This window comes from Aulonocara sp. 'chitande type north' Nkhata Bay, linkage group LG12 (genome assembly GCF_057382095.1).
Source record: "Aulonocara sp. 'chitande type north' Nkhata Bay isolate Kocher_YH1m ecotype deep benthic linkage group LG12, A_spYH_male_GT1.1, whole genome shotgun sequence".
In the NCBI taxonomy this organism is placed as follows: domain Eukaryota; kingdom Metazoa; phylum Chordata; class Actinopteri; order Cichliformes; family Cichlidae; genus Aulonocara; species Aulonocara sp. 'chitande type north' Nkhata Bay.
The window spans coordinates 20,461,675-20,722,804 of NC_141355.1; the positions used below are offsets into that span (position 1 = coordinate 20,461,675).

A 261,130-nucleotide genomic window follows, 5' to 3' on the forward strand; every position below is an offset into this window, starting at 1 on the left:
CATTTTAAATCATTGAGTTGGTTAGGAGGAAACTAATCTTAACAACATCTGTTCATTTTGGAGTCAATTACAACAGCCTATAATACCTATAATATATTATGGTGTGTTTGCACCCAAAGTGATCATGTACAAGTAAAGGTAATAGTTTTTGCAATTAACTTTAATGGGAAATCCAATATTTTACAGGAACAGCCTATGATTAAAGAAATAACAATTATAAACACTGTAGTAAATGCAATGCTTTTATGAGCCGCATAACGTTTTTATTTTGAAAAAGCTGACCGGAAAGAAACTGCTATTCTTGGTAGGTACGTAATGCTCTTGACGTAATGCGTAATGCTGCCACTGACTGCATCTTCCTCCCAAACCAAAGACTGCCAAAGAAGCTGATTTTACTCGGCTTACAATAAGTCTCTAGTCCTGTATTTGTTCATTTTTAAGTGATGTAGAATGGCGTCTGGCTTTGGGAAGATAGTCGTTGGTACCTATGTGGAGATAAAACGCAGCGATGGTAAGTTTCACCCTGTCTATTTATTTTTCCCGTCGCGATGTGTAAGTTGTTTGGGGATCTTTGTTGCTGCGCTGCTGTTGAATATAGCAACCGTTGTTTCTGGCTGCAGAGCGTAACGCTAGCTGCAGATTCATATTAGTTGTCAGGGCGGAGAGTTTCAGCACGGCCTAAGCCTTTGAATGGGCGCCTTACCTTTGTTAGCATGCCCATTCAGAAGATATTTCCCGATACCTCTAGATTCTTATCATTAGATAACAGCAAATGTCTTTGATTGGAATTTATCAAACATACAAACATATTAACTCTAGCGCCACCTAGTCTCTTAAATTATTTATTATAACAGGGAATTCAAAATTATAATTAGCCAAGCTAGCGGGATTGCTAACCCGGTTAGCTTAGCTAACTAACGTAGACGGCAAGATTAGCGTTAGCTTATGGCTAGCCAAAGGCTGTGTGCTGTTTCCCGGCTTCACACAGCAGTGGCTCTGCAGTAAAATCGGTTTCGTTAACATGCACTTTGGTTTTTGGTTATATTTTATCCCCGCTTTCTTTCATTGTTAGCTTATTAAATGCTCTGTCAATAAACCGAACCGCTAGTTGTTATGGAAACCCTTTTGAGGTCTAAAATCCTGTATTAATATTGTCTTTTATCACGGTCATTTGCCATAAAAATACATTTGTAATAAGAGCATATACGTAAGCCATTTTTTATAACTCTTTCCTTTATTTCCTCTATTACTCTTGGTATTGCATGGGTCATAAAAGATGATAGTGTTTTATTTAATAGAGGCAATGCCAAGGATATATAATTGTAGATAGTGTAACCTTAAATATGAGGCACCTACTGATGCCCTCGGTTTTCTGTAGTGGTACTACAAATGTAGCCATAATAGCTTACAAAAAAGGGGGGTTAAACTGCATTCACATGAGCTGAAGTTGTTTCTGAAGGCTAGCAGATGAGTAGACCGAGAAAAGGGAGAGGCTGGTTGTTGTATGACTCTCCTTTCTGTGAATGCCAGCTTTATTCTTGCTGCTCTGTGTAGTTGTTCGGCATTGCTTCAGGGCTATAGAGCCAAAGATGACACAGAAGTTTGTGTCATTCCTGCTGGTCCTTTTGGGACTTTGCTACACCCAGTGAAATTGTTTTGCAACAAACCCTCAAACAGCACCAATCTTGTACACAAAGCACACGGGAATAAGCTTGAAAGCTAGTGCCAGAGGTGTGCTGCAGCCACTGGTGCTGGTTAGTATCATTGGTAATGTCCCTAAATCCATAATCTCTGTCCTAAGATCAAGAGTGAGATGTGAACTAGATGCACAGCAGGGCTGCAGAAAGAACCAGTTCTGTCTGTCTGGTGTTGTATCCAGAGCAGGGATTGCCCTCTCTCTCTCTCTCTGGGGACTGGTTCAGATTCAAGCCAGATTCATGCTATTAGCCACCACCCCATCTGTTGCAGCCGGCTCCCTCTGTTCTGCCAGGACTCACTCGCTCCCTCTGTGTTTTTTCCATTTCATATTTATTCCTGTTGAGAGCTAGGTCTTATAGAAAATAATTAGGAGCAGTTTAATTAGACTACCTCCAGTCATCAGAGGATGATGTGTGCACCTTTAAAGGTATTATACTCTTAATTGTTCCTGGATATCAATATTGAGTATTAATTTTTGGGCTTTCCTCTTTTCTTTTTATCTTTTTTGTTTGTTTGTTTGTTTGTTTTTAAGTAAAATATTATGGTTTGGCATTTTATATATTTTAAAGTCTTTCAGAGCAGAGTGGAGTACCGGAGAGGCAAGGGTCTGTGTGGTGTTTGTACACTACATCATTTTTTTCTGAATGTGTGCCATGTTGATATGGTTTCATTAATAGGTGTCTCTGGTTCTGTGGGTGAAAACGATGCTTTGAGGGTTTTGTTTATTCCACAGGCTTAGCAGAACTAGAGCACCCCATTTTAAGCCCCTTCTGCTCCTGGGAGGTGTCAGTGTACCCATTCAGCAAGGTTTTAGTAAAAAAGTGGGGCACTTGATGGGGGATTCAGTAAAACAAGCCCGGTTGTGACTTGGTATTTCAGCTCTTTTAAGTCTAAGGATACAGTGTATGTCTGTGTGGAAGATGTAGGCAGCCGTTAGAGTTTATTAAAGTCTGGGGGGGAAATAAATATTCCCGTCTTTGGCAAGGTCAGAGAGTACAGCTGCACAATAGCTCATGTGGATCTTGTAGATGTACAGTGTCTGGACGTATGCTGTGTCCTTGAAACCTGTCCGTTTGGGTCTGTAGCTTTGCAGAAAGAACGGTAGGATAGTTTCCAGTTAAGGAAATTTGTCACTTCTCGATTATTAAAAGGCATGTCTGCCTTGCCATTTGAAAGTAAATGTAATAACAAAAATAATAATTTTACTTTTAATTAAATCAATAAATCGTTTTTTAATACCTATGCTGTTAGTACTTTAAAACATGCGTTTCTGGGTACAACAGGTTACACAAGCTCCTGATGTTCAGTGTTGTGTTTAGTGCCATTTACTGCTATTGAGGTTCAGTTTACATAGTTCCTGCCACTGCTAACAGCAAATGTCTACAAGCAGCACCATTGCTTAGCCTCTTCATGGGAAATGTCTTGTACTGTTGCATTATGGGTTCATCATGACTGCCTCTCTTGGCATTTGCACTCACTATAAGGCTCAGTTAAACAGTCTCGTCTGATAGCAGAAAAGACGAATTGCTGGCATTTTACAGTGAAGATCCAACTGTTGGCTCATTGACACAACAAACATCTTGCAAAGTTAGCAGACTTGGGAGGAAAGTGATCACTTCATCAGTTTCAGCAGGATCATATGACAGTTACACTGCCTTAGTGTTATTCTTGTGTTTGTGGGTTGTTATGAATGAGCCTAAAACAAGCCTTGTCCTTATTATATCTGAACCTAATGACCTGTGTAAAATTGACATTTAGAGTGAGACGAACTTTATCCACTCAACCCCTAGTACCTGTTGAGCATTGTGTCATTTAGCTGTCACTTTAATGTAACAGATCTACCCCTTTTATAATAGTATAGTTCAAGGACTTCGGTTTGATATTTATTGGGCATTTTTTATAACAGTATGTATAATAGTAGGGAGGTCTGGCCATTAATAGGTGTATTGTACTGTATTTTAAGAGAACTTCTAACTGGAGATGTGGTGTTCATGGGTGATTAAAATAACAATTTGGCTGATGATTGATTTGGAGGGGGAGGGGGTTGTTGCTATTTATTTCCTCCTTTGTGTCTGGGAAATAAATACATCTCCATCTCTGTAATAAAAAACAGAATAGTGTGTTTATGTATCATTTAATCCATTCATTTTCTTAACCACTTATCCACTGAGGTCAGCGTTAGGGGTGGATCTATCCCAGCTGTCGCAGTGTGAGAGGCAAACTAGACCCTAAACGGGTTGTATCGCAGGGCCAGCACAAAGAGACAGACCAGCAAACACTCACAGTTGGACTTGGACTCACTGCAGTCGCTCTCAGAGATTGTTAGAGACTCATAAATAATTGCTGTGTAATTTATAAATGCAGACAGACAGTCTGAATGAGTCTTTGTCAATGAGCACAACTCAAGGGGACTCAGCTTAACTGGCTGCCAGTTGATTGTATTCTGGTGATATTCCTGTAGATCAGGAAGGTTACTGAGACCAACTTTAATAATTATATGTGAATTTCTTCCTATGTAGACAGCATTTTTTGATGATTCATCACAGCTAATTACTTTATTATCAGAAACTGATTGGATGTAATTGCTTGCTTGATCCCATTCAGTCACAGGCTGATAGCATGCTGACTCGGTCTTTTTGGCACCATTTATGTCCAGGCTTCACTGACAGTGTTGGTGTGCTTGACAATCTCAAAATAATAACTAAAGTGTACTTAATTGTGTTAACTTTTAACTTCATGGCCGCCTTCTTTATTTAACTTTGAGTTGAAAAACGGCCATAAATCAGAATATATGTTACTGCAGTACTCAGCATGCTGAAAAATGTTAAAAATTGTCATTGTATCGTATCATTAATTAAGTAATGTGATAACATCGTGCGGTGTCTGTTGGTTACCACCTAAGTAGTACATGTATCGGGCTGCAGATTTTCTTGTGTAAAATTATATTTTTGTTGTTGCTATTATTATGTTTTAGATAATTATTGGTTATTTATAACCCCTTACATTCCATATTGTTTCATTTTTAAATTTCAGATTTACATATTATAAAATAATAGGACATTTGTCTCGTTTTATCAAAGTAGTTTGGGCGAAGTTGTTCTCTTCTCTGCTGCTGTTACTTATGCACCAAGTAGTTTATTGAGTCTGATCGCGATGAAGCCACAGGAAGTCTGTGGTCGGTGGCTTGCTGCTTGACATTGGCAAAAGCAGGCAGCCGTTTTTTTCCAGGGTGGTTAGCAGGATGGAGCAGTGATTTGGAGAGCCATGCTTAGCACAGTTGCTTCCATAAATCCTCTGAGTGCTGCTACTCTTGGAGGTGTGACATTTAATGTCACATGTCTCTTCCCCCCAGTCACTGTATAATTTAGCTAGATTTTTTTTCAGAGTCTATCTTTCCAAAGACCAGTTTTTGTGGATGAATGTAGTTTGTGGTGGACCAATACCTGTGATAGGTCACCCATCTGGTTATGAGTAGCACTAATGGAAACAGAACTTTTTATAGCTTCTGACACCCAAGAGTGTTTTTACATATCGTTCTTTTTAGAAGACGCAAATTCAACAATCTTAAAGTGGACCAACAAAAGAGAAATTAGTTCTTTTTGTGTTTATAGTGTGATTGCATTTTAAACAAAGACCTGATTTTTCTGGTACCCTTCAACTCTGACTCTAGGTCATCTTCCTGTTCACTCTTTAGAGCCCTCAGACCTCGACTCCTCGACTGTTTTTGGAGCTTTTTCTAACTAATTAAGTAACTAATTAATTAGTACAAGTATAGTGTTAGTACTTTTACTTGGGTAAAGGATGTGAATACTTCCTTCATTACAGTGCAAGTTGATGTGTATGAGGAGAAAACGGGCAGAAATATCTTGTTACCATTCAGGGCTCGTGCCTAGGGTCCAAAGCGACCTAGTCGTAACAGCCACACAGGATCTTAGAGTAGATCTGTCTACTCCAGTCAACCCTACAGACAGTTTGTTCCTCAGACTCGGTGCCAACCTCCATCAAAGCTATAGACATCGAAAATGTGACGTAATTTCCGGAGTAAAACCGCAAAGGATTGTAGGTACAAGTGGCTAGCGCGCACGGGCTATTACAAGACAACAGTTACAGAGATAAACGGAGACACAAAGAATGGCAAGAAGCTGTATTATTAACTGCCATAGCCGGTCGCATGACAGCCACTGGAAGCCGATGGGTAAAGCGATCAGTCACATGGTCTGTCGATCTCTATTGGGACATTTTTATTACAGTGATCCCTCGTTTTTCGCGGGAGTTACGTTCTAAAAATAACCCGCGGTAAGTGAAATCCGCGAAGTAGCCAACTTTATTTTTTACAATTATTATAGATGTTTTAAGGCTGTAAAACCCCTCACTACACACTTTATACACTTTTCTCAGACAGGCATGAACATTTTCACACTTTTCTCTCTTGTTTAAACACTCTCAAAGTTCAAACCTTCGTAGAAAAATAAGTGCGGTATTATACAATGAAACCAAAGGCACCCGCCGGTGACAAGTCCCACTGCTAGTGATCGAAGATATATGTAAATTTGATAAGCCGAACGCATTCTTTACTGTACAGGAGACACTGCATGAGATTGATTGACAAATTGAAATTGCACAAAAAAAAATCTGCGAAACAGCGAGGCCACAAATAGTGAACTGCGATATCGGGCTGGGCCATATTATACCGTTCACGGTAATACCAGTACAATGTTAGGCAACGATAAGAAAATATTGCGATAGAATATGGGTAATACGCGCATGCACAGTGCCTTTGTTTTCATACGCACATGGCCGAAGAAGCATGGCAGCAGCGGAAAATGAAAAGGGGGAAAGCGGATCATTGAATGAAACGGATGGAACAGAATCGGTTTATAAAAATGGTGCAACTTCAGTGATGCAGAACTGGTTTGGTGTTCATCCATCAGATACCCACCAAAGCACTTTTTTTTTTTTTTTTTTTTTGTAGAACATGCAAGCGGACCGTCGTTATTACCGTATATGTCGGACTAAGGTGCTTGTAAATCTGGGAGTAATCTGGGTCCAAAACTCCATCCGTTTCAGGTCCCAAAGTCAAACGAACACTGTGGCACACTGAGAGTTAAGAACTGTCTAAATTCTTTCATCTTTAATAAAACAATCACGATTGCTGCTTAACAGGTGTAACAATTAAGTTTAACATCCAGGCATCCATGAAAACAGACTTTATTACATTTACAGGAGTTAGAAGTTAGCAGGAAGTTAGCGGAAGGTAGCTCGCTAGTTTCGCTAGTTACCTAACCATGGTATACCATGTTCTGACTGAGAGATTTCTGAAAAAATTAAAACTTACAGCTCTGCTATCACTTCCAACATAAATGAAGACAGAAAACGAAATAGCAGTGACGTTTGTAGGGTTACTGAAGTTGGACTAGCTGGTATATAATGATGTGCTATGTGATCGCTAGCAACACAGCTAAGTTAGCATAACATAAACAGTGAAGCTGGAGGATGAACGCAGTGGCGTGTCCAACGGGGTGGCCTGGGGGGGCACAGGCCACCCCCCCAACCAGACTGGCCACCCCAGGTGCCACCCCGAAGCTAAAACAATAAAATTTAATGAAATATCAAATGTACGATTATGGTTTCACAGTGAAGCTCAGATATTTGAGGGTAAGTGAATGCAGCACCGGCTTCTGCACTATGAGAATCATGTTAGCAAAGGTAGGAGAGCCAAGCACGAAAGACGCCACTGCGGAAAACATTTTTTCGGCGAAAGATTAACAAGTTAACATAGCTGGACTAGCCATCAGACGTTTGTATGGTGGGCTGATGACTTATTTATTTATTTATTTTTGTAACGGCATGAACAATGAGAGGTGGTGGATTGGCCAGATGTTGGCCGATGTGTAAAAATAACTCAGTTGTTTGGTGGTGGCTATGGCGGAGCTTCCACAGAGGCAACAGGTGGATGAGGGAAGGTGAGGCAGGAGGAGAGACCCGAGGTGGCCGTCGGTCCAAGTGTCAGGTGAACTGAATTTCAGGTAAGAAGTTATGACCTGCAGTCTATCTGGGTCAGATATAAACCAAGTTTAGGTGTAGTTTATTTTCGTTGTGCTGACTTTTTACAATCAGTTACAATACCTCATACTGCGTGAGCTAGCATGACGCGTTTCTATACAGCTGTTCGGTTGCTATGATGTTACTGATAGTGAACTTTATTTTATTCATAAGGTTAGTTAGTAGAGTTGCCAACAGCTCCTTAAAAAATGGAATGGTCCCTCATTCAGAGAAAATATTACGCGTTTCGTATTGAGCTGAGAAGAGACACAGTTTGTCCCGTACTTTAGCTAGAATGGAAAAAGACACAAAGCTGGAGTTATTCTGTATTTACAGCTGCCTCTTCTCTTATCTCCCCCCCCCTCTTCTATTGCTACTTCAATCATGAAACTGATCAATGATCAGCTGATCGTCTCTCTTGTTTGTTTATCGCCCACTTTGCGTCAGAAAGAGGAAACCAGCGGATGTTGCGCTAAACAACAGCAGCACGTTTAAGCTTGATCAGCTGTTGTTAGAATTTATTTAATATTAATTTCTAGTATCAGCTGATGTTTGCTGGAGCCACAGCTGTAAACCTGCTGGTCATGATATCGGTTTGGATATGTGGTGAGAGGGAAACGTGAAGATGAAACCAGTCGATGTCCTTACTGAATCATCAGAGCTGAACAGGTGATGGAGAAACAGGTTTACCTTTTAGGTGACATGAATGAGTTGAAGGGAAGTTATGAACTGTTTCTGAGAGACAAATAACACCAGGATCCTTTTTTAGGTAGCTGACAGCTGGTAACTGTGCAGGGGCGGGTCTAGCAAAGTGTTGCCAGGGGGCCAGGTAGGGCATTAACAGGGAGAGGGGGGCACAAAGTTTTTATCTGACGTAAAATGTATAGAAATCATACATATACCAACAAGACTGTACATCACTGTCACAACAGCATTTGTTTTCATTCAAAGGCTTTATGGCTTTAATACCTGGTGGGCCGGTCTGTAGTGAAAATGCCCAATTTTTTGTCCTAGTCCAGCCCTGCAGGTTAATACTGGCAGTGTCACCATGCCAGCTGACTGTATTTCATCATCAGTCAGTGTTGTTCTTTATACATCAATATTACCAAAGTTTACCATAAGGCAGCATATATAGTATTTACTTGCTTTCAGGTGTTATTCAAATGTTAGTCTTTTCATTTGTTTCCCCACTTTTTTTCTGTTTCAAAATCAAACACCAGTTTGTGAGAAGATTATCTTCTTTTTTTTTAACAGGCATTGGTTTTGCATTGGCTAATTTGCCAATTGTATGTTAAAAATGTTCGTATTTTAATATTCAAAAATGTTTTTGCCCAAAACATATGTGCTCTACATGTCAGTAAAAATACTATGCAAATATTGATGTCCTTGACTGCTGAATAAACACTGACTGATTGTATCTCTTGTACTTTATCAACGCAGTATCTAAAAACTTTGCACCGTAGTGGTTAAAATCTCATTCTAATAAGAGTTAAAAGCGCATTCGGTTATTAGGTTTACAGGGTTATTGAATTATGGTTAACGGTTGGTAGAATTGTTTTTAACATTATCTGCCAATTACATCTGCCACCCTTCTCCAAATCTGTGCCCCTACCTGGCCCCCCCAACAAAAACTTTCTAGACACGCCACTGGATGAATGCTAATACTTTTCCACTCGATAAAAGTTAACATGAGGGTTCCTGATGGTTAGAGACAAATGCAATCGCATGGCAGGATGCAGTAAACGGACCAAACTTCAGTCAGGCGAACAACTGAGATAATCCATCCACAATACGAAGTTAGTCATTAATATACTGCAACAACATGGGAATAGTGCAGCTGTGATAGAATACAGCATTAATGAATCAATGGTACAGAAGTGGAGGAAACAAGAAGAATGAGTTGAATAAAGTTTGATTTATCTGACTGCTTTGTTTCGCATAATGTGCCCTATAATCCCGTGCACCTTATGGTCCGAAAAATATCTATTTGACTTTTTTATTTGGCACACTGCAGTTTAATGTTGCAAAGCACCTCTTTTTAACTTTAGTGGATATTTTACATGGTTATGCTCAGGATATGTCAGCCCATTTCTACTGGAAATGCCCTTTGGTTAAACTTTCAGCAAGGAATTTGCATTTGCACTGTTAAATTTTTATATAGCTTTAATGAAAATAAAAAACAGCTGCTTGTTTAAGTGAAAATAAATGGATGTTTTTGTTTTTGCGCTAGTAAAGTTGTAGAGTTGTATTTTGTATTTTGTCTCACATCAATTATATCGTTAGTTATATCGTTATCTCAAATTTTCAAATATATATCGTGATAAATATTTTTGGCCATATCGCCCTGCTCTACTGCGATATAGTGGGGGATGACTGTATACTGTTGGTAAACATCTGATCAGCAGTAGAATAAAAAAAAAAAAAGCATGTCAACTGTCCCATGTCTTGTGGCTTCCTTCGCCGCTCTGTCTGCCATTTCATTCCCCAATTTTAAGGAAATAACGCTATCACAAGTGCGCGATATATACCTAACAAATAGAACATATGCATTCTGTTGAATAAATGGCTGCCCTGCGAGAAAATCATTTTCCCTGCTTTTTGCAAATGTGAAACATTTGTATGGTAAATTGGTCAAATGTTCAGCACATGAGAACACTGAAAGCATCTTTGCTGGCCTGCTCTCTTTGTGTCTCTAAATAATGGATACTGGAGCTTAGATAGTGAAGGGATTTTGCAGCATGCAGTTGGATCTGCACAGGCAGAAATGGGAGGGCTGAGCAGCTTTTTTTCTTTTTTGTCCTTTTTCTTTTTTTTTTCTCCAGCTGTTAGTATTGCAGTGTTGAAGACAGAGGGGCGGAGAGAAGCACAGAGGCTAACAGCAGCTGCTCTCATCTCCGTTATCCGAGTCTCGCTAACGTTTCATTATCAAACCTCCTGGTCTGAACTTACCAAGATTAGCCTCAGCCTGCTGCCTTCCTCTCACAAGAAACCCAATTTGTTCAGTCACTTACAGAACAATGGAAATGAAATAAAAGCCTCTGTTGGTGAGCATAGGCGGGTTTTGTGTTGGTAACATTTCACTGAAACGCCTGCATTATCTGGAACTAGATTCTTTGTTTGTGAGGATAAAGGTGAATATAAGCTTATATAATTAGTAATGAAATGGTTTAATTGAAGCTAGGTTAAATGTATATGGCATAATAATAAAAAAGTTGGAGCACAACACTTCAGAAACAGAACTGAAAATGTAAAATGTATAGAATACATCAGTGGGTCGTCACACAACAATTATAATATAGCAGGGGTCGGCAACCCTAAGCACGCGTGCTACAGTTGGCACGCGAAGGGTTAACTGATGGCACGACCATAGCTGGACTGGTCATCGGGCATTTGCTCGGTGGGCGGATGATTTTTTTATTTATTTATTTTTTGTAAGGGTATAAAAAATGACAGGTGGTGGATTGGCCAGATGCTGGCCGGTGTGTAAAAATAACTCGTTTGGTGGTGGCTATGGCGGAGCTTCCACAGATTCAGTAACATTATCAAGTGGTGGAGGCTGGTAGGTGGATGAGGGAGAGGGGAGGCAGGAGGAGCAGAGACCCGAGGCGGCCGCTGGTCCGAGTGTCAGGTGAACTGAACTTCAGGTAAGAAGTTATGACCTACCTGTCTATCTGGGTCAAATATAAACCAAGTTTGGTGTAGTTTATTTTCATTGTGCTGACTTTTTACAGTCAGTTACAATAACTCGTACTGCGTACTAGCTAGCATGACGGAGTTTTCATCAGCATTGTTGTAGCGAACTTTATTTTATTCATAAGGTTAGTTATTAGAGTTGCCAACCATCCCGTAAAAAGACGGAGTCGTCCCGCATTCAGAGAAAATATTATGCGTTTTGTATTGAGCTGAAAAGGAACAGTTTGTCCCGGACTTCAGCTAGAATGGAAAAAGACACAAAGGAGTTATTCTGTCGTTATGCTGCACAGCTGCCTCTTCTCTCCTCTCTCTCCTGTTGTTACTTCAATCATGAAACTGATCAATGATCAGCTGATCAGCTGTACTCTATTGTTTGTCGCCCACTTTGCGCCAGAAAAAGGAAACCGCCGGACATCGCGCTAAACAACAGCAGCACGTTTAAGCTTGATAGGCTGTTGTTAGAATTTATTTAATATTAATTTCTAGTATCAGCTGATGTTTGCTGGAGCCACAGCTGTAAAGCTGCTGGTCATGATATCGGTTTGGTTATCTGGTGAGAGGGAAACATGAGGATGAAACCAGGAGATGTCCTTACTGAATCATCAGAGCTGAACAGGTGATGGAGAAACAGGCTTACCTTTAGGTGACATGAATGAGTTGACGGGAAGTTATGAACTGTTTCTGAGAGACAAATAACACCAGGATCCTTTTCTATGTAGCTGACAGCTGGTAACTGTGCAGGGGCGGGTCTAGCAAAGTTTTGCCAGGGGGCCAGGTAGGGCATTAACAGGGAAAGGGGGGCACAAAGAAATACTTTCTTATTCTCATTTAAAATGTCTGGCTGTTATTAAATAATTATCTGAAGCTTACAGCCAAAGTTTTTATCTGATGTAAAATGAATAGAAATCATACATATACCAACAAGACAGTACATCACTGTCACAATAGCGTTTGTTTTCATTCAAAGGCTTTATGGCTTTAATACCTGGTGGGCCGGTCTCTAGTCAAAATGCCCGGGCTGATTTTTTTGTCCCAGTCCAGCCCTTGGCACGACACGCAGTGAATTAATCTGAGAAGGTGCATTAAAAATAAATGGCCAGGCCAGCGGTGCACATCGCAAATTAGCTCGGATAGACACATTCGTTGTGCTCGAGACAGAATTCACAATGTGTTTTTAGGACTTTCAGGTGTATGGACCAATGTTTTCTTTTCTGATCAAACCAGAAATCTTTAATGAGCAGCTGAATTTGTCTCACATTATCTGGCTGAGTTAATGCCAGTTAATGCAACATCGAAGCAGCTGGAATCCATAGCTGTGCGTGTTCATGGAGCTTGCATTTTCACCTGCTGGACATCACTACCTGACAAGTTTAACTGTCTTCAGAACATTGCAGAGGCCTTATTGACAGTATTTGGCTCTACATATCTGTGTGAGCAGATTTTCTCTCATATGAAGAGTGTCCTCAGGTAGCCGTCTGAATGCTGGACACTTGGAGACCTGTGTCTCTGAGTGGGAGACCAGAGATCACATTAACATGTGTATCCCTGTATTAACAAACATGCCATATTGGCCCAGTTTATTTTACTTATTGTTGTGAGGAGACCATAAATAGCATTTGTATTTTCTGTTGTACAGTTCATTTGCTGTTATGGATAAAAATGTCTTTTTTTGTTTCAAAATAGCTGATAACTATTCGCTGATAGCTGCCAACATCTGCGAACAAATATAATTCTATAAAGTGGTTCTATATAGTGTGTAACTGTTAATATAGAGCGTTATTAAATTTATTGCTAATGCAATCATAAAATTTTAGATGGCACTCGTCATCAGAAAGATTGCCTACCCTGTTATGTTTTTAAATAATATACTATATATTCTTTAAAGTCAGTGTATATCCAAATAAAAACAGTTTTATTTTAACAAGACTGCATGCAGATCTGATCATGGTAGCAGGTGATAATTAGACCTTTTTATATTTCATAAATCATGGGGTTTGAATGGCAAATGCAACAACGTTATGTTGTTGTTGTACTTACTAAACAATAAAATGCTTTTAATTTTCCATAGCACTACAGTGATTTTTGTCCCAATATTTTCTACCTTCAGCTATTTATGTTTTTCTGCTAATCTGATGTTTGAGTTCATCTTATCTCTGGTGCTTTTACAGGACGTATACATCAGGCGATGGTGACCTCACTTAACGAGGACAATGAGAGCGTCACAGTGGAGTGGATAGAAAATGGAGACACAAAGGGAAAAGAGGTAAACCACTATTTACCACCGTTTTTTTAACCTCTTAAAGCTTCCTTAACAGCACAAAGTGCTTTTTATTTTCCAAAGCAATGAATAATAGATCCAAAAGCATTCAGGAGCTGCTGTGATTATGCAACTAAGCTGCATGTTCAACCACACATCACCCCTTGCACACCCTGCAGCTCTGATCACATGTAGACAGTGTGAAAATTTAACAGTACATCTGGCGGCAGGCTTGCTGCATCACATTTTCATAATTATTTTTCATGGACATAATAAAAAGCACAAAGATAAGCAGAATTATTTATATAAAAATGTCTGTTTCTGCATTTGGTTCAGCCCTGTCTTTGGAGCACATACGCACAGTCCAAATAAGACAATAAAAAATACTAGAAAAAGCATTTCCTACCAAAAATGCAATGTGAATGCTGCAATTTGAAAATGTTGCCTGAAATGTTTAAAAATATTTGAAATATTCAAAGCTGAATTTGCTAAATCAGCTTAATTGCAAAAGATTAGCAAAATATCGGCCAGCAACAGTACCAAAAACTGAAAATATGCGAAATAAAGCGAAAAAGGTACCAAAACTGAGCTTCAAAAATGCTAAACTTGGAGCTGAAGCTCATCAAAATGAAAAATGATCTCAAATGAGAAATGTTTATCCATAAATGTTTAGCCATGTGACGATTTTGACATAACTTCCTGTGTCGCTAGACACAATCTTTGTGGTGCGTCGGCCGGTCGTGCACCTCTTGATTATTGTAAGGAGTCATCCCAGTTGTGTTTAAGACACAAGTCTATGATCATGCCGGTTATTAGCTGAATTTTAATCATAATCCTGCACAGAAGCTCAGAGACATACAAACACACAGAGGGAGATGTTACAACTGTTTGAAAACTTTAGTTTGTGGAAAGAACTTTAAACAAAGCAACCACTGCAGAGGATGGCAGCTTCAGGCTGTTTACTTTTTCCCTCCAACAAAACAGAAAGAGAAATGAGAAATTGCTGAATGACACTGGATGAAAGAGGACAGGGATGGCTATGTTTTGATGTATATCTTATACATGTAAGGCAAACGATTTGGGCATGAAAAAAAGAGAAGTTTTTTCACATTATTCTTCTAGCACCGTTTAAAGAGCAGGGGATGTCATCACACAGTGGTGGCAAAATGCCATAAAAAATTGAATTCTTCATAAAAGCACACTTCTCCAGAAAAAGCTGAACATTTTGATACCAGAATGGTTTCTGTAGCACAAAGTATGCAGAAGTAGTTAAGTGCAGGAGGATCTCAATAATGTGAATGCTTATACAGCGTGCACATTGCCTAGATTTTTAAAGTATAAAAACGAATGAGAAAGTTGGAGCAAGTTGTCCATTAATTGCAGCATTGATTCTCAGCCCATCAAAATGACAAAGTGTCCATGGAGCAAGTCTGTCTCTGAGCTTTTTCACCCATGGAGCGTTGGTGAAATTTACAGTACAGAACTTTAAAAATTACATTCAGCAGCAGTTTTAGAAAGTGGTCAACACCCTTTGGCTTTACTGCAATAAATCTGATGAATAATTTTGACTACTCAGCACACAAGAGACATCCAAGTTTAAATATAAGCACTTGGGGGTAGTTTGAAGACTCTTGTCCACCTTAATTATGTACAAAACTGGTCGCATTTAAGCCCTTTTTAGGCTTTTGTGATGCACTGTATTTTCAAACTGACTGAACACCCTGTCATAGACAGAATCACTTGACTTTATGCTGCTCTGTTTCTGGACAGATTGACTTGGAGAGTATATTTGCACTTAATCCAGATGTGGCTCCAGATGAAGAAATTGCCCCTAGTCCAGAGACCCCACCCCCTCCTACACCCACATGTGTGAAGGTCAACAAAATTGCAAAGGTGAGTGGTGCTGTGTGACCTTATGAGCACCTAAAGGTGTAGCGTGTGATTTACATTGCTCAGAATTGCAGCTCTTTGTTTTGTCACCCTCATCCCTCATTCACGGGCTAGCACCCAGGCTTCCTCGGGTGACCTGTGCGGCTCAGTATGATGGATCTTTTTATAGAACCTCGATCCTTCTCAGGAACCAGCTAACTGGTCCTGTTAATTACACCATGTGTCATAAATATAGACTAACAGGTGAGAGTCTTCAGTGGTTTTTTTCTTTCTAAATTCAGTAAATATTTAGGGCTCAAGGTTCCCACCATCCTTTTGTCTCACCACCAGCCCACCCAGACTCAAGATTGTTTTTGTGTGTTTTGCGGCGTGAGCTGTATCATCACGGTTTTTCCTTTGTCAGAGATCTAACTAGAATTTTAGTAAAGTCCAATTTTAAATTGTTACTTACCCAGTACTGAATATTAGACATTTTTGTCTGATATTCACATTTGTCAAATGATCAGAAATTACAGGAAAATTTCTGCCAGTGAGGGAACAGGGTACTGTTGCACCTGTGCCGCTCTGTGTCTCCATCTGTGCCACACAGTATGGCTTGCAGCATGTGGATACATTAACCACCCGCCTCCAAAAAAGCATGTGTATTTCTGTATTTTTGTATGCAGAGTACTCACGATAAGAAAAGTCTAGAACTTTGTGACAACAAAAGTAGGAATCACACTAACTAACTCAGTAGTCATTTCTCTTTATTTGGTTTCCCCTCACAGAACCGACGGACGATAGCACCTCCTAAGAATGATACTCCATCCAGAGATAATAGAGGTTTGAGGAACTGCAACATTATCCTCACATATTTATGGTGGTTTAATTGTTATTGAAATTTTTGCTTTCTATGGATTGCTATTTTTTGTTTGTCAGTCTTTGTTTTGTTTATTTCCATCATGAGTTTGCCCACTTTAGTTTAGCAATTATTTTACTAGAATGCAAAAAATCTGTGGGGTTTTTTGTTTTTGTTTTTTGTCCATCAACTCTTCCTGTGCAATCAGGAAGAACTAACTTCCTGATTGCAAGCAGCAAACACTGGTCAAACAGTACTGTAGTATGGACAGGCAGTAGTTGTTTAAATGTAAAATTGATAGTTTAATAGAATATGTTCTCCAATGCAAACATAGTGACTCCAGTGTAGTCGTTTACACTTTTGGCAAACAAGAAAAAGCTACCAGGAGGAGACACAAATCCCTTTGGTGGAGCATCAGTACGGACACCCGGTGTTTAAAAAAAAAAAAAAAAAAAAAAGATTAATAAATAAATACTGACTAATCCATTTATATATAGAACTACCCACTACTTTCAGCTACTTCCTTATTTATAAGAAAGCATTTTTCTGAAATACAAACATAACACTCACAGCCTTATAGTTTCAGTACACGTGAACCATCCACGTTTGTTGTGCTAACAAATTTGACCAAAGTAAACATATTCTGGGTATTTATTCATTATTATTATTATTATCTTTTTTTTTCTTTCCTCCTCCTTCCTCCTTTTTTAATATTCATTCATTTAATTATTTTGGTGTAAGGGTTTTTTTTTTGGGGGGGGGGGGGTTTGCTGTTAGTGTTGCTTGGTAGTGGCATTTGGATCAGAGATATTTGTATTTTAATCTTTGTGGTGTTGTGTCTTAAGCAATTCCAACCCGGGCCAGACCTCCACAGCCTCAGCAGCCAGAGCCTGCTCCACCTCCTCCATCGCAGCAGCCTGCACAGCCCACTCAGGCCCAGACACAGCAGCAGCTACAGAACGGTAACAATCATGACATTTGTCAAGAAAATGATCATTTCAAGAAACCAGTTTTAAGCAGTTGGCCAAAAGCTTCTAGCCTAATCCCTTTATGTAAATGTGAAGTATAATCCATATAAGATTTTTCTTTTTTTTTAATCCAAATATACTGTCAGCGTTAGTAAAAATGCATCGATCGCACAAAAGCATACCATCAAAATCTTTTAATGTCGTGTCTTTGTTGACCACATGTTCATCACAGAGTCCTCACATCAGCCGCTATCCAGAAAGGAGTTTGGACAGCTTTGTATGTATCACCTGCATGTTACCCCTGCCCTCAGTGCTTCACAGTGATTCTGATAGTTTCCAATAGAGTCCGATAGACCGCTAGTCAAACAAGAAGATCGCTCAGCCAAATGTCTGCCACGTACTGCTCAGAGCTGTTGTGTGGACAAGAAGCAGCACACTCACAATCCATCCAGCAGACAGGCTTTCTGGGTATTAGGAGGGGAAAAAAATTGTGGTGTCGTTTGGCTGTGCTGCTTTTTTTTTTTTTGTGTGTGTCTGGTTTCTGCTGAGTCACACACGGGCACACACGTGGAAGAGCCTGCGGTAATGTGTGTTACGTCTCTGGGCTCAGACAGCAATGATAGCCTTTTATTCAAAGTGCTCGCTGTCATTTGGAAGGCTGAGAGGATGATGTGAACGCCTTGTCCCCCCTCCTCACCCCCTCAGCTCCCCTCCACACAGACTGAATAGCCCATAAGCAGTAACGGTGCTGAGTTCGTCTTATATTTCTTGTCCCGGTGCTGACCCAGTTCATCTTCTCCTCACAGATTAGAGCAGATTATTAATCCCTCTGCTCCGATAGTCTGGGTTTTCAGGGACTGGAGCCAGCAGGAGGCCAGGACTGTGTCACAAGGCTTGGGCTGGGCTTTGCAGCGGGAAGCTGGGGCTGCAGCGGCGAGCATTGAGCCGGGGCTAATCGAATAACATAGTTTTGATGAACTCTGCATTGAATTAAAAGTGGCTTTTACTCACATGTTTGCTAACTTGTGTTCCTTTATAATGGTGACTAATAGTTTGATTGACCTGAAACAAAACTAATCTGGGGGTGTGGTGCTCGGGAGCTTTGGAATAACCTTCTTAAGACGATCATTCTTGATTTGAAACAGCCTCTTACTGTAATCAGACTGGATTAAAACAGTAATGCAAGGCACATATCCTGCATTGTAAGTGTTTTTTGGTTTTGTCTTTGTTTTTTTTAATTTTCCTTTCAGAGGTCACATGTCCTGTTGTGTTTGAGGACACAAATAAAAATAAAAAGGTGTTGAAACACAGTGCTGCAAAGGCCTTTTGTTGGTTATGTAGAGCAAGCAGCTAATGTTATGCGGGAGACACTGTGTGCCAGCCGCTGCATCCGGGTGTGTAGTAGCTGTATCACTGCTCTGCTTTGTTGGAGCCAGCCCAAGGTTTCTCTGCTGTTTAAATAAAGGCCAACAGAAAGGAAAGCTGATAGAAGACGCTGGGAAAGTAGTAGAAGTGACATATTGTAAGCGAGATGAAAGGGGAAGAGAAAGCTGTTGATACATGATGTGAAAGCTGGGAGAATTACTGTTTTTCTTATCTAAATGGCAGCACGAAGGAAGTCAAACTGCGTGAAGGAGGTGGAAAAACTTCAAGAGAAAAGAGAAAGACGCCGGCTTCAGCAGCAGGAGCTCAGGGAGAAAAGAGCTCAGGTACACTGATGTTGTTCTTCTTTTTTTTCTTTTTGCCATAGAGTTGTTTACATTGAAGTGAGTATCTATTTGACATGAGAGTAATTGTCATGTTGTCTGTCTGTCCTTCAGGAGGTGGACACCACCATCCCCAACTATGAGATCATGTACATGATCCGAGATTTCCGAGCCAGTCTAGACTACCGGCCCCTGACCACAGCAGACCTGGTGAAAATTCTTCTTCGCTCCTGATCGGTAAGAATTGACCTTCATCCAAAGTTTAATAAATGTCCTTCTCATTGCACTGCCCAGATTGAAGAGCACAGAATATGCGTTTGTGTGAGGAAACGCCCACTCAACAAAAAAGGTGAGGTCTTTGATGAGTTTCGCCTCATGTTGCGTGCTAAGTACTTTTTTATATTGTTGTATTTGAAAGTGTCGCCTCTGCTGTGTTTCAGAGTTGTCCGTGAAAGATTTGGATGTGATCACCATTCCCAGTAAGGATGTGGTGATGGTTCATGAACCTAAACAAAAAGTGGACCTGACCCGCTACCTGGAGAACCAGACCTTCCGCTTTGACTACGCCTTTGACGACAGCACCACAAACGAGATGGTTTACAGGTTTGTGACCCGAAGCGACATCTGAGCTGTTAGATTTATTCAATTTCAAGTCAGATTCATATTATGTGACGCAGCACATGATAAGCCAACCAAAGACACAGACGGAGAATCTCTGCCGAGCAATGGCGCACAATCAAGAACAACCAGACTTTCCAGTATTTGCAGTGTTTGTCTTAGCTTAGTTTTGAGAGATGTTTGCAGACAGCTATGTCTGGGAAAAAAAATTGTTGAACGGTTTCTGATGCACAAACTACAAATGAACAAGTCAGTGTTTTGCCACAAATTATCGGCTAGGGGAAGGAAACCCTGGATCAGCGCAGCCACACTCATTGAGGGGTGCGACCTGGCCACTCGGCCAGCGGAATTTGACCGAAATGTGTTGATTGTGATCGTTTTATGGTTTTTTTAATCATTTACAAACATTCTACAAATGACTGTTTATCTATTTGCATTGTTACTAAACCAAACTAATTCAAATAACAGCCATAGTTTGACATTTTCAAGTTGCAAATTCATAGATAATAAAAAACTGAAATCTGTTTTTTTTGCATGTTAATATAATTCCTTTAGTCAGAAGAAAGGTGACTAACAAACAAAATTAGATGAATGAATTGTTAATATTTTATGTATAAATTTGGGGATGGAGTAGCGCATGACTGTGTTTTGTCTTCTCCTGCAGGTTCACAGCCAGACCTCTTGTGGAAACCATTTTTGAGAGAGGCATGGCCACCTGCTTCGCCTACGGACAGACAGGCAGTGGAAAAACACACGTGAGTTACAATTAATGTGCCTTTAAGAAAACAGAAGGCTTTTATCCTTGTAGTTGGAGTGCATCTTATATAATTTGTGTATAAAAGACATTTTAACTTGTATATATTTATTTTTTCATTGTGTCACAGACTATGGGTGGCGATTTCTCTGGGAAAAACCAAGACTGCTCTAAAGGAATTTATGCATTAGCTGGTAAGCACATTAGATGTAGCTCTTTGTTGACTGAAGGATAAGTTGGATCTGTTTTGGAATTCGATCTCTCGTGTGTTTCTATGCAGCTCGGGATGTATTTCTCATGTTGAAGAAACCCAGCTACAAAAAGTTAGATCTACAAGTGTACGCAACTTTCTTTGAAATCTACAGTGGGAAGGCAAGTGATGTGTGATCATTTTTTTCCTTCTTATTTTTTTCTGAAGGAGAGATTTTATTTAATGCTGACAGAACTGTGTTTGTAGGTGTTTGACCTGCTGAATCGTAAAGCTAAGCTGAGGGTATTGGAGGACGGGAAACAGCAAGTGCAGGTGGTGGGGCTGCAGGAGAAGGAGGTCAAGTGCACAGAGGATGTCCTGAAACTCATTGAAGTGGGAAACAGCTGCAGGTATGACAGCAGGAACTTTCTCAGGAATTCCAAGACTTTGTGTTCTTGTATTTGATCAGTGATCAGATCAAAACTCTGAAATTCGTTTATTGTCATGCAGACGTCGTCTAGCACAATATTCATGTTCTTTGGGGATGTTATTCCTTCTCCTGAAGTTATTAATTTTTTGCCCTCGCTGCTGCTGCTTCATCATCATCTTGATCACCCCCCAAAAGAACATCAGGGCAGACGTCCGCCAACGCTCACTCATCTCGCAGCCACGCCGTTTTCCAGATCATTCTCCGGAGGAAGGGGAAGATGCATGGAAAGTTCTCCCTCATCGACCTTGCGGGCAATGAGAGGGGGGCGGATACATCGAGCGCTGACCGGCAGACTCGTCTGGAGGGAGCAGAGATCAACAAAAGCTTGTTAGCCCTGAAGGTCTGTGTGCAGTGAAGGGATAGTGGAGTAGCTCCTTCCCAAGTGTTGGCTACCACATAGTTTTTTTGTTGTTGATTTCTAAAATAACAAAGAAATGTCATGTATACTTTTTCCATTTGTAATTTTTTTTTTTTTTTTTTTTTAAATTTACCAAGTATGTCTCTCTTGTTGTTTCAGGAGTGTATCAGAGCTCTGGGTCGTAACAAGCCCCATACACCATTCAGAGCCAGTAAGCTCACCCAGGTCCTCAGAGACTCCTTTATTGGGGAAAACTCACGCACATGCATGGTCAGTCCTCTGTCTTTGGCCATGTTATCAAATCTCTTCCACAGGTTAATAAATATGAAATAAATCTGAATGACATATTCTGTTTTTTGCTCCAGATTGCAACCATTTCTCCTGGGATGACATCCTGTGAGAACACACTCAACACACTACGCTACGCTAACAGGTGGGGTTGAGATAACCCACTCCAGTGATTTAGACAGTATCTTCTTGCTACAGGAACTTCTTGGATTATTCACCTTTATGAAATTTTAGCTCTTTTGGATTCCTCTGTAATGTCCAGTGGCTTTTATAGAATCTGAAATTAGCTGTACTACTCCAAATTTCTCTGCTTACTCTTGTTCGTTCTGACTCTTGTATCCTCTTCCCCTTTTTTTCCTACTTTCTTTCCTTCTTGTTTCCCGCCCTCTGCTGCTCTGTGTGCTGGTATGATGACTGTTTAGAGTGAAGGAGTTTGGGATTAGTCCGTCAGATATCCCCTTCTCCCAGAGCGGTCAGGGAAGCCGCCCTGAGCACTCGCCCACCAATACCTTTGAGTATGATGACTTTGCTGCTACCTCTCCCAGCAGGTCAAGCACTCCCCAAAGCACAGCACCACACGCACAAATACACACAGTGCATGCTGTCCCTTTGTGTATCTAATGCATTATAGAACACACCCATGAGCTCATTTATCAGCTCCTCACTGCGCTACACTTCCTGTCTTCCCCTTTCTGTTTTTCATCTGCATGTTTTGATGTGATTCATCTTTTCATCCCTGCTCTGACTTTGATCTGAACTGTAGACAAAAGTTTTTTTTTTTTTAAATTGTGTTGCTAAATCCTGAAGAACAATATGTCTGTCTGTCTGTCTGTCTGTGTGTGTGGGTGGGTGGGTGTGTCTTTTATTTGCTCTGTTGTTTCATCGCTGTTCATGCCCCGGATGTCAGGGATAACTGCGATAGCTGGGTGTGATAAGTCAGAATGCTGGTGCAAAACTCGACTTTTAGCTGTTTGGCAAATGCATCCACGGTGAGCTTTTGTTTGAGCCAAACACTCAGCGGGTAATCCCTTATCCCGGCCGTAGTCCTAATTAATTGGCGCTGGCACCTGCAGGTTGGGTACAGTGCTGTAATCCCTCATCAGCTCTGCGAGAGCCTAGTTAAACATGAGCTCTGAACACCCAGACTCCAGTTACCATGAAAACTGATATCTGGAAATTGAGCATTGTCATCTGTGCCTGTGCATGACATCACTGCTGTCATGAAGCTGCCATGCTGCACAAACCATGAACCGCAAACCAAACATCAGCCTTGTTAAGAACAGGTCTGACCTGTGGTCGCTGCGATCTGATGTGTTTCTTTATTTCTTCTTTTGGTCTGCAGGGTAAAGGAACTAACGGTGGACCCCAACCAAGTGATGGAAGGGGGACGCCCCAATATCCATGCTGTCAACCAGCTGGATCTCTTGGATGAAGAGTGGCTGAGCATCTCACCACAAAGAGACGACCTTAAACTTCTCTGTGAGCAGAATGTAAGTGCTCACAGTTGATTCTTTGAAGCACAAATCAGACTGTTTACATCTGGAACTTATATCTGAAAATAGGGCTGCTGTGGAACAGGAGGTAAAACAAGGCTGTATATTACTCAGTAGTTCAGTCCCTGACTCCTACAAGGGGCAATGAGTGCAAGATACTGGTATATGAGCACTAAATAAGTACCGGCCTATTTACCATATCGCAGCTGCCACGTATTTCACTACCCCTACACTACCCCAAGTGTTTTTGGATTAACATTGAAACTTTTATTTATCAGTGATGAAGGTGAGGTCCACTGATAACCAGATTTCAGAAATGATCTCTGTGCTGTAGCTTTTTGTTAAGTACGTTTAATTTAACAATTTTAAGAAAATTAGATTTTTGACTAAAATGCGTCATACAAAAGAGTGAGATAATATATTAATAACACAAATAGAAGAACTCAGTCTGGTTTAAAACCCAAATTATAAACGTGGGTTTTTACTCAGGTTTAAAGAATATTTGTTTGTTGGAGACATCGTGACGTATAAAGGGAAAGAAGCCACAGTTTAGAAGTAGCTATTTAAAAATGCCTGATCTCCTTTGTTTAAATCTGGATCTTCTGCTGGATCTGTAAACACAGGAGGAAGAAGTGTCTCCTCAGCTCTTCACCTTCCATGAGGCCGTGTCACAGTTGGTGGAGATGGAGGAGCAGGTCCTAGAGGACCACAGAGCTGTTTTCCAGGTTAGAAAACACTCCAGCTCTCCTCGTTTCTTTCTTTTTCTCATACATACTTATATGAATCCAGATAAATTGCAGCTCCTGACAGTGAATTTATAACTTCTCTTTGTTCTCCTCTGAGCAGGAGTCTATCCGGTGGCTGGAAGATGAAAAGGTGCTGCTGGAGATGACGGAGGAGGTGGATTATGACGTGGAGTCTTACGCCACGCAGCTGGAGCAGATCCTAGATCAAAAGATAGAAATCCTCACTGAGCTCCGAGGTATGCCCGAAACATCACTTAACAATAGAATAAAGCCATCCTGCTACATTTTTTAAATGTGTGAAATGCTTTTGCTCTCCTCAACAGATAAAGTGAAGTCATTCCGCTCTGCACTGCAGGAGGAGGAGCAAGCCAGTAAGCAGATCAATCCTAAGAGGCCACGTGCTCTTTAGAGTCTGAAGAGGTTTAAGTGGCATGTTGAGAAACATAACCACTAGATGTTTGGCACAAGTCGAGCTGACGCTAGCAGCTGTGAAAACACAAATTAAAAGACTGTCTAATGTACCAACAGGCTCAATGAATATCGTTTGTTTTGATCCCTCTAGTAACAGAAACTGGCTCTCCACTCACTCTTTGGTCTTGTTAGAAAACTGGAAGGAAACTAGTTTTTATTTCCTTCCACTTTAGATGATTTTTTTTAAATGGAGAATGTTTAGTTTCCTTTCCTTGTACTTAAATTATTTTTCTTTTATACCCGTTTGTACTTCCTTTGAACTAAAACTTTTCGACCGGTTTTCAGAGGAGATCTCAGTTGAACATGCTTCGAAGTTTACTACACAAAACCAGTATTTGATTTCTGGTTTGCTCTGGCTGACATTTCTGCATGTTCACTCTGTGATAGCTTATGTTCACCACTGTTTCATGGTCCGGGGGTCCCCCCGGTCGGCATCGTAAAGTCATACTTCATTGTAAGTAATCTCTTCTCCCTTTCCCTTCCTTCTCAAAGTTTTTACCAGTTTGGAGGAAGCGTTAAACCACATTGTGTTTCTTTCCTTCTGTCATCCCTGACAGATTTTTACTTGTAGTTTGCTACAGTCTGTGCCATGTGGCAACTGACTCAAAAAACTCTTAATGTAAAACATGTTTTCCACCCATTTAACACTTTGTTAAAAAAAAATGGAACTAGAAAAACTATTAATAAATGTATAGTGAAGATCACTGACCTATCATTGGTTATGTTGCTCAGTGTTTGCACCAGATGTAATGCTGGAAGAATTAATAAAAAGTCATGTTTCATTTCAATGACTTCTGTGACCCAAATTATCTTTATTTGCCACAAACATAAAGTCAAGCTTGAGTAGAAATTGAGCGTCTAAAGGTGGGCTCCGCTTCACCACCTCGAATTTGACTGCGCTACTTTAAGTTTTCCCATCAGTGCGAGTTTAACACAACCGTATCTCTGCGCTGTCTGGATTCACTTATCCTATCGCTAACGATCAAGATAAGCAGTCACACAAAGCTGGTTATAAACTGGCTAAGTTAACCCAAGGTTTCCCCTGGGGTGGTGTTAGCGGTATCTGACTAATCTAAAAGTTTCATGGCTCATTTTTCTTCCACATAAAATGACCCCTATGAGTGTCACCTGCTCCAATCAAGAGATTTTATCAGATGATAAAATGATTGTCAAAAATCTATAAAGAACAAGAACCCGTGAATCTGTGATTTAGCGCACAGACCAGTAAAATAAACATTTAACTCAAATTATTTTATCACCGAGTTCGATCTCAGTTCTGCTGTAAAAGATAATTATAAAAATAGAATTCAAACATAGGCTTAGTCTGCAGCAGTATAGGCATCCTCCTGTTTTAAGATCAGGTACTGATGCTTAGAAAACAAAAGTAATCGCAAAAATGTAGGTAAAAGAGAGGCGAAAATAAAGTAATAATGGTACGTCTAAGAATCTGTATTCACTGCTGAGCGTTGTATTCTGGAGATCTGATTGGTCAGCAGGATCTCTTATGAGGAAAGTAGAATACGTCACCATAGTGATTTACCCTGGTAAGTGAACCACCTTCGCGGTATAGAATATTCAGGGTTAACCCTGAAATTACCTGCTCAAGACGAAATCCTCCTTTGTAGTAGACGCCTCAGAGCGTGATGTCAATACTTAAAATGTTTTATTCTATATTAAAAAGGAAAATATTAACTTACAACAGTAACAGCCTGCAGTGTATTATTGTACTCAAATGGCAAACTTATTTTATTTTGAAAGTCATCTCAGCATCAGTAGCCAATGTTTCCACCTTAACATGACCAAGACATTAATTGCTATTCACTGCCCTCCAGCGGCGAGAGTGAGTAACTACAATTTCCACACGTGTTCTTTCTGTATCCATGTTTCTTTGGTGTTTCCAATAGACGTGTATTATTGTTAGAAAACAAATGGTCACCATTTTCTTTCATAACATTTATTGCGTTTTTATACCCCTCAGTCTGTTCTTTAGTAACTCATTAATTGATTATCCTTGTTCTGAGCTTATCCAGACTATGTTTTAATATTTCTAGTTTCTTTACATGTAGTTATATTCATGGCAGTCATACCATTAAAAGATTTCTTTTCTGGTACAAACGTTCAAAAACAGAAAAAAAGTCAGGATAAAAGCATAAAGCAAGACTTCTAATGAAAGCAATCAAATTGTTTATGTAGTGCGACGGGGAATATTGATTCTTGTTAAAGGGCACCTGTTACGCAGGAGTAACTCTGCATTATTGAGAGTTACATAAAAAACAATGTAAGATGTCTACACTTTTCATGAATAGGAAAATCTGTTGTTTAGAAAACATCTGGTTTTCTAAACTTTTTGGACAAAGAACAAACTCAGACCAGTAAGAGGCTTTAAAGTATCTGTGCTCAAAGTTTTTACAGGTCATATTTTCACAAATGTAAAATAGCACTCAATATGAGCACTTTAAATGCATCTGATATTATTTGTATATTTCATTCAACCATTTCAATATCTTAAATTTCAGTTCCGTCAAACATGGCTCCAGGGGCTGAACCAGACAGGCGTTTGTTCTTCCCTGATCTGACCACAAAATTCTCCCTTGCGTGACAATTTTGAAAGATGTGAAGATCTTCTCATCAGAGTTAGGAGAAGTGGATTCCTGCAGAGTTGAACGCATGCAGCAGTCTGAGGATGATGAAGAAAAGACAATTGAACACATTAGAACAGTGAAGCCTTTAACGACCACATGCAGCCTGCCGTTTATAATGTACAATAGACTCCTGTCATATTCGTGTACATATGTTACATGCCAAGTTCTAATCTGAATTTTTTGAGTTTTCCATTAGTTGGTAAAACCTGGTACCAATTACTTAGAAGAAAAAAACCAGAAAAAACAACAACAAAACTCTTCATTGGGGTTCAAAGCAAGTAGAGTCGAGCTGAAATTGGGACATAAATAGACCGCATGCCACTGATTGGTCAGGGAGTGACTCATTCTGGCTCTTATCTTTACCCCAAGTCTGAAAAAAAAGCCCCTGATTGAGCAGGTAATGCCATCGCTTTGATGTGCTCGACTGTTGCGTTTGTGTCACATACAAATTACATCACAGGACTCTTGAGCCAACCATACTAGAGGTGCTCAATTGTAATGCAAGCGAATAGAGTCGAGTAGGTAATAGTGGAAAAGAGGCATTTTTTACTATGTAATTACAAAGGAAGTGTAGGGAAAGCACACTAAAAGCTACAGGCTGTGGCGTTTCAAGGTGGAGAATGTCAGCTTACACCATGAAGTCATCAATGTCCATCGACCTGGCTCTCTTCTCACTGAAATCTGCTTCCTGAAGGACACTCTCGATTTTTTTGCTAATGCTGAAGTCAGCTGGGACTTCCTGTGAAGATGCACAAAAAGATTCCTGATTAAAAGCAGAGAAACAGGGAGCGGGCGAGATCTTTAAAGAGGGCTGAGGAGTCGTTTATTTAAAAACTTGACTCACCGTATTGTGAAGAGAACAGTGAATTCTGTAGTTCTTCTCCAGCATCTGCTCCACTGCAGCGGACCTACAGAACACAAGATCACATGACCATCTGCTCTTGACCACACCCACTTTTGACTGAACAGTTTGAGAGCTACTCACTTAAAAGCTGCGTTGAGGGTTTTGTTTTTCCTTACAAAGGCTATTCTGACAAGGCCGTCCCACTCCTAGAATAAAAACAACATACACCTTCAGTCTAACTTATATTTTTAATGAATACTCCTCCACAGTAGGATTCGTTAACAATCAAAGCTCACCTGGAAGTTCACTGGAGGAGGAGGATTTTTGGGTTCTATCCTGACGACGCTCGACTCCACTTTCGGAGGGGGGCGGAAATTATTCTTCCCTACCTGATAACATTGAAAATACACATTAACACTGAGACATATGGTCTAGAGCAGCGGTCCCCAACCCCCGGGCCTCGGACCGGTACCGGTCCGTGAGTCGCTTGGTACCGAGCCGCAAGAGTTGAGGTTCAGGTGTGAAATGTATAGTTTTCAGGGTTTTTAATCTGTTTTCAGCGTTATTTTGTTATCGTTTTTATTGTTTACTCTGTTTTCCTGGGTCTTTTCACGTGTGTTATGAATATTTTTTCTTTTTTTCGGTACCGGTACTAGTTTTATTTTGTTGTATTTATCCGCGACACCTTAAAGGCCGGTCCATGAAAATATTGTCGGGCATAAACCGGTCCGTGGCGCAAAAAAGGTTGGGGACCGTTGGTCTAGAGAGTTGCTGTTAGCATTAGACAACCATCAGAGAGCGGATGCTGACCTTCATGAGATGGTCTACACGAGCCAGAAGCTGTGTGTTGATGGAAAGTCTGCAGTACAGTTTGTCTCCAGGCTTGGCAACCAGGCGCATGGCGAACTCTCGCTGGAACATCAAGACTGCACACCTGGAGGAAAATAAATAAATAACAGGCACTTAACACAGCAGGGATACGAGAAAAGACGATCAAACTTCCTCTATGGACCTCCAGCTGTGTCTCACCTGAAGAAAGGCCGGTGCAGCAGGAGCTTGAAGACAAAAGGTGATGAAATCTGCACAAAGAGAAACTGTGTTTGGTCCAAGTGCAATGCAAGACACTGAAAGACTTGTGTGGATTTGGCAGAAACACGTCCGTACCTGGTAAGGTAAGTTAGCCACACAGACGTCAAAGAAAGGCAGATCTGTTTTTAGCACATCTCCAATTAATATCTGAAGCTTGGCTTGTAAGGGTCTGATGGAGAAAACAATAATTTTATTAGATCACTTTATATTCAAATACGACTTTTAAGCACAGTATATGTAAGAGCAGCACTGCTTTGTTCACTCACGTGCACTGTACTCTCTTCTGAAGTTCAGCCACCAATCTGCAGTCCAACTCGCAGGCGACTACCTGCAAAAACGGCGAGTCACTTTTAAAAATCTGCAGTCACCGCAGCACCGAACAAACACTAAAGTGAACCGAAATACCAGACAAACTCCGGGAGTGCGGTCTGTGTAGTCTTATGGCAGTTTTATACTTTCCAAGTGTGTGGAGGGTCTTTTTGGGGGTGTAAATTTTATCATTACAGGGTAAAAGGAGCACTCTGTGTCCTCTCCAATTAACTGTGACAACGTGGACCTGTCTGTAAAGACACCATGCTGAGATCTACCAACTACGCACGTGTGCTCCAAGCATTCTCCAAGAAACAATATAACAGAAACATGCATTCATACGTGCTTTCTGCAACTGTCTGCAAGCAATTAAAATACTGGCCCTGGGCTTTTTGATTTAGATTTATTTATTTTAATTTTTTCTTATTTATTTTTATTTTTACACATCAGATGCATTTGTACCTCCTCCTGGAATCGAACCAAATATATGTTGATTGTAGAGTTAATCCACATGAGTTACTAAATATCGTCTCCACCGTCTGTCACAGCTCCACTGGTGATTTTGAAAAATAAAGTGTGACTTTCTGGGATACTTAAAACTTTGACTGCACCACTGAAAATACATTTTGATGTATATGCTCCTTTTCATGCAAATTATCCACAATATGCAATTCATTTTTGGTGTTTGCTAAATTTTATAAAATCTCAAATCTCAAAAATGAATTAAACTTTTGGTGGTTTGAAAGGATTTTGTGCAACTTTTTGTCCCATTTGCAATTTAGTTGGGGCTTAATAAGTTACAGAACATCTCATAACAAATAATAATGAGAATGTAAAACAAACTAATTGGATTTTCAGTGTCAATATTAAATATGTTTACACAATTCTCTATTAAATATAGGTTTAAAAATATCTGTATTTACTGACATTGTGTATCACAACATGTTTGAAAAAAGGCTTGCATAAAGGTGTAGTGTGAGTTCTTGGAGCGAGACCCCCGACAGTTTGAGGCTCTTACTTTTTTGGCTTTTTCCAGCAGCTTAACCGTCATGTTACCAGTACCAGGTCCCACCTCGAGCACCACGTCTGTCGGCCTCAAAGCAGCCTGAAAAAGAGACGCGTCACAGTTCAGTTAGATCAGCAGCCTCTGCATGATTGTCCACTTCTTTTTTTTAAAACACATATTTTACATTTTGTGAATATTTGTTAAAATTTTTGTCTGTAGCAGCATCAGCAAGTACTTCCCACCTTTTCAATAATCCCATTGACAACCAGAGGATTCTTCAGGATGTGCTGGCCGATGCCAGTGTTGAACATGATCCCTGCAACAGAGAGCAAACTGAGCACTGCATGCTGGTCATGTGTGACGACTATGGTCATTTATATATGAACAATTATATCTGTTTATATGTCCTAAGCTCACATTTTAAGCCAAGGATAAGTCCATCCATGCCAGCTCATCTAGTCCCATGAAAAACATCTATGAAGCTCTTGCAAAATCTAAACGTTATACTATACTTTTTTGCTTGTTCCCTTGCTAAGATGAATATGAGCCATTTTTCACAGTTTCTACTAAATTGGATTTTAATGCACTACAGTCCTCCTTCTGTATATACACAGCAAGAAACCCCCAAGGCTCATTTTGCAGATAAACAGCTCCTGAAAATTTTATAATCATCATTACTCAAACACTGCATCTTTTGCAGATGGGTGAACATTGCACTGCTTTTTGTTCAGTGGGGTTAACATTCACCTGGCAGTGAGACAGTATTAAGGAATCACACAATCCCGTCCAGAAACCGCTGAGAAACATGACCACGGCTACAGGTTAAAAAATATAATAATTTCCTGCGCTCATAATTGGCACCAAGATGCCATTTTTCTTTGCATCCATCCTCCTTTTTAAAAATCTTCTGCACTTCTCTCAGCCTTCAGGTAGGAATGAGTTTACAGTTCAGCCTGCCTGTTCATCAACTAAGTTTCCAGATGGTCATACTTCTAATTTCATTTAAATTCATGCATACAGACTCAGATCCGAGGCAGAAGTAACTGCTTATCATTTCAGTGTTAAACTGCTTTTGTGGACTTTCAATGTTGCTCCCGTTTCTCCATGCCCATCTATTCCTGTGGAATAAAATGCATACTGTAAAGTTGCAGCACCAATTCCCCCACCTTCCACGGTCAGTCACGACTACTTATTACAAATATCAAACGCATCTCGCAGAGTGACCAGAGTGACATTTTGATTAGTTTGATGTTTTTCCCAACAGACAATACCAAACAACAGAAAGCTTCATAAAGTCTGGCTCTCTTCCAATAGCTGCCAAGAATCAAGGAAGACCACCTTTCCAAGAACTCGTGGTGGACTGAGGTTTGTTTCAGCCTGCAATGAATTAGTCAGGATCAGTGGTCTGGTTTGCATGAACAGTAATGAATTACTGGCTCAGCCTCATGATTTGACTTCAGTATAGCTTAAATATTTTTGTGGCTGGGCCCTTAAAACGTATCAGGGAATCTGACACCACCAAGCCCCAAACAAGAGTCTGGCTGAGTTTGTTGCTCTGTTATCAGTAAACATTTTTCATTGACAGTTGAGGTTCAGGGTGCTTGCAAATGAAATAACCACCACCATGAAAAAAAAGAGAAAAAACTTCAAAACGAGCATTTTAACATAATGACAAAAGACATTTATTTACATATCAGGAATGACTTTCAACATTTCTTCATACATAAGCCTCTTTGGTGAATATTTACATTCATAATATTGCAAAACAGTAGTAATAAATCTACATGTTAGAACTGTTACAGTCAGTTATGTTTCTCTGATCTTGATTAAGCATAAACAATTTGTGTTTACGTCATTTGTTCACCTCCTAAACAATGCATACAGAAAATAACAGCGGAAGCAGCTGGACTAAATATCGCAGTTAGCACAAATTAACAATTTGCAGGAAAAGAAACTTTCAAAAGAAACCTTTTAATTGAAGTAGCTGGTGGGCTGGAGTCACTAAAACGTTTCCACGTCAACACAAGTGACGACAGTTACAGCAGTGCTTCATGTTAAATGCTGTGACTGCTAAAACAGCGATACACCAGCTCAATATGCAAACACTGCACAGACACGATGACTGACCCCGTCTCTAAAGTCTGGCATGCTAACATGCTAATGCTAACGCACCCCGTTCAGAAACGTACCTTGGTTTTTGACCTCTTGGTGCTGTCTGCTTTTCTTCACCGCTTTGACCTTCGGCATTTTACTTTATTTTGTCCTACTTAAAGAGCTACAAAAATCCAAATTGTAAGTAATTATCCAGAGTAAGGCTGGCTGGACTTTGTAAACACGTGTAGTCCTTCCTCTATGCTGCTCCTTCTCTTCTTCAGTGACACGCTGAGCTGCAGGTTTCATCTGTTGGCTCGCTTCCTCCGCGCCCTCTGGTGGCGATCTGGCGGCATTGCTTTTACTTTTTCAAGATTAAACTAAAACTGTTTTTGAAACAGTTTGACACACACACACACACACACACACACACACACACACACACACACACACACACACACACACACACACACTTTACTCAGAGATGGGAAACTCCTCGAGTGTCATGGCGATGTCTCGAAGTTTGGGATCATCAAGCCAGTTGACTTTACAGGCCAAGAGAATGCCCTGAAGAGGAAAACAAACATTAACATACAACCAACAAAACTGCGAGTGAGTATCATACATTCAGTCATAAACTGTACCGACTGTTTTTTCTAAAGTTTACCCTGAGGACATTTTGGGTCATGATGGCCATCTTTTTATATTTTTCCAGGTTTGCTTGGCCTTTCTCCAACGCAGCTTTGTACTTTTCCATGTCTGGATACTCTTTCTTTGAAGACTCCTCCATGTGTTTGATCTTCTCATGCGTGAGCCGTTTCATCTCTGCAAGCAGAAAGTACTACTTTAATCTGGAGTCGAAACAATAAATAACTAAGAACTTTAACTGTGAAAGACATCCGATTTCTTTCTCGTAAAGCATACCAAGTCTGTTCTTCTGTATTTCTGTAACCTCATCTTGAAGTTTTTTGGACTCCTGTTGGAAAAATAAATAGTAGATTAGGGTATAAAACCCTCAACTTTAAGTAGCACTTTAACCTGTAGCATTTATGTTGAAGAATAAAGGTCGTCATGCCAAGTATTGACTTGGACAGATCCTGTGTTTGCCTTATATACACTGCACTTCCATGAACGTTTTCATGTTTCAATAAAGATCAGAACACATTATCCATTTTCCAAGCAAAATATCAAATGAGGGTTGACTCAAGACCTTTGCACAATACTATAAGTGATTACAATACCCTAACAAAACAAATTGTCTAATATAGGAAATCCCATAAAATTTTAAACACACAAAGCACTTCAAAGAAGAACACAGACTTAAGCTGCTCACCTGTTGAAGGTGTTTTATGTGTGAACAAAGACCCATGCAGCGGTCACTTATGGCTTTCAGAGCACTGAGGGAAAAAAAACAAAACAAATGTTTTGATAAAAATAATTAAATATTTCAGCTGTTTCTGTATGTTGTCAGTTGACTTACTCTGCTTCAGAGTCACTCCAGTTCAGCTTTTCTCCAATAGCGTGCCACATCTGCATTCTGAAAGACAGAGACAATCAATGATCTGTCACGAAAAACATGAGAACATCTGAACTCCAAAAACAAATAATACAAGCAGCAGTTTACCTGTGCAGGGTCAGTGTGCTGTTAAAATGAAGCGTCTTCACCCTTTCAAGCTCACCGATATATTCTGGCCTGAAACGAACAAGTGTCAACATCTTTTTTTCCCTTTTCTATTTAACATTTGGCTTTAAAACATCAAATACTCACAAGTCTCTCTCTGCTTCAGATGTGCTGCATGACCTTTTATTTTTTTCTATCAGGGGAAACTTAAAATTAATTTCCATTTTTGCTCTTAAAAAATAAAAACAAATTTATTCAAGAAAATTGTTTTATACCTGCGTTGAGCTGTACTGCCATCTCAAAGCACTGGTTGGACATCTGTTGCTTTATTCTGTAAAGAAAGTAAAGACCAGAGGTGACGTGTGCGGCACAGCTGGATCAAAAACTGACCTTCAACACCAATGTTGGGGTGAGAGATACAAACCTCAGCATGTCTACAGGTGACGTGTCTTTCTGTCCGGTGGCACCTTCAGCAGCAGGAACATCATTTGGCTCCATAGTCCCCACCATGTGATTGAGTTTCCCCTGGCTGTCAGATGACTCCATCACCAAAAAAAAGAAAAAAAAAAAGAAAGAAAAAAAAGAAAAAAAAACGAGTGAAGATTCCTGGAGAGACAAATCAGACCGCAGAAATGTGGGTTTAATCCAACATAAGAAACTATAGCTCATTAAAACTCAGACTGACTAATATGCACTAATATACAGAAAATAATGGCATTTAACTTGAAGTCTGCCAGTCATCAAGTTTTTTTTTTTTGGTTTTTTGTTTCAGTGGCCGAAACAAGTATACTCATCTCAACATACAAAACACATCATACAGCCTTACACTCATTCATAATTCATACATGCAGCTGGTGCAAAAAAAAAAAAAAAAAAAAAAAAGGCCACAAATCATGAGCAAGACAGAGTTAAACTTAAGTTTTCAGCAGCCAAGCTGAGGAAGGCTGTTTCAAAATACAAACTTATCAACTCAAACATGTGAAAAAATTATTTGAAATTTCAATTAGTAAGTCAAAATGTTGAGATTGTGATAAGAAATTCTGGCTTAGTGTCTTATTAATAGTCCCACTTGGCAGAAACAAGCTTGTATAAAAATATCATATTTTAAGTGGGGATCGGCAAATACCCCACAATAAAATATTATCACAATTTGATATGCATTAAGATTTTATGATATACTAAGTTTCAATAACTTTTAAAATAACCAATTATGTTCTCAAAGTTAAACTTTGTCTGTTTTATCCAATAAGCACACCAACACTGTCAATAAACCTGGCATAGCTGTATTGCCATAAGACAGACAGGCCAACTGTATGCAACTGAATTTTAATTACAGTTGTTGTTAATTACATCCAATCTGTTCCTGATAATACAACAGTTAACAGTGATAAGCTGTCTGAAAATACCAAATGTGAATTTGTGTCCTCGTAGACGTCAACAGAAATTCACTTTTAACTGTTAAATTTGTGCTCAGCAGCCTTTCTGCTCTATAGGAATATGACCAGAATACAACCAGCTGGAAGCCATTTGAGTCGAGTCTCCTTATTAACAAAGACTTGTTCAAACTGATGGCGACATGTTGGCAATCTGTCTGCATTTATAAATTAGACAGCAAGTATTTGATAACAAGTATATTTCTGACTGGCAAACTGTGACTGAATACAGAAGACTGCCTCCTATTAAACGACCAATGCAATCACCTTGTGATCAAGTGGTTGTGAGTGGTGGCCAGCGGGCAGACAGACAGACCGATGGTTTTTCAGTTGACCAGAAAACTGCACAACGTTATGTAGAAAAAGAAAATCCAGGCAGATTCTGCAGGTTGCACCAATGAATTGTCTGGTTTCCTTGCTGTACGCCTCCACCGTAACCACTGAGCTCAGTGGTTTGCAAACAGTAAGCAGTTTTGTTGTGCAAGTGTCAATCTTCAGATAATGCACGGAAACGCAGCCAAGATACGAGCAAAGATGCTTCTGTGACTGAGACTCCTGCCACCTGTTCATTGCGACACAGTGAAACCACTTCTCAAATCACTAACCTGCCGCTCCAGTCATCTTATATAAAATCATCATCACTGGTAGTTCAATCGCTTCACGGTGCTATGCTTAGCACCTGTGTAAAAGCACCCGCAGTAATTTGTCACCCATCAGTTTTACAGTCACACAAAGTAAAGCGTAGGCTTCTGATGTCGTAGAAGCTGAAACTGTACTTCAGTGCAGCTCTGCTTCTGCGCTGTACACACACATACAGCAGCCTTAATCAGAGTTGATGCTCGTCTTTATACGGTTACAGCGGCCCTTTTCAGCAGCTGTCAGCGTAGCGCTAAAACTAATATCGGTTTATTTAAAATAATTTTTTTTACCTCTCTTAACGGAATTGATGATGCTTCAAGTCCAAATGACATCAAATAAGCACTGTCTGCTGAACCTCTGTTAGCTTCGGCGTTACACTTGCTAGTTAACGTCAGTCGCTCAGTGTAACGGCGAGTTACAACTCTTCACAAGCTTTCATCTGTGTGAAATGCGGTTGTTAATTAGCAAGAAAATGCGCAATAGGTAATCAGTTTTGTCACCGCGTTAAATTGTTATTGTTTTTCTTTGTCAGGGATTAGCAAACCAGCCTACAAGTTCAGTACCGCCACCTGTCGGACAGGAGGGTAAAACTGAAGACAAGCAGGAGAACACTCATGCACCTTCAGCAAGGAGTTGGTTTCACTCTCTTTAATGCTCATTTTAACGTTTTAAAAGAAACAAAGCCCACCCTTGCCCACAACATATTAACCGACTTCTGGATAATTGGCCTATAGCTGAACTACTAGTTCATAATGTTAACCAACCATTAAATGAGTTCAGTGATTCTTCTCTATTTATGTCTTCCACTTTACTCGTATAAGGACCTGATATATAAGCATTTCACTGTGCATTACACTCATATAACTGTGTGTGTGACAACATCCCAATGTGTTTAATCTTTCTTTTTAAAGAATTAAGTTTGGCTATTACATTTTTACACATAATAGCCCAGTCATTAAAAAATTAAGAACTAAAAAAAGATGTATATGTATGAAAAGGTCATGTCTTCAGAAAACTAATACGTTTTGAACAGCGAGTCTCAGGAGGAGAAAAAACTCTCAGCTCAATACATTTAAGCATACAGAGATGGTCAAGCTGACTTGCTGAAGTTCAAACTTAAAATCAGAATGAAGAAGAAAGCTGATTGACATTACTTTAAACATGGCACGATTGTTGGTGTTAGATGGGCTGGTCTGAGTAGTTTAGATACTGGAGATCTACTAGGATTTCCCCACAGAACCATCTCTAGTGTTTATAGAGAATGATCTGAAAAAGAAACTGTCCAGTCAATGGCAGTGTTCTGGGGTAAAACACAGTGTTAATGTCAGAGGAAGGGTAGAATGACCAAGTAATAATCACTCGTTACAACCAAGGTATGCAGAAGAGCATCTCTGAATGCACTACATGAAACAGATTTACTACAGCAGCAGAAGGCCACAATGGGGGCCACTCCTGTCAACTAAAAACAGGAAACTAAGGCTACAGTTTGCACAAGCACATGACAACAGAAGATTGGCAAAAAAAAAAATTACTGGTCTAATGAATGTTGACTTCTATTCTAAATTTCAGATGGTAAGGTCAGGATTTGGTGTAAATTACATTAAAGCATCCATACTGGCTTGTTTCAATGGTTCAGGCTGCTGTCTGTGGTGTAATGGCCTGTTAGAGATTCTTTGTACACTTTGGGTCTCTTAGCTGAAAATCAATTAAATACCACAGCGTTCCTGAGTATTGTTCCTAACCAAGTCAATCCTTTTATAACTACACTGAATCCAACTTATGACTGCTATTAAGAACAGTATCATTACACAATGTCACAAATCTCACATTATCTCAAACTGGCTTCTTGGCTAAGATAGTGAGTCCGCTTTCCTCAGGCGCCAGATCTCAATCTAATACACCAAATCTGGGATGAACTGGACTTGGAGATACTCATTATGAATGTGCAACGGCTGCAAATCTGCAGCAACTGTGTGATGCTATCGTGCCAACATAGACCATGAATAAGGAAGGCAGTTCTGGGGGTCGAACCTAGTGCTAGCAACGTTTACCTAACGAAGTGCCCGGTGAGTGTACCGTTACAGAAAAATAAAGTGAATCCTCAAACTAAGAACAAGCACCCGAGTCACTACACAGGAGAGTAAACACATGCATTATTTTCATATAACGTCATTTAACGTGTTTTCAGCTGGTTATAACTTAGCGTTAAAACTACTTCGGTTTACATATAAGTCTTACCTCGATTGAGTTAGGTTAACGCTCTTATGTCAAGATTAAAAAAAGAAGACAAAGAAGCAGAGGTTAGTCCCTGGCGTCGTCGTTACACTCGCCCGTTAAAGTTAACAATTTTTTGCTTATCAAAATGTCACCAGCTGTAACACATCAAACTGTTTACGCCGCGCGACTTAATTTTATAACGACGCCGTCCCGCCAAGAAACACGTAACGGAACGTCACCATACGTCACACGTCTGCCTGTGACCAGAACCAACGCTCAACTGAACTTTCAACTTTCAAAGGCTCTGCCTGTCACACATCAAGGGATGCGGCGCCCCCTGCTGGTCGAGAGGGAAAACACATATGTGGACAAATACAACAGGTTTGTTTTCTTTATTATACCGTTTACCATAGTTACTATAGCTACTATAGTTAACCCGCATGTATATGAAATGAAATACTTGCTTTTTAAAAATATTAGTGGCTGAAGAGTGGTATGAAACCAATGTACATTTTTTTATATACAAAAACAAAAGTATTCTTCATTCAAGACAAACACATTTTATTGAAATACGCCTTTTATTCCTTTACTTGCAAAGTTTTGTCTCATCATTCTCTCTCTACTATTTTTTAAGTATTTGCTCTTGAGAGTAAAAGTGTTAGACACGGTGCCATAAATCATACAATGAACCACGAGTTTAGTTGTGACCCAAGGTGTTTCCCCTGCACGCTGAACTGACGATCTCGCCTCGACTTCCTAAGGTCCATCAAACAAAACAAACCAGGATGAGGTTCAGTTGTGATGCAAGATTATGATTTGTGTAAACAGCAGTGTAATTTACACCTCTACACCTGACACAGTTAAAACTGAAACACTATTTCACATGCATTTTTTTTCTATATGTAAACTATGCCTGACATTTATTCTTCTGACTGGATTAATTTATTGAAGCCATTCTTACTTCTTCGATTGATTAGGTAAACGCTTTAGGTTGAATCAGGTAGGGTTTTCCAAACAGTCGCAAATTGCAATAGCCTCCCAAAGCAGGACACCACAAAAACTTCGCAATTTGATCTAACATCAAGCAGGATTAAACACATGCAGGGGCCCAAATAAGCATTTCCATAACAAACCTTAAATCTTTTTATGCCGATTACGTCGACTGATTATGGATGATGTACTCATCCAGTAGGCCAATTTGATGCCATCTCAAAGTGAAAAGCGACAGGTTCCACCGAGATTTGAACTCGGATCGCTGGATTCAAAGTCCAGAGTGCTAACCATTACACCATGGAACCCTTTGTTCGCGTAGCTGGTATGCACACGCAGGACTTGCGCAAAATCCCCTTTGGCGCACGCTACTCAAAAGCCAAAATAAGGTTTTATTTTTCAATTAATTTCATTGAATTGATTGAGTAAATCCCATTTAACTGAGTCCCCTAAATCAACGGGCTCTGTGTTTCATTGTGTGTGTACCAGTGCGTGATTTCAGGTATTTGGAAATAAACTGGGCTGTTAATATGGAGGTTTTGTTAGGCGGTAGTCCAGTGAAATCCAAAAGAAGATTAAAAAAAAAAAAAAGGAACACGCGGTTCTTCAGAAATGTTCAGCCGTCTATCCGAAATCACCCCAACTTGCTCCTGATAGTCGTAGGAGATGTTCAGCATTTTGCAGTATTTTTAAATGAACGTCTTTAAAACTACAGGATCCCAGAGGTCCCAGGGATCTGTTTAATAATGCAAACATAGTGCTCTATAGGTTGTTGTGGTGGGAGGCAGTCTTCGTTGGAACCCATTAAGGATTTTTTTTTTCTTTGCATCATTAGGAGAAACAGACCCTGCTGAGGGACTCACTTTTATCTATCTCAAGGCTGTGACCATTAATGGGGAATGCTATTTTCCATCCCTGTCTTCTGTAACAGGCCAGCCAACGTGTAAACAACAGGAGCTGTGTAACTCAATACCAGTTCCCTCCTCTGAACTTAACTATGTAAGATGAGACACATTCTTTTCTTCAGTTTTTTTCAACTACTTTATTACTTCAAGGTTAGTGGTTTTGGACTACATCATCATTATGATGGCAACTAAATCCTCCCACAGTCCAAAGACAAGCGGGTTAAACTAATAAGTGGCTACTCTGACTTGGCTGTAGGTGTGAATGGCTGTCTGTATGAGTCATCCCACTGATCCCCTGTGACCTGAAAATAAAGTTGGTTCACTCGGCTTCCTGCCCTTCCTCTAAAAAGAAAGAGGGAATGAACTGTTTTATATTAGATGATTTCAGGGGCCTTCTAGAAATGGGGTCATTCAGTTACTTCAGAAAATGAGCTGTCAATTTAATTGGTGAAATATTTTAAAAAGTTATTATTCTGTGCATCTAAATATTATTTAATTCATTTCGGAAAAAAGCTGCATTGTTTTTATTTTCTAAGCTACCACAGTTACGTGCCCTACTCAAGCGGAATCTCTAATGTTGCGTTCACGTGCTTTTTGGGATACAGCAATGCAGACTCAGTGTCCTCAAAGCTGGCTTGCATTAGTATAGCAGTCAGTAGTAACATGGTAAGTAACTGCTGCTAAAGCAGCTTTCCATGGGATTACAAACGTTAATGCAAACCGCTCTTTCTATTTACATAAAGTCTCCAATGTTTCATAAATAGACCGCAGTGTAGCTTTCAGCACTCAGTTTTGCCTATTTCCCCGTGTCTCCGAGTTTATCAATATAGTTCCGATATATCTCAGTGCACCTGAAGGCATCATATTTTGCGTCTGTGGTCCTGCTGGGCGAACACTGAAGACAACATGGTAATGTGAGTTTGAAGACGATGCTACCCTTTCACACAGACCGGAGAGAGCCCCGTGTAACGCTCATGTGTGCTCTCGGCGTGGCGTATCTGAACGATGTCTGCTTTGGTGTCGTGCTTCATGATTAGAAAGGGGCTCTGGAGCCGAGAGAATAACAGAACCCAGCTGACAGGCGGATCGACCGTTGGACTGGTAAACACTCGGGCGCCTGTTATGTGTCAGAGCCGAGTCTTTAACGGCCGGGAAAGCTAATGGCAGAGGTAACGGCTGCTCGATGATGCGATAGACGTCCAAGTTGAAAGCAGGTGGGCCAGAGATGGGACATGAAACCGCACTGCTTCAAATTCATCCACTCGAGCGAAGGAGGATAGCCCCCCAGGCGAAATCTCCTCGGAGAGCAAACGGTTTGGTAAACGACGCTACAGCGCTGTGAGGCTCTCCGTTTCACGCCCCACTCCCAGACAGTGCCACCGCAGCATATTCCCGTTTCATCACTTGGCAGAGATGTCCTTTACAATGGAGGATAATTTGGAGTCGGGGTGGGTAGCCGTTCGCCCGAATGCGTTTGAGGAGAAGGAGAAGCATAAATTTGTTTTCATCGTCGCTTGGAATGAGGTGGAGGGCAAATTTGCCATTACGTGTCATAACAGGACGGTGCAGAGGAGAAGCTTTGGTAGGGACCCTCCTGTGGAGGTGACTGGTCTGGAGGGGGACAAAACAAAATGGCTCGAAAGTCCCGTCAGGGATATAGCGTCTAGTAAAGGAGCCAGTGAGGCTAAAGCATGCAGCCCTAAAACCAAGTCCCTGTCAAAACATAGTCCTGTCAAAATTCAGACTGCGACTAAACCCGTTGCTTCGCGGGTTAGCCCCGACACCGACGCGTTACAATCACTCAGAGAGGACCAGCTGTCTCTATCACTGGACTGCCTGGACCTGGAGGAGCTGGACAGTCTGAGCAGGGAGGACTGCAGCTGGGCCGGACTCTTCTCCTTTCAGGACCTTCGGGCAATCCACCAGCAGCTGTGCTCGATAAACTCCGTCCTGGAGCCATGCCTGCCGGTGTTTCCAGAGGAGCCGGCCGGGATGTGGACGGTGTTGTTCGGCCCGGCGGAAGTATCCGAAACAGAAATGGACGAGCTGTGCTTCAATTTACAGGTGTACTTGGGTCACGCGCTCGACACCTGCGGTTGGAAGATACTTTCCCAGGTTCTCTTCACGGAAAATGACGACCCGGATGAGTACTACGAAAGCCTGAGCGAACTGAGGCAGTCCGGGTACGAAGAGGCGCTCAGCCGAGCAAATAAACATCTGCAGGAGGTGAGTTTTGAGATCCTCCCACAGCTTGTCTGTGACACAAGTGTGTCCGCACATCTGGAAAATTAAGATGCGCTGCACTTACCAGACCCGATTCATTGCACAGGGCATTTATTTTATTCATGTACAAAATTTAACAACACAAAAACACACAAACTCAGAAAAAAAAACCCCAACCTAATATTACATGAGATTCACCTACAGTAAGACTTCAAAAAAAAGTCCAGTATGCAAGCTGGAGCTCTTTCTTCTACCAGGATGCTGAAGGCACAAAAACTCCCAAAGTGGATGTAGAACTGCTAGAATAATAGTCACTGTACAGGACACTAACTCCGGGTTTGCTTTGAATAATCATGAATACAGCAAGAAAACTTATGAGACAAACACTTCAGAGAGGCTAATTTGGTCATTTCCATTTTGCTATAATAAATCTGTTCTATGTAGGTTAGACAGTTATAGCAGGCACACTTAAAACACACAAAAAAGAGTTAAACAGAAATGGCTGAACTATTGAAACCAGATTTATTTGCTTGATTAGTTAAGATTGGAAGTTTTTATTTTATTTATTTTTGCATATCTATCATTCTATGCATATATTATACTGCATTAGTGTGTTTTGTTTGTCATTAAAGCTAAGAATTAGAAGTTCCAGGGGTACTGATGCATCCTCCAGTATAGCCTTAAGGTTTAATTTTTCTTTAAATGATAATTTAAAAAAAAACACTACGATGCGTAATAACTAAAAATAATAAACCCAGAATTAATGAAAACAAAAAGGCATTTCATTTCCACTACTGTCACAGGACAGACGGCACAGGACGAGAGGAGACAAATAGAATCACGTTCCCTTTGAGTAGGAAGCTAGTTTCTGAGGTTAGAAAGAAAGAACAAAGTTCAGTTAAATTCAGTTTTATTTATAGAGTTCTAACTCACAACAACAATGTTGTAAGTTAGAACTCTATAAATAAAGGCGCTTTATATTGTCACAACAATCAGGCGACCCCCTATTAGCAAGCACTTGGCGACAGTGGGAAGGAAAAACTCCATCTCACTCACCTAAAACTCTAAGGGGACTGAAGTGTGAAAAAAACAGATCACATGAAGTTACGGGAGGTAAAAAAAAAAAAAAAAAAAGACAGTGTAACCTCTACAATACAAGAGACACCCAGTCAATGACAGGTAGAGTGCTTCAGTTTTTTCCTTTTCTCCAGAGATAAGGTGGAGTACCCAATAATGCTGTCTCACCAGAGAGCAAAGGGTTTTTTTTTTTATAAAAATTCACTGCAGTGTGCTGTACTAAACTCACAGCGAGTCAGCAGTCTGCTTATACAGCTGAGCGAATCCAGTCCACACACAAACCTGGGATCAAAACTGGTTTCTTTTGATTGTGAGGTGAATTTGTAAGCCATAAAGTTAACATTATAAATATAATTCATGCTAGAGGAGCACATAACCTCATTATATGTTTATGACCTTTAACTCATTTTGAAATTATGAGTCTGACTGATTTGTGGCCTTGAAAATGAATTTGACATTTATTTAATACATGCTAATTAAAGATGTTTTGAAGTAAAAGGAGTAATATTTGTTTTAATAACATCACTCATTTCAAATTGCAATGATTTAATGTTTGACCGGGACTCTGACTAATAGTGCAGACACCCTCCAGACACCATGCTCTGGGCCTGCTCCTCTGGCACACTTAAGCAGCAGCTAATGATTGGTTAAAAGCTCATAATAGCAATAGGTATTGATGCTCATCGGCTCTCGCATTGTGCTCCTAATCAGCAGTGGTAGATTAATGCATCCTTGACTTGTGGAGCCAGACAGTGAGAGAAGGCCCCTGAGGGAACAGGTGAGAGAGGCCTTTAATGGAAGTGTTTTCAACAGTGTTACTTCTTCATAACGTTACAGTGGAAGTGGTAGATAAACCTTGGTGTGTTACCCGGATTTCTTTGAACTACATGGACTATTTAAAAGCTAATTTTAGTGAGACCATTTCTTACAATACACTTATATTCGTTTTGCAAATGCAATGAAAAAGGATAGAAGGCTCCTCTTAAAGATGCTGTGTTTATGATCGCAGTCACAGCGTGATGCATTTCATGTCTTTTTTAACTTAGAGTTGAAACGACATGCATTTATACTGATGTGCTTATGTGACTATTCTGGCCGAGGCATTTCCTCTCTGCTTTGCTTTTGGCAGCGAAGAGAGACTGAATAGCGCACACGAGTGAGAGAAGCCATGTCGTTTCACACAGACGGTCCCACAACCACTCCCGCTGTCAGAATAAAAAAGGCAGAAAATCAGACAGAGGAAGTGTTGCCTTACTGCCCTTTTCCTGATCTGAAAACATTAAACAGCCGAGCCATCCCTCTGATTGCTTCAGTAAGTGTTTATCAGTTTGGGATTTCCATTTGCTCGACGGAGGATTCATCCCCGAGGAGCTGCTGATCTTATTCAACTGTTTATCACAGGCTGAGCTCCCTGGACTGCAGTGACAGCGCTCTATAGCTCATTCAAAAACAGAAGTTGTTTATTTTGTCAGACATCTCACACGTACACACATGCACGCACACACACACTGGCCTATCGATCCTCTCACTCCATTTGAGGAATGAGTTAATGCTTATTTTGGTGTTGCTGGTAGCCTACAGGATTATTCAGTCTGGCAAAAATGTGCATGTATCGATCTTATTCCCAGCAGCTGCAATGACTCTGCTCACTTAGCCATAGTCTATGCAGCAAGAGACTACGCTCAGATATACTCCTGTTATTTACAGTTACACAAAGCATCCTTGTAGTCTAGTCATAGTTTTAATAATCTTCTCGCTTTTTACTCCCTTCTATTCTGTTTGGATTCAAATCCCATTCATATCATGTATTTTAAAGCTTTAGATTTTATTTTGCAGATTGAAAAAATATATATTTTATTCTAGGCATTTTTATTGCAAATAAAGCTATCCAACAGTGTATAAGTATTCAATATCACATCTCACTGCAAGATTGAAGTGATACAGTCGTTAATGAAATAAATAATTAGGATATCATTTATGTGACTCTGCTTAATCTTTACGTTTTGAGTATGTTTGCTAAGATATATTGTACTATGGTCCAAAATCAGATTTAAGGCTTTTTAACTAAATTAAAAGGGCTAAATACTTTATAATTTATTCAATATAAAACAATTTCCAGGCTGGTCTGGAAATATTCTGGTCTCCTGTGACGCCCCCTCCACCTTGCTCTTGTGCAATCCCACCTTATTTTAAAAATCATGGAAACACCCCTTACTTGCAGTATGTTTGTAAGCTGCTCGATGTGCGCTGTTTTCCTGTGTTTTAAAAGTTGTTGATGTTAAGAAAAATAACTTCTTGCACGTATAAAATGCAGCTGCTGGAGAAGCACAAGACCATGGACAGTATGGTGGAGTTACTGGAGCTATATGAGGAAGAAGACCACGCCTACGGAGGTCTGCTGGAGGCCTCCACACAGCTGTACCAGTATCTTCTGCAACCCTTCAGAGACATGAGGGAACTAGCCATGCTTCGCAGGCAGCAGATCAAGGTAACAATTTCCCCTTGTTTGGAATCAGAGAGGCATTCTTGATATTTCGTGGGAATTTGTTTGAACTTAGGTTTGGATCTAAATCCTTTAGTGACCCAGTAATTTTGCAAGACCTCTCGGCATTTTACCAAGCCCTTTCAGTCAATCCAAGTAGCTTACATAGTTTGCATGCAAACAAACATTTTACACATAGGGGGTAAAAGAACACTGGTGACATATAACCAGGAGGAAATAAAAATAAAATGAGACACAAATTGTTGTTGTAGATCATGGGAGTTGTGTGGGTTTTTCTGACCTCTTCTTTAGCTGCTATGTTTAAATTACATATTATTTCTGCATTTAGTCAGTGACGTGGACGGATCATAAAACACAACGGACCTGACAGGAAATTCTCATGTCTCCTAAAATAGAGCCTGCTCCATTTGTCTGCAACACTGTGTATGTGTGTGTTTGACGAAGATGTATTATGGTATTACGGTACAAATTATCTTGTATTTTCTGATAAGCTCCAACACAGTGGGAGGGGGATGAGACGGATCTAATTGCAAAGGGAAGATGAATGCTGGTGAATGGATAAATGGTGGAAAAGCTTTGTTCAATCATTGCAGTGCTGATGGCACATATATATTTAGCTCCATGACTCACACGCAGCACATCAATAATAATAAGACCTCAGTGTCTTTTGGATGGATATTAACTTTGCCACTTGATATCCATCTACTAAGAAAAAACAGCTTTCCCATCCTTGGATCAAAACCTTCCTCTAAGTTTTCCACAGTACCTGAAAAACATATGGTGGTGTGTGAGTGAAATGCTGTCAGAGTGAATGGATCTCCAATTTCCCGTATTCTCACAGAGACATGAATAAATCATGTTGTGTGGGGTCCTATAGGTGTACTGCAGGTACACCTATAGGACCTAATGAAGAAACAGAACCAGTAGGAAGTATTTTTTACGTCTACAGCACGTACAATATGCTGTCCACACTGTTCAGCTGGGATTTGTCACCCTGGCAACCAGGAATCTGAACCATGAAAGAAGTAACAATCGCTGTATTTTATCTCAAACAATTACCTTTTTCTAACCCTGAGTATTTTTTGTTGTATAAACCTAATTGAGTCCAGCTTAATAACAAAGAATAATCGATATTAAATATTGTGTATATTGAATTAATAGTTTTTAGTATTAATAATAGTACAAATGAAATAGAAAAAAATCTTATGTGTATGAGTCAAACTGTTGTCTCTGCTGTGAGCATAATCACTCCACCACATTCAGTGAATTCAGGTATTTTAGTGAAACTAATTCTTAGGAATAAGGGTGGAAATTTATGTCCAGAAGCACAAATCAATAGAGGTTGTTACTATTCAGAAAGGACCAGTCTGAATGGAAGGATGGATTGTTGAGTAAAGCTTTCCACTTCACGTGTGGCTGCTGTCAATCACAGTCCTTCAACTAAAGACAGAGAAGGTTAGCAACTTTAATCCTCTATGTTGATAGTCGGTCGGATGTATGGGTATGGTATAGATGCATACATATACTACTCTGATAAGTAGAGCAGAACCTCCCTTTTTGTCTCTCTGGATTTTTTCTGTAGTGCATTTAGTCTGCTCAACAGTATGTCAGCAGAATCGAGGCTTTGCCAGAAAACAAGAGGGGAGAAAGAGGTTACAAAATATGCAGGTCCCACCGAGATTTGAACTCGGATCGCTGGATTCAGAGTCCAGAGTGCTAACCATTACACCATGGAACCTCCTACCAGAGTGGGGGAGGTAGGAGTGGGTTACACTCAAACATCCGGGTGTATTTATAGCCTACAGCATCTGCAGCTACTACACAGCAAGACTTTCAGTGACTAAGTTCTTTTATCTTCACAAAATGGTTAGACAAGAGTAAGTGCTCTTTCTTCTTCTAATGTTCATGCATGTTAGGTTAACTGATGATTCAGAACTGGCAGGACTGATGTCTGTCTACTCTGTGATGGAGTAGCATTTAATATCAAAACACTTGATCAAAGGTTATTTTTTGTGAAGTGAAAAACACTGGAAAGACGAATCTTAATTAAGAACTTTTTATACATATTTTTTGTACCCGAGTTAACATATAGATTGAGAGCATTTGAGATCCTCTTGTGAAATATTTATTTATATACTGTAACCTTAGCTATATAGTAGCACAAATCAATATGGAAGAATATTTTTATTAAAAAACCTTCAGGAAATTGCAGTAGCAAATGATACTGGTGCACTGCTGAATAGAGATGGAAGGTTAATAAGGGTCAGCCAGTTGATGTTTAGCTCTGTAATCTTGTTTGTCTTATGATTTCTGTGGTATTCACTTCACTTCATTTCATTTCTGTTATCCTGTATTTTATGTATATAAGATTTAGATGGTTTGTTTATGGTTGGTTTACACAGCTTGTGTATGTTTGTGTATGTATGTGTATGCATGTGTAGCTGTATATATCCATACGCTTGTGTGTGTGTGTGTGTGTGGGGGGGGGGGGGGGGGGGTGAATTGTGTTGCTTACATTGTTGAGATATACATTGTTGTGCTTCACAGTCACCATCTGCCGGAACCAAATTCCTTGTGTGTGTCTCTGCATATACATGGCTAATAAACGCGATTCTGATTCTGATTTTGTGTAAAAACAAAACAAAAAAAGGACTCGCCTGCTTTCCACATTAGTGATGGATTGTTTATTCTTTTTTGGTGTCTAACTCTCTAAACCATGATGCTGCAGTTTGATAATTAAATGACAAATGGTGTGATGCTGAACTGATCCAAGCTTTAATTCGTTTCTGAAATTTGCACTAGTGCATCTCAAAAAATGTGAATGTTGTAAAATAGTTCAGACTTCCTGTAATTTAATTCTAGAAGATTAACTTTCAGTGAAATATTTCAAGCCATTTTTTTTGATTGGAAATCAAAAAACCAAAATTGATTTAATCTGAAAAGAGGACATTGGACCAGTGAGCAGAGGTCCAGTTATTGTTTTCTTACACCTACGTGAGATGTATCTGATGTTGTCTTGGGTTCAGGAGTACAGAGGTTGTGCGAACATCTAGCCTTCAGAACTGAGGCTTAAAGTTGATCATAATTTGGACTGCATTATTGTGGCTGCGTATGCTGAACTAGAGTTTTTTAGAGTGTGTGAATAGTAATTTAATAAAAATCTATATGAAGTATTCTAACAATTTTAGATAGTGGATTTCTGACTTCATCAAAATGGAAACATAAAACCCCTGAAATATCAACTTTACATGTAATGAATACAGAATATATGAAAGTTTAGCCTTTTCAGTTAAGCTATTAAAAACAACTTTATATTGTATTTATTATATTGATAAATACAATATTACAGTAATTCATACTGTATTTGTTGATATTAATATTTACATGCTCAACTGACATTATTCTATCTTCCATAAACATAACCAATAAAACAACGGAAACAATTAAGATTTAAGTTTTTTTTTAATTTGTTTTTCATCATCGCACATGCTTTTGTAATCTCAGTGATCGTGTGAGGCTGACACTACTTTTTGTTATAGATGTCTACTTGCATACATGCTTACTTGACTGTGCACACAGTAATTAAAAATAACTAAACTAAAAGAGAAGATGGAATTTCATGACAGTTGCCAGTACTTCTGTGTGTGGGAGTGAGGCTGCCCCTCCAGGCCTGCTTTTTGTGGTGAAAGCACTTAAATGGAGTGTGTGTTTAAACTTTAAAACCGTTCCACACAGATTTTATGTGTGGGGAGATTATCTGTACTGTTATGTATACCACAGTGACTCCAAAGTTTAGGAGAACCATTTGTGTAACTTGCTCTTACCACTAAGTGGCAGTAGCTTAGTAATGTGTGATATTTGGAGTTTAGACCACCACCACTCTGGATCTCAAATGGAAAAGAAGCAGTGCTATCTTAAAGGTGTATGTTTTTATGAATGGGCAGCTAACTTGTCATTGAGATTTGGCTCCACTGTGTACACAGCAGCTGCTTCCTAATCTTTTTCTATTATTCTTATTCAATGATTATTCATTTTTTATTATCAGCACACTATATACTGTATCCAAAGGGTTATTTTGAGAAGTGTTAATAAGATTTATTAAAAAACGAAACAAACTTACTTTTCTTTAGATTTTATTCATCACAGAGAAATATTAAATGTCGCTTTTTAATCTTGCTGAAAAAAATGTGTGCATATCCTCTCGTTAGATTTCCATGGAGAATGACTACTTGGGCCCGAGGCGCATTGAAGGTCTAAAAAAGGAAGACTCTGACTGGCAGAAGAAGGCTCAGGAGGCCGTCCTCAACATCCAAGAGTTTACTGTAAAATACTTTGAAATCACTGCCAGAGCCCAGAAAGGTACGGTCTGCCATCACTGACACGTCAAGTCGATAAAGCAGCAGAAGGATGACTTTGAATAATCAAACAGAGAACACGCACACACATAGTAGAGACATTGGCATGTTATTGACCTGTGTGTGGTTTTGATCCCAGGGCTAATGCGATGTGGTATTAATGAGACACTGCAGACAGCTGTGCTTTAACAGAAACAGGAGAAAACAAGGACGACCTATTGATCAACCAGCTCTGCCAGCAGCTTCTGTCAGTGCAGGGTCACTCCACAATGTGTCCCTCTTTTCTCATGTTTTCCTTCACAGCTGACTCATTCTTTTATTATCTCAAATTCATCAGATGAAAAATCAAGTAAGTTAATTGCTTGAAGAGACGACTGTAAAGAAAGTAGATGCAATATCCAAATGTGGCCAATAGATGTCTCCCTCTGTGTTATTGTAAGGAGCCTTCCTTTTATGTTAGACTTTAGTCATCACATAGAGGGAAAAGAAATTGCGGTGACGTGCCCACACACTGTACCAGAGGATGAGACTGAATGAGTCACTCTCACGTTTCACTCATCCACCTGTGCAATGTGTTTTGTTGTCCATAGGTGTATACGAGCGTATGAAGTTGGATCAGCGTAAGTTTGGTAAGTCTTCGTGGACGGCGGCGGTGGAGCGCATGGAGAGGCTGCGCTACTCAGTTGCAAAGGAAACCCTCCAGCTCCAGAGAGCCAGGGAGATCTGTCTAGAGCAGAGGAAACACACACTTCGAGAAGAGGTGTGGTAACACGCTCACGACCAAATGAAACTGCCAGGCACGCTTACTAAGCATGCTTTGTTTTGTGACCGTTTTCTATTTTTTACATTCATTCCTTCCAGATGCAGAGTCTGTGTAGCAGTGAGGACGCGATGGCCCTCTTAGACCACATGGAGACCAAGTACTATGAGCTCCAGCTTCAGCTCTATGACATCCAGGCTGAGATACTACAGTGTGAAGAGCTGCTCCTCACTGCTCAGTTAGATAGCATCCGTAGACAGATGACAGGTTCTACTGCAGCTACTTTTTGTTTGCAAGATCTTAATTATCCTGTTTTAAAGAGAGTCCTGAAGTAGAATTTCTGCTATATTAACTGCTGTAAGACTTTCTGAATTCTGGTTGTACATTAATGGTTTATATTTATGTGTATGTGTGCTTTCAGAGCGTCAGGATGAAGTGGTGTACTATGACACCTTTGAAAGTGCGGATGATATAACAGAGGACAATACTGCAGAGAGAGAAGAGCTGCGCAGACTTCAGGTCAGCGCTCGACAGCTGGAGGCAAGGAGGGGGCGCATCACTGCCAAACGCTCCTATCTAAGGAACAAGAGGGTGTGTGTGCTTTACTAGCTTTTATTTTCATTCCTGAAGTGTAGCCTGGATCATGAAGCCTATTCAAAATGAAGAAGTGACTGCTAATACTGTGGTTGCAATCCTGTTCAGCTCTTCTGTGCTAGATATTTGGATTTTCTCTACAACAAGTTATAAAGACACATGTCTCCAAGCAAATATGTGTATACATATATATAATTATGGTATGTTCATGACTGTGAGTTTTTATTGATTGTTTAAATTGGTTATGGTGTGTGTATCGATAGGAAATCTGTGTCTCCAACCACACTCAGAAACAGCAGAGACGCCAAATCCTCCAAAAGGACCCCACATCCCAGGTAGAAGTTGTTTTAGGTTTTTTTTAATGATGGGACTTTTTGCTGCTAAAGCATCTCCATCATCTCTCTCCTCTTCTAAACTCATGAATTACCAGCTGAAAAATGAAGAAGAGGAAGATGAGAAAAGGAAGAGGAGCAGAGTAAGCCAGGAGAGGCAGAGAACACTGGACAGATTACGCACTTTCAAACAGGTATGTGCCCTCCTGTTCACTGGAGGTGTCTCAGTATATGTAATTATCTTTTGCTCACCTACACCTTTGTGTCTTTTTCTAGCGGTACCCAGGTCAGGTGATTCTGAAGTCCACTCGGCTACGCACGGCTCACAGCACAAGAAGAGAGCGAAGAAGCGTGGAAATGAGTAGCTTGAGTGAGAGGGAGGAGTGCGCGGACTCTGTTTGTGTGCAGAAGCAGGGCCAGCCGTTGTGTCTAAGTACCAGCGTGCAGACGGACCCCAGCCCCAGCTCCACGCTCACCACTCAGCCCACGACGGCGTATACGGCGTCGCTTCCGCCGCTGCCTGTGCCCAGTCCTGCAGACTCCTCCTGCTCTCCTTGCTCCTTGTCCTCATTGCTAGCATCCCCTATCTCCTCTCCTCCTCCACCACCCCCTCCACCCCCGCCACCAACAAGGGAGGAGCTGTCGCCCTCTGGGAGCCCGGGGCGGCGGGGGCAGAAGGCTGGGGGGAAGAGTGTATCAGAAGAGCTCGCTCTCTCCCCGCTTGGCCCGTTTATCCCTCGCTTCTTTGACAGCAGCCAACTGGTGAGCGCCCGCAAAAAGCTGAGGAAGACCCCAGAGTTTGACATCCACAACAGAAAAGGTACCAGGACTGTTAATAAGCAAAATAATTTGAGTATTCACATTAGCTAATTACAGCAGCCAATCATAGTCTGTGTTTTTCTCCCCTGCTCACATGCAGTAAGCTCCCCCATGGACGAGGTGCTCGCCTCCCTGAAGAGAGGCAGCTTCCATCTGAGGAAGGTCGACCAGCGTTCCCTGCTTCCTGCCAAGGGTGACGATGACCCAAACAGCATCCTGGCCCAAATTCGTAAGGGGGTCAAACTTCGTCGCGTTCCCTGCAGAGAGAGAAAGGACCAGGGAGAGTTCCCGCCTTCCACCGACCCCCTGACTAGGAGCATCCACGAGGCGCTGCGCCGCATCAAGGAGGCCTCACCAGAGTCCGACTCGGACGACGATGGTTTGGCCGCCCACGACTGGGAAAGCTAGGGTTCAGGGCTGCACCCGTAACACAGATGACTTCAGCCTCTGGCACTGCACACACTGTACTGTACTGTAAACACACACACACACACAAACAGTCAATCACGCATTCAAGCACACACATCTCAGCCACACATGTACCCAGTGACTACGCCAGAGAGTCACAACAATTATCACCAACTCACCAAACGCTCCAAAGGTCTAAGGTCAATCTGTTTTCAGTTTCTTTTTCACACTACATCCTCACGATGGTTAGCGATTATGTTTTTACTGCTACTGTATGTCACTGTGGTTTTGTTCCCATCATCAGACTGTACTGATTCCATGTTTACTTTTTTATTTATATCAAATGTACTGTCTCGCTGACATACTGCACTGACACTTATTTGTGAAACTGTATATGGAAAGTGCTGATGAGCTGTGTGACCTCTTCACTCACCCTACAGCATAAAAGATGTGCGTTGCTGGTAATTTGAAGTTTTTGGGAGACTGAGCGATGAATAGTTTACACGTTCAAACTGGGATCACTGGATTTAGTGTCCAGATTGTAAATCATTACAGCATCTGATATTTTTCATCAAGCTGCCCCCTCACTATGCTGCCTATCTGGTTTTGGCCCATTCCCATCACGTGGGCATGGGCGTGTCTGACAATAAAAGGACCAGTGCTCATCTTTAAATCCTTGCCTCTGTGGCACCAGATTTGCGCCCCTCCCCCTTTCTCTTGTCCTCTTCTGGCCCTCACCACCCCCGACTCTCACAGCCTCTCTGAGTGAGCAAATATGTATCGACCCATCTGTTCGACCGCAGCATATGGCTGGGCGGGTGGAAGAAATAGAGGGTGCAGTAAGGTTTATCATTATTTGTCACATCTAACAGCATCTCTAATCTGAAGCTGGACACCTACGGTTAGAGAGGATTGGACGAGGGGTCACTGAAGTTTGTTTGGTGAGGTGGAGGTCAAGGTTAGTGTCAGTGGTGCTCGTGGGTAGATTCAGTTGGTGATTCCCAAACTTCATATAAGGGATAGTCACGGTGGAGGAGTGAAACTGGTCATGCTTGTTTGAGTGATGGATGGTACGTAGGAGGCTAGATTCTCTCTGCGCTGTGGGGAGTCAATGTGGGCCGTGGAGCAGTCGGTTGTGATTGATGCAGTTTCTCCTGCCATCTTCTCCACTTTCTCTCCTCCCCTTTATTGCATTTTTCCAAATTTCTTTCCCTGCACTCGGTGGGCAGGAGAACACAGTAGGAGGCCTGTTACTCACAGTGCTGGAAGTGAAGATATGCACACATGGACTCACACTCTAAATTCACAGCCAACATGTGCAAAATCGTTTCAGTGACAGAAAATGGTGTGAGCACTTTGATGATACATAGTACAAATTCTAAATCACTTTATCTGTACAGGAACAATTATTATGCTTTAACCACTGGGGGAAAATATATATTTAGAAGCTAAGTAAGTTTAAAAGCACTGAATAAACTCAGTCCTGAATTTTTGGACAGACAGTACAAGAATCTGCATAAACATAGCACAAAGACATGGATTTACAAGTGTGGCTCTGAGCTTGGAAGAGCTTCAGCATGCACTGTCTTAAACAGCTTTAATGCAATAAATAAATGAATAATAATTATAAAAAGTAGTGTGCTTTTTCTCTTAAGCTTGTGTTGGGAGCCATTCACAGATTAATCACAAGGCAGAAAGAACAGGCACGGGTGTATATGTCATAGCTTGAAAGTAGCTCGGTGCTTAAGATGGTTTCTTTTTTTTCCTGGCAGAGCCAGTCTGAGGCACAACAGTCTTCCATGGTACCCTCATCATGTAGCATGAAACAGACACTGACCCGACTTTAGTCTAAGACTAACTCAGACCTTACACGACTTCACTATAACTGACCAGGACAAAGTTTCTCCAATGTTAGTGCTAAAAGTTATGTTGCTCTTCTTATCTGTGGTCAGCAGTGTGTTTAAAACCTTTGGGAAAGCGGGCTCACACCTGTGAACCGGCTGTTTCTTACCTGACTGACCTGACTGTCATGTGCACTTACCTTTATCTATAAATAACCTCGACACAGCTGTATTTTTGCACTTCATTTCTTAGTTTGTGTCCTGTTTTTATTTCCAACGTGTTTCCAGCCAAATCTTTTTTTTCTGATGCATTTGCTTCCTATAAAGACCTGTAATCGACAGGCTGATTATATGATCCTTTGTCTGAATACCTGTCAGTCACTTGAGAAGTGCAATATCAAAATAATGAAATATGAGAAAAGGAATGAAGCCTCTTCATTGGTGACAATGAGTTTAGATTGCTTGCCTAAAACAGTGGACTTACTAAACAAACTGTTCCAAGAATACCTGTTTGCCTTTTCCTAGCATTCTCATTTATTCTGATGTTTTGTTTTGTTTTTTAATTTACAATTTTGCCCTTGCATTTGAATAAAACCTTGTGAAGCAAATTCTGAGATTGTCTAATGAATATTTTCGATTTTAAAAAAAACAGAGCCCAAACACTTTGCACACACTGAACGCCGCGGTCACTGTATTTGAATAAAAAACATAGCATTTCTTAGTTCACAGAGGTGTGTTTCTTTGACTTTGAATTCAACAGAGGGTGTAGTTTGGCTGAAGCACCAACAAGTATGTCTCCTGATCGTTTGTCACCGGCATGTGATAAATCCCTTCAGCTGCGAACTCACAAGTCTCACCAGTCTATGAACATCGTTGGCCTGAGGTACCTCTTTAATATCATGAGTTCAAAATTACTTTAAATAGTCAAAAATATTGCCAGTCTTCTCATACCTCTAAATACAATAATAATACCTACATTTAAATACCATAAGTTACAAAACAGGAGAATGAAAAGCTTCTTATCCACTACTGTACAAAGGCATTCATTAACAATAGCATTAATATTAAGGTATTCCATCTCTGTCACTCAACCATCAACGTTAAACCAGAAAAAAAAGTAACATTTCCCTTTACATGAGACTTATTCCAGTGTATTAACCTGCAGAAAGCTGCTGTGGTATTACTTAATACAAATCTAATACATAGAGGGAGTTATAACAGTGAAATAAAGTGCAAACAAGGTGCACTTTAGAAATGGAGTCAATTTTAAGGAAGCGAGTTTAAGGTACAGCTTTAGATTTTACCTGCATAAATGCTGCTGTATACAGTAAGTCTATATTTGGGTACAGAATGTGTAAAACTGTGTTTTTTAACAGATTTAAAATGCACAGAAGAGTTTTTGTTGTTGCTGTTTTCAACCTACAGGCTGAACACTCATAGGTTAATACACAACAAAAAGCCACCCCAAGGCGTTACTGCATTTTGAGTCTTCCAGCCATTCATTTAAACGCAGTCATGAGTAGAAAGTTGTCTTGTACATTTCTATAATTATATCATCAGTGTTATATTCTGTGTAAAAAAAGAATAGAAACTGAGTGCAGTTCTGTATTCACCAGTGAGGAGTGAAAACCTGCGGCCAGTTTCACCGAGGGTGGAGATTTTACGAACACCAAGATGACACTCTAGAAGCCCTTCACGATGCACTACTTCGACCAGACAGGGCTGCCACACAGTTTTACGGTCAAAAGTAGTACACTTTCTGTTGGACAGGGGGAGACCAGCTTAGTTGCATTTGACCTATATCTGCATGAGTCCACTGAGTAAAGTACCTGATAGAGTCGGATAGAAGGTGTCGAAAAGAGCCTGTCTGGTATTGCTCAGTGTGAGAGTGTGTGTGTGTGTGTTAAGTGTCGGCGGCCTCATTGTCCACAATGTTTCGCTCCACACACGCACACACACACACGCACACACACACACACACACACACACATATTATATACAAACACTTCTCCACTCATATGTGCTTGAAGGCACACATTATGTCAGGCCTTGTTCAGAAAAACACACCACACTGAGTTTGGCAGGAAGACAGGTCTGTGATGGTGGAAGCAGTCCGGATGCAGAAATCTTTCATGTTGAATATAACGTGGGCACACACACCCGAAACTTTCTGTGTGGCATGAACAACGCCTCTGGAAGATTTAGTAGTCGTCTATCGTATAGGAATTTAAACTGGCTGCGGACATACAGAAGTAAACCGAACTATATTTTTCCCAGGTTGGGATTTTGGGTGTGGGGAGGGGGTAGCTGTGATGTTACTCCAGACAAATAGGTAACACTGACTGATTTGTTGTATTGAGAGTCATCCTTTAATTCTCTTCTGGCAGCCCGAGCTCAAACATGGGGCTTCTCCGTTCAGTTCTCGTCTGTACAGTAAGTCACTTTGGATCAAAGCATCTGCTAGTTAGAGGACAATATTTTCGGGGGGATTTGGCAGCTTTGGCGCAGTTCTCTGAGTCTTAACAGCAATTATTTCCACATGACTTTCAACGCTCCCCTCCGGGGGAGCGGGGTGGGGGTGGGGGTGCAGTTTAGAGTGGAAGCGGGGGGAGGGGGGGTGACGGTGTGGTGTGATGCTGCAAGCTGTGGTGCAGCTCTCCCAGTCAAACAGTAGATGGCACTGAGGCACAGTTCTCAAGTTAACTCTTTGCGAAAGGGTGTGTGTGTGTGTGTGTGTGTGTGTGTGTGTGTGTGTGTGTGTGTGTGTGTGTGTGTGTGTGTGAGGGGGTAGGTTGGGGGGGGCAGGAACTACCAGTTCAGCCGATGTTATGCCTACACCAGCCCATCAGAAGGCAAGCTGAGGTAGACCCTGCATCGTCGCGAGCCACAGGAGCGCCTGCGGTTGGTAGGAACTGGATGCCTGCAAGGTAAAAAAAAAACAGGGGAACAGCTGCCCTTTTTGACTGAAATATGAATGTGGGCAGTGTCTCATTTTAATCTGTGTGGGTTGTGAAGGGGAAAAGGGGGCATAGTGGGTAGGTGTCAGAGTAAGTTGTCATATGGCTCTGTCTGTGAAGTTTAGGTAACTTTGTCTTCTAGCTGGCCTCCTCTATGAGCCGAGCCAAGGTGTCTCTGAGCTCCGTCAGCTCAAAGATCTTGCCGTCCAGCAGCTCCAGCAGCGTCCGCAGGCTCTTCCTAAAGTTCTCCTGCTCCTCCTGGTTCTCTTCCAGCCTCTGCTCGGCACCCGCCAGCTGCTCCTCGAGCACGCGGCTGCGCAGCTCCGTCTCCTGCGCACAGTGAGATGATGTTGGCATGTTAGTTCATTAAGGTGGGGCGATTTTTTGGAGGATAGAAGATAGAGACCGTCCCACTCTTTTGACTCACCTCGAGTTTCTGGGTGAGTGTGTCTTTCTGCTCCATCAGGTCATTCATGTTTTCCAGTTCTTCTTTCAACTTTTCCATTTCCTGGGGGTGTAAGAAAAAAAATTAAAGTGCTGTGTAAATTAAATTTAACGTGCATGAGCCTTTTCATTTTAGGGAAAAATCACACAGACACACACCTCTTCTTTATCCCTTAGTGCAGTCTCTAGTTCTTCTATGGTTTGGTTGAGCTCAGTCTTCTGGGATTTAATCACTGGGGTTTGGTTGCTCTGGCATTCAAGTTCAGTCACCTGCAAGAATAAATTGTGGACATCATTATTCAGATCCAGAGAGGAACCGGTGTAACAGAAACAGGCTCTCTGTCTCATTCCCAGACGACCTCTTCCCTTTACTCTCCCGCATGCTTACACTCAACTCTCTTTTATTCTTTTTCCCTCTCATCCCAACTTCAGAGCACCCCCACCAAATGATCACCCCTTTTTAAATTGAAATGATTTAATCACACATGAAAACAAACAAGCATCCCTGTGGCCCCCCCATTCCTCTCTCACCCGCTTGTGTAGTCTCTCTGCCTCTTCCTGGTAGGCGGCCAGTTGCTGTTTCCACTGTTTGACGTTGGCAGTGGACTCCAGCAGAGCTGCCGTTAGCTTGGCATTGTTCCCCTTTAGTGCCTCCAGCTCAGCTTCCCAGTGTTTTGTCATGGCCGGGCTGCAGAACACAGGGAAACGCATGCTGTCAGTTCACCAACAGTGACATTAGACGATAAGTGCTCGTGTTTCCATGATAATGCATGGTGAAAATCCATCAATCCATCGAACAATAATGCAGATTATTATTAAAAAATACTTCATAGTTATCATTTTCTATTTTGTTAGATCATTTCATTGTACATCTAATAAGGTTTGCATCTCTCATTGTAATCCGTACTTTTATTGGGCTTCACTGAGCTGAGCACGATTACTTCAGTTTACCAAGAAGGTTACGTTTTTTTATTTGTCTGTTTGTGTGTAGACAAGATTACACAAAAACATCCAGGCCAATTTTCCTGAAAGTTGGAGGAGAGCGACAAATATTCACATTTTAAGGACCCTTTCGGGGCAAAGAGCAGGCCCACAGATTTTAGCCTGAAGATTTGGTTTAAAGTCCGACTAAGGGTTAAGATTAAGATTAGGATTAGGAATGTAGTAGCTCTGGTTAGGGTTAGAATAAATCCCCAGAAATGTAACTCAGTGCTCTGAATTGATAGAAACATGATTGGGTGTAAAGGAATGCATGTGCATGGTAATTTTCCCAAATAATTTGAGTTATTCTATAAAACTGCTATTAACTGTAATCTTACCAGCTAATCTGGTAAATTTGTTACTGTTAACACAACAGAGGGATATAATTTAACTAATGAAAATGGTCAGTATGATTTGTTTTGTGTTCACGTGACCATGAAACTGTATGTCACAGTATAAAATATAAATAATACCTTTTAGAAAGAATATTCCTAAATACATGAACATGAGATAACAGGGAACAACGACTGCAGTGGGCACTCAGGCTGGAGGTCAGCACTTCACGGGCAGTAGTTGTGAAAGCAGCTGTCTGACAGATGAGCTATAATCTGAGATTATATCCTTTAGACTGGCTGGAGCCTAATCTGGTCCAGCTACTCACAGAGTAGATGACGAAGTGATGTGACTGATTTTAATGCACCTACAAAAAAATTATTTTTGTCCTTTTCATTCATAGGTTCAGAGTTGTATAGTATATATCTTATTATATATTACATATATATAATAAATGGGGAATAATATACTGTTTAAATATGTACAAACAGTATATTATACAAGCAAACAAAATAGAAAATAGGTGCAGAGTTTGTACAATTCTAAAAAGCCTGAAAGTCAATATTTGTTATGAAACACATTAATTCTTTAACATAGCCTGAACTCTCTCAGGCAAACTGTTGGGACATTTCATTAAGTAGTCTTCAGGAATATTTCTGCAGATTTTGGGAAAGATATTCAAAGCTCTTCTTTGCATGCTGGCTGTCTTTTGTTTAATTCTCTGTTCTCAGATGATCCCACACTGCTTCAGTAATGTTGAGGTCTGGGCACTGGGGAGGCCAATCTGATAGTGTTCCACTGTTTGTTTGGGTTTTTTGCTGTCAGCTAAGTTTTTAATGCATTTGCAGTGTTTTTCCACATTAAAAAGGGTATCGTATTATGTAAAAGATTCAAATCCTTTGTCATTCCAATGAATTTCATCAAGTTCTCCAACATCACTGGCTGAAACGCAGCCTAATGGCAGAGCTTCCACCATGTTTTACAGATGATTGTAGACACTCACTGTTGTACATCTCCTGACTTCCTCCATGCATACTGAAGATAATTTGAATCAAAATTTTTAAAATTTAGATTCATCACTGCACAAGATCTGTTGCCACTGATTTTCAGTCCAGTTCTTGTGTAACTTGTCATACACTCAAAAAAAGGAAATTGGGTGGTTACATTTACAAGTTCACTTGTCATTTGAACAAAATTTTGTCAAGTTTTTATGGTGAACGCAATCAAATCATGTTGGATCTGCAACTTAATTTGTTCTTGTTCAGATGACATGATACAATCTAGGAAGTGTGGTTAGTTGCCTGCACTCACGAAATTCACAAGATCACATGAGATTTCAAACCACAGGAAAATCACTGGGGTTGTAAGAGGCAGACAACCATGACAACATAAATGCTGTTGCTATTTATTGTGGTTTAACCTGTCAAGGACAAAAACATAAAGAAAATTCTGCATCAAGCCTAATTTTCATACTTTTGTTATGTCTGGATTGACAGCTCAAGGGCATGGTGTTAGCGCTGTTGCTTCAGAGCACGAAGGTCCTGCGTTCAAATCCACAATCTGATCAAGTTTGCAATGGGTTCTCTGGTACTCTGGTTTCTTCTACAGTTAAAAGTCATGCAGTTATTAGGATTAGGGTAACTGATGATTCTAAATTACCCAAAGGTGTTAATGTGACTGCAAATGGTTGTTTGTCTCTATGTGATAGACTGGTGACCTGTCCAGGATGTACCCTATCACTTCAGGGTTATGCCCTCTGCAGCCCAGATAAAGATACGAGGATGGATAGATTGGAAGTTGTTGTTGTAAATCCGGTGAATTTTTTGTTGAACATTATCTAATATGAACACAACATGTACTCAGTCTTTCCTGATCTTCCACTGAGACCATTTCTGATGAGGCTTCAGTAAACAGTCAGGCCTGTGTCAGATTTTTCCTGGACTTTTTTTTCTTTTCATATTTCTTTCGAACATGACTTTCAGACACAGATCATGTTCTGTAGATACTTTTTGTTTAGGCCTGTTACTTCTTTTGTTCTCCATTTGTCCTGGTTTCCCAAAGGTGCTTCTCAACATCCCAAGTTATTCTAAGGTTTTGGTTAAACAGCCTTGCGTTTAACCAAACTGTGTGATTTTTGGCATCTGTCATAGATTTTGCTACATATATGGAAACATATTATGTGTTTTTGTGACTGGGTGCTAGTAACAAAGTCCCTAAAGATACAATTTGAAATTGCTTCTGTTATGCATTGACACAACAATTCATTCTTTGGATAAGGTGGCTTTCTTTGCTCAAAAACCCTCAGGTATAAGAACTGGACTGGAAATGTCCAAAGAAAACAGCTTTGAAACACTTTCAGAAAGCCTGGTGAGCAAACTGCTCAGGACCGCTTAAAAAACACACACAAGAAAATCTGGCTCCTAGTGTATTAGTAAGTACAACTTTAGGGAGGGAAATGTTTCTTATGTGCTCTCCTGTTAGATCTGTACACTGCATACAGTATCTCTAGATTTATGTAACATCTATTCCCTGTCTCTCACATAATGTCTGACTTTGGCGCCATTAGATCTAAACTCTGTCGAGCACCTGCATCAAGTCAAGTATCCATGAAAAAGGAACTCCTACTCCCACACATACTTCACTGTAATTTTTCACACTGGTGCAAACACAAAAGGAAGCTTAGCTCGCTCAAGGGGTGATGAGGGTCTGTATGATCCATAACAATGTTTTCAGTTCTGTTTTGTTCCACCCCCTCATTGACACACACACACACAAACTGTATAGCCCAACCGTATATGCTCACACACTGCCGCAGCACTCCACTTTTCCGTAACACCCACTCTGCGAAGAGTAAAAGCGAGAAAGCCCAGAAAGAATTCACTCAGGACTCCCACGGCGCCTTCACTTCTTACACAACAGCCACCCCCTCCGTGAGCGCAAGTGTGTCTGCATGTGTGACGCATAGGAGGGAGACGACACCTCATCCTACACATGCACATATTACCAGACACACAACCCCAACCCCCCAACTACACACACACACACACACATGCTCATACACAGATGGAGCAGAGCTGTCACCAAGGCATGCCTCCCCGCCAATGTATAAACCCCACGCTGCACCAGCTCGGAGAGCCAGAGTGCAGGCAAGACGTCAAGATGTGAAGACGGAGACAGACGGAGACAGCGAGGGAGAGCGACAAAGGGAGAACTGGAGAGTGCAAGATGTTTTGACACTGGTGTTCGTCGTCATTAAACGAGTCTGGCTCAGAGGTTTCAGGGGGGCACCTGAGCACTGTTCTGGCTGAGGATGGCAGGGCAGAGAGGAAAGTGTGTGTGAGACACAATGAGGGTAAGTTTAATACTGCTGTGCCACTGAACTACTATCATTTACATGTCAGAAATGTTAATAGAAATAGATGTTTTTCAGTTGGTGTCTCTTGATTTCTGGTGCTTTTAAATTATAAAAATGAATGTGATGTTAAAAAAATATCATTCCCTGTTTGTATCAGTTTGAAGTTGTAAATACGATGGAATTAACTCTTTTTTTTTCTTTGTGATGATATGTATCATTAAGGCAGCCATTAAAGGAGCAGATTTAATCCAATCTCAGATTCACATTTTTATTTAACCAATTAAATTTTTTTATTAAATGTTATTTTTCCAGCAAAATTCTGAATGTTTTTTGTGTTTTGAAGATAATCTGTATACACTGCCAATACATCATGAGCATCAACACTCTGTTTTTTGCTTTGCTGCTTCACAATGTCGAGCGTCATCTCAATAAAGATACCGAACACAAAGCGTAAACTTATTTCTGCAGCTCTTATGTTTCTGGCGCGTCCTGACCGCTGCTGGTTGCCAGGTAGGTTCTTTCTCCTCGCACAGCCCTTCAAGAAGCGGGGAGGCTGAGCAGTTGCCATGGCAGCACAAGTGGAATGGAGACACTGGCACGGTCTCCTTTCATGCAAGCCTACCGCAAACCCACTGACAAACGCCTACATCCTCCGACATTAGAGCACCATTCACACACAGCACCAGCAGTCCCAACGAAAAAGGTCTTACAATATTCAGAAAACCATTCAAAGCGAGTCCGGTGCAGACCTGCCAAGCCACGCTCACGTCCAGATATAAAAACTCTCTCGTGGACCTGCTTTCTTTCATCCCTCCTCCCTCTGCCCTCTGCTCCCACACATGCCTGCCTACACAGCCCCGCTAAGCAACAGTGCGGTACTTACACATATACACTATGATCATCAACATCGTCATCAACAGATATACAGCCAAGAGTCAAGCCATCACAGAGGTCTCCACTCTTTTTGTACACTGACGCCTGAGTCTCCACAAATAGCATAGAAGTAAGCACATAAAATACACTAAAAAACACTGTATTCCTTTTTTGTCCCTTCTCCTTTTTGCTATCAACCAGCTGTCAAAAAACACTTTTTCACATCGGTTCGGGGAACAGTCCGATGATATAAGACTGGCAAAGTGTGAATCATCGAGAGACAGAAAAATGAAGGGTTACGTGGTAAAATATTTGGATGGCTCTTGCTTCTACCCTCACTGCATATGCCTCTGAGAACACGTGAGACAGAGGTTCGCTTGTTACGTCCACAACTTGCCATCGCGAATGCAGAGAGTCGACCCCATCTCCCACGCATGCAGCATTAATAGACACATGAGCAGCAAGGCTGCAGCAGGCAGTGGGTGTCCTCTCTACATCCCGCTCTCACTTCACAGATCCGTGAAGCCTCACAGACATCATCGTGTGGTGGCAGGATTTTGTGAACATACACTTCTCAGACTTTCCCTCATTAATAAGTTCTTAATAAGTATTCTAAGTCTATTCAAGATCTCAAAATGTATGTTTAAAATATTAAAAAAGCTTCTCCAGTCATATGCCAGTATTTAAACAAATGAAAAAACAAAAGAATGATAATACATTAAGCAATTGATATTGATTGATATCTTTAATTAATAAGAATCGCAGCCAGAGAAATAACCAAAGTGGCACAAGTTACAGAGGTTTTACAAATAAAAAGACCCGTGTGTACAGTGGACTACAAGTGACATTGGATAACATTTCCTCTCCTCAGAAAAAAAGAAAACCACTCAGTTGAACAACTCAAACTGATTTCCCATTCCTGTCTGTTCAGTTTATTTATTGTGCTGAGAGTGTGTGTGCAGTTGGTGCTGTGCTGTTTAGGTATGAGTGACTCATGTACAGACTTTATACAAGCACCTCTCCCTCTCTGTCGTTCTCGCTATTCCCAGTTTCTGACACATACTCTCTGTCTCTGTCTGTCTGTCTTGCACTCTCTCTGCCTCCCACTACCCACAGTGTGTTATATAAGTCTTACATAAATGCTTCATCGACAACTTTCTGGCGATGAGCCTCGCACAACCGCACCTTTTCAGAAAGCCATTGTACACAACAAAAATATTTACACAACTCTTTAACCTCTGAATCTTACACAGTCTGGTGCATATGAACCAGGATTAACAATCACAAGCAACATGAGTTATCCATTTCAGAGGAATGTACACAACAGTACTGGTGCATGCATAGAGGTGACACCAACACCTACTCAGTCAAGAGATTTGAATTTGACATGATGTTATTGCATCGCAGTAGCATACACAAAATTAGAAATGTGCTTTTCTCACCGAGCATGCTCAGACTGAACAAAAATGAATAAGTGAAATTATTTCTCAGACCTGAGAAACACTCAAAGTTACATCGTTTGCTGGTCCAGTGTGTAAATATCACTGATCATAATTCAAGAAGAACTCTTGCGCCCATATCACCGCATTCGTTCTTACTGGAGTTTTGGCGTGCTGGTTTAACCTTACTTTTTAAAAGTTGCTAAACAGGCAGTGCATCAGGTTTTTGGAAAGAGCACCCTCCCTGTTGCTGATCTGCAATCGGGCTCTTAATTTTTGAAAGCTTTGATCCTGAACATTTTTTTTCCTGTTCGTTTGTTTGTTTTGCGTAGTTATGGTGTCGCAGTAGTCAGGACTTGAACTGACATCCCTATCAGAAAGAGCAGACCCGACAAGTCTTAAACTGCTCCCTAGAGAGGAAAAACATGAGAGAGTAGCGGTGAATAGAAGGCGTTCACGACCATGCTGACATGCAACATATGAACACGCATAAAGAAGGGAGGTGCAGGCTACATGTCTGTGCCTCAGACAAACAGCAGACAAACCACCAATCATATTAATTTTGTTGTTTTAGCATTGTTTGTGTTAGATATGACTGTGACAGCAGTTGCATGCTCACGTCGTTACGACTGCGTTAATGTCACACATCATAATGTGGGATGTACCTGTGTGCAAAGGCCAGAGCGTTCTGCGCCGGCTCGGGACGGGCGTCTGAGTTGGGAGTCGTGTCACAGATTTCATCTGTGCCGTTGATGTTTTCCATGGGCGGAGTCACCGGGGTCAAAGGTGATGAGAGCTCGCCTGCCGGAGACTCCTGCATGTGGACACGGTGATTCAGCTGTTACTGTCAGTTAAACATAATAATCAAGCAGAACATGCAAACAGTGGTTGGATTTTCAAGACAAATAGCATTAGGTGTTTAAGAAAACTGGGTAATAGATAGTTATCATGAGCTTGTAACCCATCAAGTATTTTTCCCAATAAAATGACTCATTTATTCCTCTAATTTTAAGCACCGTAAGATAAGACGTCTTGGTTTTTTTCATACTAACAAGCTATAACCGAAAATAATAATTTTAAAAATTTTTAATAACTTGATTACATTTCTTTCGATAATTATTTAAACAGTTAATTGTTTCAGCTCCTTTCCACACATTCAAATAAACTATAGCTAATGCACAGTACTGTGCAAAGGTCTTAAGCCACCCCTCATTCATTTATGAGTTTGTAAAATTCTAACAAGCTTGAAAGTCAAAGTTAAAAGAAAATTTATCCCACACTGCTTCAGTAATTTTGATGTCTGCGGGCTGGGGAGACTCATAGTTTTATATTTTCATGCTGAAAAATGAAGCTGTTAACAATCAGATGTTTTCCAGATGGTACTGCATGGTGGATCGGTACCTGCTGGTCTGTTTTTGTGTTCAAAGTGCCATAATTTTTAACAAAATCTCAAACTCAATTGGATGAAATGCAGTCCCAAGACATGACAGAGCCTCCTCCATGTTTTACAGATGGCTGCAGACGCTCACTGTTGTACATCAGTGTAAAGTGGTTTAGCAATCAAAAAAGCATTCCTCTGGAATTGGTCAGTGAAAAAGTGTCCAAAGAAAGACTGAACTTCAAAGAAATCAGACTTTAGCACAGTACCCAATATAAAGCTTATATTACTAAAATCATATAAAAAGATAATAATGTCTGTGATATTATAAAATGACGACAAGATTTAAAAACAAAGCAATGATATTTTGAAAACAGGAGGCGCTCTCTCGCTGTCAAAGCTCTCACTACTGTGTCGCAAAAAATTTTGACATTCCTACAGGACATTAAATTAGCAGTCTATAGCACTGGGAAATTAGAGAATTACAGATTAATTCTTATCTTTATATCCCATACAACCCCAGGATTATACAAGAGACAAATGATTTGGCTGCTGCACTTACATAAAACAAAGCTATTAAGACTCAGGGCTTGGGCACAATACAGTAACACAATGACGCTGCCTGTACGCCTCTAATGGGCAAGAAGGAAGTGAGAGATAAGAGGAAGATTACGCCTGGTTTTACATTTTGTGCTCCGCATTCATTAGTATATGATTTAATATCTGTTCAAGATGCATTTCCACTGAGATTCGGCCTATTGGGACCAGCATATAGCAGTTAGCTCTATTCTCAGCTTGTTTCAGTAGAATAATTTGTGTCTCATGATTCGTTTTTATTTTACCTCATTTAGACGAGGTAAAGGAGAGGATCTAGAAGTTAGAATAAAAAGCCAGCAGGCATGTGGGTAAAACACCACCTTTCAGCAGGGACCCTGGTGTAGAGCTTCGCAGCCTCTAGCTGCAAGTGGTGCTGAGAGCTGCAAGTGCAGCCTTCAACCCCAGGTGAGGGAGCAGCTATTCTCCTGGCTTCATTAAAAGACTTCCTCACATGGTACTGTAGCGTTTTAACCTATGTGGGCTGCGGCACATATAGTAGGCTGCAGTACAGCGGGAGGCTGCTCCCCTAGCCTCCATAAGGAAAAAACATGAAGCCGGTTAACAGATTTTGGCACAGTTACAAATACTCTAAAACACTCTATTATTACTATTATTAGTATCATTTCCTCCACAAACTAAAGGCTAGCATACAGGCTAATTTTTCGCCACAATGAGCACAGTTTTTTTGTAATCTATGGCACGGATACATGTAGAAAAAATATGTACCACACTGGTAGCTTATGCCCACACACTATATATAAAATATGGATGTTACTGGTGGGCCAGAAAAGTGAAGCCAATACATTGACCTGCGACCATTCTAATGGCCAGCAGAGGGCGACTCTTTTGGCTGCAAAATTAATTCTATTTGTTCTGAAGCTTTGGCGGAAATAAACCTGCTTCTATATCCAGATAAATATTTTTCTGATGAGTTCATGGGATCGGTTGCTGTTATATTGACTTCTTAAATATAGCATTAGCTTAATTTTCTAATTAAGATAGCATTTAGAGAAAAAATAGACAATAAGAGTCTTCTTATTCCCACAGTGAGTGGTTTGCCCTGTCTCCATATGCCTTCCTTTGTCTCTTCTTTTTCCTCCATCTAGTCATGGTAGATGGATACCCCTCCATGAGTCTGGTTCCACTCGAGGTTTCTTCCTGTTAAAGGTGATTTTTTTCCTTCCCACTGTTGCCTAGCACTTGCTCACAGAGAATCGTCTGATTGTTAGTGTTTTCTCCATAATACTGTAGGGTCTTTACCCTGCGGTATAAAGAACCTTGAAGCAACTGTTGTTGTGATTTGTCGCTATACAGGGAGTGCAGAATTATTAGGCAAATGAGTATTTTGTCCACATCATCCTCTTCATGCATGTTGTCTTACTCCAAGCTGTATAGGCTGGAAAGCCTACTACCAATTAAGCATATTAGGTGATGTGCATCTCTGTAATGAGAAGGGGTGTGGTCTAATGACATCAACACCCTATATCAGGTGTGCATAATTATTAGGCAACGTCCTTTCCTTTGGCAAAATGGGTCAAAAGAAGGACTTGACAGGCTCAGAAAAGTCAAAAATAGTGAGATATCTTGCAGAGGGATGCAGCAGTCTCAAAATTGCAAAGCTTCTGAAGCGTGATCATCGAACAATCAAGCGTTTCATTCAAAATAGTCAACAGGGTCGCAAGAAGCGTGTGGAAAAACCAAGGCGCAAAATAACTGCCCATGAACTGAGAAAAGTCAAGCGTGCAGCTGCCAAGATGCCACTTGCCACCAGTTTGGTCATATTTCAGAGCTGCAACATCACTGGAGTGCCCAAAAGCACAAGGTGTGCAATACCCAGAGACATGGCCAAGGTAAGAAAGGCTGAAAGACGACCACCACTGAACAAGACACACAAGCTGAAACGTCAAGACTGGGCCAAGAAATATCTCAAGACTGGTTTTTCTAAGGTTTTATGGACTGATGAAATGAGAGTGAGTCTTGATGGGCCAGATGGATGGGCCCGTGGCTGGATTGGTAAAGGGCAGAGAGCTCCAGTCCGACTCAGACGCCAGCAAGGTGGAGGTGGAGTACTGGTTTGGGCTGGTATCATCAAAGATGAGCTTGTGGGGCCTTTTCGGGTTGAGGATGGAGTCAAGTTCAACTCCCAGTCCTACTGCCAGTTTCTGGAAGACACCTTCTTCAAGCAGTGGTACAGGAAGAAGTCTGCATCCTTCAAGAAAAACATGATTTTCATGCAGGACAATGCTCCATCACATGCGTCCAAGTACTCCACAGCGTGGCTGGCAAGAAAGGGTATAAAAGAAGAAAAACTAATGACATGGCCACCTTGTTCACCTGATCTGAACCCCATTGAGAACCTGTGGTCCATCATCAAATGTGAGATTTACAAGGAGGGAAAACAGTACACCTCTCTGAACAGTGTCTGGGAGGCTGTGGTTGCTGCTGCACGCAATGTTGATGGTGAACAGATCAAAACACTGACAGAATCCATGGATGGCAGGCTTTTGAGTGTCCTTGCAAAGAAAGGTGGCTATATTGGTCGCTGATTTGTTTTTGTTTTGTTTTTGAATGTCAGAAATGTATATTTGTGAATGTGGAGATGTTATATTGGTTTCACTGGTAAAAAGAAATAATTGAAATGGGTATATATTTGTTTTTTGTTAAGTTGCCTAATAATTATGCACAGTAATAGTCACCTGCACACACAGATATCCCCCTAAAATAGCTAAAACTAAAAACAAACTAAAAACTACTTCCAAAAACATTCAGCTTTGATATTAATGAGTTTTTTGGGTTCATTGAGAACATGGTTGTTGTTCAATAATAAAATTATTCCTCCAAAATACAACTTGCCTAATAATTCTGCACTCCCTGTATAAATAAACTTCAACTTAAAGTTAATCGGGGGCATGGATACTTTAGCTGTGAAGTGCCCTTTTGTTTCTCATTCAAATCCACCCTCACCCGTGACATGTGTGACAACAAATTAAAATGGCCAGAACCATAATGCTTCAAAACTGGAGTCCATAAACCAATAGGAAATGAAATTTTAGCTACATCTGTCTAGGAACCACCTAACAACAGACTACCATGGGCATTTATATGTAAGTTTTGGGGGAGAGGTGTTGCTTGTTTGTTTTTATTTATTTATTCATTTATTTATTTTAGTTTTTTTACAGATAAAAATTGGTAAAATAAAATATAATTTAAGGTAAAATTATTGTTTTTCCTGCTTATAACTGTTTATTACTCAACATGACTGTGACAGTAGTCATGAGTAGTCGTGTAAGAGTACTGTGGTGGTGGTGTTGTGATTAAGTTAGGGCATACTGAACATACCTGAGAAGGAGATGTGGCCATGTCCATCTTTTCTTGACTCTTCTCCTTAGCGAGTCTTGCTGCTTCTTTATATTCTGCAAACTTCTCTGCAAACTGGACACAGAGGACAAGTGCGTGAGTGATTGTGTGCTGTACTTCCTACAATAATGTGGCTTAATCTGTGCAGTATGTATGCATCTGTATGTGCACAATATATCGACTTAAATGGACTGTGAGAGAAAGAAAGAGCTCAGTATGTATTAGTCCTGTGACGTATAGAGAGAAGCTGTTTCCATTAAAAAACTGCAGTTGCATTTGGAGAAGAATTACCCATAATTTCTCTGCAGAAATATGACCCAGCGGGGTCTCCAATGACAATCTTTCCATTGGACATGCACGCACATACTTAGAGCTAACCAAACTGTGCCATTTTCCTCTTAGACTTTTCCTGTAATGAGAAGTTGTCAGCGGCTGAAGTTGATCTCTTGGGTTATTTTGGTCGAGAGCAAAGATACATTCAGCCAGGCTGAAGCGGTAAGGCGAGCTCAGCTGAGGGGCTTTGAGCAAATATAAACACTCTGGCACATACACACTAGCCCACCTCCCCAATGTCCCTTTAGGGTGTGGTTCATCACTGATGCGACTCCCACACTAATTTAGTATATACAGTACTGCAGAGGGCTGAGTGGTGAGGAAATCAAATTGACTCAGCTGAAGTCGGTCTTGTGTCCGCCATTAGTGGAGTTGCAATAAGTAACTCAATATCATTTTACTTCAGTGCAATATAATAGTCCTGGTTCTGTGCTTTAAATGCATAAGTTTAGTTAAAGTGCTTCAGGAGTTTTGGCACTGTGGTCATCTGAGAAGTGAATTAGATTATTTCTAATTTGAAACAAAGAAAATACTTCCACTTGGCTGGCAGGTATTTCTCAGAGAGTTCCTGTTCACAGTCTAACTGCCTGCAAGTCGGTTAAAGCACTGATGTTGAGCATTTGCAAGTAACTTGAGAAAAGTATGTTGTTGATCATCATCATTATTATTATTGTTACTTTTTCATCCTCTGTATTAAGGTTAGGTGTACCCTTCCTCTCGCCCTATAACAGACTGGACAGGGTCCAGTCACCCTGCAGCCCAGAATTAGGTAAGTGGAAACAAATGGCTGGATGGATGAACTGAACTGACTGTCCAGGTTATTGTAAGCTTTATTTATGTACAATGTCTTATTAAGATTATAAATTATACTTGCATAAACTCACGATAAGATTCAGTGGTACCAAGCAGTTGTCTTACTGTAATACAGCAACCGGCTACCTTACAGACACATAATTGGATAATTTGGTACCTGGCCACTGAGCAGAGTCCAGTTAGTGACAAACTGCTGTGCACAGCACCTTTAGTCCTTGCCGAAGTGCTCCATTTCCAAAGTAAACGTCAAATTAAGAGCATACGAGGCTGAGAAATCCAGAGTTTTGGCCCCTTTCTTAAGCCATGAGCCAAAAAAAGAGCCAAAAAGAGAACAGGTTATGTAGTTCTTCTCATGATAAATACACTGAAGCCAGTCGGTGTAAACCAGCATGTGAAATGCAAAGTGCACAACCACTGGATCCTATCTTTTCTGCTAACGGGAGTTTTATAATGACGAAGCATGAGCGAGAAATTTGTTTGAGGGATTTTGAGATGGAGGAAAAGAACACTTGACCTTCAGCAACCTTCAGGTCACATGACCACACCGCGTTATTGTGCGGTATAAAACAAGGAATGCTTATAAGTATTGTTAACAGCCTCGTTATCCTTGCCTTCCTGGCACAGACGACGTGTCTGTACTGCTGAGTTTGGTAGTAAAGTAACGTGTGTGTGTGTGTGTGTGTGTGTGTGTGTGTGTGTGTGTGTGTGTGTGTGTGTGTGTATATGTGTGTGTGTAGTGTTTGGGTGGATAGGGGTGGTACCTTGGATAGATGATGCTCAGTGGAGAATCCCAGTCCATAGACAGTGTTAGCTCGGCTGTCCGCCCACTGCCCAAATTTCTGTGAGGTCTTTGTGAACGTCATGTTGGGGCTGATGGTGCTGTTGATTATTGCCTGAAAATAAAAAGAGCAGACCCACTTAATATGCATCAAATTAACTGTGTGTATCGCGACAGGAGGTGTCAAATAGAGCGCTAGAAAGATTTAAAGTGAGAACGCTGGTGAAACTCTCCATTGTATGTATGTGGCACACACATTAGCTAAAAGCCTAGTTTCTTTATTTTTCTTATTTACATCTTGATCCAGAGTGACTCTGTTCGATTATATCCTGATACGTGCTCAGATGAACAGAATCAACTTTTTGGATCTTTGATTGTAAGTAACTAACTATTTCAGGTCTTTGTGAAGGTATCTTTGCTTTTCAAAATAAAATATCAAAGTGTTTCTTCAACTAATTCAATTTTTGACTATTTCACTTCTCAGTTTCTCTCATTTTATAGAACAAATAACTATTTGATTCTAAAAATACAACCTTTCGCCTAATCTAAAGAAATACTGTGGTACTGTGTGCCTTATAGATCCCCTCTAGACCTAAATCTTTTTTTTTTAAAACAATAAAAAATATGAATGTGCAGTTCAGAACATGATGGTGACATGTCTTTGTTGTTGTTTTTTATTACTAGTACAGATAGCAGCTTCCATTTACAGACAATCCCACAAACACTGAACGTGGCTTTTAACAAATACACTGATATTAATAACACTATTAATGACACTACAGTATCCAGGCATTTTAAATAGATTATTAAGATTCTTTAAGTGTTACTGTTTTCATCAGGAGTGACCAGGATTAGAAATGAGAAGATCAGAGGGAAAGCTCAGATTTAAAAGTTTGGAGACAATGTTAGAGAGGCAAAGTTGAGATGGTTTTTAACATGTGCATGAGGGATAGTGGATATATTGGATAAAGGGAGGACATTTAATGGATATAGTGAAAAAGGACACGCAGAGGGATGTGGAACAGAGGAGGATGCTAAGGATGGGGTGAAATGGAGGTAGATGATCTGCTGCGGCGACCTTTAAAGGATCCAGCCGAATGAAGACGATTGAGAAAAAAAATTTAAAATGATTGGTTTATAGAGATTCACATCTTCAATGGAAAACAAAGAGACTCAATGCAACAGAGGGATTGTCAAAGTCAGAAAATACTGAGAGACGGACTAGAGAAAAGAAAAAAAACCCCACCAAAAATCTTTAGCCTTTTCCTCCATTTTCCATGAACCAGAATTGAAGTGTACCTCTTTTACATAATTCAGCTGGCTTTGTTAAAAAACACTAATGTAGGACAAATTAATGGCTGATCAATTAGCAGTGTTGTGTAATGCTTGGCATTCTAGTTGGCATCAATGCACGATGCTTTATTAGTGAAGGGGAGAAGTCACTGAGTGTGTGTTACATAACAGTTGAACTTAGCTATCTATTTTGTGCTGGATGATATGAGACGATTGCTAAATTGACCGTGTTGAAGACCTGGCTTCTTTTCTGTATGTGTCTCCTTGTTTCTATTTCTTTTTCTCCTCACACTGTCATCTGTTTTTCTAATTTAGCTTCACCCCTCCTTTCTCCGTAACAGGCAGGGGGCGTGCATGTGTGCAGTGCCTATAAAGAGCTCCAATCTGCCCCTAGTCATGCAAAGCTAGGGCCAATCACATCAAGTGCCCCTCCTGGATATCTAACAAAAAGAATATTCTAAGATATAAGTATAGAAGTGCAGAAAGACACTAAAGAGCAGTTGCATGAGTGAAACATGAGCTGCCGGTCTCGGGACGTCCTACAAACCCTGAGCTCTCTTAAGAGGTGTTTGCACATTAGTTTCCAAATATAATAAATTATAAACACCATTAAAACTCAGTGAATTGCAGTGAAGCCTGTTTGATGAGTGATGAGGTAATTACACTGAAACATCTGGAACATCATAATAAAACCACACCAGTTGGCAAAAATGAAAAGCAGCCGGTGTTTCATATGCAAGATTTGGGGTAAGACGTGAATCAGCAACCCGGATGAGCCGCTCACCTTGGTGCCGTCCAGGCTGATGATGCGGTAGACGTTGCGCGTGCTGTCGTAGAAGTAGGAAACCGTGACGGCATGCTTGCTGGTGGGCAGCCAGTTCTTCTTAGTGTTGGGATCGATCTGGAAGACGTGAGCCCGCGTGCTGTAGATGGGCTGCTCCCTGAAGGGAACGAAGAAGAAGTGGTGAACCTCTTTGTGCCGCAACACCAACGTCTCACCAAACCCGCCGCCGGCAACGAAACCCCTGTTGCCCACAGGGGAGTCAGATCGCCTGGGTAAATGAACAACCAGCTCGCCATCCTCCATAGTTACACCACAGACACAGAGGCTGTCACCGAGTTACTACATACTCAGTGACTTGTATACGAATGAGAAGCTGGCTCAACTGAATTCAATCATACATGTTAAACCTAAACTTCCTCTCATATTGGATGTCTACCCAGAACACACTCTGTCCTTCTTTCTTTGCAAGACAGCACCCCGTCTCTGTGCTCTGATAAGGGAATGCCTGCAGCACCAAGCGAGGGTCACACAGGAGGGAAGGAGAGGGTTTCAGGCTAAATATAGACAGTAGGCCACAGTTAACTAGCATAGACACACCCCACTGAGCTGCAGTTTCCACACACACAAACATACAAAAGCAACGACACAAACATGATGGGATTTTAAATCTGCATCCTTGTGTGTGTGCATGGAAGGGGTCTGCGTTTGTGTAGATCATCTCCACATGTCCAGCCCCCTATTACGGTTTTATCTGAGATGTCTTAATTCCTATTTGACCTCTGTGTGACGTTCAAGCCAGGGCTTAGATTAGCCCCTATTAGGGCTGAAAATTATATAACAGTCATTTAAAAAAATATATTTTTAGAGAACCCATCACCCCTGTGCAACCTTCACCCTTCATTCACTTACCCCCTCCTCTCCCCTTTTGCTCCTACAGTGCCCTCGTATATTGCACCATTGTTGGGGCTTCTTGGGTAATATCTACAGTCAGTACACACACAAACTCAAAGTGCAGGGTGCTGAGGGAGATATTCTGGGCTGGCAGTGCTGGCAGAGAACGAGATAGAGAAGTGCTTACACTGCACTGTGGGGGTGATGGGGGACATCAAAGGCTTGCTGTATAAATGAATATTAAAATTCAACAGCAGCACCCCTCCTGTGTGTGATTAGCCAAGACTGGGAAAGACAGAAAAACACGAAGACAGGGGAAAGGAAGAGAAAAGGCAGAAAGGAGAATGATGGGGGGGGGGGGGGGGGGGGGAATGTGGAGTATAGGAAGTCAGGGAGTGAATCTGGGATGATTAATACCGCTCCACAAAGCTGCTTGTGGAGTGCTGTGCACGAATTATCATAATCATCGACAGCAGTGTAAGTGGCGGTACTGTGAGTCATTTCAACTCTCTCCCAGCACACATCACACAACCACGGCCTGTCGGTATGATCCGTGCAATAGCCGCTTTGGCAACTCGCGTCGTTTTTCATTGCATAATTTGATGAAGCTGTGGCAAATTTTCCTCTCCTTGTCGTTTGATTGTGTGCGTGTGCGTGCCGAACACAGACTCGTTCTTGGGCTTTCATTTTTACATAAATGCCTTTGCCAAAGAGTTTTGTTCCAAAATGACACCCACTAGTTGTCAAGAAAGAAAGAAAAAACAGAACTCACTCCTACAATTGAACTTTTAAAAGAAAGCAAAATAAATGAGGGAATTTGATTGCAAAATGTGCATAAGAATCATTTCTCGAGTCTTCTGCCTTCCTTTAAAAGATGGCCCAGTCCATAATGGCTTCAGATTCATCATGCATTCCCCCATTGCAGTCCTTTTTGTTGTCTACAGTGATCTGCCCTGAGCCAATAGCCTGGCATAGTTAGCAGTTATGGGATGGCATGAAGGTCAGTTCAGTACGTGCTGATCCTCTTGCACTCCAGCAATGAACTCTGTTTTATCAACAGGGGACACGCACTGAAAGTGCCTACAAAAGCTGCAAGGAAAGGTATGAGACCCTACCTACTTCCCATCACCGATGAACTAAGTAAATATATGCTATGGGGGGGGGGGGGGGGGGGGCACTTCAGTGGGATGTGAGTGAGTGGGAAGGAAGAAAGTGTGGAGGAGGAAGAAAAACACAGAGGAAGAAGAAGAAGAGGAGGAGGAGAAGGAGGGGGCATTTAGCATGCAGAGTACACTGCGTGACACAAGGGCAGGTGATGGAACATGAATGTTAAGACAGAGAGAAAGACGGGGCCGGCAGAATGACTGAGGGAGGAAGAGTGATAAAGTGAGAGAAGAAGGGAGGGATGAGGAAAATGTGGAGGAGGTGATAAATGTAGGAGAAGCTCGAGAACTGATAAATCCACTCATCTTCCAGTAGGAGAAGACAAGAAGAGTGGGAAGCTTTAACTGCAACACAGTGTGGCAGAAACGAGCATGCGAACCGACTGTGAGCTGCTCAAATCTGAGCAGCTCGGGAACACAACACAAGCACGCCAAAGTGTCAAGCGGCTTCACGAGTAGGTTGTGTGCCCGAGACACTCTGCTGACTTCATTGTATGTATTATCTCTCCATAACGATGGAGAGATAATACTTGTTCAGTTTTTAATACGGTATGAAATGAGACTTTAAAAGGGAGCTGGTGTTGTCATTCCCAGCTCCATAATCATCATAATCTTCTGGTACTATGCTAGAGGAGCTTTGCATGAGTCACAGCTCAAAATAATGCTCATTTATCTTGTGCAGGGCCTTCGGGTTACTCTCTATCTGAAACATGAAATGATCATATTGTGGCTGCCCCTTCTCTTTAACAGAGGGAGCCAAAAGCAGCAAAAAAACTTCTGAATCTGCATTTTGAGCAGACTAAAGTCTGACGTCTTAGTTCACATGGATTATTTGCACATGTGCTGACTTCATTATTTGAGATTTTGGCCATATTTAATATGACCATCCATTATAACAGTAAAGAAGAAAAACCACAGTAAATCCCTTTAAATTACTGCCTCTCACATTTGACACATGAGTTTTTGAGACCTCTACATCATGGGTGTGATTTTTTTTTCTCTACAAAATGTAGCTGAAATTATAGAAAACAAAAATCAAATATGGAAACTGATATTTCTTTTTTTGTTTGTTTGTTTGAATTTGTCAGAAGGTTCAAAAATTAGAATTTTCTGGCAATAATTTCATGGTTCAGGCTTTACGGGGTTAATGCTGAGCAGTTTTCTAAGCATTTGATAAGGAACACGTTTCAGATTTGGCGTTTATAGAAGTCCTATCTACAAATTAATTGACGGGGGCAGGTCACCTACCCCAAGGGTGTTGTGAATTAAAGGGTGAATCCTATTCATACTACTATTTTGATAGTTCTGATTTTATTTTCACAAGTTTTGAGCTGTGTCTGCCTTCACTCCAGCACAATAGGAGTGAATAAAAATAGATCTGAAAAACATCTCCTAACAGAAGAAGCGTCTTTGTGAGGCTCAGTAATGCTCACTCCATTCTTGTGTGCAGATTTCACTGTAACTACTTCTAAATAGTAGAAAAATCTTTTCATGGCAATGAGTGCTACATTTGTGGATTGGGAATTTAAACACTGAATTGTACAAAATGTGACAAACTGGGGGGAAAAATAGGGGGTGAACCACTGCACCCTTTAAGATATGCCAAGCTATGGTGCACACCATGCGTATGAATGTACCAAATGTTCTGTGGTACATACACACATCTGGATTTCCGGGAGTGGAAAAAGGTGTTGCCTACACCGCCTCTTGTGCTTCAGGGGTTTGATGCACAGATGTGGGCACGGTTTCCAGTCTCAGCTCACACATTTAATAGCACAAAAGGCTGTGCTTTAGTTTCTACTCCAGTGTGTCCCCTTCAACTGTGCAGCTGCCCCTAGCTAGGCAAAAAGCTGAAACAGAAGCATAATAATGAGACAACCCCATCTCAAGAGATCTCACTTTCCCTTGCCACCTACACCCCATAGAAGATGTCCTGATTTCCAGCGTTTTCCATTATTTGAACAGAAAAGAGCTTGAGATGGAGTAGATCTTACTTAAGGTGGAGAGAGGTTAATAATGGGACAAGTCACTGTTGCGCCGTCTACTGGGAATAGTTGGGTTACCTAAAGTGTGTGTGTGTTTGCGCTTGTAAACACACATACTCTCTCTCTGTCTCTCTCACACACACAAACATGTGCAAACGAGCAAAGGCAAAGACAGAGAGAGAAACAAGTCTGTCTGTGCATCGATTGTATTTGCAAAAGGAAGTGAGTGAATACCAGAGAAGGTGTTGATAGACATCTCTAATGTTATCCTCTGTGCCATCACCATCGGCGCTGGGGGAAAGCTTGGAATAAAACCACTCGAGGCCGGAAGTTAAATATAACTTTATCTGTCTGTGTACTACACCCTATCTGAACCTATTCAGACTCTGCAAGCGGCGCGGTGCTTTTAATCCGAGTTTACAATTAGTCCAACTGCAGATCAATTGAGTCATTGAGTCAGTTGCATAACAGTAACTTAGTCACCAGTATGGCAGAGCCCGGTGGAGAGCTGAAGCTGAGTGGGACATGGCTGAATGATGTGCAGCCCACACTGTGGGAGGGCAGAGTGGGCGACTGTGAGGCCTCCAGAGTATTGTAAATAGTTAATGCAGGAGTTTTGGCTGATGCCTTAGAATCGCACTGTGGCCTGTGCCACATTGTTTACCCCCTGCTGTGCAATTAATCACAATGAACTGCGGGAGACAGCTGTTAATGAACGGCAGGCTTGGTGGGGGAAATGGACCGCTGAGCTCGGGGTTAGGGGACATGCAAATGAGCGGCGCTGTGTGCACACCAGGCGACTGTTTCACTGATGGAAGCCTGTTGTTGAGGATGTGCATGGCAGCGGTCACTGTGCTGCCATATAGAGACAGAAAGCCACCTTTTGTCATTACAGAGCCCAGTGCAGCATAGCTATATATGACAGCCCCCAGCCTCTGACTGTTCAAACCCTTCTCTGGAGCAGGAACAGCATGTACAATTCATCACACTGTCTGTGACTGGGAGTATACAAGAACAAATGCTGCCCTTTAACATTATTTCTTTGAGAATTTCATAACTACCTATAATGAAGTAGGGGGGTAAACATAGGGACCTGGATAAAGCAGCTCATTTTCATACTGCGGTGTGTCTTTGTTATTCTTTAATTCTTTAAAGAATTAAAGAATAACAAAGAACTTAAACTTTGCTTTATTTTGGTAAACACAGCCAAAGCCCCTATAAGACCCATCGGTATAATCCCACTTTGGGAATGACTGCAGATTAACAGAGTATTTTGATCCTAAAAGTTTGAAGTTAGACTTAACTTCTGAATGAGGTTTGTGTTTAAGCATTATGTTTGTGTTTATTCTTCCTTTTTAAACACAGAAAACGGCAGGCCTGCTTCATGGAGGAAATGAATAAGTTGTCTCGTTACATGAATGCCTTGTTTAGTGTGCAGCACATCAAGGCCGTGAACAGAGCACCTCGTAATCACACGTCATACAGCCTTTTGAACATGCATCCACCACACGCTCTATTAAACGCCACGCAAGGCGTGTGATATAGAATTTGGGTACATTTTTACGCATAGTCTCCGGTCGTTATTTTTTTCCTGCTGTGTTTTCACGGCAGGCAAGTTCATACCCCGAGAGGCATCTGCAGCTGATGTAAAAACAGAAAACAAGGGAAGAAAACTACTCAGTCTGTGGGATAATAACCACACTTACCCCATTGTTGTGGCTGACATGAAACCTGACCGCTGAGCCTCTTTTCCCCCCTTTTATTTGGCTGTCAAAACCTCCCGAAATCTCTAGGATTGGCCGCTGCGTATGAAGGTCTTTTCACTACACGACAGCCTCCACAGTATCACCGTCGGTGCGTCTGCAGGAATTTGATGACAACTGCTCCATTCCCCCTTCCGCTGTCACCGCGTGAATTCACACATACATGTTGTTCTGCACATGGCACAGAAACCAGACCTCGTCCTCCTTCGGCGTTAAGCGCTTGGTGATGAAGCAGCAGTAGCAGCAGAAGCACTGTGGGAGATCCAGCAGCGCAGGGTCCAGTGGAGATCCGACAGGCGCCCTGCTGTTGTCGTGTAAATTACTGATCCTTACTGGAAAGGGTGGAGAAGCCCTGCTGCCTAAACTGGGAAAGACAACCCTCATTTAGCCAGTAGATAACGCGCAGCATCACACTGTCCACCCGCGTCTCTCTCCCCCCACCTCTCTCTCTCTGATATTACCACAGCCTCACGGGCTACACCCCCACTCTCCCGCCCAGACTATTCCACAGCATTTCCACTCACTCTTTATTAGTTGTGTATGTCCTAATCAAATCAAATCAAATCACGCGCTTCTTCAACACAAAATCAAAAGCATGTCTCTCTCTCTGATTCACCAAACTGACAAATTATCAGTCCTTATCAATATTTGTAATATTGGTTCCCATGAATTAAAACGTGCTGCTGTAGCTTTATTCGAGCTTTACTATTGATCCAAGCCCCCCACACCTCCCTCCCTGCCATAACCGCTCCACATCTGGCTGATGCTGATGCATCCGCTTCCCTCCTACTCAGTTCATGTCAGTATTGAACTGCCGACGTCACGACACCATCCTCCGCAGTGACGTCACTCGGAGCTCTAGAGACCGATGCCGTTTGATGCTTTATGAGAAGTTTACTGGGAAGTAACCTCCTCACTAGGGCTGTAAAGGAAACATTATTCCGCTAGTGTAATAGGTAAATTCCTACTTTAATATTCTGTTTGTTTTTTTCTCTCTGTGAATAGCAGCCCCAGGTGATGCAGAGAACAGGTCATTTATTTCTGAAAATAGGAAAAATAAAAATAACCCTTAGAAAAATAAATAACCCATTATTTTGTTTGTTGGCCCTGCTCGTTGCAGCTCAAAATATGATATGATATGATATGATATGATATGATATGATATGATATGATATGATATGATATGATATGATATGATATGATACACCCATACAACTTTCATTTGGGCTTATTGTTTGTAATTCCTGCATATTTGTTTTTTTTTTTTTAATGATATTCTTCTCCAGTTTAAGGGTCATGATTAGTCTACAGGTGCTGTTTTGTGAGTTGTTGTTGTTGTTTTTTTTAATGTATCTGTTGAGTAACCAAACCCTAGAACAGCATCTAATTCTGGGGATACAAATAATATGAAGCCATAAAGTGTAAGCACATCTTGAAGAAATAGAAAAATAGAAAACAGCAAATAATTTATTTAAAAGCAGTTGGTTAATGAAAGCAGCCTATCTTTTATTATGGTGTAGATTTATTAGCCTACCTTCTCACAGTAAGGTCATGTCTAATCACTGAAAAATGGACAGTGTGGAAGGAGAAAATACATTTTTTCATATCAGCTAACAATGATTTAAATTTGTGAATTTTTAACAGCTTAATAGTAGAGAGTGTGGAGAGTGAAGTGAGGATATCTTTTGGGACCAAATCCTAAAGCTTCTCAACAGACAATAGATAATAGATAATATGAAAGGAGCCATTGTGATTTTACTAGGCTTTATCTGATCCCCTGCCCACATTCAAATTAACCTCATTTGAATACACAGCATTGTGCAAAAGTCTTAAGCCACCCCTCATTTCTTTATACTTTCCTCACTTTACCTTTTTATTGAGCCACTTAACACTGACTTATGATGAAACAGGCACCTAATTTAAGGGATGAGCCTACGTGGTCTCTACTCATAACAGAGAACTTAGCAAAGAAGCAATTTCAAATTGTATGTTTAGCAGCCTGTCGCAAAAACTGAAAAAAAACAATCCCATTTCTTTAATTTAATCTGTGAAAAATGCACAGACTTTGACAGACATGAGAAAGTATTTTTGCATTAAGATGATTCCCAAGGAAAGACTTGGCATATCTCAAAACTGTGTGCAGTGTGGCCTTAAAAATGTTGTTAAAATGGGACAAGGTGAGCGCAAAAGAAGAACTGGTAGGCGAAAAAAAAAAAAAACGATCTACAGCAGATGAACAGTATCTGAATATAGATACTAAAATCAGGACAAATCCAGCAAAGACCCAGCACAGGTGTGGGGCTGCATTTCAGGCAGTGGTCTTCTGGATCTTATTGACGATAGAATTATAAACACAGAAAAGCATTGGCCAACTGTGCAATACCATCTGAAAAGCATCTGATATGCATCAGCTTCATTTTTCAGAATTGCACTGATTCCAAACACACTGCCAGTGCAGTAAGAGCATAGTTGAACAGAAAAACACATTGTGGAGCACTACGAGTCATGGATTGGCCTCCCTAGAGCCGGGATCTCACCATATATCATAGATCATACATAACAGTGTGGGATCATCTCGACAGAAAACAGAACAAAAGGCAGGCAACATGCAAAGACGAGCTGGGTGGGTGTTTCCTTTAAAGAACTCGCGGATACGGTCCCTTTAACTCCCTTTTCATGACGTCATGGCATCAATGCGGAAGTATGTACGCAGGAAATTAGCATCTTCAGTTTTGTTTACATGTGACATGCAATTTGGTAGGTGTGTTCGTGTTTTTTGGCTTCAGGTTTTGGGTGAATATTGTTAGAATTTACTGACACATTTCTCCAGGTGCCCCCTTCATTACAAGCATCACAGAAACGCCTTTAATTTTTACTGTTGTCTTCAACGATGTTTAAATTAGCTAGCTAGGCGCTGCTAGTCACCAGCTAGCGAATGTTAGCTTGCTACACTGCGCGTTAAAGTTTCGATTTCCCGAGTAACTTTTCATTACTGTTAATATTATTATTGGATAACAGATGACGCCAGTTTCTCAGTTGACGGTTTCTCTTCCGGTACTCATGATATGGGCTTCAATATCTTTTTTCTTCTTCTTTCGTACCATCAGCGAAGTTGATGCTGGAGCTCTTTAAAGAACCACAGCATGTTCCCCCGCAGAACTACCCCACCGAGGGGACGATCAGCCTACAGTAACGGTCTGCATCCACCGCCACCGGCGCCCCAGAGCTACGATTACAACCACCAAAGTCTGCCAGGTGTCAACAGGTGAGTCCCGTGAATGGAAAAAGTCGAGTATCAGTGTCGGGGGTGTACTGGACAGCAGTTGTTTCAAGGTGAACTGCAGTAAACTTTGTTAGCTGTGGTTGAGATTTCCTGTTGTGTCGGTGCGTTTTGTTTAGAGCTGCAAGGGCTGGTTGATTAATGTTGATATTATTGATAAGTGATCGATTTTATTTGGCACCTTTTTTATCGTTGAATAAGCGCTGTAGTCATTTAAGAATAAAAAAAGTGAAAGAAGATAGTAGTTTCCTATATATGAGACTGGTATGATTTTTCTTTTTACTTGATAGAAAACTGATTATGTAAATATGGATTCTGGTGCTCAGACATTACACATCATTTTTTAATTGGCCAACTGGTCTGCTGGAAATTACAACAGGCAGTGTTTGTCAATTTTATTATAGTGAACTTCATTTAAAAGTCTTGATGTGGGGAAACTGAAATGTTGTTGTGTACTGATAACACTAAATTAAAATGTAAAAAGTATTCACAACAGGAATTTTTCATCAAATTTGGCCAAGCAACAAGAGAGGATGCATATATTCAGTGTACACTCACCAGCCACTTTATTGGGTACACCTGTTTGAGGCTTGTTAAAGTAAATAAATATCTAATCAGTCAATCATATGGCAGCAGCTCAGTGCATTTAAAATATTTAGACATCCTTGAGATGACCTGCTGAAGTTCAAAGTGAATGTCAGAATAAGGAAGAAAGGCTATTTAAGTGGCTTTGAACAAGGCCTGGCATGTTGGTGCCAGACAGGCTGGTCTGAGTATTTCACAACCTCCTGATCTGCTGGGATTTTCCCACACAACCGTCTCTAGGATTTACAGAGAACGGCCCGAAAAGGAGAAAATGGCCAGTGAGCGGTAATTCTCTGGGTAAAATTTCCTGTGTTTATGTCATATGACAGAGGAGAATGGCCAGACTACTTTGAGCTGATAAGAAGCCAACAGCAACTCAAATAACAAGGTTTGTAGAAGAGAATCTCTGAATGTACAACACATCACACCGAACAGCAGCTGGGCTGCAACAGCAGAAGACAACACTGGGTGCAACTTCATTCAGTTTAAAACAAGGAACTGTAGCTGCAATTTCCATGGGTTCACCAAAATTGGACAACAGAAGACTGCTGTGACGTTCAAATGGGAGCGGGGAGGGTCAGAATTTGGTATAAATGGCATGAAAGCATGGACCCATCCTGCCTTGTATCAATGGTTCATGCTAAGGCTGGTGTAATAGTGTGGGGATATTTTCTTGGCATATTTTGAGCCTCTTAGTATGAACTGAGCATCATTTAAACACCACAGCCTACCTGAGTATTGGTGCTGAGTGCTTCATCCCTTTACCACAGTGTACATGTGTGGTAGCTACTTCCAGCAGGATAACACACCATGCCACTAAACTTAAATCATTTTAAACAGTTTCTTGAACATGGTAGTGAGTTCTCTGTTCTCAAATAGTCTCCACAGTTTTCAGATCTTAATCCAATAGAGCACCTTTGGGATGTGGTGGAACAGGAGATTCACTTTTCGGATGTGCAGCTGACAAATCTGCAGCAACGGTGTGATCCTGTCGTGTCAATATGAACCACAATCTCTGAAGAATATTTTCAGTACCTTGTTGAATCTATGACATTGAAGAATTTTTGGAATCCTGAAGGCAAAAAAAGGAAAAGGGGTCCATCCCAATGCTAGCAAGGTTAACTTATGGTGAGTTTGTATGTCAAGTGTTGCTAAGTATAGAATCTCTTGAGATTGAGATGTCAGCATACCTTCATTCCTCTGAACTTCTAAAGTCTTGCTCCTGACAAGCACCAACCATATTATAAATATATCCATCCACTTTTCTAACCGCTTATCCACTTCAGGGCAGTGGTGGGGCTGGAGTCTTTTCCACTTGTCATTGGGTAACACAGAGAAGCAGACAACCATTCACACTTGCATGTCTGTCTTTGGACTGTGGATAAAAGTTGGAGTATTCAGAGAGAACATGGAAACTCCACACAGAGCAGCTCCATAGGTTTGAACCCACAACCCTCTGTCTCGCAGTCATTTTAAATACAAAATCCAATAATAAATATTGCATTCTAACTTTTATCACATTTGTTAAGGGCAAAGGCCAGGCGTCTCGCTCTGTATGGATTCATGCTTCGTGGCACCCGAGTGAAAGAAAACAAAACAAAGAAACTGAAAAGTTATCTTTTTTCATCATTTATTAGTGGTTGCTTGTTTTAGATGTTTGTGTTCTGTGCAGTAAAATGTGCATATGTGTTTTTGTAAGCTTTCCTAGACGTGAGAGATTGCCTTCTTATGAATGGAACCCCTCACCATCCACCTCTACTGTTCAGCCTCGTCACATGCCAGCTATGATCAATGGGCGCAAGTATGTATTACTATTTATCGATCCAAGAATAAACCACATTTGTCCAAGTACATTGCCTTTTACATGTCTTATCACCTTTCTTTGTCTTCGTGCGTCTTCCAGGAGGCAGAATGATCAGTTCAGCGCTCATCACGTGAAGCGCCAACGTGTTGACACCTCCAGACACCACTTAAGCAGCCCACCTTTAGTTCATAGCCGGCCTCCACATCATCGTACCAACCGAGCGGTGGCACAGCCCTCAAGATTATCCCTCACTGGTTTTGATCACTCTTATCCCGGTCCTAACTTAGACATCCGCCCTCAGGTACCCGCTGTGGTGAAAAGCTCCAGCAGTCTGCATGCCAGCACTACGGAAAAGGTAAATTCAGAAGGACTTAGTCTTTATCTAATAAACGTGAAGTCTGAGCATGTTTACGTGTAGATCTGTTTGGTTTAGTCAGCGTCACATGTTTATGTGCCCTCAGCTGAGTTGTCAGATGGTGGAGCTGTTTGAGGCGTGCCAGCAGCAGCCTTCAGATTTGGAGCGGAAGGAGGTGTGCCGCGCTCGTCTGCAACAAGACATACAGCAAATCTTTCCATGTATGTATGACCTGTACATCCACATTCTGCTCTGTCTTGCTGCTTTGATTTTTATTCACCATGTGCCTTTCTCACAGCTGCGCGGCTTTACTTGACTGGATCATCTATGAACGAATTGGGCTCCCGGTGCAGCGATGCTGATATATGCCTGGTTATCAAGGGAAATGTAACTACCTTTGTTTCTGTACCGTAAATGTCATGGAAATGTGCAATCATAGATACTGACTTCCTGACTTCCTCTTTAACACTTGCAGTGTTCCTTCTTTTTGTTCCAGAAAAAGACTGATGCTCTTCGTGTTCTTGGTCGTCTCCTAAAGTTGTTCAAAACCCTCTGTAAGTAATCAAATACCAAATCATCTATAAAAACAGAATTCATTGTTAACTTTTAAACGGCCGTACACATGTCTGTTTTTTGCATTTATCTAGTAAGTTTTCTTAACCAAAAATACAATTATTGGTGTCCTTTGTGAGCTCTGATATGAAGATTTTCCCTTAGAATTATGCTTTTGTCACTAGGGGGAGCTGTTCACTTAGTGGAAAATGGGTTTCTGTTTATAGAAAATGAAACAAATGACAATGGATCTCATGATGTTTGCTTTGATTTTCAGCATATGTAGAGAGGAATCAGCTGATCAGAGCCAAAGTGCCAATCCTCAGGTTCAGGGAGAAAGGCAGGTGAGAGCAAAGCAGTTACTGGAACAGTCATCATCAAATCAGAAAGCAGATTTATGATGTTTATGATTCTCTCCGGTCTTCACTCCGTAGTGATCTGGAGTTTGATCTGAATGTCAACAACACAGTGGGCATCAGGAATACATTCCTTCTGAGGAGTTACGCCTATGGTGGGTGAGACGGTCAATAAGACCAATTTTGTTCATGGCAGCAGCTTTTCAAACTTCAGCTCTGCCTGTGATCATTTGTTTTTAATCCAGCTATAAGCAACGCATAGGTTACTTGTTCTGACATGCTGTGTTTGTTTGGTCTCTCTTACAGCTGATCTCAGGGTAAGACCCATGATCCTCGTCGTCAAGAAATGGGCACGGTACAATAATATCAATGATGCCAGCAAAGGAACATTAAGCAGCTACACGCTGGCGCTGATGGTCCTGCACTACCTCCAGAGTCAGTACAGTCACACGTGCAGAAAAGATTCCTCCCACTTGTTCTTTTGGCTTAGACTGACTTGATTTGTATATGATGCGTTTTCTGTAGCTCTTAGTGAACCTGTCCTCCCATCTCTACAGAGGGACTACCCAGTAAGTATCTTCTTTGCATTTTCAGTCATTGAAATCTCTTTTTGACAATGTTGTTTTCATTTAAAGCCATTTATAAACAATATTCTTTTTCTTTTGTAACCTACCACTTATTAAGATAATTAGCTACTTGACAAACTGTTTAAAGAATCTCTAATGGCTCAGTCACACTAGAGAAAAATAAGACAAAAACTGTGATCAAACTGGCTGCAGTCACTTTAAGACAGGCAGGTGAAGGTTTGCAAATAAGCGCCATCTAATTTATAAATGCAGACAGACATGCCGACACGTTGCTGGTGGTCTGAGTCAGCTTGTGCCAGCAAGTGCAACTCGTCCGTGATGAGTTTCTTTGCATTAGTGGATTCAACTCAACTGGTTGCATTCTTGTTATGTTCCTATATAAAAGCAAGGTTTCTGAGCGTGTGTCATAAAGTCTCCTTCACTGCTTTCCTTATTATGTTTTTTTGTCCCGTGTCTTGATTTTAACAGGAGTCATTTAATCCTTTAATGAACCTGGACATGGTTCCAGAGGGACCCAAACACATCCCTCCCTACATCTCGAGAAACCAGTCCTCTCTGGGGGAGCTGCTTTTAGGATTTCTCAAGTACTATGCCACAGATTTCAGGTATCTTCCAATGAGTATCATGTTGAGTGGCTCTTTACCGTGTTGGTTTTCTTACTCCCTTTCTTCATCTCCAACTCTCCTCGCCAACTCCTCCTCCCTCTCAGTCCTCCGTTTCTCCTCACTGTCTTCTGTCCCGCTTCCTCCTCCCTGGTTTCATGTTTCTTGCTGAGGGGCAGGAGCAGGTGAGACCTTTGGCCTTACACAGCACTACCATGACATACCACGATCCCTGAGTATTGGTGCTGAGTGCTTCATCCCTTTACCACAGTGTACACGTGTGGTAGCTACTTCCAGCAGGATAACACACCATGCCACTAAACTTAAATCATTTTAAACAGTTTCTTGAACATGGTAGTGAGTTCTCTGTTCTCAAATAGTCTCCACAGTTTTCAGATCTTAATCCAATAGAGCACCTTTGGGATGTGGTGGAACAGGAGATTCACTTTTCGGATGTGCAGCTGACAAATCTGCAGCAACTGTGTGATCCTGTCATGTCAATATGAACCACAATCTCTGAAGAATATTTTCAGTACCTTGTTGAATCTATGACATTGAAGAATTTTTCTGTATTTTATTGTGCCTATCTGGTGTTCCCTGCTACATGGTTATGTGACCCTCTTGTAATTCTGATAAAAATAAGGGCTAGGTTTGTTTTTTCTTTGTTTTCATGACTTAAACTAAAGCTATCTCATTCTTGGGAGAAACTTAATCTGTCTGCACTCTGTTTGGAATAAAGTAGTATGCAAAGGCACTGCTGTAGTCCTTGAGGCGCTTGAAGATTGCGTTAACCTTCAGTCTAACGAGCACTGAGTGTAATCCCTTTCCTGTTGCTGTCTTTGTCTTGTAGTTGGGATAAACAGGTGATTTCTGTTCGAGAAGCCAGAGCGTTCCCTAAGAACAATTCTAAAGAGTGGAATAACAAATTCATATGTGTGGAAGGTATGCAGTTTATTGGAAGTAACAGGCCACAGCCACCACCATTTAACATCAGCATCGCTGTGAGAAATGTCCACAGTAATCCAACAGTGACTCCTTTTGTTTCAGAGCCTTTTGAAAGAAATAACGTCGCCAGGGCCGTCCACGAGAAGCTCAAGTTCGATGCCATTAAAGCGAAGTTTGCTGAGGTACGTTGAAGTTTTGATAACCGTGTTCGCTCTTCATTCTCCAAGCCACTACGGGCCAGATATGAGTTATTCATAATCGGCTTCTGTCTCCTCAGTCGTGTCGGTTACTACACGAGAGGAAGGAGCTGAACTCGATCCTCCCTTTCAGAGCCATCATCATTAAGGAGTCATCCAGGGGATGAGAGATTCCTCTAATTAGATGAGCTAACTGGTGTCCTCTACCTCAAGACCGTCTCCTGAAACAGTGCAACAACATGTTGATGCTCTGAGAGAGAAACCCTGCTGCCCTGGCACCTTCATGGCCGCTTCCGTATCTGTTTTCTCTGTGGCTGTAATATTCAAAATGGACCACCGACTTCAAATGCATTGCTGTCAAATTTGTGTAACGGAAGATAATACAGTATTTGAGGGAAAATTTTATTTTATAGAGATGCTAGAGGCCTCTGAAATTAAAATCCTGTTACCTAAACTGATGACAGAAAAATGCTGAACCTGTTATAAGAGATGGATATTGCTGCTATATGGCCCGTTTTCCCTGCAGGGAATATGTTTATCAATGAACTGGGAGATGACTCTTACATAAAGTTAACTTCAATGGAAGCAGCAGCATTTTATTTTGAAGGGCGAGTCCCAGCCACTGATCTCGGTTAAATTTCCACATTATTAGAGCCATACTGCACAGCGTTGTATTTAAAAACGATTCATCTCTGCCACGTATTTACATGCACAGTCTGTCATGGTTCTGTCTGGACCAACTTGTAACATCAAAGTTTATTTTTTATTTTTATAGGTCAACAGTGAGAATGTGGTGGATTTAAACACGTCAGACACTTTCTGCTTAAAACCGCATTAATTGCCCTCTAGTTTCCCATGCTCACCGCCTAAAGCTTAAGTCAGTGTTGTAATTTGAAGTGCCCTTATTATACTCATTTAAAGGCTCCTAAATGTCATTTGGTTCTGCTAAAATTCTTTACACGCTTCAAAGTGCAAAAGAAATCTCCCACTGCTTTGCTGCCTCTGTCTGAAACACACCTTTTGTTGTCTGGAGCGCATAAAAATTCTCGTATTCACTCTTGCAGTCGTCTGCAGAATATTTGGTGTTCGATTTCTCGTAGCTGAAACATTTTATAGCTGGCTACCAGAAGCTGTACGTACTGCAAGCAGCTGCCTGCGCCTGGACTTAATCAGGTCCCCACTGTTTGTCAGAGGGCATATCAGACTAGCTTAGGTGGGGAGGTTGCCAGTTTGTTACCTAGTGATGTAGATAAGTAACTGTAGAAAAGCGTGGATTGCAAATGAGGTGTTTCAGGCAGTTAAACAGCTGCTTTTTGGCTGTTATAACTTTGTAAGCCTTTTATATGCACACAAACCTTTCAACAGACTTAAGGAAACCCCCAAAGCACGATAAGGGTACTTTTAAGTCACTCGAGGGCTGCAAAGAGGCCAGACTCTAGATTTTCCCCTGGTCCATATGTCCTGCATCAAGAACTCATTGTCTGGTGTAAAGGCTGTGCAGTGTCATTTTAGAAATGTACTTGATGAATTTGGGCAAAACACCTGTTATCCACTCATGTTTGGATTACTTATACATAGGTTATTTAAAGAATTTACACTTTGTGTAAATTTGTCTTTTCTTTCCTGTTTTTGTACATTTTGTGAATTCCTGACTTTTAAATGTTTATTTAAAAAAAAAATTAAATCTCTAAAGATGTATGATTGTTTTCAATGTATATTTTGGAGCTTCATGTGAAGTCCACTAAAATCTTGGCTATGCAAATAGCGCCAAAATCAGATTAAATTGTACACAGGCTTCGTTTTGGGGGGTGTTGTTCGTAATCACATGTCAGACCATTTGAAAATGTAACCAGCAAATTAAGGTTTATGGACTTTTTTTTTCTATAAATACCTTGCAAGTGTTTTGGAGCCACCTTTTATTTCTTTATGTTTTCTTTCCGAGGGTTCAGACGTTCTTGAGCAATAGTTTTCCAGGTTTTCTGGAGGTCTTTCAAGGTTTTTTTTTTTTTCTTTTGGACATTTACTGCTTATTCATCCATTTTCCCTTCGGTTCTTTTTTTAATGTTGTTTATTGACTTAACACTGATATGTGAGTCATTAAAAATCACACCTACCTTAGGGGATGAACCAGTGTTGTGTCTACTTAAAACAGACAATTTAGAAAAGACTGAATCAATACTGGCACATTTCAGAATGGTGTTCATTGTGGCCTTTTGATGAAAATGGACAGGATCAAAGTAGAATGTATCTACAACAGACTAACAGTACTTCAATGCCATGTGAGAAATGCATCTGGCCCTTCAGTTTATACATCTACTGATCGCTAAAGCCTTAGCAGAAATGCTCTGGTGAATGTCAAGAAACCATAAGCAAGGGAAACAGGGACAAAAGGCTGAGCTATGCCAAGTGAACATGAACATGAATTTGACTGCAAATCAGTGGCAACAGGTCAGAAATTAGAAATTTTGCATTCAAGTTCCAAATTGTTATCAATATGCACAGAGGAGTTCAGGAGAGAGGTACAACATTGAGGGTCTACAGCGTTTGTAAAACACAGTGGAGGGTCATTTCAGTCGGTGTTGGGGGATCTTTTGAACACAGACAAGCAGCCATGCAATACCATCTGGAAACCATCTGATTGGCAACAGCTTAATTTTTCAGCATGAAAATGATCACAAACACAACAAATGAATTAAAGCACACTTGGACAGAAAATCTCTGCATTTATTTCCCATTAAGGCTTAAAAGACTTTTGCTCAGCTGTATTAAGAGAATTTCCCAAGCACAGTGATGCAACCATTCAAAGACACATCATTAACCAGTTATACAATATTTTATTTATTCTGCATCAATCCACATGCGCTGTGCTTAACTTGGAACAATCATATCCATGGATGTGACAAGTCGGTGATCTTTGGTTTCCTCAAGGTAATGCAGTTTATTCAACCTCACCCTTCACGAGCTTATGTGTATAATCTTTTCTAAAGCTCTTTAGAGAAATTATGATCTTTTTTATTATATTATTTGCAGCCTCCTCTGGCAGCAGTGTGCCGCTTGCTTTTTGTTCTATGGTTTGACGCTCTATTACAACTTGTTTTATGACTCCTGTATAGTTCTGGTCAGCGGTTAGATAGCTTACAAGATATGTGGGTGTGTGTTGCCACCAGCAGCGGGGTGGCAGGCGTAGTGTTTCAGCACATGGCCTATATTTAACTGGGGGAAGGGGATTTTGAACTTAAAGTCATATCGTCATATCAGCTGCCACTGGCACACACAAAGGTGCAATGAAACACTGCTTTTTAAAAAATTTTGAAACTCTAAATTCTTAATGTTCGCTGTTTGTGTGTTTGACTCAGTCTCTACTGATATGCACCCCCACCAATTGCTTTGCCCTTGTCTTACTTGACTCCCCACTTTTCATTCCCGGCTCTGTCTATTTCTGTCCTTCGCTGAGTCAGATGGACATCTCCCAACTTAGAATGACACAAACAGGCGGACCGACTACCAATTCAGAGTGACTCAAAACATCAGGAGGACTCTAAAAAACAATACTTGGAGTTGAAAAGAGAAGATTTGGGGGAAATTACCAAGATGGACGAATGTGAGAGTCTGTATTCGGAGATGACGGAGCTGCAGGAGTTTCAGTGTGAAGCTTCAGATGTCATGAGCCAGGATGATGAAGATGAATTGGAAGAGCTACAAAACAGGTGATTTACAAAAAAAGAAAAAGAAAAAAAGAATCTGAATAACCTCATTTTTATTCATATTATCTCTGTTTTAGAGTGATTTTTTTAAAAATGTTAGCTCTTTGTCTCTGAGCTTCTTAGCATCAAATAATTTGTTATAAACAAGGAAAGGAGAAGATGTAGCTCATCTCCATCTGGAAAACATAAACTCAATTTAGTTTCCATTAATCTCCATTAATCTAACTTAATGCCTTAAATAATCACGTAAAGAAGTGTCGGTGTGGCAGCTATATCAATGTTCGATGTTGTTCACCACAACATGTTTTACATCTCATTTTTATACTAGTTTCCTCTACTTATTCTTCCCATTTCATAAATAGTAGAAGAAACTGATATGTTGGATGCATCCCAGAAGGCCAGGCTTCGCTTTTCTAATATTACATGAATGACGCCTTGGGACGTCACCTTTCAGGGGGCTCTGGTGTATTCATAGCCGGAGGGATGGCTCAGAGCGCATCAGATCATTATTTTTTCAGATCATCACTCTCACTGGCAGCTCCGCACCAAACACCTGGTCTAATGCTGGAGATCTGCAAATCTCAAGTGATCATCTTGAGAAAAGATTAACTGGTGTTACTGTGCTTTCATCTTAGATTAACTCAGCTGCCTCGGTGGTCCAAAATGTTGCTCGAATATGTTTTGATTTGATTAATTGCTTTGTCCTCAGGTTATATTTCCATGAGCTGTGCCAAAAAAGATCTCCTCTTGCAGTCATGCCTTTCCTTCCTCCCTCCTCATTCCTCTCACTCTGTCAATTCCTCTCTCCTTCAGTCTCCGAGAAGTTGTCCAGGACCCATCGGTGAAGCCCAAGCTCCAATGCCTAATGGTGGATCCGTCGTTCTCGATGGTAACAGTTCAGAGCGAGGACAGTGGTATTGTTTGGGAGACGGCCTCTAGCCGCTGCTCTACTCCGTGGGCCTCTGAGACGAGCTCCACCTCTGAAGCTTACAGTATGGAGGGCTCTGGAGCTGCAGGAAAGATCACCATCGTCTTTGATGAGGAGAAAGTAGTCCGCAGGAGGACGAGGTCTGGAGGAAGAAGCAGTAGGCTCGGGGACAGGCTGAGCCGACCTGGTAGCTCAAGATCGGCTTCAGCTCTAGGCGTGGAGAGACCGGAGATGGCAGAGGTTTCACTTCCCAATGTCAAGCAGGAAAACAGCAAAACAGAGACGGACTTGGAGGAAATCAAAAGCAAAGATCAGCAGCTTTTTAGTTTGATTTCAGAGGGCTATGAGATTCTTAACATTAGAGTCCCCTCTAAACTACCCACTGTGGACGAGGAGGAGAGTACAGAGCTGCAGGACAATTTGTCTTATCTGGATCAGACTCCAAAGATCAAGTCTCATAATCACATTGAGTGGACGTTGCAACATAATCAAGTCCTGCCAGAGGGGGAGGAAATACTGGAACACCAGGAGGTACTTTTCTGTTTCATTTGAAAGATTGTTATAATGAACTTTGTGATCTTTATTATGCTTCATTTGTCAGTTTAAGTGTTACAGTGCACTTTTTGGATTGAGATGCTGATTTTAATTTCTCCACAGCAAGATTCTTCTCAGCCATCAGCAGACACAGAGCGTGGACACACACCCACTCAGAGAGAAAGCACCGGTGACATTGACTATTTCGAGAAGTTTACCCTTTTGGATGTGGTGGCTTCTGGAGAACAAGCAGAGCTGCAGGAGGAGTTTAAACAGCCTGCAGCAAAACTCCAAGCTGAGGAACAAAAGCCTGCTGGAGAAACAGCCACAGGCGCCCCCTCTGCATCTGAGGACTCTTTCGTATTTGTTTCGGACGTAGATATAGTTGGGGAACACCTTGATGAGGTCTTCTATGGAGAAGGACTTCCTGCTGATGCACTACATCAGAGAGAAGAAGACAAGACTGAAAGCCAAGGAGGGATGAGAAGCAGACGAGAAAGCCAGAGGTCAACGAAAGGGAGCGGATCAGTGTTGTTTGAGAGTGAAGAGACCACTCTCACGCCCATCTTTATCTCTCCTGGACCTCCTAAGATCATTGACCCGATCCTGCTGGAGGAGCCCACTGCCATGTCCTTCATGTACTCTGACCTTTACGAGGATGCTGTGGGTGAGAGGAGGAAGAGTGATGAGGAATACTCTGAGGCAGAGAGCGTGGCATCTGAGAAGTCTTACAGGAGACGTTTGTCAGATTCAGAGGAGGCACATGGGTACCTGGAGAAGTTCATTTTAAAAGACGAATCTCCTACGCTGGATGTTCAACCGGAGCCGGTGGCCAGTGAGAGCGAAGGAAGGATGATGTGGCCGCAGAGTACGTTTGAAATGACGGGATGTTTAATACGAGTGCCAGAAGAAGAAAAGAAAGAAAAGGTAAAGAAGGAGGAACCAGAGGTTCAGGAAGTGCAACTCTCTGAGGCTACTCAGGAGGAGACTATAGGAGTGACCTCGGAAGATTCAGGTCAAGAGTCTAAACCACCAGAGAAAAAAATGGAAGATCAACAAATGAAGCTTGAAGATAAGACAGACAAGACCGAGTCTTCTGAGCGCAGCTCAGAAAAGCCACTTCCTGAAACTCACCAGGCGGACTGTAAAGTAGACCATACACAACAGAGTGAGGGTCATCAGAGAGAAGAAGAAAAAAAGTGTGAGCAAAGCTGCACTGAACCTGAGCATGCCTGTGAGGAGGTGTTAGAAAAGACTGATGAGAAGACACCTGTAGTGCGTGCAGATATAGAAGCACCTGTAAGCAGTGAGGTGCCTCCTGCAGTCAATATATCTGAAGTACAAGCAGAAGCCTGGAAGACGAGTTTGCCTGAGGAGGTTGTTTCTGACACCAAAATAGAGTCTGCTGATGAAGAACTAGTAACCAAAGCAGAGGACTTAGCTGAAGTGAAGGAACCTGAGACTGTAACACAGGAAACGTTCACTCTGACTGAACCCTCGGCTCAAACACCAGCGTCACAGCACAGAGAAGCCGAAGACGTTGGACCTGTTGAGGTTATCACAGACTGTGATGCTGCAGTGCACACTGTTGTGGAGGTAACGGAAAAAGCAGTGAATGAAAAAGAGATTCAAACCCAAGTTTGTGTCGATCTTCAGGAAGTGAGAAGTATTCCTGAAGGACACGAACCTCTGACAGGGGAAACTACTGCTGAGGACAAGTTGGATAAAGAAGGGTTAGAGGTCACAGCCACGTCCATTGAAGTAACCAAGCCTGTTTCAGAACCAGTCATGACAGATGCAGATGAGAAACTTCATGCAACCCTTAAAACTCAGCAGACACAACAAGACATGGCTGATGGTGGATCAGACAAAACAAACTCTAAAGTACCCGCAGAGACCAGTAGGACTTTGGTTCAAGACATAGTGACCGTAGGTGATGAGCTAATCCTCCTCGTCCCCAAAGGAGAAGCTGTAGAGATGGATGTAGAGATCAGCCAGTGGTCAGAGAAAGATACGGTTCCTCTCCCTGAGTCTAACAGCACAGCTGAACTTCAGGCACTAGTAGAAGAAACAATGATGGAGCCTGAAGTCAAAGTAGAACCAGAAACCTCTGCAGAAGAAAAAGAACAAACCAGGAATGATTTCGATATGGACTATTCGCCACCTGCACCTGTAGAGGAAGCTGACTCCAAGGAGGCGAAGATTCAGAGACCCATAGAAGAAGACAAAATCATCTTTACTCCCCAACAGGATTCATATGAAGTGCACAGAGAGGAAATACATCCTGAACAAACAGTCGTAGAACAGATGGCAGAGATTCACGAGATGGAAGAAACGAGCGTTATTAAAGCAGATCTAGTTCCACATGTTGATCTGCACAAAGAGGATGTTGAGCAACAAATGGAGCAAGATTGGGGATTAGCAGAGTGCCCAGATGTGCCTGATGTTGAGATGGAATATGAAGTGATTTCTAAACAGGATGCAAAGGAGATGCCAGAACCTGAAACACAGAGAGATGTGGCTGGGCTATTACCACAGCCTACTCTGAAGAAAGAAGAGGATGAAGAGATGGTGGTAGAGAAGGTAGATTATTTCCCAGAAGAAGAAGAAGAAATGATTGAGGCTGACTATGAAATAATCGACGCAGAGGAGGAAATGCAGGCCCAGTTAGCTGCTGAGTTACAGGGGATGGACTGGTTCTGTCTCACCTGTGGATTTCTGATGTCAGAGAAAGACTGCATGTCTGGAGAGCATCACAGCCACGATGTGACTGCTGTGGATACGGCTTACGAAGAAATAAAGGTAATCTAATATTGAAGCACAGCTACACACGCAGGGCAGCACAGTGGAGCAGCGGTTAGCACTATCTGTGTGGAGTTTGCATGTTCCCCCATGTCTGGTTCTCTCTGGTTCATGCAGTTCTCGGGGTTAGGTTTATTGATGTTTCTAATTTACCTCTTGGTGTGAATTTGAACGGCCATCTGTCCAGATTGTGCTCTGCCTTTCGCCCTATGGCAGCTGGGAAAGGACCTACATCCTACAACTAATGCTGAAGTAATTGCTCTCTATGGTACCTCACCTGATTTTGTCTAAAACAGCCTGTAAGGGGTTACCTAGCCTACAGTGGTTATTTCCTAAAGCCTAAAAACAAAGCCAAGAGCAGTAGTCAGGATATAGTTTCCTTTCTGAACTATGATATAGAGTGCAATACAAAAAGTAGCACAGCATCATGAACTGAACAAAGCAGAACACCAGTTTTTATACCGTAAAATCAAATCAACATTTTTTATTTTCTCTGGTTCCAGAAGGTCAAAGTGGCTCCCGACTGTTTCATCATTCAAACATGTAGCTGCTGACACAGCACAAAAACCACACTCATGACTGACGAGTACTGCGATCAAATAGCAGCTCATTATCCTACATCTCACCAGTGTTATGAACTCTTGTTATGAACATCACACATTTTACGGGCATTAGTTTATAATAAACTGGTCCTAGATTAGTCAACATTTCCATTCAATGCCAACAGGCCGCCACTTCTCAGGCTGCAGCCAAGCACATTGAATTGTAGTGATGCAATGCTCTGCTTTGATCGGTGCAAAGGTCCAGTGTGACATCATCACGTAGAAAATGATATGCAATCCGTACACACACACACACACACACACACACACACACACACACACACACACACACACACACACACACACACACACACACACACACACACACACACACAGGCGCGCTTTCCTCTCTCGCTGTACCTCTGGGTGAGCTTAGGGTCAGCCATCACGTGTGGAGATGAAACCTTCTAACAATCAGCTATTTTAGTCTTTTTCCTCAAATTAAAATGCAAACAAACACAGATCTGCATTTTTAGGCTGAAGGTTCAAGACACATTTTATTGCAACAATCAGAGAAAACGCCTAAACACACACGCCTCACTAAGGGATAAGTTATTTTGGCTTTTCCATGTGGTCTGTCAGGAAACACCTGACAACAGGAGAGGGGTATGTCAGACTTCTGGCACTTAAATGAAGAGAAAGTTGGAACAATTTTAAGAAAGATTGAATGTCATTTCCAGCTGATATTTGAACCAGGTCTTGATGATGTGCGATCCACCATATTTATGTGAAGTATTGACAGCTCTAGAGAGTAAACAACATAAAGATCAAAAGAGCAAAGCTCTAATCTAAGTCTGACTTCAGCACCAAGAAGTGCAGTATATTCAAGTACTCCACAGAGGAGGAAAATTGATCCTGGCATGCTCACCAAGGAAACTTAGCAAACCTGTGTCCGGTCCAGTTCTCCAAGCTAGAAATTGCATTGCACTGCTTCACTTCTACATGCACAGGGGGCTGTTTGTCAAACACGTGTTAAAGTGCTCTGTAATGTTATAAATCTGCTCTTAGATGAGAAATTCATGGCATTCAGAAAAATAAAGACTGGCTTATTTTAAGCATCAAACATTTGCCAGCTGACCCTCAGACTAATTTAGAACTAAGATGTCAGGGCCCATAATTTGTGGTTGAATATTATGGAGCCGGCAGTGTGAAGGGAAATACCTTTTCAAGACCACAGTTACTGCTTTGAAAATTTACTGTGGTCATGATTGTTAATAACTCAAAGAAGTGGCTGTTGTTTGGAAAAAAAATCTTATTTGAATACATTCAGACATATGACTAAAGTCTGGCTGTTGGTAAAGCTAAAGGCTATCTCTGTGTGACTGGCCCAGGGTTGTGTATGCAGGTATGTTCACACGTTCTCCTTCAAACACCTGTTAAGACTCTTAGCAGAGAGCAGAGAGCGGTCAGTGACCACATCTTGACCCAGTTAAATGTGAGCTGCTTGTGCTGAAGCGGTGACAGGGGATCGCCGCTGCTCTTCTTCCTGGAATAGCGTCTCTGATGGCTCTCCTTAAAGCTGCAGCAGACTCGTATTTTAACTTCAGGATGAACCCGTTTTATCTCTCTGAATAGTAACAACTTGCGGGAGGGATTTGTTTAATCTTTAAACAAGATAAAGAACTCGACAGAGCAACTGAGAAGTTGTTATCATGAGTAAAAAAGAAAGCATGTTGTTTTCAGTTGGTTAATAATGTTGTGAAAGATGAAACACCTTCTGTGAAACCCTGGCAGAGATACCAGCCCACAAAGAGATCTGTATTCTTGTTTATCTGCTAGATTTTCTTTAAAACTTTATAATCTTTTGAGGTTACAAACTCTGAGAGAGCTTTGGCTCAGCTTTGGCATCATATGCAAAATATTTCACTTCGCACCTTTGCATTATTGTCAGAGTGCTTACAACTGATATTTCAATAAGAAGAGATCACTTGGAAGAACTGAACATCATTTATTGAGACAGAAAAACTTTTTAGCAATTAGACTTTGACGATGGTGGTACAAAATCCCAGCACTGACAGGATTTAGGACAGGAGCCCCCCGAAGTCTAGATGCTGGTGGTGCTGAAGATGATGACTACATCCAAGCCGTCTTGGATGGAGCTTTAACTGAGGTGTCTGTGAGGTGGAGATGGGGAGGAGAGTCTGAAAGGGAGAATGACGAGAACACAGATTTAAACCACACAAAGTGGATGCTGATTGGCTCAAAGAAGGTGGGCAAGAAGATGACTGGACTAGAGTAATGATGTAAGTATTGAGACTGACAGGATGGGGAAGCAGTAGTGATGTAAAGACCAGAAAAGCAGCTGAGCACCCAGGAAAGCAGGGAGATGAGTGATTGCAGATCTTCGTTACTGAACTTGCGCACAAGCTTCATTTAACCTGTAAGTGTTTGTAAAACAGGAGTCGCTGAGTGGTTGGATCTCAGAGCTTCAGGAGAGATCGGAGAACATCGAGGACTTGGTGTCAGAGCTGGAGCTTGCCTACAACTCTGTGGAGGTAAAGCATGCTTTAGTTGCTCTAAGCAGCACTGTTAGCTCATGGTAGAGTTTAATCAAAAGCCTCTCTTTGCTGTTCGTCTGGCTCAGGATCAATTCATAGAGAGCGAGGCGGCCATGAAGGCTCAGAACAAGGAGATGATGGATGTGGTGATGGAGCAGTACAATAACATGTCTGTCAGCATGGAGGAGGAAAAGAAGACCAAGCTGGAGCAGCTCTATGATCAGATTGTCTCCTTCCAGGAGAGCATTGACTCGGCCAAGGCCATTCTGGAGACCGCAAGCAGAGAGGCTGAGACTGAGGCCAGCGTGAGTCCTGAAGCTCCTCGGGTTTATTGCTCATGAGGGTTTGTGTCAAATTTCTAATAAAATCTTCTTCAATCTGCTCCCCCACTAGTCGCCTGAGGACATTCATGCAAGGTAATTTGCTTTCAATTAAAGATTTGGGAATGAGTGTGGTTTCCCAGGACTTTAGTGGCAACCAGTTTGGCATGCTGCTTGACCTCCAGAACCTCAACCTGTGGAGCATGCCGGTATGCTGGATATTAAAATGCATGAGTGAATTTTTGTTTTATTATTACATATCTAAGAAGCCGTGACAAAAAGTCAAAAAGCGCTAATTTATTTAACCAAAAACATGAATTTAACACCAACAAGTTTTGCCAAGAGGTGTGAAGGTCAGTATCATCAGAAGACAGATTTTATAATTATACTGATTGCCACAAAATAAAGATCCATGTGGTGTGTGCATGGGTGAGGGTTTCTAACTGATCTACCATAGCATAGAAATATATAACATATAGGCTGCGTTTCCCAGGCATGGATTAAATGCAGTCTTTATAATGGAGATCGTCACTGAATTTTTCTTTAAGGTTAGGTTCAGGCTTAATCTATGTCTGGGAAACTGGATGATAAAGTTGGACAAGTGAGCAGATTGCTCACACTTTAATGCTGATTCACGTTGTGGTTTATGGTCAGGCTTACAGCAGCTCTGGACTCAGCCTCGACAATGGAGCTGGGTCCCAAGGGACTGCTGGTCTTTGAGGACTATGCCAAGGCCAACACTTCAAGCTCCAACCTCGCACAGCGAAAAGGAATCTCAGGTGGGTCTGCTGTGAGCTTACCCTGTGTTTGCAGATCTCATGCTATCACACGTACGTATATGTGGCATAAAGCTTCCTGCTGTGTGTCTCAGTTCCCCAGAGGCCGACACTGCTGCCGCAGGAGCCGGGCTCAGCCACCAGCACCAGCGTCACAGTTTACTGGAAAGTCAACCCTGGAGATATCATAGACTGCTTCCAGGTCTACTGCATGGAGGATCCACAGGGCGGTAAATACTTACAGGATGTTTCTTAAACTGGAAAATTGTGGAAGACTAATAATGATGTTGAACAGTGAACAAATTAAAAGGTTTCTGAGTATATAAATGTAAGGAGGTGTTTGTCTTCAGGGTTACATTTGAGGTGTTTTATATCTGTGGTCCACAGCTGTGTCAGAGGAGTACCGTGTGACAGTAAAGGAGAGTTACTGTGTCCTGGAGGACCTAGAATCTGACAAGATGTACAAGGTTTGGGTGATGGCTGTCAACTATACAGGCTGTTCTCTGCCCAGCGAGAGACTCACCTTCAGAACTGGTCAGTCTGCACGCTGGACTTATAGCAACACATCTGTTGTCTGATAAAAAAGTTGAAGAACTGCTTTCATTTTTTCCTGACATGCTTGACAGAATTCAGATTTCTCCTCTGCTATATTAAGACAATGTGCTTGGAAGCAATCTGGCTGTTTGTAGTTTACAGACGAAGCAAGAAAAGTCCTGCAAAACCATAAAGGTGTACTTTTCATTAGTTGTCTCTCTCTGGCAGCTCCTTCAGTGCCAGTGATCGACACAGAGCGCTGCAGCATCCTGTGGGATTCAGCTACTCTGAGGTGGAGCTCAGCAGAACGGGCTCCTGGACAGAGTTACACTTTGGAGTACTGCCGACAGTATGAACTGGAAGGAGAAGGGCTCAGGTGGGTGTTAACCAGACCGGTAAGCACACTGACACATGTTACTATACTAGATGTTTATGTAAAATGTTTGTTTGTGCATATATTTTTGCTGATGTGACTCCCAGATCCATCTCAGGTATCAAAACCTGTGAGCAAAAGATTCTCCTGCAGCCCAGTGAGAATTACCTGTTTTACATCAAAGCTGTGAACGAGGCTGGAGCCAGTGAACAGAGCGAGGCTGCACTCATTTCCACAAAAGGTATCAAGAACACACACTTCACAAATCATGTTTAGAAATTTAAAGGATGTACATGACATCATGGGCATGAATGGTACAGTAATGTGGTGCTTTAGATTTCTTTGTATTGTTCTTTTTCCAGGCTGTAATGATGCTGTTGATGTGCAGCATACATCTTTAATGCCTTACAAGAGAACAAGAATTGTTTTGTTTTTTTCTCTAATCCACACAGGGTCAAAAGTATGCATGCAGGCTTAGCAAGTTGCACCCAAGAGATGTTTTTGGTAGCCATCAATAAGCTTCTGGTATAATTCTGACTGAATACTACTCTACTTGGCAGAATCGGTAGAGTTCATTTAAATTGGTAAAAAGAACAGTCCACGGAAATCTTGATTATGATGATTTTATGTTCACAGGTGTGCAACCACCCTACAGAATCTCTGCTCCCCTGCTTATGTTTTTATACTGTCTGTTACTTTTGTCTTGAGGCACGAGGTTCCACCTGCTGAAGGCATCAGCTCATCCTGCTCTCCAGCTCTCAGAGAACCAGACCACTCTGCACTATTCCCAGGATGCACACAAAACCACCTCGCTCACAGACACACAGTAAGTGTAACCCAAGAACACATCCAGTAGACCTTATTAGGAATACTCTTTTTAAAATCATCGTGTCCTAAAGGTGTCCATCCATCCTTGGTGAGCTGCTGCCAGCACGAGGGATCTATTACTGGGAAACCAGCGTGTCACAAAGTACGGCCTACAGGCTCGGAGTGGCATACAGCACAGCCAACAGAAACAGCTCACTGGGGGAAAACAGCCTGTCCTGGTGTTTGCAGTGTACTCCCTCACCATCAGGGTAAACATAAGGAATTTTCACCCATTGCTGTGATGTTTCTGATAGTTTTGGTCTTTAACTTCCACTTTTCTCTGTCTTTCTGCCCCTATAGTTTCAGGTATCAGTTACTCCATAATGATATTCAGTCCAGCGTGTTTGTAACTGAGACGCCTGACAGAGTGGGCACTCTCCTGGACTACCAGCTCGGTCGTCTGTCTTTCTACAATGCCCAAAGCGGTCAGTTATTAGGCACCTTCAGACAGAACTTCACTCAGCCATGCCAGCCCGCTCTGGCTTTGGAGTTGCCTGGCAGCCTGGAGCTCAGCATGGTGCCGGTGGTGCCGGAGTTTACCAAGGACAGCTAGCTCTGCTAGTAGCCTAACACAGTGGAGAGTTTACAGGTCACGATGGACTCTTAAAATGTTGAAGAATAATGTAGAAGAGATGATTCCTCTAAAGCTAATATATGGGTTTGTGTGTTGTTAGCTGACAGAAGAACGATCACTTCAAGCATCCTTGGGTTTCTTGAAAGGTGGAATACAAATCTAAGTTATTATTATCAGTACTTCAACCACATAAAGCTTTAAAAGCTAGTTTTCTGCAATTGAATTCAAATTATATATGTATCTAGGTTAAAAAAAAACCTAAAAAGGACACTTTCAATTTAGAAAATAGAGCTTCTATTTCATATAAATGGATTCAAATTAAGTGCTTTGATTTATTTCCCCCATTGATGAGCGAGAATGAAAAATGAAATGTGAAAAATGTTATAATTCTGAACCAAACATGTGACAATCTTTTACTGTTTTTGTAAACGTTTTTCTAATTTCACCCAGTTCATTCAATCCCTTCACCACAGATGCTGTTAGTAAATGCTCTAATAACATATAGACATCTGAACACAACCTCTGCATAATTAGTCCTTCAACAAATTATTACTCAAGGTTTTTTGGGGTTTTTTTTTGTCACCACAAAGTTTTGGACTGAGTTTGTGTCTCCAAACATACACTGTGGCACTTTTTAAACTGTTTCATAATGTGAATATGTTTGTTTTGTGTAAATAACCTTTTTAAAGAGATGTAATCAGTTCTTTGTTTCTTATGTGTGACTGTCAACAAATGCAGATCAGCTGTTTTTCTTCTTCTGTCTTGTAAAAACGGATTTTTCTGGTCTGAAAGAACATGATTATTTTTCTATCTGCTCAACTGAACTAATTGGTTAGACTCATTTACCATCCAGCCATCCTCCCCTTATCAGGTTCAGGGTTTGATGAAGCCTGTCTCAGCTGTCACAGAGAGGCAGAGTACACCCTGGACCGGACACCAGTGTGTTGCAGGGACTGTCGGAGGAAGCTCCACATAGAAAGGACCCTTCATTTGAACCAAACACCTCTGTGCTGCAGATGTGTTTTGACTCATTTTCCTAATAATATGCCACCACTAGGGGGCCTTGGTGCTCCGTTAACTGTATTACTGTCTTTTTAAAAATAATCTTTCTGGAAGTTAGGAGAGAACTGTAAACCTGATCTGAACCAAATGACCACAGAAAGAAACTTAAATCTAATTATTTTCCAGACAAGCTTTTTTTCTTTTTTGGTCTTTGTCCTAAAGATCGCATTTCCACCCATATTTAGACTTTCAAATCCCCTTTTATAAGGTTTGTGAGCCACAAGTGGTCATCACAGTTACATGCTTTTGGAGAGGACATTCGCAGTTATTGCATCATTATTTTCCAGGCAATCACACCCTTTCCCCCTTCTCACTCACCTCTGACACCTTTTATCATTTCTGGGAAAATGGAAAGAGGGAGGGAGCAGAAATGTGGAGGGTACACACATGCAACACATCAGTGACCAGATGCTCCATGTGATGTACTGGATTTTTCGGCTGGAACCTGGAGAAAAGCCCTCTGAAGAGGGACAGCCTTCCTGTGGTGGACAACACTCTGCTGGAGCCACCAGATTTTTCTTGATGCTATTTAATATTACTTGACAAACATATTGTTCCAGCACAGAAAGGCAGAAGATGACTGAAATTTCTAACAGATCCAAAATGTGGTATTTATTTCCAGCTACTGCACCCGCTTCCCAAACCATCCAGGAGAAATCTGAGCAGGATACTCGCCTTCATGTGACCGACTTGGACAATACCTGGAGTCAAGTATGCGTCGTTTCCTCTCAGCTTTCTCTGCGATTAATTTTTTCCAGGCTGAAGGCCAAAACCAGACAAAGAGCCCTCTATCCTCCCAACATCTAAACAAATGATCACAGTCAGTCAGAGAGGTATGGCAGGCAACAGAGAAATCTTCTGTAATTGTTACTGGAAAAACCCAAAAGCATGCCTTGATGCGTTGGCTTGGTTTGAGGATGGAGGAAAGATCAGCATTCAGAAATTAAACAGGATGGCGAGAGTCTGTGAGAAAGTTCTTGTCTGGTGTTAGAGGACATTTTGACTATTATTCAATCACGCCACAATATTCAACAATACTGGGGGGAAAAGCCAGAAACCGTTTTTATCATATATGTAATTTAATAGACACTTACAGATTGTGAGCAACAGACATTACAAATATAATTTTGGATATATGTATCAAAATGATGAAGGACACAGTTAGCATGTTGACACTTGTACAAGACACGAGAAGTCATGAAGGCACACTTTTCCCTTATGGTCCTTACAAGACGGCTGACCAGCATCCCCCCCCCCCTTCCCCCCAGCACATCTGTTTCAGAGCACGGTGCTTTCAAGGGCATGCGGCCATGAAGTGAGTTTTTGAAGGTCTGAAGTGAAGAGAAATCATATAAAGGAATCACACGGAGTACAAACACTTCATCGAGGGAATTTCTAACTTTGTGGTCCAAATTATAGTGTTTAAAAAAACAAAACAAACCAAGATAACTAATGAGACATTTCTAACCCTTTCAGTCTGTGGCACAGGAAATTATAGCAGCACAAAATTGAAACAAAACTGAGTGAAAATGGTAGCGGGGAAAAAAGAAAACGAAAGCAACAGCAGAAGTGAGTATTTTCTTACAGCCACATGACATCGTGAACAAAAAAAAAAAACATGATCCTCGGGTCACACACAAATATAATGCATGGATGGCCCTTCTCTCACCTTCGTGTGTCTAGCAACAACATTTTGAACAAGCTGCTCCTTTTTAGAGGAAACAGGAAGTCAATTTCATTGATTATCCTCATAACAATATTTACAACTGTACACTCTGTACACAGCAGAGGAGCTGAAACAAAGTTAAATAAGTTAAATTAGTTACTCTTATAGTCATGTCCGCGCACATACTGTACATTACACCCATTCAAATGTGAACAGAATTTATGGAACATTTTAAAGTGGACACGAGGAAGGTACTTAAAATAGATCCTTGGTGGTAAAACATGTTAAGTGCTCTAGCTTAAAAGTGCTCTACTGTAGTGACCAAGGTCTCGAAGGTGTCCTTTAAACGAAAGAAAAAAAAAAGAGTGAAAAGGTTAAAAGAAAATCTGCCGAGTGGTCCACATTCAGAGGTTAAACTGTGCTGCTGATTTTCCCTGCTGAACTTTTTCTTTGAACTTTCTGTGTCTTTCTCATCAAGCACCACTTCACAGCAATCCATCGCTGACCACATACATGCACGCTTCTTTTTTTCTTTTTTAAAGCCTCACATGCACTGTCACTTCTCTTCCAAACAAAATCTCTCATCGTTATCTTAAAATAGCCTCTTGTATTTATATAGTTATGCTTCCATTCATTTTTTGTTTGTTTGTTTTTTAGAGTCATGTTCTGAACAGCATCTTATGTGTGCAGGGTGCTGCTCTGCGATTCATAGAGATGGAGCAGGATTTAAAGGTCAGGTGTTAGGCAGGAGTAGAGCTTTTTGCACTGGACAGACTGGGTTTGGGCTCTGGTCTGTGGGGTTTGTGCTGTGGGCTGCTGCGCAGGTTGTCATCCATCTACAGCAAAAGGATGTACAGTTTAGTTAGTGCCCACAAGCACAAGCGAGAAATGAAAACACACCAGAAACACGACTGAGATGGTACCTGCAGAAAGCAACTATGAACCCATGCAAAAGAAGAGAAAAAGGAAAGCAGAAGCACCTTTTCTATCAGATTGGACTCTTTGTTTACAAGCTGAGTTAGTTTCTGGAGGTTGGCATCCATTGTTTCCTGAACAGGTGGGAGAGGACCTGGAGAGAGATCAGGCGAGGGAGCACAGACAGAAGAAGAAGAAGAGGAAAAAGTAGAAAGCAGACAGTGAGTGGAACAGGAGCCGTGTTAGACCATTTAACACCCAGAAGTAAAACCAACAGAAGAAAGAGAAGAAAGAAATATGTGCGAAGAATTAAAGTGCTGATGATGTTCTGTGTAAAGATGTTAGTTGTTTCAAGCGCTTAAAAAGTAAAAGCTATAACCACTATAGAGTATTACCAGCTTGTGCAGCAATCTTACAAAAGTGGTCCGAGCTGAAGTAGACTGCGAGGATGTTGTCACAGAAGCCTGTAAGGTTATCCAGCTGTCTGAGATGGCTCTGCAGAGGGCTGCTGGGAAGACTGGCTTTATGAAGGGGAGCCAGGAAACCAAACGCAAAGGCATCCAGACTGGTCGGCCTAAGAGCACAAACACACGCATGTACAGAAACATACACTCAGACATGTCAGGACTTGACTTATAGAAGGTCTACATAAACCCTCAATCAGAAAATCTGTGAAGCACTTTTTCCCTGCACAAAATAGAGCTGCGAGATTAATCAACTTTTCATTTAAAATTTCGCCTTCATGACAAATTATGGAAAACAAAAATGATGCTTAAAATAAAATATTTTGTTGTGATAAAATATTCCTGATGTTGTTTTTCTCCTTCCTAAAAACTTAAACTCACACAGTGTTTAATTCAGCTTGAGCCAGGATGATGGGAAAAAAGAGCGATCACAAAGGAGTAAAAGTTGTAACCAGACTTCTATATATGAGCTAACATGGGATCTGTCCTCATCAGCACTTGCAGGCTCATGTGGTGGAAGCTCAGGCCGGTGGTCACTCCATTCTGGGCTAAAATGCTGACACGTGCTACCAGAGAGTAATGAGAGGGCAGGAATCGAGCACGCTACAAGAACCAGTGTCGATCATCACCAGTCAAGCCCTCACATGGAGCCCCCAAAGGGAGGAGAAAGAGAGGACAGCCAATAAACACTTGGTGAAGAGTACTCCAGCTAAACACCCAGAAAACCTACATAGGTGAAGGACTAAAGAATAAAGAACTTTGTTTATTCCATGTATTCATTTTTAATATGTTTTCAGCTGAATTGAAATCCAAGGAAAAGCAAAGATAAAGTTCTCAAATAAATCAGAATTATGCGAGTTTTTCAGGTTTTTTTAGTCTATTCTGCTTCCCCATAGCAGTCTAACTGTGGAGTGTATGAAAGCTTCTCTAACTAAACACAAAAAGTATGCAAACACTGGAGAACTCACGAGTTGCCAAAGAAGAAGTTAGCTGTTCCCAGTCTGTAGGAGAGCAAGTTCAGGCACTCTTTAGCATCACTGTAGATCTACAGGACACAGAGAGAGAGACACATTTACATTTCTGAAAAAACAGAATCTCACTCCAGGCGAAGTTTAAACTGTGTCTAAGCGATGCATCGGTACAGAGCGGCATTTACCTTTCCCTCCACCTCAGAGATTCTGTGCAGCGGTGCCTCTCCTGTGGTTAGAAGGATGCGGGAGAGGGCGCCGCTGGCGAGACGTCCTGGTACGAAAAAATTCAGCGGGAACGGCGAGCGTGAGGCGAACCAGGGCCGTGTTAGATTGGAGTAGTTTTCTGCATCGACCCAGAACGTGTGCAGCTGTGGGACGCAGACATCACCCTGTTAGCTTACGACCACATGTTGTCAGGGAAACGGCAAAAGGAAAGACTTACCAGAGCTGGTTGCAGCTTCTCCTCCAGCAGAGCGATGTAGGCCATCGTGTCTGCTCCTTGTCTGGCTGTCAGCTCATAGTCTGCATTAAACCTCTGTTTAAAAAAAAAATAGATGTAGAGATTTATAGATTTGGCTAAACAGTTTAGGACACATGCCGAAGAAGCAGGCACACTCACTTGTTTCCTCAGAAAGTTAAGAATTTGTGTTGGTTCTTGAACTGCAGTGTCGCCACAAACCAATTCTGGGACAGTCACTGTGATTAATAGAAAACACACATTAAAGTTGGGTATTACAACTGACTAATGTCTTATTAAAGACAATCAAGTTCATCATGCTCAATGTAATTTACATTTACCAGCCACAACAGGGAGGCTGGTAATGCTTTAATCATGTGTGTGCGTGCTATCAAGGAAAAATGCGGTCTCTTGAGAAATAAACTGTGGGAAGAACTGCCTCAGAGATGGCTCTGAGTACTCTGGCAGGCGTTTACACGGAAGAGTTTGTTAAGTCTGTGCCACAACCGTGCAAGACGCAGTCGCAAAACCTTTGCAAGTGTGCTGCATGAACAGATGCATGAACAGATACAAATATTTTAAAAGAATGCATGAATTATGCATTCTTTATAACTATATGTACAGTTATATATTCTTTTATGGGTTCACTGATTCTCTGTTTAAGGCATGCAGAGCCTAAAACTGTAAGACTGTGTTTATGGGAGGGTGCAGCCCACCTGTAATTGTTTTCCATGTCCAGTCTATTGGAGAAACTGCGACTTTTGCCCCAGAAAACTTGGTGTATGCCTAAAAGAAAACACAGGTTAGGGAAGGTTTTTAAAAAATATATCACTTATAGTTCAAATGTAATGTTATGTTGGAACAAATGATCTAAGAGCAAAAGTACTACAGGATACAACTACTTTCAGGGAGATGAGTACTAGACTTTTTAGAGCCACAGTGCAGGACTGTGACACTTTAATCAAAGTTTTACACAATCTCAGTCTTGTAGTACAGATGAAAGCTCGCCGCAATCAAGCAGGACTTTGGCATCGACTGCAAATTCTAATTTGGCACAGGGACACTATGATTACAGCGCTCACCTTCAACAGCTCCAGGGAAAGAGAGAAAACGTAAATAAAATAACAAAAATTAGAAGAAAAATTAAAAAGGCATCAAAATAAAGACCAGCAGGTGCAAAGGTTAGGGCTACAGGGGACTATTGTAAAGGTGTGTCATTCCACCATGTTTTAAAAAAAAAACTTGGGCAGATACAGATATCTATTTTTGTTCTATTCAGATTAAACTATCAATTGATTTTTTTGGTGTTTTTTCAGTACAACTTGGCATATTTGTTCAATCCATCATGAAAGTGGAATCAAAATAACATTTTGTGACTAAAAGTTTAGTGTTAATAAAAAATACTATACATGTTTTATTTAGCAGTATGTAACTTCATTGCATTCAGAAATTTTCACTAGTTGTCTTTTGCAATGTGAAGTTTTTTTTTAGTGTGTTCTCAAATATGAGAGTGTACAGGACAGCTTTAGCTTAGTTTTTTCAGATTTTAGCTAATCAGTATTCACACAGAGATATTCATGTTCAAACACTGGTTCGGATTTTTTTTTAATGGGTTGACGCACCAGTTTTCACAAAAATATATCTTGAAACACAAAGCACAAGTTTCAAACTGATCATTATACATGTTCAAACTTTGAACCATAAAATGTTTAGGCAAATTTGATGATTTGAATCGAAGAGACCCAGCTGCAAAAACCCTTTAGTAAAAGAAAGTCACTTTCAGTGTTTACAATGATCTACAACACACCAAACACAAAACAGCAAATCACAACATACTATAACTAAACCATAACTAAATCAATACATAATTATTTTCTAAATCAAGAAAGGTTTGCCAAAACAAAATGATGCATTCAAAACAAAAAAATTCCACATTTGCTTCCAAAAACATTAAACTACATTAAAACTTCTGTTTTTAAATTGAGTAAAAGGTTCAAGAAGAAATGAAGAGGGCACACTCTGTCCTGCTCCTTCGTACGATTAAATTGTAAGGCTGTTGAAGCCATCAGAGTCAAGAAACAAAATTATTCCATTAAAATCTGACATTTAAACTAAGAAAAAGTGTCACCTTGTGGCAAGAGCACCCAATGACAGATAACATGTTAGCAGCAAAAAACTGTTAATTTTCGGACGGTGTTATCAGGTTAGCTATCATCTACAGCTTTTTAGCGAAAATCCTTCAAATACACCTGAAAATATAAATATTTTTTTTAAATCCGAGGCTCAACCAGCTGACCTTGAGAGATCACAGCTTTTCAAACAATGGGAGTGACTTATGACAGCCAGCTACACATGAAGGACAAACCCTGCAGCCAGCACAGCCGTGACTCTGTGCTTGGGACATGAAGTCCAGCTGGACACGCTGTTATTTTCTATCCTGCACATCGATGCGGCTAACTTACCAGGCAAGCTGCAGCAGGTAAGTTAGCACGGAGGCTAACCACAAAGGACGAGAGAGGAGACGAAAAGCAAACCGGAGACGTGACGTGCCGTTTTAAAAGCGGCTCCAGGTGCACTGAGCGTGTTGTGTTTGTAAACAGGCTGTGAGCTTACCAGAACTATGAGGGACTCGGTGTGAACAGAAGGCAAACCCCAGTCTCCTCCCCAGCATCTCAGCTCCATGGCAGCCGCCATGTTTTGGTTCATTCAACGGGACACTGACGTCACGGGGTACCTTTCACATCAGAGCCTCCAGGTTTAAAAAAAAAAGAAAGGAAGGAAGGAAGAAACAGAAAAAATCAAGTCACATAACAAATATTAAGCATTTTCTGTAACTCTTTTTTTTAATTATTAATTCTTTTATTTATTGATTCATAATTCAGTACTGTTCTTTTTTTTCTTTTAAAAAAGCGTTGTTTTTCAGCCAAATTATTTTAAACAAAGATACTGGCCCAGCTTCTTCATGGCTGCTTCCACAGTGTGAAACAGTCTCTGTGGGACTGCAGGTCACATGGCAGCAGCATTATGTGTTTAGGCACGTACCATAGTCAGCTTGGGGAAGTTCAAACCAATTATCAGAGTGAAGTAGAAAGGAGATTGCATGGTTGTTGGTGGCAGACATGCTGTCATTTATTTTCCCCCACACAACCATCTCTGGGGTTTACAGAGAATGGTCCAAAAGGAAGTGAGCAGCAGTGCTCTGGGTGAAATTACCTGGTTGGTGTGAGAGGAGAATGACCACACTGATTTGAGCTGACAGGGAGGAAACAGTAACAGTGAAGCCAATAATTTATTTATTTATTTTTATCAGCGAGGTATGCAGAAGAGCATTTTTAAGACATAGTACTTTGAAGCCTTAAGGCAGGTGGGCTTCACCAGATACCTCATCTGTCAGCTAAGAACAGGAAACTGAGGCCACAGTTCACATGGGCTCACCAAGATTGTACAGGGAAAAACAGATTGCCAGGTCTGATGAGCCTTTACTGCTGACACATTCGGATGGAAGGGTAAACAGAATGAAAGCACGGATCCATCCTGCCTTGGATCAACTGTTCAGACTCCTGGTGGTGGTGTAATAGTGTTGCAAATATTTAGATATTTGGCACACACAGATGGTTCCTGGTACTTACTGAGTATCGTTTAAACGCCACAGCCTATCTGAGTATTGTTGCTGATCAGTGTGCCCATTGTCGGATGGCTGCTTCCAGCAGGATAACAAGCCATGTCACAAAACTCAAATCATCTCAGTTCTTCAGCATGATAGTGAGTTCAGTGTACTCAAACAGCTCTCAATCCAGTAAAGCATCTTTGGGATGTCATGGTTTGGGAGAGTCACATTCGATATTTGCAGCAACTGTGTGACGCTATCATATCAATATGGACCAAAATCTCTCAGTAATGTTTCCAGAAGCTTTTTCAATCTATGCCACAAAGGATTAATGCTGGTGAAGGCAAAATGGGGTCCAACCACCTTCTAGCAAGTGGACAGTGAGTGTATATTATACAGCAGCTACAGTAGTTCTTAATTTATCCTTTATTTGTTCCCTGCCTTGCTCCTTAGATACTTCCAGGCAAATTTGGAGCTATGGTGATGAGGTTAGCAAGAAAAGCAAATACTCAGTGAATAAATGTTAATTGTAATTAAACTCTTTGATCAGCAACTAAGTCATGTGGTTAATGTTTCTCCAGTGTTTTATGCTGCTATTATGGCAATACTTCAGAGCCAGAAATGACATGCTGAAAAAGTCATATCACTCAGTTTCTCTTTAATGTTCTCTAGTTTCATACATTTAAAACAGCAATCTGTCACGAAACACTGATTTATTAAACAGCAGCAATGGAACAAGCAATCGTTTCATATTTAGATTTCCATGTAAAGTAGTAATTTCCATTTCAGTGTTATTTTATTGATTATTATTTTTACCCGCCAGAGCAAAATGTCTGTCCAAGAGCTGATAGGCAGACTGTTAAAGACTGCCAGGTGTTTGTTCAAAGGCCAAGCAGCCAGACACAGGTAGATGTACCGCAATAACGCACCGAGGGATGGTAAATGTCTCTCACTGGCTCGAACCAGCAGCTGAGATGTTGAAATGTACTTGAGGTTAGTTAAAGGAGAAAGCATTAAGACGAGCACCAGACATCTATCATCAAATGTTTCCAGGACTGAAAACTGCCCCGAGCCTCGCCCTCTCTGCTCCTCCTTTCCTGCATTCTCCTTCTCAAAAGAAGCTTCGCAGAGGTACAAAGAACCCGTTACATTAAATCAGTTTAAAATTAAAAACATCTGCTGTAGATTTATGCAGTTCAGCTGGCTTACTGAGGATGAGCCAGGGCATCGGATCCTCGTTTATGGCACACATTCATGATGTTTGTGAAAATATAACAACAGCCAGCTGGAACCAAAATGTTCCTCCCTTGAGCTTCACAGGCATCTGGTTGGCTGTCTCTATACAGTGTGATTTAGAGCACTTTTCAGCTACTTTATTACAAATCTCCCAATGTAGCATGACTCTAAATAAAAAAATGGGTCATAAATACATAAATCCCACACACATTTAGCTCGTATAGTATGTGGAGAGAAAAAGTCTGACAGTCATTTTCAGAATCAAACAACTTTCCAATTCCCTTTTTTAGTTTTACATTTCTTGTTTACAAATTATTTAATCATAATTGATCTAGCAAGGGGACACTCCCCCGCCCAGACTATTAAAATGGTCTCTTCACTGTGCCACTTTCGTAACAGTAGCGGACACTCCCCTTTGCTTTAAAGGCTGTGGCTGTGGACACAAGACCATCTCACCTCTGCTGAGATTTTGGTTCAAGATCTGGAGTTTTTATTTTCAGCCTGTGTGAGATCAGCTTATTGATCTTCAGGAGGACAGTTCAGAAACAGGACTTCTTTTGAGGTGTGCCCCCCCTTTGAAGCGCTGATGATTGGTATGTGCGTCAGAGCGGCAGCTCTGTCCCTGCTGCTGCAGCATCTGGTGCTCACTGTCACAGCTCAAGGTGTTGGTAAGTGCTGGCGGCATCTCGCTGTGCATGCCCTTCTGCAAAGCATGACATATTTTGTTTCTGTGTTCTTTATATGTTAAACTTAATCTTTTCTGCTGATATATTCCTAAAAAGCTTTTGTTTGAAAGTGAGTTGCACAAAAAAAGGGAGGGAGGGGGTAGCTTTGGTGATGATGATTGCTGGAAATTAGGTTGGCTTTTTTGTGGTTGTAGAGTTTTATGTCCAGGATCCAGAACAGTCTGACCTAAATAAGGTGGTAGAAGGACGCTAACCGTCATCTGAGAACTGCATTTGCAAATCTTTGATTTTCCTGGAATCTACATGCAGATCTTTCCGTGCAATTTCTAGTCACTTTGTATTATTACTGAAATTCCACTAATGGCAATGTGAAAGTGTGTGAGTGGGTGTTTGTGTGCGTGAGTGTGAGGCAGCGGGTTTGTTCCAATGGAAAAAGTTTACTGCTGGACCTTTCTGCAGCTCCCGTCTACCACACCATAAAAACACACAGCAGGGTGCTGACATGAATGCACACGCGCAAACACACATACACAAGTACACTGTGACACATAATAAAACACCACAGTGCACTGACTCAGCAGCAGCAAAACAAAGTGTGCTGGGAGTTGCAGCCAATAAGACAAAATACTGAAAATACTTAGATGAACTCGTCATTTGCTTTGTTTTAAAAATATGTCTTTTCTCTTAAGATTTCTTCTCACAATCGTGGTATAGTGCTAATCCAGTGTTCTCCTTCCTGTGTTAGTCTACGACCTGCTGGTGTCACCAGACTGTCTGCCAGACTTGCTCCAAGGAAGCTTGAAGAACAAAGGAAGAGATGAGGCTTTCCTGCTTTCGTCCTTTAGGCTCCACAGCAAGGCACCCACCTCTCTCTTCAGTGTCATCAACCCCACAGACAACACTAAATACCTTGACCTCACCATGCAAGCCAAACTGAGCAAAGGTGAACACTGACACATACTGAGGAGCCTGTGGCAAATGCAGGCCACTCTATTCTTTGTTTTAGCTTCTTTACAGCTTTCATTCAAGCATCTCTATATCTGCAGTGACTGTTCGTTACCAGAAGACTGATGGCAGATATGGTACAACCAGTTTCAACCATGCATCCCTGGCAGATGGACAAGAGCACCACGTGATGCTCCATGCCAGCGGTCTACAGCGTGGCCCTGGTCGTGTTCACATCTATGTAGACTGCAGGCTGGCTCACACTTTGGATGGTGTGCCAGCCGCGTTTGGGTCACTTCCACAAGGTCCCAACAAGGTGGCACTCAGGACGCTGCAGTCAAGAGGACAGGTGAATGAGAAGTTTGTAGCTGAGAAAGAAAAAAAAAGTACTGACGATATGGTGCATGGAAACAAAAACAGTGACGTTTCAAGATCTCATTTTGAGTATATTATTTTGAATAAGAAATAACCCCATGCTTCTCTTCAGCCCGGCTGACAAAGAGTCAGAGCTCTGTTGAACTGAATATTCGGTTGTATTGTAACTGTAACCAGTAATGACTTCATGAATTTCTTTAAAAATAACATTTTAATAATTAGAGAAAAAAATTACTCGCAACCATCTCACAGATGTATCATTACATACAGCTGCTTTCAATACTATTGATATTTATTTAGAGTTTTTCCCTCTGATCTTTTTGGGTCAATGCCAGTAATTACTTACTCCAAATCATCAACATGTCCTTTAGACCCCGTTCCCACAAGAGTGCTCAAAGAAGTCCTACCATTAATTAATGCTTCAATCTTAAATACGATCACCCTATCTCTATTAATCAGCTCTGTACCACAGGGCATCAAGCTGGCAGTAATTAAACAGTTACTTAAAAAAAATCACTTCACTTAGTTATCTTAGCTAATTATAGGCCAATCGCAAACCTTCCTTTTATCTCTGCCACGGCAAGTAAGATGAGCCGTGTGGAAGTAATAAAGGAGGATTCAAACGCAGGCTCTTGTAAAGGTGTGAAGGTGGTTTATTAAACACAAAATAAAAATAGACAAACGGAGAATGAACTAAACTATACTGGGAACAACTAACTACTGAACATGAAGGAAGCTAGACGATGGTGACAGCAGGGAGACCACACGACTGGAACATGGTAGAAACACAGACAAGCCAGCAACTACTACAGCAGAAGACTCAGGGAGATTACACACAGGTGGGGGACACAGCTGGGAGTAATTAATGAGACGAGACAAGGGAGGTAAACTGAACACACCCATATGAGACGCAGACCTTCACAATAAAACAGGAACAAGACATCACTACGCAAAGACGCAGACCAGACACAGAACTAAACCCACACAAAACATGAGAACACAAACCCTGTGAACAAAACCCTAAACCAGAACCACAGTAGTATAATTTATCGTAAATAATCAAAACACCAGAGAACCCCAAAACACTCCATAATGCAAAAATAAACCCAAAACATAATAAACTTAAAATGCTGGGTCGATATTAGATATATGATTTCCTCTTCACACACAAAGGTTAACTATGGCGTTCCACAGGGTTCTGTGTTAGGAACAATTCTGTTTATATCATACATGCTTCCCTAGGCAGTATCCTTACAAGGCATAGCATACATTTTAACTGCTATATAGATGACACCCAGTTCTATCTGTCAAAGAAGCCAGAAAACACACACACACACACACACACACACAAGTCTTAAAAACATAAAGACCCGGGTGACCACTAATTTTCAGTTTCTAAATTCAGATAAAACTGAGGTTATGGTTCTCTGCCCTAAAAAAATAAGAATGAAATATGATACGACTAGTCATTATAATTAATTATAATATTATAATTAGAATATAAAGTGCTTTGAGGCAACTGTTGTTGAGATTTGGCACTATATAAATAAAATTGAACTGAATTTAATATTCCAATTAAACATTCTCACTCTGCTCCTGTAGTTTATTCTGTTGTTGTTTATTCTATAAGGGTGAAGTGACAGACTTGAAGCTAGTAATAGAGGACACCATAGACAATGTGGCCACTCTGCAAGACTGTACCATGGATCAAGCTGAATCTCTGCAGCTGCTGGGTGAGTTACATCACACTGACTCACATCACTGGACATTTCTCTTCTTGCAGATGCGATTTTGACTGTCTAATTATGATTTGCAAAATCCTCACAGCTCTGCAAGGTGGCAGGATGATGCAAGATCAGGCCACCATAACAGAGCTGAAGAGCATGTTATCTGAGATGAAGGAGCTGCTCAACCAGCAGGTAACCTTTTCTGCATGCTGGTCTTGTGTCTCTCTCTCATGGATAGCTACTTGGATGGATTCAGGGGCTAAATACAGAAAAAAAATAAAATGAAAGGGCATCCGAGCATTTTTAACACAGAGCTTCAATAAGCAGATCTATAATGATGATGTTGTTTATTGCTTTTATGGATGTTTTTCTGAATGCACTTTGATGCTGAGATAAAATGAAATGCCTGGGGGATGCTGGTAGAGAAGAGACTTCCTAGGTTGTTTGGTAAAATAGGCTGCATTTAAAACAAAAGACGGGGGTATATTCACAACAGAATTGGTTTTGCATTGTAACATCAGCTTTTTGCTGTGAAATGTGAGAATCCAGACTGTGAAAACCTGCTGCTTTTGTCTGAAGGTGTCTTGTTTCAAGGATTTGTGTAACCCTTTGCATCAGACAGCTGAGTCCATCCATCCATCCATCCATCTTCATCCGCTTATCCGAGGTCGGGTCGCGGGGGTAGCAGCCTAAGCAAAGAGGTCCAGACCTCCCTCTCCCCAGCCACCTCCTCCAGCTTGTCCGGGGGAATACCAAGGCGTTCCCAGGCCAGCCGAGAGATATAATCTCTCCAGCGTGTCCTGGGTCTGCCCCGGGGCCTCCTCCCGGTGGGACATGCCTGGAACACCTCGCCCAGGAGGCGCCCAGGGGGCATCCTTGCCAGATGCCCGAACCACCTCAGCTGGCTCCTTTCGATGTGGAGCAGCAGCTGCTCTACTCTAAGCCCCTCCCGGATGGCCGAACTTCTCACCCTATCTCTAAGGGAGAGGCCAGCCACCCTTCGGAGGAAGCTCATTTCCGCCGCTTGTATCCGCGATCTCGTTCTTTCGGTCACTACCCACAGCTCGTGGCCATAGGTGAGGGTAGGGACGTAGATCGACCGGTAAATTGAGAGCTTCGCTTTTACACTCAGCTCCCTCTTCACCACGACTGACCGGTGCAGCGTCCGCATTACTGCAGCCGCAGCCCCAATCCGTCTGTCGATCTCCAGCTCCCTTCTCCCATCACTCGCGAACAAGACCCCGAGATACTCAGATTCATACTCCTCCTTGAATCGCTACCTTATCGTGGTGGAGGGGTTTGTGTGTCCCAGGGATCCCAGGGGCTATGTTGTCTGGGGGCTTTTGCCCCCTGGTAGGGTCTCCCATGGCAAACCGGTCCTGGGTGAGGGACCAGACAAAGAGCGATTCAGAAGACCCCCATGAAAAGAATATCGAGGGAACAGTTTACCCTGCCCGGGATAGGGTTACCGGGGCCCCGCCCTGGAGCCAGGCCCGGGGAGGGTGCCCGAGGGCGAGCGTCTGGTGGCCGGGCCTTAGTCCATGGGGCCCGGCCGGGCACAGCCCGAAGAGGAGACATGGGCCCATCCTCCCGCAGGCCCACCACCCGCAGGAGGCGCCATAGGGGTCGGGTGCATTGTGAGCCGGGTGGCGGCCAGGAGCGGAGGCCCTGGCGGACCGACCCCCGGCTGCCAAGACTGGCAATAGGGACAGACAGCTGAGTAAAAGCAAAAATCACACATTCAACGTAGCAGCAGATAGAAGTGCATGGTTTCAGATTACCATCTAAAGCAAGGGATTTATTAGGCGATAAGACATGAAACTGAGAGCCGGAGGTGATAACAGACTATTATCACATTACAGAGAGAAATGCTTATGTAAGGAAACACTTATCTTGGCGGAAACACATTTAAAACCTTATCAAGTCTCAGTTGCATTTTTACAAGTTATTGAAAGGTAAAAATCTGGTTTGCCTCCTTTGATAAGCTGTAAAGTGATGACACTAATACCCAAGCTCACAGTTTATTAACAGTTTTACACTCTGTGTCTTTGTGCCTAAGATTAAGGAGACACATCATCTGAGGAATATCATCACAGAGTGTCTGAGCTGTGGTAAGCAATACAGAAACAATGTACTGATTTACAGTATTTAGACACTAAAGGGACCTTTTAACCTTTATCTTTGCCTGTGTGCTCCAGACAGAATTAATGGCGATCCAAACAAACATCCTGTTCCAACGCCTCAGAACTTTGTCATGCCTGACCCCCCGGCTCCGTGCCCACTTGGGACCTGTTTCAGACAGGACATGTGTGTCCGTTCCCCATCGGGGTCTTTCCAGTGTTCCCCCTGTCCTGATGGATTTACAGGAGATGGAGTGTATTGTGATGATGTAGATGAGGTATGAATTGAGTACAACTGAGTCCAAGTAGCACTATACATGTGTATATAGTGCTATATATATATATATATATATATATATATATATATATATATATATATATATATATGTGTATATATATTAGGGGTGCAACGATACTCGTATCGATATTGAACCGTTCGATACAGTGCTTTCGGTTCGGTACGCATATGTATCGAACAATACAAAATTTGTCATTTATTTTATCAACTTTCCTTCTAACGATGCTGTCTGTGTTGAGCGCTCAGTGAATCTGCGTTCGACTACTCCGCCTAGGCTGCACTGTCGAGCGCAGATCCACTGAGCGTTCAACACAGACAGGATCATCAGAAGGAAGAGCGCAGGGCAAGCTAGCGAGACAGAAGTTAAGCTCTCCTTGCAACATGGCAAATTGAACCTCCCCCACCCTCATTCAGATCTGGCGTTTGGAATTATTTTGGTTTTCATGTGACGTATGACCCTGAAGGTAAGCGCGTCATGGACTAAAGTAAAACAGTATGTTGGATGTGCCACGCAATGCTCAATTACATGGGTGGGAACTAGTGTGTTAGCACAGTTAGCTCGTTAACGTGTTGGCCGTCTAGCCCCACGCAGGGGTAGCTCGTTAACGGAGATTTGCCGTGTTGTGGCGTTAACATCATTTCAACGAGATTAACGCTGACAGCACTAGTGGGAACACAACGAATATGACTGCACATTTACACCGACATCATCCTAGTACAAAGACAAGTGGAAGCAGACAAAAACAACAAGCATGCATGCTACAAACTTTACCCGAGTCATTTAGACAGCCGTTAGCACATGATTCTCCTTATGGGGACCTGATATGTTTAATATTGTGGCGAGCTCAGACAAGGAGGAGACGGAGGTATCGTTTGGTCTTGCTTCCCGTGAGCTAGCCCGGAAGCACAGCCGTTTATTGACATCTGCAGAAGAACACTGCCGCTAGCTAACTGCTCAGCGCGGAACCGCACAGCAACAACAACAACAACACACAGGGCGCCCTCTGACCCCGGAAGGACACACCTTCGCAGCGAGAAGGCGTCACCCGTCACTATGGCAACATAAACAAAACATAACTGTACAAACAGAACCCCGAACAGCCCTGACCCGCTACATAGCCCCCACCTAAGGGGTCAGTCGTCCCCGACGACCCCATTACCCCACACAAAGTCCTGCAAATGTCCAGGTGCCTTCTTTTGGCGCACCGGCCAGTCACGACTGACGGGGGAAAAGTCACTCGGGTCAGAACATGGGGTGCCACCATCATCCCACTTCTGACACCAATGTGGCGAGCTCAGACAACGAGGAGACGGAGGTGTCGTTTGGTCTTGCTTCCCGTTAGCTAGCCAGGGAGCACAGCCGTTTATTGACATCTGCAGAAGAACACTGCCGCTAGCCAACTGCTCAGCGCGGCAACCGCACAGCAACAACACCACCACACAGGGCGCCCTCTGACCCCGGAAGGACACACCTTCGCAGCGAGAAGGCGTCACCCGTCACTATGGCAACATAAACAAAACATAACTGTACAAACAGAACCCCGAACAGCCCTGACCCGCTACATAGCCCCCACCTAAGGGGTCAGTCGTCCCCGACGACCCCATTACCCCACACAAAGTCCTGCAAATGTCCAGGTGCCTTCTTTTGGCGCACCGGCCAGTCACGACTGGCGGGGGAAAAGTCACTCGGGTCAGAACATGGGGTGCCACCATCATCCCACTTCTGACACCAATGTGGCGAGCTCAGACAACGAGGAGACGGAGGTGTCGTTTGGTCTTGCTTCCCGTTAGCTAGCCAGGGAGCACAGCCGTTTATTGACATCTGCAGAAGAACACTGCCGCTAGCCAACTGCTCAGCGCGGCAACCGCACAGCAACAACAACACCACACAGGGCGCCCTCTGACCCCGGAAGGACACACCTTCGCAGCGAGAAGGCGTCACCCGTCACTATGGCAACATAAACAAAACATAACTGTACAAACAGAACCCCGAACAGCCCTGACCCGCTAGAATATGCTGCTGAGAATATAGCCCAGAAGAAGCGTATAGTATAGCTTTTATTTTGGAAAGAGCCATTTCTCTGTAATAAACTCTCTTTTCCAAAGATGAGTGATTCCTCAATCAGATACAGGTGTTACCGCGCCAGATCCGCGGCCCCGAACCGTAGTAAGGAAACCTCTGGCAGTTACTTGAAGGTTCCGTAACTGACTCGTAGCAGGTGTTGTGCCAAAAAGTGATTGTCTGCCAAAAACTGATTTCTGGTATTTGCCAAAAAGCGATTGCTCATATTTAAAGTGCTATAAGTAACTTGTTGGGCTATAATATGTTAAACATATGTCAAATGTATCCCTTATGGATGACATAAAGTCATCTTGAGCCACAAACAACATTCGTGTAGCAAGATACAAGCCGCAATCAGTTTTTGGCAGCGACTTTTATATAACCTTTATTTATGCAGTAAAAAAAATCTCATTAACATTAAAAATGTATTTTGTAAGAGTAAGTTGCCCAACAGGACAGCAGAAATGGCAGCAAATATTACAATAGTTCTGTAAAAATATTTTAAGTGGGGATAAAGGACCGGATTGGTTATAATGTAAGTACAAGTTGTAAAGATACTTAAAAAACAGATAATTTTTTAATTCTTTATGTAACCCCTTTGTATCCCCTGTTCACCGAAGTCTATTTACGAACATACGTAAAGATATTACACATAAAAAATACACAGAAACACTGGAAATCAGTTTTTGGCAGACAATCACTTTTTGGCACAACACCCGGCAACAGCTTACTATACAGGTCAACTCCGCTAGCAAAAAGATCGAAGGAGGCGTAGGTAACTGCTTCACCGAACTTTATTTCTTCTCTAAGGCACGAACACCGCGTACAGTGGGCTGAAACAGTTTACTCACAGCGAGCATCGCCGACACAACTCTGGCTGTCGAGGGAGTTATTATATTCCTTTTATTTATTTTCTTTTCATCTCTTCTGTAGCTAACCGTTACTTTTTCCCCTTCTCCGCTCTCTCTCTTCACACACACACCAGGTAGTCCCGCTACACACATCCCGAATACATTTCCCATCAGGCTTCATCCTTAAAGGGCCATGCCTGTAACGCAGGGCTTGCAAAATCGCTAGCCCGACGTCCCGGGGCTAGCGATTTTTCCAGTCGGGCTACCAAAATCTATCTCTGCCCTGCCCGTCGGGCTATTGTAGGAAGAAAAATATATGTCAATGCTTTTGCATTCTTTCGGAAATGTAGCTGGGTAATTATGTCATTGGCATCGGTGAGCCACTGTCAATATGACATATTGAAATCGCGTTTGAATTTGCGCTTGTTCTTTGCTTTCACTTTGCAAATGTCCAGGTGCCTTCTTTTGGCGCACCGGCCGGTCACGACCGGCGGGGGAAAAGTCACTCGGGTCAGAACATGGGGTGCCACCATCATCCCACTTCTGACACCAATGTGGCGAGCTCAGACAACGAGGAGACGGAGGTGTCGTTTGGTCTTGCTTCCCGTTAGCTAGCCAGGGAGCACAGCCGTTTATTGACATCTGCAGAAGAACACTGCCGCTAGCTAACTGCTTAGCGTGGCAACCGCACAGCAACAACAACAACAACACACAGGGCGCCCTCTGACCCCGGAAGGACACACCGTCGCAGCGAGAAGGCGTCACCCGTCACTATGGCAACATAAACAAAACATAACTGTACAAACAGAACCCCGAACAGCCCTGACCCGCTACAATATGCTGCTGAGAATATAGCCCAGAAGAAGCGGATAGTATAGCCATTTCTCTGTAATAAACTCTCTTTTCCAAAGATGAGTGATTCCTCAATCAGATACAGGGCTCACGAAATCGCTAGCCCGACGTCCCGGGGCTAGCGATTTTTCCAGTCGGGCTACCAAAATCTATCGCTGCCCTGCCCGTCGGGCTATTGTAGGAAGGAAAAATATATGTCAATGCTTTTGCATTCTTTCGGAAATGTAGCTGGGTAATTATGTCATTGGCATCGGTGAGCCACTGTCAATATGACATATTGAAATCGCGTTTGAATTTGCGCTTGTTCTTTGCTTTCACTTTGCAAATGTCCAGGTGCCTTCTTTTGGCGCACCGGCCGGTCACGACCGGCGGGGGAAAAGTCACTCGGGTCAGAACATGGGGTGCCACCATCATCCCACTTCTGACACCAATGTGGCGAGCTCAGACAACGAGGAGACGGAGGTGTCGTTTGGTCTTGCTTCCCGTTAGCTAGCCAGGGAGCACAGCCGTTTATTGACATCTGCAGAAGAACACTGCCGCTAGCTAACTGCTTAGCGTGGCAACCGCACAGCAACAACAACAACAACACACAGGGCGCCCTCTGACCCCGGAAGGACACACCGTCGCAGCGAGAAGGCGTCACCCGTCACTATGGCAACATAAACAAAACATAACTGTACAAACAGAACCCCGAACAGCCCTGACCCGCTACAATATGCTGCTGAGAATATAGCCCAGAAGAAGCGGATAGTATAGCCATTTCTCTGTAATAAACTCTCTTTTCCAAAGATGAGTGATTCCTCAATCAGATACAGGGCTCACGAAATCGCTAGCCCGACGTCCCGGGGCTAGCGATTTTTCCAGTCGGGCTACCAAAATCTATCGCTGCCCTGCCCGTCGGGCTATTGTAGGAAGGAAAAATATATGTCAATGCTTTTGCATTCTTTCGGAAATGTAGCTGGGTAATTATGTCATTGGCATCGGTGAGCCACTGTCAATATGTGACATATTGAAATCGCGTTTGAATTTGCGCTTGTTTTTTGCTTTCACTGTGTATAGAGAGCGACAGCACTGATTGGTGAGTGATGATAATTTGCGCACCAATTCCTCTGACATCGTCTTATCAATCGTTAGCTTACTATGCAAACATGACAAGTGAAATCTCCCGCAGCAAGCTTAAACATATGAGAGGTTGATCGCGCAGAGAATCGCTGACCGTGTGTGTGTAAAAGTAGCAGGATATATATTTCAGTTCTGCTGAGCCAAATAAGACAGGTCAGGGTGAAGAAGTGACAGCCAAAGAAAAGCTTACCACAAAACGGAAAAGTTATGACAAATCAGACTATAAGGCAAAAAGAAAGTGCAGCTTTATGGTTTCATGGACAAAAGAATTTCTGTGGCTGCAATATGACGAGCTATATAACCGGGGCTGCACATAAGTGGTCCGCAGGTGCGCATTCGCTGTCAAAAAAAAACCCCCAAAAAAACGCGCACAAGATATGAAGTTGCAACGCGTGTTTGCATACATAAGATTTTCTGGAGGAGGACAGACATTTGTTTAGAACTCTTAAAGATGTTGAAGAAGCTCCTTTAAGCAATTACTTTGGTGTTCCTCTACCTCCAAACAAATGTCAGAAGGAGTCCGAACCACAAAAGAAGCACGTATTCTCGGAAAAGTGGTTGCAGGAGGTGAGCTGGCTTCAAACAAATGATGAACGCACAGAGATGTGGTGCGGAATGTGCCGTGAAAATCCCACTCTAGCGGACAAAAACACTGCTTTTTATATGGACGCAAACGCGCGTTGCAACTTCTTATCTGGTGCGCTCTTTTATTTTGACAGCGAATGCGCACATGCGGACCACTTATGTGCACCCATGTAAATAACATAATGTTCTGCCGGGTGTGTTGTTGGTTTTCTCTCGATTTCTGAGTCGACAAGCGCCTTTGTTACTGGGACCAGTCATTTTAAGAAAGGCCCGCATTAGAACCCATGAGAAATGCAAGAAATGCATTATTGCTCAGTCTGCAATATCTTTCCCAGAACAAACACCAATTGCAAATAACATACTAAAAATAAACCTGAAAAATCTGTTTAGAACAGCGTACTATGTTGCAAAGAGTGAACTACCACTGGCAAAATTTAGCAGTCTTTGCAAACTTCAAAAAGCAAATGGCCTCGATCTTGGTTCCACTTGCCTCCCGTGACTTCAGCGGAAATTTCAAATTCAGGATCTGACACAGACTGATTCATGTCCTACAGAGTTCTTACAAGTTCATAGAAATTTCTGTTCAATTAGAACCAAGTATTCGAGTTGATGATTGTAATTTTTATACAATGTTGTAATTTGTTTTTCAACAATTTTTTGATTAATGTTTTGTTTCCTTTACAATATTATATTTTAATGTATAATATTGTAAAGGAAACAAAACAGGAAACAAAACATCAATCAAAAAATTGCTCTCTTTTTTATTCGGGCTACTTATATTTATTTTGGGCTACCAAAAACTGAAGAGTCCCTGCCCGAAGGGCTACCAGGGATTTTGAAATTTTGAGAGCCCTGAGATAGATTTATTTTTTTAATTACTTTTGTTTCAGCAACATTAAATTTAAAAACTGTACTTTTGAGTTAAAATATATATTTATAATTTTAATAAATGACAAATTAAAAAGGCATGAACATTTTTTTTGTATCGAAAAAATATCAAACCGTGACACCAAAGTATCGAACCGAACCGAACCGTGAATTTTGTGTATCGTTGCACCCCTAATATATATATATGTGCATATATATATATTAGGGGTGCAACGATACACAAAATTCATGGTTCGGTTCGATACTTTGGTGTCACGGTTCGATATTTTTTTGATATTTTTTGATATTTTTTGATATATATGTGTATATATATATGTGTGTGTATATATATATATATATATATATATATATATATATATATATATGTGTGTGTGTGTATATATATATATATATATATATATATATATATATATATATATATATATATATACACACACATATATATACACACACATATATATATATATATATATATATACACACACATATATATACACACACATATATATATATATATATATATATATATATATATATATATATATATATATATATATATATATATATGTGTGTGTGTGTGTGTGTGTGTGTGTGTGTGTGTTTGTGTTTCAGTGCCAGTTTAATCCATGCTTTCCTGGTGTTCGGTGCGTAAACACTGCTCCTGGCTTCCGCTGTGAGAAATGCCCCCGAGGATACACTGGACCAGAGTTAAATGGAGTAGGAGTTTCATATGCTAAGACTCACAAACAGGTAAAACAAAATAATGCACTACATAAGAGTAATTCCGTTTGATTCACTGCTTACAAAAACTTTTATTTCGTGTACTTTATGCACACTTTCTCTCAGGTGTGTGAAGACATAGATGAATGTCTGGGCCCGCCTGAGAATGGAGGTTGCACTGCCAACTCACACTGCTACAACACAGCTGTAAGAACACGGGATCTGCATGGTGCATGCTTTCAGTGTATTGTTTTTTCACATTTCTGACTCTGAACTCTGCACAGGGTTCCTTCCGCTGTGGAGAATGTAAAGCTGGCTTCACAGGTGACCAGAATACAGGCTGCCATGGTACCAGACTTTGCCCCAACGGTCAACCAAACCCCTGCGACATCAATGCCGAGTGTGTTGTGGAAAGAGACGGCAGCATTAGCTGTATGGTAAGACTTTGTGAACAGAAACATAAATATGAATATGAATAAGTTTATTGTTGTGCCACTCTAAACAGTGTATTGAAAATGTCATCACCACCCACCCCGACCCTCTTTTTTGCATGTGTGTGTGTATGTCAGTGTGGGGTTGGTTGGGCTGGCAATGGCTATGTGTGTGGAAAGGACACAGATATTGATGCATACCCTGATAATAAGCTTCGGTGCAGAGACAACAACTGTATCCAGGTACTACTTTCAACATACCCCACCTTCTCTCACATTCAGTTCATCCCAGTGTTAAAAAAAATTGTGCTGCTTGTGTTTTCCTATTCGTTTTCCAGGATAACTGTGTGTTTGTGCCAAACTCTGGCCAAGAGGATGCAGACAGGGATGGGCTGGGTGACGCCTGTGATGATGATGCAGACAGCGATGGCATTATTAACGTAGACGTGGGTGACTTCAGCCTCTGCATGTCTGGCATGCAGTGAACTTTGACTTTATTTATTTAATTTTTTTAAAGCATGACAGATATATTAGCCGATATATTCCATTGACCATGAAATGAAATGAAAATTTAAACAGTAAAAAAGTGATGGGAGAAACATACTCCAGCCAGGAGTGTTGACGTAACATAAGTTATCCACCAGAACTAAAAACAACTAGCTAATCCAATCCAATATAATCGGTCTTCATTTTTCTAACCCAGGATAACTGCTGGCTGGTTCCTAATGTGGACCAGAGGAACAGCGATAAGGATGTCCATGGCGACGCCTGTGACAACTGCAGAACAGTCGAAAATCCTTCACAGAGAGATACAGACAGAGACGGTCTGGGGGATGAATGCGACAATGACATGGATGGAGACGGTGCGTGCGCGTCTGTTATTATCTACTTAACACACAATAACTGTTTTACTCACTTAATTTTGTTTTCCTTTGCATCACCGAGTGTCAATGAAATCACTTCTGCAAATAGGTTGAGTGGTCATCATAGTAAAAAGTGTAAAAAACTGACTGTTAGTGACTTTATTGCATAAATTAACCATGACTAATCGGGGGACATAATGTGAAAACAAACAAACATGAAAAAGTAATTGAACCTTTTTTAAAGGTTATCAGGTTACACAGCATGTCTGGATCAGCGTGTCCAGACAGGATGCAGACAGAGACATTTTTGTTGCTTCAACTGGACTGACCTGTGCTTTATCTTTCCAAAACATCCTCCTGGTCTGTTTCTAACCCACATCCTCTACCAGTTAGGTCACTTTTTGAAAAACAACTTTTGTGTAATTTAAAAAAAACAAACAAAAAAAACCAGTGTTGAATGTAAAAATGTTCCAACTGGAATTGTAAGCCTGTTTTCAAAAACCTTTCTCACATACCTCATTTGATTGGCCTTTCAGGTGACCTTTCATTTGCGCCACTGGAAACACAGTTTATTAGCACTGTGTTCCCACATGCAGGCATTTACGCATGTTGCATGTTTAGACTCTGTTTGGTGGACGCTTTTTGCTCAGTTTGGCAGTGCTCCGAGCCTCTTGATCGTTTGGTTTGGTCTTTAACTCCAAGGCTGGATTGCTGAGTGCTTGGTCATGTCTGTCTCCTCACTAAAAGCATTTTTCCACAGTCGGCCTCCGCCAGGCATCGAAGGCCACTGGAAACTATTTCACCTTCGTCTTAAACAAACACTGCCATCTGTTGATGTGTTTGACTGTGCTGAAGTCTGCATTCTGTCAATGTTCTTTTGTTTTGTTTTGTTTTACACATATCCTGATACTTTCTGTCCTCAGGCTTGAAAAATATTCTCGACAACTGCCCACGAGTCCCCAACCTAGACCAGAGAGACAGAGACAGTGATGGGGTGGGAGACGCCTGTGACAGCTGTCCTAATATGGCCAACCCCAACCAGGTAACAAACCACACAAGGGCATGAAACCGATTCATCAGCTGTGACACATCTGACCACCAGTGTTTGTTTTGTCTACCCTCAGTCTGACTCAGATGATGACCTTGTAGGAGATACCTGTGATGATAATATAGACAGGTAAAGCCCACATCATGATCTATGGCGTAAAAGTCTACAAACATCTGTCAGACCTTTGATTTTCCCTACCTCGTCTTTGTCAGTGACGGTGACGGCCACCAGAACACAAAGGATAATTGTCCCACAGTCATCAACTCCAATCAGGTGGACACGGACAAAGATGGAATGGTGTTTATCTCTTCTTTCAGTTTCATTCATTCAATCCAGCAACAGTTCATCCTATATAGTCCTCAATTATCCACCAATTTGTTGTGTTTTTTTTTTCTTGTTAGGGAGATGAATGTGACGATGACGACGATAACGACGGCATACTGGACGAAGACGACAACTGCAGACTAGTTGCCAATCCAGACCAAAAGGACTCTGATAGTTAGTATCTTTTCTGTGTTGTGCTTGGATTTGCAGGAGCGAGCGCAGCGCGAATTACTGTTTTCTAAGCGGCGTCGCTGTATTTCAGACAACAGACGCGGAGACGTGTGCGAAGGAGACTTTGACAAAGACGACGTCATCGACAAAATTGATCACTGCCCAGAGAACGCTGAGATCACCCTGACCGACTTCAGAGCCTATCAAACCGTGGTGCTGGACCCAGAGGGCGAGTCTCAGATCGACCCCAACTGGGTAGTTCTCAACCAGGTAAAAATGATAACATCACCTCAGTTTCAGAGACATCGATAACAGTTTTTCTTCAGCTTCACACTAATTTTTTCCTGACAGGGCATGGAGATAGTGCAGACCATGAACTCTGACCCTGGGCTTGCTGTAGGTTAGTATACTATCACACACCCATTCATAATTCCCTTACCTAAACTTAATCAGCGCTGATCTGCGTTTCGTGTTCAATTTGCAGGCTACACAGCTTTCAGTGGCGTTGACTTTGAGGGAACTTTCCACGTGAACACAGTGACAGATGACGACTACGCTGGCTTCATTTTTGGCTACCAGGACTCCTCTTCCTTCTACGTAGTGATGTGGAAACAAACAGAACAAACCTACTGGCAGGCCGCGCCCTTCAGAGCCGTTGCTGAGCCGGGAATACAGCTCAAGGTGTTGAGGATTAACACTTTCCACCATAAAGACCTCCACTGTACCGTTTAAAAGAGTATATATCAGTAAAGATTTGGTTTGATGAATTTATGTCTGATCTTTGTTTTTTAATCTCCAGGTGGTGAAATCAAAGACAGGTCCTGGTGAATATCTGAGGAACTCCCTTTGGCACACAGGACACACCGTTGACCAGGTGCGTCTACTGTGGAAGGATCCCAGGAACGTCGGCTGGAAAGACAAGGTTTCCTACCGCTGGTTCCTCCAGCACAGGCCGCAGGTTGGATACATCAGGTACAAACACATACACCTCGTCACGGACACGTCCACGTTCGCTCTGTGTGAACTGACTCAGTAGTTTCACTTTGTGTATGGAACTAGGGCTCGCTTCTTTGAGGGTTCAAATCTGGTGGCGGACACTGGTGTGATCATTGACACCAGTATGAGAGGCGGGCGCCTGGGCGTGTTCTGCTTCTCTCAGGAAAACATCATCTGGTCCAATTTGAAGTACCGGTGCAACGGTAAGCATCTGCAAGCATCGGAAGACAGTCGAGTCATCCATGTGAGATGTAGGTATGCTCATTTGATTTTTCTCTTTGTTTGCTTTTTCCACAGACACTATACCTGGTGACTACCAGGATGTGCTCAGAGCACAGAATGAAGAGCAGTAAGACACAGGAGAAACAACTTAAGCCCTGCTGTAAACATAGATTAAAGGGGCAGAGCGGCGGTGCTCTGAGCAGAGAACTAAAGTCAGATTAATGTCAGAGGAAACATCATGGGCAGTTTTAGGGATTGCATTTTGAAGTTTTAGGAAAGCAAAACATTGGGCATTATATACTTAAATGCAATGTAACTGAAACAGTGCATTCACTTTGCAGTTTTTGTTTATATCTCTGAAATATCGCCTTCAGTTATCCAGTTTATGAATGCCCTGTACATCTTAAGTACAATAAAATACATAGCATTTTGCAAAATTCAAAGCATGTTCCCATTATTACAGTTAATAAATAAAGACACCCTGTGTTGTATCAATGGATGTTTTATTGAAAGAGTGCAAGCAATGCAAACTCCATGGCACCTACTTCGATTTATTTCAAGCATACAAGATGTTTCTGTGGTAGTATACAGCCTTCACAGTGGATCTTTTGATTCATTTTTTTAATATATCAAAGTTGCTCAGCACCACAAAATGTCTACATTCATACCAATAATTAAAAGGCAGGGGAAAAAAGTTATATAAAGCAAAAAAATTCAAACAAAAAGCTTTCACACATCTTGGATGGTTTTCCAAAATGTACGTAGAAATTATAAAAAAACTGGAAAAAAAAAACATGTTAGGAATCCAATTAGACAAAAGAAAAGCAAGAACTGAAGGAATTAGATACAAAAAAGGATTTGCTTGTGTAATATATCTTGTATTTTTATACAATAAAAAAAACAGTTACATAATAAACACAGGAGACCCTCTGAAACAGGTATGTATGTAAATTCGGCAGTAAACTCAACATCCAGTGTTGAATAACTTGCTGATAAAAGCGGTCGTGCTACTTTATTCTGACCACAATGATAAAATGGACGCATGTAACAAAGACGAGGCAGAAAGCACTTATAACTGTACAGAAAACAGCTGGTTTAAGTGTCTATGTATGCATGCAAATATATAATGCTTTCAGTGAGATGTTTCTCTGTAACAGATTAGTAAAGAAATTAGTAAACTAAGTATTTTCTGGTTTTCTGACATCTACCTTTGGCAAATGTTTCTCATCTGTGTCACTGCAGCTCTTTGAGAGAGGTGGCGCTCCGCTAACGTCACTCTTGCATTAGTCAGGTTGATTTTTTTTAAGAGTGCTGCCGTGTACAACAGCGACGATGACTGGAAACCTTTCAATGACATGAAATTTTCCTAAGAAAAGATCTGGCTCAAAGGGAGCACTGACATATTAAAACCTTAAACATTTTGCTTTGAATCTAAGTGGAAACTTCACAACACAGAGTGTCTAATATTAAAAAGAGCTGTTGCATAGAAAACCTCTACAAAAGGGCACAATATAACAAAGCGTCAACATGTACAGCTTAAACACGAGCCTGAGAGATGAGTTCAACAGAGTCAGGGACAAATCTAATTCAGTTCACACCGTATTCCTTTTTTGATTCCTTAAGACACATTTAAATAAATACAATATCTTCTGTAACATCTTAAACTTGAAATAAATATGTCCCAAAACCTTGATACAACTTTGTGATCTGACTGTACAGAACTAAAATGCCTGGGTGAGCGTGAAAGCAAGAGAGACACATAAAGAAACACACTTTCAGGTCTGAAGTCATCTTTAGGGGTTGAATGATTCCCAATGTAACTCAAATCCCATGATTCTTCAAACCTGTAAGCCATAGAAAACTTTGTGTGTCAGTGGTGCTAAAAGAAATAATAATAATAATACAAAAAATCACCATCAAGGTATTAACAGCTTAACATTGTAAAACAAAGTAAACACTAGCATATAAAATAAAAGGCAACAGATAATCCTCCATTTCAAACACTGAGGGTAGTGTAGGGTTGTGTTTCAAGGTATGGGAGGTCTGTGGTAGTCTCTCGGCCCAGAGTGTAAGCTTCCACCCGGCCACATCCAGACCACAAGTGATGTTATAACTAGGCCACAAAGCGCTTTGGGCAGACGATGGGGGCGACGAGGGTCCACATGTAGAGGATGAGACACACCCAACAGGAGGCCATCTTGACCCAGAACACTGACCAGCTCCCGTCCAAAAGCTTCTCAATCTTGTGGTTGTCGTAGCTGCAAGAGACACGCGGTAAGAGAACTGAGCAAACACGCACACTCTGGTTCCTCTCTTCAAGACAGAGCTGATGAGGTGCATTAAAGGCAGTGTAAACACAAAAACCTGAGGACTCAGTGCACTAAAATAAAAAGGCAAAAAGAGAGCACTGATGCTTTGATGAAGGCCACGAGACCAAAACGGGCAGAATAAACAGATGAATATACTAAGTGCATCCTCTTCAGAGATTAATAAAGAGGACAGCTTTGCAAGTCTAAAAAAAAACACCCCTCAAAAAGCCCAGTCAAATAAAGATATGCAGCAGAAAAAGGAAACCAAACAGACACATAGCAGACATAAGAAATGTTTCAGTGGCAAAGTGAAGCTTTGATTCCAATATTTTTCAGAGGTCTGCTGTCAAAGTGACAGAAACATCTACAGAAACACTTCAGTTCAGTAATTATGTTGCTAAATGTGTGAAGATGTCTGTTTTGAGGTTAGTATGTATGGGAATCACTTACTGAAACCAGTTGGTGGCGGTCATCATGACATAGAGGGAGCCAAGGAAGAAGACAAAGTGAAAGAAGGCGTAGCTGTAGATGGTTCCCTCTCTCTCATCATACACCACATTCTGGCCTGAACCCGTCTGCTCCTCATCGTATTCTTCTGAAAAGCAGTGCAGTTGGGTCAGGGACACATTTAATGTGTAAAAATGTCAGTTAAAAGGGTGGTACTTTTCTCGTGGCTGTTTCTCAACACTGCAACTTTATTTCCAGCAGGTGGCAGTGTTAGCCTGCCCACAATCCCACTTACCCCGATCTTGTTTTACAGTGTAATACTAACCTAGTAACAGTGACATCATCTACGCTTGCTGACCAATGTTTTCTCACCGTACTCAGTCTGGCTGAGGAATAGCAATACCCCGTGTGTGTGCAAACACCATGGCTGAGTCTATACGTGTACAGACAGACAGGCCAAAGAGAGGCTGCTGCCAGGCAAAGAAAGAAAGATGTTGGAGAAGGAGGAGGGATTATTTGACTTTCCTCACCTGTGTCATCTCCAAAGCAGAAACAGCAGCGAGCTCTCTGTAAGGTAAAGGAAACATTCAGGTTACCACTGAGCTGGGATTAAATATATGAGAGATGTGTATCCTGGGCTTAATTTGTTCCATTTACTAAGGGCATCTAATGCCTGGTAGGTATGCATTTAACCAGTCTGCACATTTAATTAACCCACACACGGTAAGGCTGTGCATTTACCTCTGTCTCCGGCTCAGTGTTCCTACACACTCTGAGCGCTGCTGAGCTTCGTCGAGTGGTGGACGTCAAGCTAGAGGTAGAGTGGACAAAGAGAAAGAAAAGAGAGAGATGAAAGGAAGCAAGACTGTAATTCCGTCACTCTGCATTCCCCCCAGTAATTTGCAGTTTGAGATTGCTGCAGAGTCCAATTTCCTTCTATTCGGGGAATGGCCACAAGAGACAGGATGCCTCCACTTGATGGAAAACATATGTGAACAAAAGCAAAGAGTCATAGTTCTTGTCTCGCTCAGCCATAGCCAATCACGTGCTGCCTCTTCAGAGTCACAGCCAATCCAAACTAGCCTGTCTGTGTCCCCACAGCTTACCATGAAGTAAATTATATTCCACATCACCTGTAGCAGAAGTGCTATTAAAAGGTTTGGACTGTAATATCTCTATATGATCAAATCAATGAAATAACAAACCACAAGTATTAAAGAGAAAATGTGCATCTGTGCTCATTAGCAAAAAAGAGAGGCAGGAATTGTGTATGTCTTACCAAGAGTAAAGGACACAGCCAAACAGGATGACGGTTCCCAGTCCAGTGACAATCTTTTTGTCGCTTTCTGTCCCAGAGTTGAAGGGGAACACACATACGGTAGTGTTCACACCATCGATTACCACCACTAGACAGACAGAAATATGCAGACAGAGACAGATGATTGAAGAGTTGAAAGAAATAGCAGGGAGTACAACTGTTTGATGGAGTTCTTTGGAATTGGAGTATTATAGGGAGTAAGGATATTGTGAAAAATGCAGCCTATGCTTGTGCTTGTGTGTGTGCGTTCTGGCACCATGTTAGCAGCAATGAAAAGGAAAAAAAAGAAGGAAAAATGGAAAGTTGGTCCAAAAACAACCGCCTTTCTAACAGTATGTAGGCTAACTGTTATGAGTAGGAGGCATGTCCTGACATTTACTTTGTGTCCTAACATGTCCAAACATTTACAAGAACTTTTTTGCACATATTTATCTCAGTGTAGATTATCCATTATATATTAAATTGCAAATTCACAAACATCTATATACAGTTTAATTTGTGGTCACATAATCACTACTCCCTCTAAAACTCTCACCTAAACTTTGAGTTAAGCCTTTATCGCTTTTCCTGATGCATTTTTTTTAATTTATGAACATCATTTCATGCTGTAAAAATTAAGATCTGTAAAACAGTCACTACAAAAACAAAAAAAAACTGCATTTGCAAAGTTCACTGAAAGAAACAAAGGTGGTGGGCTTTGTGAACAACTTTGCTCTTGCTGGGCTGCACAGTTTCCATTTCACAGCATGTGCATATGTGCTTGTGGGAATCTCTTTTCCTGTTCATGGTTAATTGCTGCCATACTTAAGGGAAAAAAAACCTCAAATTCTGCTGTAAACAAAGTTAAATGACTGTACATTAGGCAAACAGCTCTCCATGGAAGGATGGATGGGTGTATTGAACATGAGAAGGTGTTCATAAGAGCTTTGCAAATGCTAACTTTGTCAAAGCCTAACCTGTGACTTAACATAAATAATCAGTTTTTAAGCTGACACCCAATAATGTGATCACCAATGTGAAGATGCATTATTGTGCATACTCACTTTCTTTTGGCTTGCTGGAAAAGGCTGAGAAGGTGAGGTACATGACATAGACAGTGATGACTCCTGGCTGCAAAAGTCCTGAGTTGGGCTGCACTGCAGGGACACAAATGTGGGAATTTTCATTCAAATATTAATAATACTATAAGAACTTATTATTATTAAGTAAAAATGGTAAATGGCCTGTATTTGTATAGCGCTTTACTACTCCCTAAGGACCCCAAAGCACTTTACACATTCAGTCATCCACCCATTCACACACTGGCGATGGCAAGCTACATTGTAGCCAAAGCCACCCTGGGGCGCACTGACAGAGGCGAGGCTGCCGGACACTGGCGCCACCGGGCACCACCAGTAGGCGACAGGTGAAGTGTCTCGCCCAAGGACACAACGACCGAGACTGTCCAAGCCGGGGCTCGAACCAGCAACCTTCCGATTACAAGGCGAACTCCCAACTCTTGAGCCACAATCGTGTATTGTATTACAAACATCTTGCCACATGAAACTTCTAGGCTATACAACTATTAGCCCCACCTGAAATGCAAATTTGTGTATTTTAATTTAACTGAGTCAAATTCGATGCTGTGCCTGGTAGAACAGGTCCTTACGTTTCTGTATGAACGGGGAGATGGCCAGCAGGGAGACGACGAGGCAGAGGCTGCCGTTGATGCCCAGAAAAATCTTATTGAGTAGACAAGCCTCGGGGTGAGTGTAGAAAATACCCATGAAGATTACGGCTCCGACTCCAACGCTGAACAGAACCAGAGTCACAAAGGCCAGTGCTGCGTACCACAGGCGGTTATACTTCACTCCTGAATACCTGCAAACAGAAAGAGCGAAAAGCTAAGAGAGGAAAAAAATCACATGCTTTTCCAGATCACCTTTGACTCAATTTTAGTTCTACCTGTGTGGGTCAGTGTTGGTTTTAGGGACTCATGAAACTGTCTGTGGGTACTTTATAATGGGTCAGTGGTGACAAAGTGTAAGTGGGGACGAGTAAAACAACATAAAGGGCCCTTCACATACACTCATGGCCCAATATGCAGAGTTTTTGTGATCTAAGTGTTAAGCGTTGTTGAATGATTACTAATAATTATAAATAACACCGAGTGTGAGCCGAGGTTATTATAGCTAACCAAAACTGAACTGAAAACAACAACTAGACTCTTGAAAAAAGTTAACTGAAGCCATTTTGGGAACATGGAAAAATAAAATAAAACAAAAATGTAGAGGAAGTTTATGAATTGTGTTAATTTAGTAAAAAATTGCATATAAACTGTTTTTGCATTCTCAGTAGATCTGTATTTCAAAATTCACTATAAACACTTATTACGAGGGACTTTTTGGACAAAAGTGACCCCGATCACACTGTGCAGGCATGAAATATGAACAGAATGGTGTAGGTTAAGTTAAGAAAAACAAAAAGGCACATAAAAGAATTCAACTAAAAGGGAAGAAGTGAATACAGCTTTGTGCCTTCTCACTGATTTTTCTTGATCTGAAAATCTGTTTTTATTGAGAGGTTGTGCTGGTTTTTAGAAACCAATCTGCTGGATTTTGTGTGTAGGAAGTAGGAAGTCCTAAACCATATACATCCTGTGAATCTAACACAGCACTGGCCTGCTGCCAGGCCTGCCCTCCACCCACCAAATCACACTTTCTGCATTTCTTAAAAGTCAAACAAAAAGCATTACAGTGGTCTTATTTCACACAGTGAACCAGGGACTGAAGAGGAAGGTGATGAGAGAAGAAATGTTGCTCTCACCAGTTTGCGTTCCATCTGTGTGCAAACTCCACCAACAGCATGAGCTGGATCAAGAGGAAAATGAACCCGCCAACGGCTCCTATGTAGCGCCAAACTGAGCCAAAATGAGAAGAGAAAGAGACAGAGACAATTGTTTAACTGATGACAAGAGCTACTTGCCAGGCAAGCTGTGCCAGTATTGAAATTGTGCTCCATAAATAGATAGAGTTACAGTGACATTTGTAAAAGTTTACTCAGGTCAGATGACACAGGAAGTTGTTTGTTACTTTACATACATTTACACAGCTCTATGTTAGGTTACCTTATGCACCACTTTACTTATTTAAGCTTTAAAAGAAAACTTTACAGTATTGAAGCCTCAAGCTGAGCGTTCAGCTTTTACCTTCCAGGAATGTTGACTCATTGGGGAGGAAGAAGCCTCCAGCGCAACACGCCACCAGCGCGATAAACTTCAGTAACCAGAATCTGAATCAAGGCGGTGATAATGTTATAAAAAAGGGGAAAATGCAGATAAAATTACACCATAAAAACAATGATTACTGACAACTGAGACACAGCAGAATATTTAATGCAATAAATCCAAAAATAACAAATTTAACAAATCTCGTGTTGCCTTTACTCGTGACTCTTGTTCAATATTATGAATGCAGCTGCTTTTTTTGATAGAAGATTAAACAAATTCTTCTTACCCGTTATGTACGGCTGCCCGGCAGCCCGTGCTGTTGTTGACCCGTATAGTGAAGATACAGAAGAAGAAGAAGAAGCAGGCCATGCCAAAGCACACCTTGTACACAGCAGCGTATCCAACCAGAGTTTTGCAGTCTTCTCCTGCATTCACTGTCTGGCAAAACTCAGCGTAGAAGGGGATCTAATTGGAGGAAAAAAACCAACCCAAAACCCCCAAAATACTCAAATTAGATCATCATGTCATGTCAGTGAAAAGCAACCCACCTCTGCTCATGTTTGTCTAGTATGAGGCCTCGGTGAAAGGGCCCAATAGTGTCCATCTATTCTGAGCGTCACGCCCCTAAAGGAGCAGAAAGAGAGAACAGGCAGCAACAACAACCCCTCTTTCTCTCTGTGGAGCCCTCTTTCATCCTTCACTCTCTACAGCCTGTTAAAGGGGCCTTACAACTAACTGTCAGTGTACACAAACAAAGGACATGGATGAATAAATTAACCACCTTTTGTCAGCGAGTCAGAGGAAATGGGAATAGGGGAGAACACAGACAGCACGAGCAAGAAAAACGTGGAGATTCCTCTTAAAATAAACTGCGAAAGACTTTTCAGAACTACAGTGAGCTGCGTAATACAAAACTGGAGTTATGGTAGCAAAGATAAGGACCTTGCTGTGACATTCAACAGAAGACTGCGGCAGAGAGCCAACAGAAGGGACACACTTTGAATTCGATAACCGCCAGTCTCGATACGTCGTTCCCCTTCACCGGAACGAGCTGTGGGACGAGTACAAAACGTGCTTTTCAGGCAAACACTGCTTTTTGAGAGCGTTTCAAATCTTTACTTGGGGATAATAAATTGCTTAACTCGGCTTTACTAATTACTGGCAGAATCCTTGAAAGTTGGACACACGGGTGAGATGCCGGCGGATTGAGCTGTCATCACCTCATTGTGTTAGCAAAGTCCAGAGCCAGATCACAACGTAAGGCAAAAAGCCCATTTTTGGAGCTTTTGTCTCAGGTTAAGGACCATATTAGCATGTCCATGGTGTTGTGATTAAGGAGGGAAATGGGGCCGGCTGTTTCGGACTGCTGTAAATCTCTTGAGAAAAGACTGGCGCTCTCATACGCACAATGACTGCTCTCTTAGCTGGGACTTCCCACTGTGCTCGGTGTGTGACTGACAGTGTGTTTATGGGTGTGTGTGTGAGTCAGTAGGCTTTGTGTGGGGCTACCAGAGGCCATTTTGTGCCTTGGATGAGTCTTTTCCAGGGGCTCCATTCACAAAGAGACACACAGTAGGGAGTAGTTTTATTACTGCACTGTAGACACTGGCAGAAAGGAAGAAAAACTGCAGAAGAAGGAGACTGGTGAAAAAAAAAAGAAGATCACCTACAAATATCACTTTGACTCAAGCAAGCCTGGCCAGTGCCATGGTAACACAGTCAGCTCAAGACATCTTTCCCAGAGATAGAAACATCATTATTTCCTGTTTATCCTGAGATCAATATAAAATGTGAGTCAGCGAGCGAGCAGTGTATCAGTGAACCAGGACATCACCTCTGAGACCTTGTTCCAGACTATATCTACACACTGTGTTGACAGTCTGACTCTCCCAGATGACAAGGATAACTATACTGTAGCAGACAACAGCCGTTATCGTGGCATTCCAGTTTAATGGGATTTTTTTTTTTAGAAACAGTCACTGGAGGTCATCTTTCATTTCGTTCATTCAGAGAAGAAAGCAAAGGTTCACGAAAGAGTTTATCGTCTCCACTTCAAAGGCTTGATAGGCTCTTAAAACAAACAAAACCTACCAGCCAAGACTCGTGTCCTCAGAGCTGTGGCCTTGCTGCTGTGTAGATACACATATCTGTTAAAATAGCAGGATGTCTGTTTTGCCCATAGCAATGCTGTAAAATTTTAATTTTTCCTGTTAGCATCGGCGGTGTTAGCATAGAGGCTGCTGGCCTTGTTGTTTAGAGCAGACGGTGAACAAAATTGTTCAACCACATGACAAAATCTGGTTCAAAATGTTTTTGTTCTTGTTACACTTTCCGCTCAGTTCAGTTTCATTTTCAGGAGGTGAAAAGGTGTGAAGTAAGCTGGAAAAGAGTGTACAGACTAAAGAGTGAGGCGAAACTGTGTAAAAGGTCACAGTATTGAGGTTTTTATTCTTTTGTTTACCAGAGGCTGCGAGCTGACATTTCAAAAAGCGAGGGACAGAATTAAGACTTCAAAGACAGGAAAAAATCCTTACAGAGACAAAAAAAAGGCAGAAATAACACACACGGGACACAGCCATCAGGATGACATTTAACAATATCTTAAAGAAGACTCCACACCTATCGAGAAACACACACACTGTACAGCATATATGGGGGAAATGGTGAACGGGGACCAATTCACCATGTTCAACTGTTTCTATCTACTGAAGACCCAGGAGTCATAATCTATAATATAGTTTACATTACTGTAAATAAAAAAAAACTTACTTCAATTATTATTTCTTTTTTAGATATGCCATCCACTGAGCATGTCCTACTTAAGTCCTTTATTGATATATAATGTAATTACATTTTGGGGGTGGGGAGGGTTGTTGGCAAAACAAAGAGTGTGCATGCATTTTGAGAGAATGATGTGATATATGTACTCACGTTCTCTTTCAGCGCTTGCTCCACAGTAGGCGACATCATGACAGCACAGAGGACGGTGACCAACAGGAAGTACAAGGCATACATGATTCGGGTCCCTGTGGATTGTTTGATCTTTGGGCAGCACTTACAGCAGCACGAGCAGGCCGCTGAGCCGCAGCAGCAGGCCAGCTGCATGCAGAGAACAAGGCAGAAAAGGTGGAAGAGAGAGGGGGACAACAACAACAACAACAACTTTATTATCACTCTTAAGCAGCTTCTCATACAGACGTCATGTGTTTTGTGGCGGAGCTGGGAAAACCAGGCGTCAGTGCAGTTATCTCTCTCAGCAGTTTCACTGGATAAAAGTAAACTGGTAGAAAAATATTCCCTGAAATCCACCACCCTGAGCATGCCCAATCTTGTCAGGTCTGGTTAGTACCTGGATAGGAGACTGCCCAGGAATACCTGCGTGCTAAAAGTATTCCTGGGCAAGAACCCAGAGTTGCTTCCGATCAATTTATTGGACTGTGTAAATATTACATAGAAAACGGTGCTAATGTGTTGTATAAAACTCTCAAGAGTACTCAATTCGAGCACAAAATTACTATACAGGAACCAGTCCATTTAACTACATTCTAACCTGGGATAAAAAGACATGGATGAAAAGACGTGCATGCCATGATATCTGCACACAGTATGAAATGTTTGATAGTTATAGGTCATATTTAATCCCATCACTTCAACTGATATAAAGTCAAATATCATATTATGAACATTTTAACACTCCACCCTTAGACTCTATTCAGTTATGGCAAACTGCATGCGAAAGAAATAATTGTTATCAGAATAACAGGACCAGGTCAGACTGACATGCAACATGCACACAGCAGAGATAACAAAATGATCTAAAACTAAAATTCTCAGCTTAAATCCTCTTAGTCAATGAACCGTACAAGGAACGTTAAAGGAGGTTTCCTGAGTTGTCTTCGTGAGATGCATTGCAAATCTTTTACTTTTAGTTGCAGTATCAGCAGTTTCAAATCTGTCTGGTCTGTGGGAAACCAAACAGTTTTGTTTGCTATTGCAGATGAGTTTCAGTGGTGTTGTGCAACCGTATTAGGGCAAACTTCATTGTATTAAAAAGCTTTCCATGCTTTACACTCAGCACTTAACTGAGTTTGTTTTCTACTGAACAGTGAATAACATAAAAAAAGGATCCCCATTCATGCTTCAGTCAGAGCCCTCTCTTTCCTTCACAGAAGAAACTTTTGAGGATTACAAGACAGTGACGGCAGTTGTCTGAACACACACACACACACACACACACACACACACACACACACACACACAGGCCTACTCTGTTTCTTCTGATAGGCGGTCATATAGGAGGAGGACAGTTACATAAAGGCGGGCCTTGTGTCCTTCAGGAAAGAAGAGGCTCTATAATTCTACAGCACTGGGTCTTTCTGTAGCCACCCCACCCTGCTTTTGTAAGCTTCCTACCCCTCACCATGCAGAATAAACTTCTATGGTGAGAAGCAAAACTTTGTTATGGGGAGCAGTCAGGTGTGGTGGCAGTGGCACCAAAGTTCTCACCATGCCTGACTGCTTCCCACAACAGAGTTTTAGTCGGGGTGGAGGGCTTGTACGCACCATTTCCATTTCTAAATTAATCCACTCTCCTCCTTTGGGACAGAGCAAAATCTTTCTTGAGCTATGAAATTAGCTCCTGTAATTATGGCATTAGGTGAAAGGCAGTAAATTATAAGCAAATGACAATAATGACGGTGGCATTTCCCATACGGAAAAGAAATAGTAAAAACTTATATGTGATTACTCATGAAAGTGGCCACTTTCGCATTACTTTCATACATTGTTTTAGTAAGTATCCAAAACATACAAGTTTCATTATATAATTTTTCAAGGGATCTTATATCTGTTTTCACACTTATATGCTTTTCATACAAGTTTCACACAAGACAGATACAAACTTTATAAGATTTATATATATCTTTTCCATATGGGTTCTGTGGACTGGAACATCCAATGAAGGTTGCACACTGTCTAATGGCATTAGCTTATAGGCCAATGTGCCCACATTTAAAAATTTTTGCCTTAAAATTAAAAGATGAAAATATTTTTTATGTATACGTCTTTCTGCATCTGCATTTTAAAGCAGTGTGTCTTCCTGTATAACACCGGAAATGAGTGTTTATCTGATGCTATGTTGGTTAATATGTTTTCGTTTCCCTACAGACATGCTAATGCATCCTAGTGAGATCACGTCACTTTGTATTTTAGTCAAAACAGTGGCCTTATCTTACTGCTAGGAGTTTGTGTCCTATGTAAGTGTATAATATAGCTAGGGTGTACTGAGGTTACAAAGCAGCTCTGCAACACTGTCTGGTCTACAAGTAGCACCGTTTTAGTTTTACTGCCTCTCTACAGTATACATGTAAACACTGAATTGTTTGACTCTTTTGTAGGTGGTCAAAATGTACAAAAAATCCCCCAAAGCAAACAAACAAACAATCACATGCCAGCTTCAGTTCTGCAAAAATACCCATAAAGCTTCTGCTTTATGGGTATTTATATATTGTGTTTGATAGAATGAAAGCCAAACAGCGGAAGACCTGGAGCTAATGTTAGCACGTCTGTCGACGGTGTAAAAGAAGATGTAAAAGAATGAAGAATGATGATGAAACTTTTAGTAAGACATAGACAGCATCATCAACGTCTTCTTCAAGTATTTAGCTTGTTGGAAAAGTTGTTGCCAGAGAATCTGTCCTTTTTTCACTATGCTGGCTAACATTTTAAGTAAATAATAAAATGTTTCAACTAGTATGGACTTAGTGTGTAAGAGGAAGATTTTTTAATTGATCGTTTCAAAATGAATTAAACACTGAAAAAAGATACAGTTGATTGCTGAATCAAAGGTACCAGTACTGATATTGGCAGAAACGTGAAACGGCAAACAACAACAGCACAAAAGCAAAAGTGTCCTAAAACCGGTTGTACCACATAGAAGACATACAATGTCTTCATCGACAGCAAGCACTCCCTGCAAGCAGACGGGCCATCCCTGGACTGTCAATGTATCATGAACGTGCTACTTCTGCTGAACCATAAATTCTGCTTCAGGTGTGAAGATGTGTGTGACTTCATAATGGGGTGATATGGTACTATGAGGTCATTAGGATAAGATGGGCCCTGATTAATCAACACCTTGTACCTGAGGAGGAGGACTTTAAATTCAATTAACTGGGAGCCATTGAAGAGAGGTCAGTATAGGAGAAATACCAACCGTGTTGGTTTATTCAAGCATGAGAATAAGGATGAGCCTATAAACTTGGCAAATACTTCAAGCTAAAGGGAACACAGTTTATTCCCAGTTACAGTCCAGCGGTGTACATCTGTACACAGTTTACCAATGCTTGAGTATTGGCAAACTGTATCAAGACGTTTGAAACGCTGCCACAAAGGTCAAATGTGCTTATTTCTGCTTTCATGCGTACACGGGCTTGCAGCCTTGAATCTAACCATGTGCCTCCCGGCCTCAACACACAGCTTAAGAGAATAAACGGTTTCCTCTTTCTCTGCTGCGCCCACGTCTTTCTCAATGGGTGATTAATTAGCCACAACAGACTGAAAGTAACCAAGAAAAAAACAGAACAATTTAGGTTGTGAGGGTGTTTAGATTTAATTAGTTAGGGGGTGTTTCACCAGCGGACTGCACGCAGCACGAGGGCCCAACGGTAAACTCTGCAGAGCTGACAGAGAGAGGGGGTGTCATGAGAAGGGGCAACGTCTCGAGGAATTCCACCACACACAGAGACAAAAGGGTATCCATGGAAACCAGCGTTGACCCTACCCACTCGATGAAGCACCCACCACCTCCTCCACTGCCCCACCAGGATATCGACAGGTGGTTGGCGGATCAGCAGTTTGCAGCCCTACTTAAATATCAACAGCAGTCCCCCATCTGTCCCATAGAGCGGCATACCATGACACATTAAAGATGACACATGGCTACTAGCAAAGCACTAGTCTGGTCTAGAGTTAAATTAAGCCTAGACTCTCACAACCCACACAAAAAACCTCACCACACTGTGATTGTGGGACTTTCACGTTTCCCTTTTTCGTGTCACCAGACTCTCTGTTTCATTATTTTAACCCTATTCCTTTCATCCTCCCCAACATGTTACTGGAAGATTTAGTAATGTCATTTCTTTTCTTCTTCTTATTTTGTCCTCTTCGCCCTTTGTCTGTATTCTTCAGCTGTCCTTAACTATTTGTCACTGACCCCTCAGTGCTTCAGCTTTTCTAGAGGTGGTGGCAAAGACGATGTTGCCTTTCTTTTACACAAAGACATACTGACTCAGAATCCATCAAGACGGGGTGGATGGGACACAGCGGTGAGAATACACCTAGCAAAAAATCACATTTAAAATAAGGAAGCTGAATAAGTCTGAATAATATTAGCTTCCTTGACAGGGAGTTTGGCCTAAAGATGGACACTTGCATAACAAACGCGACAGTCTTGCATTCCACCCAAAGACGATATCTGCGACGGCTGTAAGCTGTTTGATTTCATGAGGATTACATTCCTTTCACCCCTCTTTTATGCTCTGCTGCCTTTCATCCTTAAAGCGCCCACGATGAAAAGGACTGGAGCATCGTGCAAACAGGAAATGGAAAGGGTGGCCTAAATCAAACCCACCGGGGTAAACCCCACCGCACATAGCCACGCTTATGCAACACAAAGAGAAATGGGTCGTACACTATACCACTGTAAGGACCACAAAGGAGAATGAGGATTTCAGATACAGAGCCAGTTGACACCAGTCCTGACAGTGAGTAAACAAGTCCATCTGGCAGACTCTGGATTTCTAAAAGAATAAATGTATTCGGTATCTGTGTTTTGCTGTATAGATTTCAGATTGTGACTTTACGTTTATCAGCAGACGTGTCATGATGCACACCCAACAGCAAACTGGGAAAAACATACACACACACTGACAGGAATGACTCATGAAAACAGGCAAAAACATCCTGACTGGAACAATGTGGAGCGACAACGTCCCCGCAAGCTTAAACCTCATGTTGATTCGCTCATTCGTCACATCTTATGCACTATTTATTCCATGCCCTATTTTAGTTTGGTACACAAATCCTTACAGACTACACTGTAGCTGGCTGCTTTAAAAATCTTTGGGACTTTTTGCTGGTTAAAGCTTAATGATAGCGGCCACTGTTCAAAGCACATTGAATCATGAGAAGCCACTAGCTCTGACACACCCTGTTATCTCAAATTACAATGCTTTGTGTTGCAGGCGGGTTACGGGAAACCAGCAAACAAAATAAAATTTAGGGCAACAGAAGACAATGCGGGATCTTCCTCACATGTCCAGTTGGCCCAAGCTTCCAGACCAAGATCTACTCCCCTTTCCCTCATACTGTTGAGTGACAGCTCTACTATTGTCTATATAGCTAGGCAGCTGTATACACACAGCAAAAATGTATCACTCCACTGTTTCCTGTACACAAAGGGAGGTCTTTGCTCTCTCTCTCTTGGCAAATATACCCCCCTAGCTACAACCAACACAGAGAAACTTTAGTCCGGTGGAGAGAAAAGAAAAGAAAGTAACAAAAGAGACAAAAAAAAAAAAAGTGGTACAGCGAGGAGCAAAAATGAACAAATTCTAGCAGATGAAGGTGTTTGTCATGAAATAAGCAAAGGAACCAAACTAAACAAGAACAGGAAGATGGTCAAGATACAAGGCGGTATCACTTTTTTTTTTTTTGTTCACACGGGAGTCCGTTTCACTTCTCAGAATCAGTTGTGAGTTTCAAAACACAACCAGCTAATAATCAAGGATAAATTACAGAGACACAGACATATGTGATGAGGGGGAGGTTGAGAAAGAGACATTAACACTGGTTTGTGGCAATTCAGTGGGAAACAAAAGGGATGAAGGGCTGCTAGACATGTCCCGGTTTGGGAAAACAAGTTCCTGCTGCTCGCTGCTGACCACAGCAAAATTCCTGAGGGGAAGTTGAAAACAGCAGACATCTCTGATGTGTACACAGTTAGAGAGTAATTCTGCTCATATGACAGAGCCAGAAATGTATTTTGGATAGGAGTGCTCCAGATGTTTGCAGGCAGAATTCACTAAGGCTGGTTTTACAAGTCGAGTTTAAAAGGTAATCACCTACCCCCGCTGCTGCTTTACAGCTACTGTGTCATGACCCCATTTACGGATGGGTCAGCTCTGTTTGAATGAGCGGTGCTGGCTCTTCACAAACCACTTCCTCTGATTTTTCACCACTCCAACGAGGGCCTGGAGACTTCTTTATCAGTATGTTTGCAGAAAGTGACACTCCATCCTCTTGACTCTTGTACCCTGGTAAGGGTGACTGCTCCATGGCTGTGACGCGTAAAGACACCCACATGATTTCAGTGCTCTCACCACACTTTCAGCCAACACTTTGCAGCGCTCTGAACTCCACTCAACGCTGAGCTAAAGCCTTCAACCTGCCCTTGCCCCCATCGCAACATGGCATACATCCCTGATCCCACTGAGAAATTACAAGTGAGCTGCTCCCACGTCGTGCTTCCTGCTGCCTTCAGATCTCTCCCAAACAACAGCCACCCTTGTCTAATTTCAACCTTCAAGCCAGGGAGGAAATTAACAGACCACACACCAGTTTGTGCCACTCTGAACCTCAAGTGTGGCAAATATATTCACACGCACGAAGTTAAATGCAAGCATACACTTTAATAGAGATGGCAAGTAAACGGGGTGTCTGTGACAGGGATTAGCACACCACCAGCACAGCAAGACAAAACTGATCTTATTCTTTGCCCTTCATTTCCTCTTTAATCCCACTCTGTGAAAAGAGCAGGAAATAGAAGTGACCTCCCTCAGTTTAGGGATGTGCATATGTAATTAAATTCCTAGCCAGATCAGCTCAGCAGTGGTGACCCACTGGTCAGAGCCCAATCTGTAAGCTGTAGAAAACACGCTCAGCATGAAAGGAAACCTCTCTGACTCTGAACCACCACCCTTTTAAAGTATTTCTGTAGCTTCACGGCACTAGCACCTCTCATAAAAGTGATGCAAGCAAACAAATCAAATATCCACAAATGATTTAAAGCAGCAAAAGCAGGCAAATGTATTATAACCAATCAATAGCCCAAACAGTCACGCTACTGTTATTACAGGGCACAAAAAAACAAACTAAATTTAAACAAGAACATATGTGGCTTTAGGGGATTTGTTTGCTTTAAAATAACAATCCTTTAAACATCAAAAAGTAATCAAAAATCTGGTTGGCTTTCAATCCACACATTATGCAACCCAAAAGTACTGCTTTAGTGATGTATAATTACAAAAATAACAGATACAAAACAACTGTCCTTTAAAAAGCAACATAGTACATTTAAAACGGTGCCGAAACAGAAAAGAAACCAAGACAAAGACAGACTTATTGTTTTTGTTGGGTATATAGTTATGTTTACTTTTCAGCAGAGCCTTTCAGCACCTATATACGTAAATAACTGTAAATAGTTAGACCGAGCCACAGCTGGCTAGCCTCTTCTTTAGCTCCTTCATCTGTTTCAGTGTTTTAGGAGCTGGGGAATAAGATGTGCTTAAAAAAGAAGTGTAACTGTCCTCCACAGCACTCACTTAATCACAGCCATGGCTCGTTGTTGGCTGTACCCGTCAACACATTTCTGTATTAACGGCCACATTTCCCGTAGTTTTGCCTCGCTTTGCTTTGTCCTCTAACGGCTTTACAGTGAAGTTATCCAGTCAGCTCAATGAGGAGGAGGAGGAGGAGGAGGAGGAAGAATGGGGGTTATAATTAATTATTTCGCGCTGTTATTACATTAAAAGGCAGCTCAATAAGGCTGACGGGAATCACCGAGACTCGGGACAGAGGCTGGCTGGCTTTAGCCGACGGTAAACGGCGAGAGACGAGGACAAAAAACAGTAAACAATACGGGAAGGGTCAACGTTGAGCACGTCTCATTGTTACAGCGTTTCAAACCGCTGAAGAGCAACAAACACACACGCACTCACACAACAGTAAGTCAGGGTCGGCTATTGTTACTCACCTGCGCGATACAACAAGGAGTACACATGACGAGGGGGCAGAATAAATAAAATCCGTTTCAGAGTGAGGACAGCTCGGGGATTTCTCAGCCGCTTTCCTTCAAAATCAGCGACACACGGGGAACCAAAGCGATTCTGCTCCGTCCACCCAGCCTTCCTGTCCCCCGCTCCTCTTCTGGTCTCTCCTCCCACTGACTGACTGACTGACTGCACATCACCGCCAAACAACAAGGCTCAGCCACAGAGAGCATCGGAGAGATGACTAAATAGGTTACGGTATATCACATTTACTGTCATTAAAAAAAAAATCCTTATTGGCATTCTCAGATTACACGTTAGGCGTAACACAAAGCCACGTGCCACACAAGTTAGACCCCTGGCCTGAATGTTTAAAATATATGAAATAATATGGATTTTAAAATACTATCAGAAAGCTGTATTAAAAGTAAAAAAACAAAAAACAAAAAACAAAAACAAAACTCCAAACAAACAAACAAACAAAAACAAAAAACAAAAACAAAAACAAAGGGGTCGGTGCAGGATTAAAAAATAAAATTATAAAAATTGTCAACAGCTATATCCAGACACAGGATGACCTGGATCTGATCCCTCCATGGCTCATTAATCATCAGCGCGGAGCTGTTAAGTACAGGTGGTATTCTGCTTATATTCACAATTAATTATTTCAATTGGGAGGAAATGTCTATCATTTAAGTCACCTGTGTTTTTAAGTACAACAAAAAATGGCAATGAGTCTGACATGCACACAAAGCCCGATGAATCCCTGCATAAAATATATTTCAAATGATATATAACCTATCAGAAATAAGGACATTTTAACATCACATAATATAATTTAATAGCCTATTTATCCCAGAATACTGAAATTATTTTGCCTCAAACATATTACTTTTTAGTCAATAGATGGGTAAAATGAAAGGGCAGGTGACTTGCTGCCACACACTTATACTGTATAATGAACTTGCATTTTTCTATAAATCAAAAGCTGGACTTTATCTCGTCTTTATCATCCCACTGCAGTTGTTCACTTGGCTGTATCTTGCTGACTCATAAGTATGAGTAAGTTTCTCTTTGTCCAAAAAACCCTGCTCGTGGTTTTTAACGGCATGTGTGCAACTGTGTGTTGAGCTCAGCAGTGCAGTAGGAGTCTGTTTGCTGGCCAATGAAGGGGCCTTGATAAGGCTGAGCTGATAAGGCTGCTACTGTAGCTGTCTGTGGCTTGTGTTGCCGTTTGCCAACACTGTCATATGACCAAATGACTCAACACACACACACACACACACACACACACACACACACACACACACACTTTTTGTCAGTCACCACTGCCATTGAAAGTCACCCCCAAATTGTAGGACTTTTTAAATAGGCGTGAATCACACGGGACTGCCAGTTTATGAACGCATCAAATCAACAGCCCTCTGAAAAGCAGAAAGCACGCATCTGCAATGGCCTGTGTAACAGAATCAGGCATATTTTAGATTGAATGTGAAGACATCTCAGCCTCCATCTTCACTCTAATCTGATTGTGTTTGACAGGAAACCAAAAAGGGCAGCAGAGCATCAGGCCTCTGACATGTCAGAGTGTATCGATCAATGTAACGTCAAAAAGAAAGGACAGGAAGCAGAAAATACAGATTTAGTATCACACTGCTGCATGACACTGAAGCAGTGTCACCGTGCGAGTCCTGAAGACAGTGCTTTTGCTTCAATCCACCTGCTGAGTGAACAAACCACAAGTGCACTTCAGCTCACAGGCAAAGTAAATGCTGTACACGTGAAGTCAGTCAGTACTGTGCGTGGACTGTTACTGTGTGAATTCATAAGTGTTAGGAAGACGTTGGTTTTCAGATTTGACCACACAGGCTATTAATAAAACCATCACTACCAACCTCAGCACATCTCTAATCCAAGCAGGAAACTTCAGCATGAGCATATGCAGCTTTTATTGCTGTGACATACAAAATAATAACAATACAAAAACATTCACATGAAATAAATCCTCACATGTTGGTTTGTTTTTCTTTTTCCACACACATAAATAGACGTTTTTCCCCACAGGCTCACAGAGTTTAGGCATCAGTGAAGGCGGACCAGAGCCAACACTACTGACAACAGCCCTCTGCTGTAGATCAATCGCTGGCCATCTGGACACAGCAGCATCCTGAATATTTTAGAGTTAACGATTCACATACGCTGGCTACAACTTCTAAAATGTCCTAAAGTCAACCACGAGTGAGAGAGCCTCCACTGGTTATAGACTTTTTTCCTTTTTCCAGTGGACAGTCCTGAGAAATGCAGGAAGCTGAGCCATGCAGTGGTGATCCTTGGATTTAACCCGGTCCATAGTCAGAAAATGAGCTTCTTCTTCATTGCAGCTGAAAATAACACAAAGGGTTTTGTTTTAAAAACATTATTTAAAAAAGAAGAAAAAGAAAAAAAAAACAACTTAAAAAACCTAAGTTAGATTAGACAGACACGTATTTCTGTTCTGTGTATGTACGCCACATGCTCAAATCAAGCCTATAATGAGCAACGCGCTACCAAGAGGCACCAAGGTTTCTGTTATAAATGTTTCAAAAGTCAAAGCCAGATATTTTCCAAACCACAGAGGAGCTGGAAAAGCTTTGAACCTCCCAGTGACACTAAAGGGTTCCACTTTAGTAAAACATACCCTCCCACTAGCCACGAAACTGTGGGCGCGTGTTCGAATTCAATATTTTCTGAATTTGTAACTGCAGCTAAATGTACAGCCAACACCCGCTGAATTGCTAGGTTAGGTTTCTAACTTTAGCGAGAAGCAGTCAAAAAACTCACAACATGCTATAAAAAAAAAAAAAAAAGAAGAAAAAAAATCAGGTCAGTGTTGGAAGTTCTAAAATATTCAGCCCCTTTAAAGTCCGCCTCAAACGAGTGTCGCAGACACCTCACGTTTTTGCTGCTCAAACCACAATATAAACAACATGACTGAGAAAATATTTAACCCAGAGTCAGGGTGGTCTTCTGTGGATTAAGGACACACACAGTGGATTTAGTGCAAATATGAGCTCATATACGGTCATTACTTGTCTCCAGGCCTTCGATTTTTCTCTTGAGACCGACTGTCTCCTTCTCCCTCAAAGCCTCGGCTGAACAGTTTGGCCGGGGGAGCTGGGGACCAGGAGTGGGACCAGGCCGATTGCTGAAGTACCTCATCTTCAGAGCCTGCAGAATAAAGGAAAACACCATTTTATACATCTATGTCATCAAACATCAGAGTTGTGTCTCTAATTTGATGTATCAAAGATGCAAGAAGATGTTTTTTTTTCTTATTACTGAGATGTGTAATAGAGAAAGTGGAAGATGTGTCGTTAATGCAGTTGTTGAACAATGAGATAGTTCAGGTTTTCTCTCTAATATTATGAGTTATTTAGTGCCTTGCGGTGACTGTTGTGAATTGGTGCTATGTAAATAAAACTGAAGTTGCTCAAACAGAAGGCAAACATTAATTCCTGTGTTGGGAGTAACGGAATACATGTACCGCCGTTACGTATTTAAAATACAAAATATGAGTAACTGTATTCGTTACAGTTACCGTTTAAAAAGGTAGTATTTAGAATACAGTTACTTTGTTGAAATAAATGGCGGTCTTTTCCTGTTTCATATGTTAGCCTATGCTCTCTATTTTTGGTAATTCCACGCTGGTGGAAACCCAAAGAAAACACGCATTAAGAGGCTCCAATGCCTGTGTCTCAATCTCGTGGCCCATGTCACCTCTACTTGTGGCCCGCATAATGAGGTGAAGAAATATTTTTAAAAATTATTCACAAAAATGATTTAATATGAAGGCAATAGGCAGAGTGTTACAGTCATCGCCCTAAAGAATGTAGCCTCATGGGCAGTGTAGTCCGTGCTGCAGGGAGAATACCTGTTATGTGTCTGTGAGCGCGAGGAGGGAGAAAAAGAGTCGAAAAGTACGAGTTGTCACCGACCAGAAACCGGAGATTGAAGCATGCAAATATAATAATAACCACTGCAGCCAAAAAGAGTGCCTGACGAGCCCAGTTGTGAGCTATTAAGACTCGACTGTACACTGTGTTCGTGTTTTCCTCCGAAACAATAAGTTCCGTTGGAGCAGCCTTTCAACGCCTCTGTCTGTCTCTTGCTAGAAACGTTGACTCAGACAACAAAGTAAAGCTATTTTTCGGCTACGAGTCCGACATGGAACCCGACATATTAGCCAGAGGTCCCTTCACAGTTTTATGTCTTTATGGTTCGGAGCCGCGGACCTGTTTTATATACGCGCGGAATAGTTTTCTATACGAGATCGCTGCTAAAAGTGCAGCCTTACCTACTGTCCACCCTACTGTTACTCATTTTATATTAAGATTTAAAAATCTAGCTGGTATTGGTATGGCGAGTAGCCTTCAGTAATAGTAATAAATCACACAGCAATAGTACAGTCATGTAGTTGTAAAAAGCATGATAATATATTAAGTAATCCAAAGTATTCAGAATACGTTACTGTCATTGAGTAACGTAACGGAATATGTTACAAAATACATTTTGGGGCATGTATTCTGTAATCTGTAGTGGAATACATTTTAAAAGTAACCTTCCCAACACTGCTTGTGTCAGACTGACCGAGTTTTTATGTCAGGGATTGTCACAGGTGAGGAAAACAGGCTCTGTGCCTAGGACTGGAGAAGAAACCAGTTTTCACTGGGAGAGCACCAGCTATGCAGAGTGCATTGACTCGCCTGGATCAGACAATAGCGAGTTTTACTAATATACTGAGACTTCTGAGAAAGAACAAACAACCTACTGCTTACATCTACTACTAAGAAGTTCTTCACACTACACATTTCACTAACACAATCGCTGCTCACCAACACTCCTTCTTTCCAGAGTTAAATCCCTGTGATGTTCTTGTTTCAAAATAATACTCAAATTTTAAAAGGTTATAATTTGGACAGAAGAAACTTCGAAGGGCGAATTCCAACCAGTGGGAGCACTGGGACTCAGAGGTGCACAAAACCTGCGGAAGCGGCATTGAAGAGGATAACAGCTACTTAACTCGGGTACAGTTTATGTTCACAACTCGTCAACCCAAACATCCCAAAAAACATGTGCATTTAAAAATAAGCAAAGAATAAGCATTTATATTTATTTATTTTTCCTAGAACAAAGCTGTGTGGCAACCACATCGTGACTTGTACGAAGATGAAATGTCTACTTTTTGTTTTGCACGTCGTGCAAAGTCAAGTCTTACAAGTCTATTAGTGGTTTATCTTTGCATTACACTCTTAAAGTAAAGGACACTCTTCACCGGCTGATCACAATGAGAGTTGTACTGCCTGAAGCGAGGCCTGTAATTCTGAGGGAGCTACAAATGAAGTGGCAGGGTTTCAGCGCTGAAGCCGATCTAGCAATCATCAAATAGACTGCAGTGTAAAAATGTTAATATTCTTATTTTAAAACTTATCTAACAATAATTTCAAATGATTTGTTCAATAATATAAAACTGAGAATAGCTACAGTGCTTTAGCTTATTACCTGTGTAGCTGTGGTCCTCGCTGAAGGGTTAAAGGTAAAGAGACCTTGTAGCAGCTCAAGTAAATCGTCTCCAGCTGCACTAAATATATGTTCCAGCGGTGTGCCGGGGAATATTTTGAAGGACACGTAGTCTGGTAGACTACTCAAGCCCTAAAGAGAGATATAACAATAGAATGTAAGCAAGAATCCCCACATCTCATCAAAATTGGGCCAAACTGTAGAAAAAAAAATAAAACAACAACAACAACAACAACAACAACAACAACAACAAAACCCCCCAAACAAACTCACAGGCCATGTTTCTTCCGTGGGTGTTCCCAGAGCCTCAAAGATCTTAGTAAGCTGGTCGAGATCAGAGTCTCCAGCAAGGAACGGAACCTACAGCAAACGGGAGTGTAGAGAGACATTAGCATGAATATGAAAATAGCTGCGTCCCCTGAGACTGCTCAGGGGACGCAGCCTGCTCATATCTTTGAAGTGAGGTTTATTTACCCGAAGCAGCAACTCTGCCAAAATGCATCCCACTGCCCACATGTCAACACCCACACCGTACATCCTGGCACCAAACAGGAGCTCAGGTGATCGGTACCACCTGGGAAAGACATGAATGAACAATAAATAGAGACATATTTTACAGACCTTGCAACCTGGACTTCTTAGTAGAATTCTGTCACATTTAACCAGTCCTAGTTTGGTTAAATGTTTGATTAACTCATGGAAAACATTAAAAAAAAAAATATTGCTAATGAGACTAACCCTGGAGAAATTCTGTATTTTTAATGAGGTAACATGGAGACTAATCTGACCTGGTAACAACTTGATGTGTGTAGACTCTGCTAGGGCTGCCAAAAGACTTGGCCAAACCAAAATCAGCCAACTTCAACACCCCACTGCCATCTAACAACAGATTATTGGGCTTCAGATCCTGCACAAAAAAAAGAAAGAAATTAAGAGGAAAAGGCCCAAAACATAAATTACAAATTAGACATGAGCATATTTATGTGTAAATGCTACACACAAGTTTTCTTACCCTGTGTAGGACCCAGTGCTGGTGCATATACTCTAATCCCTGCAGAGTCATGAGGATGTAGGCTTTGATGTTGGCTGGAGTTAAGACTAAACTAGTGTCTTTGATGATAACCTTAAAAACAACAAAACAAAGACCAAGAGTCATACGTACAGCCAGACTTCTCATAATTAATAACATCCATGCATAAATTCATGGCTTTTCATAGCTCTAGGCCACACACACACACAAAATTAAAATACACTTTTACTGAGCGGACGAGACAATCAAAAACATCTGGAAAATATCCATATAAAGAAATCATCCAAGATAGAGCAGTTCAGCCTTCATAACAAGAACCATCATCACCTTTGAATGCAGGAGTCTAACTAAAGCTAACCTCGCAGTCCAAAAATATATAGGCTTTTATAATATAGGCTTTTAGCACCGGTAATAAGATCAGCATCACATTTCACCCTCATGTGCATCCTGTTTTTCTGCTGCCTGTAATGGCATCACTTCACTGAGCAGCCAAAAGCAGAGTGATATTGATTATTTTTAAGTGTGTTTATCTTATTTTGCATCATTTGATTAGGCTCTAAAGCATTGCTGGTGAGCGCCTATTTGGAGCCTTTTTATGCTTAGATAATCCAAATAAAAGCCAGAGTAACACCCAGCTTAGCACTGGTGACACTTTGTTTGACCTCTTGCTCATGCTTTCTTGGATACTCGACTTTAATCTGACCTTACACTACGAGTGTGAACAAAGGGTAAAATTTCCACCTGCTGGCCCACAAGGGAACTGCAGCATAAAAAAGAAAACTTTTTTTTTAAAGACATGTTTAACAGATTAGAGATGACTGACAAATCTCCAGACAGAAGCAGTCATAATGCAAAACATGACATCTTCAGGTTTTGTTACAAACAAATAAATAATATCATACAATACTGTACTCTTTAAGCAAAACTGTACTGGAAGATGTTTCTAAAAATAAAATAAGTAAATCTAAGATTTGGCAATCTGTGACTTTAAGAGCTCTAAATGTTATATTATTAATATTTAACTACAGATAAGAAATGTATTCTGTTTACGCATTCACACTGTGCTCGGATCAGCTGGGTGTTGTGTTTGTGGCCTTCCAAACACCCCTTTCCAACAGAGAAGTTATAGAGTTGTGGAGAAAATAACATTGACACTTATTTCAAGTGTTTTGTTTTTTTTAATCAAAATACTATTTCGAGTTTAATCTCAGCATTTTGAATTATTTTTTGACCCAATTTTTTCTTCTTCCTTGGTGACTAAATCTGAGAAGTAAAATGTATCAGCTGCTCAGGAAGAAATAAAAGAGACAGTTTGTAAGATGCAGTGCCGACAGGTCCCAACAAAGTCTAGTAACATGTTGCACTTTGTTCACCAAATTAACAAAAAACAAACAAACTCCAGAGCTATGCAAGAATGTTTACTAAACCTGAAGCTGTGAACAGATTAGGCTTCTTAGCCAAAAATGTGTGAATGGAACAAGAGATATATATATATATATATATATATATATATATATATATATATATATATATATATATATATATATATATATATATATATATATATATTAGGGCTGCAACGATATTCGTATCGATATTGAACCGTTCGATACAGTGCTTTCGGTTCGGTACGCATATGTATCGAACAATACAACATTTGTAATTTATTTTATCAACTTTCCTTCTGACGATGCTGTCTGTGTTGAGCGCTCAGTGAATCTGCGTTCGACTACTCCGCCTAGGCTGCACTGTCGAGCGCAGATCCACTGAGCGCTCAACACAGACAGCATCGTCAGAAGGAAGAGCGCAGGGCACCTCCCCCACCCTCATTCAGATGTGGTGTTTGGAATTATTTTGGTTTTCATGTGGCGTATGACCCTGAAGGTAAGCGAGTCATGGACTAAAGTAAAACAGTATGTTGGATGTGCCACACAATGCTCAATTACATGGGTGGGAACTAGTGTGTTAGCGCAGTTAGCTCGTTAACGTGTTGGCCGTCTAGCCCCACACACGGGGCGATCGGCGGTAGCTCGTTAACGGAGATTTGCCGTGTTGTGGCGTTAAGGTCATTTCAACGAGATTAACCTGAAAGCACTAGTGGGAACACAACGAATATGACTGCACATTTACGCCGACATCATCCTAGTGCAAAGACAAAAACAACAAGCATGCTACTAACTTTAGCCGAGTCATTTAGACAGCTGTTAGCACATGATTCTCCTTATGCTGCTGAGAATATAGCCCAGAAGAAGCGGATAGTATAGCTTTTATTTTGGAAAGAGACATTTCTCTGTAATAAACTCTCTTTTCCAAAGATGAGTGATTCCTCAATCAGATACAGGGCTTGCAATATCGCTAGCCCGACGTCCCGGAGCTAGCGATTTTTCCAGTCGGGCTATTGTAGGAAGAAGAATATATGTCAATGCTTTTGCATTCTTTCAGAAATGTAGCTGGGTAATTATGTCATTGGCATCGGTGAGCCACTGTCAATATGTGACATATGGAAATCGCGTTTGAATTTGCGCTTGTTTTTTTGCTTTCACTTTGCAATCGTGCGAACTGTGTATAGAGAGCGACAGCACTGATCTGTGAGTGATGATAATTTGTGCACCAATTCCTCTGACATCGTCTTATTAATCGTTAGCTTACTATGCAAACATGACAAGTGAAATCTCCCGCAGCAAGCTTAAACATGTGAGAGGTTGATCGCGCAGAGAATCGCTGAGCTTATGTGAGTGAGTGTGTAAAAGCATTTCAGTTCTGCTGAGCCAAATAAGACAGGTCAGGGTGAAGAAGTGACAGCCAAAGAAAAGCTTACCACAAAACGGAGAAGTTATGACAAATCAGACTATAAGGCAAAAAGAAAGTGCAGCTTTATGGTTTCATGGACAAAATAATTTCTGTGGCTGCAATATGACGAGCTAAATAACCAGGGCTGCACATAAGTGGTCCGCAGGTGCGCATTCGCTGTCAAAATAAAAAACACGTACAAGGGTTAGGGTTAAATTTAAAAACTGTACTTTTGAGTTAAAATATATATTTATAATTTTAATAAATGACAAATTAAGAAGGCATGAACATTTTTTTTGTATCGAAAAAATATCGAACCGTGACACCAAAGTATCGAACCGAACCGTGAATTTTGTGTATCGTTGCACCCCTAATTTATATATATATATATATATATATATATATATATATATATATATATATATATATACACACACACACACATACACATTTTTTTTTTTTTTTTAAATCGAGATACTCGATGAATCATTAAAGCCGGAAATCAGAAAAAAATATTAAGGAAGTGGGAAGCTGCTACCTATTCTATCCATCATCTACCCCTTTAACCCCCACCCACACACACAAACTAATAGAAAAGTGAATATTTTTTTTAAAATGCACAAACGCTGTGTATGAAATTCCTCCACATTTATATTTAGGTCTCTACTCACCTCCAGGTCTGTTTCCATGAAATCAAACACCAGGCTGATGTTTGATTTATGTCCAAAAGCATCCAACAGCTGCAACACACATAAAACAACAATATTTAGATTTAAAAAAAATACATAAACTGCACAATATAGAAAGATTAAGGTATCTTTCTATACAATCGATACAAATAACACAAGATTATGATGATGTGCGATGAACATTTAGCTACCCCGATAATGTTCGGATGATGGAGCTCCTGCAGCAGTTTTATCTCTCTGAGTGCAGTCCGATTAATTCCTATTTAAAAAAAATAAATACGTAAAAAAAATTTGTATAAAATGGATGAAAATGAGCTGCAGCTGATAGGACCCAGCACTTACCATCTTTAGCCTCAGTCCTGTGGCCAACCTTAATCTGAAGGGAATAAAAAGATAAATGTTTACTGCGGCTCATCAACACACAGTGTGAATGGCAGCAGTAAAACACTAAAGCAGCTCGTTTCTTTTACCTTTTTAATAGCAACTATTGTGTCGGTCAGTTTGTCCCTGGCTTTGTACACTGTGGCAAACTGCAGAGAAAAAACAACATTCAAAAACCAAAAGTTAATTTCTTTTACTTATTTTGGTGAAATTCACTGGCACAAGAAGCAGCGCAGCATGAACCAGCGAGGCTTTGTTGACATTAGCAACCAGCTAATGCTTTGTTAGCTCGCCATCGTGCTTTCTACAGAATAAACAAAGCGGTCTAAGGACGTGCGAAGAAAAAAGCAAAGACACATATCTCTTAAATATTTCTCCCCCTACCTGACCCTCTCCGAGGAAATCCAGCTTCTCGTACCGCTTGGCTCTGCTTTTCACATCAAGCGCCATGATAAATAACTGTCAGTGTCGTGCTGAGGCACTTCCTGCTCTGTTAAAGGACCGCAAGTAGTCTTTCCGGGTTAGAGGAGGCTTTAAATTTAAATTGAACAACAGCGACACCTACCGATTTTATTTGTCTAACACCACCGTGAACCAAATTATAGAGCCAAAAAAAACCAAACCCAGCATGATTTATTTATTCTGCATTTGTTTAACTGGATTTTTAAAGGTTTGTTCAATTACAATATTAATATTAATAATACTAACAATACTAATACTGCTACTAATACTAAGATTAATAATAAGTGAAGGGGAGATTTAATCTCAGTTCCAGCCTCATTCGCCTCTTAACATTTTACTGTTATGATGCAACATGCAGTACTGTTATTTTCCTCACAGTTTGTCTTTTTTGCCCCCTTTATTTTTCTTTCACCAGTTAGCAGTTTGACATCTGTCTCCTGGGAGTCTCTTCTGTCAGTTAGGAAGGTTTTGTGATCCATGCACCACTGAGCACATCTCTACATCTCATCTCCATACGCAGTGAGATACCCTCACATCCCACAGGATTAGGCATGGCTCTTCTCCTTTGACCCTCCTCGTCTGCTGCCTCACGTGCACATACGCACACACGCGCACACACTCGCCACTGACTTTCATTTTTATGTTAAGTTTGACAAGAGGGGTGTGAAGGATCAGCAGGCCTAATACACCCCTCATTTTCCTCTCAGATGTGTGCACATTCATCTGACAGCTCCCAGATGTGAGTGACAGAACCGTATGTGCCCATGCAACCATGCAGAGAAGAGAAGAGAAGAGAAGAGAAGAGAAGAGAAGAGAAGAGAAGAGAAGAGAAGAGAAGAGAAGAGAAGAGAAGAGAAGAGAAGAGAAGAGAAGAGAAGAGAAGACTTTACTATCTTACAATCAAACTTTAGGAACACACGTGGGGGGAGGGGCTTGGGACATTAATGACCACGGCTGACATAACTCAGATCCATTTACATCACTTGCTTTAAAACAAATATGACATATTGATGCCTACTAATTCTGCCATGATTTAAAGACATTCTTGTGCTCATTCCCCTCCGTGTCTCGGTGAGGCTGTGGATGAAGAGAGACATAAGTGATTCTGGTAGCGTTTGTATAGTTTGTCACTGTAAATCACATGACACTATGGGTAACATTATGCACAACAATAACTCACTCTGGTTATGTGTCACATTAGCAGATGGTGATGCTGTTGAGCGGGTGTGTGCATATTTGTGTGTGTGTGTGTGTGCGCGCGCGCGCCTGTGTGTGTATACCTCTGTTTGACGGGCAGGAGGAGAGTGAAACCACAAAGCTGTTTATCAAACTCATAGGAAGTGGGTGTTGTTAAGCGAGGACGTGTCGCGCCACCACATCCTGCTGCTGGAAAGCAGCTTCAGATGGGACAGTGTTCACACAATGTACAGTAAACAACAAATGCAGACCAAATGCCGTTTATGTATGTATATGCGTGTGGTATGTGACCACCTAATTCTTCCTCAGAAACAATTTTTACACTGATTGCACAGCTATGATAACCTGCTCATTTGGCTATACAAGAGTGTGAGGAGGATGCATTTTGGGTGACCTGTTCAGAGATGTAAAAAAATTAAATAAACATTTATTCGCCCTTATCAAAAATTTGCGTTTAACACACATGCTGTTACACACACTCACAGATTTCTTTTAAGTCACTGCCACCCAAAAACCATGCATGTCTCTTCAAAATGCCGAATAGAAGATGTGTTGATGGAGTGAAATGTTGCAGTGCAAAGGCAATTTTTCTGCAGAAGAGCAGTGTCACAATCTCAAGTTTGCCTCGACAATATGCCCCAAAATGTTGAATAATGCACACTGGATGTTCTTTTTTGGTCTTTTTTGTTGGTCATCATTTGCTCTGTTCCACTTTTTAGTGATTTAGGTGTAGTGTTTTGGGTCAATACTTCAGAAATGAAAGGTTAAAAAAGATCCCCGATGGTGTCACCGAGTGTGTAAGGGATGAATGATTCAGCGCTATCGCAGTCAGTGCTGTATCACACACCTGCTGCTGTAGGTTTCTGTCCTCTTTTTACTCACAGAGTCTCTGGGGAAGTGGCTGCGTTCTGTCATCTAGGGAGTTTTCCTCTTTCTCTCTTTCTTTCTTTATGTTTCTGACTCTTTCTCACAGGCCCACACACGCACATGCACACACATACACCACACACACACACACATGCAGCTGTATCTGACCACATGCACAGTTATAACACAACAGGATGTTGTAGGGTGGATGTTTGAGGTGTGAAGGTTCACACAAGCCGTGACAAACAATATCTGTTTCTCAGAACAAATTATTCATTATTTATACGTCTAATAGATGCTGACATTTGTATTTTTACTTTTTTTTCACCTCTATTTTTTTATTGAAGCACATAGACCAGGTTTTGCACACCATTTTTTTAAACTACTGACTTACTGCTAAAGCATCAGCCACACATGGTCCACAAACATGCTTCACTTTGCCCCTTTCATTCTCTGCAGATGTCTGTAGTGACAAGACAATAAGAAAGCAGAAGGACAAACAGAAGGACAATCATTATTTTCCGTGCTGCTGTGTGTTTACAACCAACGCAGAGATTTGTCAAATTGGTGCTGTCAGTCCTTGGCTGCATTGTTAGATGCCAGAGCTGTCAGTCTGAATTAATATTAGGGCAGAAATGTTTTTGTTCACCACTGTCTTCCTCAGGCATCTGAAGCATCTGCGTACACCGGGGCTTGTGGACGACTTCAAGATGAGCCCACTTGATAGCTGAGCTCATACGGAGCCAACATTATGATAATGTCCTTATAAGTAGCAGGGGGATGGGCGCAGTGTCATCTCTTCACATAGACAGAGCCAGCGGGGAGTCCACAGTCAGCTGCATTTAGGGCGTCTTTGTTGTTGTCGTAGCACCCATCTGTATTGTTGTTTTGTTCTGGTCTGTGTCTTTTCTCAGACATCATTATTGCTCTCATTAGAAAAATCTCTATCGCAGCCTCAAATGGGGAACAAAGTCTCGCAGTGTTTCTTTTCCTTTCCTTTGTTTGTCTGCGTGTTTGTGCGTGTGTGCGCATCTTCTCTTGAATATGTAAGTCTGGCTGTATTTGCAAACTACATGTGGCCACTTAAATCCTTCAAAGAGGCTGAACACTCTGTGCTGAGCTCCCTTGTTTTAATGCTGTACATACAGAAAATATTCCATTGTTTGCCTTACCTCTTATATAGGCTTATTTGTCTTCTAGTTTGCAGCAGGGTGTTGTAAGAGAACTTTGGGATGAAAGAATATGTGAAATGTAGCACCAAGATTAATTCAAAACCCACAATGGCCACAAGCACAGTGAGGGAAGTTATAGTTGGAAGGCAAAGGAAGAAAAGGCCACTTTGTTTGTGTGTATCAGGATCTGGAGAGATGGCCCCAGTGGTGTGCTATCCAAAGAGCCATTTACTTCATTAACCCAGTCAGATCACTGAGGCCTCAGTAATCAACCTTGTCACATGTCCCATTAACTTCTCATTCCATCAGCACGGCCCTCGCACCTTCTGACACACACAGACATGCGCATGTGTGCACAGATGCACTTTGGTTATGCACATTTGTGTCTGCATCACACACAACTGTGTTTCTTTATTTTTTTCCCCCCCTCACTGATGCCCATATACACACTCCTTCTCCCACTCTCTCAGCTCACCCCATTACCTCCATCAGTCCCAGAGGTCTCGGAGCTCTGATGAGCCCGCCGCTGCCCTGCGAGATTAGTGGACTCCCTGAGAGAAGCCCCTCGCTGATTGACCGTGAGTCTCGGCTGCTCACAATGTCAGCTCAAGGTTAGTGTGTTCACTCACGGCGCAGTCAAGCTGCGTAGCTCTGTTATGAATACAAGTGCGTTATTAGTATTTTACCTCTGCAGATGCCAGCGATTATAATATTTATAAAGATCCCCAAATCAATTACTGCCATTCACCTTTGCTTTCCCTCTCAGCTTTTGCATCTCTGCTTTGCTCTCTAGTGGCCCCCGCACTTGAAACATTTGTCAAAGCATTTATTAATTAACTTGTTTTTTTCTCCCCTCCTACTCCACGTCTTCATCTCAATCTTTCAATCTCCCCTCTCCCCATTGATCAAACCACAGAGGAGCCCAGCATTCGGCTAAAGTGGTTTGAATTCACTGTTATGTGCTGCACATCAAGCACAGGGAAGCATTTACTTTGCATCCCACTTGAGGGAATGAAGATCTTCCACACACAAAATGGCAGGGAGAGATGAAGGAATGAGGGCAGCTCTCGGTCTGTTATAGAGCGTCACATAAGTGGCTGGATCCGTAAGACAGATTGATCTTTTTATGTTGAACTTGATGAGCATGAATGATGCACCAGATTTCCTGTAGCGGTGAATAGAGATGAAAGGATTATCCAGATATTTAGATCATTCAGGCAGGAACGTTGCCCTGCACTGCTGTCTCTTTTCTCCCCATCATAATTCAATATTTACAGTTTAAGCTGGAAAACTGCTCCCTCTTGGCCGCCTGTATCTGGTATCCATGGAAACAGATTTGAGAAGAGAGTGCTGTCTTTATGTGTCCGGGCGCGTGCGCGCGCATATGTGTGTGTGTGTGTATGAGAGAGAGAGAGAGAGAGAGAGAGAGAGCGAGAGTGTAATGTTTACTGATACACTGCAATTGATTGGTTGTTGGGGAGCAGCTGTTGACCCCTCTCTCTCAGGGGTCTCTTTCTGTTCTTGCACACAACCCAGATCAATAGACACACACGGACGTGAACACAGACACACACAGATTTTGCTATTTTAAATTTATTCTAGAGTCAGTTTCTGTTTCTCTCCTCCAAAACCCATAAAAATCACCCCTTCCCAGATTAATTCAAATTTAAAGGTAGCCTTGACTCGTAGCCATAAACCTGAGCCTTATTTTAATGAATATGTTGAGCAGATCATGCCAAATCTGTTTAGAAATCCTGGGACTGTTGCTTTCACTGTCATAACATTTGGTCTACATAAAGATAAAGTAAAACACGCAGAAATACACACACGCTATAATGTAATACCGGCCCCATGCCCTTATATGGAGAGATGATCAAAGGCGCTGTTATGAAAGCGCTCTCAATATAATAAAGACACAGACACACAGACACAATTGTGAAACTAGTCAATGTGGCACAGCAGGCAACGTGCAAAGCAGTAGCATCCACACTGCTGATGGCATTGCAGATTTTTAACTACAAGTCTGAAATTGTGCCGAGTGTTTACGTGCTACTGAGCACACCACCCTGGCTAATGAAACATCTCCCAGTGGGTGCTCTACACAGGGACACATGGGCATGCATGCACTCACGGACACACACATACAGACAAACACACACATGCCAGGGATGAGTAACAGCTAGTAACTGTGGGGCACCAAGAGAGAAAGGTCATCTGACATCATTTGCATTGCTTGTTAATGTTAAAGAATGTTTTCCATACAGGGAAGGTCAAGTTTTGCATGGAGACCCGATATAAACATAACTTCTGACAAAGATGAATTAATGGAACAACTCCGGCTTGTTCATGCCTGGTTGATGTGGGTTTTCCATCCTCCTCTAATGTGACATATTAAGGGGAAAGCACCAGCACTAGCATGACACACACACACACACACACACACACACACACACACACACACACACACACACATGCACACCCCACTCTAATCTGCCTTTTTTGTTCACCCACTCAACCCCACCCACGCACCCACCTTGTCTTACTCTGAATACAACGTGTCAGCAGCGCAGCGTGGAGTGGCAGCGTTTGTCTCGCTGAACACACACGTTGAATTAGAATAAATGAATACCACGCTCACCAAATAGCACCATCGCAGCTCATTCCAGTAGTAGTGGTTTGCGCACAAGCCATTTCGTACGAAGACAAAGGTGATAAACTTTATTTATAATTCAGCCCACGGGCTTGCAAAATGTTTCATGTCAAACACCCCCAGAGGATATGCATTAGAACCACTACTGATAAGATTTATGTATTAAGTTATGACTCAGCAGAAGCCGCCTATTCTGGATGAGCGAAGTGAAGGCAATGATCACAGCATCTCTAATATTCTAAATCGGTTATCTCTTATTCATTTTGACTATATGGAAAAAGATAGCTTTTATTGTAACCCCAACCCTGATAAGGATAAGCCAAAGAGAATGAATGGATGGACCTTTTTTTTGCCTTTAGTATATCTGTTATATCATTAAGGCTGCTAATTGTGTGCTTTTTAATTTGTTTTCTGATGACAGAGCTTTTTTCATCTTAAATTAAGTGAAGCCCTTTACTGGTTAAATAAAACGCTACAGCTGAATTATGCCCAATTGTTCATGCAGGTGCCCGGTTAGTGTTCAAATGAAGCCACAGTAGCTCAGATGCTGATTCAAACAGGACTGGCCAGATGTTGAGCCGAATTAACATCTGTTGTCTGGTATAATTGCTCTGAGACAGTGATTCTCAAACTTTTTCTGGCTTGCCCCCACTTCAGAAGTCAACAGCCCCAAAACACCAATGCATAACAATAAAAAAAAATCTACAACTTTAATGAAACTTTAGTGAATTTAAACACCAACTCTTAGTTTGCCTACAAATTATATTCACTCAAACTTAGCTGTAGTCCATATTTTACCCCTGTTTGTTTATGTCCAGCCAATTAATCAAATCCCACAGCTCTAAGACCATTAAATATTTATTTATCATTACAATTCAGGCATTTTAAAGCCAGGCTCAGTAGACTACAGTTACATAGTATCAGATGCATATTTCCCTTAAAATATTTATTTCAGTCGCAGTCTCTTCTGCTCTGTATGCAGGTACGTATCTGAACCTGTTGAAAACCAGTGCCAAACATGTTTCTCCTCACAGCAGTGACTCAGTCAAAACAACAAGCCTTTTGCCAGATGTTGCTTTCCCTATTTGCATTACATTAAAATAACACCGTGCCAGTATGAGAGCAGTCCCACGGGAGAAAGCCCTGGGAATTAGGGGGAGGTTTGGAAAAGAAAAAAAAAGAAAAAAAAGGGGGGAAAAGGGAGACTCGTTGAGGTTGTTTGCTGCCAGGGGGAGGCGATGTCGCTCCTCCTCTTCTCATCTCTCCCCTCTGCTTTGCTCTGCTAGAGCTTTTAGTCTGCTGGGTGAGATCATTACCAGACACCAGGCTCCGGGACCTGACATTCACCGATCGGAAAAGCAGAGAGAGAGAGAGCAAGAGCGAGCGAGAGAGAGGCACAGAGAGCGAGGTAGAGAAAAGCTTGACCCAGTGCAACCGGCGACGAGCAACCCCCACCACCATCTCCTGCCTCTTGTGCAGCCCACTGACGACTAAAAGCGCGGTCTTGTCGCTGAAATTCCACCCCCCGCTGCTGGATTTGGGCTTGTAGTCGGATGCGGGCTTGTTTTGACTGCAGTAACAGTCCTGCTCTCACCCCCTCCTCCTCCCAAACCAGCCGAGTAGCGGATTTGCGAGGGATCTCAGTGCCGTGCAAGCTCCCCGAGTGACCAGCGATCCCGCAAGGCATCGGAGATTCAGTGCGCACGGCGGCGGCGTCAGCGGCGGCTCTCCACAGCGCGAGTCAACACGCCAGAGCCTCTAAAGATCTTATTTCTACCAGGAACTGGACCCAAGTTTCCGATTGGATTTTTTCTCCTCCCCTGTGCGGCTACCTTGATTCTGCCACCAGATCGACTGCAAATCCTATTTTCTCGCTCTCTTTTTTTCGCTCTTTGCTTTCCAAAGCACCGTTGACGCCATTTTCCCCGGGATTTTCTGTCAAAAAACATATCCGTCTCTTCTGGCACCGTTTGACAGCTCCACGGGAGGCTGTCACCCCATCCGTCGCTTTCGTAAAATGTCTCTAAATGGATTGTAAATGATCGTGATAAAATATTTACACGTTAGAGCCGAGTGTGAGACAACATTAGACATGGGTAAGTAGCCCCGGTTGACTGACCACATTCCACACCTGAATGCACCTCTCCGGTGAAAAACTGTGTTCGTGTTTGTAACGCCACTTGGCCGCCTGTGTCTGCTTTCCATGTGTGCTGTTTGAGCTGCCTGTCACCTCCTACAAAGCCTTCCACATTCTGCCCGCGAGACTGTTATTCCTTAAATGTGAAATTGCTTGCAGTCACATGCCAGCAAAATCGCCCGAAACACACGCGCACGCGCGCACATGCTCGCGCCACCACTCAACGAGACGCACACCAGCCCCAAACAACTGTGGTACTACTCGGTCTCCATCTGTTATTACTGTGTAATACCTTGGTAATTAGATGGTGGTGGTAGGGGCGGGTAAGAGAAAACAACCAATTAAGGCCAATGGGATAAAGTGTCCACTGCTCAGATCAGGGTTTAACTCAACCACAGCTCGGCCTCTTAAGTTTAAATCTGTTTCTGCTGTAGTGGACCACCTGCGCCTTCACTGACATGGACAGTCCATCACATAGCATCACAATCTGTGGCATGCAGCAAGCAGATGGTTGTCACTCTTTCGACCTGTCAGTTGTTCCTTTATCTGAAGTTAAGCTGTGATTTTTGTTTGCATGTTTGTTTCTAAATGTTTTCAGTGTTTTTTTGTTGTTGTTGTTTTAGAGGGAAAAATGTGATGTCATGTTGACTTTATCTTTATTCTGATTATCATCATTTTTTACTAGTAGCACAGTGTGCACAAACTGTAGCATCGTCATCACAGATGTGTGCCCAAATGTAGTAGCTTGGTAAAACAGCTCTGCCCACTGTGGTTGCATTTATCAGCAGGTCATCAATTTCACGTGGGTGTCAGAAACTACGTGTCCAAATGCCATGGCCCTGTGGAGGAAGGTGAGGACCGGGGGTCGGTGGTTATCATTAGCACCTAGAAACCTCTGTCACAACCAGACCACCAAAAGATCAATGGATAAACATGACCAAGTCTCACTGCGGGCTGACGTGCGATCAGGTTCTCTTGGATATATATGAGGGCTTGATTTTATAAAAAGAAAAAGAACAAGGGTTAAAGTAAAGGACAACTGTAAGAGAGGTGCGTGAGTAGGTGGAAGGAAAGGAGGCTGAGGAACGGATAATAGAGGTGATTCAAGCTCGGATGGAACCATCGATCTTGTCTTGTTAACAGTTTCAGCTCCCCCAGACCTGGCGGCATTTTTGTGGTGCGAAAGTATGAAACAGGCTATTAGACTCCCGGTTAAGTAATGAGATGCCTGCATGCCACCTTTAAATTAAAGTATGAGAAATCGATTAGGTGTATCCCCTTCTGCGCTGGATACCTTGGGTCGAAATAGGATAACAGAGAAGGTGGGTGGGGGAGGAGGGAATGTGAACGGGATCCAAGGACAAATCTAACTGTTGGCAGGCTCTCTTAACAGAATATCAGCACTGGAGCACCTTTTGGCAGAGCGCACAGAAAGAGGGGAGGGAGGGATAGGGAGGTGGAGGGGAAAGGGAAGAGGTAGCAATGAGGAGAGGGGAGAGAACAGAGGTTGAGGGGGAGTGAGGTGAGGGGAAGGAGGAAGACAGTTGGGGAGTAGGGGAGGTGTTTTTGCTGACAGCCATTTTGTGGCTTCTGCTGCAGTTAAAATGGTTTAACATTCATCTGCTTCAGCCGGGGAGTTACGTGAGGATGGTTTTAGTGCTACCTGGCATATGGCTCATCCAGTGGATGTGCGCGCGTGACTGCGTGAAGCAGCTTTAAGGCCATCTTTTTCAATTATGGCTGTCCCACACATGATATTTTACGATTGTCCTTCTCGCTGCCCTGCAGCTGAACACATGCACATGAACTGGGGAGAGAGAGAGAAAGAGAGAGAGGGCTTTATTTTGTATTTCATATCCAAATATATATATGCATTTATCCTGCTGGGAAAAAACCCAAATAGGCACTTTTTAGGGCTTCCATCACCTCGCTCTGCTCCGAGGGACTAATAGACATCAAACTTGAAACCTCATGCTGTGCCCATTGGACTTGTGAATACTAGAAATCTGGGCCCATTCTCTTTGGTTTGTCTCCAAGCAAAGACTGGAACCTTCTAGAAACATTGGCATATGTGGCTACACTTCACTTGAGAGCCCGAGGAACAAAATAAGGGGAAAAAAACTGCAAATGACAGCCAGACTAGGATCATCAGCTCACACCAAGATGCTCATCTACATCCAGGGATGGTCGTGCTTCTGCTACGTTTGCATAAAAAAGCATGAAATTAAAAAAAAAAAAGGATATTCACCTTGTGCAATCACGCAGGCGTTTGGTGCGTGTGCGCGCGTGCATCTGTCTGCATTTGTGTATGAGCTATTTGTGTGTGCACCTCAGGCACTGGGCTGCTGGGTATGCAGCCTTAAAAGGTTGTGTTTCTGCTGCCATCCCTCTCTCTCTCTCTCTTTCCCGCTCTGTGTCTCTCGCTCACACTTGGACTCCCCTACCTGTTTTGTCTGCCGTCTGTATCGTTCACCATCACCGTTCTGTCCATCTGTATTCCATTATCAATGCTTTATCATAATTGTCGGTAAAAGTACAAGGCGAAATGTTGGAGGACTGTCTCATTCACAGCCTTTCACATCCAGCACAGGCAATGACCTTATGCTATTTAAGAGGGAAGCTGGTTAGCGCTGGCAGTTTTGAGAACATAATAAAGCTATTTATGCAGCGAGTCTGGCCTCTTACAATCACCCTGCTGTCTGAGGCTGGTCGAGGTGTGTGTGCGTGTATGTGTGTGTGTGCATCGCTGTGTTTGTGTGCATAAAAGAGAGAGTGAGAGCGGGGAGAGGAGACAGTGAGGCTCAGGCTAAGTAAGTGAGGGAGGCCCGAGGAGGGGTCAGTCTTACATAAACTCTCAGCTTGTCTGCCAGTAACAGAACTAACACCGCTTAGGGCAGCGAGCAGGGAGGGGAGAAGGAATAGTCATGACCCAGCTAAGGGGCTTATGCAGTAATGGCCCAGAATGACCAGAATTGTACTAATGCACGATGCCATTTTGCTGTCATACTGAGCGATAGCTGTGAAGGGGTACTAAGTCGTAGGCACAGAGTGGATGTGCGTCTATTTAATGTGTGTGTGTGACTGAGTGAGTGATGTTGTGGTTGGCAGCTGTCTCTTTTTCCTGTCTTTGTCCTCAGTCACATGACATCCAGGGCAGCTTTCACACATGCCATTAGGGCGAGTCACCGAGCTGACATTAGGAACTGGGAGGTTCCTGAAGGACCAAAGGGGGTCATGTGGGCACTGTAAGACCAGGCTGGGACTACACCTGGACTGCACCGCCTTTTGTTTATATCTGTAAAACTTTGTATGCTTAAAAGTGTGATTGTACAAGCACGGCGATGGCTGTGGAGTTTGCGGGAATGAGTTTCTAACTTCCAGGCAGTCAGCAGTTTTCATTCTTGCTGGCAGGGTGTATGCAAAATCACTCTTGAAACAGGCTATCCATCAAACTGAGCATTATTTATGTCTCAGTGTTACTGATTGATGTAACACTTGCCATGGTGTGGTTGTGCACTGAGCACAGTCTGCTTTGAAGACTCGTGTTAGTCAAAGAGTTAAATGAAGGAGGCTCTGGGATGTGAAATTTTACCCTGCCAAGAAAGCTTTGCACTTAAATTCTTAGTTGTCACGATGTCACCCCCCCCCCCCCCCCCCCCAAAAAAAAAAAAAGCAAAAAAAGTGAATTTGGTATATTCTTCCATTAAACAGGCTGCTGTCGAGGAGCTAAGTTTAAAAACCAGTTATTTTGAATGAAAACCTGTGATTTCCAAGGTAGGAAATCAATTTGAGAATGTATTAATGTGCTTTGGGAAATGTTTGGCAGTACAGCCATGTGAGCAATTTGGGCTTCATAAGCTTAAACATGCAAAACCGCTGTTACGCTCCCTTAAATTTTTTGATCCTTGACCGCCACTGGGCTACCAGAACCTACATCAATAACCCTTGTAAGTGGTTTCAGATTGGCAAACTTTACGGTTAAAGAGAGGGTTCGTTGAAACAAGTCTTTTTTGACTTTTTTTTATTTAAGGGCATGCAGAAGAAAAAGGACACACGGCTAACTTTGAGAGCTGGACACTGTGTGCAGTCTTGCAATGGTTTGTTGGAAAATTTGCTGTGGATTAAGACTGCTCAGTCACACTGCAAGCATGTGCTCTGAGGCCCCTTAGATATTATGATGGGATCAGCTGTTTGTACAGTAGCGTGGGCTGGTACAGTACAGCACACTGAGAAAACACATACAGCTAAAGGAAAATGACTGTAGTAGTCATGCCAGGGAGTGTATTAGGTTAATAGGTATGCAAATCTTGATATATGCTCTGAGCCAGTTGTGCTCTTTCAGATCTTTTTAAGTCTGCGGGAAGCAAGATCCCTTTACTTGAGTCATGTCGACAGGTAGTGGTCTAGTCTGGGTTCACATCAGTGTAAATGGTGTCAGGCTAAGCTCAGCATGTGAGACAGCATTCCCCACTTCCCACTCAGTCATGCCTCATGTCATATTGACTGATGGGATTCCCTCGAGCTGTAGTGAGAAGTGTAGTCCACTGTTTGTTTTGGTTGCTTTCTGTTTATACGCCTGTGTGTAAGTAGGCCTGTGCAAGCGCACGTGTGTATGTACGTATGGCGTGAGCGTGTAATATGGATCTGTGTCTGCACGTGCAATGATCCAAAACAGAAATCCTGAATCCTCCTGACAAGCAGCGGCCACAGTGTTTTTCTCCAGAGAGCAGGAATAGCAGCAGGGGGTGCAGCATGTGTATGGCAACGTTGTCATTTTGGATGTGCGTCTGTGTGGATGCGCGCACTGTTTTTTTTTACTGTGTATGTGTGTAGCAATGCGGCTGCATGCGTGTGTAAAATGGTTCAGACGCTAGTTTTTCCAGACCAGCTCGTAAACCACATCTGGGGAAAGAATTTAGATTCCTTCTCTCCGTTTTTCTCTGCTGCTTTTCCTTTCCCCCCTTGTGTGTTACCCTCCCTCCTCCTTCACTCCTCTGAAGAAGAAAAAAAAAACAACAAAAAAAACGGAGCCAGCTTCGTTCATTTTTTTTCTGTGTTGTGTCCTCAGGCTAACTTCAGCCTGGTTTTAGTGCAGAGAAGAGGAATGTCTTATTTTGCACTGATCACTCTAGTGTCTGCGCAGCTCCGCTTCAGATCTGTCACAAGGATGGAATAAGTAATGAAGGGTGAGAGAGAAGATTTAGCAAAGAGGGAGTAAAGAAGAGAGCAGGAAGAGAGGAAGGCAAGTGGGTGTCAGAAATGAGTTTGTTTATGCGAGGTACAAAATGCAAATGATAGCTAGGCAGCATGCCTCTGCAGCTCTGTGATGAGTGTGTGTTTGTCTTCATACTTAACAGGCAGGCAATGATGGCGATGACAGAGAACAGGCCTGTGCTGAGAGGTAGCAGTGGAATGGAAGCTATGGGGATGACGGAACGGGTCTCATACGCCCTTTTTTCCTAATTATGTCATTCACCTGCTCTTTCTGCAGACTGTCCCTGGCTTCGCTGTGTTCCTGTGGGACAATCAACACAACCTCAGTAGCTGATTGACAACAACCAACCAGCCCGACAGACTACTGCTTTCTATCTTCCTATTGGCTGGCTGCCAAGGCTTCCCCCATCCTGACTGGCTCTGGTGGGAGAGTGGATGGAGCAAAGGGATCTGGTTGGCTCAGCCCGACCCAAAGAGGCTGACCTTCAGGGAGGTAGGGTGGGGCCAAATGAAGGGGACCAAGAAGGAGCAGGAGGCATCGGGTTGGCACGCAGCGATGATGTGATTAACGGTGCCATCAGTGAAGGTGAGGGGTTAGAGGAACAGGGGGACGGGCTAATGGAGGAGCAGGAGTTCTCCATCAAGGAAGCAAGTTTCCAGGAAGGAAGTCTAAAGCTGAAGATACAGACCACCAAGCGCACCAAGAAGCCCCCAAAGAGCCTTGAGAACTACATTTGCCCACCGGAGATCCGGACGACCATCAGACCTGCAGTTGGAGAGGGCAAAGGGGGACGGCAGGGGCGAACAGGTAGTGGAGGAGGGGCGGGGCGGGCCCCAAAGGAAGAAGAACGAGGGCCCCCCAGAAAAAGGGTAAGTCATGACACTGTGATGCAAGTTTGAGCGTTATTGAGTGAAAAAAAAGGCTTCTCTCACTCTCGAGATCTCTGAGTTGACCGCTCCCTTTCTCACACACACCTTTCTCGGTAGCTCCCTTCCCGGCTTGGTTACACGGGGTCAAAGTTTGCCCCGTAATTGAAACCAGCCTAACTGAGATCACACAGCGACACACATACAAGCACACAACACACACTCACATAAGAGCTGAGAATAGGGCTGACATAAGCAAGTGACAGCTGGCGTCTGCTCTCTCCATTTGTGGTCATATACACAGAGACCTTTACTGTCTCCTCTCCTCTCCTCTCCTTTCCTCTCCTTCCCTTTAATGAAATCAGCTTTTGCGGGTCAGTGCCTTCAACGCCGCCCCCCTCCTCTTGCCTCCATCACACCCTCTACACACTATACTGGTGTTGTACAGGTCCTTGGGGGAATCTAGTGTTGCAGTGTGTGTTGACCTACACAGTGGTGTGTGTGTCCAAACCTGACAGCCATCTCGATGTCACCGAGCTCGACAGGCCAAGCAGGAGTAAAGGCGTCATGTTGTCAACATGATGTTGTGTCGTGTTTTCCTCCGCTGTGCCTCACTTCTGTGGCTTCGGCTCTTAATTGGCTCGTGAGACGCGCCCGTGATTGGTGTTTTTTCATCAGTGTCAATAACAGTCCTGCCTAGTCTCCATTCAGTAAACGCTTTGGGTCAAAGTTCAAGCGAGGGCTGCTCCAAGATGAACATGATATTGTCACTTGTTGGGATGTTTTTCTCATTTTTCTCAAGTAGATGGATTTAGAGTAAGGCAGTGAAAACAAGCGCAGCATTCAGCTATTTGGGGCTTTCATTTTACTTGAAAGGGTTCGCGCATTCAGGCTAGTCACCATCGAATTATCTGCCACCCTGCTAGCTACAGAGGTATTGTTAGGCTATTAAAGAAGTTTTTATTGAAATTGTTTTCAATAAAAGTTTAGTTTATGGCTGTCAAGCAGTGTGGTACAGCACCTGCGAGGGCAAGAGTGGCAGAAATAAGTGCAATCATATGGCAGGAAGAAGACAGCAGAAAATAGACAAAACCGCAGACTAGAGTGCATATGAGGTTAGTTTTTAATATAGCGAAGGGTTCTTTGAAATATCTTTAGTAAAAAAAAAAAGAAATCTTTGTTGACTTTAGCTTTTATGATGTGTTTAAAGGCTGTATTGTAGTTTTAAGTGTTTAGCTTACAAGTGGAGTGTCATGAGTAGTGAGAATAAACACAAAGAAAACTAATTTTTTTATTTCTATTGACAGTAGGCATGTCAAAACAGTAGAATTTTAAACTTGATACCGATACCCGTGAAAATATTTGGTACTCGTCACGACATTTATATTCCAAAATTAAGAGGCACATTTTAAAAATATATATTAGAACAAATGATGGTCCAGTCAAATGTAATCAGCTACAGCCCTGTTTCATTTATACCTCTGCTTCTGACTACTTGGTATCATAATTCTTTGCTGAGCAAAGCTGCTGAGCACTGTTTCTGTCTAGCTGCCTGTGGACCTTTCATAATATACTTATTAGACACAAATAGTTCTATTACCCTGTCAACTTATCACTGTTTAGTAGCAGTAGTTATAGTAGTTTAGTAGTAGTTTACACACCGATAGGCAGGATTGTGAATAAAGTTTGCCGCTAGCATTAGCAATAGCTGCTACTTTAGCCGCTACCTTATGATAACCTAACTAATTTGGCTAATATGGCTGTCATATAATTGCTAATAGTTAAACTGGCCAGGGCAAAACTTCTGACTATTGTTTGGCAAATTTCTGTTGTTGAAATGAGAACTTTATTAACCTCAGGAAACTCTTCGTAAAGATTGGGGGTTTCAAACTTTAAGATGCTTTGCTACGTGTTTTGCTAGTATTCGTGTGTTCACGTGTTCAGCTGCTAGTGAGGGCAGCGGCTGCACGCCTGTCTGTTTGCAGAGGTGCTGTATGAAGTTCTCTGTCAGCTGGAGGAAGCTAAGCCGGTGCTGCTGACATCGATACTGTTGGAAATGAGTATTTCAGCTGATTGTTTTTTGTAGTATCAATCAAGGATCAACTTTTTCTGATGACATTATTCACTACAAATGCTGCTTCTGGTGAAATCTTCAATTGACAGTGCCGTGCCCCATGTCTTAGTAATTTGGTGCATAATGAAACCCTGCAACACGTCAATTCAATGAGCGCCTCGGTCGATAAAGTAGAATTAAAAAATGCATTATTGGCAGGTTGTTAAGTCACAACTCAGCGAGCAGATTGTTCTCTAAATAAACTGGGAGCGAGTGGGTGTCAAGTGTCGCCCCACGAGTGACCTATCCAGGCAGCAATGCTAATGCTAACCCGAACAAACAAAGCATTTCCAGTAGTGTTGTGTATTACATGTGAAATAAAACAAATTTTGTAACTTTACAATTGTCCAGACTTCATGTGTGAAAATGGCTTTGACAAGTTGCACTTTCATAATATCTTTATGGGAAAAGGTTTTGTTTTTTACGTTTTTTAATGAATTGCTGGATCGTTCTAGTCCTCTCTAAGTTTTTGGTTGTTTATAGATATTTGCAATTGGTAGACAACAGTTTACGTAAAGATTGCTCGCCAACATGATTGCTCTACACTTGTGTTTTTCCAACAATTGGAACACTGGCTTGGAAAAGAAATTCATGGTCATTTCTTTGTTGCTGGCAGATTTCAGTGTGATTTACAGCCACAATTTCCAGTAGTTGTCTTCAGGATGTGTATTCTTGTCTGAGCTTTTCTGTAAATAAAGTATGAACAGGCCTCTGAAAAATTTCAGTGTTTACATCCATTAGTAAGCTGAATGAGCTGAGCTCGGCACTGTGATGTTTTTAGCATCCATTCCTAATCTAGCGCCATCGGCCCCCACTGGGAAGCCCACTGCTACAGTATGATTGACAGGGGTTGTCATAGTGACACGGGCAGCAAGCTGGTCTCTATTGAGGTTTGAGGTTTGGGGAGGGGAGAGGGGGGTTGTGGAGGATGTGTTGGTGTTGATTCAGATCAGTTTCAACCCTTCATCCCTTGCACTCTGTCCCTCAATCACAACCCCACCATCCCTCTCCCCCTCTCTTTCCCCCTTACATCCTTTCCCTCCATCTAGCCATCACCTGCCACCCCAAGGGTGTAATACAGGCAGGCTCAGTGGAGAGGAACGGGTTAAAGAGAGAGGCCGGGCTGCTTTTTCTGTCTCACTCTTTTTCTGTATGTGTGTGTTGAGGTTAAATACTCTCTTTGTGGTGTACGTGAGGCTGTGAGTCAGGAGGGGGACGGGAGGTGAGGGGGAGCAGATGGACAGCCTCTCTCCTCTCTGTTGTATTGTGTCCACATATATGCTTTCTCCCTCTATTCTTTTAATCAATCTCTCTTTCCACACGTTTCCCCCTCCAGCTTTTCTTTCCCTATGTCTTCCTCTTTCCAAGCACTGTCTTTCATCGTGCTTTTCTCTCTCTTTCACCCTCTGTTGTCTTGTAGCAGATGGCAGCGTGGGGCAGCAGCAGCAGCAGCAGCAACAGAGCAGAAGCCAGAGTGTGAGCAAGAGAGAGGGGTAGAGGGGAAGGGGGTCGTGGAACGAGGAGGAGGAGGAGAAAGGAGGTGGGGGTCAGGCATATGGAGAGCCTGGTTAAGGGGCCTCCTCAGAGGGAGTGTGTATATGCGTGTGGTAGTGTGGTGAATAGAGGAGGGGGAGAGGCAGGATACAATAGAAGCCCATTAAGACAGAGATTTGACTCTAATAGACAGAGAGGGAAAGAGACAGGCAGACAGATAAGAAGGCAAACATGTAGAATGGTGCAAAGAAACAGATGGAAATTGTGTTTTTTAGCCATTCTTTCTTTTGTAGCAGCCTAAGAATCTGCCGTCAGAAAGGCCCCTTCTCCTCTCTTCCCTCTGCTGACTTGTAATAACATTAAAATTTTAGGTTATTCCATGTGGGAAAGCTGTCGTTTTGCAAACCCCAAAAACAGCAGCCTAAAAAGATAAATCCGAGTTATGCAAATTGCATTTTTACACTAGAGACGTGGCAGAATGTCAACAAAGGCTGTGCTTGCAATCCCTTGTATTAGTATTTACCCCTGACCATTTTATATGATTGTCCATATTCACAGTGTAAAATTTAAATACCGCACGGATCCATCGCTGGCATTGATAATTACAGTGCACAGTGCAGTGCATCACATTTTATAGGCTTAAAAGTTATATTCATTTGACTCTACGCCTGTCAATGATGACCAATAATGGCCTGGATTTATTTACCGCTCTCTATAAAATGCTATTTATTATGCAGTGAACATGGCTGCAAAGGCAAGAGAAAAGAGCAGAGTTAGCCTGTCTTAAAGGGAAGGGAAAGGGGAGTTTCATCCACCTATCATCTTCATAGCGAGCATCCATAACCGAGGAAGTCAATGAGGAAGCGTAGTGTGTCAGAGGACAGACCCAAACACACATTAACGGGATATGATGGGCTCCCCTTCTCTGTCTCCAGCTGACATCACACACATGCTGAACGTCCTCTCACACACGGCTCTTTGTCTGGGCGCGCTGTGTGTGTTTGGAAGATGAATGTGTGTGTTTTAATGGATTGGGTCCTGGGTCAACCACTGCATCACTCCTCCAGACACACACTCTTCTCGCGCGCACACACACACACTTAGAAACACACACTGACACACAGTTAGCGGTCCGATGCCTTCACATGGGGGAGCGTGCGCTAGCTAAAATACATCCACTCTTTTACTATCTCTTCTATACACACACACACATACATACAAATCATGTTGAACAGCGATTGCAGTTAGAGAGAGTGTTTTCCTGGTTATCTGTCCAGTTCCCTGGACGTGCCAAATGTGGCTCTTAATCCATTTCACTATCTGTGGGGAGAGATAAGCCAGAGCTTTTCCAGGAGTCCAGACCAGGCCTTGTGTTGTTGTTGTTGTGTGTATATGTGTCTGCGTGTGTGTGTGTGTATTAGTGGGTGCACGCGAAAGCTCGACGGTAAGACACACACTTATCTTGTCTTGACAGCCCCTCTGCTTGGTGGTCCTCCTGGCTATGTGTGTGTACGTTGCTGCTTGGTGGTCTCCCAGCAGTGTTTGGGATTATTATGTGTTAGTCAAGTGCATTCACAAGGAAATTAATGCTGCCACAGTCGCCACGCCAAGTGTGTGCATGCAGTACGTGCACATGCGTGTGTGTGAAATGGTTTGCCTTTTGATGTGAGCTTTTTTATCCCTGGCTGAAATGGCGGTTGGTGACCTGAGGGACTTGATGAGCTCATAAAATAGGAGTGTGTATGGGTGTGTGTGTGTGTGTGTGTGTGTGTGTGCGGGCGTCAGCTTGAGCGGATAGCATCGTGCTTACCCACAGAGAGCACCCCCTGACTGATTTATGAATATGTATGAACATGAAATGATCACCTATAATATGGCCTGACCCACCTGTCATATTGGAGTTTTTTTCTCTGGTGACTGTCACTGTGGTCCAAAGACCCAGGCTTTTATATTCAGTGTGTGTGTGAGTGTGTGTGTGTGTGTGTGTGAGTGAGTGTGTGTGTTTGTGTACGTGTGCCCTCACTGTGCTGTCTTTGAGAGTACGGATCGGGAATGCTTTAAAGGGGCGTTTCCCTGTAGTGGATGGGGGGATGGGACATGTGAATGTGTTTGTGTGCATGTGTGCTCGCATGCTGGGGAGGGGTGAGTGATTTAGCACCGCTGAAACACCAGCTGTCCATCTGTGTCTGACCCCCCATACACACCCCGTGCACACTTGAAACACACACAGACACACACACAGACACGTCTCCTCGCGTCTAAACTCTGATCTGCTCTTCAGTATCTCTCAAATCTGAAGAAAGTCCAGACAAAACACAATCTGTTCATCGGCCTTTCTCCCTCCAAACACAGGCACACTCGTGCTCACATTCATCATAACACAGACTTACATTAATTTCCTTTGGACTACTGTTTGCTTAACCCTAACCCTCAAGCCAAGTCTTCCTACTAAAATTTTATCATTTGCCTTATTATCAGAAGTGAGATGAATCCCCAGAAACTGATTGTCTGTCCCTACAACACACACACACACACACACACACACACACACACACACACACAAGGGCACACACACATCTACACACACACACTAAGGAAGACTGCTCCCTAATAAGCTCTGCGGTAGTGCTGGTGCTGCAGTGTATCCACAATGAATGACTCTGCAAGGTCACTCCTAGTGAGCACATGTAAATGCTACACACAAACATTCACACACACACACACACACACACACACACACACACACACACACACACACACACACACACACACACACACACAAAGGAGCGCTGAAGGCTGGCAGCAGAAGAGATGAACTTTGACCCTGCTGGACATTCAGAAGTCGAGGTGATAGCTGAACTCCACAGTTGTATAAGCCCTAGTGTCTGTGTGTGTTCGTGTGTGTATGCTGTGTGTTTCTGCCTGTGTGTGTGTGCTGTATTGTTTGTTTGTGAGAGTGGGTCAGGGTTGAGACAACTGGAGTCTGGCCTTTGCTTTCTTAGCCTCAGGGCTGGATTTGGTGTCTGTGTACGCGCATGTGTGTGTGTGTTTGTGTTGACCATTTGGTTGGAACTGTAGCTAATTTCTCAATCAGACACACACATACCATCTTCTCAATCTGTCCTAAAGGTCAAGACCTATTCATTCACTATTGTATCCAGTCTCAGTGGGTTGCTTTTCCTCTTAAGTCTGATGCAGGGCAGCAATAATAGGCAGTCTAGCTGAAGGTACATTTTAATAAAGACCTGAGGCAACTACACTTAAAGAAATGCCAATGGGTCACTTAGGCAGCATCTGCCAGTGAACATGAAGGCATTTTGTGTTGCCTTTTTTTTCTGGCAAATATATTTTTATATTTTCCAAAAACAAAACAAACATATCAGGTTCTGTCTTTTAAAGATACAGCTGATAGGCTTCAGCCTTTTTCAAACAGCGTGACATTACCCAACAGAGATGCACGTGAGAACTGTCTGAAGCTACAATTAAACATCAACTTCGATTAATTTAACCTGCTAGCTCTGAATTGCAAAACCTGTGATATTGCAATATTTTATTTTTTTGCATCATGCCTGTCTACATTGGGTAGTGTAGACAGGAAAGCAGGTGAGGGAAGAATGGGAAACTTGGACCTCTGCATTGGCCTTTTGCATATGGCTAATGTAGATGTATGAACTATACCAGTATCAGTGTAACAGATATTTGATTGCACAGGTCATTTACTAGTTAAAAGGTTGGTGGTTGAATCCCCGCCTCACTCAGTCTGCACGTTCACGACCCAGCCCCAAACTGCCCCTTCGATTCTGATGTGTCCGTATAATGAAGCCTAGGTTATACTCTGTTGCAGACATGGAAATGGACATCATTCATCAGTCATTCCTGTTATACTTCTCTAAAATCTGCTGCTTGTGGTGGATTCTTGGTTGGTGCATTATAATGAAAAGTTGGCATGAACAGCTCTACGTGGTCACAAAAAACTGACAGGTGTCTGCACTGACCCTCGCACCTTCTGAAGATGTCATTTACTTTTACCAACTTACCATAATTTGCCACTGGGATCTAAGTGGACCCTAGCGGACTTTTGGACAGCAAGCCCTTAAAGGCATAGCATAAAGTACACTATAAATGTGTGTGTAAATGGCTGTGAAAAAAGTGCTTTGAGTCTTCCATTACAAGAGCTCTTTAAGTGCCAGTATGCTTACCATTTAATAATCTGGTGAATTCACAGCGAGTGACTGGTTATCCTGCCATTTGAATCCTCTAGTAAGGCAGTAATCTCACCTAAACCAGAGTATTTCTAGTAGTGAGAACATGTGCAATGTCTAAACCAATATTTGTGGTTCTCGTGTCTAAAAACCTCATATGGGTCATAAAAAGAACAAAAGTCAAACTTCCTGGAATATCATTCCTGAAATTAAAATAAGGCATAATAAGCATATGTTTACCTCACATTTGCTGTTGTTTGCTGCTGTGGCCAAAATCACTAAGTTTCACAAAGCTGTCATGGTTTTATGCCACTGGGCCATTGTTATTTTTCTCACTCTAGGGGGGCTTCAGCCTAATAGCACAACTTTCACAGACTTCCACTGTTCCATTACCAACTCGTTTTTTATAGCATCAGGATGATCCCTGTAATGTAGATATTGACTGAAAAACCAACGAGAGATCGTGTAATCTCCCTTTACTGATGACTGATCCAGGCTATAATTTTATAAAAAGCATAAAATATTTATTACTGCACTGTTGAATAGTTGTAAACTCAACTGGAAGTTATGACTTGTTTATAAAAACGTAATTGTAATACATCATTTTGACATTGTTTGCCCTTTTTTATTCATTGAGGTCTTCAAAAAGAACAGATTGCAATAAACATCAAGAGCAAACTGTATAGAAAACACACAGGCCTGAATTTGATTTGTGCGACAGCACAGCGGTTGACTGTGACTCACTTGACTGTGGGATGATCTGGAGGGCAGCCATTTTTGATGTCCTCTGCAGGCACGGATGATGTTGAGTCACAGCATCATGTGTTCCCGGTGGCTGCTTTGTTAGTGTGGCTCCATCATGCCTCTGCCTCTGTGGTTAGTCAGTGTGTGTGTGTGTCTGTCTGTGTGAGGAGGAGTGTATGCTGTGGTTTTCAGAGGAGGTCCGACAGGAATAGATGCGGATGTTTGGTGAGAGGAGTGAAGGAGACGGGGAGTCAAAGGAAGAGAAGGGAAGAAGGCGACGAGTATTGACTTTCACTGTGTCTCACTGCAAGTGTGTTTGTCAGTGAAATCTGATGGGGCCCATCAGCTGTCTGGGATGTGCCTGTCAGAAGGTTGGGGGCGTGTGTGTTTCTGAAAAAGAGGTTACAGTGTTCACAACACATAATTCGATAAAAGACATTTTGGCATTTACAAATGTTTTCATCAAATTTAGTGGATTCATCTCTACTTATTTTTTTTTTTACACTGTATTGATGTATTGTATTGCACGGATGGATACGAGAGATTCACCAAGCCGACCTTTTACAGTTGTAATCCTTCCTTTAAGATAGGTACCGATACCAAGCCACAGTGTGATAACAGCATTAAATTATTAAGCTGTTCATCACAGCCTGGAATTTCTTTCTTTTATGCATAAGGCTCAACTTCAACATTAAAAAATTTAATGTAGCAAATACATTTTTTCTGAATTGGTATTTATTAGTATCCGAGATAGGCTCCAGCCCCCACATGACTGAGAATTGGATAAACTGAAGAGGATTCATGGTATTTGAAAGCATATGAAATTAAAAGTAAATAATGTATTTGTGTTAGTCACCCGATAGATCACGCACTAGTTTCGCTTTCAGCTCAGTATGAAAGTCATCAGGCTGCTGCAAACTGCTGTTACATATGGTGATGCTCATGCTTAATTTACGGTACCGCAGTTGTGTCCTTTTGAACAGTTTTCGACCTACGCAAAAACGCTTTTGTGCCATCCTCCAAAAACCCAACACCACGCAACATGCATGCATGAGGCTATGCCGAGCGCTAATTGGCTGCAATAGGCAAGGGAGCGACGAGCAGAAGTGCAAACAAATATCAAAGATTATACATATACAATATATATATAAATATATATATATGTAGACGAACGGTAGAGCTTTCCGTACGACCACAACAGAAGCATGTTTGAGCCCTCAGTCTGAGGGCACCGCCTTTTACTGCTCGTCACACACATTGTGTGTGAAGTGGAGCCTACTGAAGATAGTTAATGTGTAAAAATAACAGGTTATGTTACCGTAACTTTAGCAAAACCTTCCGTACAACAAGTGTTGTATGAAATATGACAGTGAGATCAAGTTTAAAAGAAAGAGGAAGCTCGCTTAACCACAAATCAAAAACTGTTGTAAAGATACAAAAGCTGTCGGTGGAGCTCCAATTAAATACCTCCACCCTGTTACACCTTTGCTTTTAGCTTCCTTCATGCTGCTTTAGTTCTCCTGCTAGCACCTGACGCACTGCTGCTAAAGCTGTAAAGCTAAACTGAATGGATCAGCTGTAGATCGTCACTGACTTCCGATTCAGTGTTTTGAATGCAGATCAGATCGATACACAATCTAAACATCGTAGAAGTGTATCGCTAAAAATTTTCAACCTAGCCCTTCCAATGTTGGCCAGGCTCTAAAACTGTTAATATTCTTCAAGTGTTTGGTTTGAAAAGATTCTGAACTTTATATAAACACATCAATGCGCTACATGTTTCACACTGAACATTCAAAAGCATGGAAGCCAGCTGCTTTTTACAGTCTTTTTCTTTCTGCCCAGTTTTATCTCTTTGCACCAGGATTTGTAAAATAATCATGCTGCACTTCTGCTGTTTATGCTCGTTGTCTCTTAAGTATGGATACAGACATGAATAAATGATATAAATGTGTCTGTCTATCCCTCTGTCTGTGTGTCTGTCCCTTGGGGCAGCTCAGACTAAACAAACAGCTGTGTTTATGAAGCAAAGAAGAGCCACAAGGGTCCTCTGTTTACTGGTCCATTTCAGCACACAGGCATACAAAATGTTCACATGCACGCACTGAAATACACACTCACGAATGCCCCGTGCTCCTCATCTTTTACCTGCCCCGCTCTGTTGCTTATTTGACCCCTGGTGTTTTCTACTCTCTCTCTTTCCCTCTTCCCCCTCTGCTCAGTGCTCGCTCGCTCTCAGACCGAGAGGAATGCCACTTTGTGTGACCTCTCACCCACACCAAGGAGGGGTGCTGCTTTAGATGAGGGAGTGAGGGGGCAGCTGCAGTCATGTGCCTGGGCTTGAAGGGAAATGCACGTACACACTCACACGCACTCACACACACATACACAGAGAGCCAGGTTTCTAGCTAGCTAAAAGACATTAATTCTGGCAGGTTTGTATATGCATACATGTAGTTGTTGTAGATGTGCTGCTCTCCTTCACCCACCTCTTTTTGTGACCATCTGAGAAAGTGTAGGATGCTGCGGTCTGTGTGTGTGTGTGTGCGAACACACGAGTGGAGTGCAGCCTCACACAAAGGCGTTATTGTTGGTGAGAGGGGGCCTGAGGGGAGGCAGGCAGTCTGATTGGTTAAGACTATTGTGTCTCACTTTGCCCATTCTCCCTGTCACTGAGGATGTCATTACGGTGGCTCTCTAACTTGTTCTCCGTCTCCTTCCTTGCCACCCCCACTCCCCCACACCCTTACAAGCCAGAGATCATCTGAGGACTTGAGATATTCACAGAAACATTCAGACCGAGCAATGAAAATGTTCCTTCGCAAACTTCAAAACTTGCCTTGCAGACACCAGAGTCCTTCTACAAGACATATATTTAGTCATCCATTAACAATTGTTTGCAGGCATTTTACATGTGACATGTGGCGTGACACGCTAAGGTGTCCTTACTCCATATGCCATGACAAGCAGAAAAAAACATACATGAAATATACACTAATACATGAGATGCATGGCTAATGTAATGTGCAATGAGTTTTTCATTTGCTTTTCTTTATCAATGTGAGTATGATATTGCAGTGTTATATAGTAATATATGCTGGATGGTAAAGAAGCGAAAAAACCTGCAGGTGATGTGGCTGCATATCGATTCACTAACCAGACAGACAACAATAACTTGCAGTGAATTATTTTTAAGTAGCTAATCAGTGAGTGGGGCTGTTACAGACTGCTGTTTGCCAGAGAGGAAGTGTTTAATCTCAGCGCAGCTTCTGTCTTGAATTACCCATCATTCCACACAGGAAGTCATCCCTAAGGACTTTGAGCAGCTCATTGGAGCTTAATTGTTTCCTGTTGTACAGAAGTGCTATGATTGGGTCATATGGTGCACAGAGTAAAGTGACCAACACAATGCGTTGGTTTTATACTATGTGCAGCAGCACATGTGCCTGTTTTGTTGTATAATTTCCTTACCCTAAAAGATGCGCTGTTCTAACAACTTTCTGTAGTCATGTTGCATCCAAAAAGCATTACACTTGTTCTAATGTTGTACATTTTCTTTGTTTTTAAACTTATGTGCTGAATGACATCTATAGATTGTTTGAACACGTACATACAGGGAACAATTTGTGGATAATTGCCATTTAAAAAAAGTCAAATGTGGTTGTTAAAGCTATTCAAAAACCGGGCACACCAGCGCCCATGCACACCATTAATGCTAATCGCAGGCATTAGATATACACTATATGTAGCATGTAAATGTGTCTGTCATTACTGAGGGGGTGAAAACCTCCAAATGCACCATAATAGCATGCTTCGGTTCAGCCAATCACGGGCTTTGTTCAGATTGAGTCATCTACCTCTGAGCGTGTCTGAAGAGAGTGTGACAAGGAGACTCTTTGGTGTTTCGCTGCTATCTTTAGGAGCACTCCAATCTGAAGGATTACTGCTGTGGACGTAGGAGGAAACATTTTACTTGAGACCTACTGCTGTGCCTTGAATGCGGCTTGTGCTTTACAGCTATCTAAAGGAAGAATACACAATAGATCGAAGGCTTGATCATGCTCAGCAGGAAGGGTACATAAAAAGGCACGTAAGAAAGAAAATACTGCAGAAAAAGTTAGCTCGAGCCCCTTTTTCCTACTGTGGCTGTAGGCTGAACGCATAGTTTTGGAATTGCAGCATTAAGTGGAGAGTGGAAGTTTTTCAATGGAGCCCAGTTTCCAAACTTTCCCACCCAAGTTTCCCAGATGAAGCTTTGTCTGGCACAGATGCCACCAGATCTGAGATAGTAAAGCGCTGGCTGAGCGGGAATATGCTGAGTGAAAACAGACATGCAGACACACAAACACAATTTTAGGCAGTAGGCCTGATCCCAGTGATCCACAAACTGTCCCACCTTGACAACCCCTCCTTTTTCCTCCCATTTCTCCTCCCTCTTTTCTCTCCCCTGCTGTGGGTTGCCTCAGGCGCATGAATGGAAGTCTTTATTCCCGGGAGAACTGGTGGGAAGAACGAGAGAACGAGAAACAAGGATAAGGGGGTTGGCAAGGAGGGAGGGGGGAGGTCTGTGAGAGTGGCCACAAGATCAACACAGTGCCACAGCTCCTCTTTTCTCCTCCATCGCTTTTCCCTCCTTTTCTCTGCGCTCACCCCTCCGCCCCCTCCCTCTTCCAAACCCGCGCCTTTCTATCCCGTTTTAAGTGCTGTGGATACAAAGCCCTGTTAGTATTCATGGTGTTTGTTTGCAGAGGAACTCTGTGTGTGTGTGTGTGTGTGTGTGTGTGTGTGTGTGTGTGTGTGTGTGTGCAGACCTGTCAGAAACACAGATCACAGAGAAGCAGCGCTGTGAATGGAGCTGGGGAGAAGCGGGCGGGGTGGTGGGGTGGTAGTTCCCACAGGAGGAAAATGGTCAGCTCCAAAAAAAGGGAAAAAAGAAGAAGAAGAAAAGGACGATGGGATGGGGGGGGTTAGTGCACAAGGCCACGGGGGCAGAGGGAGACAGTATGGTGTCAAAACCAAGAGAGGCTGCGTGACAAGGTGTTACAGAGAGGAAAGGAGAGGATCATATCAATCATAAGGTTTCGGAGGGGAACCAGTAGCAAACGAGTCTAGGCACCTCTCTTCTTGTTTTTCTGCTGGTCCTCTTCTTCCCTCCCTTTCTGCTGCTCTCATTCTTTTAGTTGCACCCCATTCCTTCCTCCCACTCTCTCCCTTCTCTCTCTCTCTCTCTGCCTCTCTCTCACTCTCTTTTTCTCTTTGTGTGTCTGTCTGGACAGCTGCCCAGTTCCATACACAGGGAAAAATGAAACACTCTAACCGCTGGGCGTGCAGCCAAATAAAAGGCTGCGAAAAACTATTTGAAGGGCAGCGTGTTTGTGTGCGCCTGTGTGTGTGTGTGTGTGTGTGTGTGTGTGTGTGTGTGTGTGTGTGTGTGTGTCTGTGTGCGCGTGCAAGGAGGTTGTGTATATGTTTGCCCCTGTATATGTGTGTGTTTATATGCGGGTCTGGTTGTGAGATTTGGGTGTGCCTGTTTAGGGTGTTCTTTCCCAGTATAATGGTGCAGCCAGGGTGCTATGTGCATGTGTGTGTGTGTGTCAGGGAGCGGGAGCAGTTCCTGAATTTCAGTTTGTTGGTGGAGAAATGAAAGGTTGCAGGAGAGGAAAAGGACAGCAGGGACCGTCATAACCCTCCCCTCACATCAAACTGGAGGATAGAAGAACACTGTGTTTTACATCCAGATTGTCATTTAAAACAGGCTGCTCAGCGTGATACATTTATACACACACACACACACACACACACACACACACACACACACTTATTTGTCAGTAAATATATGCTGACTCATTTGCAAAGTGCCTTTCAGTTGGGTGATTGCAGCACTTAGTCACATATTATCCATGACCTCCTCCTCCTGTGCTCTGACCTTATCTGATGGTTACGTCACCACCGGAAAGGAATGTACAGCTCCATATCTGCCTGCACTCAGGTGTTGGACAGCCAGCATTAAATCCATGTTGCTGCGGTGCTGATCCAGAGAAAGACATCTTAGAAAAAAGGCAGTTGACTCAGCCGTGTTGTAAACACAGCCCCAAGAGCTCCAAGGGCCCCGGGGGGAAGAAGAGTGCGTCGGATGGGTTGAGAAGCAAAGATGCTTTGGTTCGGCCCTGAGCTGGTGTTTATCGTTATGTGATCAGTAGGGGTCTTGTAGAAAGATGGCCTGTGTGGAAAAAGGTTGAAGCTTCACAGTTCTTTTTCGCTTGTGAGCTGCACACGGGTCAGAGTCCAGCGCTTATGCTCATTTCCCGACCGCTGCCCCCTGCTGCAGGTCAGCAGTAGCACAGGGAGATAATGGCTTATTCACAGAGTGCACCACAAGAGCAGGCAGTGTATAAAACAAACATTAGAAAAAAACTCATCTGAATCAATTTGCTTGCTTATGCAGGCTCTGGAGACCTATGAGTAACAAGTTTTTAGTGAATGGTATTGACCACCAGTGTGGTGATGAAAGGGCAATACAAAGCATGCAAGTGCAAATTTGGAGTTCTTTATGAAATGTAAATCAAAATGTGAATAAGTGAATGGTTAAGTGAGTAAGCTGACCCTGTCAGGAAAAGACAAAGAAGGAAAGTTTCACTGTGCTCACAGCAACAACAACAACAACTATGGGAGTGCCTCAGTTTGTATGGCAACTATTTGTATTTGCTTGCTGGAATATCAGACATTGCGTGTTTTTTCCCTGGAAATGCTTTGTCGAGTATAAGAGGCATAGAGGAGGGGAGACGGAGGAGAGTGGTAGAAGGGAGGAAACTAAGAACAAAAAGCTGAACTGGTGCCAGCAACCCAGCTTCAACCGGAAAAAAGTAGGAGGAGGGGGCTTTCTATTTCTTAATTTTTTTTCTTCTCTTTTGCTCTCCTGTCTCTTGTAGGAAAGGTGTCCCTCTCTTTATTATCTCTCTGTGGTTGTGTGTGTGTGTGTGTGTGTGTGTGTGTGTGTGTGTGTGTGTGTGTGTGTGTGTGTGTGTATACACATTTGGTCCCCACTGACCACATACACATTTGTGTAGATTTTCTCTGTGTGCGTAGTGTATGTCTGCCGGTCGCACTCTTAACCGCCCCCATCGCCCTGCTGTCTGTTTTTTTACCTGTGCCCTCCTTTAACCTGAAACAGCAGGTATTCTAGGACAGGTTAAATGAGAAAGCAAGTGTGTATCAGGTGTCTGTCATCTTACCCCTCTGTGGACTCACAGCGCCTCTTCTCCAGTGTCAATGTGTATACACACACACACACACATATACTTCACAACTGAAAGGATACCATGGCAGTACGTTCAGGAGATAAATTTGAGGGTGCATTTACATACCTGCATTTGCTGGCTTCGTTAATCATTTACAGCGCTCAGCATTTGCGCACGTGCCCAGTATGTGTTTTCACCCATGTGTTGTGAGTGTTGTGCCTCTCAGCATTTTTGTGTGTGTGTGTGTGTGTGTGTTTTTGTGCTTGTGAATTCGTGCAGACTGCTTCTGGCCAATAAACAGCTTCTGCAACAAGTGTGGAAACATAATGAGTGTCACTACTTGACTACCGACAGCAGTCGGGAGAGCAGAGAGAGTGATAGGGAAGCAACAGAGGAGATGAAGGCTGAACTGGATGTTAGCAGGGAAGGGAAATATATGGCACTCTTGACCTCGCAAATATGTACGCTGTCATAAAAGTGCACGATAGATTTTATTGTTGTGCGTCTGTGTGGCTGTGTATATTTATCTGTGAAGAGGAGATATCTTATCAACTGACAAGGAGCTGCTCCATCTAGACCAGATTAGCGTTTTCAAACGTGTGTAGCCGGGATTTTGAGTCTTTGAAATGTGTGCATCTACTGTATACAAGCGTGAGTGTGTGCGTGTGCACTTGCACGCCCCTGTGTACATGCTGAGAGGCAGGCCTGTGGTTAGGTTACATCTCCCTGCAGCGCAGCAGAACAGTGTCTCGTTGCGTCATACTGAGTCTGTTAATAACAGGCTAAACCACAAAGGCCATCCGCTGCTCTATTTCTCATCTTCCAGCAGTACACTGATTATGCAGCAGTGATACATTAAGCAGAGTTATGTGGGGGCAATACAGTATATTAAGGTTTAGTATTTTCTCCTTTAAGTGGACAAGTCTAACCGAGCAGAGGCTTACTTCAGATTTGTGGCGTTTCAGTGAAAGAAAATGTATATAAATTATATCTTACTTCCGGGACATATGTTGTGCACGGCGCCTTCTTGACAGCATGACACTGCAGTTATAGTTGAGAAAAGCGTATGAGAGCTGTCACAAACATAAATATGATCTGCAGTAAATAATGATGGATCTAGTGCAGGGACGCAGCTTCGCTATGCTACTGTGTTTAGTACTCAGACACCCCCAACTTGATTCCCTTAGCTCTCACAGCATGTAACATCCTTGCCACAGGAATTTAATTACTCTGTAAACAAGCCTTTTGTTCTGTTGCACACTGTTTTCTCATGCACGCGAGACGCATGAAAATCTTCAGATCTACTGCAAAAGCTGTCATATTAGAGAAAATCAGAGATGTGATAAGTGCTGACAAAAAAACGATAATATATGCTGAACTGGTTGCTGTGCTATGCACATGTTATATCTGTGGAGATAGGCCAATGTTAAGAAGACATGAAATATAGCAGTCATAGTTTTACGATCACATTATCACTATCATATCATTTGTCTATCCCTGCAGCTATATAAGGCTGTCTCATGATTGCAGTTTAAATGTAGTCACCAGTCTTTGTGTCTCTTTTTGTGTCATCCCCAGACATATGAGCGCCAGTTCAGAATGCCAGAGCAGAGAGAGGGAGGCCTGCTGCAACTACTGGGAGATAATCCTTCTCTCAAACACCAGCTTCGCAGCTCCCTCCATCCTGCACACGCACTCTCGCACACACAGCAAACGCAGCACTCCCCCACTCAGAAATTTCAACACACTCACGCACCCCAGCACCAAATCGGTACAGACTGGATCCCGTCTGCAGCACCTTCTGCGTCTCCAGCCCATCCTGCGGATTCTGAGGCAGCCAGAGACTTGGCAGCAGACAGCAGAGGCTCGTTGCTAGATCCGAGCCAAGCTTTCTCACGAACGGCGACGCAAAGTCCCTCACCTCAGCGGTCTCTGACTCCAGATCTGCAGCTGCCAGTGGTCACAGATGCCAGTATTCTCAACTTGACCTCTCTCAGCAGGTATATTTTAATTTCCTTGTGATGCATGATATCATGAACTGTGCACTGTGAATGGAATGTGAAAGTTAGAGTAGTGAAATTTAAAAGGAAGACGTTTTAATTAACTTGACACGGTGATTCAAATTAGGCAGTAAGTATTCTGCGCAGTGTTGGTGAAATACAAAACTATCCATTCTCTTCATTTTATCGCACTCATCCTAATTATTTCTCTGTGTAAATCTCTCCAGGGGGAAGGGTCTGCAAGAGGTCAGTGAGCAGCTCTTTGGGAACATTAAGAGGAAGTACGGCAGGAAGGACTCCCAGAGGATGCTCTGTAATCCCCACAGTGCTGATTCACATTGGGGACAGCCAGAGAAAGGATCAGAGAGCCCAAATAATTCAGAGGAGAGGCAGAAGTACAGGCAAGAGGAGACAGCTGAGCGGTTCCATGAAGAAAGAGAGGAAAGGAGAAAAGAGGAACGAGAGCGAGCAATTGCTGGGAGGAAAGGAGACGAAGAAGACAGAGGGATGCCCATGCTGGCAGAGGAAGCGAAAGGAAGAAAGAGGCGGAGAAGGCCTTCTTTTGACGATTCGTTTTCTGTAGAGGAGCAATCTCAGCAGCGGACTCTGGACTCTGATGCAACAGAGAAGCAGCAGCCTGGGCCTTTAGAAGCCAGAGGAGCACATAAGATAGAAACTCACAAAAATGATTCTCGATTCATGAGTCAAGCTGATATCAGCGCAGAAAGGCTGGATAAAGCAGAAAGAGGAGATAAAGTTGACAAAAGAGAAAAGGGAGAGAGAGTGGACAGGGTGGAAATGGGAGAGACAGTTACAAATGGGGCTGACCAAGAGTCACATCTGAGCGCAAACAGGATGAAAAAGAACCCCTTGGGTCGTCCTAAGATCAGCGCGGACACCCTTAAACCCAGAGATCCAGCTCACAATCACATCAGCAAACCCAGTCTCAGCTTGAACCCTAGATTCCCCTGCCCAAACCCCAGCCCCAGCCCCCGGAGTAACATCAGCCCTATCCCCAGCCCCAGACCCAGGGCAAACATCAGCCCCAGTCCAAGCCCCAGATCAAGAGCCGATATGAGTCCGAGCCCAAGTCACAGCACCAGCTCTACGGCCAGTTCCAGACCGACCAAGGCCAACGACAGGTGGTCCTACCTGAAATCAAAAAGCCATGCCAGCATTACATCACCGCAGAGAGAAACCTTGGGTAGCCTCGCAACCTTAGCTGACCCGCCCTCTGCTTTCCCCATTACCCCTTCCAGCCCGCTCTACACCAACACTGACAGCCTGACAGTCCACACTCCCATTAAGAGGAAACGAGGACGCCCCAAGAAACAGCCACTCCTAACTGTGGAGACCATTCACGAGGCCACTTCCACCTCACCTCCAAGCCCATTGGCCCAGGAAACCACTGCAGGGCTAAATCGTAGGAGGAAGACGCACACACTGAACACTTTAGTGCAAATGGCTTCCACGATGACCAATGCCAACAGTCTCAAACTAAAGCGTGGAAGGGGGCAATCCAGGCCAGTGAATAAGACGAAGCTTGGGAAAATGCAGAGCATTCTGAATGAAATCCTTTCAGGATCAAGTCAAAATGGCACTCTGGCTCTGAAGTCATCTTCTGCTCCTGTTACCTCAGCTATGAGTGCCATGGCATCCACCATTGAAGCTCGACTGGGAAAACAGATAAATGTGAGCAAAAGAGGAACCATCTACATTGGTAAGAAGAGAGGGCGGAAACCTCGAGCAGAAACTCAAGGCTCCACTCCTCCCAAAACCACTCGGGACAAGCCAGCATTGTCTGTCTCCACATCGAGTCTCTACGAATGCCCCGCAGTGCCTTCCTCCACCTCATCTCCCAGCTCTAGTGCTCCGTCTATAAGAGCCAGTCACTCTGATGCTGCTATGCCCAGTTTGCAGCCCATTTCAGCCTTGCCCTCTAAACCAGCAGGCAGGAGCTTTCTCACTGGGGGATGGAAATTGTCTCCTCCTCGACTTCTGGCTAATTCACCATCCCACCTGTCAGAGGGGGCGTCAGTGAAGGAGGTAACTCTGTCCCCCATCAGCGAGTCCCACAGTGAGGAGACTATTCCCAGTGACAGTGGGATTGGGACGGACAACAACAGTACCTCAGATCAAACTGAGAAGGGTCATGCCTCTCGACGAAGGTGCAGTAGACTGCTGTTATACTCCTTTACTTGCTTTATAGGCATTTTGTTCTGTATGTAATAGATTGGCACGCATTCATTTACCTGCTGTTTTAATGTGATTTATGTTGTGTTTATACAGGTACTCATTTGATCTGTGTGGGTTTGAGGCTGCGGAGGCAGCAGCTTTGGAAGCATCCAACAGAGGTGGCAGAACACGCTGCGAGCGCCAAGTAACGGCTGTCGATAACTTTCTGTCGCAGCAGGAGAAGAAGCAAAAGCATCATCGGCGGAAGAGGAAGTGCCTACAGAGTCGGGATCATCTTCATTTTCTCTCTGAACTGGACGAGGTTAGAAACACTGTAACAAATCCTGCGTGTGAGCCTTTAACAACCGCTCTAATGTACAAGCGTGCACTAAAGGGTGTTTGTTTTTCTAAATGTTTCCTCTTTCCTTCCTCCCTGTAGGTCGTGTTAAAGCTCCAGCAGTTACGAGTGTCTCACAGACGATTCACCTGCTACCCCCAGCATCCCTATCCTTCCATTTTCCGCCTCAACTTCCACCATTACTACCCTATTACCTACGACTCGTACCCTTGTGACTCCAGTTCATACCTCCGCAGGAGTGCTGATCTGAAGGCTAAGAGGAGACGCGGTCGTCCAGCCAAAGCCAGCGAGCCAATCACATCAAAGCTGCCTTTTGTTCAAGGATATGGTTATCCGCTGGCAGGGGGAAATTACTATGCAGCACCGTATGCGATGCCTTACGCTCCTCCTCTGAGTCTGGGCTACTTTCCCCCTACTCCCCCATTTTATCTGCCCCATCACTCGCTAGGACCGGCGCCCCCATCTCCCTTCATGAGACCTGCTGTGCCCCCTCCCAAGGCTTTCCACTCCAGCGGACACTCAAAAATCCAGCCTGGTGCCAAGCTTTGCACCACTAGTGGTCCACTTCAGGGGCCATCTGTAAGGGGAGAGGGTTTGGGATCCCTGGGCAGCAGCAGCGCAGGTGGTCTTGCAGGGGTTCGTCTCCACAAGAGGAAGCACAAGCATAAACATAAGCACAAGGATGAACCTCTTCTTTCACCACGAGACCGGCAGGACCTGGGAGGGCTTTTCAGCGGAGCTAAGACCAATGCACGCCTCAGCATGCTGAGTGAGAGGAGAGACTTGGCCAGTCAGGGTCCTTCAAAGCTTCTGGACAAGCAGAGGAGCAATGGCAGAGGCTCTTCAAACCTGGGATCCAGCTTAGGGATTTTTGAGTCTGACCAGCTGTCATCACACTCTCTTGCTGACAGTCAGTTCCATTCCCTTCAGACTGGGCAGCCTAAAAAGAGCTTCATGGGCAGCTATAGTAGCCAGTCGCAGCGGTCAGAGTCAGCGTCTGACCTATTTTCGGGGTCACAAGAGGACGAGTGCGGCGGAAGGAACAGGCGGACGAGGCTCACTGTGTTTGGAGATCAGGGCTTAATGTCATTCCAAACGACGAGGCAGGAGCCAGAACAGATGAACAAGTGTCCCAGTCCCTCCCTCACTGGTAAGAGAATACGCTATATTTATGAGAAAGCGCACTGCATTGCATGTTGGACTTATAATAAAAACAGCAGCAGTTGTTTTCTGTTCACTGGGACAGCATGATAAAGCACATTGCTTTCTTTAATGAAGTGTTGGAGGTTTGAGGTTTGCCTAAAACGCAGTAACTCCTGTTGTTTGCTTGTCTTTGCTTATCCAAGCCGTTCATTCATGGCTATACACAGGCTCACCCAGTGTTCCAAATCTGAGCTGTAAATATCATTCACTGTACGGGGCCTACAGAACCATAATGTGACTCCCCTAAAAGTAGCATCCAGGAGCTGCATTTTCCAGTCTAAACTACAAATGTGCTCACCCTGTTAAATATCTGCACACCCGCTATAACATCAACACGGCCACCACTTTGAAGCAAATGGTTATGTTAATGTATTTGACTGCTCTGCATGACTGATGTTCATTTACAATTAATATACTGGAGATTAGCATATAATTGCACAGTTAGAGCTCCGGTTCCCATTGTGCTTGTAGAGGGGGGATAATGTTTAGCTGAAGTATGTTTTATGTTAAGTTACATGTGCACAGATTTGCGTTTTGGATTGGTGGTGAGAGAGATATGTCCTTTACAAAATAACAGCAACGTTGTTGTGTCCATTATCTTAAATGTGGTGCACATGTTCTGTTACGTGTTTATGTGAACAGACAGCGGTGCGTCCAAGTAATGTCCAAAATGTATGAACAGCTGTTTGCACTTGTTCCTTAGTGATTTCCCAAAGTTTATATGCGCTATATAATGCGCGAGGGAGTGAAGAGTCCAGACACAGGCTGACTTTACCTCTAAATAAACCCATGAATGGATCACATGTGGAAAGCTTATGATCTGAAGCATCGGCAGCGTGTAAGCAGCTGACATTACCAGCAGTGGACCTTATTACATCACATCACTACTTATATAAAACAACAAGGTTCCTATCTGTTAGACAGAAGTAGGAGGCCGGAATTTATTAATGAAAGAAAAACCATACGAATGATATTTGATACATGATACTATGCTAGCCCGTGGAACTGGAAGAAAGAGACACATACATGCTTTTACTAATCACTTATATGTGATCAGAACTGTTAATGTAGCCAAATGAGAGCATGTTTGCCAAAAAAAAAAAGGTTATACACTAATATTAAACTCTGTTCCTGAGTGTTAATTGACTTCAGTTATTTGCTGGATTATCACATTTAGTCAGTTAACTGGGTTTTCCCATTTTAAATGTAGATTTAGTAATGCATGTCAAGGTGATTCCTATTATAAATATGCTTATGCACATCATTATCGGGGCTTAAAGCAGACAAAGAGACTGGGTAGCACCGAATTCTCACCACCCAATGAATGTGTATTTTGGTACATTCTGTATTCTGCTGTCTTTGAGCACATCTGGCTGGGGATAAAGAGAACGTAATGCATGGATGGAGACGACTATAATTCACCAATCGCTCCTACCTCCCCACCCTGCCTCCCTTCCCTCTCTCCTGCCAATGCTTTTGCCAGAGATATATTATTCACACAGTATGATTTATTTTCTACAGACACGCCGTAAAAGGCCCTTGCCTGTGTTAAAAGAGCTGGCTGGTAGCCAGGGGTTTAATGACTGGGGCCTAGTCCAGTGGCGGGGAGGAGAAGCCAGGGGCTCAGTTAGAATACACCCCCCCGCCCCAGGGGATCCAGGACGGATGACTCATATACACCCCCCCCCCTCCCCCCATAATGACTCCTCCTCCCCCAACCCATCCATATTATCCCTCTAGTGTTGTTATACCTCTTCTACCCTCTGTGTCCTTCCCTTCCCTTTTGCTGCTTCTGCAGTTCTTGCCCTTGCTTTCCCCCTCTGCCTCTCTCCCGTGGTTCCCACATCCACACGCAGATTTCCCCTTGTTCCTCTGCCTCATCTCTCTCTCCATCTCCCCCTTCTAGCTCTCTTCTTCTTCCCTTTCACTTTTTGCTTTTTCCCTTGTCTCCCCTCCCCCTCATTTTCCCATTACTCTCTTTACTCACCCCCCCCACCCCCCCACCCCACACACACACACACACTCCTCCTCTAGCATGACTTACTGCTTCACTTCACAGCTTTAGTCCAATTAAAACACAGACGCATGTGCATGAGAATGCTCGCTGCACATGCAGGCGCAGGCCCCCGCATACACACAGATATACGGGTCCCCATCCAGATGTAAAATTCATACTATTATCTGAGCGTGCAACAATGAGTTTGTCGGTCATGGACAAATCATTAAGCACACGCGTGTCTCTGCGTGTGTTGTGCGTTTGCTTCTTAAGCAGACCTCGCTGAATCAGTTGTAACTTTCTTACATGAATGTCTGAATGAAAGTCTTTAATGAATAATTCGGAATAATTTTTTGTGGCAAGTCAAGCCAAGTTGTATTTATTTTGCCCAGTATAACAAATCACAGATTTTCCTCAAGGGGCTTTGCAGTCTGCACAGCATATGACACACTTATCTGGACTGATCCCCGGTCCAGATAAGATAGGACATTTGATAGATGCTCTGTGTATGCCATAAAACAACATAGTAAATTACCAGTGTAAACAGACAGGATGACAGAAATAATAGATAATAGAGAAGCGTAGATTTGGGAGGACATCAAGCAGCTTTCGGTTAGGGGGTCGAGAGTGCAAGAGGAGAAGACGAGGATATAGATTAAGATCCAAAACATCTGGAAAGAGGCACCCACTGCCAGGATAGAGAAGTGACTGGACCTGTGGTAGTCCGGCAAGTCACGCAGCTTGTTTAAACACATGCACAGACCTTCATCCAGAAAAAAAAAATTACACTAAATGACATACATCAAGGATTATTTTAATCTGTCTCCGAAAAGTGCTCTCAGCTACAGCACAGGCAGTGGATAAGTGAGCATAGCTGTGACTTCTTATTTCACAGAGAAACAGGTTCTCGGTACTATACTGCCTCTCACACTGCTGAAGGTCACTGGTTTTATGTTCCGTGTATGGAGCTCATAAATTTCTGCTACTTTGTAGTGTGTGTGTGTGTGAACTGAGCATGTGCTCACTTCTGCTGCAGCTCATAAACCACTGCTACTTAGTGCTTTGTGCATTAACTAATTTCACTGTCAGGCCCGAATTTTTGACCAACAACAGCGTGATATTCTTCTGCGGTTTGTATGGGAGGTAGTTAGGCGGCTTTTTATCTTTCCCTTACTCTTAATTCATTAGCAAACAGCTCTGTGCGGTGCTTTTCAAATTTTCATCCCCATCATTACCATTTGGTCTCTTTAAGATGAAAAAAATATTGTATTCTGCTAGTTGTGGCAGTTCACTGACGTTGTGCAAATCTTTAAAAAAATCTATTAAATATTAAATGCTTCCCCCTTATGTTTTATGAAAGAGACATATTCTAAATGTCTTGAGCATCATTTTTCACACATTTTCCTGTAACACAGCCAACAATATTTAAAGTATAAAACTGAAAAAGCATCTTTGATTTAATGTACTCATCAAATGTTAGAGCACTGAAGAAACCTGCTACACCATATCAGCAGGAGTCTGCGGGAAAGGAAGAAAGGCTAGAGCGCAGGAATCCAGCAATAGGAGTAAAAAGCTCAAGGAAAAGAGACGAAGCATGTTGCGTGCACACTGCTTGGGGACTGGTGGTTGATTGTGCTTTTCCTCCATTTTGGCTGTGGCTCAGTCCGAGCCCCGGGAACAGTGCCCAGACAGGGAGGAGGGGGAAGCGAAGAAATGGGACATAGATGGGAAACAAAAAGAATGACAGAGACAGACTAAGATCAGGAAGCGGTCTCTGAAATAAAGATGGAAATGAAATGGTGCAGTGTTACCAGTTTAATTGAAAATTAGAGAGTAGCACATTGCCGCCCATGAAGAGACGAGTGGAAGAGAGAATGTGAGTGACGGGGAAAGAGTAAGGATAGAGCAATGTGTAAAGGGCATACTGCCCAGTTCACCAGTGTGACGGAAACAATATGGCTCCAGTTTCTTCTGCTCAGCCATTCTGAACTGCTGAATTCATTTTTTGTGCATGTGTATGTATGCATCTGTGTGTTTTTGTATCTGTGTCTGTATGCGCATGTGCATGTGGACAAGAGTGCCGATATGTGTGTTTGTGTTGCTGTGTGTGTTTAGCTTTTTGGCAGTCTGTGCTCCAGATGCACAGGGTTGTTATTGTGTAGCGACATATTAAATGGTTGAAGGAGACATTTCCTGCTAGCAGAATAGGATCTCCTCCTCTCCCCTCTTCTCTCTGCTCTCTAGTAGACAATTACAGGATAGGATCTGCTCTCCTGGCTCAGCTGGGATTTGAAAAGCTTACATGAATATCTCAAAATTAGCAGGAAGCTCTTAAAGCAAGAAAAGACTTTCTCTCCATGAGCTAAATTGGCATGATGTCTTTCCTAGTCTTTCCAAGACTGCTCTTTTTAACTGACACGCAAGCACAAATGGTCCTTTCTTTTTATAGACCTTACTTTGCTCTTTATTTTCCTTGACATTTCTCACCTGATTCTTTCTCCCTCTCTCCTCTTCCAGGTGTTCCCAGTAAGCGGAGGTATAAACGTCGCGAAGTGGAACAGATCCAGAAGGACGTAAGGAGGATGCATTCTCTGAACTTTGAGCATGTGCAGAAGATCCTTCGTGCCAAGCGCCTGCAGCGACAAGCCAAAACAGGAAACAATGTCATCAAAAGACGACCCGGACGACCCAGAAAACAACCTCTGGAGGAACCGGAGCCAACCAAGACGAGGAAGGAAGATTGGGCTGAGGTTCGAGGCTTGGACATGCTGGCTAGCAGGAGAAGTGATGAGAGGACTCTGGGGATGCCTGTTCTGGAGAGGTGCGATAACCTGCCAGGCAGACACAGCCTCAGGCCGAGCCTGACCCCCGAGCCTCTGGAGTTCTCCAGTCACGATTCCATCTCAGCAACTATTGAGACTGTGGTGCATCAAGCGCGGTCTGTGAATCCACTGGCCAAAGGGGGGAAACGCAAAGGAAGGGGCCTCAGCAGGGACGAACTGTGGGCTCCCTCCAGTCACTAGACTCGCAGGAGAAAGCACCTCCAGCAGAACTGGAGAGCAGTTAACGGAGGCAGTGTTTCAAGCCTATCAGATGCAGTGCCCTTAATCTTGGGACTCCTTGGTGCACTTTGACTTGTTCCTCCTCTCTGATTTGTCGTGAGGAATACAGTGGGTTGGTGGAGCCAGAGGAGAGAACACTGGCCTGTGCCATCCCTCAGTTTGCTACACCCAACCAGACATGGGCCTTTCAAAGATTCATTGGACCTTTATTTACAATGGCACTATATGGTACTATTTGATACTGAATCTGATGCTCTAAAACTGTGTGGTACTTATGATAGTGTAGGATATTATGTGACTCTTTATGTATCTGATACAGTGATGTGTATGGTACTTTATGATACTGTATCTGAATGTGGCTTCAGCCATATATTTACCAGCAAGGGGAGGGGGGAATGGTTAATATAAAACTGTGCAGCTCTGCTTATTTTTGCCTTTCTGAGGAAGCTTGTCAAAAACATGTGGAATAATAACTTCAGTAATTAAGCCACCTTACCCTATTACTTTCCCTGTTTTGCTCCCATTCATCTATACCTTCCTAGTGTCCTCGCTCCCTTTGAGAAGTAACTGATACTTCCTGGCAGCTCCGCACTCGTGGTCCCCCTCCCTGCTTGACGCTCACCCCAATTCTTTAGCCCTCCCTGGTGCCTGCCGCTTAAATCCATCCCCCTTTGTCCTCTCACCTATTCCCACTAATGTTTTACATCTCCATTTCTTGAGCTCCCTCAACCTACCCGCTGTGTCATTTTTTTTCCCTCTCTCCCTGCTCAGGCCTCTCCTGGGCAGTGACATAAAGGCAATATGGTGGGTTAGACTGTCCCAGACTGTACATAGAAACAAAGTCCACTGTTGCCTGCCTTGTACAATGGGAAAACCAGCTCATAGATGTGTACTGGCACACAGTATATTAAATAGAATTGTTGTACCATAGACAATGAAAGTGTGTATTGTTTTATAACCAAAAAAACAGACATGGGTGTGACTCAAGACAAGCTTGTTTTCAGACAGACAAGAACCACATGTATTCATTCATACACTCATTATTGTGTTTATAAACAGGGGGCATTGCATACAGGAGGAATATCAGGTGTATTTTTGGTAAACCTTAAAAAATTGGTTAAATGCACTATTAAAAAAAGACAACAACAAAAAAAAGACATACACTTTCATCAATCAAATGCAGCACTTACATGCTTGTTCCAGCCTTATGTTTCGGCATTCGACGGTGTGGTTATCCAGTCCAGAGACCATACATTATTTTAATCAAATTGTATATGCAGGCTGCGCAGCCAAAAGCGTCAAACCGAAGCCCGCCGAGTCTGAATTGGACAGTTCAGCAGAAGAGGGCTCACACAGTCAGTGTTTTGAAAAAGCTAATCCCAGTCTTTCTACTTAACATAATTTTCAATCCATATCCTTGGAAAAATATTTTTGGAAAGTAAATCCAGTATTTAGATTTAGAAACCAAAGTCTCAGTATTCAGTGTATAATTTAAAAGTATCTAAATCAGAGTTTGACAAACTCTCCACCATGTTGGCACCAATGTAAAGCATTCCTATGTGCACTGTAGAATGTAGCCATCTTGGATATTTTTTTTTTTTTTGCGTGTGTCAATATGTTAAACCTTTGTTAAACTCTATCGACAGTATCTGTGGCTTTGGGTAGTGGTTGGTATTTTCTTGATTAGGTGTTTCTGAATAATAAGCAATGGATCAGTGTTTCTTTGGCAACCTTGTTGAAATTTTGTTTCAGGAGATTCTGTTTTGTTCGGCCGGGGGTGGGATTCTCAGTTGCAGCAGTTCGACTTGTGCCTTATGTTTCTTTCTCTCACAAATTACCATTTGACCTGAGGAATATGAAGCGGCAAGGAGTGCCCCAGACAACGACCCAAAATGTTCATGATTGTGCAAATGACACGTGTGTCTTATTCACGAGAACCCCGAAACTGCCGGCGTCCCTTCACAACTTCCATAGTTAGCATCTTCTGTCGCTGGACACTGCTGTCTGGTGTCTCCCAGCTTCCTCCTGGTTTATTTTCTGACTCATATCATCATAACAGAGGTAGAAGGGCTGGACTGAAGGAGCTATTATATTACTGTTTTAAATCCGCATCATATACCTACCTACATACTGCTATAGCAGCGGAGGTGGACAGTGTATCAGATGTGTCTCCATCCAGTGATATTGATTGTACCCAGAGTCTTAGATATATAATTAAACACCACTTACTCTGCCCAGTAAATAATGAGAGATATAACTGATTATATACTTGGCAAAGGAGGAACAGCCGAGATTTTTATGGAAATCACGTTCTCGTACATTGTTGTTTGCTATGCATCAGGCCATGCCTGGCAGTGACCTTAAAAGGAATTTCTGTTCTGGGTCCACCCTTCGACAAAGAGAAATAAGTGGTCTTATTTACTCAATAAATTGAATTCATGTATCAAGAATTGTGAATAATACCAGTAATAATTTGTAATAAGTTGTGCAGAAAGTGACTATCATCTCATGAAAACTATAGTGACTGCAGCTCTATGCAGTACAGCCTTAACCAGATGTAAAACTACAGTATTAATGTGTCTGTTGTAAATAGTGTTAGTATGTCCATCCTGCATGGATACCAGTTAGGCTCAGCTATGCTGGGACTGTCTCCTCAAACCACAGTAGACCTTATCTCTCTATCAAGGCTGCTCAAGACCCAAGGAACTATTCAGAAAAATGACAACTTCAAGTGATTTTAATATTTGACAAATTCCACTGTCTATTGACAGTCATGGCTCCGGCCGGCTAAATTACACCGAATGCTAAAACGATTTGCCTTACCGCGCTTTTTAAAAGTTGAGGATAGAAGCCCCAACGTCGTGCACTCGACCAAAAATAGGAAATCCCGGCTGACTTGTAGCTACTTTGCCTGCGGCCAGCTTGGGCAGCGCCGTAGCAGTGAGTAAGTAAGAGGGTTGTTTTGTTCGGGGAGCTCTCAGAGGAAATAGCCAAAAATACACTCGCCCTGATGTTAGTGTGCGTAACCTTGCTTTGCTAGGTGGGTCTGCAGTCTGTTGTGGCAAAGATGGGGTCTAGAAATGTGAGGCGATGAGGTGTAGAGGATACACACTTGGCAGCTTACTCCTTCATACTGTGGTCAGTCAGCGGTCTCTGATGCTAGAGTTAAAGACCCCAGGTGTTGTCTGTCCTGTCTGTCTCTCCTACCAGCCAATGCTTCGGTGCCTTCTAACACTGACAAGTATTGTCCTAATCCAGAGCTTTCACTCTACACAGAGACCGCAGAGGGGATGTGGTTATGTATAGGGTTCAAGGTCACTGTTGTTGTGATGTACTTAGCAGCCAATCTGGACCGGTGGCTACCGGAGGCCCCTAAACACTGATGTAAGGATCCCTTACCTCGTCTTTGGCTTCAGCACCAAGGGCGGCGCAGCAGTGTTTGACCTTACGTTAGCGGTGTGGGGTGTATTTCCTGTAGTGTGCATTTACCACTTCAACACAGCAACTAGGATGAGAGATAATGGCACCTAAGTTTTGATTTCGCCCCTCGTTCAATATGTAGCGTGCTTTGATGTGCATCCTACACATGGAGCAAGGGGGTCGTGTGGAACAGAGCCTCATAAATGTACATGTAGTCATCCTCACAGCATACGTTACCATTTCTAAGCTATAATGTTCGAAGCTGAAAGTGCAGATGAAGCATTGAGAAAACCAATAAATGTACTTCTTTAGAGCACAAAGTGAGCTCTTCTAACAGTGTGGGCATATTTTAGTTTGTATACATAGTGTATTTGAGCCTTTTTCTAGAGTGGGTTTCCTTTATTTGCATGCTCAACTTGATTGTATGCATAAATATTTTAGACAAGCCGAAAGTTGAATTTCAATTGAATTTGAAGGAAGACTTGTACATTGTTTGATATGTTTCTTTTTGTAATGAATTTTTTAATTCATGAAACATTTTTGTACATTGTATGAATATTAAAAACTGCAAATATTTGACATATAGAGTAAATACTAGAGGCGCATGCATATGCATATATCCTTCACAGTATGTATGTGTAAAATGTACACATATATTTTGTATTTGCATTTGCTGGCATACAGATATGTGTCTTAAGCACATATATACCTGTAATATATATGTATATCCATGTCTGCTGGCATGCTTTTGGTCATGTTTATCTTTCATGATCTTGTAGGTTTCTTTTTTTTAATTATTATTTCTCTTTCCTCAAAAAGAAAGGCTCATTCTTTTGCTACCCTTCTGTTGGCTGGCAGCGTTGAGCACTTATTACGAAGAACTACAGTTCAAGTTGTTCATGTTATCCATTGTGTGAAATAATAAATGACTTTATTGACAGTTGATGGGATCATTTGCTTCTTTCTGGTTAAGACCGTATCGCATTCGATTTTCCGATCTGTCTGATTTTGTGATGAGAGCCAGGTGCTTCGTGGGTGTGTGTGAGTGTGTGTGCAGCATGCATGTGCACGTAACGTGTGAGGGGAGTGCGATGACAGGGGACTTGCTGCACTGTTGGTGCTGAATGTCAGATGGTCTCGGTGAATCAGTACTACTCTACAATGTGTCGAGGTTAAACGAGAGGGAATCCTCTCATCAGATTATAGCACAGCCTCATTCAGTCTCACACACACACACACACACACACACACACACACACACACACACACACACACACACACACACACACACACACACACACACACACACACACGCATACCTACACACTCTTACTCTTGTACTTGTTCATTAACCAAGCCTACATCTCTAAATCCTCACTGCACTAGCCCATCAGTGTTAGTTCTAGGTGGGCTGGGCTGCAGGCTGCTCTGTTATTGGACAGAACTGAGTGGGAAGTGCCCCACTATTGGCTGCTGCCAACTAGTAAAATTCTTCTGTTACCATGGTTGCAGGGTGAGCTGCCCAAATGTGTCTCAGTGTATCTTGTAGTGCTGATTGAACCGTTGGCACCGCCGGTGTTGTGGTAAAAAAAAAAAAAAATCTCCCCCTTCATTTGATGGCAGTCAAGGCTGCAGTGGTGCTGCACCCAAATCACTCACTACTGATGCCTGTAAATGAGCCCACGGCCCCACTCCACCCTCTGCACAGGAGGATGAGATAGATCACAGTGAAAAAAAAAAAAAAAGAACAGCGAAACACATCCTGTATGATGGATGTACTCTCAAGCAGAAGCTACAATTAAAGGAGGGAAAAGAGAATCATCAATCTGATGATAGGTGGATTTTCTCACAGGGTTTAGTGTCAAACCGCGGTTTACTCTGAGACACTGTGGTTGACTACATAAAACACATGCAATATTATCAATGATTGGATGAATGCCCGTGATAATTAAAAGTCATCTGGCTGAAATGGGCAGACAATAACTTAAGTGATATTACTTCAAAAAGGGAAACTGGAGCTTTCAAAGGGCACCAGCTTCCTCCAGGGTATCCATGCAGAGAAATACTAGCGTGATAACTACAGCTCTGCCCATACGAATATATATATATATATATCTATAGATATATATCTATAGATATATATATGAATCTGTTTATAATTAAGTTAGAAATAGATTCTAAGCAGTCAGAAGATGGAGCCACCATCCTGGACAAAAGAAAGAAAACCACTGGGAATTTCTGTCACAGGTACTTTTTGGTATTCCTGTCTTATTGCTCCACACTGTATCTAAAACTTTTCTGTTTCATGACAGTTCTGTGAAGGCTGATCTGTTTATGCCGAATTATTCCAGTAAAAATATTTTGACTGCTGCCACTGTGGCCCACCTGTTTGCACAGAAGACCTTTAAATCACTTCTGCAGGGGCCATCCCAGACCATTTCCTGGGTGACATTCCCATTACACTCAGTCTCCAACTTTCCTGTCCAATAGAGCCTAAAAATCCTAAAACACACCTTTTTCTTTTTTTCTTTTTTTGAGTAAAAATAAAAAGTTAACCAAAATTTTGGGAGGCTTGCATCAGTGTCATGCTGATGGTATTTGAAGATAAAGACTGTCTTGGAAATGCAGGGCTAAATACTTGGACTCATGGAGTGTAGGGGGAGAACATGTTTTATGAACTGTGGTTTGTAGCAGAGGCTGAAGGTTTACTATTCTCAAACTTAAACAAAAGGCTCAAAAATTTGGGAGGATCTTCCTCCCAACCCTGTGTAGGTCCACCCTTTTGTGGAATGTAGATTTGGGGTTGAGGGAGAAGCACAGGCTTCTTAAAATATGCATAAATCAAGTTGACCAGCAGTTTTTAATTTCTAGGGTAATCTACTTAGTTCTTCTGACTTTAGATTGTCTCTTTGCAGACTGTACATTTTCTTGCAGGCAAAACTGACCATTTGTAATAACTTTAATTTTTTACAGATTGTAATTTGTAATGTGTTGAATTGTTTTTCTCATGGTCCAAAAGCTGTGCGTGTTGAGCATGAGCTTGCTTTGGTGATAGTGGTTTTTGGTAGTATTGTGATTGTGATCTCGGCTTGCTGATTTTTCTTCCTAAAGTCTCACCAACTCCTCAAATCAGTGTTTTAACCCCACTTGTATTCATGCGGCAAAGAAGCAAGTCTGTGGGAAGAAAAAGTACAGAAAGTGTTTTCTTTTTCATACCAACATCTGCAGCACAATCGTCCTAACTAACTGTAAACTAAAACAGCTGCTTGTGTCGTCTTCTATTCACGTCCATATTTATGCAAACCAAAGCAGCCTTTGTACCTCTGGAACTTTTATTTTCATGTTTAAAGCCTAAAATAATTTAAAACATATTTTCATACACATATACCACTTGGTGACAGTGTGCTGTAGTGGTTAGCACTGCTGTTTAATAGCAGGCCTGGGGCATTTACTGTGAAATCCGTATGTTCTCCATCTGCCTATGTGGGTTTCCTCCAGGTGCTTGTGTTTCCTCCCACAGGCCAAAGCCATGCATGTTAGGTTTATTGGTAATTCTAAATTGACTGTAGGCTTCGAATTGATAGTTTGTGGTTGTCTCTATCTTTATGTGATGGACTGCAGTTGCCAACCACTTACCCATTCAGTTTGACTTAGTATGGATGTGTGTTTCAGAAAATTGATGCCTGGGTATATATAGCCTTAAGATATTGTTAATGTGGTCTAATATGTAGTGACACAAGTGGCTTCAGGAAGTTTTCTATAGCAAGTCCTCTATTTTTGACCAATTTTAAAGGAGCACTTACACTATGCTTTACATTAATGTCAAATGACTATTGATAAACATGGATAGCCTGGCTTCCCCTTAGATTTTAATTTATTAGTTCTCATTGATTTGTGTTACTTTCTCATATCTTATATATGATGCTTTGTGGATGTCAAAACACTTAGTTTAAGATTTTAACTAGACCTTGAGATCCATTGAATGACTTCCATCTTTTATATACAGTTTATGATATCTCAGTGTCTTTATGCCTCACATGAGCAAAACACAGAGTTGTATTCAACCAGCAGCCCATCACAATCTTCAATGAAAAACAAGACCAGCCCCCCCACCTCCCCAAAAAGGCAAAAGACTGCATTGACACCACACTGCCATTTATTTAGATCCCTGTGCAGTATTTTATCAGTAAGCCATGCATTAGTGCGTATCAGACACCTTGAAGGTTGCAGGATAATTATTTTTTTATGTTAGTAAAATATTTTTTTGTAATCACTCTTAACCATTTTTTGCTTTAGTTATTGAGTTATAGTGCCCTTTTCTTACGTTGCATAAATCACTGTGGCACATATTCACCCCGCTTTATGCTGTGATAACCTCCAGCTTCATAATTACCAGACAAACTCAAGAGTAATGATTTGATCATCTAACATTTGACAAGAAAGAGAATATGTGCATTTACCAAAATGTTGATCTGCTTCCAAAATATTTCTAATAAACATCAAAGCCTAATACTACAAATACAAAAATCTTCATGGTGAGACTCAAACCGCAGAGCCAGATTTGTTGAAAATCAGTTTTGTTGACCTGAGTCAAGATGCACGAGTGATTGCCAATGAATATCAGTGTCTGTTTGAAGCACATCCAAAGCCACACAGACCACCAACAACAGACAGAGTCATAAATTTACAACAGATAGCCCTGCAGTCCAGGCCAACTAACTAGGAAGCCTGCCGTAACCAAGCATCCTCTCAATTTATCTCTGTTGGTGTTTTCAGAGGATGACTGTTGCTTGTGTTTATGAAGATGGATAGAGCAGGCAACATCTAAAGCGCCTCCTTCCTCCCTCCTTCCCTCCTCTTCTCTTCTCCTCTGCACAGCGATGGGAGACACCATCTGGTGGTGAAACGTATCAGTGCGACTACAGTCCCCTCAAAAGCCTTCATGTCACATCCACAGGACAGAGAGCAACAACTAACTCGCTGCGGTTACAGCAGAAAATGTGGCAGCTGAACAAATGCACTTTGTGTAGCAGAGAACAGGGAAGATGCAATGCTATTTTTAAGGATTTAAAGGATAAAAATCTGCCCTGTGACCTGAAGGACTCACACCTGCAGTGCTTTGCTCAGTGATCCACTTGAGAGATCAGTGCAGGAATTACTGCAGCTGAACGATGGTTCGGTGTGTGTGCGCGCTGGTGTGTGTGTGGGGTGCAAACAGAAAATAACACAAGAGACATGACAAAGTGCGTTCTGCATGGAGCCGGCCACTGTTGCCACGGTGACAGTGTGACTCAGAGCAGTTTGATTTAGGTGCCCTGTTTTGTGTGTGTGTGTCTGTGTGTGTGTGTATAAGCATTTTCCTGCGTATACAGTATGTAAATGTTTTCATATACGGTTGCAGTTTGTGTGCTTTGTGAAAGACGGGGGGGAAAAAAACTGACAAAATTTCCTCTGTGCTGAGAGTAATTTCCACCTCTCATGTCTCCTTGGTCACAGTTAGAGTCTTTGTTAGCAGATTGGCTCTGCCTGAGTCTTATTAATGATGCCAACACTTAGGTAATGTGCCTTTTTGATGAGAGTAGGCCACTTAATCTCACTATTTAGACTCCATCTCTCACACACACACGCCTCCCTCTCAATCCTCCTAATAAGCCTCCTCTTGTCTCCTGTAATTTGGCAGATGAGTCTATTATATGATACAGTCATATTTTATTAATGGACCCCCATAGTGAACACATACACCCCTTAGTGGATGAGATTATGTGGCGCACGGGGAGTGGTGTCTCAGTTTTAAAAAATGATTTCAACTCCTCTGTTAGTTTTCATCTGCGTCGCCCGTCTGCTGCGTTGTTAGTGTTGGGCTGGAAGGCGGAACCACAGGCATTCCTGCTGAAGCTGGCACTGTTCCTCCACACTTCATTACACTTCCATCAGCCCCGTGATAGCACGGAACAGCGCAAGCTTCAAAAGGCCGAAAACAGCAAAATAAAAGACAACATTCAATTATTAACTTTAACATTTCTGGGATTTAAAAAAAAAGAGAAAGAAGATTTTTGTTCCATGTCTCTGTGTCTCGTTGTCTCTCCCACTTCTGCAGAGCTGTGCAGATAATTCATACCATATGTTTCAACAGTGCCAGGCAATTCGAGCAACAGTGGTGAAGCACGCTCATCCAAGACAAATTTTCTCCAATGCTATATTGCTTCAATGATATATTGTCTTACAAATTTGGGAGTGCATCAACTTTTCCTCTATGTGACTAAGTTCATTTAGAGTCTATGGCCACACAGAAGGCCTCTGTGTAAGTGTGCTTTGCACCAAATTGTAGTGTCATCAACCAAAGTCATGAGAAAATATTTTCTTGATATTCTTGATATATCAAATTAAACATTTCTAGAATTCAGAATTTGTCTCAAATGCTATCAAATGTTGGTGATATTTTTAGTAGTTTATGATATACAGTTGCTAAAAAGCCAATACAGAAAGAAGTGAATCTGAGAGCATTTGCATTACAGCATGCATGCACGCAATCTGCATTCTGAACGGTTTATTCCTTCTTTCTCATTTTTTTGGGGTGGTTGTCTAGTCCTGTTGGAAGTTATGAATAGATTAAGGTCTTTATCAGGCACTCATTCCCTTCTTCTGAGATAAAGACAGGCCTGCAGTGGCTTGTCTTCTGCAAACAATGACAAGGATAAGCCATCTGATTGCTAAATTCCCAGGAAACGGTAAACCACATCTCAGCAACAATATCTGTTTGTATGTTTGTGCGTGTAATGTTATCTGACTAAACCGTCACTTTTGTGAACGCAGCCGTGCAGATTTGCATTTGGTGTCAGGAGTTACATGCTGAGAACAGGCATATGATTAAAGTCACTGGACTGGAACTGAGTGGCTGCTCATTAAATGCATGGGACAATGTTTGGTTACGTACCGACATATAGAAACATTTTCAGGCAGTCGTTAGATAAAAACACCTGTGCAGACGCTTCAGTCTGTCAACACAAGAGTCTGTGACAGAGAAGGATAGTTGAAAACAAGAGCTCTACTCATTTTGATTTCTAGGCGAGATTTGGATATTATGTCCCCCTAACATTTGGATTTATAGTTCACAGGGTATCAGTATGACCACCGTGGGAATCCCCATTACTGTTGAGCTACTGACACACTAACTCATACAAATTCAGACTTGCACATACCAATATTATCCGCATTATAAGTTATCACAGAGTGGATTATATTACACTAATGCTAGTGGAGAACGTCAGAAACCTGGTTACTCATATGTTAATCCTCCTAGCAGTGTTAGCAACTGAACTGCAGATCAAAAAGCTTTAAATAACTCCAGGATATTTCAGAACCAGTTCCCCTCAGACACTTTTCCTTCAGTCTGTCTGCATTAGCTGGTTATTGTAGTGTAACAATGTGTGGTATGCACAGGATGTCAGCGGCAGACTTTCAAATGTCAGATTTATTAATCCCTAAGGAAATTACGTCTGTATGTATGATTAATGACAAAATACTTTCTCTCCTGTTTAATGCCCCTCCAGCTGGCGATGCCCTAGGTTGGCTGTCTAGTTAGCCTATAACAAAAAGTAGCCACACAGGGCAACATTAATGTGCAAGCAATCACGCAACATGAAAGAAATCATCCAATGCATCCAATGTTTATGGCTATTTCTGCTCTTTTTCAGAGATTCAGATTTTTAAGAAATGCATAGACTTTCCATAGACGGATGCACATGCACAGGATGATAGGATATGAATCAATGAAGGTAAAATACATTTCATAAATAAAATGAAAACATTTAACTCAGACAATCCGGAGCACACACTTCCTGGATAAGCTGTTGTTATGTTTAAACCACAAGGGCATGTGTCAGATAATTAGACTGAAAATAATCTTAAAGGAAGAGCATGGTTTAAAGCTCCAGACAAAAACCCAGACTTCTGCTCACCCCGCAGTCCAGAATGAATGGGCGCTTTAGTGGGTGGCTCTGAGTCAGAGGATAGAGTGGTTTGTCTACCAATAAGAAGGCCGTGGTTCAATCCTCGGTTTCTCTAGTCTGCATGTAGAAGTGTCCTTGGGCGAAATAATGAACCCCAAGTTTCCCCCAATGCAATCATCTTAGTGTGAGTGCATGAAATGCTTCAAGACATAGAATAAACCACACTATGAATATATGTTTGGATTGGTGAATGTGGCTAGTGGTTAAAAAAAAAGAGCCCTCTGAGTGCTCAGTTAGAGTAGAAAACATCTGTGTAAGTACCAGCTCACTTACCATTCAACCCCAAAATCAAAATTTCATGGTCCAAACATGTTTTTGAGACAAAAGATGTTTTGATTTCAGGCATGAGGCTGTCACCTGATAGCAGTCACCTCTGACCACCACAACCAGCTGCTTCTTATACACATGTGTAAGTTTCATCTGTGTTTATCTAATGTTTCAAACGTCCAGTTATCATCTGCAAACTGAAGCTATTGAGGGAATGTGTATAAATCATTAACCAAAAAATAAGCAGAATGTTGGTTTTCCTGTAAGAAAATCTCAAATGAAACTAAATATCAAATCAAAAAGCAGGTGTATATATTTATTGTATAGCTCCACTCACTCTCTTTCACTGATGACTCTCTAATGAAAGCGCTCTGCTGCAGTCCCAGCTGAATTGCAGCAAATTCTGCGACTGTGTTATTAATTAGGAAGTTGAACGACTCCTCTAGCCTGGCTCTGACGCAGTTCATTGAAAGCTAGTGGTAATAGCCACCTGTCAGTCAAAGCTGAGAGGACCTGATTAAGCACAAGTTTAAGTCTAAACTACATTTAAACAGTTGTTTTAATGGGGAAAATTAGCAGCAGAGACCTAGACCTGTTTTTTTTTTTTTTTTGGTTTTTTTTTTTGCTGTAAACTTAACAGTGGAGTCTCACCTGTGGAGCCAGCCTCAAGTGGCCCCTCAAGGAAGTGCAGTTTCTGACAGTTTTGCACTACCTTGTTATTTTTCACCTTGGAAATTATCATGTGGGAATGAATTGTACAACTTTTGTTCCTCAATCCTGCAAAACTAGTTCTCACTGACTTTTTGGAGGATGGAAAGGAGGTCAAGGGGTTGGAAATATATGAGTGACACTGCTATAGAAAACAGTAGGTCCAGACTGACCTTTACTGCCCCAATCTGTGTAACCAGAGGTGTTTTTCCTCCCTCTTTGCCTGCTGCAGTTCCAGCCCTCCCGGGCACATTACATAACTACACTATTATTTTTCCATCCCCTGCCTCACTCTGTCTGACTGACATAGCGGGGGAAATACAGATCCAAACAAGGCAATGATAATGACTCGCTCCTTTCTTTTGATCACACTATTTGTCACATGCTCTGCTTTCTGCCTTTCTCTACTTTCTGCTATACCAAACTTTCCTTGTCTTGGTCTCATCTCTCTCATCTGTCCCACCACAAGTTGGTATGCCTTTGCACCCAATGTGGTAACGTTGCTTTCCATTAGTTCATTTCCCTTGCTTTGAGAATGCACTTGCATGCTGTGTGTATGTGTGTGTATGGACTGTCTTTGTGCATGCATGCACACATGTGCGTGTGTCTCCAGAGTCTCAGAAAAGTATTATTGTAAACATATCATTTGATGGGGAGAGTGGTTCAGGTTGTTGGCCGGCTGCCCTGCTTTCATTTGGAACAGAGCTGCCAACATCTGGACTGTGTCAACACTCACTGACAGTGTTTGTGCATACGCAAGTGTGTGTGTGTGTCTGCGTGTGTACTGGGGTCCCTGCATCAGCCCCAGAGCTGTCAGGCATTGGATGGGGAACAGATTTGCTGAGATTAATCAAAGGTGTAGCATTAATAAAAGGAACCCTCTGTCTCCATGCCTCCAAGCGGCCATTTTAAGAGCCTGGGAGAGTAGCCTTACATCCTCCAGGATGAGCAGCAGACACAGGCAACCTGTGCTTTTATCCCAAACAGGTAAAATATAAGATACAAATGTGAACACTCCGGAGGTGAATGCAATCTTTTGTTTATTTGTGGTTATTCTTTGGTGCTCCCTCTAGACAGTTTGTGGCCTCCAGCCCCACACACACAAAAATTCATCTGCAACACAAGTGTCATGTATTATTTGTTATTTATATGGTAAAAACATGCACAACCTCCCTCAATGATTTATTTAAATATAGGTCAGGATGTGCAGCCGATGCACACAGACTCATTTCTCCTCTCTGAACTTTATCTCTGGCAAATGTTTTTTTTTTATGCTTGTGTTCATTGCGTTCATGCATGTGCTTCTATATGTGTCCCCTGAATATGTGTGCATATAGAGTGTGAGAAAAGCTGCTAATCTCCTCCACAGCTGAGGCGAAAATCTCTGTCCAGCCTTCAGTCTGGGCTGCTGGCTCTGGCTAGCCATCTGATCTGTCCTCACTGGGCTGAAGATATTTGGGTGAAGCGAGCGCTGATGTTATTCCTGAGCTCTGGTTAGAGCTGGGCTGGGATGTATTTGGGTTGGCTGGCTGAGGGATGAAGCCTGTTTGCCTACCGGGGCCGAAGACTCTGCAGGGGGCCCTGCCTAATCTGCTGCACCATCCGACAGCTTAATTAGTGTTTCACTGCTGCACTCACTTACAGTCTGCACACACACATTTCCTCCTTTTCCACACGCACACACACACACACTAGGGCATAGCTCATTAGTCTAATAAAGAGCCATTAGAAGGTTAAATGTGGGTCTCATTAAAGATTAGTCATTTACTACCATGCATAATAAGACTCTCTTGTGTGATTGTGTGATTCTGATAACTGCTCGTATTGCTGTGAAAGTGAAGACCACAGTCAATGTTAATTTACCATGCCATAGCCTGGGATTTGGCTCGTCTCCTGCTGAGAGTATAAACACCATGAGAAATGGATCCAGTCACTTCCAGTCAGTGTCTGAGGGCTTAAATGTCATTACATGATGGTGTCTTTATGTTGCGGCTATGCTCTACACACTGTAAATTGTTTGAGATGATTTTGACGAGCAGTGATCCAAGGAGCTTAAAGAGGAAGAAGCTTGAGAAGGATAAGCTGTATGAAGAGGGGTCTAGATTAGCTTGAATGGATTTGGAAGCCCTTGTGGTAGTTCGCACTAAAGGCTGTATTGAAATGTCAGAGATAATAATTTTAGTTCTCTTGTTCCTGAACATCCAAGTCCTAATACCGCTGCCATCTGTTTGAGAGCAGAGAAGAGGACATCCATCAGCGCAAGAGAGCGAGAAAAAGAAATGTAGAGAAAGCCGCACGGATTCATAGTTGCTCTTTCCAGCCCTCATCAAGCTTATCTGATCCAAATGGCGCTTTTGTCTTAACTCGGACTCTAATAACATTATAGTCTTGGTCACGGCCACATAAAAAACAGATGAGCATGAGGCATAAAGGGGAAAAATCAGTTTTCAAGAAGGAATTAAAATATTGGAGCTGCCAATGTTTAGACTTAGTGGATAAAGCCCCCAGGCAACTGGGGATGGAGGGGGAGAGAGCAAGAAGCTGTGAGAATGTCAAACAGCAGACGGCTTTACTGACTCAAGACTTGGATTAGCCATCCGAAGCCTTGTTTTAGGAGTTACAGTATCAGTGAACAGCCCGTGACTAACCTTCAGTGTAAGACAAAGTGTTAGCTGCATATCAATTAGAGAGATTTTCTTTGTAGACTCTAGAACTGAAAATGAGCTGTTAAACTGGCAGACAGATTTACTTTTCCACCTTTTATTTCTTCTTCTTTGCCTTCCAAGTAAGAAAAAAAAAGAAAGACATGTTCACACTTGTAAAGCCTCCTGCTCCCTGTGACACTGACTTTGAAAATGCTTATGTCACACAGCAAAAGTAGAGAAGACACGACTGTCGGCTGCTCCCGTATTCACAAGAGGTCACCACAGCGGTGGCAGTTTTTACACTGGATCCCCTTCGTGATGTGGCCCCAATGAGATTTGTGTCTCTTCCCAGGACTGAACCAGGGATCCTCTGCTTTTAAGGCAAATTTTGCTGTATTTGCTTTAATTTGTAGTTTCATTCGTTGATAGACATTGCAAAACTTTTCTATATGTTTTAACAATCAGCTCATGGATCACACCTGTCCAGTCCATCCCTTCAAAAAGGGAAAGTAAGGGACAAACAGCAGAGGGAACAGATGGGCAGGGTTGCAACCAAGGAAGGAAGGAAGGAAGGAAGGCAGGAAGGAACTAAAAAAATGATCCCAGGGCTCACAAGTCATGGAACCGCATCCTCTGGAATGAGCTACTGGCACAACAGAGAGGCTGGATCCAGGGTAGCTTGCACCTTGCAGCAACGAGAGCAACAACCAGTGATCAAAGTTTCTGCTGAGACTGTTGTAGCTGTTTATTTAGTTTTTGCCTGCCAGTTGTTGTTTTTTAGAGTTGTAGTTTAACGCCTTTTAATTGAATACATTTGATCCTAGTTTATTTGGAATACTTGGTAACCATCCCCCTTTCTTGCTGTTCTTTACCCGATCAAAAAGGGACTTCCTTTTTACACCTACAAATAAAAACCCCCCAAAACCACAAACAAAGAAAAAAAACCTGTCCTTTAGCTGGAAATGCCAAAGTGTCATCCTGAGAGCAATAAGGGGGAGCTGTTCAAGGCTGTGATGTTCTGAGTAATACAGTATTCAGCGATTTAATATTAGTTTCATTTTGGCAACTCATCTGTCTGCGTGCATGACGAGCTAATTTAACACTGTCATAACTGTTTGGAAACAAGCCCACACGAAAAGCAGGCAGATTTTTCCGTGTTTCTGTTTTTTTAAAATACAAATTGAAATGTCTGTCACCTCTTAATTAATCTTAATCGATTATTTGCAGCATTTTGTAGCAGTGCCATTGTTAACACGGATCTTCTTCGACTGTTCGCCATGTTTGTTTTCTTTATGTGAGTGTGATGTGTGGGGATAAATTATTTTGACTGACACGATTCACTTGCAGGCAAACTTGCTAATTTACTGTCTCTCAAACAGATGTCACATCACGCCTCCTGCAGTCAGATCGTCGCGAGCGTATATCACATCTGCCCATATGTGCTTACATCGACTGTCAGAGAGTCTTTGTCGCCGGGAGTTTGACGTCTCCAGCTGAGTTTCAACAACTCACAAGAGACTCATTACAACAGCATATAAAAAAGTTTTAATCATCAGCTAACTGTTTTCTGTCTCTATTAAACACAGACTATGTTCCTATTACTGAAGTGAGCTACTGGCCTAATATCATTCCCTTCATAATGCAGACGCTGGTTATCTGCACCTTAGGGGGAGATGAATTGCCTGGAAAGTCTCTGCTGCAAAGATACATCTCTAACAGAATTATTTTGGCCCCTCAATCCTGCAGGCGGTATAACTGCATTTTATTTATGTTGCACACCTTCAGCACTGAGCACAGGAAGGAATCTGCTCGTTACTGAGAGGAACAGGTCATTATTGCAATCTCACGAAGGATTTTTCACATTGAGCAACCGAGCATGTCACAGTTCCTAACATATATTGTCACAAACTACCGAGATCTAATGTTTATGGTGCACAACTCCCTCGAAAAGTGTGTGAATGTGTGTGTGTGTCTGTGTGTGTCTGAATAATATGAAAAGTTGGTTTGGCCAGGTGCCATGCAGCTGGAAGCCATCATAGAACCAATTACTTTCTGTCTTTTGCTCTCCTTTGCTCGGCCTCTTTCTCTTTTTTCCTTGCTTTGTTGTCCTCTTGATCTCTTCCTTCTGCTCCCATTTTCTCCGTCTGTCTGATTTTAATTCTTCTGCATAGTCTTAACTCTCATCCTCCTTGCCCCGACAGATTTAACCTCTCCAGCACCACCAGAGCATACTTCCACTCATGCTTTTGTTTTTCTTTTAATCCTTTCTTGCATGAAGACTACTTCACCTTCCTCACTGTTAGCTTAAATGCACTTTCCTTAGGTGTGATTCTCCTCCTGAAACGCGAAATGTTTGTGAGTCGCATGCTCTGCCAACACGGCAGACAAATTTACAGTAACATGTCGGAGCTGCAGCTCATGCCATGACGAAGGGCGTCAAGAGTGTAAACACTGATTACAGATTGTGGACTAAATGAATCGGAGGTGGGGGAGGGGGGCAGTGAAGGATGGAGGAAGTGAGAGACTTAACAGTGTAAACAAATGAGGAGTGTAATGAGGATAAAGTACCGCTGTGAACAAGCGAGCCTTTGTTTTCCCTTATACCTGCGGCTGTCCCTCGCTCTCCGGCTGTTGAACACACACACACACACACACACACACACACACACACACACACACGAACAAATGGCTGGATCATGTCTGGGTTTCTGGGAACTGCAGTTTATTGAATGTTAAAGAAAGCGAACAGCATCCAGAATAATGTTTGTTTTGTTTTTGTTTAAATGGAAACACCAAAGTACTGGTCAGAGATTTTTGGAACAACAGATGAATTCATCCAGTCATCCAAAAGTCATTTATAATTCATGTTGCACGGCTGTAGATACAGATATTTTGTGGCAGAATGCAGATTTAGTTTACGTTAACATGCTATTTTGTGTTTATTATTCACTTGACCAGTCTGAGCGCCCATAGCCTTTGTTTTTTCTTGAATTTAATTGTTCTGCAGTGTTAAACAATTTGCACACACTTACAGTACAACCTTGCACAAGCTTTCTCATAACTCCAGTGTGCACACAGCTTTGGGTTTAAAGTACACAAAATATCTGCATAAGTGTTTTTCAGACTTTTCTGGAGTGAAAACCCATTTCTATCAGAAGACAGAGTTATTGAGGTGTCCACCCCACCCCCAAATTAAGTGTCTACAAATGCTCTCATAGCTTGTGCACTGTGCAGTGATACAACACTGAAGTTGTGTTCTTGACAAAGAAGGGCTGGAGGTTTTTTTATACGAAGTGTTGTCAAGTTTATTGTGCTAACTGCTTCATTCATTGCTTGTTTGCGGTCAGGTATAGTACTTTTAGCCTCAAGGCTTGTCTATGTATGATGCCACACATCAGCACAGCTAGCTCAGAGCATTGCAATTCTAAGTCTAAAATAGCAACACACTGCTCACCCAACTGTGCATTTTAGTAAAAGGTCAGCAAAGCAGAATATTCGTGGTAATCTTTCATAATCTAATCTGCCCTTAAACAACATATGCTTCTCAGACAATATCTGTGGTCACATCAAATTGTAAAGAAACACACCACACAGCATATCAGTGGTATCTGATCTGCTCTACCTTTCCCACATAGATAATAAACAAGCCTTGAATGATTTCTGCAGGACTCATATTTGACCAGACATTTTTCACGGTGTATGTTATGTTTTGCAAGATCCTCAATAACCTGAAGAGCAAAATGTTTTTCTCTCTTAATCTATTTCCACATATTCTTTTTTTTGTATTTTACTGTCAGCATTTTAGGATTTTGAGGAGTCATTTTGGTCATTGACCATAAAACTATAAATCAAGTAATTTATGCCATCATTTTAAAAAAAACTATTTTCTGCAATTAATTGCAAATTAACTTGCTTTAACACCCTTTCCTTGACCTTCTGGCTTTGTCTCAGACTCCCATGTTAACTCTCAACATCAAGCCACGGATCATTAGGACTATAATATAACAGCTTTCTTCAAGTAAGAACTCATTCCCTTGCAATTCCTCAAACTATTGAGTTAATCAATAAATACAACAGTCATGCACCTAAGGCTTACTGTCACATGATGGCGCTGAAGGTGTGTTACAGGTGTGGAAGGGAGCAGGTCTCTGATACTGGAGGGTTTTAGTGACAACAGCTCTAAAATTAAGATAGAGACTCTACACTCTATGAGAAGTTATAGCATGTTGTGTATATGTTAATAATGCATGCAATTAAAATGAGAAATATCTGTGCTGCAAGAGAAATCCAGTAACAATGCAGTTTTTAAAAACAGTCCATGCACGAGGTATCAGAGCTGATTTTTGTGCAACATGAATTTATAAAAGAAAGGACGACTTACCTGCAACCAGTGGTGGCGATGACTTTTAGAGAAATGCAGGTAGAGATAATAACTACTATAGCTGAATAAATATTTACTATATTACCAAAGAATAATTATTATTAGCTAAACATGACAAAGTAGGTGTTCTCCTAATGTTTTATTGCTTCTTTTTCTAAAGGAATGGTTTGAAAACATTTCTCCACTCACTACACATGAAACTGAATTATGAAAAGTTAAAATAATTATAATCCAGAAAAATGTTCCCCATTAGTGTTAAATAGATTAATATTACTGCTGCATAACTTTAGGGTTGAGCTCATTTATTTAAATATAAATTTACTATATAATTTAATACTATAATTGAGATTTTGTTAAATGTCCAGCATTATATTTTATAAATCATATGCCTGTGCTGTCCAGTGAGGAACATATATCTAGTAAAAAATAGTTGTTTGTAAGTTTAGAAAGACAGACCTACATTTGATTTTTTAAGGTATATTAAACTGTGTTTATTTAAAAAAAAAAAACCTGCTGGTTAAACTTATTACATTCAGACATTCTCACAGATGCTAATTTGAAACTGTTGGCTAAGCCTACACCTGCTCAACTTGCCTGTTTTATTAGATGGGACACGGTCAGAGCTGCTGTCATGGTTATAATTATCCTGGTTGATGGCCAAGCACGTTAGCAAAAGGAAAACTCGTCTGTTATAATGTTAAATCACTGAAGCTTGTTTAGTTGCTAATGGTAGCAGAGTTTCCATATTAGGCGCAGATTGTAACTGATCTCAGAGCAGCAAAAGCTGAGCCAGTGGCAGCTTGCCTCACCCTCCGGTTTTCCCTGGCTGTGTCCCAATTCAGGGTCTGCACGCTTGAAGTACGCATTTTAAGTGCGATTACGTCACCACCACGCGACGACGGCTGATTGAAAATGTGACGTCATTCAGGGGTAAAACCGCAAAGGATTCTGGGAACTCGTGTCAAGAGGTACTAGCGCACGCAGACTTTCAATTGAAATCAGTTATACAGCGATAAAAAGAAACACAAAAATGTCAAGAAGCTGTTGTATTATTAACTGCAATAGCCGGTCGCATGACAGCCACGGGAAGCCGACGGGTAAAGAGATCGGTTGTTATCGGATTACGTCGTTGAAGAGAAATTGTTCGAGCCATGTTTCCGAAGTAACAAAGAGCCACGGATGGCCTGGATTTCAGCCATTCAAAGATCAAATATAACGTCCCAGAACACTCCAGCTCACATGTTAGTCTGCTCCAAGCATTTCCACAAAGGTCAGTGTTTTGTTGTAGTTAATACGTCATTTTTATAACATAATTGGTGATATAGGTTACAAGCAAGTCTGGCGCTGAACAGAAATTGTCGCGCTATTCTCCTTTGTTTATTGTGCATAAATAGTGAATTGTCCTGACACAATATTGCGTTTCGCTTCTGTTATTATGGTACACTGACAAAAACATATACTTTTATTCACAGGATAAAACAGTTTTTTTGTATCACTAATTGCACAGTAGGATTACAGCATACAATATTATTGTCACTGCTACATTTCTGTGATGCTACCAGAAATTATTTCCACTACTAATTAATTACCGTTGAGCTCAAAGGTCCTATTAATAAACGGTTAAGGAATGTGTATTTATGAAGACGATTTGTGAGGTAAACTTACCTTTGTTAGTACGATGGTCTTTCATTCTACACGGTGCATTTCAAGGTCCTGTACCCATCCGTTGATAAACTGTACCTGGGCTTGTTGCAGTGACCTGAAGTTACTAAGCTTCATGAGTGTATGCACTCACTCCAAGAACCGTATAATTATAAATATGAGCGTGGTGAAAGTTGGGCAGCACGCTAACGTATTTTGTCCACTCTGTGTGCTCGTAAGGGTCTAAACCTTTCACTCCTTTGATTTTTTCCTCGTATCTTTTCTTTGCCTTTTCATCAAGTCTGTCTTTGTACGGACTGGCATTGTTCTCCTTCGTTTTGTACATAGCTTTTTGGGGGGCAAAGAAAAAGCAAAAAGGGATTGGAACCGGAGAATGAACGTTTTGCGGTGCTGCAAATGCTTGCATTTGATGCGGTACTTGGATTGTTTTGCCACGAGTTCCCGGCATGCAATGCGCGAAAGTCACGTAGTCTGTCAATCTCTATTCGAAGTGTACTCCAAATGCGCTGTCGATTTCCCCAAATATCAAGCGTGGTCCGGTGCACGGCGGTCGGTGTGGATAATTTTGCCTCAAAATATGGCAGAAGGGAGCGGCCGAAGAGTGAACTGTCAAAAGTAAGTACTGAATATGATGTCACTTATTTATGTGCGAATCTTTAATAACGAAGAGCATTAAAACATTGCTGTTGGTCACGTGTCGGCAAAGTTGTGTGACATTAGTGATGTTTGTACTTTCAGCGTTAACTTGGTTGTAAAGCCTTATACACACACACACACACACACACACACACACACACATATATATATATATATATATATATATATATATATATATATATATATATCATAATAATCTGACAATACTATAATATTGGCCATATTATATTTACATTACCACAGTGAGATGATTTTAGTCTCATGAACAACATTAGCTAATTGTTATTTACTAACTAATCTTAAATAACTGTTCAGCACTGAAATGAAGCCTAACAATCATGTTTTACAGTCCCGTGGTCTCAGCCTCAGATACTCAACTAATCACAGTGATGTCATGACAAAAATGAATGACCAACAAAACATTTTTCTCCTTCATTTCTGTCACACAAAGCTGTATGTAACGTTTCTCGCGGTTAGTATCATGGTTGCTTGGCAACCTGAACAGCGCGACGAAGGCTAGACCATCCCGTTTCACAAGCCTCTCACTTCCGCACTTCTCGTACTTATAGTACGCACCGTACGTAGTACGCGTAGTGTGCGTACTTCAAGCGTGCAGACCCTGAATTGGGACACAGCCCCTGTTTCCTGTCAAAGACCTGTTTATCCATGATGCACGGGCAAACCACCAGAAACAAGATGCTGCTCAGTTTGCCTAGCTCCAATAATTGTTAACACGAGATGGACACAAGACCTCAGAGACAAAGACAACAACACTTTGCTATAAGATTGAAATAAGCACAGACGTCAGCAACAATATCCAAAAGCGGTTTAAAGATGGCAGTAATGTCAAGGACGGATGCACATATTCATTGACAGGTGAGGAGCTGTAAGACAGTGCTGTCTGAGATGAAAGGAGAGGGTTCACTTTACTTTAGTATGTTTTAATTGACGTCTACAAAACGTACCAAAACACTGCTTGCCTTGCTTGTCCTCATGAAACGTCAATACAAAGTAATAAATTAAATATAAATAATATTTTTACAGTCTGGTAATTGAGTATTTGACATCCTGAGGATGAAAACTGATAACTGTATTGGTTTCACCTTGATAAAAACGGTCAGTATACAGGATTTTAAATGTTTTTTGTTTTTTTAAAAAAATCTGGCTTCACAATATGTCTTTTTCCCCCCTGACTCTCCTGAGGAGGCGAAGGAGCTTAAATATTTGACCATTTTTGTCCTGTTATGTCTTTTTAGCACAGCACAAATATGTCAGGAATGCAGAAAGTGCTGGGAAGTTGTCATGAACACATACACACACATTTGCACATTTTTTAAGTGAGTGGTGCACCATAAGAATTAGAGGTGTCTTTCACTTTAGAGCACATTGTACAGACTTGCAATTATTCGTAGCAAAACTGTTTTCTTGGCTAGTTCGACTTGGAGAGAACTCATGCAGACATGGAGAGAACATGTAAAAACCCAGGACCTTCATGCTGTGAAGCAACAATGCTAACTACTGCAGCTGTCAGCATTGTTTCTGTTCATTGAAGTTTCTGGACATTCATTCGTCTTCTCTTAAAGTCCCACCACAGCATTTCAATCAGGTCACCCCTCCATCACTGTGTTTGACAGCTGGTATGAGGTGTTTGTGCTGATATGATGTTTGGTTTTGCATACTGTGCCTCTCGGCATTATGGGCAAACGTTTTCACTCCAAATCTATATTGTACCAGAATTCTGGTGGTTTCCTCAGATGCTATTTTGCAAACCTAAGCCCTGCTGTCATCTTCTTTTTAGAAAGAAGATGTCTTGTTTTTTTAAATTGTACAGTCCTGAACTTTTAACATTTAAGATAAAAATCAGGGCCCATAGAGTCGAAAATGTGACTCCTGGATTTATTAAAATTTCTCTGGGCATTGTGCGATCTGACCTTGGGGTGAATTTGCTGTTCATTCTTGGGAAGATTATGGCAGAGTGAGCCAGAGGAGCAAAGTGCCAAAACGGTTTTTATAGATGTGCTCGCACTTGCTGCTGATCAGTTAATCAAGTTTGATTAGCAGCTCATGGCTGCTACTTACCCACTTAATTCTTATGGAAACAGCCAGGCTTTTTCAAATGATTGTGGATAACACCAAATAACAGTTAAAGTTAGGATAGGTGTGTGTAAGCGAGTGAGTGAGTGAATGGCCTGTTTGTGTGTGTGTGTGTGTGTGTGTGTGTGTGTGTGTGTGTGTGTGGGTGTGGGTGGGTGTGTTTGTCTGCGTGTGTGAGAGAGTGTGCATGGCTGTTGGACGTAGTCATAGAGGGAGGGGTTCACCCTCCCCGCTGCTGCCCCCCCTGGGATGCAGGTGCTTGTTGGTTCCAGGGCGCATGGCTGTCGTGGTCATTGACCTGCTCCCTTGGTGGTCCAGGGTGGCTTGGATCTCTTCCATGTCAGAGGGGGTGGCTCTGCAGGGTACTGGGCTGCCTGACACCCCGGGACCCTGATCTCGAATTACACTGGTATGGCCGGCCTCTAGTGGAGATTGCTACCCATGGCCGCTGGTCTTCTGGGAGTCCCACCCTTTGGTTGTGGCTGCACCATCTGGGGATTCCTTCTTTCTCCTGCTGGGATGGGCGCACAGATGACACCAAGATATGTGGCCGCAGGTCTTCGGTAGTCTTGGGTGCTGTGGATGACCCGGTTCTCCTGGATCCATGTCTGTCTGCCTCTGCAGCTTCACAGCTTTTTTTTCAAATACATTTCATGACAAAGACACAAGCACACTCACACTCTACTCTCTCTCTGTCTCTCTCACTCACTCACTCACTCACTCACTCACACACACAGTAACTTTGTTGATTTATGTACATCTGCATTTTCAAATTGTTGTGTTCCAGGTGTTGTTTATTTTTCTTACAGGTGCGGCAGATGGTGATATATTGTGCATTTCTATTTGTACTCCGTTCTTTTATTACATCTTCTCCTACCCCCTCCTTTTTTCTCTCCTTGCCTGTCTTTCCTTGGACATTGTCATACTGTATACTGCATATAATGTAATAACTGAAACAACACAAAGAGAAATGAAGAAATAAACAGATAAAAGAAACACCTGAACAAGAGAAGCCTATAGAGAATTTATAGAGCTGATCTTGGAAAAGCAAAATGTTTGGCACAACAGTGCATTCAGATCATAATTGTGATTGCAGAAGCTGCCAGACAGCACAGGATTTAAAAACAAAATTACAAAATAAATAGAAATAACCTTTAAGTTTGAAGTTGCATCACTTTATACAAGGTGACAGAACCAATAGAAGCCTGCAATAATATTTTATAAAGTATGAATATGGCTGTTTATGTTAGTCCTCTGTTTAGTCATAATTTAAAAACTGCCATACCTCTCACCATGAAATAACACTTACATACCTTTTAAAGGGAATTCTTCTCAATTCTTCTCAGCCATCAAGAGTCTGTTTTGTCGCTACAACTCTACTATTTGGCTTAATTTCCTTCCAAAGCATTGCAAATAAAAGGGACAGTGTGTTAGCAAAAGACTGAGGCCCTGTTCATGCTTACTATTAAAATGCATTTTCAGTGATCTGATCAGGAGCGAACAGCTCTCACTAAACAAAAGAAAAACAAATCGAACAAGCATCACACAAAGAATGTCTCCCTGTGCTGAAGGGGCCACTCATGAAAAGGGGGCAAAATAGTAACAAGTAACACTCTCATGCACACACAAACACACACAGATGGAGATGTGGCCGGGCGTCGGGCCAGACGCTCCGAGAGAAGGAAACTCACATTCTTGTGATGAGGAGTCATCAAGTATCAGGTTCCATAGACTCTGGCTGAGGCTGGAGCCCCCTCACCACCTCAGTGCGTGCACGCACGCACAAACACACACACACACACACACACACACACACACACACACACAGAGAGAGAGAGAGCGGGACAGAGATAAGTCAAAGAAAATAATAAGAAGAGATAAACACGCGCAAACACAGCCCACACCATTGTGTGTAGATAAAAATGCGCAAAAATCATGAACTGCTGCTTCTTGTAACCTTTTAAGACCTGTCTGTAGAGACATTAGGATAAAATGGTAGATTTAGTTATAATAGAGAAATGTTTATTTTTCTCTTTGAGTGTTTATACAATTAAAAAACAAAACAAGACCGAAGTTAAACAGGTTGAATGAATGCAGAGGAATGTGCCGGGTTGTTGCAATGTGAAGCATCCAGGTCAAATAATCATAATGGAAGGAGGAGGTAGAGTAACGAAGGACTGATGTGTAATTCAACTTGGTTCCACTAGATGTCAATGTCACTCTGTCTTTTGCTTTAATCAGTCACCAGGTTGAATTCTTTAAGTGTGTAGTGTGAGTGTTTCTCATTAAATGAGTCCTTTTATAAAAGATTTTGTACACAGTTAGGTAAAAAGTAAAAGATTTGGGGGATAGTTTGGTACTGTCCATGGATTTGGATGATGTCTAACATGTGCTATTTAGTTGTATTTTAATCTCAGAAACAGCAAATTTTGACACTTTTTTTTTTTTATAATTCAAGTATTTATTAGATTTTGCATTTTATAACAGCAAATACAAAGATGCAGCAACCAAAAGCAAGAAGCAAACAAACAAACAAAACAAAACAAACAAACAAAACTTCCCTAATGTATAATCCATTGTTCGACAATGTAGAATCCCATGTACCTTCATCCATTGTACGCCCTAGATAACTTTCCCATGCTTTTTTCAGGCTCTTATTTATATTATTTTTAATTCATGGGCAAATATTATACCATTTCGCAGCTGTGCACAGAAATGGGGGTAGTAGCATAAAATTCTCTATCGGGTTACTTTCACATGTTATTGTAACTCCTCCTTTTAAATAGTTTCTTATTTGTAAATACTTCCAGAAATGACTGTTACCCTCTAAACAAAACTTATTTTTAATATCCTTATATGACATGAAAACACCCCCTTCAAATAGGTCACTAACAGTTCTGATACCTCTTCTTAGCCATTGTGTCCAGTAAACAGTCTGCTTACCAATTTTAATTCTAGGATTATACCACAAGGGGGCATACTTCTGTACATATGGCACAAGTTTATATTTCTTATGCCCCTCCCCTCCAACCATACCATTTTCGACAATTTCAAAATAGGGTTTTGCGTCTTACCGTGATTATTCACTTTTTGTGATAAAATATCAATTGGTGTGAATGGAGATGCAAGCTCTTGTTCTAATAAAATCCAATCTATATTGTTTTTCCCTGCCCAATGTTTGCCTAATCTAGCCATTTCAAAAGAGATGCTATAATACTCTATATTGGGCAGGGCTAGCCCCCCTTCTTTCTTAGGTTGGGACAGTCGATTAATGTTAATACGGGGTTTACCACCCTTCCAAAGAAAATCTTTTATCATATTATCGTGCCGCTCCCTTCCTTCCCTCCCCATCTCCAGCTGCCTCCCTCTTCCCGCTCCACCACAACCACCCACACATGCAGGACCTTGGAGTAGGGGTATGTCACCAGGGTGCAGAGGAGGCTACCCCCCCTCTGTCCCCTTCTGGCTGCCTCTGCCTCAATTTTATCCCACAACTTAGACATTCACATTACTCACACTCTCATTACACATACATATAGGATCTTGGGGGTGGGCACGATACACGGAATCCAAAGTACCATCAGGGTGTACACCCCACCCCTGGCGTCGTTGCCCACCTCTCAAGGTTAAATACACGTAGACATTGAGGGCTAGCAGGAGGGACCATGCGCTTACCTGCTGCTCTCTGGCAGGTACAGTGGAGCAAAAAAGTATTTCAGAATCAGAAAGGGGTTTATTGCCAAATGTTGAGCAGGTTTACAACATTAGGAAATTGCTGCGGTGCTTCAGTGCAAACATGGTGTCATAAATAACACTTAAATAGACATGGAAAAAATAAAAGTGGGGATAAGAATTAAAAGTGCTACGTGGAAAGATATGTGCATGAGATATACATGAGATATATACATGAGAGTAAGAATTAAGAGTGCTACGTTGAAAGATATATACATGAGTGCAGGTGGTGATCAGTGCCAAACATAGAATGATGCAGTGAACACAGCATAGGGTCATGTGTTAGTGGCGGGGACAGTCATATGGTTATTGTTCATGTGTCCAACAGCAGAGGGGAAGAAACTGTTCTTATGGCGAGAGGTTCTGGTGCGAATGGACCGGAGCCTCCTGCCTGAGGGGAGCAGGTCAAACAGACTGTGTCCAGGGTGAGAAGGGTCAGCTGAGATCCGAGCTGCACGCCGCAATGTCCTGGAGGTGTACAGGTCCTGCAAAGATGGGAGTCTGCAGCCAATCACCTTCTCAGCAGAGCGCACAACACGCTGCAGTCTCTGTTTGTCCCTGATAGTGGCTCCAGCGTACCACACGGTGATGGAGGAGGTGAGGATGGACTCAATGATTGCAGTGTAGAACTGCATCATCGTCCGTGTTGGCAGGTTGAATTTCTTCAGCTGCCTCAGGAAGTACATCCTCTGCTGGGCTTTCTTGATGACGGAGGTGATGGTGGGCTCCCACTTCAGGTCCTGGGTGATGGTGGTACCCAGGAAGCGGAATGAGTCCACAGAGGTGATGGGGGTGTCAGTCAGGATGATGGGGGGGAGTGGGGCTGTGTGCTTCCTGAAGTCCACAATAATCTCCACTGTCTTCTGGGCATTCAGCACCAGGTTGTTGTGGCTGCACCAGGACACCAGACGTTCAACCTCCCTCCTGTAGGCAGACTCGTCCCCGTCCGAGATGAGTCCAATAACGGTGGTGTCATCTGCAAACTTGATTAGCTTGACAGACTGGTGGGTGGAGGTGCAGCAGTTGGTGTACAGGGAGAAGAGCAGAGGAGAAAGAACACAGCCCTGAGGGGAGCCGGTGCTGATGGTCCGGGAGTCCGAGACATTCTTTCCCAGCCTCACATGCTGCTTCCTGTCCGTCAGGAAGTCAGTGATCCACCGGCAGATGGGATCAGGCACATTCATCTGGGAAAGCTTGTCTCGGAGATGGTCTGGAAGGATGGTGTTGAAGGCAGAGCTGAAGTCCACAAACAGGATCCTGGCGTAGGTTCCTGGGGAGTCCAGATGCTGCAGGATGAAGTGTAGGGCCATGTTGATGGCGTCGTCTACAGACCTGTTGGCTCTATATGCAAACTGCAGGGGGTCCAGGAGGGGGGCCGTGAGGGTCCTGAGATGGGAGAGAACTAGGCGCTCAAAGGACTTCATGACCACAGATGTCAGAGCCACGGGTCTGTAGTCATTTAGTCCAGTGATCCTAGGTTTCTTGGGGACAGGGATTATGGTGGAGGACTTGAAGCAGGCAGGCACATGACATGCCTGCAGTGAGGAGTTGAAAATGCCAGGAAACACTGGGGCCAGCTCGTTTGCACAGTGTCTGAGGGTGGCAGGAGACACGCCGTCTGGGCCGGGAGCTTTCCGAGCATTCAGGTTCTTAAACTGCTTCCTCACATCTGCTTCATGAATATGAAGAGTTGTGGTGGGAGGAGGTGGTGTGAAATCCTCTTTTGTGTGGGGTGAGGAGGGGGGTGTTGTAGGTGAACGGTTTGAAGGTGGTGATGGCTCTATGGAGGGGGGAGAGGTGGGGGAATTAGTGTCCAAAGTGTCTCTATTGTTGGGGCCGTTGGAGGTGTGAAGGCTGCCTGATGGCTCGTCAAAACGACAGTAGAAGTCGTTAAGGGTGTTGGCCAAGAGCAAGTCATCATTTAGTCAGCCACCGATTGTGCAAGTTCCCCCACTTAAAATGATGACAGAGGTCAGTAATTTACACCAGAGGTACACTTCAACTGTGAGAGACAGAATGTGAAAAAAAAATCCATGAATTCACATGGTAGGATTTGTAAAGAATTTATTCGTAAATTAGGGTGGAAAATAAGTATTTGGTCACCTCAAACAAGAAAAATCTCTGGCTCTCACAGACCTGTAACGTCTTCTGTAAGAAGCTTTTCTGTCCCCCACTCATTACCTGTATGAATGGCACCTGTTTGAACTCATCATCTGTATAAAAGACACCTGTCCACAGCCTCAAACAGTCAGACTCCAAACTCCGCCATGGCCAAGACCAAAGAGCTTTCGAAGGACACCAGGAAAAGTATTGTAGACCTGCACCAGACTGGGAAGAGTGAATCTACAATAGGCAAGCAGCTTGGTGTGAAAAAATCAACTGTGGGAGCAATCATCAGAAAATGGAAGACATACAAGACCACTGATAATCTCCCTCGATCTGGGGCTCCACGCAAGATCTCATCCCGTGGGGTCAAAATGATCATGAGAACGGTGAGCAAAGATCCCAGAACCACGCTGTTTTTCTGCCAAGGGGACAGGATGACTGATCCGTGTTAAGGACAGAATGAATGGGGCCATGTATCGTGAGATTTTGAGCCAAAACCTCCTTCCATCAGTGAGAACTTTGAAGATGAAACGAGGCTGGGTCTTCCAACATGACAATGATCCAAAACACACCGCCCGGGCAACAAAGGAGTGGCTCCGTAAGAAGCATTTGAAAGTCCTGGAGTGGCCTAGCCAGTCTCCAGACCTCAACCCCATAGAAAATCTGTGGTGGGAGTTGAAAGTCCGTGTTGCTCGGCGACAGCCCCAAAACATCACTGCTCTCGAGAAGATCTGCATGGAGGAATGGGCCAAAATACCAGCTACTGTGTGTGCAAACCTGGTAAAGACCTATAGTAAACGTTTGACCTCTGTTATTGCCAACAAAGGTTATGTTACAAAGTATTGAGTTGTATTTTTGTTATTGACCAAATACTTATTTTCCACCCTGATTTACGGATAAATTCTTTACAAATTCTACCATGTGGATTCATGGATTTTTTTTTCACATTCTGTCTCTCACAGTTGAAGTGTACCTCTGGTGCAAATTACTGACCTCTGTCATCATTTTAGGTGGGGGAACTTGCACAATCGGTGGCTGACTAAATACTTTTTTGCCCCACTGTAGCTCCATGCCCTCCTGGGTTTTAAATGCACCTTAGAACACACATGCATCAACACTGCAATGAGTGGGTGGAGGGAGGTTTGGAGTCTTCACTCACCCCCATTCTCTGCGACCTGCTGGAGCGGGGGGGCTAGGAGGAGGAGTTGGTCGTCCGACTGCGGTCTGGAGTGTGGGGCCTCCCTGCTGCTGCGGAGTCGGGGCGGTCTGCCTCCCCCCACCGCAGGGAAAAGGGTAACACCACCTGGGTCTGGGTGCAGTTCCCCCCTCCAGGGGCAAGGGTACCTAGACCCGGTTCGTAGAGTACGCTTGGGGAGTGTGATCGTGTGTACAGCGTCTCTTTATGTCTGTCTCCACGTTGGTTGAGTGTGGAGTAAGTGCATATGAGAGCATGAGGGTGGGAATGGATGTTTGTATATGTGTGTGCCTGTATTTCTGTGTCTATATATCAGGTTGGGTGTCAGGCGCCACCTCTCTGGGGACATCTTAGGCCCTCCAAGGTTTGGAGGCCTATCTCCCCCTACCACCACTTCCCCTGCCAGTGGCGGACTCCCTCAGACATCGGTGCGTTGGTGGTTCTTTGTGTCCAGGGATGGGTGTCCGGGTACACACCGGCTCACTCCTTGGCGGCCGCTTATCGGGGCCTGGAGCCTGGGGCTCGCTCGGGCCACTTCGGAGGTGGGGTGCCCCCGGCCTCTCGGCCTGGGGCTCGGTCACTCAGGCACGGCTGGCTGCCGGTGGAGCTCACGGGCGCGTCACTGCAACTCCCCCTGGCTTCTGCTCCACGGCTGCTGAGTGAGCCCTCATCTGGGACTCTCTTCAGCTCTTTCTGGGACAGTGGCGCGGTTGCCCCTCTGTTGGTCTTCCTTGGTCTCTTGTGTTCTGGGGGCCTCTGGATGTCTGGAGTTTTGATCTCCTCCATACCTGCTTCATGCCCTGGAGGACGGGGCTGTGCCCCCCCCCCCCCCACACCCTCTAGCAGATCATTACATGAAGGAACCTTTAAAAAAACCAAAAAAAAAACCAAGCGCGTCCATGCTCACAGGTGTACACACGGGTGATCACACCCACAAACTACACCCTTTTTGGCTCCTACCTCAAAGCACACTGTGTTCTGTTGATCTTATGTGCTGCACAATAATGTTTAATATTTAGTATTTACTGTCATATTCCCATATATCATTGTGATGTTGTTTAGTCTATTACTCTTGTTCTCTTCTGCTTGTTTTCTTTTTTCTTTCTCAGCAGGTGATCCAGGTGATTGATATATGCATTTTTTTTTTCTGCCCATTCTGTTGGTTTTTGGTTTTTGCCCTTCTCCCCCGTCCCTGTTCTCAGCTGTTTCTCTTTCCCTCTTTCTGTCCCGTATTCAGTAAGTGAAAATAAAATAAACAATAAAAGGTGAATCAAATGGACTATTACAGCAAGGCTGGGATGGTCAATTTGGTAAAGTCAATCCGTTGGGCATCTTTCTTTGCCTTTAGACAACAATTCTGATGGCAAAAGAGCCATCAGAAGTGCTGAATACTTTATTACTCTTATGATACAATTGTTTATAAGCATGAAGTTCACTTCCAAATCTTGTTTTCCAGGCCATGATGGTGTGTATGCAGGCTCCTGGCGGAACCAGTTTTTAAGCAAACTTAATATGCAAAAGACACTAACATCTCTTATTGCAGGATTGTAGGTCCGGGGTGGTGCTGCTCTGGAGGAGGAGACTCCCTGATGTTGCCTGGGATGTGATCTAGCTAACCTTTTTCTTTCAGACAGGAATCTGGTTTTGATGAGTTGACTCATGGGAGTGTCCATGCGTCAAGAGGAGGGGGTCCAGAATTACATGAATTACATAAAACTATGTTTTCTAAACTATGTTTTTATGGTTGTTGCAGTGATTTGTGTGATTAACAGTTCATTAACGGGTATTAAACCTATACAAGTGGTGCATCCATGTTTTGATAAGGCTTTGATGGCCTATAAGTGAAGTTCATTGAACTAAAGAATATGTTTTGATGATTGTTGACATGCTTTCCAAATAGAAGTTTTTCCTCCTAGCAAGGAAATACAGGTGCAGCAGTCAGAATATTGCTGAAAGGAATCTCCTGAGAAATCTTCAGAGGCCCAGTGAGAAGCGAGAATCATTCCAGCCATAGCTGACAGCCCAGGCAGTGGTTGAGGTCAAAGGTCAAGCTGTTTGGGCTCATCATGAGATCAGATTTCGGAGCCACAGCAAGGACAATGAAGCTGCGTTAGAATGAGAGCTGTGCCAGTGAGCTTTCCAGAGGCCAACAGAGGAAATTGTGGACGACAGACGGGCACCTGGATGATGAGGGGAGCGTGCCAAGCTCCATCGACAGCGCAGGGGAGCTCGAGGACGAACAAAAAGCAGCACCATCAAAAGAACAAAAGCAATGGCTAAAACACGGAGCAGTACTAGACACTGATGATATAATGAAAATAGCAGGAAAACCCATTCTTCCCAAATCATTACGTAAAACAGTGAGCCATGGTTTAAGCCATGTCTCAACCGGAGGGATGATCTCCATAATAAATCAACAATTTTATTTTGAAACTTCAGCAAAGGAATATGTGAGAACATGTATGACCTGCCAAAAACATAATACCCAAGGTTGAAGCCAGGTGATTGGATCCTTGTCAGAGTACTCCAAAGGAAAATTGGAGCTCGCCACGGTGCCAGGGGCCATACCAAGTGCTTCTGACCACTCCAACTGCCTGCAAAATAGCGGAGAGACCCTCCTGGATACATCAGAGCCACTGCAAAAAGGTTGAGGTCCCAGAGGATTCCACTTCCTCCACAGAAATCAACTAGTAGGGGAAAGTTTCACCCTCACTTGGTTGCTTCAGTGGTGAGGGGGAAATGCTGATTGAGCATTGCTTGCACTTCAACCTCCAGCCATTGGCTAACTCTAGAGTAACCAAGTAGTAGGGTGTGACGGACCTGTACGTAGCCATGGGAAGGTGGACCCTCCTGGTTACCTTGACTACGACGCTCACCCTTACAGGACCCCAGCTGATGCCGGAAACCGTTGAACCACAAGGCAGACAGAAAAGATGGACACACGACAACTCCCACCTAAGAGACATGACACAAGACCACATCCATCCGTGGATGAACAATGCCTGGTACCGTTATATCCACGACAGGACAGAGGCAGAATCGGCAAATACAGACTGTTATGTCTGTTCTCATATGCCCAGCACGTCAACACACCCCACACTATATGTGTTCCTGGACCAACTCCCAGGGAAGAACCACTCCATGATACTAGCAGAGAAAGAGGGACTTTGTGTCCTCTTCAACAACACCTGCTGCACTTACATACCAGACAATATGCACTCATCAAACATGACTGACGCCCTGAATGCCTTGAGAGAGATCCAGCAGGCCCAAAATCAGGACTAAGTAAGTGATACAAGTGACTGGTTTTCTTGGCTTTACACTGGCTCCTGGCTACAGGTGCTAAAAAGACTACTCATTGGAGTTGGAACATTTTTACTTTTATCTTGTGTCTTTGTAACATGTATCCTGCCATGTCTAAAACTCATGATTAACTGCATAATATTTTCCACTGTTGCTGCATACATAGCCGTGACAAATGATGACTCCGACCTGTTGAAACATAGTTTAATAGTTTAGTTTAATAGTTTAATTATTTATATAGCACATTTAATTACAACAGGAGCGTTGACCAAAGTGCTGTACAAGAATACAACATACATAATAAAACAACTTAGAGTATTAAAAGCAAACACCAAATATGAATTAACAAATAACAAATAACTCTCATGCTGTATTAAAAGCCAGTAAATAAAAATGCGTTTTAAGATAAGATTTAAAAAGATTGACAGTAGGAGCCTGTCTGATGTGTAGGGGTAAATTATTCCACAGCTTAGGCGCTACGACTGCAAATGCTCGATCACCTCTATGAACCAGCCTCGACCTTGGTACAGCTAAAAGCAAAAGATCACTTGATCTAAGAGATCTAAGGGGGGTATAAGTCTGCAAGAGGTCAGACAAATACCCGGGAGCCTGTCCATTCAGGGCTTTGTAAGTCAACAATAAAATTTTAAAATTAATTCTGAAGCGGACAGGGAGCCAATGAAGGGAGGCAAGTACCGGGGAAATGTGTTCACATCTTTTAGTACGTGTCAGAAGACGAGCTGCAGCATTCTGGACCAACTGCAGCCTTGCCAGGCAGGTCTGGCTGACTCCAGCATATAAGGAGTTACAATAGTCCAGCTGGGATATAATAAAAGCATGAATCGCTCGTTCAAAGTTTTTAAAAGATAAAAATGAACTCACCTTAGATAAAAGCCTCAGTTTGAAGAAAGACCGCTGTACAACTGAGCTAATTTGTTTTTCAAAGGTGAAATTGCTGTCAAGTATAACCCCCAAATTTTTGGCATGTGATTTGACAAAAGGCTCAAAACTGTGCAGGTTAAAATTAGAAGTGTTGGGATTACCGCTTGGTCCAAAAATTATCACTTCGGTTTTGTTCTCATTAAAGTTAAGGAAATTAGAGGCCATCCAGGATTTAACTTCACCGAGACACTGAAGTAAGGGTTCTAGTGAGGCAGGACTGTTTCCCTTCAATTGAAGATAGATCTGTTTATCATCGGCATATGAATGAAAACAAATGTTGTATTTTCTAAAAATTTGACCTAAAGGCAGCATATAAATGGAGAACAATATTGGCCCCAGTATAGATCCCTGGGGAACACCACAAGTAAGGGGAGCTGAGGAAGAGATAAAATCGCCAAAGCTCACAGAGAAGGTCCTGTCAGACAGGTATGACCTGAACCACTCTAATGGGGTGCCCTTTACGCCACAATGCTCCAACCGTGAAATTAAAATGCTGTGGTCAACAGTATCGAAGGCAGCGGTCAGATCTAAAAGCAGAAGCACAGCTGAGTCACCTGAGTCAGTGGCTAATAAAAGATCATTAAGAACTTTTAAAAGTGCAGTTTCTGTGCTATGAAGAGTTTTAAAACCAGACTGAAACCTCTCAAGAACATTGTGCCCATTTAGAAAAGATTGCAGCTGAACAAACACAATCTTTTCCAAAATTTTCGACAGGAAGGGGAGCTTTGAAATAGGCCTGAAGTTAGTGAGGACGGAGGAGTCAAGATTAGGTTTTTTAAGTACAGGCTGTACAACAGCATGTTTAAAACAGGCTGGCACAACACCTGAGCTAAGGCTGCTATTAAAAATAGCTAAAATGTCAGAACTGACAACCTTAAAAATCTTTTTTAGAAGATGTGTTGGAATAATGTCATTTGGACACGATGATGTCTTTGTGCCACTACATACTTCCTCCACCTGATCAAGACACACAGGCTCAAACTGATCAAAAACAGCAGAGCAGGTGAATATTTTAGACACGTCATGTGAGGGCAGGGCGATCATAGATCGAAGCTGTTTTATCTTATTGATAAAAAACTTCAAAAACCTTTCACAGGTGTCTGAGGAACTATTAATACAAGAAGCTGGGGAAATATTCAGGGCAGAGTCAATAATTGAAAAAAGAACCCGAGGATTATTGGAGCTATTCTCAATAGCATTAGAAAGAAACCTTGACTTTTCTGCTTTAACAATGTCCTGATACCTGTACAGACTGTCTCTCAACATGAGAAAGGACACCTGCAGCCCATCTTTTTTCCACTTACGTTCAGCCTTCCTGCACTCTCGTCTGGCTGAACGAGTGGCCTTATTTATCCATGGAAACATGAAGACTTTGTGTGATTAATGACGATGTGACAGAAAATGTACAAGGTGTTACATACTGATATCTCACTAAAAGTTATACTGACAACAGGAGGGAATGTCAATAGAAAATTGTACTTAGTAGTCAGTATAATCTTTTAATAATATAAATTTGCATATGGTAGTGATAGGATGTGCGATCCTTAACAGTCTGCAAAGGCTTTGTGTGCATTCCAGAGTGCTCTGGCATTCACACCCACATCCTGGGAGCATGGGAAAGGTTGTACCCTCTTTTATTGTTTTACGGTAGGATTAACGTAGCTATGTCAGTTTTAGTCTAAGTGCCTTTTTTACATATAGATGAACTGTTGGATTTTCCAGACCAGCAGGTTTAGGGAAGTCGTTTATGGGGTCACACTCTGACACACACACACACACACACACATACATATGCACCTCCACATTCCAATGTAAGGAACAAACACCCACTGATGTATAAATAAAGACCAGGGCAGTCTCAGGGCCGCGAGTCTCTGAGCCCTCACTCTCTCGTGCGAGCACTCTGGTGACTGCCCTTGCTAGCAAGAAAACCTGTGTGTTTCTCCTCTCTGATTCTCTGCTGAAGAAGTGTTTTAGAATATATCTCTTAACAAGCATTATGAGACTTGAGGTAGCTAAGCACTTTTTTTCTTTTGACTGGTGTGCCACAGCCATTTATATTCCATGACACAATATTAACGTCCACATTCCCCATGACTATGCCATGTTAAGGTATCTATAAGCCTTATATCTTACAACCCATAACCATTTAACCTGTGCTGATAACCCTGCTTGAACCAGAACATAAGTTTAAACAAGAACAGTACCTCACCTATAGAATCTCTACCAAAAAAATAAAAAACAACGAACATAACAAAAGAAATAGCGCCGTCTAAAAAAGGAACATGACAGAGCAAAAGCCCCGTGGGCAAAACCGTCTCTGGTCCGTGATGGTCCCGTGGACAGTGAACTGCTGTCCTCCTGCTGTCCCGTCGACACCCCAGGGAGCCCGCCCCCATCTTATGAAATTATTAACGATGCGCTCCCATACACATAATTTAGCTTACTAACCCCTTACTCCACCACTTCCTGAAAGTTCTCACGCACGAATTTCTCTGCCGCCTCAACGCTGTCAAAGCTCTTCTGTTGGCCTTTCCATGTTAATCGAAGTTTTGCTGGATGTGCCAGGGTGTGCTTTATCTGATGCTGCCATAGCTTCTTCATTACTGGGGAGAAAAGCTTCCTCAGCGCCGCTCGCTCCGCGGTCATATCTTCATAAAATGACAAGCGGCAGTTCTCCCACAGTATTCCTTTCTTCTGCTTAGCGGTCATGAGAACTTTTTGTCGTGCAGTGTAACGGAGAAATCTCACCAGCACGATTCGAGGTGGCTGACCAGGTCTCGGCCGTGGTCTCGTACTTCTGTGGCATCTTTCCAGCTCATATTCCTCCCCTCGTAGACCTAGGCCATCCGCGAGTATATTCATCACATAATCATTTATGAGGCAGCACGGTGGCACGGTGGTTAGCACTGTTGCCGTACAGCAAGAAGGTCCTGAGTTCAATTCCAACATCAGGCCGGGGTCTTTCTGTGTGGAGTTTGCATGTTCTCCCCGTGTTTGCGTGGGTTCCCTCCGGGTACTCCGGCTTCCTCCCACCGTCCAAAGACATGCAGCTTGTGGGGATAGGTTAATTGGATAATCCAAATTGTCACTAAATGTGAATGTGCGAATGAATGTGAGTGCGAATGGTTGTCTGTCCCTGTGTGTTGGCCCTGCGACAGACTGGCGACTTGTCCAGGGTGTACCCCGCCTCTCGCCCTATGACAGCTGGGATAGGCTCCAGCGCCCCCCGCGACCCTGAAAAGGATAAGCGAATGGATGGATGGATAATCATTTATGCTGCCACCACTTTCCAGGCCCTCTTCCAGACTGATAAGCTGAACATTCTTTCTGCGGTTTCTGTTTTCCTGGTCGTCTACTTGGGCCCAAAGTTGTTCAAGCTTTTTAGCGTTTTTGCCATTATCTTCTGTTATGCTCCTCATTTTGTCTTCCACATCTGAAATGCGGCCCTCATCTTCGGTCATCCGTATTTGGATTGCACTCATAGCGTTTTTAAATTCGCCCACGTCTGACTTGATGTGAGATACATCGGCCGCAACACTAGTTAGGATAGTTCCAAGCTTAGTCATTTCGGCAAACAGGCCGCTTATATCCATCTTTGGCCCTTCTTCTTGGCTAGCAGGGCTAACCTTGGCACTGCTAGCATTACTTTCCCCCGCCGCCACCGTGGAGATTCGGGTTTGCACGCTCTTCTTCTTAGTTCCTGTGGCCATGTCTCTCAATAAATTCGAGGACACTGATCTAGCAAGTCACCGCAGTGAGGAAATATATTATTTGGGAGCGTTTACTTCGTTTTAAAACTAATGTAGGGTCGACGGGGGTCAGAGACTCTCTATGGCGTGGCCATTCCCAAATGCTCCATCCGCAAATTTTGACACTTTAATATCTTTCGAGTTCAGTTTTAGTTTTAGTTTAGGTTTCCATTATCGAGTGACAAAGATAGATTACCATTACATTTTGAATTGGCGCCTGGGCCCTATTTCAGGAAGCCGGTTTAGAAAACTTAGAGTGAAAAACGATACTCAGGGTTGAGTAACCCCGAACTGTCCAACTCGGAATATTCGGTTTCAGAAAGGCTGATAACAATTAGTTCAATCAACGCGGAGTTGCTTTAACCCCAAGTGAAGCGCGCGCACGAGGATACATAAAGCCCTGATAAGCGGAGCACAGAGTAAGCGAGTCACCATGGAGACGGAGGGAAAGAAGGCGCGGTCAATGTATTTTACAGCGCTTGAGGCCGAAATTCTGATGGCAGCATATGCCGATAACATGCAAATTTTGCAGAAAAAAAGGTAACACAGCCTCAGCTGCAAAAGAAAGGGAGCATGCATGGCAAAACAAAGCCGACAGAGTCAATTCGTGAGTGTTAATATAAACATTGATCTAGGGATTTCCACCCATTTAACACGTTATTTTATCATATGTTATTTTATTTGTTATTTTATACATTTTATGTTGTGATGTGATGTGAGCGCAGGTGCAACCCAACAGGCCCCAAACGTTCCTGGCAGCAAGTAAAAATGAAATATAAAAATATAGTCCAAACAGGTGAGGTGTAATTGTATTATGAGCCATAGTGCTTGGTCTGTTTGTCCGATGTAAATCGATTGCAGTTAGAGGCTACATTAATTTTCTTTCTGTAAGCACTTATTGAAATTATCTGAGCACATTACAAGTACATATTTGCTTACTCTGTATGCTCAAATGTGACCCGTTATAGCCAACAGAAAAAAAGCGGAGGCCCGAAAAACAGGTGGGGGTCCTCCACCACCACCACTCACAGAGGCTGAGCAGTTGGCCCTCAGCCAAAACAGTGGGCGCCCTGTGGCCGAAGGCATCTCTGTGGGGACATCCTCTGAGTCAATAACCCCGCAAGACACAAGTGCCGACATAGTGGGTAAATTCAAAATAATACATGATGTGCGTACATCCTTTCTTCACAGTCACCTTTGCAGTGCTGCTTATTCATTTGATAAACTCTTCACCATAATGAATTTGTTTGTAGTGAAGTTATTTTCCTACTGATTTTGCCTTCCCTCAGTCTTGGTTGTCTTTGAGAGCATAATGACAATGAAGTGTAAGCTGAGTGCTATATGTTTGTTAATTGCCATTTGGTCCCTTGTAAGTTATAAGTGACCTGTATAAACCTCATATTCTATCAGTTGATGGTGGTGGTGTACTGCATCTGGTGCAGCCTCCTGTTGAGCCAGACCAACATGCAGTTGTGAGTAATACTCCACAGATTATATGAGTTTACAGTAGAACAGCAATGTTGTTTATTTCTTTACTGCAGGAAAATAATGAAGAAACATTGACAGCTGTTACAGAGGAGGAAGCAACAGAGACACTTTATGAGGTTTACATCTTTTAATACTTTGTGTACAGGAAATACAGGTGACCAATAAAGCCAGTTGAACAGAAAATCTGTTTATTCGTCTTTCAACATGTTGAGGTGATGGGTCAAAGGAAATGATTGTGACATATGGTGTCTCTGACTGCGCTTCCATCTTGTATGTCTGTGGGAGGGTCAGGATGTTCATGGTTTGGATCACTGCTGATGTTTGGTTCAGAAGGACAGTGTTCTCCTCTAATTGTGGCAATGTTGTGAAGAATCACACATGCCACAATAATGTCACATGCCCTTTCTGGGGTGACCCTGAGTCTTTGCAGGCACTGTAACCGGGCCTTAAGCATTCCGATAGTCATTTCAATTCTGGCTCTTGTCCTGCAATTAGCCAGATTATATCGCTGCTGTGGGCCCGGTTCAGGGTCAGGGTAAGGGGTAAGCAAATAGGGTAAACATGGATAACCCCTATCACCAAGCAAGTAGCCAGTGAACTCTCCTAAGACAGAAGGATACACTTCAGTTCAAATGTCCCTGTAGCAATTGGTCTTTATATATTTTAAAGTATTTTCAACTCACCATGTCCAAATTTTGTGCTCAGTGTACATTCACGGAATATTTGTGAGTCATGGACAGAGCCTGGCCACTTGGCTTCCACATTTGTGATAATGTTGGCAGCATCACATATGATCTTCACAGTGCAGAGAACACAAATTAGCATCCATTACTATAATGAAATAATTTGTTAGTTTGAAATGCTACAGGGAACTATGTACCTGTACATTAATGCTGTGGAAAGACTTCCTGTTCACATAGTCTCCTTCATTTACTGAAGGAGCAATGATTGGAATGTGAGTGCCATCTATACAGCCAATCACGCCTGGGAACCGTGAAAATAAATGTAAAATTTATGTAGTAGTCCAAGCATCACCACATCATAAATTAAGTTTTGGTCATCCTGATACCTGCAATTTTGTGGCATCCCTCTTTGATAAATCTTGTGGGTCTATGACCGGGGAACACCACAAACGAGTGCAGGAGACGTTTCAGTGCAACTGTAACATTCCTGACTGCCCGACAGACGGTAGCCTTGGAAACGTGCTCAGCGTCACCAATATTGTACAGAAAGCTCCCGTTTGCAAAGAAACGGAGTGCGGTACAAAGAATATGTAATGGACTGAGCGCATGTCCGCGATGTGTCACATGCACAATATATGGCCTGAGGATGTTATCCAAATAACTTATTGATTGTGCTGAGAAACGGTAACGTTCGCACAGGAAATCATCAGGTAATGATAAAATGTCCATACGCGCTCTGATCACTCTCTCCCGGCGGAGAGCTCTGCGGAGTATTTGGGCTTCAAGATCTACTGGCTCTTCAAGGAAGGAGCACGCCATGTCTGACACTTCCTACTGTCAGGTTTCCGACAAAGAGGCGGGGACAGTCAGGGTTAGTTGTAGTAAACCTGTTAGGGGGCAGGTTAGCTTCACGGAGTGTGTCGTCATAGTGACTCACTCAGGCTTCAGCTGAACTCGCTTTGTGAAACCGAAAAACCAGAGTTTTCGTTAACTCAGGGTATACTTAGTCAGACTTGGCACTAAACCGGCTTCCTGAAACAGGGCCCTGGTCCCTAAGTTGCGCGTTTTTTTCCCTATACATAAACACGTGTACCACAAGTCGACTGTCCTGTAAATCTGAAATCATGCTGACCTGCTTGTCACAGCCCACTGAAGCCGTTACAGTACATGCAATAACAGGTCCTGAAACGACAGATGAGATACTGATGGAGAACAGGGTGATCTGTCTACTGCTGACACAGATTCCTGTAATGTCACCTTACTCATTCAATATGAACATTTAGTCTGAGTAAACTCAATGAGCTCAGAGCTGGAAAAACATTGAGCTACTTTAACATGGTGGGAAATAGTAGAAGCAGCTGTGGGTGGACTGGCCAGAGTTTCAGGTTTTTTTGTTGTTGTTGTTGTTTTTGGCATTAGATTAGAAGATTAGCCTATATCAGAAAAAAGTACCAAACGAGCATTTGAATAACCATTCCTGGAAAGTTCTAGTGTGTTCTGTTTTGACCAAAATATTTTACCAAACCTGTTTGTTGTTCATTCATGCCCTCATCATCAAACTCGTCTTTCATCTCCAGCAATGCGTAAAACTCTGCGGCGGCAATCAGGGCTGCTAATCATCTCTGCAATTACATCATAATTGTGTTTAATGACAAAATAAATGCTGAAGGAACAAACAAACAAACCGATCTTCAGTTCCATCATTCATCTTTAAGTGTATGTGTGTCAGCTGGTTGTAGTAATGCTACTTGGATACGCAGTGACGGCGCTAAAGTGTAGCAGATTAAACTTAATCAATTCAAGCACAGTGGGAGTCGTGCTGTGCTTATCCTTAAATTACTTTACATTACAAACTCTTGTTTTTTAACTTAACTTTTAACAGAATGATCTCTTATGTGTGTTATGGCCCATTGCCAGTCATTCAGGAAGGTGGAGTACTGTGACTTAAAACAGTTTTGTTTTTTTATTGTGGAAATGTTACAGAGTTTTTCTTCCTTTGGAATTGAGGACTGTTTTTAAGCATGTCCAGGAAGATATGAGTGAGGCGGTGACTATCACTGCTGAATTCCAATGATTCCTGCAGAGGATGCACGTGAGATGAAGAGGTGGATGTGAGGGAGAGATGAGGTGGAGTTTTCTTTAGAGCCTGTAACTACAGTATAAAAGCCTTCAGCTGAAGGATCTCTAGAGCAGCTCTAGAGAAGCTGGGAGCCGTCTCTGCCTCTGCCTTTTCTGGGACAAATGCCTGGACCGAACTGCACAAAGGTAGGGCACTGGTGTTTAGCAAAGCCTCTGGAAGTCCAGCAGGGCAGTTAATGATTTTTCTTTATGAGATTAACAAATATCTGTGGAAGATTAGAGGTCTAGTGTTAGCCCAGTCCATTTCATTAATTATAAGACAAAATTGATCACAAACTCTTGAACAGAATGTGAAATATATAATGTAAAGGCACTTTTATTGCCAAAAGAACAACGAATCATGTGGTAAAAAGTAACAAAATGTCACGGCTGCTGAGGCGAGCCGTGTGGTGTTGGAGGAAAGGAGAACCCAAAATGCAGGTGATGACTGATGATTCGAGTGATGTTTATTTACAGGGTGGTGTAGTGGCAAAGAGGCAGTGAGGGATGACAAGGAACTAAACAAACCTAAACTGGAAAAAACTAAATAAACCTGAGAACACACGAAACAGGGAGTGAGGCAGACGCGGAACAGGACACCGTGGAACACAGACGAACCGGCAACAGGCAGGAGAACACACAGGGCTTAAATACACACAGCAGTAATCAGGGGATGAGAGACAGGAGGACAACACACCTGGAAGAAGTCAGAGGTGACGGGACAGGGGAAGCGTAAACTGAACACACTCACACGAGACAGGGACCTTCAGAATAAAACAGGAAACTCAGACACAGAACCAGACACTGAACTAACTAAACAGACAGAGTGACACCATAAACAGAACACAGAAGTGAGACCAGGGTAAGCACAGAACAGAAACCTAACAAACTGTAAATCATAACAGAATACATACTCAGGATAAACAAAAGCATAAAGAAACACAAAACACTGAGTCGTCAGACTCAGGACCATGACAGTCAGCAGGAGGCTGGACGGGCTCCTCGGGTCCCCTGGCAGGAACAGATCAGAACCAGCAGGCACACGGGCCTCTGGCAAACACATAGCAGACTGCAGCTGCGCGGAGCATTGACTCTGCTCAGGCAGCGACAGCCGGGTGCAGTCCTCAGCTGGCTTCTTAAGTTCCAGGGGTCCAGAGTCAGCTGGGGGCTGAAACCCAGCCTCTGGGGAGGCCCTGGAGTGCATCACAGTCTCAGATCTGGCCAGTAGTGGTGTGTGATACTGCATATTTTGGTATCGATCTGATACCAAGTAAATTCGGGCCAGTATTGCCGATACCAATACCGATACTTTTCAATAAATAAAGTGGATGCCTCATTGAATTGCTAAATTGCAATTAATTTTCATGCCTTTAAGTGTTTTTTGTGATTTTTCCTTTTGTATTATTAATTACTTAAAACCCAGGACATAATTAGGAGAAATAATTTATTTATAATTAAATAAAAAATGCTTTATTATTGTGGCGGGCCGTGGTCTGTGATGCTGCTGCAGATGAGATGGACTCACCTTCACTGCATCTACAATCATGCCTCACCGGCTTAAAACCTGTGCGCTGCTTGTGCTGTTGTTGTTTTTGGTGTTGATGTGTACGGCTGCCAGCGGGAGAGCTGCAGCCATTGAATGTACTGTTACAGCAACCGTGTGATTATTGTAAGAATAAATGATGCGGCGAAGCATGAAAATGCCATGGGGTCTGCCGTGGTGGCGCTCTTTTTTTTTTTTCCCCTCTTTTTTGTTAATCTTAAGTGCAGGCAAACCAGTAAACAAATTAAAACAAATACTGTTGATAAACTATAATACAAAAATTACAATTAAAATTCTCAACAACAAAAACAATTGGTAAAAATATATTTAATATGTAAACTTAATAACCCCCAAAGTGTCTAAGTCACGTGACGTGTCAGCGCAACACCGAAACATAAGGGGGGGGGAGGGGAGGGGAAGCAAAGTGTGCCTGCTCTCCGCTGACACAGGAGCGGCGAGTCCAGCGACCTGGCTGTTTCGTTTTTGCCGAAAGCACAGCATAGCAAACAAGCAGAACTCCAAGTAAAGAATCGATCTAACCAGGCTAGTATCGATCCGATACCGATCCCGACTTGGGATCGATACTATCGATCTTCTGCCAACTGAGCTACAGACTGGGCTATGGACTGTAGCATAGTCTGTAGTAAGTCTGGCTGTGACTGTAACTGAGCTATGGGTAGTGAGGCTGAATGTGGTGGAGGTGGCGACTGGGCTTCAGGCCGGGCGGCTAACAGAGCTTCAGGCCGGGCGGCTAACAGAATAAACACAGCCCCAGAATTAACAGTCCCAAAGTCTGGTGAAACAGAAAGAGTGTCTTTCTCACTCACCACAGCCGGCAGTTATGAGGTCCCACCATCCGGCTGTGGGGTGAGGCGCCTATGACTAGGGATGGGTATCGTTTAGGTTTTATCTGATACCAGTACCAAACCGGTACTTTTGAAACGGTGCTCGAACCGGTGCTTAAAGAATGGAGAACACAAAATTGGTCCAAAAACCTCTTATGTTTAGCTGTTTTTTGTAAAAAGATAACAATGTTAGCCTTTTCCACAGCTATAGGGGATTTATGGCATCACTCTTGGCTGGAAGCAGTGCGTCAACCATGGAAAAAAAAAAAAAAAAAAAAAAAACTTTATCCAAAAACCTCTCATGTTTAGCCGTTTCCCTCTTTTTCTTTGGCCATCTTAGCCTTTTTGGCCAGGGTGAAGGGAGTACCTGCCATCAAACAAGAAGTCAGCAGCATGTAACTACGACTGTTTGCTAGTTCACCTTACATGCATTAATGTAATAACGTGGTTAGCCTACTCAACGTAAATTACACACGAACAACATTAAGCTACTCACGCAGAGAAGAACGGCTGCTGCTGCATCATCATCGGTCATCATTTGTGCTAGACTGGCAGGGCTAGGGGCCAGGACTCTACTCTTCGGGTTTTTGGGGGATGTTGCTAACTCCAGGTCAGATAACAGGCAACCCACGCGCAGTAGACGTGCGCAGTGTGAGGTCTCGCAGCAAGTTATCAAATACGGCGCATTTCTCGGCTTTTAACAAAATGCTATATGTCGCCAGGTGTTTCATCAGATTCGAGGAGTTACCTCCTTTGCACAGTATCACCTTAAAGCACTTATTGCAGGCTGCTGAGTTTGAATCTTTTGCTGTGAAGTACAGCCAGACTTTGACCACTTTGTCTTGGGCATTTTTAATCTTTAGCTCTGCTCTAAAAGAACGTAGGTACCTGGGCCCGCCTACTACGCTCACGAAGGTAAAATGATTGGCTGGAATCCAAACTGTATGACATCTCAGGAAAAAAAAAAAAGCACTGAAATGTGCGCTGCTTTTCGGTCTGGTTACTACCATTTGTGTCAGAACCGGTACCCATCCCTACCTACGACGCGAACGTTGCTTCCTCCTCGGAGATCGCTCCAACGGGCCAGGTAACTCCAAATCATCCTACCGTTGTTAATAACAGCTACACACATACTCTGACGGGCAAAATGAAGTGGCAAACCATTCTGGCTGTATGCATATGAGCTACAAGCATACTCTGATGGGCAAAGTTAAGTGGCAACCCATCATACCTACTTAAATTGGTGCTAGGATTACTCTGTGACAGCAGAAATGTGCGTAAACTACTTACGGTAGGACGTTTTGCCAAAGTAGGATGGTTTGTCAGAACAGGTGTTCTTACTGTCACGGCTGCTGAGGCGGGCTGTGTGGTGTTGGAGGAAAGGAGAACCCAAAATGCAGGCAATGACTGATGATTCGAGTGATGTTTATTTACAGGGTGGTGTAGTGGCAAAGAGGCAGTGAGGGATGACAAGGGACTAAACAAACCTAAACTGGAAAAAACTAAATAAACCTGAGAACACACGAAACAGGGAGAGAGGCAGACGCGGACCAGGACACCGTGGAACACAGACGAACCGGCAACAGGCAGGAGAACACACAGGGCTTAAATACACACAGCAGTAATCAGGGGATGAGAGACAGGAGGGCAACACACCTGGAAGAAGTCAGAGGTGACGGGACAGGGGAAGCGTAAACTGAACACACTCACACGAGACAGGGACCTTCAGAATAAAACAGGAAACTCAGACACAGAACCAGACAAGACACTGAACTAACTAAACAGACAGATTCACAAACAGACAGTGTGACGCCATAAACAGACAGAACACAGAAGTGGGACCAGGGTAAGCAAAGAACAGAAACCTAACAAACTGTAAATCATAACAGAATACATACTCAGGATAAACAAAAGCATAAAGAAACACAAAACACTGAGTCGTCAGACTCAGGACCTTGACACAAAAGTAAAGACACTGCAAAAAAAAGTATTGTAATCCCCTCCAGTAACACTCAAGTTTAAATACAAATTTAAAATAAAGGGTTAAAAGGGCTGCATTTAATCGAGCATGTAAGGAAAGAAGGCATTGATATATATTAAAATTTCCTAAGATATGAGATTGCATTTTTCTTTTTTTACATGTTTTGATAGAACAAAGGTACAGACACAGTAATTAATCATTTATTGTCCCTCAGGGGATATTTCAAAGGCCACACTTAATAATGATGTAGAATGACTTTGAAGCACAGAAACGTGACCGCCACCAATACAACAGTAATCATACTGAAAAACAAAACACATTCACGAGTGGTCAGTATGTATACCTATGGTGTACCTTGTTATATATAAATGGAGGAAGAGTGTGTTTGCTCCTGAGTAACAGCTACATCTCTGCACTGTCAGGAAGTTCAGAAGATTACCAGCAGCTCCAGTTCTGATGTGCTGTCCTCCAGTGTTTCTGCCACCACCTTCACTGTTAGTCAATATTCATATTTCACCTCAACTTATCATGACTCAAACTGTAATTCTGAAATTAATTACTGAACATGCTGCTGACTGCAGGAGCTCCAGCCCCTGATGGCACACCCTTACTTACCATCTCAGAATGGGAACTCCCAGGAGGACAGGCAAGAGGACCGAGTGCAACCTGCAGGAGCAACAGCCCTGCAGAAAGCCAGGGCCCGTTTCCTCAAAGGAGTGTCCTACTTCTCTGGAGACATGGAGGTGTTTGGAAAATGGATGGAAAGTAGGTTAACATCAGCAGCTTACTTCAAATTTAAAGTTTGGAACTAAATAGAAAGTAGTTTTGCCAGCAGTGCAGGTGGTATAACAATCTGGGACATAAGATAGTTGTGTTAAGTAAAAAAAAATTTGGTCATGCTATTTTGTAGAAAACTTTCTCACTGCTAATGCCGCCTTTTCATAGGAGCGTGCATGAGTCAGTTAATCAGCGTGTGGGTGTTGAAACTGGTAGGATTACCCAGTTAGCTTCTAAAATAGTGAAAAATACCAACTGGCATAACTGAAGTACTTAAATCAGAAAACATCAATAAAGCACTACCATGAAATTCCATGTATGACAGTATTCCCCAGCAGTGGCAAAAATCATGACGGGAACTTGAAAATGTGCCCTTGAGACAAGCAGCACTATCGAGTTTAATGTGTAACTACAGACAATGTGTAACTATTTCCCTCCATACATGTGAGAGTTTGCATAGAAGAAGATGATTATGTTAGTAACCCTTTCACAGCCTTTGAAAATGTGAAGTGTTTGCTGGCAGTCAAATATCTCTCACTGTCGCATCTTTCAGAGCAGTTCTTCCTGCTGCGGCTGCTGGATTGGGTCTTGCGCGGCGCGGCCCAGGTGATGTTTGTCAACAACCCCCTGAGTGGCCTTGTCATTTTTGCCGGCCTCATCCTGCAGAACTACTGGTGGGCCCTAAATGGCTTTGTGGGCACGCTCTTTGCAACCATTTCCGCTCTCCTATTGCAACAGAACAGGTGTGAGCACTCAGGTGTTTTTTTCCCCCCCTAACTGATGCTATCTTTAAATACTGTCAGTCTTAATGCCAGAAGGCGGGCCGAGAAGTCATTCTTGATGATTATCTGCTTGGCAGTAAAAGAAAATTTATCATTTGGCTTGAGCTAGAAAAAAAAAATTGATTCAAAAAACTTTCCTTCAGGGGTGCAATAGCTGCAGGGCTGTACGGCTACAACGGGATACTGGTGGGTCTGCTGATGGCCGTGTTCTCTAACGCAGGAAACTGGTACTGGTGGCTTCTTCTGCCGAACATCTTTATGTCCATGATGTGGTAAGACCGAGAAATGGTGAAACTGTGCACTAGGTTTGCATCATAAAAAGTGAAAGGTAGATAAAGAAAAGTAGATAAGCCAGTCACGAATCATGAATGCCATCAGTTGTCATTTTCTGTGTCATAATAGGTTACGTATTGTTCTGAGACATTGTAATAAAAGCAAACAAATGAATGAATAAATAAATAATACAAATTATTTGCTGTAGTTAAGTAGACAAAAGAGACCATATCAGTCATATACAGATCTGTCATCTCTGTTCCTAAAAGCTGGAAATGTGTAAAAAGAATGATTGATCTACATCGATGAGTCATAACAATAAAACTACAGGATGTCTGGGTGCCTCCTGTAGTATTTAGCACTGGGATATTAAGAGCACTCCCTGGTATTATGGATCGGGCTTGTTCCAGGGCATCACGTTTGATCAAAGTGCAAAATCTTTGTCAAACTCTTCAAAGCATTCCTGAGTAGTTTCTATAATGCAGTGGGGTGCATTGTTCTGCAGTGAGAGGGTGTTCCTGTCAGGGTGTGCTCCATCTACAACAATATTTTGGTGGGCGGTATGAAGGCCAGGACCCAAGGTTTTTCCAGAAGAACAATACAGGTGTTATTTACGCTGCCTTTCCGTGATTTTAACATTAGCGCAGACTGGTGTGATTGAACATAGATGTACTTGGGTTATTTTGTAAATGTGAGTTAAATGTGGAGCAGATTTCTGATGTGATGCCTTTTCATGTCCAGCCCCATTGTGTCCAGCGCCCTGGCATCTATCAACAGTCGTTGGGATCTTCCTGTTTTCACCCTGCCCTTTAACATCCTGGTGTGTCTCCACATGGTCGCCACCGGCCACTACAACAACTACTTCCCTCAAGTCCTCATTCAGCCACGCTCGGAGCTGCCCAACATCACGTGGGCTGAGCTTGACGTAGCAAAGGTAGCTGAAAGGAAATGATAACATGCAGATTTCGCAGCCTTTTTAACTTCAGAAGTCATGGTCTTGTAGCCGAGGTTTTAGGACATGCTTTCAGCTAACAAGTTAAAATAATGTGGACCTATGTTGTTAACTATATATGCAACTTTAAGTTGTTCACAAGTTAAATACAGCTGCACATCCAATAAAGCGGGCTTTACATTTCTGCCTGTACACTTTCAGCTCTTCATGTCAGTGCCAGTAGGAATAGGCCAGGTCTATGGCTGTGACAACCCTTGGACTGGAGGCATCTTCATCATCTCCCTCTTTATCTCCTCCCCCATCACCTGTGCTCATGCTGTCCTGGGATCTGCAGTGGGAATGGTTTCAGGTGAGAGGATGTCACAGTGTCTAACCAGGCATCCGATATTGTAAAAAAAAGGACATGCCATGTAAAACTTGTTCTGATCAGGAGGGTTTTAATTTACTAAGATAAACCAATCTTTGGGTGAACTCTTCTCTGGTAACAGTAACGAAATATTTTGCAGGTCTGGCCCTGGCGGCTCCGTTTGGAGACATTTACTTTGGCCTCTGGGGGTACAACTGTGTGTTAGCCTGCATTGCTATTGGAGGAATGTTTTATGCTCTCACCTGGCAAGTGCATCTGCTTGCTATCACATGTGGTGAGTAAAAAAAATTACAAAAATGCATTCTCTTATCTGCAAAATAAGGCCAAATGACAAGCAACCATGTGCAACCTTACCAAACAAAGGCAGTTATTTGTAATCACACTTTATCATTTACATCAAACAATTTTTCCCTCCTCCTCTGCAGCTTTTTTCTGTGCATACCTTGGCTCAGCCATCGCCAACATCATGTCCAGGGTAAGTACATTTTATTCTCACTCCTATTTTTATAAAAACTGTTAAAAAAACATTAAAATATGTTTCACAACTGTTTTTTTTTTTTTTTTAAATCCACAGTTTGGTCTTCCAGCCTGCACCTGGCCTTTCTGCCTGTCTGCCCTGACTTTCCTTCTCTTAACCACGGGGACCGAAAGAATCTTTAAGCTGCCACTGGCCAAAGTGACGTACCCTGAGAAAAACCTGAGATTCTTCTGGAAGCTGAAGAAGCAGGAAAAGATGGAAAAGGCTGAAAAAGAGAGGAAAGAGAGAGAGGAGCAGCAGAGAGCTGTTGAGGAAGAAGTGATAATAAACGAGAAAGAGCAACTTAAGATAGAGCTAGAAAGAATGGAGCAAGGGAAAACAGAAAATGAGGCTCAAGAGGTTAAAAATGACTTGACGGAAGTTGAAGTACCTTAGACAGCCGAGGGACCTGGAGATGAAAGAAACACGGAAAATGATTTGATCGAGGTCACGCTCACTGATTATCTTTAAAGCTAGATTTATGTATGAGTAATGTATGAGTAAATGTGCGGTAAATTTCATTCAGAGATAATGTATGTTTCAATATTCTGGTGGTTCTTTGCAATGTTTATACAAATATGTGTGGTTTTATATATTTAAAAGACCTTTTTTTAAACTAAAAACCTGGTGTGTGTGTGTGTGTGTGTGTGTGTTTCATTCAGTGCTTAATAAAAACAGAAAAAAACGCCCTAAAGTCACATCAAATATACTCAGGTTTTGCATCGGTCAATCCCCAACTGGCTAAATACATTGGTCAAGTAACGAAGCTGTTAAAAAGAAGGACTTCTTAGTTATTTTTCTCCTTTTTTAATATAATGTAAAGAAGTTCACCCACCTTCATTTCAAGCTGTTAAGACTACAATGATCTAGATGACTGAAAATCTATGCAGACATAAAAAAGCTGTTTTTCATACAACAGTTGTTGGAGTTCAGCTTTTTAGAGTAGTGTGTTTGATCAGTTTGAACTGTACTCCAGCGTTTCGTGATAAGAACTACTCTCTTATCACAAAGCACTTCCTCTGCTCTCTTAAAGTTTAATGGAGTTATCTAGGTTTAAGTTAAATATCCACATTAATGTTAGTTTCAGAGCAAGTAAAGGCTACGCTGATCTCCAGGGTTCACGGCAGATTTGTGGATTTGCTGTTATCTCGTGTCTGCTTATGTAATTGGGTTACATAATGAGCTTTAAGCATTCCAGAGCTTAATGAAGCTTGCAGTTCCTGTGTTGGACTGTTGTACTTGGACAGTAAAATCTCCATTGATCTGAGGACGCAGCATGTTGCACTTACACGTGATTTAAATGACAGAGGTACTGGTGCAACTGGTTATAACCCTGGTAAAATGTCTGTTAATGCAAATCTGTTAATGCAGAACCCATGTAGGATTGCTGGTTGGGCCAGTCAAAGCAATAAATAAGTAAATTATTAATTTCCTGACACTATTAAGACTAGACTAATTGAAGGTGGTTTATTAATGTCCTTATGAGGGGAAAAAGGGGGAGGGGAAAAGTCAGCTGCAAAATATAACAGAAAAAGGTGGACTGATCCATGGTGGTAAATAACTTCCTCATTGGAAGTTATTTACCACCATGGATCACTTTTACGACACTTTTTATGAGTAAGGTCGCAAAATTTAAGTAGTATTTCAAACTACAGTCAAGGTAAAGAGAAGTATGCCTTCAGTTATTTCTAAAGTTTTACATATCAGAATATGAGAAAAATAACCTGGTCCTTGGCAAGTCTTAAGCTTCAGCTGTCAGACAAATGACCTTGCATTTGACTCTGGAATACTTAGGAAGAGGAGCTCATGGTCAACTCCAAGGTGACCATGTCCAAGGTCTCCAGATCCATGCTTGATAGTTGCAGATATGGTGCGTTTCGTCTTCACCAAACACGGTCTCATCTGTCCAAAGGACATGGTTCTGTGATGATGAGATTTCTTTTTAGAGAGAAAATGCATTCTCATGGCAACCCTTCCAAAACAGCCTTTTTCTAAAAGAATAAACTGTCTGCTACTTAACCTTCTTAATTCCTATGGAAGTAGTAAGGCTATACCACTCCTGTGTTTACACTTGCTTGAGATTGTATTTACCTAATTACATTTTTTTTTAATTTAATTGTACTTTTGTAGTATTATTTTTGTTTTGATAGCAAAACCCTGCAATTTATTGAGGGTGTACTTTCGTTTAACCTGAGATTATGTAACTTTAACCTTTCTAGAAGCTTCTGGTGCGTTCTTCCTCGAGCCAAGAATGTGAGATCAAAAATAAAGATAGTTCTTAAAAAAACATCAGATAGCTGTAGGCATGTATGCCTACTCGGATCCTTTCAGCAGTCGGTCCAGAACACTGATAACAAAAGTGCCAAGTCCCTTATCTCAAATTCAGTGGAGCCAAATATGAGACGAACAAAACCATCTCAGGAAGATTTGACTGGATTGTTTTCTGTTAAATATTTGTGATTTCAAAGTAATGTTTTACATCATGGCGTGATCGCACTGTCACTTTAAAAAAAATCTTGTGCAGTCTCAATCGGCGTAGTATTTTAACAGTTGTTTGTTTGTCATTTTTTTCTTCGCTTTTGTCTAAAGATTTTGCAAAAGTAACTACTACTGGAATGAGTTACTCTACATAAAGTGAAACTATCTAGAGGTGACTGAGCGTGTTTGTGATGCGGGTTTTGAAAAACAGCCCTCGTGACTTTGTAATTACATAATTTTATCTGATGTGGAACATGATTACTGTGATCTGAAATGACTGCTCTTGCTCATCTGATCTACTGAATATTTCCACAACATTTCCGGGTGTCTTTTAGATGACAAATGAGTGTTTGTCAGTGTAATTGCACGGCATGATCTGAACATTAAAATCTTTTTATTTTAATGTACTGTTAACATGGCATGCACAAAAATGTATTTGCTTACCAAAACAGAATCTTTACACCACATTATTAGGTACGCCTGTTCAGCTGCAATTTGAAGAAAATATCTAGTCACCCGATTATGTAGCAGCATCTGCATGCAGGCATTTAGACATGGTCAAGATGATCTGCCGATGTTCAAAATAAGCAACAAAAAGAAGAAGAAAGGTGATTTAAGTGACTTTGAACATGGCATAGTTGTTGCTGCTAGACTGTAATTCAGTAATTCAGAAACTGCTGATCTACCCAGCCACCTGTGGGTTTTACAGAGAATGGCCTAAAAAAAGAGAAAATATACACTGAGTGGCAGTTCTCTGCATAAAAATATTTTTATGCCAGAGGTCAGAGATGAATGGCAAGACTGGTTTGAGCTGATCAGAAGGAAAAAGTAAGTCAGATAAAACCAAGTACGCAGAAGAGCATCTCTGAATGTCAAATTCTGAAGCAGATGGGCTAGAGCAGCAGAAGACCACACCAGGTGTTGCTGTTGCAACATTCAGCTGGCAGGGTCACAATTTAGTGTAAACAACATGAAAGCATGAATCCATGCTGCTTTGTATCAACAGTTCAGGCTGCTGATGGTGGTGCGATGGTAAATGGCCTGCATTTGTATAGCGCTTTACTCAGTTCCTAAGGACCCCAAAGCGCTTTACACTACATCCAGTCATTCACCCATTCACACACACATTCACACAATTTGTGCCATCGTTTCTTGGCACAAATTGGATCCCTTTTGGATACCAAATGAGGATTGTTTTTAAACCCATAGCCCTACAGTTCACCAATCTCCTGATGGCTGATTATATCATTCCAACTGAGCACCTTAGGGATGTGGTGGAACAGGATATTCCCATTATGAATGTGCAGCTGACCAATCTGCAGCAACTATGTGATGGTATCATCTTAATATGGGCCAAAGTCTTAAAAGGAATGCTCCCTGTTGAATCTATGCTATCTTTGATTAAAGCAGTTCTGTCATTTTTATTGTGCAGTTTATTGAAAGGCTTTTAACATTTTATTTCATCTGCCTGTTCAGGGTAAAACCTCCCACAGCATCTGCTAACACCTTCTCATAAAAACACATTATTATTGCATCCTGACCATGTGTGTCATCTGAGTTCAGGAAGCTGCTCTCAGATCACTGCTTCCTTGTACTCTAGTGTAGAACAAAGAAATGCTAAAACTCCTTCATTCCCTCGGCTATAACACCTTCTTTGTTCAATTTTAGTTTTTGTTATTCTATTTAATTATTGTATTGTCAATTTTTATTCTTTTTTAAACATTATTGTTTGTTGAGCTTTGCCTTGACATGCTACAGTAGTTATTGCTTGGTGTCTAAGGACTCTAGATTGTGTGAGTAAGTTGTGCAGGTAACCTCCAAGCAAATTGCCTTTCTTTGGGATTAATAAAGTTATCTGAATCTGAAAATGGGGTTCAATCCAGTACTAGCAAGCTCTACCTAGTGACTGAGTGAAATCTAAAATAGTTTTGTCTCTGTTACTCTACCTTATTAAATGTGCTAATTTGCCATTTAGAAATACATCAATTTAGACTGATATGAAGAGCGGCATAGTTACATAATTGTCAATGAAAGTCCCCAGATACCAACATAAAGCTTCACATGTACAGTTCTTCATGAAAAACAACATATCGCCATTATTCAGCAGTGATCTGACACCAAAAATGGCAGTTTAGACAAACACCCACATTAGATGACGAGTCTTTGCCATTGTCTCACTGAATGAGGACCTGCAGCACCTGCATCCCCGGTTGATGACATTTTACATTCTCAAAAGCTTTCAGCAACTTTCAGCATCTCTGCTGCTTTGATTTCCTCACCAACTGTCACTCAGCACTGGATCCTCACAGGGCTGCATTCTCAGCCCCCTGCAGTTTGCCCTGCACACATATGACTGTACACCAATCCAACCAACCAACACCACCTTCAAGTATGCCGATGACACCATCGTAGTTGGGCCCATCTCTGATGGAGATGAGACAGCATACAAGGTGGAGGTAGAGAAGTTGTCCTGCTGGTGCTCAGAAAATGGCCTGAAGCTAAACGTCCGCAAAATGAAAGAACTCCTCATGGCATCATGGCAACACCATGGCCCTGGTAAAGAAGGCACAGCAGCACCTGCACCACCTGCATGTGTCCATTCAGATCAAGTCATTTCTTCGCACTAATTCCAAGCACTTTGCAACCCTTTACTTTTAATGTGTGCCTTTTCTATTGTTTTGTGTATATTCCCCTTGTTTTGTGTATATTCCTATTGTTTTGTACATATACGTATAATTTTGTATATATTCCTGTGGTTTGCTATTTATTCCTTCTGTATTACTATTTATATTTTATTCCTGCACAGTTGCTGTGGAACACTCACAAATTCATTGTACATATACAATGACAATAAAGAGATATTTGTGAGAGGATAAGGCTCACTTGTTAAACATAAAAACAGTAGCAGTCACAAATTCTTCAGAAAAGAGCAACTGAGAAGAAAAACAAATAGATGCAGGTATTAAAGAACAGAAGTTTGGATAATTAGCAATAGTTTGAACGTGTCTGCTTGATAGACTTCTGATCAGTTCGTTGTGTTGCACACGTCACTCACATTTCCGCATTCATAGATCATACAAGAGATCAGAGTTTATCTAATGTTTTCTCGTGAGTTATGTAATGTTTCGAAGTGCTGATTGAACTTGTGTAATGCTGATCCGGTGACTGCATCAGCCTCTCCTTGTCCTCAGTTGGGCGTCATTGGTCACAAGGTTGCTGTGCTTTTGAAAGATCAGATAACCTTTTAAATAAATGAAACATATGTGGTCATGTGACCTGATAGTCATCTTTGGTCTGCATCTGTGCATATGTTGCTTTGATTGCACTTTATGTATCAAAACATCAACAAAAAAAAAAGTCACCTGGCCCACCTGGGTCTTAAATTTTTACATAATTTAATAAGCCAAAATGCAAAAGCAGTGTGTGAAACAAATAAGTGCAACCTCAGTGCTTCCATAGACATCGGGAGGGTAAAAAGCATCTAGGTTGAGCGTATCAACTGCCTCTATAAAAGCTTTTTCAGATGTGTGTTAACACAACGCCCAGAAAGAGATCAGAAGTGAACTTAGTGAAACAATTGTTGCTGCCCATCAATCTGGGGAGGGTTACAAGGCCATTTCCATATATATATATATATATATATATATATATATATATATATATATATATATATATATATATATATAAAAGAAAGATTTTTCACAAGTGAAAAACATTCAAGACAATTTGCAGCCTTCCCAGCAGTGGTGTTCCAGCAAATTCACCCTAGCGTCAGGCCTTACAATGCTCAGAGCAACTACATCTCACATTCTACAGGCCTTACTTAGTATGTTAAATGTTAAAGTTCATGACTGTGCAATTAGAAAAAGACTGAACGAGTCTGACTTGTTTAAAAGGGTTGCCATGACAAAGCTTCTTTTGTCTAAAAAAGGACATGACAGCATGACCTAGGTTCACAGAGTTGCATAAGAAAAAAACAACGAGACTTCTGGAACAATTTCCCTCCTATAGAGGTGACCAACTTGGAGAGGTTTTTCCTACATGCACCGCAGAAATGTTGGTGAACCCAAACACAGCGTGTCAGCACAAAAACCTCATACTAAATATCAGCACGGTGGTGGAGGAATGATGATTTGGGCTTATTCTCCAGCCTCAGGATCTAGGCACTTTGCAGTTGACCATAAACTCCTCAGTATACAAAAATATTCTAGAGTCAAATGTTTGGTCATGTGTCTGACAGCTCAATTCCAACAACACCATGAGCCAGTCAAAGCTCGCAAACCTCAATGAATGAAGCAACGTTGTGTAGAAGAGTGGGCCAAAAATCCTGCACAATAATGTGAGACACTGACAAAGTCATACAGAAAACAATTACTACATGTAATCGCTGCCAAAAATGGTTTTACAAGCCACTAAACAACTGGGTGCACTTAGTTTTTGTGTCTTTGGGCTTGTTGGATGGATGGAAATAATGACACAGTGTGTGACATGTGTTCACCTGAAGTTGCATTTGTCTAACTGTTAGACCTGGTAATGGATGGATCATTTTTCATTATGTTCTGATATATAAAACCACAAAAATGACAGAAGCTGCATTTTATTTTTAACCATGACTGTATAACACAGAAATACTTCAAATCTAAAACTTTGCAGTGATAGCTGTTTTGTTTAAAACACTTAAGCTTCTTTTCATTTGTGGTATGAGTACTGCTGTATAGAGAACAAACTGGAACACTAGTAGCTTCAACACAAGCACTGTAGGTATGCAGATTTTACAGTCATGTGACCTGATTAACCTCAATCCTATCAAACTGGGTACACTGTCAAACCCGCATTTCACGTGTTCTTTATACTACCCTAAAATCAAAAACATACCTATAATTTGCGAGTTTGGGACCTATTCAGTTCAATCGGTATCACACAGTATATCGATATGCAAGGTACACCAAGTTCTCGAAGAATGCTTGATTTAAAATAAAAATGACAACTGAAGTTTGAATGGCTGGATTTATGCCAGTTATTTTATATATGGAGCCAAACAACCAAACAGTCCTGTTTTACCTTCCCACTGTAAGGATCGGGCATCTGGGTTTTACATGAATACATCCAAACATAGTCAGTATCAGTATCAATCAATCTCGGACTGTAAGAGCATGAATTAGGGCAGGTAGAAACATTTACAGCAGAGCTATGATGGCCTCTGGTGGTGCAGCGGAGAAGTATCATTGATGACTTCCGGTTGTTTAAAGCTTCCAGGTTTCCAGGCTGCTCTAGTGCCTGCTGTTTTCATACTGCCATTCGTCTGCACATCAGAGAACATGCACTGACTCAGAAACCAATTAGATCAATGTTCTGCTCATCCACAAACCCTT

The 261,130-nt window shown here is 42.2% G+C and overlaps 13 protein-coding genes, 1 long non-coding RNA gene and 2 other non-coding genes across 26 annotated transcripts; 7 read left to right on the plus strand and 9 right to left on the minus strand.

Annotated features, from left to right (window-relative positions):
• Nucleotides 1-294: 294 nt before the first annotated feature.
• kif2a (kinesin family member 2a) lies at nt 295-25,291 on the plus strand. 4 transcript variants are annotated; one of them, XM_086314143.1, is made up of 22 exons: nt 295-511; nt 13,602-13,696; nt 15,461-15,583; nt 16,348-16,402; nt 17,264-17,380; nt 17,619-17,663; nt 18,995-19,095; nt 19,207-19,302; nt 19,387-19,441; nt 19,533-19,695; nt 20,375-20,465; nt 20,595-20,658; nt 20,745-20,836; nt 20,922-21,064; nt 21,280-21,484; nt 21,662-21,772; nt 21,868-21,935; nt 22,213-22,338; nt 23,133-23,280; nt 23,907-24,008; nt 24,130-24,265; nt 24,353-25,291. In XM_086314143.1, the coding sequence occupies exons 1-22, from the start codon at nt 451-453 to the stop codon at nt 24,436-24,438; spliced, it is 2,283 nt and encodes a 760-aa protein (XP_086170269.1). In that variant the 5' UTR covers nt 295-450; the 3' UTR covers nt 24,439-25,291. The 4 variants fall into 4 exon arrangements, with proteins under 4 accessions (XP_086170269.1, XP_086170271.1, XP_086170270.1 ...); XM_086314145.1 differs by lacking the exon at nt 22,213-22,338 and having other exon boundaries at nt 296-511; XM_086314144.1 differs by lacking the exon at nt 17,619-17,663 and having other exon boundaries at nt 296-511.
• A 914-nt stretch (nt 25,292-26,205) lies between these two features.
• Nucleotides 26,206-32,720, minus strand: dimt1l (DIM1 dimethyladenosine transferase 1-like (S. cerevisiae)). The gene is made up of 12 exons (XM_086314150.1): nt 32,580-32,720; nt 30,633-30,706; nt 30,403-30,489; nt 29,342-29,403; nt 29,151-29,244; nt 29,016-29,065; nt 28,797-28,920; nt 28,283-28,375; nt 28,128-28,192; nt 27,987-28,050; nt 27,775-27,881; nt 26,206-27,177 (listed from the first exon to the last, which is right to left on the minus strand). The coding sequence occupies exons 1-12, from the start codon at nt 32,635-32,637 to the stop codon at nt 27,135-27,137; spliced, it is 921 nt and encodes a 306-aa protein (XP_086170276.1). The 5' UTR covers nt 32,638-32,720; the 3' UTR covers nt 26,206-27,134.
• Nucleotides 32,721-32,909: 189 nt separating this feature from the next.
• cenph (centromere protein H) lies at nt 32,910-38,656 on the minus strand. 3 transcript variants are annotated; one of them, XM_086314149.1, is made up of 10 exons: nt 38,413-38,656; nt 34,527-34,708; nt 34,378-34,433; nt 34,250-34,295; nt 34,106-34,174; nt 33,962-34,018; nt 33,815-33,878; nt 33,406-33,457; nt 33,149-33,306; nt 32,910-33,048 (listed from the first exon to the last, which is right to left on the minus strand). In XM_086314149.1, the coding sequence occupies exons 2-10, from the start codon at nt 34,646-34,648 to the stop codon at nt 32,956-32,958; spliced, it is 717 nt and encodes a 238-aa protein (XP_086170275.1). In that variant the 5' UTR covers nt 34,649-34,708; nt 38,413-38,656; the 3' UTR covers nt 32,910-32,955. The 3 variants fall into 3 exon arrangements, with proteins under 3 accessions (XP_086170275.1, XP_086170274.1, XP_086170273.1); XM_086314148.1 differs by lacking the exon at nt 38,413-38,656 and adding an exon at nt 36,465-36,718; XM_086314147.1 differs by lacking the exon at nt 38,413-38,656 and adding an exon at nt 35,803-36,400.
• Nucleotides 38,657-39,617: 961 nt separating this feature from the next.
• Nucleotides 39,618-39,689, minus strand: trnaq-uug (transfer RNA glutamine (anticodon UUG)). Its single transcript has one exon. It is a non-coding gene; the product is annotated as a tRNA-Gln (tRNA).
• Nucleotides 39,690-41,136: 1,447 nt separating this feature from the next.
• Nucleotides 41,137-55,834, plus strand: LOC147317320 (junction-mediating and -regulatory protein-like). Its single transcript, XM_086314151.1, has 10 exons — nt 41,137-42,512; nt 45,901-46,074; nt 50,298-50,448; nt 51,035-51,204; nt 51,306-51,471; nt 51,626-51,795; nt 52,062-52,133; nt 52,229-52,324; nt 52,407-52,950; nt 53,050-55,834. The coding sequence occupies exons 1-10, from the start codon at nt 41,700-41,702 to the stop codon at nt 53,355-53,357; spliced, it is 2,664 nt and encodes an 887-aa protein (XP_086170277.1). The 5' UTR covers nt 41,137-41,699; the 3' UTR covers nt 53,358-55,834.
• trnaq-cug (transfer RNA glutamine (anticodon CUG)) lies at nt 47,756-47,827 on the minus strand. The gene has a single exon. It is a non-coding gene; the product is annotated as a tRNA-Gln (tRNA).
• Nucleotides 55,835-56,066: 232 nt separating the features above from the next.
• On the minus strand, nt 56,067-81,147 carry homer1b (homer scaffold protein 1b). 2 transcript variants are annotated; one of them, XM_086314153.1, is made up of 9 exons: nt 80,659-81,147; nt 74,914-75,070; nt 72,820-72,951; nt 70,895-70,987; nt 66,246-66,394; nt 59,131-59,287; nt 58,759-58,869; nt 58,583-58,663; nt 56,067-58,485 (listed from the first exon to the last, which is right to left on the minus strand). In XM_086314153.1, the coding sequence occupies exons 1-9, from the start codon at nt 80,676-80,678 to the stop codon at nt 58,294-58,296; spliced, it is 1,092 nt and encodes a 363-aa protein (XP_086170279.1). In that variant the 5' UTR covers nt 80,679-81,147; the 3' UTR covers nt 56,067-58,293. The 2 variants fall into 2 exon arrangements, with proteins under 2 accessions (XP_086170279.1, XP_086170278.1); XM_086314152.1 differs by lacking the exon at nt 80,659-81,147 and having other exon boundaries at nt 74,914-75,427.
• A 2,245-nt stretch (nt 81,148-83,392) lies between these two features.
• On the plus strand, nt 83,393-92,105 carry tent2 (terminal nucleotidyltransferase 2). 2 transcript variants are annotated; one of them, XM_086314156.1, is made up of 15 exons: nt 83,393-83,472; nt 83,823-83,980; nt 86,280-86,381; nt 86,484-86,739; nt 86,846-86,960; nt 87,038-87,126; nt 87,236-87,293; nt 87,569-87,635; nt 87,726-87,802; nt 87,954-88,082; nt 88,173-88,216; nt 88,703-88,839; nt 89,687-89,778; nt 89,884-89,963; nt 90,059-92,105. In XM_086314156.1, exons 2-15 carry the CDS (start codon nt 83,859-83,861, stop codon nt 90,143-90,145), a joined length of 1,455 nt encoding a protein of 484 aa, XP_086170282.1. In that variant the 5' UTR covers nt 83,393-83,472; nt 83,823-83,858; the 3' UTR covers nt 90,146-92,105. The 2 variants fall into 2 exon arrangements, with proteins under 2 accessions (XP_086170282.1, XP_086170283.1); XM_086314157.1 differs by having other exon boundaries at nt 83,396-83,476.
• Nucleotides 92,106-93,180: 1,075 nt separating this feature from the next.
• cmya5 (cardiomyopathy associated 5) lies at nt 93,181-106,845 on the plus strand. The gene is made up of 14 exons (XM_086314154.1): nt 93,181-93,685; nt 94,496-95,141; nt 95,268-97,946; nt 100,948-101,043; nt 101,133-101,351; nt 101,440-101,462; nt 102,021-102,145; nt 102,238-102,372; nt 102,530-102,676; nt 102,905-103,052; nt 103,157-103,290; nt 103,758-103,875; nt 103,949-104,125; nt 104,217-106,845. Exons 1-14 carry the CDS (start codon nt 93,570-93,572, stop codon nt 104,467-104,469), a joined length of 5,016 nt encoding a protein of 1,671 aa, XP_086170280.1. The 5' UTR covers nt 93,181-93,569; the 3' UTR covers nt 104,470-106,845.
• On the minus strand, nt 106,580-123,971 carry mtx3 (metaxin 3). 2 transcript variants are annotated; one of them, XM_086314160.1, is made up of 10 exons: nt 123,933-123,971; nt 112,639-112,774; nt 110,742-110,811; nt 110,188-110,264; nt 110,011-110,103; nt 109,754-109,936; nt 109,566-109,642; nt 108,529-108,707; nt 108,199-108,287; nt 106,581-108,054 (listed from the first exon to the last, which is right to left on the minus strand). In XM_086314160.1, the coding sequence occupies exons 2-10, from the start codon at nt 112,729-112,731 to the stop codon at nt 107,959-107,961; spliced, it is 957 nt and encodes a 318-aa protein (XP_086170286.1). In that variant the 5' UTR covers nt 112,732-112,774; nt 123,933-123,971; the 3' UTR covers nt 106,581-107,958. The 2 variants fall into 2 exon arrangements, with proteins under 2 accessions (XP_086170287.1, XP_086170286.1); XM_086314161.1 differs by lacking the exon at nt 108,199-108,287 and having other exon boundaries at nt 106,580-108,054; nt 123,933-123,970.
• Nucleotides 115,268-132,645, plus strand: thbs4a (thrombospondin 4a). Its single transcript, XM_086314155.1, has 23 exons — nt 115,268-115,536; nt 116,300-116,497; nt 116,601-116,848; nt 118,505-118,607; nt 118,702-118,793; nt 120,661-120,712; nt 120,800-120,999; nt 127,992-128,129; nt 128,226-128,306; nt 128,384-128,536; nt 128,669-128,773; nt 128,869-128,976; nt 129,234-129,393; nt 130,317-130,435; nt 130,518-130,570; nt 130,654-130,738; nt 130,843-130,939; nt 131,028-131,206; nt 131,288-131,336; nt 131,421-131,617; nt 131,736-131,908; nt 131,996-132,135; nt 132,230-132,645. The coding sequence occupies exons 1-23, from the start codon at nt 115,455-115,457 to the stop codon at nt 132,283-132,285; spliced, it is 2,868 nt and encodes a 955-aa protein (XP_086170281.1). The 5' UTR covers nt 115,268-115,454; the 3' UTR covers nt 132,286-132,645.
• Nucleotides 132,641-150,702, minus strand: serinc5 (serine incorporator 5). Its single transcript, XM_086314158.1, has 12 exons — nt 150,469-150,702; nt 142,368-142,535; nt 139,723-139,901; nt 139,416-139,498; nt 139,034-139,127; nt 137,877-138,088; nt 137,272-137,364; nt 136,190-136,316; nt 135,652-135,721; nt 135,441-135,477; nt 134,914-135,058; nt 132,641-134,412 (listed from the first exon to the last, which is right to left on the minus strand). The coding sequence occupies exons 1-12, from the start codon at nt 150,493-150,495 to the stop codon at nt 134,268-134,270; spliced, it is 1,380 nt and encodes a 459-aa protein (XP_086170284.1). The 5' UTR covers nt 150,496-150,702; the 3' UTR covers nt 132,641-134,267.
• A 1,712-nt stretch (nt 150,703-152,414) lies between these two features.
• Nucleotides 152,415-161,442, minus strand: cdk7 (cyclin-dependent kinase 7). The gene is made up of 12 exons (XM_086314159.1): nt 161,315-161,442; nt 161,020-161,079; nt 160,892-160,925; nt 160,741-160,808; nt 160,532-160,600; nt 157,053-157,163; nt 156,829-156,947; nt 156,515-156,614; nt 156,314-156,400; nt 156,023-156,172; nt 153,553-153,691; nt 152,415-152,865 (listed from the first exon to the last, which is right to left on the minus strand). The coding sequence occupies exons 1-12, from the start codon at nt 161,378-161,380 to the stop codon at nt 152,837-152,839; spliced, it is 1,032 nt and encodes a 343-aa protein (XP_086170285.1). The 5' UTR covers nt 161,381-161,442; the 3' UTR covers nt 152,415-152,836.
• A 7,140-nt stretch (nt 161,443-168,582) lies between these two features.
• Nucleotides 168,583-206,444, plus strand: setbp1 (SET binding protein 1). 2 transcript variants are annotated; one of them, XM_086314163.1, is made up of 8 exons: nt 173,078-174,661; nt 174,777-174,816; nt 174,907-175,499; nt 192,866-193,287; nt 193,515-195,455; nt 195,577-195,784; nt 195,902-196,970; nt 201,537-206,444. In XM_086314163.1, exons 3-8 carry the CDS (start codon nt 175,065-175,067, stop codon nt 202,040-202,042), a joined length of 4,581 nt encoding a protein of 1,526 aa, XP_086170289.1. In that variant the 5' UTR covers nt 173,078-174,661; nt 174,777-174,816; nt 174,907-175,064; the 3' UTR covers nt 202,043-206,444. The 2 variants fall into 2 exon arrangements, with proteins under 2 accessions (XP_086170288.1, XP_086170289.1); XM_086314162.1 differs by lacking the exons at nt 173,078-174,661; nt 174,777-174,816 and adding an exon at nt 168,583-169,374.
• Nucleotides 206,445-242,343: 35,899 nt separating this feature from the next.
• LOC147317330 (uncharacterized) lies at nt 242,344-244,871 on the minus strand. Its single transcript, XR_015131670.1, has 3 exons — nt 244,651-244,871; nt 243,126-243,237; nt 242,344-243,045 (listed from the first exon to the last, which is right to left on the minus strand). It is a non-coding gene; the product is annotated as an uncharacterized LOC147317330 (long non-coding RNA).
• A 452-nt stretch (nt 244,872-245,323) lies between these two features.
• On the plus strand, nt 245,324-253,903 carry slc14a2 (solute carrier family 14 member 2). 2 transcript variants are annotated; one of them, XM_086312898.1, is made up of 10 exons: nt 245,324-245,390; nt 250,035-250,106; nt 250,194-250,377; nt 250,948-251,132; nt 251,315-251,443; nt 252,186-252,378; nt 252,598-252,745; nt 252,903-253,037; nt 253,189-253,238; nt 253,338-253,903. In XM_086312898.1, the coding sequence occupies exons 3-10, from the start codon at nt 250,237-250,239 to the stop codon at nt 253,674-253,676; spliced, it is 1,320 nt and encodes a 439-aa protein (XP_086169024.1). In that variant the 5' UTR covers nt 245,324-245,390; nt 250,035-250,106; nt 250,194-250,236; the 3' UTR covers nt 253,677-253,903. The 2 variants fall into 2 exon arrangements, with proteins under 2 accessions (XP_086169024.1, XP_086169023.1); XM_086312897.1 differs by having other exon boundaries at nt 245,326-245,390; nt 250,943-251,132.
• Nucleotides 253,904-261,130: the final 7,227 nt, after the last annotated feature.

Excerpts from the sequence above, each read along its gene's own strand:
- kif2a (XM_086314143.1), top strand. The coding sequence starts at position 451 with ATGGCGTCTGGCTTTGGGAAGATAGTCGTTGGTACCTATGTGGAGATA. Across the intron at positions 19,303-19,386 it reads CCCTGACCACAGCAGACCTG|ATTGAAGAGCACAGAATATG; the intron begins GTGAAAATTCTT and ends TGCACTGCCCAG. Across the intron at positions 21,065-21,279 it reads GAAGTGGGAAACAGCTGCAG|AACATCAGGGCAGACGTCCG; the intron begins GTATGACAGCAG and ends ACCCCCCAAAAG.
- dimt1l (XM_086314150.1), bottom strand. The coding sequence starts at position 32,637 with ATGCCGAAGGTCAAAGCGGTGAAGAAAAGCAGACAGCACCAAGAGGTC. Across the intron at positions 30,490-30,632 it reads TCAATGGGATTATTGAAAAG|GCTGCTTTGAGGCCGACAGA; the intron begins GTGGGAAGTACT and ends TCTCTTTTTCAG. Across the intron at positions 28,921-29,015 it reads CTGCACCGGCCTTTCTTCAG|GTGTGCAGTCTTGATGTTCC; the intron begins GTGAGACACAGC and ends ATTTTCCTCCAG.
- cenph (XM_086314147.1), bottom strand. The coding sequence starts at position 36,105 with ATGAACAGGTGGCAGGAGTCTCAGTCACAGAAGCATCTTTGCTCGTAT. Across the intron at positions 34,434-34,526 it reads TCACCTGTAGACATGCTGAG|AATAAAGCAACAGATGTCCA; the intron begins GTTTGTATCTCT and ends CTTTCTTTACAG. Across the intron at positions 33,458-33,814 it reads ACATAAAACACCTTCAACAG|GAGTCCAAAAAACTTCAAGA; the intron begins GTGAGCAGCTTA and ends TTTTTCCAACAG.
- LOC147317320 (XM_086314151.1), top strand. The coding sequence starts at position 41,700 with ATGTCCTTTACAATGGAGGATAATTTGGAGTCGGGGTGGGTAGCCGTT. Across the intron at positions 51,796-52,061 it reads CCTATCTAAGGAACAAGAGG|GAAATCTGTGTCTCCAACCA; the intron begins GTGTGTGTGCTT and ends GTGTATCGATAG. Across the intron at positions 52,325-52,406 it reads GATTACGCACTTTCAAACAG|CGGTACCCAGGTCAGGTGAT; the intron begins GTATGTGCCCTC and ends GTCTTTTTCTAG.
- homer1b (XM_086314152.1), bottom strand. The coding sequence starts at position 75,216 with ATGGAGGATGGCGAGCTGGTTGTTCATTTACCCAGGCGATCTGACTCC. Across the intron at positions 59,288-66,245 it reads GCTCTGGCCTTTGCACACAG|CCCGGCCATGACAAAACACT; the intron begins GTACATCCCACA and ends TGTGTTCTGCAG. Across the intron at positions 58,486-58,582 it reads CACTCACCCAGAAACTCGAG|GAGACGGAGCTGCGCAGCCG; the intron begins GTGAGTCAAAAG and ends CACTGTGCGCAG.
- tent2 (XM_086314156.1), top strand. The coding sequence starts at position 83,859 with ATGTTCCCCCGCAGAACTACCCCACCGAGGGGACGATCAGCCTACAGT. Across the intron at positions 87,803-87,953 it reads TCTGAGGAGTTACGCCTATG|CTGATCTCAGGGTAAGACCC; the intron begins GTGGGTGAGACG and ends TCTCTCTTACAG. Across the intron at positions 88,217-88,702 it reads CTCTACAGAGGGACTACCCA|GAGTCATTTAATCCTTTAAT; the intron begins GTAAGTATCTTC and ends TGATTTTAACAG.
- cmya5 (XM_086314154.1), top strand. The coding sequence starts at position 93,570 with ATGGACGAATGTGAGAGTCTGTATTCGGAGATGACGGAGCTGCAGGAG. Across the intron at positions 101,044-101,132 it reads TTGCCTACAACTCTGTGGAG|GATCAATTCATAGAGAGCGA; the intron begins GTAAAGCATGCT and ends CGTCTGGCTCAG. Across the intron at positions 102,373-102,529 it reads CATGGAGGATCCACAGGGCG|CTGTGTCAGAGGAGTACCGT; the intron begins GTAAATACTTAC and ends TGTGGTCCACAG.
- mtx3 (XM_086314160.1), bottom strand. The coding sequence starts at position 112,731 with ATGAACCAAAACATGGCGGCTGCCATGGAGCTGAGATGCTGGGGAGGA. Across the intron at positions 108,708-109,565 it reads AACTTCTTCTTTGGCAACTC|GCCGACCAGTCTGGATGCCT; the intron begins GTGAGTTCTCCA and ends TTGTGCTCTTAG. Across the intron at positions 108,055-108,198 it reads AGTCCAATCTGATAGAAAAG|ATGGATGACAACCTGCGCAG; the intron begins GTGCTTCTGCTT and ends CTTTTGCTGTAG.
- thbs4a (XM_086314155.1), top strand. The coding sequence starts at position 115,455 with ATGATTGGTATGTGCGTCAGAGCGGCAGCTCTGTCCCTGCTGCTGCAG. Across the intron at positions 131,207-131,287 it reads ACTGGGTAGTTCTCAACCAG|GGCATGGAGATAGTGCAGAC; the intron begins GTAAAAATGATA and ends TTTTCCTGACAG. Across the intron at positions 131,909-131,995 it reads CCGCAGGTTGGATACATCAG|GGCTCGCTTCTTTGAGGGTT; the intron begins GTACAAACACAT and ends GTATGGAACTAG.
- serinc5 (XM_086314158.1), bottom strand. The coding sequence starts at position 150,495 with ATGTGTACTCCTTGTTGTATCGCGCAG. Across the intron at positions 138,089-139,033 it reads CACAGATGGAACGCAAACTG|GTATTCAGGAGTGAAGTATA; the intron begins GTGAGAGCAACA and ends TTCTGTTTGCAG. Across the intron at positions 135,722-136,189 it reads GGCTGTGTCCTTTACTCTTG|CTTGACGTCCACCACTCGAC; the intron begins GTAAGACATACA and ends CTCTACCTCTAG.
- cdk7 (XM_086314159.1), bottom strand. The coding sequence starts at position 161,380 with ATGGCGCTTGATGTGAAAAGCAGAGCCAAGCGGTACGAGAAGCTGGAT. Across the intron at positions 156,401-156,514 it reads TGGCAGAGTTGCTGCTTCGG|GTTCCGTTCCTTGCTGGAGA; the intron begins GTAAATAAACCT and ends CGTTTGCTGTAG. Across the intron at positions 152,866-153,552 it reads AATCGAAGGCCTGGAGACAA|CTGCAATGAAGAAGAAGCTC; the intron begins GTAATGACCGTA and ends TGTTATTTTCAG.
- setbp1 (XM_086314162.1), top strand. The coding sequence starts at position 175,065 with ATGGAGCAAAGGGATCTGGTTGGCTCAGCCCGACCCAAAGAGGCTGAC. Across the intron at positions 195,456-195,576 it reads GGTCATGCCTCTCGACGAAG|GTACTCATTTGATCTGTGTG; the intron begins GTGCAGTAGACT and ends GTGTTTATACAG. Across the intron at positions 195,785-195,901 it reads TTCTCTCTGAACTGGACGAG|GTCGTGTTAAAGCTCCAGCA; the intron begins GTTAGAAACACT and ends TCCTCCCTGTAG.
- slc14a2 (XM_086312897.1), top strand. The coding sequence starts at position 245,367 with ATGCCTGGACCGAACTGCACAAAG. Across the intron at positions 245,391-250,034 it reads CTGGACCGAACTGCACAAAG|GAAGTTCAGAAGATTACCAG; the intron begins GTAGGGCACTGG and ends CTGCACTGTCAG. Across the intron at positions 251,133-251,314 it reads CTCCTATTGCAACAGAACAG|GGGTGCAATAGCTGCAGGGC; the intron begins GTGTGAGCACTC and ends ACTTTCCTTCAG.